The following is a 243,936-nucleotide window of genomic DNA, read 5'->3' as shown; positions in this document are numbered from 1 at the left end:
TATCATAAATGTTCATTGTTACTTGCTAGCTAATCTAGCATGCTGGCTAACCTAGCCTGAAAGCTATAAAATTGTGCTGGTAAATGACCTTTTAACATTTCTACTAACGGACATTTCGATAGCTGTCTTTAAAACCTTTAATTAGCTCTAATTAACTAGCTAGCGATGTAGACTGTTTGTTTGTACCTTAGCTAGCCAGTTAGCTCGCTAGCATCTCTTCTTCAAATAAACATAGCAAATTAAGGAGGAAATTTGTGTTTGGTAGTTATTTCTTTGTTAAAACAATGCTTCTTTGAAACAGGCCTGTTCATTTCCATTTTAAATGTTGCACATCACCATCATTTATTGCAAGAAAGGGCACTTTTTCCCCACAAAAAGAACAGCCAGTAGGGAACTTTGTCTTATTTTTGCTACTATAAATGGCACTTTTGGGGCTGGGAGGCAGTAGGAGCAAACAGAGCACAGGGACGTTCCTTTCAAAATTTTATAGCAAGAATGGGGGGTAAGCGAGCAAGTGATTTTTAATTGAATTATATTTTAAAAATATAATTATTTAACCCCTTTTCTGTTTCTTAGGGTGTCAACATAGCGGTTGCAAATTTTCCTATGACCCACTCAAATCCAAATGTCTAACATCTATATCTAACATTTTTAAAAACAAAGGAAAATCACTGTTGATACTTCTTCAGTGATGTGTATCAGTCATTTCCACCAGGGGGCAGCACTGACACTGCAAACGATAAGCCAGGCTGCAGAACTGGACACATGGTTTTCACACTGCTGGACCTTCATTCATTTCATTTATTAAACTCAGTTATTTAGAACTGTTTAAAAGAGTTCTGATATAAATATTCCCTTTCCCCAACCAGAGACGATATGTATATCATATCGTCTCTGATTGCCTAACAGCACTGCAGCAGAGAACGCCTACCTGCCTTCACCCCACAGTCAATTTTGCAGCTCTAAAACTCAAAGAACAAAATGTTTTCAGAGATACAGCCTTAGTTATAAAGATATAGCATTGAGTGCTAGGTAAAGTTAACCGTGAAACTTCACTTAATGCAAAACTGTCAGCATCACTCGGCTAGGCGAGCGACCCCGCGACCAAAATACTATGGCATAATTCTTTAACACTTTTGATTTTTAATATAGGCTGTATTTTTTCTTTGTTTTTTAGTAATTTATTTATTAATGTAAGTGATTAATTTAGCTGTTTTAAAAAAATATCAAGCTATTTAAAACAAGAAAGTAACCTTTAATATAATTTGTGTCACCACCTTTATAATGTTTTATTTTTAAAGGAACTAAATATAAATATAAAAATATACGTGCTGCATGTTTACCAACTAATTACAAAAATTTCACTAAATATTTCTTGTATTGTATTCATACTTAGCGTAGGTATATTTTAAGCCGTCCACCCTGTCATGGTAAAGTATCGGGGTAATTAAAAGAATTAAAAGAAAATCTAAGAGTTATGCATTTTAGAGTTACAAACATGTTTAATTATTTATGATAAGCAGGTTTTGTTTCTAAGTTAATTATGTTTTTTCAAATGACAGTTTTCACTAAAACTGTCCACTCTGTCTAATAGTTTGCCACATTACTGCAAATAAAATGTGATTAAAATGGAAAATTACATTTCTGTGCAGGTTTTTTAAAATATTTTAACTTTTTAAAAGAATGAAAAATTGTTTTTTTTTTTGTTTTGTTTTTTTAGAAAATCATCAGGGCCTAAACGAAAAGCAGTATTCTGATAATGACCCTTGCATGTTGTGTGGGTGAAGGTGACGAGCAGGAAACAAAAATAGGACATTTCCTCAGTTTCATGTCTTTTTTTGATGACAGGGCTGAATAATTCATGATTTGTGTGTAGAAATCAGGCAGGGGACAACACGATGAATGCTGCCAGCGCAGGTGGAACATTGGAGTAACGTTCCGCTCCATTTGCCTGAGTTTCACCCAGCAGGAGAGAAGAGCAGCTAAACAGGCCAAGACTGAAGAGCCACTGAAGGTAAGAGCCAACAACACTATTTAATGCTGTTATTCTTACATTAAAAATTATTTATTTGCCGTGTGACATAACAGAATTTTATTTTTGAAAACCTCATTTGTTTTTGCTGTTGAAAATCCAAATGAAAACCGGAGAGCCAAATATGAAGAACTTTATCCAAAGTGTGATGACTAGATGAAGATCAGAACATTTCCAAAACATCAGGCTGGTCTGGCACTCCCTCCAGTGGCTCCATTGTTAACCCAAGAACACTAACATTAAATTAACCAGCACCATTAACACCATCACTGACGTTGGAACCCTTCTTTAATTGTACAATATACAACATCACATAAAAATAAAAAAGGTACCATGGATGACTCTATAAAAAAACAGAAAAATGATTGAAAAAATCAGGTAATCCTTTACAGGTAATGTTCTAACAAACAAAAATAATGCTGCTGGGAACTTGGACATGTGAGAGCCTCATTTAAACACACAAACACTAACATCAGGTAAATTACACCCATAAAATATGGTAGTCTTTATCATTAACATCTGATAAAATCCTCTGGACACAGGCCTCCCCAGACAGCAAAAATGATCTGGCCCAGATCTGGTGCAAACCATCCAAATGTTCTGGCCCGGTGTCCTTTTGCACGGTGGGCCAATACTGGTACAGATTTGGTTTGCAAACATGAGCCAAATCCGGCCAGATCTCAGCGATTTCTTTACTCATATGGTCCAAATCCGGCCCACATTCGGAGCCTCATTTCACATCTGGATCATTTCTGGACCGGAGGCGTACAACTCTGGCCCAGATCTGTATCTCCTCTGGCCTGCATCCATATACCTGCTGGCCTGGATCTGTATCTCCTTAAATTATTAATATTATAAATACATTATTATAGATAAATTATTGGAATCTTATCATAAACCAGACCCGGACTGTAACCGTAGCAAATATGGATCCGGATCGGAGTCGCCTGCTGTCTGGGTCTTGAAAGAATATATTACAGATGGGAGGAAGGAATCAACCATAACATTAATGACATCAATGAGCCCTGAAGCTACTCAAAGTCCCATGCAACTCAGACAGCAGCATCATAATGAAAATCACATGAAAATATTGTGTGGGTAAAAATCACCCTGAGTTAGCGTTCTAGGTTTAAAAAAGCATCACCAAAATTTCCTCTGTAATGTTTCTTAATAAGTGCCCATCTAGTTGAAAACGGACCCAATATTTTTTACTCATTTTTTTCAAACAGTCTGAGTTCACCACTAGAATTTAAAGTCGCTGACTCCATCAGCTGCCTGATTGCAACTTTTAGCAGTTCAGCACATACAGTGACGTAGCCAGCACCAAGCAAACGCAGATTTACCCCCAACCTATAACTTTTGTCACCAATTTCCAAAAAGTAGCTGAAAGCTAAAATAAGGCAATGGCGATCAGAGAACCTCAAGGGTGATGAGAACCCAATTAGAGCATTATATACATATTTATCCATAGTTTTTTGCAAATAAATGTACATGTTGAATTTTAAATTAAACATGATAAAGATCAAGACATGAGTTTGGCTGAAGGTCAGAACGATTAGAACTTAGATTTAGATTCAAATCTAACTGTTGGGTGCACATACTCTACAGCAGGGGTCTCAAACTCATTTTTGCCGAGGGCCACATTGGCATATTGGCTGTCCTCTGAGAGCCAGATGTAACTTATAAATATAAGAAAATGTAACCAGATGTAATACAAAATGAATGTAATTACTCCTTAATGTTAAATAACTCTCAATATACTATTTATTCAATCAAATATGGAAAAATGGTTGCTTGTTGCTCTATTAACATAAATCCTTTTAATTTATAAGTTATATTAACTTTGATCAAAACGTTTGATACTGAAATAAGGCTTAATAAATATAAAATCAAAAATTGTGAGCTGTGACAGATTTAGCATTTCCTCAGATTTAGCAGTTCCTCATCCAACCACTAGTCGGAGCTGCAGCTGCAGCACCACAAGCCCGCAGTCTTTGCTTAGTCAGAGCTGCAGCCCAGCCACGGGCTACAGGGCTCAGCTGAGCCAGTCTGGAGCGTTTTTAAAAATGTGTAAGTTCTTCTGTGTATGAAATAAAATAACCCCACTAACCGGATAATACAGCTCTCTACAGTTCATCTTTCAGCCCAAGCAGCTAACAGCAGCAGTTTAGAGCAGCGTCACGGAGTCACTGCTCGGATTACATTATAAACAGGTCAGTTAGCGCGCTGCTAACCTCAGGATGTTTATAACTACGGAGTTTAGTGGACACACCACGGCTGCAAGGTTAGACTGTTGAAGGCTACTGAAGACTACTAAAGCAGGCAACGCAGCGTAAGCAAAAAAAAAAAAAAAAAAAACACACACACACACCAAAATACAAGTTAAGATAAAATATGAAAACGAACATAATAAAGCATAAATAATTAAATTGAATTGCGGGCCAGATGTATGTTTATTTTGTTAACCCGTGAGGGGCCGTATGAAACCGCGTCGCGGGCCGCATGTGGCCCGCGGGCCGCTACTTTGAGACCCCTGCTCTACAGGCTGCTGTACATTTTTGTTGTTAGGTAAATACACTGCCTGGCCAAAAAAAAGGTCACACACTCTAATATGTTGTCGGACCACCTTTAGCTGTGATTGCTTCCCACATTCACTGTGGCATTGTTTCAATAAGCTTCTGCAATGTCACAAGATTTATTTCAATCCAGTGATAATTTTTGGCATTCATTTTTTACCAAGATCTTGCAGCATTGATGATGGGAGAGTCTGACCTCTGCACAAAGTCTTCTCCAGCACATCCCAAAGATTCTCAATGAGGTTAAGATCTGGACTCTGTGGTGAACAATCCATGTGTGAAAATGATGATCTCATGCTCCCTAAACACTGTACTCTTTCACAATTCCAGCCCCATGAATCCTGGCATTGTCGTCTTGGTATATTGCCGTATCATCAGGGGAAAAAAAGTAATTTGATGGAATAACCTGCTCTATATTCAGGTAGTCAGCTGACCTCATACTGTTGCTGAACCTAGACCTGATCAACTGCAGCATCAACCTCACATCATTTACTTAGTTAAATCCAGGTGGAGACTTTTTTTGGGGCGAGGCAGTGTATTATGTTTAACCATACACTTTTAGCATTTGTTCTTCTGATCAGAGACCATTTAGAAAACAATAACACCACCAAGAAAACAAGGACACTTTTTACTTTATATTTTAGGAGCTGGGACCCAATTTAAGGATGTTGGAGCACCTTTAAAAAGGTTTTTAAAAAAGGTTTAACTGAAGTCTACGTTGAATTACATTGTCTGTTCAAACATAAAATACTGGCCAAATCTAGTAATGATACCTGTGCTTTCTTATAGTGCAACACTGGCATTATTTTTGCATTCATGTGGTTTCGGATTTATGGAAAATCCAGGAAAGTTTCCGTCTGGGAAGTTACTACATTATTATTCCTAATGGGAAACTCTGAGAAAATTTTGATTTACAAATTTATGGTGACGTACTGTTTAAACACAACTGAAACAGGATACTCAATCCTCCTCAACCCCCCCCCCCCCCCAAACCTTACAATAAATACATACCAAAATGTCTCTCTGAAGACCTGATCACCTGGATCACAAAACCACGTTATATAAACCCCAAACCGCAGGGCTTAATTTGGCATTTGACCAACTCAACCTCTTCAAACACAACAACTGATGCTCTTAAACACATTAAGTAATGTGTTAATGATTTCCCATTTAGTAAAGAAGGGAAACAATATTCTACAATGTTCAAATTTTTTCACCTTTTTTACCACTGGAATTAAAAGTCGATGACTAGTCCAGATATTAAACCTGCCAGATATTTGTTGGGTAACTGGTGATTACTTGGCCAACTACCTGATTGCAGTTTTCAGCAGGTCAGCACACATAGCGACGTATCTAGCACAAGATTTCTGTGTTTCCTTATAGTCCAACATTGGCGTAAATTCTGCATTCATGTTGTTTTGGATGTATGGAAAATACAGAACAAGTGTGCGGCTGGGACGTTACACAACTTATTATTCCAAGTGGGAAACCTGGAGATCATTTTGATTCACAAGTTGATTCTCCTCAGTTGAGGTGACGTGACGTTTAAACACAGCTGAAAAAAGAATCAGCATTGCCTGGTACATAATTCTTTATTTAAAAACAAAACACTTCAGTTGTTGCTAATAGTGAAAAGTAAGTTAACATTACTGGGCTTATTTGTGTCATTTGTGCTTTTTGGTTTGGTTTATACTTATATTTAGAACCATTTAAATTCAAACAGTTCCTGCCATAATATGGATTATAACATTACTGAAATAGAGCTATTCACTGTATCTCACCAACTCTATACCTATTCTTAACTTTACAACTGATGCTCTCAAACAAATTAGGAGACAAGAAATTCAAGTAATTAACTCTTGACAAGTGCAGCACAGCTGTTAACTGAAAGCCATTCCAGGTGACTCTACCTCATACAACTGACTTAGAAAATCCAGCCAAGATGCTGTCATCTAAACAAGAGGTGCTACTTTAAAGAATTTAAAATATTAAAAAATTAAAAAAAACCCTGGTGCAGAGTTTGTAGACTGCAGCCTTGGCTTGGAAATGCAGATTAAAGGACCTAGGCAGACTCTCGTTAGGTCAGTGTCTATGCACAGAAAAGCCAAATCACAGATTACAGAGCTGTTTTGGTGTAACGAGGGAGCATTTACACAATATTAGGCAGGTGTTTTTTTTAAATGTTCCGGTTGGTAAAAGAGCGGTCCTTAGTTAAAAAAACCCAAACATCCAAGATGAAAAATTGCCAGCTTTATTATGAACCACATTCCAGAGATTAACAAGTGAAATACCTGCTGGATTTTCTTTTTCTTTTCTTTTTTTATGTACACATATAGTTCTGCAGGAGGATGCTGCAACCATGAGTCCACCTGAAACTGCTAGAGCAGAGTTACTGACAATTATAAAGATCTTCCATTGACAACACCGACTGGAATTAACTAATCTCAGTAAACAGTTTGGCCTGATATGATCTGGATGACTCTCAACTAAATCTGTTACTAAATCTGAGGATGTCGAATGTAGAAAAGAACAGTAACTGTCGGTTTGAGGAGGCAGCGTGGACTACCATCGTTTCTCTGATCCTTTAGGGTCAACAGCTAAGATTTTACCTCTGGTATGTTTCTATCATGGCAATGTCAAAAATATTATGTACAAATTTTAAAATGATACAGAATAATACATTTAAAATTCTTAGTTACATTAAAGGTACAACGATGAGCATTGTGACTATTGTGATATTGCACAACTTGGCGTCTTTGCGATACATTGGTTTCTGGAAAGTGCAGAACATTTTTTTCTTTTCTACAAGAGACTTTTGAGAATTTGGTCAATGAAAAAAACAAAGAAATGCTTTCTGTAAATCAAACGAGAAGACAATAAAAAAAACTTTCAAAAAATAATTAATCTGAACACAAGAAAATATAGTACATAGTGTGCAAATGGCTTGGCATAGACGGTTGAGAAATAGAGCGCGCGGGAGAGCCGGAGAGAGAGAGTTCTCTCGGGAGAGAAACGTCCATTCCAGATGGAGGATGGCGATGAAAAACAGTAGAACACTAACATTCAAAAGCATTCACACTTAATGCACTAACAATTTCACCTTGAGTTCCTCTCTATACAACACAATCTTTATTATTATTATTCTTATTATCATTAATATCATTATTATTAATATATTTCAATTATTTCCTTTTGTCGTGTTTTATTTTCTCCCATTTCCACAGCAGATTTTTTTGACGTCACGACTCGGCCAAGTCTAACTTGGCACGTATCTCCAGTTCACTGCTGTACTGCGAGGGGAGGCGGGTTCTGGCAGATGTCCGTTGATGTTTGATCAGCCAATGAGAACTCAAGAGGAGGGTGAGGCCTGGCATGTCCTGAACGCCTTCTTGGTATCGAGTCCACTGTGGTGAAACTGAAAGGTGAATGCTGATTGGTTAAGTCACTGGAGGCTTTTATTCCCGAGGCGGAGACGGAGGTGGAGACAGAGGAAGAGGAGAATGGGGGCGTGGCTTTACCGGGTCGAGGACAGCACGTGTCCCGGCACCCAGCCCTCGGCGGCAGGCGATTGGCTGTTGGCGGGCCGGTACACCAGGCACATGTTCTGCTGATTGGACGCAAGGATCTGCACCTTCTCGCCCACCACCACGCATATCTCATCCTCCTTCACTGCGTTGTAGTCCTGCGTCACCAGCACCGAGGACAAACCATTACACTCCGCCTCATCCAGCTCCTGAGATCAGAACACACACATTAAACATTACTGCATTTCCTGAACACTCATTAAAATCTTCTGACAGTGACGATGGAAAAATCTGGGTGGAAAATGAGCATCTGCCACTGGCCTAATGCAAGTGAATTTACGAAGTGGCAGATACATTTGTTTAACCCACAACCCACAGTGGCTGGTTAGCAGTGTGGACAGGCAGTACCAGCCTGTTTTGGGGCAGCAGAATATGGACCTTAATCTACCTTAATCTATGTTAATATCTACTATTTCCATAAGATTTGCCCATTTAGTAAAAAATGGACCCAATATGATTTTTTTTCACCCCTTTTCTTCAAACAGCCTGAGTTCACCACTGGAATTAAAAGTCTGTGACTGGTCCAGATATCAAACCTGCAGGGAAGATTTCTGTGTTTCCTATTGGCGTAAATTCTGCATTCATGTTGTTTTGGATGTATGAAAAATACAGAACAAATGTGCGGCTGGGACGTTACACAACTTATTATTCCAAGTGGGAAACCTGGAGATCATTTTGATTCACAAGTTGATTCTCCTCAGTTGAGGTGACGTGACATTTAAACACAGCTGAATAGGAATCAGCATTGCTTGTTACATAATTCTTTATTTAAAAACAAAAACACTTTTCTTGTTGCTAATAGTGACAAGGAAGTTAACATTACAGGGCTTATTTTGGCATTTGCCCTTTTTGGTTTGTTTTTACTTATGTTGAGGTCCATTTAAATTCAAACAGTTCTCGCCATAATGTGGATTACAACTTTAATCAAATAAAGCTATTCACTGTATCTCACCAACTCTACCTCTTCACTAATTTACAATTGATACTCTTAAACACAAGTAATTAACTCTTGACCAGATCAGGAGGAAAGTTGGCTAAGGACGGAACATCTGCAATAAAGGTATCTTCCAGCCTGAAAAACAGTTTAGCATAAAAAGCTGACCATTCCCTTTAGGAGTGCACACCACATTGGCCAAAAAGGCATGACTGTTAATTTGTTCCCATTTTTGGGTGATGGTGACTGATTTTTTTAAACAATCATATCAGTATAGGACCATTTGGGTGCTCACTGGTTCACAACCTGGATCACGCTACTTGTCATCAGCAGCCGGAGTCAGAGAGAGAGCATAGTTGGCATTGCTCTCTCTGGGTGGGTAGATGCCACTCTGTCCTCTCATCGCTCCTAGTGTGATGCTGGTCACCACAGTCATCTCTTAGCTGATGTATCAGAGCGGAGTCTGACTTCACATGTGTTGGAGGAGGAATGTGCCTGTACTGTTGGAGGCATTACTAGTAATAGGTGAAACTGGCCTTCCAAATTGGGCAGATATTATTCTAAAAAGTTCAAATGGCCTTTTTACAAGCACATCCATCACATGAGCCTACCTATACCACTCAGTGACAGAATGTAGTCTAACTACTTCGCATGAATAACCAGGACAGAGAGAGGCCCGCACAGCCCAGTCTGACCTATCTCTTTCTCCCATCGCCTGGACCAACCTTGACCTGTCTGTCACGCGGTGAAAAAATAACTGGGGTGAAAAAGCTGAGCTTTGAGACATTTAAAAATAAAATGTAGCAAAGCAGCTCCTCCAGTCTGGCTCCCAGTGACAAGCTGATTTATTGAGGCCCCAGAAACCAGGATACGCCAAGGCCAAGATGCTCTATTGTGAGCAAGAAGCAGGAGACGGAGAGAGAGAGAGATAGAGAGAGAGAGAGAGAGAGAGAGAGAGCGACGGAGATAGAGAGAGAGAGAGAGAGAGAGAGAGAGAGCGACGGAGAGAGAGAGATTGGGGCGACTACTGAACACAGGAGAGATGGTGAACAGAGAACAGAGGGTGTGAGGTAAACTAGGCCACTTGCCCCGCTAAGAATATCTCTCCATTCCTCTTCTGAAAGACAAACAGTGTGTGTCTGATCTCAGTAGAGACTCACCTGAAGACTAAAACTAAACTTTATTACTTTATTACTCACTGCAGTGCTATAACAAAACCTACAAACAACTTTTGTAGCACCAAATGTAAAATATTTTGTAACTAATTTGAATGTGAAGAACTGGTAGCCATAGCAGACAAATTAAAACAATGAGTGAGACAATCTGTATTTAGCTGCTGGCAACAGCACAAAATGACTGGACCTACATGATCTAAACACGTCACTGTGTGACTGTTACTGACCTGATCTAAAAAACTAACCCAGTGTACATCATACAGTGCAGAATAAATCGTATTCAACAATCTTCCCTTTATAGACAGTTAGTTGGACTTGTGTGTTCCACACTTTTTTGGCTTTTTTCTGATTTTGCCAGTAATCAATCAATATATTTTCTTGAACCTGTTTAATCATATTATGTGAAAACTCTGGTTTTCACTACAGCCAGACGATAATCTTACGGAAACATGGTGTAATCCTCAAACTTTCTGTAAACGGATTTTTGTAAACATGGACCCATTTCAGCAAATATGGATTTTTTAATCAGAGTAAGCAAATACAGGGCTGTGAATAAATAAAATATAAAAAGCAGTTTCTTAATGATAATTTCATGTATCTATAAAATAAGTGACAAAATATTTGCGATCTAAACCTAATTAACCCTTGGCAGCAACAACTGTAATCAAGCATTTGCGATAACTGGCAGTAAGTGTTTCACATTTCTGAGGAGAAATTTTAACCCACTCTTCTTGGCAGTAATGTCAACGACTTTGTTTCCTCTGTTCTTGATTTTCTTTAAATCGCAGCTTAAATTGGGTTGATTTTTGAGATCTTTTTTCCTGCTTTATGTTGTCAGACAGGATCTATTTAAGTGACACTGCCAGACTTGTTTAGAAAATAATCAGGCCTGGTTGTGGCTAGCTTTCCAAAAAAAAAATGTTGGTAGTCATGGGCGGTCACAAAAAAGAAAGAAGGATAGTTTGTAACAATGTAAAATTGTATTTTCAGTGAAACCTATGTGATTTAAACTTAATCACATAAGTTGATGATCTTAAGGGAAAAACAAAAATTGTTATTTGGCTTCAAAAAAAATTTTTTTTTCTATTTCTTATCGTTTCAGGTGGTGGGGGGTGTTGAGCGAGGGGTACAAATTAGAAATAGAATTGGGATTGGGCCTTGGAGCGTGTACTGACCTCCTCCTGTTGCTTGCTGGGTTTGTGGGCGGGGCTTCCGTTGGAGGCAGAGGCAGGTTTTAGTGGTGTGGATGGGTGTGAGGATGAAGAGCGGCTGCTGCTGGACGCCTGGCGGCTCAGAGAGTGAGAGCTTCCAGTTTCTTTCTTTTGATACTCCTGCGGGTTCTGCAGAGCTACAACCAAGCACAGAAACCGGGCTTCAGTCTTTCACAACAGCTTTATATCATCATTATTTCATTTGCAGATGCACCAATCAAGCAGAACATTATGACACCTTACTTCTACACCTATTATCCATGTTTTTATCATGTTGGAGCCACCACAGAGCAGGTAGTATTTGAGTGGGGGATCTTACAGTGTGGACATTGAGTCAAAACAGTGTTTAAAAACTCCAGAGGCACTGCTGTATTTAATTCTGGTCATGTTATGACTGATTGGTGTAAATTTAAGTTCACGAGTACGAGTGAATTAAAAGCTACCTGTGAGGAAATTACTCTGCAGGTCCAGGAGCTCCCGGATGCTGCGGACCCACTCCATCTTAATGTCTATGTTAGCAGCCTGTAGCGTTAGCCTCTCAGATGAGCCGCGGCATGCCAGCACAAATTTACATGGGTCACTCTCCACATGCTCCTCCATGCTCAGATAGCTCACCTGCAAAAGCAGAGACAAGAACACACAACTTCAGGAAGAAGTCTTAAAAACAGTAGCTGTTAAACTATATTGGAATTAAATTAAGTTGAAATGTATTGTAATCAATTATCAGAATTATCATTTAAGTAAACTATTATTAATTAATTAAGTAAATAATGAAATGAAAGTAAATGTTTGTAATAAAACACAAATGCTAGGAATATATGTATGACAATCTGCAATTTATTTCTCATTTTACAAAACATGTTCAATAAATGTTTCTAAATTGGTTCTACATAACTAAGTCAACACAATGGATGAAATTGCACTGAACAGTTTCTTACAGACATGGGTTGCAGTACTTTATTATATGTCCCTATTTTTGAGTCAGCTAGTCCCTCTCACTTTTTGGTAAAATATGTTCTTCTCACTTTTTTGGGGGGATATGTCCCACTCATTTTTTAGGTGGATATTATCCTTTTTCACTTTTTAGGACGATATCTCCCTCTTAATTTTTAGAAGAATATTTCCCTCTTACTTTTGGGAGGATATGTCCTTCCAAATGTTTGGGGGGATATGACGCTTTCTGCTCAGTACCTTGATGTTGAGGATCCTTTGCAATTTTTTTTTTCCATATGTGCCTCTAATTTTGGGAGGATAATGCCCCCCCCCCCCACCCCCTTCTTGTGCCTCTTACTTTTTGGGGGATATGTCTATCTAACTTTCTGATATGTCCCACTTATTTTTTAGTTATATGTTCCTCAAACTTCATGAAGGATATACCCCTCTCACTTTTGGAGGACATGTCCAGCTCAGTTTTCAATATGTAAATTTTTAGGGAATTTGTTCCTCTCACTTTTGGGGGGATATGTCCCACCCATTTTGGTTGGATATTTATCTCTCATTTTTTGGTATCTCCCTCTCATATTTGTGGTATATGTCCCCCTCTTATATTTGTGGGATATGTCCCTCTCTCATTTTTGTGAGATATGTTCCCCTCCACTCAGTACCTTGATGCTCTTTTTGAACTGGTATCCAGGTGTTGAGGATCCTTTGCGAAGAAGTTCACTGAAGATGACAATCTGCTCGAAGAGGAAAACCCGGCGCTCTTTACTGCGAGAGAGAACACCTGAATCCTGCTCCGTCACGAAGAACGTGTCTTGCTGAAGCAACTTCCCTTGAGCCGTAAGTTTACCCTACACACACACACACACACATTGGGTTTAAGACTGCATTGCGCCAGCTGTATCTATACATCATTCTATAAAGCTCTCTGGAGATAAAATGTGCTCTACCTAAGCATTTTTTAGTTTTTGCAATTAGAGGCTACTTATTAAATGACCACTTTTCATCTCCAATTAAACAGCCTATTTTTGTAACCTTAAATCCTTAAAGAAGGATTCACACAAATTATCTGAACTGGCTGTGTATTGTGCTTCAATCAATAAGATTACATAATACATAAACCTCTTATTTAAAATGAGGAAAATTGCATTCCCATGTTATAGGCTACACTTATACACTTATTATAAAGTGTACATTTTATCAGTTAGATGTCCCAATTATACATTTTAGTATTAAAGGTTAAACTTACCTCATACCCCTGCAGTCTGCCCAGGTTCATCATATCATTGCAGCGTTTGGGCACCAGGAACATCAGATCTACAGCTTTCTGTGAGCAAGTAGAGGAGTGAGAGAAAAGCATAGATATAAGTAACAGTGATGAAAAGTAATGGAACAGAACTGTTTACTCTCTTTCTCTATCTCACACACACACATTTATATAATACAGTGTTTTAATAATGGTAAATAAAGCTCTGAAAACAAATTAAGAGACCACTTCAGTTTCTGAATTAGTTTCTCAGATTTTGCTATTTATAGGTATATGTTTGAGTAAAATGAACATTGTTGTTTTTTCTATAAACTACAGACAAAATTTCTCCCAAACTCTTAATAAAAAATATAAATATTGTCAGTCTCATTTGCAGAAAATGAGAAATGGCTAAAATAACAAAAAGATGCAGAGCTTTCAGACCTTAAATAATGCAAAGAAAACAAGTTCATATTCATAAAGTTTAAAGAGTTCAGTAATTATTATTTGGTGTCTCTTACCTCTATCTCCTGACAGTCCAAGCCTGCCTTCGAACTGTATTTCAAAAAGTCCTACAAGAAAGAGATGGTGCATGTTTTACTGACAATACAAAAATTCAATTATTTAATGCCAATTGTCAGCCCTTCTAATGAGGGGTGTATGCGTGATAGCATTCTGTTACATTACAGCTATACTTAAAGGTCTATCTATTTATGTTTTGATAATGCATTGAAAATGCTATATTAACCTAAATATGATTTATTTATGAGGGGCTATCTTGTAAGTGAGGTTAAACACTGGCGGTGCTCATGGTGAATTACAGATTCAGATGGGAGGAACATTCCATTTTTTAAGTTTTGTGAGAATTTAAAATTGCTTGATACATAGTGTTATGTGTACCAGGAATACGTAATAGAAGGCATTAACGTCATACCACAATCACGAAACAACTCATCTGACATGAAATTGGTTATTGAGTCGTCATACTTTTTCCATGTCCAATGGAAGTTAAAGCAGGGCACAATTTTAAAAGTCAGTTTAATGCTTTTTAAGGCCGCAATAACTATAATTTAAGACCCCAAAAAATGATTTGTTGTATTGAAAATCAAAACTTTATGTAGCTAACTGTATGTTATCTGGCTCGCCACTATCCTTAGTTCTCTCCCCTTTAACATTGATAAATCACCATTAACCTTAATATGTTAGTTAGCTTCTTTAAGTTTAGCTAACTTTAGATCTCTCCCCAGTAACGTAGCTAACTCGTCTCTAATGTCATGTTAGCATGTAAGCTAGCTCACCACTAATGTTACTATAAGTTAATATGTTAGCTAGCTAACCTTAGTTCTCTCCTATGTAGCTAAGTAACTCATGGCTAATGTTAGTATGTTAGCTAGCTCACTGCTAATGTTAGTATGTTAGCTAGCTCACTGCTAATGTTAGTATGTTTGCTAGTTCTCTGCTAACCTTAGTTCTCTCCTCAGTAATGTAGCTAGATAACCCACTGCTAATGTTAATATGTTAGCTAGCTCACTGCTAATGTTAGTATGTTAGCTAGCTCACTGCTAATGTTACTATGTTAGCTAGCTCACTGCTAATGTTACTATGTTAGCTAGTTCTCAGTTAACCTTAGTTCCCTCCTCATTAATGTAGCTAGATAACCCACTGCTAATGTTACTATGTTAGCTAGCTCACTGCTAATGTTAGTATGTTAGCTAGCTCACTGCTAATGTTAGTTTGTTAGCTAGCTCACAGCTAATGTTACTATGTTAGCTAGCTCACTGCTAATGTTAGTATGTTAGCTAGCTCACTGCTAATGTTAGATTGTTAGCTAGCTCACTGCTAATGTTAGTATGTTAGCTAGCTCACTGCTAATGTTAGTTTGTTAGCTAGCTCACAGCTAATGCTACTATGTTAGCTAGCTCACTGCTAATGTTACTATGTTAGCTAGTTCTCAGTTAACCTTAGTTCCCTCCTCATTAATGTAGCTAGATAACCCACTGCTAATGTTACTATGTTAGCTAGCTCACTGCTAATGTTAGTATGTTAGCTAGCTCACTGCTAATGTTAGTTTGTTAGCTAGCTCACAGCTAATGTTACTATGTTAGCTAGCTCACTGCTAATGTTAGTATGTTAGTTAGCTCACTGCTAATGTTAGTTTGTTAGCTAGTTCACTGCTAATGTTACTATGTTAGCTAGCTCACAGCTAATGTTACTATGTTAGCTAGCTCACTGCTAATGTTACTATGTTAGCTAGCTCACTGCTAATGTTACTATGTTAGCTAGTTCTCTGTTAACCTTAGTTCTCACCTCAGTAATGTAGCTAGATAACCCACTGCTAATGTTACTATGTTAGCTAGCTCACTGCTAATGTTAGATAGCTCTCTGTTAACCTCAATTCTCTTTCCGGTAATGTTAACTAACTCACCGCTAAAGTTAGCATATGATTTCCCACTGGCATTAAACTCACTGTCTGAAAATGTAACCGGATTTAAATTTAAGACATTTTAAGACTTTTTATGGACCTGCAGGGACCCTGTATAGAATGTTGCGCTGACTGTGAGATTGCATTGAATGTGGATGCGATTTCTGTCAGAGTCACTTGTCTGCTTGCCTTGACAATTCTAACCAAACACGGCCGGTCACAATCATTACCGCCCACTCCACCGTCCGCTGCATTAAAAATGTTTTAATTGGTGAAGTAGCATTTTTAGCAGTGTGTTGTTTAGTGTCTGTTACCTTAAGTAGCAGTTGATATTTGGTGATGCGTTGAATGGGTTTGATTAAGTAATCACTGATGGACATCCTGGAGTTGACCTCCTGCTTTATTTCCTGTTTAAGCATATTGGGAAAGCAACAGTCATATAAAGCATCTCCCAGCACAGCCCCATTACATCACTCAGCAGAGGAGAGTCACTGTCTGTTTAACTGTGCGTAGCGCTCACCTCAAAGAACGCCTCATATTCCGCCACAATAAACTCTGAGTGAGGTTTATTCTGACAGTAGATCACGTACATGTGCAGCCGCCTCTCCTGCAGGTAAAAGTGCTGACATGATCATCATAATCAAAGACACACACGCACATACACCTTTACACACATTGTTTTTAAAGTACAGAGCTCAAAAGTATTTCAGTCTGTATTTGTTATCACTTTAAAATAAGGCTCTATTATAAAGAGTTTGTCTACAGATTATAAAGGAGTCTATTAATGGTTACATTAATAAGCACTTACAAAAAATAAAAAGAAAACAGTGAAATAAAATAATTAATTTAATAAAATAATATAGACTGTTAGTTTAGTTTTAATGTTATGTGTTATTAAAGTTGAATTAATAATGTTATAAACATAAATGTTAATGATGACTGATGGAAAAGACAAAGTAAGATAAGAATCTAGTAAGATCTGAGTTTTAACAGTATAAGTGAATGTGGAATCACTATTTGGTACACGGCAGGCCACTGTTGCTCTTCCTATTTATCCATTGTAACTGCTTATTTATAATTTATTTATACAATTAATAACAATTAATAAACTTCTTTGTAAACTATTTATCAACCCTTTATAAAGAAGCCCAACTTTAAGCCTAAATTGTCACAGGTAAATTTAATCCAAATATATCAAATATAGATATATAGATTCAAATGCTTATTTCAGTTTTAAACTACATATAAAACCAGACTCACGTGTTTGATGAACAGCTCGGCCAGTTTGTCATGGTCCTGCAAGCATTTCTCCAGTTCACCCATGAAGAAACTTCAAAGGATGCAAAGAAATTATTTAAATAATACCATGGAAATGTTTTCCCTACATTCATACAGACACAGGAATACAAATTTCCTTTCTATCCAGGCTCTGTGAATCTGAATACAGAGCACAAAATTTAATCTGATATTAACCAGGAAACTTCCCAACGTTTGCATATAGCTCTGCCTGATGCAAAACTCTACGTTAAAGATCTACAAACTATCATGTATTAGAAAGATGTCACTGAAAAGAGAAATAACAAGAAAAACAATCATCAGATCTATTAAATATGCTTACAATTACTTTTCATTGTTTCAACACATTGTGCTTCAGGATCTGGTCAATTAATAAAAAAAACTACTGTGCAAAACTGCAACATAATACTTTCAAAAGTACGTAAAACTGCTGTTGTAAAACTATTTTTTTGTAATGTGTAAAATGATTAATTGTAGATACAATGTAATATAGAGAGTATCGTCGCAGTCCAATGAAAAACGTAAACAAAAAAAATATTTTACAGCAGAGAGATAAAACCTTCCTAACTTTCCCTGGAAGTCAATGTAAAAATACGATTTCAGGTAATTTTGGAGAATTTCAATTAGTCCATTCATCAATACATTTTGACAGTAAGGGACAGTTTATTCAAATTATGTAGTAAATGAAAAATCTGAGGTACTTGTTTTTCATTGGACAGTGGTTGTAAGATATTTAATGATTCATGGTAGATACAAAATAATTGGGAGTATATACTAAGTAATTAAGCTGCCAGATTACTTCCTAGTTAAAACTCAGAATCATTATTTATTTAAATATATTAACATATTTCTGCATGCAATATATTCATGACGTAACTTAATTTTTACACAGAACCAAATCATTTTGATATGTACCAACAAATTGTGCACAACTGTATAAAATCTTTAGAAAGCATCTGAAATATGCTCTCTGCTGTATTAATAAATATGCATTAATTAAGATACTAATGCATTGTATTTCTGCACATGTGAATGCTGCATTTTACTAAAAGACCATTTCAGATGTGTTGAAGTAAAGTCACAGGTGATTTAAATAGGGCATTCTGAAACTGGAACAGTGCAGCAGGGACGTGTATACATTTATATGAAAAGAGCTTACATCATGAGATTTGCATTACTTCTTCTAAACATTTAGACATGACTTTTGACAACTTGATTACCAACCTTCACCTTTTTGTACATTTTATGTGGGGGGTGACATTTTTTGTAATACATGTCCGCAGTACAGCCTGATTAAATAATTATTTGAAAAAGTCCAAGAATTGTAGTTTTGGTATAACTGTCCCTTTAAGAAAGTTTCAGCATTTCAGCAATAAGAAGTGATTAATCTAGAAAACATTTCTGTGTAGTCTGAAGTCTTATAGATATGATTAATGGCCATAAGAATTGAACCATTTACGAGCCAAAGGCACAATATTCAGTTAATAACATTTGGTAATGATAAATCACTTGTAATGTAACCTACTCTTTGTGCCAATCGTAGATCTGATGAATGTTGCCAAAAACAATCTTATCCTTCCCCGTCATGTCCTCTGGAACACCCTTCTCCACAACTCTCCTCTTAAAACCCTGAAAAAAGAAAAACAAGCAAGGTGTGTATCGCTATTATCTTAAGGCTGATGCATTTTTTATGAAGACTGTTCCAAATATTCTGCACAGGCATTACACAACTATTATGCAAATAAGCTTTGCTATATATAACAATATCTGAAAGGTCAACTCATGTTTAATTATGCAACAAAAAAAACAAACAGTAAAAGGATGTTACATCACATGCTTGACTGATTCTCATGGTGACATTAACCCTTTAAAGTGTAAAAGCCTAAGAAAGTGTAATCTACCTACATATTTTATTTTTTCTGTAAGGTTGCCAATTTGTACATTCACTTTTAGTAATAACTTTATTAGTGAGTTTTATAAAGAAAATATTTTTGCAACATGATTATATGGGACATGGGTGGAATGTGGGCTAGGTAGGTTCCTGGAGGGCATGGTTTTTATACTGGAACCCAGTTGGGCTTTTCAACGTGGGCATCCTCATTACAGCCCACCTTTATCTCACATGGGTCCCCATTTAGGCCCCATGTTTAGTGTGCACCCCAGCTGGGGCCAATATTTAACCCCTATGGGTCCCATCAGTTATACTAAGGAGGCAAACATGAAACCCTGGTTCCCAGCTACCCATACAGATGAAAACTAAACTAATTGAAATAGAAGGCGATTTTATTGATGGCAAACAAATAACAAAATAAAAAGAACAATTAAAAACAAAAATAAAACTTTTAGAAACATATACTTTTTTCAGTTAATAGTTAAACATGTAACTTAATTGCAGACATTCCTAGGTTTTAAAGTGCATGATGCACACTTTGTTCAGAACATGTCATCAGCATATGATTATAGTGTTGAAGAAGAATGTATGACAGGAAGAGAGTCAGAACTCTGAGAACTTGTGCTGTTTGAGTTCAGACTGCTTCTGGTGTGAGCTTCTATAAGCTAGGACTTAGAAATATGATTGGGGTAAGGGTCATTTATGCTTAACATTAATTACTGATACAGATACAGATTCTGTGTTTACTCCGTGTAAATTCTTATGGATATGGACAAAACATAGCAGTTTCACTGTAAATCATGGGGTCAGTATCAATAGTTCACCCCAAACATGACCACTGCTATATGGAGGCTCTGAAGAAGAAGCTGTTGCAGAAAAGAAACTTTTTAACAGTGTGAACATCTGTTTACACAGCTGCGGCTTTTGTCTTTTTGTGGCAAGTTCCACATCACAACCTCCTCTACAGTTTTGTTGTTGTCAATAAACGTTAAGACACTGAATGTACTCTACAGGACATACTGCATAACATCTTTGACCTCATAAAGAACACATAGAAACACATAGAACATGGGCAGAAATAATTTCAACCTTTAAAATGTACATATTCATTTTCATACTTTCAAAGGACGTACAGTTCCCTCCAGAAGTACTGGAACAGATAAACTTACAGTAAGTTAAAGCGAATAAGACTTAATATTTAGTTGCATATCCTTACATCAAGCCTACCTACATCACTTAACATCTGCATTGCATTTGTGATGCTTTTCCAGGCAGTGGGTTTTGGATCATTATCTTGCTCCATAATGAAGTATCTTCCAATCAGTTTGGTTCCATCTTTCTTTAAACTGACATCAAAAATGTTTCTGTAGACTTCTGTAGAGTTCATTGTACATCAATGAAGACTAATGAACCAGTCCCAGAAGAAGCAATGCAAGTCCAGGCCATGATGCTATCTCCACTGTGTCTCACAGATGAGCTGGTATGTTTGGAAACTTTCGCCTTTCCATCACATTGGTAAAGGTTAATCTTTGTCTCTTTGTTAATCTGTCTATAATCAGTTCACAGGCTTGTCTCTGTACTTCTTGGCAAATTCCAGCTTTTCCTTCCTATTCTTTTTGCTGATTAGTGTTTTTTATATTATGGTAAAGCCTCTGTACTTCTGTTTATAAAGTCTTCTGTGTACAGTAGACTGTGATACCTTTACTCCTGCCCTACTCCTGAGGTTGTTTCTGATGCCACTAACAGTTATTTAAGGTCCTTTCTTTACTGCACTCACATTGTTTCTATCATCAACTGCTGTGGTTTTCCTTGATCTATCTGTTCAACATCTGCTACTAAGTACACCAGTGACGACTTTGTAATAGAGAGGGCAGCAGCGAGGCCTATCCAGTTGCTTTAGCATGTGCCTTTGTTACTGTACTTAAACTTGTATTTTTTATTTTTTTTTTACAAAACTTTAAATGTAGGTAAGGCCTTGTTCACACCTGTGATTAACATGCATCCTCGGAGATCCGTTCATAATTCAAGCCAAGTGCCAAAAGTCATAAGCATTTTAATCGGCTCCCTGTGAGAAAGCTTGTGATAGGCTTTCTCACATCACTTCCAGTCTTCTTTGGACATAGTCCTGCTCAGCTAACCTGCTTGGATGGTGTACGGTGTGGTCTTGCAGTTATTACATATGTTCTGGCAGGGGCAGTGACACAGTCAATGTGGGCTGTGCTTTGCTGTCGGAGGTGCATCAAGACTATTTGCCATTCACACTGCAATAATAATATATATAATTGTATGTGTGCATTTCTTACCACCTCTGAATGTGGTTTGACTGACTATATTACAATGTGTCCTTAAGATTCACTGTATCTTGTTCACACCTGTACCTATAACGGCTGCCAACTTATGATCAGATCAACCAGGACACATGTTGATGCCAGGTGTGAACATGGTTTAATAGACCTAAAACTAAAACTAAGACTAAAAACAAGGCTTACCTCCACTACTATACCCAGATCTTTCACATAGTCCTTCTCTGTCTGCACCATCTCATTCAGCACAAACCTGAAAAAAAACAGATGAGAATATTAGACTAACATTTCCACTCAGTGCAAAGAGTGTAACTACTAAACTACACAAGTGAAGAATCTCAGTGTCCTAAGCCCTATCCGTATGGGATTAGTTTCTCAGGGGGTCCTCTGTGATTTTATTTCCTGTCCGGATTGATCATGAATGTGTTTTTCTCAGACGTCCTCAGAAAAACTCATTCATGCATTTTTTTCAGTAGATTATATAAAGCTACTCTAACTGCTTCCTCAAAACATGTATTAGACAACTGCAGCTTATTTAAAACGCTGCTAGAGTGCTAACCAGGAGAAAAAAGCAGAAACATGAAAATCCAGTGCTCAGATCTTTACACTGGCTTCCAATCAGCTGGTGAATAGAGTTTAAAATACTGCTCCTCATCTTTATAGCATGGCTTCGGACCAGCATACATCTCTAATATTCTGGAGAAATATGTCTCTCTGTGACACTTTTTCATTCCGGCCACTCTGGTCACTCAATGGACACACGAGATACCCTATTATAATATTTGTATAGTTTTACCCTAATCCGCACTAGTTTATTTATTGTCCACTGTTTACATATTTACAAATTTTTGCACTGATAAATAATTATATATGTTTTTGCACTGACATCAAATATCTTTTTAATACACACAACCACTGGTGTTCATTGTTGTTTTACTGTGTTTAACTACACTACCTCCATTAAACTCACACTAAAAGACTCTTATACTTTTATACTTCATATTTTATTGTATTTTTTATCTCTTATCTAGCTCAGACTGTAACCCTTTATATGAACAAGCTATAAACATATATGTGTCTCGTATCGTCTCATGAGATAAGAGATGTCTACTCACACACCTACTTTTTAATCTGTTTTTTATAATGTCTTGTATTGTTCTTTTAACATTGTTGTAAGATGTCTCTGTATAATCTCTCTGTAAAGCACTTTAAATTGCCTTGAAACCCAATAAACCCAAGCAACCCCTGGTAAACTGTAACCTGGGAACTGTAATAGGAAAGAACCATAAGACCCTAAGACCATATATAAGTTGTATGTCTGGCAGTCTCTTACATTCGGCCTCTCAGGGCTTTGTTCTTCTTCTCTGTTTCTGGGTCTCGGGGTGTTTGATCAGACGCTGTCACACTGCCGAACGCTGGGAATGAGCCAGGCTCAGGGGTCTGGAAGATACAGAAAGTAATTAATGTAGTTCTCAACTGTGATCAACTGTGGAATAATAACATCCCAGTTAACATGCACATGTGGGGACTGTTTGGGTAGCCCATCAACATGGAGCCAATGGAGTTTTGTCCACAGGCTCCATGTTGGCCCCAGGTATGGGTTGAACACTGATGGGGCCTAAACATGAAACCAAGTGAGACTAAAGTAAGCTGTAATGATGGCGCCAATTTGTACAAACTCACTTAGAGCCCATGACCCCCTGGAACATACCTAACCTACATTCCACCCAAGTGAGCCCCACATGAGCATAAGCGTTAGCTGGGATGGTATCACACACTCCAGCTGGTGCAATACCATGAGATACAGCTGCTTATCACATAATACAGCCTCCTTTAGCCTTTGACCACAGCTCGACCAGCACCGGTATCTCAAGGTACATTACCTCTCATACTACTGTACTATCAAGTGTGAGGTAAGACCCTGTCTGCAGATTGATACCTTCTCCTCTTGAGCCGAGGGATCTTTAATGATCTCCATTGGAGGTGGTAGAGGTGTGTGCGGCTCGTCTTCTGCCTCTTCTTCTCCTCCGCTGTTTGTTCCTCTTCGTCCTCTCTTCAGGGTGTGATCATAAAATAGAGAGAGAGACAGACAGGTAGAAAGTGAACACTAGTTCTAGTTGTTTATTAAAAGGAGCCTGACCGTGAAGCAGATATAACTCTCACAGCCACCTGAGAGCTTATCTATCATTTATGAAGTCTAATACAGAAACAGTATGTCATAAAAGATGCACTGCCACCAAGCACTGATCTAACTTTTATATAACGTGTCTTATAACTTACTTATCTCACGGTTCACTGCTTTTTTTTTGCAGCTAACGTTCAGCGCGTTGTAGGTTAATGCAAAAAAAAAAAAAAAAAAAAAACAACAACAGGTTTATCTTCAGTTTTGCTAGTTTACACATTAGTAACAGTGGATACTATAAAACTGCATAACACTGGTGGATTTGCAACAACCAGATATACACTATCTGGCAGTTTTCCAGAAAGAGATTAAGGGTGTTTTTACATCTGAAAAGTGTCTTCATAACATTGTAACACCTTCTAATTCAGTGTTTTTATTTCATTTTTTTTATTGAACTTACTTTCTACATTGTAGATTAATATTAAAGACATGAAAACAATTAAGGGGCGCATATGGATTTATGTAGTAAACAAAAAAAGTGTTTATCCATCACAGTCCCCTGATCTAAACCTGATCAGCTGAGATGGTAATTTGGGATGAGCTGGAGCCTTACAGCGTAAAGGAAAAACAATTAAAAACAATTATTGTTTAGCACCTTCAGGAACTCCTTTAAGATGCTGAGAAAACTATTCCAGGTTACTCTTCCTCATGAAGACACTGATATTTAAATACCAAGAGTGTGCAGATCTGTCCTCAAAGCATCAAAATATGGCTCCTTAGAAGAATCTGAAGTATAAAACATATTCTGGTTTATTTAACACTTTATTCAGATGACAACATAATTCCATGTGTTCCTGTGTAGCTTTTTACACTGCAAACGAACCGAACCATGTAGATCCAGACCGAGACCACCTCTTTTGGTTGGACCAAACTCAAGTCCTTTGGTTCGGACAGTGACACGCGGCCCCTTTCACACCTGCTACTTTGATATCATAGAATCAAACTAATAATTCAGAAATAGTCTTGGATTATAGTGAATGAGAGAGTGATGTGTAGTCTAGGATTATGCTTAATCTCTTTCCAAAAAAAAAAAAATCCTCATACGTTATCCCCATATATTTGTGAACACCCTTTCTAATAAATGCATTAAGCTATTTTAAGTAGCAAATGAACATGAAACTATTGGCACCATGCCTAATGACTAACCCCATACTGAGCTGTAGAGCAGTGGAAATGTGTTCTCTGTATTGAAAGTGCCTCATCCAATACCACTGGGATGTGTTGGGACGTTGGGGACGAGGAATGTGGAACTGCATCACTGCAGTGACTCCACCCACCTCCTCAGTGCTGTCCTCGTGCTGAGGACCCAGGTCCACGCTCTTGCGGCCGTCCCGTTTGCGCTGCTTGTTGTTGGGTTTCTTGGCGTTGGCGTTGTCTCCTTTGCCGTGGCTCAGGCGCCGGACAGGGCTGGTCAGCCACTTCTTTAGCGTGTTCCCGGTGGTTCCCGAGCGTTTGGGTCCAGGAGAGCTGGTGGGCAGAGAGCTCACGGACGTCTGAGGCTGCAGCGACGCCACTGACTCCGACTTCACTTCTGAGCTGCCCACTGGATAGTTCTCTGCAGGAGAGCACACAGAACAAACAGATAAGCAGCCGATACAAAAGAACCTCTGGAACAGGGGTGTCCAAACTACGGCCCATGCGTCATTTGCGGCCCGTTTCCTTTTTTGGAGCGGCCCGCGAGGTATTTTAGATATAGAATGAAAGTTGGCCCGCTGTTAAGCAGGTTTTTATAATGTGAGATTCAAAGTTTGAACGCTAGGTGTCAGAAACGGGCCAAAGAGTGTAAAAGCAGAGAGGGTGCGCATTTCTAGCGCAGAAAAACGGGCCAAAGAGTCTAAAAGCGGAGAGGGTGCGCATTTCTAGCGCAGAAAAACGGGCCAAAGATGCTAAAAGCGGAGAGGATGCGCATTTCTAGCGCAGAAAAACGGGCCAAAGAGTCTAAAAGTTGCCGTAATTAAGGAGTTTAATATTAAGAGACATCATGAAATTAAACATTAATTTAAAAAAGCTTAGTTTACACAACACTGTCAAAGATAAAGATAGTAAGTCAAGTAAAATGGTGTGTAAATGAAATGAAAAATGTATTATTTAAAGTGATATATTTTATTATTTGTTTTATTACAGAGTCTGTGGCCCGTGACTTCAAATATATTTCTCCTTCTGGCCCCCAACAAAAAAAGTTTGGACACCCCTGCTCTGGAAGAACCACTAATTTTCTTCTTAGCAGTGTCGGAGTTAGCTCAGTGCTAGCCGCGGCAATGCTAGTTTGAGTCAAGACCAAACAGGACAGGAGCAAAATAGGCCTGTTTGAAGCGCCAATTTATCTCCTTTTATTAAGAAATTATTATATTTTTTACATTTTGAGGAGCTCCTTCTGCGCACATCTCACCACTCTCACTTTTTACCAGAAGCCCACTTATTGTCTTTTTACTGACCAGAATGAAAGTTTTCCTAACTACAGTAAAAAGTACTTATTGTAATTGTTGCTGCTGACAGCACTGTTTTTGCAGGGTGTGGTACTAGTGCTGGGCGGTACGGCCAAAAATGCATATCACAGTATTTTTCAAGATTCTGACGTTTCATGGTATATCACAGTACTTTTATTATTTTATTATTTTTTATTTTTTTTTGCATGACTGGCAAAAAAAGGCTTTGATTAGTATTGGGTTTACTTTGAAGAAATCAGACTGTATTATCAGAAAAAATAGCGGAAGAATATAAATAATAGATGCTAAAATAGATACGCTAACAAATTTAACACGACTTAAATTACAAAATTAAATACTTTAATAAATAGTTCCATAAACACTATAAACAAACCTAAAATACTCAATGTTTAATTATTCAAAGAGATATTTCTCAAAAGTTCTATTGCACAAGTTAGATACAAGTTTAATATCAGGAATATCATATTTACTATATGTTATTCCTGAAGCCATTAGAGGCTTTACAGTATTTAAACCAGCCACAATTTCCTTCTTTCTGCAGTCAACAAACACATTTAAATAATCCTTCAAGCTACAGTATTAATATATTTAAAAGGACTGTAGTTACTGCTCTATATTACTGGGATAAAAACACTCATACAGTAGAAACAGCAGCAGGAGGTGTTCTGATTTCTCTGCAGGACGGAACTAGACCAGCGTTTGACTCTCTTCTCTGACGGTGCTGTTCCTCACGATGCTCTGCAGCGCCCTCTAGCGGTATGGCGGTATGAGAACCGTTTCAAGTTCAAGTTTCAAGTTCACCCCGCAGTATACCGAATGAACCGCTATACCGCCCAGCACTATGTAGTCTTTGGCTTAATTCCCAAAGAATTACTGTGATTGCTAGCTTCAGAAATATTAATTTGATAACATTTTATATCATTTCATTCATACTCATCTATGGTAAAGCTTAAGCTGCCCATTCTGTTGTAAAAAACACAGTAATTAAAATACTTTTAGAAAATCAGAATGTATAATTGAAACAGAACAGTGACATCATGAACTATTCAAAATGTTTGCAAATCTAGGTCAACCAGGTTTTCCTCAAATATCAGTTTTCACAAAAATTATCTAGCCTGTTGTGCAACTGGGTTGGCTCATGCATTACAGTAAATTAAAACTGGAAAAGAAAAATAATCTGAAAAATATAATTTCTGTGTAGTCTGAAGTCATAAAGTTATAAATAAAAGTTAGAAGTAAGGAGACACAAAAATGCTGAATATTCTGGTAATGACCTGAAAAACTAGTCTGTCAGGCAGCATACTTATAGGTTTAATAAAGAACCAAGTACAGAATATACAGAGTCGAGTGTTCTGAGTAATAGTTCAAATATAAAAGTGTGGAGCCCTAAAAAACATCCAGCATTTTAAATGTGTTTTACAGGAGAATTCACCAGCAGCAACACAAGAAACAGAAGAAACAGAGATGTTCAAGACTGCACAAAAATGTATGTCTAAATAAGACATTAAATAAGAAACGGATATAAAAGTCTATAATAGTTTCTACAGCTTATCACACACACACACACACACACACACATATATACACACACACAAACCATACCACAGTCCTGATGTCCAAAGGCTTGAGGCAAGAGTGAGCCGAGCCTACAACTCAAGAGAGCTAGACTGAGGAAGTATTAAGCAGCTGCTCACTGTTCATTCTTCTGATTGGCTGATAAGACAGACTGAGATGCACACACACACACACACACACACACACACTGGGCCAAACCAGACCAACCTGATTCTAACCTGCAGCATAGAGTTACTCTCTCAACTATTCACTACAGCATACCACAACACGCCACCTGATTGGCCAAGTATCCAGGCTTGTACTTAAAATAAATATGTAGGTCTGTATGTCCAATACAGCTTTGTACCAATATGAGCTGTATGGTATGGGTTAGGATTATCTTTGGGTATACACTTCCTATCAAAAGTTTTAGAATACCCCCATTTTATCCCTTGTGTGGTGTTCGGGTCGGACCCGTTTTCATTATTCATCAAATGATACTAAATTTTTTTTTTTTTAACTCAAACTCATTGGCATTGGCTCATTTTTTGTGAAAAACATATAGCAAAACACATTTTCGATAAACACACACTGTACAACAGTTCTCACTGCTCTCTGGCTTCATCTGTAATTTAATCTGTAAGACTGAGATTTTTATTAGTTACAGAGTTTTCTGTGTTTCTGTGTTTCTTTCTAATTATTATGATGTGTGAATGTGCTGTGTGTAAGTGTGTAAATGCTGCAGCAGAGAGTGCAGTAACACCATCTAATCCAGCACTGCTTTACTACAGAACAAGCTTTTTAAATTGTGATTTTTAAAAATCAATTTCCAAAGCTTTGTGTATTTTAATTGCTACTTGCCAGCTGTAAGCTGTTACAAAATTAATTGGTTGCTAAAAATCACAATATATGATTTTTGTTTCATTTTTTTTACAATATACTTTCAAAATATACTCATATAATAAATACAAAATGTTTTTTTAGTTTTTAGTTTAGAGTTTCGGGCAGTTTACTGCAAAATCTTGTACATTGTATTTTCTTGTTACTGAGTGGAAGTCAAGAGCTTAAAGGGCGAAAATAAAGAGGAAAAAATGGGAATGTTCTAAAACTTTTGACCGAAGTGTAGATTAGAATATTGATTAAGTATAGGTTAATGTTAGGTCAAGATATGGTTTAGGTTTATAATGAAAAATATATATACTTATCTAAGATTAGAATGGGGTTCATGTCTAAATTAAGGTTTAGATTAGGTGTAGGTTAAGATAACATTAAGATCAGGTTTAAGTGTAGAATAAAGAGCATACTTATCTGAGATTAGAATTGGGTTCATGTCTAGATTAAGGTCTAGATTCTGTTTAGATTAAGGTTAGGATAAGATTAGGTGCAGGTGTAAATTAAGGTGTATATTTTGCTTAGGTTTAGGTGCAGATACAGTAATTAAATAAAAATATGGATTTTGCCTTTGTAGTTTTTGCTTAATTGACTAGTCCTATGAATGATTTCTGATTCGTAAGACTTCTCTAGTAAAATCTCTGGTTTTCAGTTAAATTCTGTTTAAAATTGACTCACGTTTATACTGTGCATCCATTAGTTATGTCCGTATTTGATGTTTTTGCTGTTAATTGTTTTGCTATCTTGTGTAGATCACAGGAGGATGGGTAAGATATTTGAGTCTTGGCTCCTTGATAGGTTTTTTTCCTCTCAAACTGACGGAGGTTTTACTTGTCACTATCTATGTGAACTCAGATCCAGATCTTTGTAAAGCTGATTTTTTTTGACAATGTCTGCAGTGAAGTGCTATATAAATAAACCTGAATTTGACACATTTAGCAAAAACAATTTCCAACACTGTTTCCTAGAGCCAACAGCTGAAGGTGCAGAATATCATACCATGGATAACAAAGATATAAAAAAATGTTCAAAGCTTCTCCACTTTTAATTCCACCTATTCAGTTAGTTCAGATACAGCACTGTGATTACTTGGGTTTTCTGAGCAGTTTACTAAGGCACTCTGCATCTTCTGCAGTCAATATAAAAGAAATAAATGCTGTCTGAAACAATAAGTAGAGATTAGTACTGAGATACTAAAATAGCAGCCTCTGTGATGTTCTTCATGGCTCCTCATCTGTGCAGCTTGCATATCCCTAAGAGTCTCAGGACCTGAAGTAGAGGCTGAACGGCAAAACCTCTGCGGCCCACTTCAATAAGCTAACAGCAGGGCCTCCACCCATTTCTCCGACCCTCATCCACCAGGTCAGTATACTTGGCCTTTTTCCGCTCTTGGTCTTTTTCCGACAGTTATCTTAAGTAGCACCACCTGCTTGCTTGCCCTGGACATCAAGATCATGGGCCATATCTTACACCATGTGCAACGTCAAGCCACAAAGCTTATTGCTATCTTAGACCTCACTAACAATCTATTTTCTTATATTTTATAAAAGCGCGTAGTGGGTGATGGGTGTGGTGCTCTTACAGTGAGGTGTGTTCAGCTACATTTCGGTTGTATTGCTATCCTGGCAATGGAAAACACAGGTGACTGGAAACGCCACTGACTGAGAATAGCAGAGATAACAGTCAACCCTTAGAAGTTCATTGCTATCTTGGCAATGCAACTTTTACATCAACAATAAACTAAATGCAAAATAAAACAACATTACTGTTCCTGTAAATAACCTCCTCATGTACTTTCACAGCATGACAGAGCAGGTCTATTTCTTCTGTTGAGAAGCACAGAAGCAAAGTGCTGTTAAAATAGCAATCTGCCAAAATCAGAGCACACCTGGCTCTTAAAGGGAATGGTAAGTGACATGCTTATTGTACAGTTTATTTTATGTCACGACCAAAACACCTATTGAATATTTAACAGAATTAATACAGCCTTCTGCATGTTTCGAGCTGTGCAAGGCATACTTTTCCCACCGTTACGACAGCAAAGACACACTGACACGCCCTAAATCAAGCTGTGCTGTGGACTGTTGACAGCTTCTATAGATCACTAAAACAATGCCCCATGTCTGGCTGGAGTGTTGTTTCTGCAGTAAAGTCTGAAAACCTCAACTGTCTCCCAAGGTTAAAAAGTAGTTGCCAGTCCCTTGTGTTTGCAAGCAGGCCCAGCTGGCTCTTTCTAGGGACTGGGGCTTCTTGCCTGCTTAATCGAAGGTAATGGCACACTTGGAGGGGTGCTGCCACTTGTATGAAATCAGTATTTAATATGCACTTATCTGCTGGTACTCCTACGCAAATGTAAAAATCGAAACTACTTTTATCTTAGCATTATACAAAGAATTACGCTCTGTATGGCTGTAATCCAGTAACATGGGAAAAACTATAGATCATTTGTTTATGGAAATATCTTCCTACTGTCTATGCCAAAACACCAGAGCTTCCATAGAAAGAAAACCTGCTCTGGCATTTCCTGTACAGAGTTCCTGTTTTCATCGGTCTAGTTCAGTCTTCTCCACAGGTATCTGCCCATGTCCTCCATCCCCGGGATGATTTCACATGTCTTTGAACTTGGTGGATGTCCGCTACCAGTTCCTCAGTCTGAAAGATGTTAAACTGCTGGTGTTTTTTCCTGCACCACACGACAAACTGCTCCAGTTGCCTCCTGTACTCAGACTCATCTCCAATACAATACACATTTTCGTTTTTTTGGTTCAGAGCACATGGCATCAGTTTGTTCCAAAAAAGATCCTATCACAGTGCACAGATGTCTCCAAGCCAATAAATGTTGACACCACCTCAGGAAATGGCTAACATAAGGCTTCTGTTTTGTACACAAAAGATTCAAGAATGTACTGAACTCTGTGTTGTTGTGCTTGATAAAAGGTTTGTAAAGTAACCCCCTGCCCATGTGGTTCTATTAGCTATTGTTGAATGATATTTTTGATGCAGTGTGTCTGAAGGATCAGAGATCACATGTGTTCAGCGTAGACATGAGCCCTTGCCCTTTACGCACTGATATTCCACCACTTGTTTAATTATATTATTCACTTTTGAGGAAGTAATATGCTAATTCTAAGCTTCTGTTTTTTAACATTTCAATAATTTATAGCATTTGTTACAAACTGGAGATCATCTGCCAATTTTTGCTCCTCAACCTCTCAGCTTTTTGTGAATACTGCTTTTGCAGTAAATCATGATTACAATCAACTGCTGAAATTGTTTGAAACCACTTTTTTTAAAACCACAATTATTATTTTTTTACTTCATAAGTAGCCCAACTTTATTTTTGCAATGTGTTGCATATCTGAAATACAGATATGCAACATAAGAATAAGAGGCCACTTAAAATGTTGAGTTTCTTTGATTTTACCAAATTGGAATATAATCAAGAGGAAGATGGATGATCACAAGCCATCAAACCAAGCTGAACTGCTTGAATTTTTGCACCAGGAGTGGCATAAAGTTATCCAAAAGCAGTGTGTAAGACTGGTGGAGAAGAACATTCAGAGATGCATGAAAACTGTGATTAAAAACCAGGGTTATTCAACATAATATTGATTTTTGAACTCTTAAATCTTTATGAATATGAACTTTTTTACTTTGCATTATTTTAGGTCTGAAAGCTCTGCATCTTTTTTGTTATTTCAGCCATTTCTTATTTTCTGCAAATAAATGCTCTAAATTACAATATTTTTATTTAGAATTTGGGAGAATTGCTGTCCATAGTTCATAAAAAAAACAATTTTCATTTTATTCAAACATGTACCTATAAATAGCAAAATCAAAGAAAAAAAATGAGCTGCCTACTTTTTTCAGAGCTGCCTACTTATGAAAAGAAACTGTATAATGCCCTCATTATTTTAACCAATCTAATTTATACTCATCTTGAATAAAATATTTGTTATTGTCATTTATATGGTATTATAACATGTCTTTATGCTCTCCACAGACAGACACATTATGGGAATTGATTATTAATGATAGACATATACTATTTTATCAGACACATTATAAACACAGTTCATGATGCATTATGATCATCTTTCCTAATACATAATAAACATATCTATAATGTGTTATGAAATTTCATAAATATTTATAGCCACGTTTATAATTCCTTATTAATTTCTTATTAATTAATTATAATATGTTATGAATGCGTTCTTATAGTATTATAGACCTGACATTCATAAGGCATATATAAATACCAAAATTTTTTGTGTTTTGTCATAATCGCCAAATACATTGTTATTGCAAAAATACACTAAAATATCTTGCTTTTACTTGAGCATGTTGTTTTCAATCCGCCGCTCTCTCGCTGTCTCTCACTCTCGCGCTTTCTCTCACTCTCGCTCTCTCTCTCTCTCTCCTGAGATATTATAGTACAGTAAAAAACTCTGGTCTGCCTGACCTAAACCACACTACACTATTATTACTCCCCCCCTCTCAAAAATACAGAAAACTAGCAGCATTACATTTTTTTCTTTTTTAATTTTTAAGTGATTGACATTTTTGATATTTTTAAAAAAGAACTCCTAAAACTGAAATGCATAAAGCAATATGCATATTAAAAATATTTGTAGTTTAAGCACAAGCAATATTTTTGTTCTTAATAAAGCGCCACAAACATGCTCACTGTTCCAACAAAAGATACAAAAATCCAACATAAGATACAAAAATGTTGTCACTCATAGTGACAGTGTTAGAACGAGATTACTCATGTCAGCTGTTAAATTATATATTTTTGTATATTTTGGTGACAATTTAGGTTGGGTATCATTTGGGTACTGGTATACATTTTTTAATGATACCCATCCCTAGTCACAACACTTTTGGTCTGTGTATCTACGTTTAAGTAACATCACGTTACTCAGTAAAAGTAAAATGTCATTTCCTCTCTTGTATGGCTCGTTTATGACCCCTTCACCCCACCAAAGTACCCTTTACTCATCCTTTAAACCCCTCCTGCCCTCACCACCCCCCCGGGCTGCAGTCTAACACGAGATGCTCAGTCTTCCTCTTCCTGCTGCCCCAGGCAGGATCCCTACTGAGCGCGTGCAGAAATAAAAGCCCTTATTGTCCTCAGCAAACGCCTTTTATTTTCTCCGTCTGCTCGTCCGGCTTCTGACACTTCAAGCTCTGCAATCACGGCAACAAGCCAGGAGGTTCTCAGTCGTGTGCCAGGCTTTAGTTACTGTGTCTCTATTGGGGCTGAACAACGCGGGACATCACGGCACAGCACTTGCAACTTGCTGAGTCAACAGTGTACCGCAGACCACCCGGCAAAACAGCACAGGTTACAGAGTGTAGAGGAGTTAAAATGAGGATATGATATAGATCTTAGTATTTACTCAATACAGTGATCACAAGAGCTCAGGCCTGTCAGTTATTGCTATAATCTGAGCTGATCACACTTATTCACTCATATGTATACATGCCATCAAGATGTGTAATTAAAAAAAAGAAAAAAGTAGGAAAGTTCCAATTTCAGCTGTGTTATAAAACAAGACAACCAAATACCCTTAAAAATAATCTCATCCTTGTTGCATTGAAACCCAGGTTTCTTACATTGAAGTAACTTTGCAGTAAATTTATAGGGGTGTACCGAGACCTTCCACTAGAGTGCCACTAAATCTTGCGAATTTAAAACAAGAAGATATTTCTTGTCAGATGTAAAACGTCTCTCACGAAATTTATGCACAGGTAACCAAAACAAATGTTTAATCTGAATCTGCTGACTTCTTTTCTTTGTTCTCTATTTTCCGTTTCGCAGTGCAACCCGGAATCATCGACACACACGGAGGCAACACGTTGATGAAACGCAGAAGATTTAGTTATAGTATAGGTTGCCAGTTCTGTATAGAACCCTCAAGACCCCTTACTGGAGAACTGTGACAATAGTTCTAAGGTCTGAAGAGACTCATGTGAGATCATACAGGAGGGAAGTTGTTGGATTTATGGAAAAAACAGCTGCAGTAATTGCATGCCATTCTGTATTTTACTGCATATGATAATCATACATCATTCAAAATCAAAGTAAAAAACTATTACAAATTGATTACTTACAAAGTATTTCAAAATCTACCTGTAGTTTTGCATTTTGTGAATTCTGGTCAAATCAAATATTTTTGAACTATTTTTTGAACTATTTTTACAGCAATCTGGAATGAATTCTCCCAGCTGCCCAGCAGCCTGAACTCCTTAAGCTGTAGCTTCTGCGATGATGAAAAAGATACAACCAAAACTTCACATGAAACTTTTCATAGTGCAAACTGTTTAGACAAATGTCAGATATGGGTCACATTAAAAGGAGTGTGAATTGGGACAATTGGCCTTGCTCTCTCTGGGTGTGTAGATGGTGCTCTCTCCCCACATCACCCCAAAGGGTGATGTCGATCAGCACAAAGCGTCTGTGAGCTGTATCAGCAGCAGTTTAAATAGAGGTGGTGGTTGACTTCATGTGTTGGAGGAGGCATGTGCTAGTCTTTACCCTTCTGGTGTTCATCAATAATGATGGGGGAGTCCTAATAAGTGGGTTGGGTAATCGGGAAAAAAAACAGACTAAAATAAACATCAGATTTGATTAGAAAATCTCATTTGGACCGCCTTTGCCTGCTGTTTAAACCTAGCCCAAAACTATATTAAAAATGTGTGAAAAAAAATCTATTAATCATATTTTTTATTTTGTCAATAATAGTCACTGTCCAAAAAGTCCATTCCCTCTGTTTTACACACAGGGCCCAGGCTGGAGTTTCTGGGTGTGAAACTCCAGCTGAGAGCCCCTCGGCTGGCTGAGAATGACTTGACCAGAGCACTCAGGGTCTCTGTGGGTCAGTTTCTCCAAGATACATCTTCAAAGAGCAGCTTTTACTCTCGACAAACTGCTCCAGCACTTCAAACACAGCGCAGCGCATCCCTCTCAGCTTCAAAGCTAATGCAGCCCAGCAGCGCTGGAGTGATGATCCAGAAATTAGGTTACAAGAAAACAGCACAAGCTCGAGGAGGTTAGTTACACATGCAGGTACACACACACACACACACACACACAAAACAAGAACGAGAACAGTACAAACTAAAGAATTTAATCACACCCTCAACAGTGCAGGAGGAGAGGGGGAAAGATCTGGAAATCTACTAAAGGGACAAAAATTAAGAACACGGAGGGACGAGATAAAACATGGAGATTTCATCAGCCATGAAGATGCAAGATGTGGAGTTTAAAGGGGAACTAGAAGGTTAAACTGTATTTATCTTGGTATAGTTGAATGTATAGTGACTTATACAAAGTTAACTAAATAATATACACCCAAATTCATTGTGGCTACTAGGGGTGTGACGAGATCTCGTGGCACGAGATCTTACGAGATTAAAATGTGACTAAATTTCTTGCGGGGAAAAAAACAGTTTATTGTGGACTTTTTAAGAGGGATCTGGCAACACAGTAGCGATAGCAGCGAGTGTGGTGGCTCAGCAGTGAGAGCAGCTCTCAGCAGAAGAGGACAATTCAGGCATTTGCATAGAAGATGCTTCTGCTACTTTTAAATTGTATGTCCGGCTGCATTTTGGCTCCAGTGGAAACAATAAACGGTAACAAAGTGACCAACAAGACACAAACCATATATAAATACTGTAAGTAAATCCTACACGTGACTGTTTCATAGGCAGTTGTACTAATCCCTTAGCTCTGTACTGTATTTAAAAAAAATCTTTTGTCTCTGTTTGCACTTCAAGCATAGTCTTAATAAGACTGCTTATGGTTGTGCATAGTTAAATTACAATTGTGGTTTGCACTTATTATTTGCACTATATAAGAAAAAGAAAAAGGTTTTATTTTTATTTTTTATTCTTATTGTTATTACTTATAGAATCAATGTGTGAGAGAAACCAGTCTGTTAAGTTTGCGTTATATGATTTTGTCTAATAAAACTCAAGCCGTTTTCAAGCCGTTTTTCATTTTTGACGTTTTCTTTAAAATTTTATTTTTAAATCTCATCTCGTTCTCGTGAACCCAGTATCGTGTCTCGTCTCGTCTCGTGATATTAGTGTCTCGTCACACCCCTAGTGGCAACTTTTGGGAGAATATGAAAAATGATGACACCGCTCTGGGTGTGTTTTAACACCTTATTTATTAATGACAACCATATTTAACCCTTTGTGTTCAACACAGATTGAATGTGGCTTCTGGTTTAACACATATACACACTAGTAAGCACACACACACAGGGTGAGCCCTAGAGTCAATAGCCATGTCAAGTCAATAGCCAGGACAATTTAGAGTATTCCATTTTTCTGGGCTAAATTTCTTGGTTAAAAACAAAGAATTGCTGTGGAGTAATTCACTTTAATGCAACCTTTTATTAAAAAAATAATAATTACAATTCTCAGGCTATCATCTGAAATGTTAATTTAATAGTTTAGGCTGAGACTTGGAACTCAAAGTGATAAATGGTAACTTCTTAAAAAACACCTTCACACACACACACAAACACACACACTCTTGAGGTTAAAGCTGAGTAACAGCAGAATGTCTCAGTGTTACTACAGAGTCAGCAGTGTTTTGGTTACCCAGTAATTCTCCAGCAGTGCTAGAGTACAGTCAGCTGTGTATATAGAGTATTACCATTTACGTGTCCTGTTTTTCTTAGTCATGAAAAATACAAAACTCCCCAATGAAAATATATTTGCGGGGGATTTTGGAGGATCTTATTTAAACCTCAGACATTAGTTTCAATTGATCCTGATTGTTAGGCCTGTCACAATAATTACATTACTGATTTACTGTACAATAAATGTGCATCACCTACCAGTGAAAAGTAGTTTAGACAGTATTGCAATGATCAATGCTTCAATAACTCTGTGTGTGGACTGCAGTATGTGAAATAAAAATAGTATAATCTTTGTTTTTAAAAGGCTATAAATGCTTTGTTATTCTATTCTATTCTTGTTATGATAGTGGCCTTAAAATGGCTTCAAAAGGACGTTAATATCATTGTTCCCAATCATTCCTGGGACAATGCAATGTCTACAAAAAACCTACTGATTATCACAACCAGATCCAGAGACATCTCTAAAATCGTAAGAAATCACATGTTTCACTGTCCTGGTTAATAATTTACAACATTAAAAAAACAACTGCCAACATGAACAAGTTTAGTCAAAGGACAGCAAGACTACAAGATGTGTAAAAAAAAGTCTCCAACAATCCTAAAATGCCATCACTACAGTTGGGCTCTTCCAGTGAATAAATGTATATCGAGCATTTTTTCCTTTTGGGAACTGGTGGAGTCAAGGGAGGTATGGGTGGCAAAAGAAGACAAATTGCTCTTTTGGCTGCACTTTTGGTGGTTAAAAAGTGAGCAAGAGCCCAATAGGGTGCCACTTCCAGCAATAGATTATGATAATGTGCCCTCTAGATCAAAAGTGTCTTAATGAGTGCCCTATGGGTGCCCTTCTCCCCTTCCAGTAAAAAGGGAGATGTTATGAATTTTTACGTTTTTGGTTATTCATTGGAAGAGCTCAATTATGCCCAATTATGTTATAATGGAAGGCGTGCGAGGAGAAAATATCAGGACAAGACTTACGATATCCATAGCTAGTTAGTAGAGACTAGGATTAAGAGACACACAAAGCTTTTTTTTTTTTTTCTTTCAAATTTTTCCCATTTTCTCCCCAATTTACACAGCCAATTACCCAACCCATTCATTAGGACTCCCCCTATCACTAGTGATACCTCAACACACCAGGAGGGTGAAGACTAACACATGCTTCCTCCGATACATGTGAAGTCAGCCACCGCTTCTTTTCGAGCTGCTGCTGATGCAGCACTGCCTCACTGCATCACAGCGCACTCGGAGGAAAGCACAGCGACTCGGCTCCGATACATCAGCTCACAGACGCCCTGTGCTGCAGACATCACCATAGGAGTGATGTGGGGAAAGAGCGCCATCTACCCACCCAGAGGGAGCAGGGCCAATTTTGCTCCCTCTAACGCCGGCAGCTTGATGGCAAAGCTGCATGAGCTGGGGTTCGAACCGGCGACCTCCTGCTCATAGACCGCTGGACCACTCAGCGCCCAGAGACACACAAAGCTTGATAATGTTTAGAACCGTTGAAGATTTTTTTATGATTAGTTTAGTGATAAGTTTAGGAACTCTTTGAAAAGATAGATGAGTCTTCAGTCAGTGTTTGAAGACCACAAATGTCTCTGCTGTTCTGTCATCCAGTGGAGGTTCATTCCACCACCTTGGTGCTCCAGCACAGAAAAGAGTCAGGTTGTTTGTTTTCTGTGGGTTTTGAGTGATGGCGGGTCGAGTCGAGCTGTACTGGAAGCTCTAGGAGCTCTTGGTTGGTACAGATCTGGCTGTGATCATTGCCATCAAGTATGAAAGAGCTGGTCCGTTTTTGGTGTCAGGGTTTTGAATCTGATGTGTTCGGCAAAAGGAAGCCAGTGGAGGGAACGCAGTAGAGGAGTCACATGACTGAACTTCGGAAGATTGAAGACGAGTCATGCTGACGCTGGTTCTGAACTAGTTCCAAGGTTTTGGTGACTAGTATTGAAAGACCAGCCAGTAGAGAGTTGCAGTAGTCAAGTCTTGAAATGACAAGAGAAAGACTGCACAAGCACCTGAGTGGTTCAGATTCAGAGTGTCAGATGAGCAGCAGAATAAAGTATCCTGCTAAGGTAGAGCAGGAGGGTCCCTAATAAATGGACTACGGTTCGAGTCCGGACCCAGACGTTCATTAAGCTGACCCAAACTGGTGAACTACTGAGAACCATTTCATTTCCACAGTGTTTTTTTTAAACTGCATAACTATACAAGCCTTTATGGTAGGGGGTTTGCGGTGCATCGTGAGCATTGAAAGTATCACAAAAGATAATTCTCAGGCAATCAAATCTATGCAGATTTGGGAGTGTGGTGTGTGAGAGGTACTTATCAAGGTGATTCAGGTGGCATGTTCTAAAAAAACAGATAGTGATGGTGGAACCCAACTTTTCAGTTAAACACAGACAGTTAAGAACAAAATCTTTCATGTTCAGAGAGCATAACGCTAATAAACATCATCAGCGTGAAGTGCCACTGCTGAACTAAACACTGATCTAAAATCTTCGGAGGAGATACAACCACTCTAACCTGCACTGAGGGCTCACCAATCAGATCCTTCTTTACACAGGTATGAGAATGTTGATGATAAGAACCTTTTAATTTGAAGAATCTGTTCTTTATAATTAATTAGTCTAAATTGAATTTCAAGTTAACGGTATAAAAAGCTGCTAGAACTACAAGGATACTTTAATATACAGGATATACAGGCACTGAATGATAAAAGTTCCTATATACAATCTGAAACATGTAGCTTTGTCTCAGAAGTGTCTTTTTGTTATTACCTTATGGGATGAAAAAATATTGAGATATATATCGTATATCACCATTCAGCTAAAAAATATCAAGATATTATTTTTTATCCATATTGCTCAGCCCTACTAGAAGTCCAGAAGTCTAGAAGTCCATAAGACTTTAGTTTTGCCCTGATATTTTCTTTACACTGCGGTAATTCTGACAGGTCAGGGTCCGGCTCGTCCTGCCGCTAGAACAAGCCTGAGCTGCGCTAATGATTACGGTCATATATTTAACATTATCATTAACTAACCACACAAACGCCAGCAATCCAACATCAGCAGTGACCTTATCAGCCGCTTAACACAGAAAATACCACACACACACACACAGTATACTGGAAAAAATATGCAAACATATGCCACACACAGCTCAATGTCACACAGTACACTGTACAGTGCACACACACACAGTCACATAATTCTACATACAATACTAAAACATATACACACACACACACACTAAAGCAAGGTACGCACCTGTCCCCTCGCAGCAGCAGACCTTCCTAATAATCCAACTGAAACACTCTCCACAAGAACAACATGACCTCACACTCCGCATGCTGACCCTCTACTGCCCCAAACACATGGCCACACACAGGAACAAGACGGAGAGACAGACAGACAGGGAGAAAGAAATAGGGATGGAGGGAGGGAGAAGGAGAGAAAAGAGGGAGGGAAGAGAAAGCACGCGAGAGACAGATAGAACAGAGTAACTGTAGCACTTCAGCACTGAAGCTGGACCTGAAAGTTCAGCCTGCCCTACTACTAATACTCACACACTCACACACACTCACACACACACAGAGGAGGAACCAGGGGCGGAGAGAAAAAGAAGAAGAAGAAAGAGAGAGAGAGAGATAGGAAAAAGAGAGCGCTACCAGCTAAGAGCAAGTAGTGTGAGAGGGGGAGTATAGATTGTATCTCACAGAGATAATGAGAGAAAGAGTTGAATTTAGTTATTAAAGAGTTTAATATTCACTAAAATAATTTGTTTGTATATATTTATATCCCTTTGTACATTTGCCAGAACATTTATTTTAACCATTGTTCATTTTATTTACAACTGTTGTTTTATTTTATTGTAATTTGATGCTGGTATTACTGTTGTAAAGCTCAGAAAGAGAGAAAGAGAGAAATATTATATTTAGGGTGAGAGAATGCGAGAGTATATATCTAGCAGATAATTAAAATTGAGTTAGAGAGAAATAGTATATATTGAGGAGTGAGAGAATAAGAGTGTAAATATCTTGTAGAGAAAAAGAGTGAGAAAGAGAACGAGAGAGAAAGAGTTATATATCCAGATATGAGAGAATATATATTATATATATATATATACACACATAATTTCTCTCTCTCTCTCTCTCTCTCTCTATATATATATATATATATATATTTATATATAATAAGTAGAGAAACTGTGTGTAAGAGAGAGATATAGTATATTTCCGAGTGAGAAAATTAGAGTAAGAGAGAGATAATATAGCTACAAGGTAAAGGAAGAGAATATATATGTTGTTTAGAAAAAGAGAGTGAGAGAGTATTAGAGAGTATTAGAGAGTAGTATATACAGATATTGGAGAACACGAGTAGAAGTGTGAGAAAGAGATATTTCAGGATATGAAATAACAAGAGTGAGAGTGTGAAAGAGATAGTATATCCAGATATTAAATAACTAGAGTAAGAGTGGTAAAGGTATGTATCTAGAAGTGAGACAATGAGAGAGTATATATGCAGTAAAATGAGAGAGATAGAGAGAGAAATAGTATATTCAGAAGTGAGACAATGAGAGAGTATATATCTAGTAGAGAAACAGAGTGTATGTGTGAAAAAGAGATACAGCATATACAGCAGAGAGAGAGATACAGCAGAGAAAGGGAATTACTTTATCTAGTAGTGCGTGAGAGACAGAGAGAAAGAGAGAGAGAGAGAGAGAGAAAGAGAGACTGAAGTATAAGTCACCTATAACCTACTAAGCTCTACCCCTCACCCTGCCAACCCCCATAAACTATTGTAAATAAATAAGTAAATACTCTTTATTATTATTATTATTATTATTATTATTATTATTATTATTATTATTATTATTATCAGGGTTCATACAGGTTTTAACCAATACATTTACTTTAATCCAAATACACTACAGTAAGCTTAAAATTAATTTGATAAAAAAATATCTTCAATAATAATAAATGTGTCAGATCCTGAGAGCTCTATCTTGTAGGGCTAAATTACTGAACTAACTCTGAGCTGATGTATTTGTTAGCTTAAAATAGCTTTTCTCTGTCAATACACGGAAACACAGGTTTGTAGAGAAAATTTCCACTTTTTTTTTCAAAACTTTTTTGGTATTTTTATTTTTCCAAAACTTATCCAGGTCTGGAAATTGCTATTTTGAAATTCCATGACTTTTCCAGGTTTTTCATGACCGTATGAACCCTGTATTATTATTAATATTATTATTTTAAAATTAATGTTTATTTTATTACTGTATTGGATTATTTTTGTTACATTTATTATTAATAATATTGACTTTCATTTATTTTATTTTATTTATTGGAAGCTTTTTTTTTTTATCCAGTTGTGATGTTTGTGTGTTAAGGCAACATTGTTATTGAAACAGTCAGGTCATTAATGCAAAAGTAAATAGAATAGAATAGAATAGAATTGATAGAGTGAGACAGCAGTAGCAGGCGGAGGGTGTTGAGTTTTGATGGTAGGAATGTAGTGCTGGAAGGTTACAGGTGTAATGTAAATAAGTGACCGATCAGCTTGGGTAATATTACACCTCACCCTGTGTACTAACAGTCTGCGAACCGCACGTTACATAAACACATTTGCATGCAAAACAAAGAAGAACTGTGTGTGTGTAAGTGTGTGTGTATGTCTGTGTGTGTGTGTCTCCATCCTGCTATAAACAGTGCAGGACTGCATACCGCAGTGGCCCACTTTAGAAGGGCAGGGTGTATATCATAATGTGTGTGTGTGTAAAATTACCTCAAGCTACTTTCCTTACCTACTTTTCCAAAGAGCAGACTGATTTATTCCATCCATATTTTAGCCAACAATTATACAAATATGTTTTGGGATGTGTGTAAGTGTATTGTTCAGATTACTGTATTTTTCGCACTATACGGCACATTTAAAATCCTTTCATTTTCCCAAAAATCGTCAGTGCATCTTATGAATTGGTGTGCCTTATATGAATTTTACCAATTAGGTTGTAAGGGGCAGTAAAAACACTCTGCATTAATAATAGCATTAGCCGCTAACTGTACTATTTTTTGCTGTTCAGAGGTGAGTATTATCTGCCTGTAGCCTGTGGCTAACCTTGGCTAGCACTACTGGTGCAGCATTAGCATTAGTCACTAACCGCGCTCAGCGCTAGATCTTTTGTTATTCAGAGGTGAGTATATCGGGTTGTAGCCTACACGGTTATCGTGTTACAAGAAGCTATGTGGAACGAACCGCTAGCTAATATAGCCCTGACTTACCAGAAAACTCAGGGTTACTAAGTTTAGTGCTGTAGGGTGGCATTTACTAGCGCTAACCATGGCTAGCACTAGTGGCTAGCCGCTAATGCCAATGCTGCTGCACCCAGCCTTAGTAGAAATATGGAAATCGACGCTTACTGTAATTAAACAGAAGCACTTTACTCACCAAAACAAACAGTTCTCAGGATAGAAATCTGTGTACATTAACATCCAGCATGCGTGTGACTTTAAAAGAAAATTCTGCTGCCGAATTAGAAGGGAAACACAGCGACACCCCTGTTCCTTATTAGTGTTGCATAATGCGCATTATAATCTGTTGCATCTTATAGTGTGAAAAATACAGTAATAGCCTCACAAGTAAGTTAAATATGTTTGCAGATAGCAAAAAAGATTTCAAAAATTTCCAGGCTGAATACCAGACGCTGGGCCTGAATGGTTTTGGCCCATCTCTAGTTTGAATCTAGGTTCAATTCTGGCCCAAACACCCTGGTTGCCAAGTATAAAGCACATTCAGCCTCCTACATTCAGCCGATACTGCCATACACCAGCCGAGCTTGGGATGATTTTTCATGCTATCTGATTAGCTCCCTAAAACAGTCAAACATATATTTTTTGGCCTTAGAAAGTGCCAACCACAGTGCGAAGAAAAGCACAGAATGGACTGCTCTGCATCTAAATCTTAAAATTACCAACAAAAGCAACTGAAAATCCATCATAAACTGATCTGACAGGTCAGGCAAAACTTCCAGTTACTTCTAATTCCAGAAAGAACAATGTTAACAAACATTTGTCTCGAGCAAAATGATTAAAATAATTTAGCTGTCTCATGATATGGTTGAGTTTCACAGCCTTCATCTTGTTGAACAATGCTTTAGAAAAACTAATAGCATCTGATGTGCAACAGAATGTCTCAAACATTAGAGTGGTTAACTACTTCCCATAAACCATTAACTGAACTCAAAGGACCACAGCTCAACCCTTACTGTATAAAATGTCACAACAGAGGTGTTGTGTGAGATCTTCAAGCCAGTCTTCCTATTGTTATGTCAGTGTACCTATAATTACATAAGAACAGGAGTTACTGGAAACAGCTGAGGGTTAATGCCAAGGGGAGACTTAATGCTATACCTTGACTATAGGCTTGACTTGACCTCTGTCCTCAGATCCTCAAGACTTGACACAGGCTCTCATTTCAGAGACTGAAAACTCATTTCCACACCCAGAACTCAAAACTCAATCTGACCTTGTATTACAGAGACTTGTGACTTGACTAGGAATTGCACCTAAAGATCTAACATTTGTCTCACACTCCATAAACCTTAAAACATGACTTCAACATGCACCCCAAAGGCCATGTTGATGTAGCACAACAATTTGTCTTTTAAGATCCTCAGAGAGTTCTTTGCCATGAGGTGTCATGTTGGAACATTCAGTGACCAGTATGAGAGAGTGTGAGAGCTGTGCTACAAAATTGAACACACCTGAGACTTAGTAAAACTAACGAGTCACCTGACATTTTGGAGGGAAAATGACAAGCAGTGCTCAATTTGGATATTTAGGGGTGTTTAGGGGGGTTTATTTACAGACAAATTAGGCGGAATTACCACATTTGATAGAATTGATCATCAGCCCCAAAACACTAATAGGTCCACCTCTACTAGACACTCAACTCAGACTCTTCTCCCAGAGACTTGAGATTAAACTTACACTTCATAGATTTGACAACTAAATCACTCATCTGAAATTTCTTCTAAATCTGGTTTAAATAAGCATAACATTGGTATTCTGCACACATATCCCTGGATTTAATTACTGTCCAGGGTCTGACTTTTTCCTCAGAATCCCACCAGCTCTGTACCCCCCACCCATTTCCTCTGCCTATTCTTAGCGTGGGGTCAATCAGACTGGAGGCCCAAACAGATAGCAGGTGTAAACAGATGAGGCCCCCTGAAGGGACGTTTAAAACCCCTTGCCTCACAAACAGAGGAAGAGTCGACCTGCGAGACCAGGGGAAGCCCAACCACGACAATCCTACCGACCTTAATGCAGAAGCAGGGCCCAGACTTCCAAACACTGACACACACACACACTTCCCTAAACAAGGCTGGCCTCATGCCAACACACACAGACACCCCAAGCACATTCATCACGCTGACTAGTGTGGCCGTTCTATTTTCAGTACCAAAATGAGGTAATAAGGGGGTCAGCACAAAGTCCTGGACATAGAGTACCTGACAGAAGATTAAATGTTTGAATAAATATATACTGAATGTATGTGTTTCAGATGAAAACTTGTGAAAACATATGACATTTTAATTTAAATATGTATTCTGTATGTAATCTACAGGTTAATGCAAAAAAATGCACATTTTTATTGTTTTTGGGGGGATGTTTACCTTTTTAATGATAAAAAAAGGACCTAAGGTGGATTTTCATGAAGATGCTTAGCAGAACACCGGCATTAAGACACCAGCACCTATTCTTGGGAATGTAAAACAGAAAATGTGTATTTATCTTTCAAAAGTGGGCTGTGCGGTATGACCAAAAATATTTATCACAGTATTTTTCACAGTATATCATTTGCATGACTGGGCTTTTATATAGGTTTGTGAATTATTTTACTGATAGAAGGACATATAATATAAAACACATATGAAATATTATGTTACTTCCCATTTTCTTGCTCAGACAAGTGTTATTCAGAAGTATAATATTTGGGAAATGGATCACACTTCAATTGCCTGAGCTCCTCCTCTTCAGTCCTCTAATAAACCTCCCAGCTGTACCTTAGCCTTGTGACTAACAACCTCACACCTGCCGCTACCCCATCACCCACTTTATCTTCATCACTCACTGTAGCTGCCAGGGGACCAGGCTTAAGAACTATCTCAAGGTATCCTGAACTCGTGCCCAAAACATTATAAATCACCTCTCTTCCCACCCCCCCAACCAACACCACCACTTAGATGCAGTCCATGATATCAAAATAACATACTACTAGCACCCCCTGGTGGAAAAGAGATGTTCATAACAGTATATCTTTAGCTGCAGGTATCCAGGAGCCAAGTACTTGAAGTGATCCAGCAACCAGAAAGTTGCTGGTTCAAATCTTACTACTCATTGGGCATTTACCAAGATAAAATCATATTGTTCAGAGACACAGAATAACCTTCACACTAAACACGCTAATAATTAGCTTTTGCAACTTTTTACCCTCAATTTTGATAAGAAATGTATTCACCCAAACACTGTTGGCTCTACTGCAAAGCTTTAGCACAGCAACAACCAAGCTGACAGGTTTGCTGTGCTCCAGAAACTGCAAATCATCAACAAGCATCAAATGAATACTGTGCCTTTGTTGCTTGTAGTGCTCCAAACATAGCTCAAACTATTAAAACTAAAGTTAACTGACAAAAGTATTTATGAGGTTAATTATCCTGAATGAGTCAGAGATACCCTAGTATCACTTTAATTCTACACTGTGTCCAAATACGTATGTGAAACCAGTCTATCTAAAGACTGATCTAAAGCCAATGGACTCATTGAATCATATAGAGTTTTTTTTGTATTTAGTTTTGTTATACTGTATCGATTTTCAAAAACACAGTATGGATTTTAAACCCTCAATGGCATGGTGTTGCCCTCAGGCAACAAACCACTTTTTTATTATTACACAGTCCCTTCATGTTTTTTTTTATATGTGAAGAAGTATATTTAAAAGCCTATTTTAAAGCCTATTCGGAATATTTTATTTTCATTTACTCTGTAAAAGCCGGATTTTTATATTTGTTACCTCAGGGCAACATGCAGTTAGATTAAACAGGAATTGTACTGAAGCAGCGGTTCTCAAAGTTTTTGATTGCTATATCAACAGCGACCCCAAATCTCACAAAAAGTGGGCTGTACTATAGAGGGTAAATTATTGATTAACTTGTAAAGATTGGTGACAAGCAGTGTTGTCATTAGATCCTACTCTTCTGATTCCTTAAAAACTTCCATAAACTTTTCTTTTATTGAATTTTTATACATTTAATACTATGACAATTTTACTAAAATGTTATTTAAAGAATTGCAAACCATTGCGAGGTACTGAAATTGTTAGCCCTGTATCGTAATACATATATGGGCAAGTTCACAGCCAATATGGCATACACAGCCCTACCGAAATACATAAAGAGCTGGTAAGAGGAAGGGGGAAGTGTTAGGATGTGTGACCCTTCAAACTGAGATATTTTAGAAGCACACTCAAAACAGAGGGCTATGAGAATCACTGGCAGGACGGCAGCGGCACACCGTGACCAACGAAACCCACAAATGTGTTTATTTTTCTTGTTAAAAATGATAATAACCAATATATTACCATAGTTTAATGTGCAGCTTCAATGTTTTATGGCCATTTCTTTTATAACAAGCATAAACAATTGTTAAAAGTTTGTCTTAGTAGCTAGCTAAATTTTCTGTTCCACCTGAAATTAAGCAATAGTTGGCAGAGGCTGCAGCATTTAAGGTGGAACAGAGAACTAAAATAAAAGCTAATAAACACAGAGGAATTAAAGAATGGACAATAATAATACATTTCTGCACCACTTGCCCTCTTTCTTAAGATATACAATGCCTTAGGGTTAACTAGTAGCTAGGTTGCTAAACTCTATCGCTCCCATTTTTAGGGGAGGATTTCACCTTCTTCCACTTGTGACTCTCTTTCAAGAGGAAGGGTTACACTTGAAAACAAAGGTAGGGGTACAAAAGAGAAATGGGATTTAGCCTTGAGCAACCAAAAATATTAAAGACAAAAAACATAATGATATGTATAACTTAAGAGATGGAGCTGATACACTAAGATATGGCTATACTGATATATTGATACCGGAAAACTGATATTGATTTTGGGTTTTACCAATAATTACTATATCCATCATACTGTAGAACATCTATAAAAAAGTGCCATCCGCTGTGCACTGTGTAACAGTTTTAAATCTTATCTTGTGCCTTTTACTCAGGGTAAAATTGAACTTGGCCGTAGGGCTGTGTGTTTTAAAGAATCAGTACAATACTGCAAAACAAAACGCTGTATTACTTTGATATTAATATTTTCTTACAATCCCACTTGGCAGTAAACTAAAGAGCTATTTTGTGTGATTTGAAATTTTGAGAGAACAGCTCTGCATTATTATGAATTCTTATATTGTTTAATTTATGTGTGCTGTTACAGCCTATGGCATAGCATTTTTCTGCCACCTAGTGGCCGATTTTGGTGTTTTTCTTTATTGTTGCTAGCATACAGGATGTGATGTTACTACACAGGAAGTTGTATAGTTCAAGGAAGTATGTTCATGCTCCAGATCTCATGCTGATGGACTTCTCTATCCATCTTCATCTACCATCATCTGTTTAACGTGGCATCGTCTGTATGTATATATATCTTATTACAAGGTGTATCTTTGCTTATACTTGCATAAACGCACAACATTACTGCCATTACCATCTCCAGTGACTCCTCCCGTCTGTTAATTAATAATCTCACCCTAATTATTCTTTAACCAGACAGCACTGTACTCACCACGGAACGGGAGCTGCTTCCCACAATGCCGTTTTAACACTAATGATTATACATGAGTCAGGACTAAACTCGGGAATGTTGCTGGATGACTTTTACTGATAATACTTGCAGTTTTTAAACAGTATTTTAAGGCATATACAACCTATATACAATCCTCTTGGATCCCAATGATCCCCAGTGAGTACATTTAACACATTTCTGCAAATATTATATTATATATATTTTTATGGGACAACAGTATGGAAATGAAATTTGCATATAACCTAGTAGTCTGTGTATAACACTATAAATTTACTTGTAACACAAGGTATATTAAATAGCTGGTAACACAATAAATAAACCTCACAGTGAACAGGTCCAAATTATGCTCAAAATCTAAATCTTTTGTTTGACCACTATTATTATTATTCAGAACTGCGTTTAAACCTCTTTATTTCACCAGAATTCACCAGAGCTGCACAAGTTGCTACTGGAATCCTCCTTCATTATGACATCACAGAACTGGTGGATGTTCAACACCTTGCCCTCCTCCACCTGCTACTTAAGGATGCCCCACAGGTGCTCAATCGAGTCTGCGTCTGGAGACATATTTGGCTAGTCCATCACCTCTACCTTAAAGGAGAACTCCGGTGTGAAATTGACTTTGGGTGTAATAAAACATGATAAAGAGTACTAACCTTTGTGAAATAGCCCACCTCTGTTCTCCCGCAGCTTTCCGAGATCCAGTAATTTTATTCAGTTTGTCCAAACATGCTTTAGAATGGATGATATGGGGCATATTTTGCCCCTGCAGATAAATCCAGGGTTCATACACTTCTTAAGCAATACATTTCCTTGATTTCTTCATGACAAATTTTCATGACCATACGATTTGTAAAACATCAGTGCAGACAGGGACAACAAAACCAAAAACCAACTAAAATTATAATTCAAATTGATTATAGTAGGCCTAAATAGAAATCTGATAAAAATGTTGACACACGATCTTTAATATTGAAATGTGTATCAGATCCTGAGAGCTCCATTGTGTAGGGCTAAATTACTGAGCTAACTCTCAGCTGACGTATTTGTTAGTTCAAAATAATTTTTCATCATCGATAAATGGAAATACAAAGATTTGTAGACCAAATTTCCATGACTATCTGGGTATTTTTACTTTTCCAAAACTTATCCAGGCCTGAGAATTGCTATTTTCAGATTCCATGACATTTCCAGGTTCTTCATGACTGCACGAACCCTGTAAATCACGTTTTACACCGTTATCCAGGCACAAAGTAGCCCTGACATTTAAAACGAGGCATCAAGAGCTTTAGAACTGTAAACAGTGGTTAAAAAGCAATTTATCTGCATGGGCAAAATATGCCCCATATCATCCATTCTAAAGCATGCTTGGACAAACGGAATAAAATTACTGGATCGTGGAAAACTGCGGGAGAATAGAGGTGGGTGTCACTGTATCTGTCCTGTGTTTTTCCCTCTTTTGGTTCTATGTGCTTCTGCCCTCGGTTTTCCTATCTTGTGTTCCTAGCCATGTGCTTTTTTGAGGACATGGCATTGTTTTGTTATTGTCCAGTCTCCACCCTAGCCCTGCTCTAGTCATTAGTGTTATCACCTTGTGTCTCATTTGTATCTCCGCCCCCTTATTACCTTCACAGGTGTCCCTAGTGTGTGCCAGTGTATAAATACCCCATGTGCTCCTTTGTTCTCTGTCGTGCTTTTTGTTTGACCTCGTACTGTTACTCTGTCTGGATCTTGTTTATCTGTTTTGTTTAGCCTCAGACCTGCTGTGTTTTTTGTCCTTAGTGTTCCAGGTTTGCTTTATTCAGTTTGTTTCTTTGTCTGTTATTTTTGCTTGTTTGTTTCAGTCTTTCAGTTCATCCTCTGTTTCTTAGTGTTTTGTTTTAGTTACCTTTTCTTTATATTATTCCATAGTGCTTTGTTCTTTGTTAGAAGACTTGCATTTGCATCCTGCCTCCTCTTCCGCGTTACAGTGGGCTATTCAACAAAGGTTAGTACACTTTATCATGTTTTACAACAACAAAAGTCAAATTTACACTGGAGTTCTCCTTTAGGTATTCTTTATTTGGACACTAATGGCTATGTTTGAATTATTAAAAGACAGTAAATCTATACAGTTATACAAGATGTACACTGACTATTCTAAACTATAGCCAAGATTAATTTCTATAGATTTGTCCCATGAAAATATATATAAATAAATGAGGAAATGCGAGGGGTGTACTCCTATTAGAGGACAGAACTGTGCTCAACATGAATTCCAGATCTGAAAAAAAAAATTTTTTTTGAAGTGAGTGGAGCTAAACTGCAATAGGTGTATTGGCTCTGTTTGTGAGTCCTGAGTCCTGTATGTCAGGAGGTAAGTCCTGTTACAATGTGTGTTCTGGTCCGACTGTGACCCGTGACCCTACCTTTGCCGGTGGGGTAGAAGCAGTCCATGTCGACGCTGCTGCGGGAGTGGGAGACGGACAGGGTGCTGCAGGGAACCAGACCCTCCTGTGGTGGGGAACGCTCGGTGGTCCGCACCAGACACCAGCCAGGCCGCTCACCAGAACGCTCCAGCACCTCCACCGTCTGACCTGACTGTACACTCAGCTCAGCCGCACAACCGGCCGCAAAGTCCTGCAGGACCAGCGTGTGCTCACAGCCTCCAGACAACTGAGAGGTAGACAGAGAGAGAGAGAAAAAGAGAGAGACAACATATTATAATTGTTAATTTGGTAAAACAATCAAATAAATACAGCGAGTGTATTACATAAACGAAAAGAAAGAAGACGAAGGAAAGAAGAGACTGGTTAGAAAATATTCCAGTGTCTTTTATCTCCTGTTAATCAAGCTGTAAATATTAAACTCAGGTTATATTAACCCAGGTGTGAGTCCACATGTGGATAAAAAATATATAATATGCTATAGAAAACTTTTTCAGAACTTTTCAGAAACTGCGTATGCTTGCAGCATTCAGTCAACTGATAGATAGATAGATAGACAGGCAGACAGACAGACAGACATACAGACAGATAATATGTGGATTATGGCTATGGTTCACTTGATTCTTTAGTTACTAACCTCAAAACACCGGCATGCAGCTAGTGTCTCAATGCTTGCTAAATGCTAATTTTCCAAGCTAAATGAATTTTGATTTATGATATCAGAATGATGTTACTGGTAACTGGATATGAGTTGGATAGATAAAGTAAGGTTTGGTGTTTAATATGATATGCATGATGTCTGTAGATTAGTCTGGTCTTTAGTCACAAAGGCAATTAACTAGAACATAGGCATGGGCCAAGGGCATCAAGTACAGTCGTTTTGTTCATATTACACTAACTGTAGTGCCGAGTAGGGTTGCAACGGTATGAGATTTTCACGGTATGATAACCGTCTCGGAAAATACCGCGGTATCACGGTTATCACGGTATCACAGTTTGTTACATATATTATTAAACTGACCCTTAAAGAAATTACAACAAAGTTTTTTTGTTCAATTAACTATTTATTGTAGAAACTACACCATCAGGTGAAGGAAACCATGTTTTTCCACTACTCTTAAGGGCATTAAGAGTGTGTATATATATATAAAAAAAGTTGGTATATAACCAGATACTGCAGAAAGAGGGGATTTATTTCTGACATGATCCTCACAATAGAGATTTCTATTTTAAGGCTTTCACACCTTAAAACCTTCAACATATGAAAAACAGGCACGTCAGAATTTGAAAATTAACGCATGTAAATGAATGGCGTCTTTCACATCCAGTCCGGCCAGTACCTTTACACGGACACGTGAATCCATCGTAGCACGCACTTCACGCCTGTACCTGCGTGCCCAAATTTCGGATAACTCAGCGCTTTTGCGGGCGCTTACCGCATGGGTTGTGCACGATTACAAAGAAGTTTTATTTAGGTTATTTAGGTAAAATTATAAACTGAACACATACTTTGCGCTGCACAGCGGGGTGGTGTTCTCGGAGATGGAGAACAGGTTTGATGTATTTCCTCCTTTAGCTGTGACTACGGCCACATTGATTACAAGCTTGTTGATTACAAGATTACAAGTCTGTTTTCAGGCTGTTTGAATGAGCGAAATATGATCAGAATTATGTTAATTAACACTAACATAGAAGCATAGAACTATTATTTAATAAAAATGATTTTTAAGAACAGCTAAACACAGTGCGGAGAAGTTCACGTGCGAGAGAGAGAGACAGAGAGAGAGAGAGATTTGCGTGTTCTGATGTGAGCTACTCACAGGTAAAGGTTCTCTTTTATCTCCTCGTGCTCATTTTAGTCCAATTCATAATTCTGCAGTTTCTCAGTGTTTTCTGTCGTATTTTGCGGCTAGCGCGAGCGCTTACAACTAACACCGCGGACCGCGAGGTGCAGCCGCGCTGCCGCTGTTATGCCGAATCCGACTCCCTGCTCAATCCGACTCCCGCTTCGCGGACAGAATCGGCACAACACCTCCCGCTGTAGAACTGCGGGAGTGAAAACAGCGCTTATAAATAAGTTAGTTAAGTTTCACTTTCAGTTTTCGTTATTTGGTTCGTTTTCATTAACAATAATAATTGGTTACTTAGCATTAACATTGTGATTATCACACCAGAGCTTTATTTAAAAATAAAATATATAATTAAAAAACAGATGCCTACATCTCAGACTATTTTCTGGAGCCCAACCCGACCCGGCCCGAGGAATGTGGTGGGAAATCTCGGCCCGAACGGACCCGATTTCGGGTCGGTCCTCGGGTCAGGTCTGGTTCGGGCAGAGAATCTAAGCTCTAGTCTGATGCACTTTCTGCCATTCTCACCGCTGTGTGCTGAGCAGCTGAAGCGGAGCAGAGTTGCGCATGCGCGGGTGACTTTCTCCGCTGGCTTGCGTTTTACCGGTAATAAGCAAACACACACGGTATGATAACCGTGCATTTTAATACCACGGTATACCGTGAAACCGGTTACCGCTGCAACCCTAGTGCCGAGTCAACAGAAACCAATAAACATGATTATTCAGTGATTTTTTTTTGTGTACTTTTTTTGGGGGGGATTATTTAATTAATGTAAATGCATTCATTTGACAGTCCTTGTTATCCCAGCTGGCCACCAATGTCAACAGACCTTAATTTCAGGTTGAATGTAGGTCATGACATCAGATGACAAACATTTTACGTCAGGATAATGTATAGTACTGTTACGTCCCTGCAGGGTACAAGAAAAAAGATGGAGATAATGGTAGTGTATAAATTAAGTAGCTACTCCCATCTCATTTATGCTGAGCTTTTTATCCTGTGTGAAAGTCATTTAAAAAAAAAATACCTCTTGTCCTTAGGTAAAACCTAATCTCACCCAAACAGGGCATATGACATTGTACAAACACACACACACACACACACACATGCACACGCACACTCTGTTCTTCTAAGAGAGTGAATGAGTGAATAAGTAAAGAGCAAGAGGATGGTTTATACAGCTGTGCTTGTTCTTCACTCTATAACCAATCCCTTTTTTCCTGCCCCTCCCTGAAGGGGACCTCTAACCTCTGACACTGAACCAAGCATGCTGACATTGGTCAAATTCATCTGATTTTCGAAGACAAAAAAATAAAATGAAATAAATAAACTGTTCATTATTTTTTTAAACAATTTTTCTGGCAAGTATTACAGCTTGCAAACACTATTCTTTTTCAGGTTGGTGGATTTCTCTCATTGTTTTTTGCTAAATTCGAGTTCTTCTTTATTGCTTTATTGAGATCTATGCAAAATTTTTTGAGGTAACTGTGGATTATTATTATTATTATTATTATTATTGCCACAATATTTCTAATGCCAGGTTTGTGCTAGAGGGGTATAAAGCCTCCAGCATTGAGCTCTGGAGCAGTGGAATTAATGGGTCTAGTAAAAAGACTTCTCTAAACAGTTGAGACAGTTACTCCAACAAAAACAGGAAAAAACTCTTTTTAATACCCTTGGTTTCAGAAGAAACAATAAATCAGCAGGTGTCCCACTACTTGTGTTCAGTCATTAAATAATCTTATTACTCAAGGTTTTGAGCCAATCAGCTGAATTGTGACAAAATCGGATAAGAAGAAAAACCTTATGTATTTAGTAAAAGTAGAAAATACAGTATGTGGGTGTGTCTACTTATTCTGGCACTATGTGTGTGTGTGTGTGTGTGTGTGTGCATGCGTATTTGCACATCTCCAGCTACTAATTAACGCTGAACGTAGCTCTGGAGTGAGGGAGACTTTCTGATTTATCGTGACTACATCCCAGGGGAAGAAGTGAGAGTGGCAGTGGAGGAGAGGAACGAGGGATGAGGACGAGATGAGGAACGCCCTCCTCAGGGGAGCGAGCCGTGCTTCCCTCTCCTGATCCACAACAGCTGTGCAGGAATTCCCGCCATATGGAGCACAAAGCTTTCCACATGGAGAGAATTAGCAAAAGCAGAAAGAGAAAAAAAAACTGCTTCTCACCGTTCAGAACATTACAGGACACAACAGGTCTACACTGCAACCTGGGATTATTATTCATTATTATAAATACGTTAAACTGTCATTATTAAAATTCTATTATTGCATAGCACCCATTTATTCATTTTTGTTTTATATACAAAAACAACTAATTTTACAATTAGCGGTTTCCTGATCTAACACACTACCTTGAACTAAGAAAGGGCTTGGTAATTATCTGATTGGCTGGATCAGAGAAAGGTAAACTCTAAAATGGGATTACCAAGGAGGAGAAGCAATAAAATACAATAGCAGAACAACAAAAGCCTGTAATTGTTGTGATTGTTGCTTTTTCTCATGTAACGTTTAATTTTTAAAATTTATTTTTATTTATTTATTTATTTTTTATTCTAATGTTTTATATTTCCAGTCTTGTTCTTAGTTCTATTATACATTTCATCATTTCTTATCATTCTTTACATTTTACTTTACTTTTACTATTATCTTTTTACTTATTTTAAATGTTTTACTTTTTGTCAATTAGATTTTTATGGTAATTTACAATTTTCAGTTTTACATATATATATATATATATATATATATATATATATATATATTATTTATATATATTAAATGTTGATTTAAAATTAGTACTTCTTTTATTTATTTATTTATTTTTTTTTACTGTTTTATTCCATATTATTTCTAATATATTATAAAATGTTTTCAATCCCTTTGATGTCGAAATGCTCGGCAACATTGTAAATAAATGAGGGTCACCCTAAATGCTTTTCCCGGGTGAAAAGAAAGGATGATTGATTGATTGATTGAAAAGAAGAAATCATAGCAGATTTCAGAGTTTAAACCCTGGCTCAGTATAGACATCTGTGAGCTGATGTACCAGAGCTGGGGCGCTGAACTTTCCTCAGAGAGCACTGGCTGCCTAGTGATGCTGCATCAGTGGCAGTTAGAAGATGTGGTGTCTGGTGGATTCTCATATGCTAGTCTTCACCCTGAATGTGGTTTATACTCTGCAACCAGGGTGTTAACACACACGCAGCTCTGGCCTATTTCTATAGTATTTCTTAGCAACCAGGGTGTTGACACGTGTGGCTTGGGGCAATTTTTAGTTTACACTCAGCAACCAGGGTGTTGGGACATTAGGCTCAGGCCAATTCTAGTATTATACTCGACAAAGGGGGCATTGGCACACGCAACTTGGGCCTATTGTTTTATTGTACTCTGCAACCAGTGCGTTGGCACATGGGGCTCAGGCCAATTTTCTTATTATACTCAGCAAACGGGGCGTTGGCACATGGGGCTCAGGCCAATTTTCATATTATTCTTATCAAGCAGAGAGTTGGCATATGCCTCTTGGGCCAATCCCCACATTATACTCATCAACCAGGGTGTTGGCACATGTGACTCTGGCTTATTCTCATTTTGTACTCTATTTATTTTATTATATATGATATATGTTTCTAATTTTACTCTATTTTCTCCCCAATTCGGAAGGTCAATTACCCCACTCATTTACCTGAGTCGCATGTGCCAACACCCTGGTTGCAGTATTTCTATTATTTAAATTTAATTTATTCCTATTAGAAATGCTTCTTCAAATCCTTCTTTTTTATATTATTCTGCTGGATTTTTGGTTGCTATCTTATCCTAGAGGTTTCGACAAAAAAAACAACTCCAGAATGTTCAGTCTGATGGTGAGATGTGTGCTTGTTTACAGGATTTAACATGTAACATAATAATTCTACGTAATGAAAGTAAAAACTACATGTAACATGTACAGGAATGTAGGAAATGTATAATGTTTGTACACCTAACAGCTAAAATACACATAAAAAGCCACCTACCATACCATAATGACAATCTAGCAACACTATTTTATAGATATGGAACTGCTGAAGATAAATTTTCTCTTTCTTTCATCTGTCTGAGTGTCTGTAATGACAATTAAGTCCACAATGTATTAGAAAACAATGAGTTCTGTTAATAAACTGCTTTAGAGCTCAGTACACTGATCTATATCATTAATTCAGTTACGCCCATTAGCCTCGTTATTTCTGCCGTGCAGTGTGTATTGTGTAAGACTGTATTTTATATAATGTGAGTTTATCTACTGGAAAGGTTCAGCCTCTGCAAATAAATCTGACTGGCCAAACACACTGAACACAGCTCAGCCAGCCACGCCCTCCTGAGCTACAGAGAGAAAACACACTCCAAGAGTGAGCTCATGCTGTGTGTGATTCAAAATACAGACACACACACTTACAACAGTCCTGGTCATGCAGAAATGGAAGTATCTATAAAGACATTAAATAGGGCAGGACCAATTTGAGCTTAAAGATTATCTATAAGAAGCTTAATGAAAGAAATACACTCCCACACTCACACACACACACACACACACTCAAACACACACACACACACACGTGTGTACACACCCACACACCCACCCACAGAGCGAGGAGAGATGGAAATAAGGACTCCTCCCTAAAAACACACTGAAAGTTTGCTACTCTTATTATATCTTCTCCACACACTCAAGTCAAAAAAGGTTCTTCAGCAGATCTTTAATAAAGGCAACAGTTCTAAACAGCACCAGAACAACCCAGAGAACCCTTTAAATGTGTTAATGATTTTTCAGCCCACTGAGGTGCACTGATGTAAAAATTCTGTTGTGAATGAACTATATGTAAGAGAACACTCTAAACAGTAATCAAACAACTGGTTTTGTGACCGTGTCACAACAATGGTTTAATTGAATTAAAAAGGTTTCCCAGCATAGGACCATAGTCAGGCAAAAAAAAAACACTTAAACATTCAAAAGGTTCTTTAGGTAGAATCCATAAGAAACCTTGTTAAAACACTCTTAAAAACAAGAAGCTTTAAACTGTTTGAGTGCTGCTGCTATAATAGAACCACTTTTGATTCCCATAAGAATCATGCTTGTAATTTAGATGTGTGACAAATCATCAAATAAAAAATGTTTTACTTAAACATAAGAAGACAAGAACAGTGTTGTCGCTGTTGAAGAAGTCTTCAAAAAGCCCATTTTTTCAGTAAAAAAAAAAAAAAGATTGTAGATAAGACTCCAAAAAGGGCGTCTTTAACTTAGACCAAATATTAAAAGGTTATAGTTTTTCATTTTAATGAACTTTTTAATCAGACAATGTTCAATTAACGTGCATAGTTCGATTCTGAACTATTATTATTAAAGACCATTAAAGAACCTTAGTATTGGGAGAGAAGTAAATAACAGGACTATGCAGAATAGAACTGTTGGCTTTGCTGAATAAGTTTTCAAGGATTTGACTCCCTTCAGTACATTCTTAGTAAAACATGTTCTAGATTTGCAAATAACCATACATCAACACCTTCTTGCTTTTGGAGGAAAACATTTGTTTTCTTTATTAATTTAATGTTTTTTCTATTTAACAAGCTGTCCAAATAAATAAAAAAGTATAACTGTATTTGTCTCAAAGAGAAATATGGTTATTTATTGGAAAGGTTCATTAATCAGGCAAAGTTCCATGATCTTTAAAGAAAACTGTGGCCTATACTACAGAATGTTTTGGCAGTTACTATCATATGAAAGAACCACTTCATGGTTCTTTGGGTTAGCATAATGTAATACTAAATTGTTTTCTTTTATTGAAGACCCTTCAGAACTTCTCTGAACAGATCTATGCAAAATATAACTTGTTTCTTTCATTCAGAAATTCAAATAAAGTTAAAAAAGTTCTGGAAGAATGAAGAGAAACCACAAAACGAGACAAAATACCCTCTAAGCATTCAAATGGTTCTCCAAGTTATCATGTTTCTATATAGAACTGTTGCCTACACCAAAGAACCATCCGGCAAAGTAACTGGTCATTATTTTTACCACCACTTACTAGGGCTGCAACGATTAGTCAATATGATCGACAATGTTGATTAATTAAATGTCCACTACAAATTTCATTGTCGACTAATCGTTAATTTGTAACAGTAACAGTACCGCATTACACAAAGTGCATTACACAAATGACTCACTCACACAGTTTACACTCAACTTAGTCTGTGTCGCCAGAAGTGCTCAAACTCAACAGATTACATATTTTATTACTAAATATCAGTACTTTCCATGTTTAAACAATTCATCTAGACATTAAAATAGTTTTTAAGTCTTATGTTCAGCTGTTTCTATGGATTTTATAGATGGAGGACATGGCAGAAATAATCGTTGACTAATCTACTAAACGACTAGTCAAAAAAAAAAATCATCATCATCATCAAAAATCATTAGTCGACTACCAAAATAATAATCAGTTGCAGCCCGAACTCGTACATGTTAAAGGTGAGGCGGTGTGACGTTGTCTGTGCATCAACATACAGCGCATTATCAACAGACCTAAACTTGTTTCCTGTCAGATTTCTACAGTATACATTTCTTTAGGAACTTTTGGAAGTTCTTCAATTTGAAACTGTGGAGGAACAACTTAAGGGACTTTGAGGAACCTTCAGAAAATCTTGAGTTGTTTTCAGGAATATTACCTTTAAAAAAAAAAAAAAAGGTTCCCCAAAATACCATAAGTGGTTCCCCCACTGTTTCACACTAAAGAAACTCAAAAAGTTCCTAATATATATTAACATATATGCTTAAGACAGCTTAAGACATCCCAATATACAGCAACTATAAGAAGTTTTTACTTACAGGTCTGGAGCCTTTAGGCTGCCTGAAGTTCATCCACTTGGGCATGATACTGCCAAAATCTCCCATCCAACCAACCAGCCTCAGACTGGCAAAAAATACCCCCCTCCTCTCTGATTGGCTGCTTGGTTTGGTGAAGAGTCTAGCCACACCCCTATCTCAAAGCTGGGGGAAGAAGTCAGTGGGTGGCTGCATGCTACCAGGCCGCTGGCACGCTGAATTCAATTTCCACAACTAAACACAGACTGTACTGAGGTCTAGAGGCTGACGGCAGCCCTGCCCAATTTAGAGAGAGAGAGCGAGAGAAAGAGAGAGACTGGGCTGAGTCCTGTGACTGCAGATTGGGGATGTTACTCAATCACATGAGGTCAAACAAAATATGTGGGTGTGTGCATCTAGTTGGGCAATCAAGTGTAAGTCTATTTGGCTATTTCAGCCAATGGAAGAAGCGTTTTATTACTGACAAGATAAAGAGCTTTAAAATGACTACACATGATCTCTGCTCGGTCATCAATAGAGAACCTACTCCACCATAGAGAGTTCAGATTCCAACACACCTGATTGGAGGTTTTCATTACTTGGATCTGGTGGAACAGGCTACATTCACACAGAAGATAAAAGTGGCTCACATACGGTTTTCTCTCCAAATTAAATTTTTGTTTTAATGTGCCCTATATCAGCCCTATAACACCCCTAAACTGAAACTCATGCACAAAAGAAAGCAACATTTATCACTTGTGACCATGTTCAGACATTTCATTAGAAACAGAGTGATTGTGGCACAAGCCATCTAACATTATTGGAACAGAGACATCAAGCCAAATATTTCCAGCTCTGGGAAAAAATAAGAGATCACTTAAAAATTATGAGTTTCTTTGATTTTACCAAATTGAAAACCTCTGGAATATAATCAAGAGGAAGATGGATGATCACAAGCCATCAAACCAAACTGAACTGCTTGAATTTTTGCACCAGAAGTGGCATAAACTTATCCAAAAGCAGTGTGTAAGACTGGTGGAGGAGAACAAGCCAAGATGCATGAAAACTGTGATTAAAAAACAGGATTATTCCACCAAATATTTTTGTATAATTTTTGAACTCTTAAAAATTTTATGAATAAGAATTTGTTTTGGTCTGAAAGCTCTGCATCTTTTTTTTTTGTTATTTCAGCCATTTCTCATTTTCTGCAAATAAATGCTCTAAATTACAATATTTTTTTCGGAATTTGAAGAAATGTTGTCCGTAGTTTATAGAATAAAACAACAAAATTCATTTTACTCAAACATAAACGTATAAATATCAAAATCAGAGAAACTGAATTTAGAAACTGACGTGGGCTCTTCATATTTTCCAAAACTGTATGTGGTCTTTTACCTCACTGTCTCATCACTAAAACCCTCGCTCACTGCTGTCATCCATTTTCCTTTCTTTAAAAATGCCTTGACGCAAAAGTTGCATGAATTCTGATCTGGCTTTTCAGACTCATTGCCACAAACTGGATATAATCAGATTTCAATACCACATCTTGAAGTGAAAATGTCAGATTTGTCATGTTTTTGCCGTCCACACTGTGACACAACTTTGTGTCATAAGTATATGATGAAATAGTTTGGACATTTGGCTACTTTTGCCTGCTATGTGAATGTGGCCTTACAGTGGCTTGCAAAAGTATTCATACCCCTTGACCTTTTTCACATTTTGTCACCTTATAACCACAAACTTAAATGTATTTTTACTGGGATTTTAAGTGACAGACCAAGTAACTGTATAGTGGAAAGTGGAACAAAACTATACATGGTTTTCAAATTTGAATCAAATAAAAATCTAATAAGTTTGACATGCAAAAGTTGAACAACCAAACAACCAAAGTTTAACTTTTTGGCCTAAATGAAAAGCACTATTTGTGGCGGAAATGTAACACTGCTCATTACCCTAAACACCTCACTAAAACATAATGGTGGCAGCATCACGCTTTGAGGATGCCTTTCTTCAAAATTGCTTTTTGCAGAGACTCTCCATCTAAACTGGTTGAGCTTAAGCTATTTTGCAAGTGGTAAAGAAATACTACTACAAAATACTTGAAGCTGTAATTGCAGCTGTATTGATACAGGGGTTCTGAATACACTTTTTTGTATTTTTAATTGACAAAAATTTTGAGCAGGTATCATTTTCATTCCACTTCACAATTATGTGCTACTTTATGTTGGTCTGTCACCTAAAATCTCAAAAATATACATTTAAGGTGACAAAATGTAAAAAAGTTCAAGAAAATTACATTTACTCATATAATTATGTTATAGGTTGGGCCTTCCTGGGTCACATCAAGTTATGGGTGCCCATGACCCTGTTGCTAATTCACTAGTTGTCCTTTCTTTGTGCACTTTTGGTAGATAGGACTGACCACAGTATACCAGGAACACTCCACAACACCTGCCTGATGTTTTGGAGACCCAGTTATCTAAGCATCACACAGTGTCTCAGATTCCCATTTTCCTGCTCCAAAACATTAACTTCAAGAAATAAAGTTCAACTGCTGCCTTATAATCCCTACAAATCCCAGCCAGGAAACCAAATAATCAATATTATTCACTTTAGCTGTCTGTAGTTCTAATGTTATGGCTGATGTACTGCTATTTACACAAAGGGCATAAATAGAGATGAACTCTTGACTGAAAAAATCATGAGGTTGAGCAGATTCAGTCACTGACCACATGACCTCTGCAGCTACCACAGAGTAGACTGGCACAGAGTGGAGGTAACACACACACACACACACACACACACACTTCCTTGAAGACCCACAAAATATGCAGTGCACAGAAAGAAAAGCACCCACAGAAGCGCCAACTCTCCAGAAAAAATCTGTCATAGTTGGTGTTTTTATTCATCGTGCTATAGAGCTCACACAGCCACCCACACACACACACACACACACTCACTCCAAAACCGAAAACCACACAGACATCTGTGTTCAAGCAGACGCTCAGCATTACAATAACTCCACAGAGACGGTGAGGGAGAGTGACGGCCGGAATAACAGAGGATGGGAAATACTGGTTACTGGTTTGTAATAGAATACCTTTATTACATATAAGTATGTGTAGAACTGCATAGATGAGACTGTGTGTGTTTAACTGATAATGTACTTACATATATAATAAAATAAATTCAATTATAAGTACATCTTATTATGATCAGGCAAAAGTAAAAAAGATAGAAAGAGACAAAATAGATTTAAAGGTCTCATACCATTGTTTTTTCATTCATTTCAAAATGTCTAATTATAGTCTCTAGTATGAATGAATGCCATGTGAGTTGGCTTTTGTCAAAAAAAAAAGTGCTCCAGTGATCTGGTATAACAGTGTTTTAGTCCAGTGGAGGAGTGACGGGTGGTCGATAGGATTTCGGCTCTTGCTCATGAACATTCATACACGCAAACATATCGCCTCTGATTGGCTAACAGCACTGCGACACCAGAAACGTTTTCAAATAAAGACATTTTTACACTAATAACAGTCATTGCAATGTCATATGTTACTTTACAACATGTATAATGCCCTGATAGGTGCAGTTCAGCCACTGACCTAGTCTTAGAGTCTCTGTAAAATGCCAACTCCACTGGAGATCCTATGTAAACCTACACATTATAGTTAGTCCAGGTCCACAAAGTAAAAATCCACCCCGCCCAGGCAGTTGCAACAAACCCCGGGTGGATTTTATTTTAACTAGTGTAAACAGAACTGTTCTAAACATACACCTACCTATCTCAATTGTACTGGTACTGCACTGGTAATGTGTTACATAGACAAATTCTAACCATTTGTTTGCTTAGCTCTAAATTACTAGGCAAAGCATATAACACTGATGTGTTATTTGCACAAATAATAGAGGAATGCTGGCCCTGTTAGCTCCTGTCTGACGAGACAGTGTCATTGCCTGGCTTCAGCACAGCCTGTTGGCGGTCCCGAGCCAAGGTAGGCGAGGCCATGAATTTACGGGTTGACGTAGACACGGTGCTTTTCCTAACTGACTCGTTTCTCTGAATATTTTCTTTTACTAGCTCCTGCAGACAATGGAGGTTGAGGAACAGTTTCATGTGCAGCATCATATACAACTCAGAGAGGCCTATTGTATTTTACAAAGAACCAGAAAAAGTGTATTTTAGTGGAAGGAGACTTTTAAAAAGTCCCTTTAAAATCACAAATGTAAATGTATTTTATTGAGATTTGAATTGATAAACGAAACACAAAGTAGCACATGATTGTGACTGGACCAAAAATGATACATGGTTTTCAAAATTTTATTTAAATCTCTACCTCCAGCCTAGTTATATCACGTGATCACAGTGAAAATAGCTCTACAGTGAAATAAGCACACTTTGTTGCTGCAGGCAGGTAATGCAATTTGAGTTTTCTTTTAATCACAATGTTTTTGCAGTTCTTTTTAATATGTTTTATTGAGAAAAAAAAAAAAAATTCTTACAGCCATACTCAAAACTGACCTGTTGGGTCTGGGCACTGAGTGAGACGGAGGAGGAGAAGATGGAAGGAAGGCAGAAGACCATAAAGAGAGGTGAAGAAAGAGGAAGGAGCAACTGTGATTCATGCTGTCCACAGAAAACAGTGGCACGACTTACGCAGAGCCAGGGGACGAATATGAACCCTCACAATAACCCCGACCATTATACCGACCACTAAACACACACTGCCTCAAACTCAACATGAAACGAATATGCTCCGTCTGGAATTCCGACCCGAGGCGTAATAAATGCTTATTTTAAAAACTGCGAGACCAATCAGAGAGAAGAAAAGGCTCAGTGTTGTAAATGCAGCGTCTCTGTGGACAGAACTAAAGCATGAACCCTTTGAGGAGCTCAGAATGTGAGAAAGACTCTCTTAGATTTAGGGTTTGGATTATACTGTAGACACACCCTGTCAGCATGTACACTACTGAACTCTTCTCTCACACACACACACACACGTTCCCAAACACACTCTACCATGACAGAACAACAGGTCAGACTTTCCACAGAGAGACCCTGGATCCCTGGATACACACACACACAAACACACAGACGCACACGCACCCACACACACCCAGACACTTCCTCTTCTCTCCCACACATAGCCCTGCTGACAGAAACACTCAGTTATGCAGTTCTAATAAATACACTAAGAACAGTAATGACAGAGACAGCGCAGCGCCTGATTGGATGTGTGGTGTGTGTATGAAGACTGTAGTCATACCTTGTCGCTGTCCACCGTGTTTTGAGATGTTCGTGATGCGATGGAGATGGTGTCCGGTTGGCTGCTGGCATCTCCCTGACTGTCTGCATCCTCAGTGGTTTCCCTGAACAATGAGCAAAATGAGGGTTACATAAAGAATTTACTATTCAAAAGTCTAAAATCATTTGTAATATCGCTCATTTCTAGTTATTTGTTTTATTTTAAGTAAAATAAAAATAGTAAGAGTTTTGCGATAAAGACAATAAAGTAAACAAAATAAAAGTAAAGTTGTAATGTTTTTCTCTGCTGGCCTCCATGGAGACTGCACATGCACCGAGCATGTACTTCAATGTGCTGAGGCTACGCTCCACTCTTCACCTGAGGACCATCAAGATGAGACACAGCTGCAGCTCTGATAATGATGACTGATGATGACCTTTTTGAAGCAGCTCTGTCTATTTTTTTACGTTGTATTAAATAGAGCCCAGATCCGTTTCTGAATGTTGTCTCATGTAAATATTTTAAGGTTAAAATGTTGATCAACATAAATTTCCTAAATTGTATTTCAACAGTTTGCTCTAGCAATCATACCATTATTAGGAATGTAAAACATTTAATTTAAACATTTAAATTGTTACACCAGTTGAAACTGACCTAGAACAATTTGTGCATAATAGGTTTGAAACTAAAGAAAATTTTAAAAAACTTAAGTAAATAAAAAAAAAATAGAAAGAAAACTAAAAAACTAAGTAACTCTGCCAAAGTGTCTCTTTAAAGTCATTTTTCTGGTACCAAGCCCAATAAAAAAGGGGTTGAACGTAGAATAGCAGTTCCTGCTAACTGCTACTCTTATGCTAACATTTACCAACATGGCAAAAAACTGATTTATGTAATTTACGTAAAAACGATTTATACAAAGCATTAAAGTCATGAAGTTATTTTGAGAAGTGACTGCCTATTTCAGAGGTAACAGAAGTTCATTGTCAGAGTTAATTTGTAGTTCTAACATATTTAGGGTGTTTTTTTACTCATTTTTTTCTTTCCCACAACATTATTCCTTCACAGCTTTAAAAACATGTATTATGCAAATTAGGCCATGAAATCATTTAGCGTCTTTTAACGACTTTTAGGACAGATTTATCTGGGAGGGTAAATGGTGCTCTCTCCCCACATCACTCCAGAGGGTGATGTCTCCAGCACAAGGTGTCTGTGAGCTGAAGTACAGGAAACGAGTCTCTGCGCTTTCTTCCAAACGTGCTGTGATGCTTATCAGCAATGCTGCAGCAACAGCAGTTTAAAAAGAGGCGGTGGCTGACTTCACATGTGTCGAAGAAGGCATGTGCTAGTCTTCATGTGCTAGTTAGGGCATCATTAGTGATGGGGGAGTCCTAATGAGTGGGTTGGGCATTTGCCCGTGTAAATTGGGAAAAAAATAGAGCTAAAATAATTTTTTAAGTGTTGTATAAGTATTGTATATTTTACCTCTTGCTGATGCTGCGCTGCCTGGCCGGGGTTTTGGGCAGGTGGATGGGCTCCTTTAATGCCCCCTTTAAGTGCACTGTCCTCTCCTGGATCACCTCCCGGATGTTCCGGATCCACTCTTGCTTTACCTCCATACTGGATGCCTGCAGAAGTGTGCAATAGAGAGTGCATGAGAAGAGTAAACAAAACTGCTAAAAATATTCAAGAACACCAATTTGAGGAAACCTTATTCACTACTTGAAGGCCTACAGCAGATTATTGTGGTGCAAGTCCATTTGCGGTTGGGTGCCAGTGCCTGCCTTCCCTGGATCAAAGCATTATTGCTGTGTGAATCCACCAGTATTTGACACAATCCTCCTAAATCCTTTGTTTTTTCCTATCTAATGTCTTTCCCATATATTGATGCCCTGACCCTTCTGATTTGTCCCGGTTCTGCCTGGCTTGGATCTTCACTACTCTCTGCTCCTGCTATAATTCTGCCCTGCTCTAGAACCCTGCATCAATTAATTTATGCCACACTGCACAGCTGTGCATATGAATTAACCTGCATGAACTATAGATTAACACATTATTCATAACCGGTCTTCAAATTAGCCACAGCTTCTTTATCTCACTTTTCATTGTCCATTCATTTGAGATGTTTTGCTATTTGTTGTGCTATCTGGTTTCGACCAGATAAAAACAGTTATCTTTTCTTTTTTTTCCTTGTCCTCATGTTGTGACAACACTCACTGTAAAAAGCTCTTAAACAAAAAATCTGAATTTTGAATTCTTAAAATATATATATATATATATGTGTCTCGTGTCTGGGCTGGAGTAGCATTAGCATTAGTCGCTAATCACTATTTCCCCTTTCAGCGGTGATTATTATCAGTCTGTACCAGAGACTGTAAAAAAAGATGGACGCCGCATCGCCGTTCCCATTCATTCAATGAAAATGAAGCCAAAATCTTCCTCCATGTTGGTGATCCTGACACCCGATTCTGCGCAGTAGAGACCAGAGGAGGGAGAAAGACTGTGGATAGCAACCTACTAATTGAATAACCCCGCCCCTGAGGGCTGCCTCGCGGTCACAGGCTGCAGAGCGGAGCGGAGCAGAGCTGACGGTCTGTTATTGGTCCCGCCCATAACCAGCCCTTTTACAATAACCACACCTTTTTAAATAGAGCTGAATAACGTTTTAAAAACCGAATTCTGTGGGGATATAAAAAAATTGACAATATAAGCAGAGGTTACACCAGCTGTTGCATTTAAATAAAGGGGTAGAATTACAGTATATTAGAAAAAACGTGATTGAAAGTTGTCTGTTTTGCCATTGAATCCTATGGGGATGGGTGGGGTTACACAGCTTTCTGAAACCGAACAGCAGGGGGCGCCCGACCTGTGGTGGCTTCACTTTTAGAGACGATGCTCTGTCCAGCTATATACAGTCTATGGTCTGTACCCTGCTGCTAACCCCGGCTAGCACTGCTGGACCAGCATTAGCATTACCCGCTAACGGTTAGCCGCTAACGCTCCAGCCTTAGTGCTGGAGAAATACGGGAATCTAAGCTTACTGTAAATAGACGGAAGCACTTTACTCACTTTACTTACTAAATCTGTGTAGATTAATATCCAGTGCTTGTTTGACTTCAAAGAACTTGTTTGACTTTTATTACAGTTTTGTTTACTTATCTTAGCTTTACCTAACTTAGTTAGCTACCCCCCTCCCACCACCCAGCGGTGAGACCTACTTAATTAAGAATTCCTTATAGTGTATCCTAAAATGCACTTTATAATCCAGTGCGTATTATGTATGACAATAAACCAGAAAATATACCAGAAAATAGACATTCATTGATAGTGCGCCTTATAATACGGTGCACCTTATTGTGTGAAAAGTGACTCTAAAATAAATACAAAAAAAAAACTCTAAGCTTTATTGAACTATTGTTCAGCACCTCCAGCAACTCCTTCAAGACACTGAGAAAACTATTCCAGGTGACTCTCCCTCATTAAGACACTGAGATTAAAATACCAAGAGTGTGAAAATCTGGGATTAAAAATAAATGTAGTCTTACTTTAAGGATGGTTTTGCTGTCTGAGGTCGGAGTGCGTCCCGCCCACAGGGCAAATTTGCAGGGGTCTCCCTCGATGTGTTCTGTCACACCCAGCTCTGAAGTCTGTTAAATACAGCAGGAATAACAGACACAGCACTACATTAACACAGCTGTGTTCAGCATCACTGAGAACACAGAGAGAGTTCAGATTCAAGAATTCAAGTTTTCAAGTCATTGTTAATATTTATCAGTATATTGAGATTACAATAAAGCAAAACAAATGATGATTTGTTATAATAACATAATTGCGTATCATACTAGAAAATTGCTTGTCCTGAAGAAAATGCAGAATGTTTAGGTAGGTTAAGGTGTAGATTATGGGTTTTTGCTATGCGGTTGCTATGTTTTTTCTGGTGCTTGATATCCCAAGTGGTTGCAAAGGTGTTGCAAAGTGGGTGCCGTGGTTTACACAAAGATTACTTGGGCTGTTGCTGATGTGTTCAGGTGGATGTTATGGTGGTGGCTGCTGGAGTATTTAAGGTAGTTGTAATGTTGCTTATGTGTCTACATAGTTACAGTAATGTTTCAGGTGGTTGCTGCCTTATTTCTGGTGGTTACAGAGATGTTATTAGGTGAGTTCCACCGCATGGAGTTGTACCCCATGTCGTTGCTATGTGGAAACCGTAAGTCCAATCAAAAAGATATATAACAGCTGTTTTCGCACAATCATGCCAAAGAATCTGGAGTTTAAACAGTACTGAATTCTAAAAATTCTATTATTACATATAAATGATAAAATTTGAATACTTTATTTTGCATTACCCACAAATAAATAGTAGTTGTATTTTCCATTTAAATTCAGAGTTGATTAATATTCTGTTCTGGTAACAACTGGGATTTAAGGTGAGCAACACATGACTGAACCCTTTCTGTGCAGAGATGTATTGTAACAAAGTAGAACTACTTCACTACTGTACATAAGTACTAAAATGCTGTATTTATTGTATTTATATATATCTTTATCTTTATATTTTATATATATATATTTTTTTTTTTATTGTTTTTTTTTTTGTAACTTTGTGTATTCAATTTGCAACTTTGTGTCTGCTGCTGGATGTCTAGAATTTCCCCTCGGGGATCAATAAAGTATCTATCTATCTATCTCTCTCTATCTATGAAGCATTATTTTTTCTCCTACTTTCACTTCATCGTGCCTCATCATTGAGTGAATCATGTGATCAAGCTGATCTTATTAGTAGAATTCGCTGCTTCCGTTCTGCCTTTCACTCTGAGATCTTGCTACTGCTTACTTTTTGTATTAACTACATAAAACACTACTGTACTTTTACTTTCAGCACTTGAGTAGTACATTTTAGGGCATTTTCACACTTGTAGTTGGTTTCTTTGGTCTGGATCAGCTGATAAGTGTACTTTAATTGAAGCGTTTTCTTCCTCTGTTTGGTTTAGTATCATATAGGCATAAACTGAAATTGAGCACCAATAAACTATGTGAGCACACTGTCTTCTCTGATTGGCCAGAGCTGTCTGGCACAGGAGCATAAAAGTAAATAAAGTGGAAAGATTCTGTGTTCCAGCGCGTATATCTGTACAGTGTGAAGCTGATTTAACACTGAAAACAATGGAATGTGCAGCGCAGATGTACACATAGTAAATGCAGTGGCGCAGTTGTGTGAAGTGAGTACTGCACACACCGTGCATGTAAACAGCATGGAGCAGCTAAGAAAGCGTTTGTTCATAAACTGCGCCTTATTAGCAGTTTAGCTCAAATAAAATGAGTATATTTGATAGCTGGGCCGGATCACTTTCTTACCACAAGCAAACCCTTCCAGTTAGTTTGGGTTTGTTTTGATCTGAACCAGAGTGCAATTACTGTGTGAAAACGCTCTGAGAATAAAAATGTTGAATACTCTAGTATTTCCACTGTCACTTTAACTTCTACTCAATTTACTTTTTTGATAGAGATCTAGTACTTTTACTCAAGTCTGTCTCTCTAATACTTTATACATATCTGCCCCTGTGTCACAGCGTACCAGCAGTCTGCTCTTATAGACATATTTTGTGCGTCCAGACGAGTCCTTCATCTCTTTGCTGAAGACGAGGGAAATCTCAAAAAGGAAGAGGTGGCGGTCTCGGCCTTTCCGGATCAGGGACTTGGGGTCCCACACCTGGAACGTGTCCTGTAGGATCAGCTCCCCCTGAACAGCCAGGTTCTCATCAAAACCTACAACAGCACCAACAAAACGAGTGAACTTCTGAACCACAACCACATATGCCAAACATGCTCCTGACATTCATTTCATAATGAGTAAAAAGTAAAGGTGTTTTCCTGGCTGGGAGTTTAAGCTCATTGGTTGTTAGCAATGTTAACCTAGCATCGCATTGCCAAATGAAATAAGAACTCTACATTATATTGTACTGTGTCTAATTTAAAGCTATACATTGTATTGTAGATTTTTTAAATTGATTTTTTTTATACTTTGAAAAGCATATTTGTTAATTTAATGCACACAAATTAATCTTAACATCTGCTTACCTTCCAGCATGCTCACATGCATGGCATCGTTGGCTCGCTTAGGCACACTCAACATCACCTCCAGACCCTCCTTTATCTCCCCTTTCCCCTCCTCACAACACGTCAGTAACTCCTGTTACACACACACACACACACAAATTAATTTCCAAAACACCAACACCAACACCAAACAACAAATCAAGTCATTACTTTGGCTTTCAGTCTCTATTAGGATAGATTTTTAAAGTACTATTATTATTTTTTAAGGCATTAGATGGATTGGCAACATCATATATTACAGAGTGTCTATCTTTATACGAACTAAGTCCTTTCTTAAAGATTAAGCACTGTAAGTCTGCTTAAAGTACCCAAAGTTAATTAAAAGGAGCATTTTGATTTTATTTTATTTTTTTACATCACATTTCTTTATAACTTCTTAGAATTATTATTTTATGCTACTTTATTCTTTATTGTATCTTATCACAATTACTTTATTTTTCTTAATGATCTTAATTGTTTTAAAGTATTTCTTCTTTTTACTTTCTAAATTTTATTGGTGTTCTGTTCACCTGTTTGTATGTATAGCACCTTGAGCTGTATTTTAATGTATGAAAGGTGCTATATAAATAAAGTGTATAATTATTTATTAGTATTACACATCCACAGTGCTGTCTGTAACACAATTTCTTTTAAAAAGTATGTTATTAGCTATTTCAATTATTAATTTAACTACTTTCATAAAAATACCAAACTGGCCAAGAATTCCCTTTCCACACTGCTATCTTGGGATAACCCCACCTTTTTAATAATAAATATAAAGCATTCTATTTTTGGCTCCGATGTCATGTGGAAGTGTATGCGAATCACAGTGTATATTTACATTACATGCACTGTTGTTGTGTTATTAAATAATAATAATAATAATAATAAAATAAATCATAAAATAATAAATAATAAAAAAAACATATAAACACTATGTAATAAATATATATATATATATATATATATATATATATATATTATGCATGTAATATATATTTTATTAAATATATTTAATATATATTAAACAAACTGTAAAAGCTCATTCAAAAATCATATATCACAAAAAAATTACAAAAAGATATATACAAAAATAATGAATAAACAAAAAACGGATAAATCGATTCAAAATAGTTGTTAGTTGGTTAGCTGCAGCCCTGGAAACTGTGATATGATAATGACTCATATACAAAAAGCCTGTACATGCCAGGTGTAAACATATCCTACAGAGAAAGCTGTAAATGAGATTTCTACAGCAGTCTGTTTCTCATATAGTGTATTTTATTGATGTATCTCTCAGTTCTGCTCTGCACCTTTAGCAGCAGTTGGTACTTGGTGATCCTCTGTACCGGTTTGATGAGGTAGGAGGAGATGGAGTTGGCCAGCCCGTGTCTTCTCTGGATCTCCTACAGAACACACACATTCCACACACCCCACGAGACTGTTAACATTACAGCCACACACCACTCTTTCATTACCAATTCAAATAAGGAGATACCAGGTATCAGCTTCACCCAGTACTAACAAAAATATTCTGAGCTGACAAAGCTATTAATCATTTTCAGATAAAACCAACAATTAGAAATAAATAACAATAAAAAAGAATCAGAGAGGTTTAAATGACTTTTTTTTCTGTATACTATCATTAATAATATTATTTGCTTGATTAGGAAATATATTTGTCTGCAGTTCAAAATAAAATAAAAAAGGTTCATACACTTTTTAACCAATAGATTTCTGTGACTTTTCCATGTCTTCAAGGCAAATTTTTAAAACATCAGTGCAGACATGGACAATAAAACCAAAAATCAACTTAAACTATAGTGACAAAAAAAAAACTTTAAGCAATGTTGACACAATTTTCAATAATAAAACAATGTGTGTCAGATACTGAGAGCTCCATTGTGTAGGGCTATACCACTGAAGTAACTTAGCTCAAAATAGCTTTACTCAGTCAATAAATGGAAACACACATTTGTGAACTACAAATTTTCATGACTTTACAAAACTTTCTACATATTTTTTTTCTAAAACTTATCCAGGCCTGGAAATTGCCTGGATGACCGTACAAACCCTGATAGATCTTAAATAATATTTAACATAACATTTAAACACCCATGCTATTCTTTGAGTTGTCATGGTTCTGTATTTATTAAGGAACAACTTTTTTATAACTATACAGAACAATTGTTGCATAAACAGTACAGTTTGTAACAGACTTGTAACAAGTGGTACCCCTTTTGGTGATAAATTGAATTGTATTTTAACATGACAGCAACAATCTTTAATTAAATAAATTGAAATGAATTACTAAAACTAAATAAATTATAACTTATAAGTGTGGGCCACATACAGGTCTTAAAGAACATGAATCAAGGAATGAATCTAGTGAGTCACAGGAAGCTCTCTGCTGCCATCTAACTGTGCACTGGCCACACACACCAGCAGTGGGTCTTTCCAAAAACACGAAAAATGCCTGGAGGGGGGGGGGGGGGGGGGGGACTCACATCAAAGAAGCGTCCAGCCTGGCCCTGGATGAGCTGGCTGGAGTCCGGCTTGTTTTTGCAGTAGGTAACGTACATGTGGAATTTATCAGCCTGTGAAACACAGAGGAAAGAGTTCCTGACAAATCTGGTATGAATATATGAATATATGAAAAGTCAGTCCATTTGCCTGTTTTTGCAAATGACTTATGTGTTTAAATACAGTTTATATGCACATCATGATCAAACCGCACATCAAGATTATGACCTGCAATTATTGTCTGATTTTGTAATGATTAATATGGTTGTGTAGCTAATCTGCTTAATCTGCAGTATCAGATTTTTAGAAAGGTACTGAAGACACCTGGATTTTAAAGCAATGATAGCATCTGAGTATACCACTGAGCTGATATTTATTTTTTACATACATGCATGCATGCCAGCTGTTTGTGATGCTGTAAACTAAACAATATGGCTGGTTAAATTCAGAAATTACACTTTTTGCAACAACAAAAAAAAAAATCTGTGAATTTTCTGCCTGAATCGAAAACCAACCCATAAACTGTCCTAATGAGCCAGAGCTTGATTTAAACCTGATATTTTTTAGTAAGTAGAGCGATACAAATTGAGCTTTTTAAAACATTATTGGGCTGTTTGAATGAAAGAAATCTGTTTAGAATGATGTTATTTAATGACTATTATTTAAGAAAAAGTTTTATCAAGAACAGCTACACACAGCGCTGCAAGTCAAATGCAGACAAGTGGAGGATATGGCATCCCATCAATTTCAAAAGTCGAGGGTGCAAAAATACAAGTCGGGGGCGCAAAAATACCAGGTGAAAAAAAACAGCATGTTTTTACATTTTGCGTGTGTAAATTAACTTCTCGTGAGCACAAATGTGAAACTAGTGAGCAAAAAAAGGTAATCGTGTGCGTGCTGAAAAAAATGTTGCTCTCAGGTGCTTTTTTCCTCACGCGCTGTGTGAATTACCTGCAGCAGCAGTTTGTGCTCAACAATTTTTTTGCGCTCGAGTTTTGAAAGGGGTGGTTTTGACAGTTTGGGGGCGGGGCCAGGGTCATATTGGCTGGTATCTCCAGGATTCGTGACGGATCGCCTACCTCCACGAGCCGGAGGAGGGCGGGGAGAGAAGGACAGAAGGAGAGTTAGCTAACTGTGTTTGCTAACATCCAAAGTGTGCCTGTGAGTCACAAGGTACGGAAGGATGGATTGCCCTGGTTTACCCCTCCTCTTTCCGGTGAACTTGACCTTCTGGCCGCTGGGCCTGTGGGTTTACGTGTGGTTTGCCGTGGTGAAGTGAGGCAAATTGCGATGATTTGTGTGCTCTAATCAATTCAGTGATTGGCGTGATAGTGTTGTGCCAGGGTCTGAGGCCTTCATTCGGTTTCTGCTGCGCATTTTTGTTTCTTTTTTTTTAAATTTGTTAGATTATGTTTTTGTCAACATTTTGGGTTTATTTTCGTTTGTTATTTTTCTAATAATCATAGTAATTACATATTTTTTTTTCTTTTGATATATTTTTTTACAGGGCGAATAACACAGAAGTAACGCAATAGTTACTTTTACTGGTAACTAGTTACTTTTATAGTGGAGTAACTCAGTTACTTTTTTGGAGAAGTAACTAGTACCTATAACTAATTACTTTTTCAAAGTAATGTGCCCGATACTGCTTGTAACTTTATAAGAACTCAATACATGCACAGTTTCACCTAAAAAACAACAGGTGCCGCCAAAGTTTGTTCTTACCCATGTGACAAAACAGTGGCCCACGTCCTCGGGCAGCTGCTCGTAGTTCTCCAGCTCTTTTAGAAAAATACTAGAAAAAGTGACGACAGAGACAGTCAGGATATCAGAATGAATAAATATGTTCAGACCTCCATTAACACTTAGAAATAGCAGATATTGGCATCATAAATGATAAATGCAATATAGCAGAAGCTGGAATAACTAAGTGTAAATCTTATTTGAACTTTATGGTTTGTTGCATTAAAAGTTTAAATAATAACTTTTTATAATTATGTAATATCCTGTAAATAATGACTATTTAATTGTTACTTGTACATTATTCAGTGCAAAAGTTTGACATCTTAAATATTTCTTTAATCAAGTACAAACAATCAAGGCAATGTCAAGGCAACTTAAAGGTACTACATTTCAGTGTAACAAGTAATACAACGGATATAAATATGCTTAAACTTCAGTTTTAAATGTTGAAAGACTGAAGTAACAAGTAGACAGTGGTAGTACTGTACAATAATTCACATTTGTAGCCTCATGAAGTCTACAGGAGGATTTTTTTTCATCATATAAACACCTAGTTAAGTAAATTAGAGCTTAATGATGGTAAATTCAGTGAGCTACTGATGGAATTGAACACATGCTTTTGCTTTTTTAATCTTTTCCTGCATCTGTTGTAATTGGATCTGCAGTTTTTACAGTAAAAACTAATTAAATAATTTTAAATAATGGTCCTATTATGTTTTTTAAGCAACTAAACAAATTCACATTCCTCAACTAAGGAAGTAAATGTTTGTTTTTTGTGCCTTATTAATGAATGAATAATTATTAGGTAATAACCTAATAAAGGTATTAAAAACCTAATTAATTAACTATTCAATGATGATTACATCTATTTTTTTAAGAGCCTGCTATTATAGTGTGATACCAGTTTTTCCTGTTTGATGTAAAATGTACATTAAATGTAAATGTAATTCATTAAGTTATTGTACTGAATTATGTATTTACACTTTAGCAATTACATAAAGTAAGTTTATTTACCAGTGAAAGAACACATAATGTTAAATGAAATGAAGGGCGTAATTAGAAGAAGAGACTTATACTTGTTATGGAAATCATATATCTCCTGAATATTCCCGAAGATGACATGCTCCTTGTTGGCGATTCCCTGTGGAATCTCATCCATCCCGCTTGTCATCTCCCAGAGGAACGTCTGCAAACAGAGAGAGAGAGATGAAATGCAGCCGGATAATTAAGCACAGAATTTAACATAATCAGTGTATAACAAACAACGCTCCTTCTGCCTCCAATGAATCCTCAAACTACACTTCCCATAATCCACCTGCTGCTGATGTCACACCATTCATCTCAATTAATGCTGAACTGTTTTGCTGTTCTACTGCCCTTGAATACTGATCACATTCGCCTATTTGCAATCAGACCTGTCTGTATTATACCTCCTCACTCTGTCTTATCCTTTTATACTGGATGTTCCTCTTATTCTGTCTTTCTGTGTTTGCCCCCTGTTTGTTTTTTTATTTTGTCGTTTGTTTTGGTTGCCTGTGTTTTTGGTTCTTTGGTTTGAAATTTTGGCTGGTAATCTGGTTGCTGCTGTGTTTGCTCTCTGATTTACAACTAGAACTACAGCTATAAATAGATCATTCTGGCTTTCTTGTCTGTCTTCTGAGTCATCTAATACCACATGGCCATCACTAAAAAAGATGATGAAGGCACATATTTGCTTGACAGGTGGATTCCTGCCTTTACTGACTCACTGCTGGGCATATGCCATTTGAATATTTTGACAAAACAGGGATCACACTAGATTATTACAATAACATAGACGAGTCTAATGTGTTAAAGGCATTTTTGCCTTAAAAGAAAAGCTTAAAAGTAATTGTGATGCTCCACGGACCTGACATAAGGAGAATAGCACCACTAACTGCATTATGAATCTTTGGTAAAGCAGGCAGAAATCCTTTGTTATGCTACTGCCTCAGTCCACATGCTTCTTTTACTTTTTAATGATGGTTATTTATCATTAGCTTGTCCAGAAATGCATGTCTTTGGCTTAAAGCAACTTAAAGCAACAACTTCCCACAGTGAGGGTGCCCACAAGCAAGAAATGCCATTTCTTGATTAATTATATATAAATTATATATAAGCCTCTACTGTAGTTGGATATGTCATTGCATAATTATGTTTCATTAACGATTTAATTAAATATTGAGCAAAATATATAGACGCATTGAAATTTTTAACGAAACAGAACACAATGAATCGTTTGACTGAAGGCTGAATAGGGAACATGTTTTTTTTTCTTCTTTTTTTTTTTATAAATCTAACGCTTTTTACTATAAAAAATTACCTAAATGTATTGGCTTACTTTTCAAAGAAAGCAATTACAAAACTACAGTTTTTTTATATACAGCTCTGGAAAAAAATAAAAGATCACATAAAAATGATGAGTTTCTTTGATTTTTACCAACTGAAAACCTCTGGAATATAATTAAGAGGAAGATGGATGATCACAAGCCATCAAACCAAACTGAACTGCTTGAATTTTTGCAGCAGGAGTGGCATAAAGTTATCCAAAAGCAGTGTGTAAGACTGGTGGAGGAGAACATGCCAAGATGCATAAAAACTGTGATAAAAAAAACAGGGTTATTCCACCAAATATTGATTTCTGAACTTTGAACTGAAAACTTTATAAATATGAACTTGTTTTACTTGCATTATTTGAGGTCTGAAAGATTTTCATCTTTTTTTGTTATTTAAGCCATACTGTCTGCAGATAAATTCTCTAAATTACAATATTTTTATTTGGAACATCGGAGAAATGTTGTTTGTAGTTTATAAAACAAAATAAATGCTAATGGTAAGTTGCCCTAGGTAACATTACTATCCTAGACCTGTAAGGCTCATGTCTTTCAGCAGGAAAACAAACAAAAAAAAAGCTTGTGAACTGGGTCCAGGGGAGGAGGGGAGATATGTGGACCTCCTGGCACTGCTTAAAACATCCTAAAAGTTAGAGGAAACATTGCCGCATGATTTAAACCGAATTAGTCATTGTTCTGTATACATATATTTTAGTCTTTTTATTTATTCATAAAAACGTAAGAGGTTTTTTAGCCATTTTCGGACAAATCTTTTTGTTTGCCAAATATTCTGTGTATCCCTAGTAAAATGGCAACTACACTTTTAAAAGGTTAGGCCTGTGTTTATGCCTTTAACACTGATTATGATAATCTTGAGTTACATTATATTTTAAGTGTGGTGTAATAAAGAAATACAGAAATACACCTCTAAACACTCCTGCAGGTCCCTCACGTATGCCCTCTCAGTCTGCAGCAGCTCGGCCATGATGTACCTGCAAAAATATATACAGAAAGCAACGTGAGAAAAGCGTAAATAAAGAACATTCAGAATTGATCGTAGCTCACTGTTTTAATCACTTCCTCATTCTGCCGCACTCACTCTTTCTTCCTGGCTGATTTCTTCTTCTCCTCGTTGACCTCGTGGTCTGGGTCGTTGAGGTTGACCTCTGGGTCAGTGTGGGTGAGGCTGGCAGGGATGATGTCCAACTCCAAATCTTTATTGTCCTGTTGAAATAAAAACAGATCTGTTGTGCTGCCTTCAAGATCATAACTGATGATCAACTGTTCTTATAGAGCTTAAAAGCCGAAATAAGTATTTGAATCTGCAGTTTGTATATATGTATATATATATATATATATATATATATATATATATATATATATATATATATGAGTCGAATTTACCTTTACATTTATAGACATGTAATACAGTACCAGTCAAAAGTTTCAACACACCCTTTCTCATTTAATGTTTTTTTCTTTCTTTTTATTACTTTCTACATTGTATATTAATGCTGAAGACATCCAAACTATGAAGGAACTCTTTATATTATACAGTATTTATAACTTAACAAAAAGTGTTTTATACTTTAGATTTTTCAAAGTAGCACCTTTTGCTCTGATGTCAAATTTCTGGGCATAATTTATGATGTTCCAGCTGTCTTAAAGGAGTTTCTAGAGATTCCTTTTTACGGTCTAACACATGCCAAACCCCCAGGGCTGGGTTTTATGTGAGATGTATATGAAGGAAAAACACTTTTGTGTATACTACTAACTGCATATTTGTTCCTTCATAATTTTAAGTCTTTAATATTAAACAACAATGTAGTAAATAATACAAAAGAAACTGTGTCCAAACTTTTGACTGGTACTGTATTTAATGAAGTAATACATTAATTGTTTTGTGTTTTGACCTTGTTTGTTCACATAATTAGTCTACGTTTTTCAGATTTTAGAATCTTTCCTTCTTTTTTCATAAATGCAAAATAGGAAAAAATTAGTTGAACAATATTTATTAACAGTAAAAAAAGACTTATTTCAATATAAATAAAATCTCAGTTATGAGCTGACATTGATTCTTTTATTTTACATATAAATATCCATTATTCATAGTTTCAGTGTTGAGAAGGAAAAATCTGCGTAATCATGATTAATCACTGCAAATTGCACAATAAATTAGCACATTTTTAAGATCATTAAACATGATCCTATTTAAAACACAAAAAAGCCTTGTTAAAATTCTAATTTATTAATTATCAAGTCAGGTAAATTTAATTCAAATATACAAACTGCAAAATTCAAACACTTATATCAGCTTTAAAGGTCCATAAACTTTCAGTTTTAAACAAGGTAAGTGAATGAAGAAGAGTTACCCACCTCAGAACACAGCCCCAGTGCTCGGTCCAGACTGGACCGGTACTGGCTCATGCGCAGGGAGAAGTCCCGGTAGCGCCGGTCCACTGTGGACACCCACTTCTTCAGCTCTGTCACATGAACATGACCCTTCTCCACCAGACTGCCAGCAAGCTGAATCAGCAGCTTCACCTTCTCCTGGGTTTGCTGGCGTAGAAATCAAAAATGGAATTAGACTGTAACAAAAGAACCAGTGCTGCTGACTGTCTAACTGGAGAGCTGCCTTATGGTACTGTGTAGGCCTGTTACAATATTTATTTATTTATGTTCTTGTCTTGATAGACCTACTGCTCTATCTTACACCCTGTCCAAGGCACGTCGCAATGCTCATTGCTATCTTACACCCTACCAACCATCTATTTTCATGCCTTCCCGCCTGCATTGTTTAAATAAGTGTGGTGGCCATTTTTTTTAGCTCTAGATATTTTCAAAGTAAACAACAAAGCACTTTTGTACATTGCTCTGGATGTGTGACAAAAGTTATACACAAAAAAATAAATAAATTCTACAATCAAAAATGTTAGAAATCAAAAGGAAAAGTGTATGTTGCAAATTCAAAAGAGAAAGAAAATTTAGCAAATATATATTTTTAAATATACTTACTTACATTATTATTCTTTGCAGTTATTTTAAAATGATTCCACTTTGGATTTTGCCCGTCTGTTCTTTCATTTTTGTGTTCTTGTGAATTTTCTGTGGGTTTTGTGTTTTTTCTGTTAAAGACTTTGTTTCTGGAATCTCTCATTTGCTTCTGATTTATTTTTGGCTTTTTTTTGCTTGGCACAGTTTTCATGGGTGGGTGGGGCTTAGAAGAAGGAGTTCCCCTTGAATCTCCATTGGTCACCTAATTTTGGACTCACGGGTACCCTGAACCCTCGTCTGAGGGTCTTCCTCGGAAATTACTACTTACAAGGTTGGAGGTCGTAATGACGACTTTACATGTGTTTGGGTGTTTTTTGGTCCGATGGAAAAGGACCCCAATAGGAAAATTATTTTGTTTATATTTTTGGTCTATTATCATAAAAAACAGGAGGTTTATTTTGCTCTACTCCAAGAGAATTAAGCTAATTAGACGTGCTTTAGGTGAATGATGTTTTTAGTCCATTAGAACCATAAATCATACTAGACTTTTTTTCACATATTGATAGTAAATTTTATTCCTTTCAATTTTTTTTTTTTTTTATTATTATTTTAATTGCAGATTAATTTTTTTTGGTGTAAAAGTTTTGCCAAAAAAAAAAATCACTCCATGCATCTGCTAAATACTCTAAATGTAAATGTAGATGTAAATATAGAAATAGTAGCCTATTCGATATTTTAATGCAAATAAACTCTTTACTGATAGAAAATCATTTTGCAATGTTGTGGAGATCACTATAGAGAGGAAATGAGACGTTTCTCTGAATTCACCAAACGCAGCACAATATTAATGCTCCTGAGAGCAGCGCTGCAGTACCTTTGCAGAGACGCGGAATTCCTCGTAGTTTTTGAGCAGTTCCTGAGTTTTTTCTGTGGTTTCACCTGGAGACGTGTGTGTGGACAAATACTGCTCACCCGTATCCTGCAACCAGTCCAAGGCCTGATAAAGAGACAGAGAGAAGGACAGAGAGAGAGAATAACTCTTATTAACTCTGTATTCATGTGCTTGTTCACTCAGACTTTAATTGACCTATTCATTGATTATGAATTACGTTCTCGCTCCGGTCGTGACCTAATAACCTTACATAAACATAAAAAACAATTTACAGCTTACTAGATTTCAGCTGTGTCACAGTCTTTAGCACACATCAAAAGCATTACTGTCCCAATAAATCAAGACACTACTACAGCTAGTCTCTTTAGGTCAGCAGAAAGTCCTCCTGACCTGCTTGGCATGCCGTTCAAACAGCACGTACTGCTGGCACTGGTCCAAGCGCCTTTTCTTCATGGTCCAAAAATGCAGGACACGATTCTCTCTCTGGAGTAGCTCGCTCAGGATGGCTATTGTGACACACACACACACACACACACACACACACACATACAGAACGTGCACATTGCCTTAGAAGTCACTGATAAATATTTAACATTTTATAAAAATCACTATTTTGACAGGATTAGTTTCTTTGGTGGTTCTGGGGTAATTTTCTTCTTTCTAATTGGGGTCTTCTGTGATTTTATTTCCGTTTGGAACGACCATGTGTGTGTTTTTCCCAGACATCCTCTGAGAAAATTACAGGCTGAATTACCTACTGTTTTTCGCTGAACTCCGTAGTCGTGGTCATTTTAGTCTCTTTTTTTTTGTCATTTCATATTAAATAAAATAGCTATTTGTCCACTGTCCGCAGCGTTTATACAATTTGGGCACCCATTTTCATGGAGATCCACGTAAACACAATGGCGAGTGAAAATGGAGGAACTAATGAACACGATGTCATGTGACCGAGAAAGCCTAAAACTCACTGGTCCTCCTGTTTTTTCAAATGCAGTTCAGACACAAGACTTTTATCACTGACTAGAAGTGTGAAATTGTTTTACAGACGTCCCCCTGAGAAACTTATCCTGTCCGGATAGGGCTTTAGATATTGATATTATAGCTACCATCTGTATGCAAATAAATTCAGACAAAAATGTCTAGAAATGGTTTCGTTCTTGAAGGAGAAATCCAGTGTGAAATGGACTGAATGAGATGAGATGAATGAAGTGCGCAGCTACTTTGAACTTTTACTGGTGTAAAAAACATATACAAAAACATAGCAAAAAATTCAAGATTGTTTAGAAAAAAAAAAAATCACAAATTCACGGTATAAATCAACATAAATAACAATATTATTTTCCCTGTCTTGGGCCAAACTATTAACTGAACAAAGACACAGCTGCTTATGAAGTAGAATAAATTTAATAATGTGATGCATCAAAACTAAGAGGCTTTTTAGCAAATATGCTGCAACATGTTTACATACAAATGGGTAAAAGCAGTGATAGTAGAAATATGTAAAATCTGTAAATATAACATAAGTGTTATTAATTAAGCAACCAGCTATACATAATAGCACAACTATGTAATTACAAATTAAATATTTAAATAAATATAAAATGCAAATTGAATTAATTTGATCATTTCACATAATGATATCAATGACAGCTCAGTGTGTATGAAGAAGAATTCCACCTGCCGAGTCTGATACATCAAATACAACATACAAACTAAAACAAATTTGAAAAATTAAATAATAAAATAACAGTAATTCAGTTGTCTTGCCTTACAGTACATTTGACTGATTTAACCTGAGACAGACATGAAAAGCCGGGTCTGATCTAGACTTACCTTTGACCTGCGTTTCAGGAGCGCGGTTGTGAGTGGTGACACCCGGCATGCTGACGTTATTGCGGTGGATGTACTTTAAAAAGACCTCAGCGTTCCGTCTGGCAAGAGTGCAAGCCTGCACACACAACCACACAGACTCTTCAGAGAACAGAGGAACAAACATCTTGCAGTAATCTTCTCTGTACCTTCAATGAGACAAACTCTAATCTGATGAGTTTATAAATACTTTTGCAAGTGACTTTATATCATATAAATGTATAAATTATATATCACAATCAATGCTTTAGCCCTTCTGTTTTTATAACCACCTGTTTTGTACCCTAAATACTCAGCTAGTGTCACACCTTAGCCCATGTCTGTCTTGTGTTTCTCCCTGATTTGGTCTCTTGTGCTCCTGCCCCTCTGTTTTCCTGCCATGTGCTTCTGTTGTGTTTTTGTGCCTGTCTCCGCCCTAGCTCCGCCCCAGCCCTGCCCTAGTAATTAGTGTTCTCACCTTGTGTCTTGTTTGTAACCCCGCCCCCTCGTCATCCAAGCCCAGGTGTTCCTCACTCTCCTCATGTATTTAAGTCCCTCTGTTTGAGTGTTCAGGGTCGAGTCTTTTGTATCCTTGTCTCCTGTATGCCAGTTTTGTATTTTGTGTGCTACCTTGCTGTGTATGTGTCAGGTTGGTTTTTGTTTCTTAGTCTGTGTTTCTTAGTCTTTATTTAAGTTGAATATTATCCTAGCCTTGTTTTTTGTAAGTTTTTTTTGCGTTACCCGCGTTTTGTTTACTATTTTTATTTATCTTGTTTGTTTAATAAATATATATATAATACTCTGCACTTACGTCCATCCCTCCTCTTCACTTCCGTGACAGCTAGCACATTACTGACCTTAAAATGTGGTTAACATTATGACAGTTGTAGTTTTAATAAAACTGTTGACTTTGATCCATGAGCGTTTTTGAATGGTTATTGAGTTATTGTATTGGAGTGTTTGAGTTATTGAGTTAATAAGAGTTGAATAAGTCACTAATAGACCAAGAAGTGCACCATATTCTAAAGTGAGGTTCTACACATCACTAAAAGTACAAAAAGTATTTAATAAGTCACTCTCCATTGCTATTTTAGTGCTATTTCAATTTGACACTAATAACATGTAGAATTACACAATAGTTTATGACTCAGAGTTTAATTAACAGGGTGGTAGCAAAGTGTGTATTGTCAATTTTAACAACTAATACAGCAATTATTACTGAATTATACATAACATACTTATACCAATTATACACTAATAAACATTACACAGTATAAAGCTTAGTATAAAGTTAATAAGTTGCAATTGTCTAACTCAAGCTTTACTAAGCAAAGAACAAGACATTAATAAGCCCCTAATTTGTGTTCATTAAAATAAACTTTACAGAACCCTCGAAGAATCATATTTTTTTAATCTATAAGATGTTAAAATGACATGACATGACAGCATTGAATCATTTTTCATCAAAATCTTTGATTATATAATGAATATGATGTTGATTCAACCGTGAATAAACACTGAAATGGAAAATAGGTACAGCTGGTAGATTCTTGCTGTATTCATCCACTGGCCTTCTAAGAGCACTTTTCAAAGACTTCAGCATGTATCTACTAGGGTGATTTCAAAGCGTCAAACTATAAAAATGCATTTGAAATATTGTGTTTATACTTTCTTATTAACATATTAACGTTTACAGCATTTATTTGCATAGGTGAGTAGACTATATGCAGGTGTTTCCAAGCTATTTTTTAGCCAGAGTCCAAGCTGTAGCAAGAGTGTAAGTGCAGGCATGCTCTGTGAGTAAAGAGGAGTGTGAGTGTGTGTCTGTGTGTGTGTGTGTTTAACCTTGAGGAAGGCCTCTTTCTGCTCCAGGTGTTTGTTGATTAAGGGAGCCACGTGGTCCGTGTCGGCCGCTGAGCCCAGCTTGTCGTGAGCTCCACACCAGTCCTCCTCCCTCCTGTACTCCTGCTCCAGACTCTCCAGCACATTACACACCTGCACACACACACACACACACACACACACATGCCAAAATCACAGCCAGCAGGTCAGTACTTCACACAGTGTCAGACGCTGATTAACACACCACATAATCAGGTTTGTTTCACATCACTCAAACAACTCAACCGTGTTTTTTCGGATGTTTTCACACCTGAAAGTCTGGACCAGAGTCAGAACCAAGGTTCATGTATTTGTTTTGTTGTATATATTTAGTCTGGTTAGTTTTGGTTTTACACTGCAGTTTAGTGAGCGTAATAAAGTACTTTACTACATCCTGTCATTAACCACATGGGCTGCTTCTCCATATATACAGCTCTGGAAAAAAATTAAGAGACCACTTCAGTTTATGAATCAGTTTCTCTGATTTTGTTATTTATAGGTATATGTTTGAGTAAAATGAACATTGTTGTTTTATTCTATAAACTAGACAATATTTCTCCCAAATTCATAATTAAAATATTGTCATTTAAAGCATTTATTTGCAGAAAATGAGAAATGGCTGACAAAAAAACAAAACAACAAAAAAGATGCAGATCTTTTAAACCTCAAATAATGCAAAGAAAACAAGTTCATATTCATAAAGTTCAGAAATCAATATTTAATGGAATAACCCTGGTTTTTAATCACAGTTTTTATGCATCTTGGCATGTTCTCCTCCACCAGTCTTACACACTGCTTTTAGATAAATGTATGCCACTCCTGGTGCAAAAATAAAAAAAAATCAAAAATCAAAGAAACTCAATTTTTAAGTGGTCTCTTATCCAACTCATTTTATTTGATTATAATTATTTGTTTAGCTCACACTGCTGCATGACGAGTGCACGCAAATGGGAGATGTTTTTTAGCACAACACTGGTTCATTTTCTTCTTTGGTTAAATATATATATATAAATATAGGCCCAATCCCATTTCAACCCTTGACTCTAGCACTCTACCCTACCGCTCTGTTTTGTGTGTTCATGCCTAGTGGTTGAGTGTGTTGATTTCTGTTTGGTTTGAGGGTGAGTGTGAAGTGTTAGGATACATGACTCTTTAAACAGGCTTTTTCAAACTTTTTCAGAGGCACACTCAAAGCAAAGGACTATGAGAATCGCTGGCAACATGGTGGCACAAGTGACTAAAGAAACCCACAAATTTGAGTACCATACTTTTTTAAAATATAATGGCAACAATTAACATCTATTTTCTGTTCTTTTTTGTACATAAGGTGCACCGGATTATAAGGCGTATTTAAAGCAGATAGTAGTAAGGAATAAGGGTGTCTCCATATTTTCCTTCTAATTTTAGCAGATCTAGTACATCAATGTCAAAAGTCGGGGGCTCAAAAATACCAGGGGAAAAAAATTACCCAGCGTGTTTTAACATTTTGCATGTAAATTAACTTCTTGTGAGGGCAAATGTGAAACTCACGAGCAAAAAAAGGGAATCGTGTGCACGCTGAAGTCAAACATACACTGGATGTTAATCTACACAGATGTCTCTCCTGAAAACTGTTTATTTGGGTGAGTAAATTGCTTCCATTTACTTAAGTAAGCTTAGATATTCAATATTTTATAGCAGTTATCAGCTGGCATACATAAGGCGCACTTGTCGGTATTGTCCTTGTCAAAATTAAGATGGCCACTATATTACCCTAGTTTCATATGTCTTTTCAATCAAAACAAGCATAAATAAATCGCTATAATGTCATCTCAGAAGTTAGCTAGCTAACTTTCCTGTTTCACCTTAAATGGTGCAACTGTCAGCAGAGGCTGCTGCATTTAAGGTGGAACGGAAAAACAAATAAAATAAAAGCTAATAAAAGCTCATTTCAGCTCTCCATCACAGAGGAATTAAGGAATGAACATTAATATTAATAGTATTAATTGCTGCATCACAGGCCTCTTTTCTGAGTTTACTTTTTAACCAGCATCTAGGTTGCTGAACTTTTGCGCTCCACTGCTATATATCTGTATTAGGTGTTTGAAGAGTTGTCCCAATTCTTAGGGGAAGGATTTCACGCCTTTCAAGGGGAAGAGTTACACTTGAAAACAAGAGGTAGGGGAAACAAAAGAGAATTGGGAATGGGCCACAGTCTGCAAATAAACCTAACTTTGGTTTGGTATGCTCCAAATTTTACTATTTTGGTTCTGACCAAACTAAAACAATCAGAAAGTTTGAACCAAACAAGGTAGGTGTTAAATCAAGACACCAAGACACCATACTTTAATTCACATGCACAGCTGGAGTCCATGCGATGCTTTTATATTCCACCAGGGGGCGACAACATGGTGTCACAGACTTTTTGTGGCACCCACCTGTTCCGAGGTTTTATAAAAGGCCACTGAGGCATTGACTAGCTTAAGCCTGTCCTCCATCTTCAGCATGAGGGTCTGCCAGTGGAGGGCCACCGTCTCGGCGCAGGCCCGCACCGCGTCCGGGTCGTAGTGTCCAGCCTGCAGCAACATCTCTGCCCTCTGCTGGAGCTGCAGCGCGCTCTGATGGGTCCGCTGCAGAGAGTCGGCGTGGAGCAGAGACTGGGGTCGGGGAACAGATCAGCAGAATATGTTCAGAAACAAGAACAACTAACATTTATTTATATATACACTACCAGTTTTCCTATATTATAAATGAATACAGAAGTCATCCAGACTCTAAAGGAACACATAAGGAATCATGTAGTAACTTAAAAACGTTAAACGAACCAAAATACTCTCTAAGCACTTAGGTGACTCTTTACTGGGGGCCTGTTAAGTTGCAATTTCTGAAGCTGGTAACTCTGATGAACTTATCCTGTGCAACAGAGGTAACTCTTGGTCTTACTTTTCTGTGGCAGTCCTGATGAGAGCCAGTTTTATAATAAAATTCTTGATGGTCTTTGCAACTGCACTTGAGGATACTTTCAAAGTTCTTGATTTTTTTTTTTTTTTTTGGATTGACTGACCTTCATTTCTTAAAGTACTTGGTTAAACCTTGCTTAGTTGAGTAGTTTCTGCTATAATATGGATTAGAACATTAATGAAATATTTACTGTATACCAACTCTAACTCTTCACAACATGTGATGTTCATTACACAGAGCTTTTAATATTTTTTTTCTTTTAATTGTACAATAAAAAAAAATAGATGAATTAATCACAGAGCACATAATTAAATTGATTCATTATTTTAAAAAATGAAATCACAGAAAACACATGACATGCTCAAAAATGAATCTGATGAACTGATATCTTTTGATCTTGCTAGCTGTTTGAATCTTGATGAAACTGGCAGATGTGCGGTGTACTGTCCTTGAGAGAGGCAATTAAAGGCACAATCTGTGAAACGCTCTCTTCAGGGCCAATTCAATTACCGATAAAGTGCTGCTTCACTTTTTAAGGAGTGTGCTGTATGAATCCGGCACACCGCTGCCCTGTTTAACCGCAGAGCGGAGCAGAGTGTCTCAGTGTGTGAAGGCCTGCCACTGTGGGAAGTGTGACAACTACTTTAACTCTAATAGTTTCCACAGCACTTCACTCTCAGGCCTTGCTGCATTATTGCTTATTTGGCCTTATACACTTCAATCCATCAGTCTCCTGTTCTTAGAGAGCAGTAAATAGGCCTTCTCTGACTTTGTGCCAGTTTGCAAACAAATAGAAAACTATTGTAATTGATTTTGATTAAGAGATGAACCCGCAGCCCCGCAGCGTTTCACTGTGATTGGCTCGGCTGTAAAGCGGAGAGAAAGCTTTGGCGAATAGTCAGATCTGCTCTTAAGCCCGCTCACGTCTGATTTAAACAAGCTGTCCTCAGTTCTGAATTATATGCAGCAATTTACTGAATTAAACTCAGCTGACTCCTGTGCTCCTCGTATTTTTGCTGAGTGATGAAGCAGCAAAACATTAAAACTGCACTGCAAAGTTTCTTTAGATTTTATCTACAGGAAGGACTTCAGACGAGAAAGGTAAAATCAGATCCGATTTATTTTCCACTTTAGTGTTAATATTATCAAAATGCCTTATAATCTGTACCAAAATAAATATTGAATTGTTCATTAATTACACAAAAACCCAGAGTTTTATATATTTTTTATTATATCTCTGCTGCAAACTATAGTGTGCATGTTGACACAGTGTTGAAATCAACACTGAAATGGTGGCACTGATCATACATCAGTGGTGGCACTGGGATTAGGTATAGCCCAATGACTGTAAAAACATGAAGACAGCACGTATTTTTTTAAAAGTAAATCCTCCACAGGTGTAGTGCCTCTGCTGGCTGGTTGCAGTATGACGTGTGGCTTCATCCATCCCCATATGTTTCGATGGCACAGGCCTTGAAGCCCTGACAATTTTCCATCTCCTGTGTCTAATTCCAGCAGTTTGTTTTCTCTGTGTTAATTTTAAGAAGGTGGGGCTACAGTTACTAATTATTGAGGCTACAGTTACACATTATTTGACAGACTGATTGACAGCATTGGCTGGAACAGACTCTCTGCAGGGCTGTTTTGGTCAAGCTAGTTAATAGTACTATAATTCATCATTTCTTATAACTTGGTACATTTGAATATTTGCAGTGTCATGCTGTAGGCAATAGTACAGTAGGATCCAATCAAACTACACAATTGGTGTTTGACCGCAGAAATACGTCTGCTAGAGTGGAAAAAAAAAAATTGTCACAATACCAATATTTTGTGGACAATTTATTGTCCCAGAAATTATTCTGATAAACGATATTATTGTCATTTTAAGACTATTAAATGTCACTGAAAACAAAATAATAAAAAAAATATTTATAGCCTTTAAAAAAAACTACATTATAATGAATCATAGTTAGGTAAAAGTATACACAAACATACAAAAAAGTCGATAATGTAATTATTGTAAATGCATTCTGTAGCACCTATAGTATAACAGTTTAAGGCAGCATTTTATGCGTGTGTGTGTGTACAGTTACCTCAATGGCGAGCTGAAACTGCTCGTGCTCTCTCTGCAGCTGCTCCGCTTCAGACAGAGATCCAGCGTTCACCGTATTGGCCGTCAGCATAGACTCACCATTACGGATCCAGCCTAGCACCTATCACAGGATACATTCATTAATACCACGACCACACAAGCGCTGACACACAAACACACACACACACACACACACACTTACACACACACACTCATACAGAGTATCAGTAAGGTTTACATCTCCTCACGGTGTACAAACAAGAGAATTCAGCAACCAGACCTGTGCTTTATTAGAAATTTCTGTGTTCTGACCAACAAACCAGTAATTTTACTAATAATATAGTAAATTTCCATGTTTGATTTTTTTTACTCTTTATTTTACAATATATATGTAAATATGTATATATACAGATGAGCAAAACATTAAGACAACAAGCCTAGTAGTCACCTGTTTGTATTGTAACCTATAAAGCTCACTCTACATGGCCTATAAAGGTGACCTGTGGTGTCTGGCACCAAGACTAAACTGATTAGTTTCTCATGTTTTTAATAGGTTTCGTCTTTTTTTATGGTTAACCGTTCATTTACATGTACAGATGTCATGCAGACTCATGAAGTGTTGCCTCAGGGGAGGACTTGGGAACACCTACACTGGTATAAGGTGATAGTGTTAAAGTGAAAGCCAGATAGCCAGAGTGCCAAATGGGTAGAACATTCCATTTCTGAAGTCATTTCTGGATATTTAAAATTCCTCGATTCACAGTTTCACGTGTGTAACAGAAATACATAAAAGAGACCATTACCGCCCACAGTGGACAGTGCAGTGACTGGTAATGATAATGATTTGAAGCTTCTGGCTAGAATTGCCCATGTAAACAGACAAGTGACTCTGACAGAAATCACATCTTCATTTAATGCAGGAGACAGAATATATACAGAAAATCCAAAATGCAGCACAAAGTTTGAGCTCCCTCCACAGATATTCTACTCCACTTCAGGATCTTAATATATTTTTCTTAAGCCACTTCTTTCCTGCCATGGCCATATGTTTCAGGTCATTGTCATGCTGGAAGGTCCATCCATGATCCACCTTCTGTGTTCTGGCTGAGGTCTGAAGGTTCTCATTCAAGATTCTGTGGTTCATGACCTTGTACATCCCAGCACAATGCGGGGAGGTGTTCCTGTACCCTTAATGACAGTGGGGGTGGTGTTCTTGGGGTCATATGCAGCAATTTCCAAGCTCAAATTTGGTCTTATATGACCACATTACATTCTCTCAAGCCTTCTCTGAATTATTCATGTGTTCACTGGCAAACTTCAGATGGACCTGTATATTCTCTGTATATTCTTGTGCAGAGAGACTGCAGGATCTTAATAATCCATTATGACAAAAAATGTGTGGGTTTTTTTGGCGACTGTGCTCCCAGCTCCCTTGAGATCATTAACACTCTTCTCCCTTCTTCCCCAGAATCATCTATAATTCAATAGGTGAGATCTTGCACAGAGCTTTAGACCAAGGGAGATTGACTGTTATGTTGCACTTCTTCCATTTTTAAACGATCACACCAACAGTGGTCTCTTTCTTACCTAACTTCTTGCTAATGGTCTTGTAGCCCATTCCAACATTGTGCAGGTCTGTTCATGTCTTTGTAACTGGGTAAACTTACAGAATCAGCACAGGGGGATCAAATAATTGTTTTTTTTTCCCACTGTACACACATATATCTTTGCACACATAATCTGATTCTAAACATTGCAGTCTGTGACCAGGAACCTGACACTGAAGGATAAAGTAATGCTGCATTGGAGCTTGTCAGAGCCTATACCCTCTCCAGCATTTTAATTGGGTGGAATAGGCTGGATCTCGTCTAGTTAGTCTTCCTGGCTTGAGAGCTTGAGCAGACAGAGAGAGAACACCACTCTGTGAACTGATGAGCTTTTCTGCTATGCAGGACAGCAAACTGAGCCCACGCAGTGTGTGTGTGTGTGTTGAGAGAAAGAGAGAGAGAGAGAGAGAGAGAGAGAGAGAGAGAAAGAAGTGGAGTGAGAACAAAGGGAAATGCAAAAGAACAAAACCACTGGTAATGTTCATATTGCATGAAAACTGGATTTATTAAGTCGGTTCTGTTTAGATGACTGTTGTCACTGTTATATGCGAGTACTCAGATCGGATTTGCATGTCTGAACATCACAAACATCTGGAGTGATGCAAAAGATACTGAGATTCATCCTTACAAATATGTATTAAAATAAAATCAATCTGGATGTAACCTAGATATGGCAAAATTCAGATTTGGGCTGGCAGACTGAACATGTCCTTACATTCAGACAGCAGCTAGATTCAGGCAGAGAGTCTTTAATATTGTGTTTTATGTTTTCAAAAAGGTTAAGAAAGAAAGAAAAAATAAAGAAAGAAAGAACGAACAACAGCTTTGCTGCCGAAACACGAGAATGGAAACCGAGCGATCAGCAAAATAGGCCAGGTGTGAAACAAGCTGCATAGTGCAGTATGGTCCACAAATGATGACACACAGACACACACACACACACACACACAGGCACACACACACACACACAGGAACCGACCTGTTTGACCTCGGCCTGTAGGTGGCGCAGCTGTAAACATTGCTCGAGGCGCTTGTGTGTGTGTTCGGCACTCATCTCCAGCTCGTGCTGCTTCTCGTGCAGAAACTCCAGCAGCTCCTGAACCTGAGCAGCCAGGTCCACGTCCTTCTCCCCACTCAGGTCCATACCTGCAACACACACACACACACACACACACACTTATTTACCAGTGACATTGGAGATAATATGTTGGTTAGAAGAACAGTGAGCAGCACACAGGTTTGGTTGCACTGCAGTTAGGTGGTTGCTATGATGTTACTATAGTGTTGCTAGGTAGTTGCTATGATGTTGCTGAATGGTTGCAATGGCAGTGCTATACCTGGTTGCTAGATGGATGCTATGGATGCTATAGAGTTGAACCTAACCAGCCAATGCGCTCACATGGTGGATTACAGGCAGATAGGGTTGCAGCGGTAACCGGTTTCACGGTATACCGTGGTATTAAAATGCACGGTTATCATACCGTGTGTGTTTGCTTATTACCGGTAAAACGCAAGCCAGCGGAGAAAGTCACCCGCGCATGCGCAACTCTGCTCCGCTTCAGCTACTCAGCACACAGCGGTGAGAATGGCAGAAAGTGCATCAGACTAGAGCTTAGATTCTCTGCCCGAACCAGACCTGACCCAAGGACCGACCCGAAATCGGGTCCGTTCGGGCCGAGATTTCCCACCACATTCCTCGGGCCGGGTCGGGTTGGGCTCCAGAAAATAGTCTGAGATGTAGGCATCTGTTTTTTAATTATATATTTTATTTTTAAATAAAGCTCTGGTGTGATAATCACAATGTTAATGCTAAGTAACCAATTATTATTGTTAATGAAAACGAACCAAATAACGAAAACTGAAAGTGAAACTTAACTAACTTATTTATAAGCGCTGTTTTCACTCCCGCAGTTCTACAGCGGGAGGTGTTGTGCCGATTCTGTCCGCGAAGCGGGAGTCGGATTGAGCAGGGAGTCGGATTCGGCATAACAGCGGCAGCGCGGCTGCACCTCGCGGTCCGCGGTGTTAGTTGTAAGCGCTCGCGCTAGCCGCAAAATACGACAGAAAACACTGAGAAACTGCAGAATTATGAATTGGACTAAAATGAGCACGAGGAGATAAAAGAGAACCTTTACCTGTGAGTAGCTCACATCAGAACACGCAAATCTCTCTCTCTCTCTGTCTCTCTCTCTCGCACGTGAACTTCTCCGCACTGTGTTTAGCTGTTCTTAAAAATCATTTTTATTAAATAATAGTTCTATGCTTCTATGTTAGTGTTAATTAACATAATTCTGATCATATTTCGCTCATTCAAACAGCCTGAAAACAGACTTGTAATCTTGTAATCAACAAGCTTGTAATCAATGTGGCCGTAGTCACAGCTAAAGGAGGAAATACATCAAACCTGTTCTCCATCTCCGAGAACACCACCCCGCTGTGCAGCGCAAAGTATGTGTTCAGTTTATAATTTTACCTAAATAACCTAAATAAAACTTCTTTGTAATCGTGCACAGCCCATGCGGTAAGCGCCCGCAAAAGCGCTGAGTTATCCGAAATTCGGGCACGCAGGTACAGGCGTGAAGTGCGTGCTACGATGGATTCACGTGTCCGTGTAAAGGTCCTGGCCGGACTGGATGTGAAAGACGCCATTCATTTACATGCGTTCATTTTCAAATTCTGATGTGCCTGTTTTTCATATGTTGAAGGTTTTAAGGTGTGAAAGCCTTAAAATAGAAATCTCTATTGTGAGGATCATGTCAGAAATAAATCCCCTCTTTCTGCAGTATCTGGTTATATACCAACTTTTTTTATATATATATACACTCATCATACCGTGAAAATCTCATACCGTTGCAACCCTACAGGCAGATATGGAATATTGAAGTGGATTTGTATATCGTCGCTGTCCTATGAAAGACACATATCTCTATTTTTGTCAATTTTTAGTTTATTACATAAATTGAACAGAAATTGAACAGAAAAACTGTTCCTTACACTTAGGGTTGCAACGGTATGAGATTTTCACGGTATGATAACCGTCTCGGAAAATACCGCGGTATCACGGTTATCACGGTATCACAGTTTGTTACATATATTATTAAACTGACCCTTAAAGAAATTACAACAAAGTTTTTTTGTTCAATTAACTATTTATTGTAGAAACTACACCATCAGGTGAAGGAAACCATGTTTTTCCACTACTCTTAAGGGCATTAAGAGTGTGTATATATATATAAAAAAAGTTGGTATATAACCAGATACTGCAGAAAGAGGGGATTTATTTCTGACATGATCCTCACAATAGAGATTTCTATTTTAAGGCTTTCACACCTTAAAACCTTCAACATATGAAAAACAGGCACGTCAGAATTTGAAAATTAACGCATGTAAATGAATGGCGTCTTTCACATCCAGTCCGGCCAGGACCTTTACACGGACACGTGAATCCATCGTAGCACGCACTTCACGCCTGTACCTGCGTGCCCGAATTTCGGATAACTCAGCGCTTTTGCGGGCGCTTACCGCATGGGCTGTGCACGATTACAAAGAAGTTTTATTTAGGTTATTTAGGTAAAATTATAAACTGAACACATACTTTGCGCTGCACAGCGGGGTGGTGTTCTCGGAGATGGGAGAACAGGTTTGATGTATTTCCTCCTTTAGCTGTGACTTTACGGCCACATTGATTACAAGCTTGTTGATTACAAGATTACAAGTCTGTTTTCAGGCTGTTTGAATGAGCGAAATATGATCAGAATTATGTTAATTAACACTAACATAGAAGCATAGAACTATTATTTAATAAAAATGATTTTTAAGAACAGCTAAACACAGTGCGGAGAAGTTCACGTGCGAGAGAGAGAGACAGAGAGAGAGAGAGATTTGCGTGTTCTGATGTGAGCTACTCACAGGTAAAGGTTCTCTTTTATCTCCTCGTGCTCATTTTAGTCCAATTCATAATTCTGCAGTTTCTCAGTGTTTTCTGTCGTATTTTGCGGCTAGCGCGAGCGCTTACAACTAACACCGCGGACCGCGAGGTGCAGCCGCGCTGCCGCTGTTATGCCGAATCCGACTCCCTGCTCAATCCGACTCCCGCTTCGCGGACAGAATCGGCACAACACCTCCCGCTGTAGAACTGCGGGAGTGAAAACAGCGCTTATAAATAAGTTAGTTAAGTTTCACTTTCAGTTTTCGTTATTTGGTTCGTTTTCATTAACAATAATAATTGGTTACTTAGCATTAACATTGTGATTATCACACCAGAGCTTTATTTAAAAATAAAATATATAATTAAAAAACAGATGCCTACATCTCAGACTATTTTCTGGAGCCCAACCCGACCCGGCCCGAGGAATGTGGTGGGAAATCTCGGCCCGAACGGACCCGATTTCGGGTCGGTCCTCGGGTCAGGTCTGGTTCGGGCAGAGAATCTAAGCTCTAGTCTGATGCACTTTCTGCCATTCTCACCGCTGTGTGCTGAGCAGCTGAAGCGGAGCAGAGTTGCGCATGCGCGGGTGACTTTCTCCGCTGGCTTGCGTTTTACCGGTAATAAGCAAACACACACGGTATGATAACCGTGCATTTTAATACCACGGTATACCGTGAAACCGGTTACCGCTGCAACCCTACTTACACTGGGCCAAAATTTCTTAATGAACGGACCAATAGAAACTCTTCAACATGACATGAAATAAACTCTTTTTTCATTGACTTCCATCAAAAGTTTACAAGTTTTTTTCTCCCTCCTGTAAAGTTGCTGTTTTGTAGATAAGTGTTTTTCATTGGACAGCGACAATATGTTGTTTTTACTGGCCCCATTTTTACAACCCAACTTAATCTTAAACTGGTCCCATCAAAGCTTTGTTGGCTGTGTACAATCTATGTGAGGGGAGACACTGTATGTCTAACAATTAAAAAATGGAAGGCCAATAATTGTATCTAGGTGAATGTGTGTTGAATGATTTCAGAACTGTTTTTTTTTCTCTGCTTTTTATGTTGTGTATGAAGTGTAGTGTTTTTCAGCCATGGTTGCATATCCAATAGATTCAAAAGGTCATGTGCATGTGCACAGTATGAAACAAGTTTCCTCATGCAATGAAATTCTTTCTTTGCTCCTCGCCAAGTATGCCGCATAAAGGTAAAAGTAGAAAAAATAAAGCAAGAAATAAACTAACTAAATATACTGGGATTGGACAATGAAACTGAAACACCTCTCATTTTATTGTGGGAGGTTTCATGGCTGAATTGGAGCAGCCTGGTGGCCAATCTTCATTAATTGCACATTGCACCAGTAAGAGCAGAGTGTGAAGGTTCAATTAGCAGGGTAAGAGCACAGTTTTGCTCAAAATATTGCAATGCACACAACATTATGGGTGACATACCAGAGTTCAAAAGAGGACAAATTGTTGGTGCACGTCTTGCTGGCCCACCTGTGACCAAGACAGCAAGTCTTTGTGATGTATCAAGAGCCACGGTATCCAGGGTAATGTCAGCATACCACCAAGAAGGACCAACCACATCCACCAGGATTAACTGTGGACGCTGTAAGAGGAAGCTGTCTGAAGGGGATGTTCAGGTGCTAACCCGGATTGTATCCAAAAAAACTAAAACCACAGCTGCCCAAATCAAGGCAGAATTCAATGTGCACCTCAACTCTCCTGTTTCCACCAGAACTGTCCGTCAGGACAATAAATGATTGTGGTCTAAAACCAGGTGTTTCAGTTTCATTGTCCAACACCTGTAAATATTAAATTGGTGTTAAATTTACATACAGGATGGAAATATGTACATAATAACAGTAATGTGTTATGGATATTATTTACAAGTACATGATTATCTACAACAGTGAAATATGAAAAAATGTGTGCAATTATAACCTTTTTGCAGTAAAGTGAACATGTGCCTCTGAGAAATGCCCTATACATGTAAACGTGTACAGAGTAAGGAGCAGGGTTATTTCTGAGGTAGGTTCAAGAGTCTGGTAGCAGTGGGGAAGAAGGAGATCTTTTCACACATCTGTACCTTCTGTAACACGCGCTCCCCCTCATCTCACTGTCTAGTTTAAAGGACTACGGGAACCCTGCTCCGGATTTCATGGCATTTAACCAGCAGATCCAGCCTGTTAGAAGGAGGAGCACATTCAAACCTGCAGTGCAGGGCAGGGGTGAGAAGAGATGTCCAGCAGGGGGTGCTGTGCACTTAGTACTGGTTATACATGAACACAGAGTGTAACTGAGTGTCTGAACTGCCCTGTCTGCTCAGTCTGATCTCTGTAGGGTAAACAAGAGTCCAGATAAAGGGAAAGCACACAGGTGGGGTCTCGAGCAAAGGAGAAAAGGTTTAGTTAGGCACAGAGTGACCCAGCTACCCAACAGAGCAGTACATACACACACACACACACACACACAGTAACCCAGCTACCCAGCAGAGCAGTACATACACACACACACACTTCTACAGACTTGTATCACAACACACACACACACACATGCACCATATGTCCATATGTGATGTGTACATGAGTCATTTTCATCAGAATACTGTGCCTTTTGGCCTTTACAACTAGTGGGCGTGGCTCAAATAGAAAACATTAATGAATGTAATACGCGCAAGTTTAAGAATAGAAATGAGTGCAACCACTGATTTACTCTGTCATGTACCATCAAATACAATGTATTTCATTCAGAGGTCACCTATAGGGCACCACATCCACTGAAGGGTTATCTAATTCGGCACTTTTATCATATTTCCTCATCTGAATAAGAAGATTAGCCCTATACAGCACCGCATTTACTCTACTGGAACACAAACTCTTTGGGACACTGTGTAGTAGAGGATGGTATAGAAGGCACTTCTATTGCATCACTTTCCAACTGAAGAGCAGGGCAGCCATAGAAGAGCCCTCATTAAACACATGATCAAATTATTCTTGATCTAGAGGCACTTCATCATATTTTATTGCAAGAAGTGTCAGCCTAGCGCACGACTGATCACTTTTTTTTCCTAATAGAAGGGTAGCCAGTATGGCACTTTGACTATTTTTGTCACTCCAGAGGGCATGGAGTTGATTATGATAACCATTGCATTATCTTAGTTTAATGAAGTTTTAATGTATTATCACCCTTGGAAAAATCACTAGAAGTTCGTCTCGATAGGTAGCTAGATAAATTTTCCATTCTGTCACTTAAGGCTGCTGCATCATTTAAGGTGTAATATAGAAATGTAAACAGAAGCTAAATAATTTCTGAGAAATCACGTCTAAATAATAATAATGTCTTTCCACATCATCCATGCCCATTTGAAGCAAGTTACAAGGGGCAGTGGTTGATATCTTATCCTTAAAGTAAAGAGCGACACTTAAAAACAAGGGTTAGGGCTACAAATGACACCTTTGAAAATGACTGGAACTGTATTTCCTTGGTGTGTATTGGAATGACATTTGTATAATTTCATGCAAAACTCCAAAAATGGGCATGACAAAATGATTGGCACCTTTTTAAAATTGTGGGTAAATAACTTTGTTTCAAGCATGTGATTTGCAATATACAAATCACACCAAAATTGTGGTAAATATCAACAATCTCAATCATAAAATCTGAAGATTACCAAAGGACTTTGTCTCACAGGCTCAGTGTCAGAAAGCTGGGTTTGAGTCCTAGGGTCTTCCAGCAAGACAATGACCCCAAACATACTTCAAAAAGCACCCAGAAATGGATGGAAACAAAGCTCTGGAAAGTTTTTAAATGGACAGCAGTGAGTTAAAATTGCAGTTGGAAGAAGCATCCTTTAAATATGAGAGACCTGGAGCAGTATGCAAAAGAGGAGTGGTCTCCAAAATTCCAATTTAGAGGTGTAAGAAGCTTGTTAATAGTTATAGGCAGTGATTAATTTCACTTATTATTTATAAGTTATGGCTGCCAATAATTTTGTCAGGCTAATTATATCAATTTTGGTGTTTTTTTCTCTGTTTTTGTGTTATTCCAATACAATAAGCCTGTATATAAAAAAATCATGTTTAATTGCAATAATTCTCTGGGAGAAATAAATTCAGGGATGGCAACATCTTTGACCATGACTGTATATATATAAATGTGGGTCACTGTCACAGTGTGTGTTCGAGGGGGTGGGGTTGGGGGTATATATCTGTGTGTAGTTTATATTTCTGTTTGGCAATGTGTATGTGTTTGTGTGTGTGTGTGTGTGAGCGTGTGCATGTCTGCTGAAGCGGTAAAGGGCATTTTAGCCTGCCTTCACTAACCCCCATCTCACCCCACTCACACAAACCACCCCCCCAAAGCTACCTGCCTACGGGCAGCGGGATGCAGTCTCCTAGCAACCGCACACTGGCCGACGGGAGGCTGTTCCCATGGGAACCCTCCATGTGCGTGACGGGGTGGTCTCTGCAGTAGCCTACGCATCCTCACGGCAACCCGACCGCGAACGATCAAGCGTGTCCACGGCAACCCCGTGGTGACTAGCGAGGGGCCTGTCGTCATGGCAACCTTGATATAGAGAACATTAAGGGAGGGGGCAGGTTTCCATAGCAACCCCACCCCGGCACACAGTGTGAGAAATTTGTTTGATAAATAAAAGAAATTCCCTTCGTTTTTCTTTTAGTTCCTCGTTTTCTCAGTTCTTGTCCGGTCTCTCTGCTCTCACTTCCTTACGTCACTCTTTGTTTTGGTGTCGTTTGGTTGTTCTGCGCCCCTCAGACTGTTCTGTAGACCAATCCTCTCCCAGCTCCTAAGGAGGTTCCAAATTATCACCCGTACTGCTGTTCACGGAAGCCCCCAGCAGACGTGGAATTAAATCCTTCAGAATTACTGTGACTGCAGTAGGCCCAAAATATATTTTATGTTTTATCTGCTCAACTTTATTTCATGAAGTTGTCTCACTGAGTGAATCTATTCACAAGTCAGTGATCAGTGATTCAAAACATTGTTTACAAGCTCATGCGTTGATATGCCGCAGAGCCGCGGAGAAACTACACACTGAACCTTTGAGAAATGTGTAAATCTCTTACACTGCATTAAAGCTGCTTAAATATCTGCAGTGAATTAAAAGTAACTTAAAAAAAAATGGGCCCGATTTTAGCGCTCTATAGGTGAGCAATCAACCGTGCAGCTGGATTTAGGGTGTGTCAATGTGCCTTTGGTACCGTGAGGATGCAAAAAATGCACCTTGCGTAGCTCAAAACGTGCAAAAGGCAAGTACTACGTCTCTTAATTAATCATGGGTGTGTTTTGGGTGTAGTGTGAAATAAACCAATCAGCATGTCACCTGTCTATTTCATTTTGTATTCTGTTTATTTTTGATATAGAATTGTTGGGTTTGTGGTCTGGTGCATGCCTGTGTGTGTGTGTGAAATGATCGGGGGGGTATGAGACGCACCTGCATAGCTAAGATAGGAATGAACGTCTGAAAGATGACTGTTGTCAGGGTTTTAATCAGTCAGTGGCGCACCTGTGTTTTACACTGCCAAGATAACAATACGCCAGAAATTTACCTGAACACACCTCACTTTCAGACCACCACAACACTGCGGCATCTGTGTAGATATATTTAAAAGCTACTTAAATGACACAGGTGCAAGTTGTAAAAATTGACTGTTTGAGGGGTGCAAGATAGCAATGAGCATCCCAACGTGCCTTGCACAGCGTATAAGATAGGGCCCAATATGTCTTTCATTTGTACCATATTGTCCCAACATTTTTCGATTTGGAGTTGTATTATTATTATTATTATGTGGACTTTGCACTCAATACAGACAATCTATTATCAGTTCCAGTTTAACTGGTCGCCAACTCCATAATCTTATATATTCTACGTATTCCGAATCACATAAGAAATCATGCCAGAAAATAAAGAAATAAATAAAACTACACTGCCAAGGTTACATTCCTGTCAAATATTATTTTTTTATTAGATTTTTGTCATTATTTGTTGTCAAATAGTGAAACAAACACAGGCTAAACAGTATAACAAAATAAAACATTTACTCTTGACTTAAAAAGGTTGAAAACCATTGACTCCACTATAAATCAGCCAATGTGACCCATCATCTCACACTCTCTATCGAATGACTGTGCTTTGAGTGCTATCAGAAAGGACAAGGTCTGAGTAATGTTCTGCAGCCCCACAGCTCAGCACAAATTAGGAACTCAATGATAGATGACAGAAACTAGTGAATCACATCACCGAACAGACCCAGCCCTCAGACAGACCCAGCATTCATACAGATAATACAGGATTCTGCTTAGGAACTAGCACTAGCAAGTTTACTAACAGAGATTATGATGATAACTGTACATTCTGCACATTCTGGGATGACACGCTTGTCTGTTCAAATCCACTGACACCGCACTATCCAAAAGTGTCTGTCCACTCGCAGCAGGGTCCTAATTAGAGCTGAGGGCTTGTCCAGTCACTCAAAAGATTCTCCCATCATATCCAGACAATCCCAAGGGAAGAACATATCCTACAGACGCCTCAGCAATTCTCACACTGGCTTGGCTCCAAATTAAAACCCTCATTGTATCCCACTGTACATTACATAACACCACCCATTGCTTTTCATATCAGCTAATAGGTCTTTAACTATTCGTCTTTTTTAAACATTCGCTTCAGCTTGTGCTGTGACTTCTGGAAAAGTGGTCTCAGATCTAGAGTTGAGCAATATGATGGTAATACTGTATATATCATGGTTTTAAGACATTTTAATGGTACCTTTAAACAGGGATGGATCTTCATTAATATGACATGTCTGACATGTCAAATCTATGGTCAGAGTTTAGCTAATACAGGCCAAAATAGCTCATTCATTCCTACTCATATCTCCACATAACCACTATAGCTATACAAGGGTTGGACAACAATCCACAATAATTTATTGTCCCGACGGACAGTTCTGGTGGAAACAGTAGAGTTGAGCTGCAAACTGAATTCTGCTGTGATTTGGGCGGCTGTGGTTTTAATTTTTTTTTAATACAATACAGGTTAGCACCAGAACATCCCCTTCAGACAGCTTCCTCTTAAAGTGTCCACAGTTAATCCTGTTGGATGTGGTTGGTCCACCAACAATTTGTCCTCTTTTGAACTCTGGTATGTCACCCATAATGTTGTGTGCATTGCAATAATTTGAGGAAAACTGTGCTCTTACCCTCCTAATTGAACGTTCACACTCTGCTCTAACTGGTACAATGTGCAGTTAATGGAGATTGGCCACCAGGCTGCTCCAATTTAGCCATGAAACATCCCACACTAAAATGACAGGTGTTTCAGTTTCATTGTCCAACCCCTGTAGCTCTCCATTATCTCTTTACTGCTAACACTGAGCATGTGCTTATCACCTACTCACATTCATAACTTATAACCTGTTCCGACATTAGCTATAGCTCTCCATTATCTCTTTAACATTAACACTGAGCATGTGCTCTTCACCAACTTACACTTCTACACTTTGGTTCCTCCCAAGGTTTCTTCTTCTTAATATGAGTTTTTCCTTGCCACTGTTGCCACCACCTTCTTGCCACTGTTAGGACTATCATTGTGGTGCTTACTCATGGGAGGCTTGGACCTGTATCTTTGTAAAGCATTCAATGTGAGATCAGCCAAACACTGAAGCTGGTCATCAGAAATCAATGGAGCCTCAGACAGCTTAAAGAGAAAGCCTGAGGTGGTGTGACTTAAGCTGGATTTACAATACATAACTTTTAGCCCATTTTACCCCCGATTTCTAGTTGGCAAATCTGTCCTAGTTGTCTCTGAGACTCAAATACAATTTGACTAAAGTCAAATACAATTTTGAAGCCACACCACCTCAGGTTTCCTCTTTAAAGGTGTCCTTCCGCTATAATCCATTTTTTCTTGTTCTTTGTGAAATACAATTGGTCTCTCTTTGTGTTGTGTATGCATTCTGCACATGAAACTCTTCCTCAACCTCCATGTTCCTGTGTTATTTGTGCAAATAACACATTATTGTTTTATGCTTTGGCCAGTAATTCAGAGCTAAGGAACAAATGGTTAGAATTTGTCTATGGAACACCACCAGCGAAGTACAATTAAGACAGGTAGGTGTATTTTTAGAACAGTTCTGTTTACACTAGTTAAAATAAAAATGTTTACTTTCTGGACCTGAACTACCCACCTCTGTGCGTACCTACAGGTTTACATAGGATCTCCAGTGGATTTCCCTTGAGCAAGAGCCAAAATTCTATAGCAGCATTATACTGGATCACCGGAGCTTTTCTTTTTTTCAAATAAACCAGCTCACATGGCATTCATTTATCCTAGAGACCATAATTAGACGTTTTAAAATAAATGAAAAAACTATGAGACCTTTAAGCTGTCTGAGGCTCCACTGATTTCTGATGACCACATCTCACATCAAACCCAGTTAAGCTATTTATCTCCTAAATATTTAAGTAATATTAAGTAACTGCATGCACACTCTTGTACCATCAGATTCCCTCTTTCTATTCAGTTAAAAAATGTAGTAAAAACAAATACAGTAAATTACTCATCACCTCCAGATGTTCTTACCTGAAGCCTGAACCTCCATGATGTACTGGTGCAGGTCCTGACCCTGCTGGATGACCTCGTAGGTCATGTTATTCATGGCCAGCTTGCGCTCGGTGTGGCGGTGCAGCCTCTGCTCGGCCAGCGAGAGATCCTCAGTGTTGTAGTCGGACGCCTGCCTCAGCAAGTCCTGCTTCCACGCGTCCAGCTCACCTGTTACCTGAGGGACAGCAGGCCGGACAGGGAAGATTAATTATAGTGATTCATATGTTCATACACACACATACACACACACACACACACACACACACACAAATACACCTGCGCATGTGCTTACAAATATGGACAACACCTGTGCATCCATGCAGACACACACAAAAAACACACACACAAATAAAAGTCCACCTACACAAAAAAAAGACATAGAGCTCTTTCAAATCTTCTGTTTTTCCATTTTTTCACAATTTTCTGTTTTTCTAAAACGTAAAATGATTTTTTTCCCTATGCTTTTTTGCACCTTAGAATTAGTGTCAGGGCATTAGAGACACCAGCCGCCATTACAGTTACAACACAGAGTGACCAACAGAGGGCGCTCTGGAATCTAGAACAATGCAAATCTCCACCATGCTGATTTCATACACTTCTACACACTTCTGCACATGTTTCAGCAATAGAAAGGAAATTGATTGCATATTAGTTGATTACAATATCAATAACATATCATCAGATCGCCCTTGACTAGAACATGTTACACAAAAGATACAAAAAAGAAAACTAATGTCATAAGGCATGGCATTTCTATGCATTATGTGAGGTCTGAAAGCTCTGCATCTTTTTTGTTATTCTCATTTTCTGCAAATACATGCTTTAAATGACACTTTTTGGGGGGAATTTTGGAGAAATGTTGTATGTAGTTTATAGAATAAATCATCAATGTTCATTTTACTCAAACATATACCTATAAACAGCAAAATAAGAAAAACTGATTCAAAAACTGAAGTGGTCTCTTAATTTTTTCCAGAGCTGTTTTTAATGTAAAGGACCACTGCCCTGCTGTCCACTGTGGGTGGTAATAATGTATTTTATGGCATATTCCCATGACACTGTGGGTCGAGCAATGTAAAATGCCCACACAATTTGAGAAATGCAATGGCCCATCCATATGAACTCACTATCAGGCCTTACTCATACTCAGATAATTCATATCGCCCAAAGATGTGCCCAAAGATCAACGGACTATATATCCCATCATATTTTCAACTAAAAATGGCTTCACGCAGGGCTGCTGTTTTTTTCTTATTTGCTGTTTCTGACACTCATATTTGTGGAATGCGTAATATTTGTAGCGAAAGGAGAATAAAAGCTTTTAACCCCACTAACCAGCAGCATTCAGCCCAGTCAGTAAGACACCACTAACCACACAAACAGCAAACATTCAAAATAATTGAGCGTTGGATAAGTAGTATTGTATTTTTTTTTTTTTCTAATTTTTTCCATTTTTCCATCTCCCCAATTTACACGGCCAATTACCCAACCCACTCATTAGGACTCCTCCTATCACTAGTGATGCCCCAACACACCAGGAGGGTGAAGACTAACACATGCTTCCTCCGATACATGTGAAGCCAGCCACCGCTGCTTTTCGAGCTGCTGCTGATGCAGCATTGCCGAGCAGCCAGCGCGCTTGGAGGAAAACGCATCGGCTCTGCTCAGGTACATCAGCTCACAGACACATATATTCCCCAGCAACAATCACATGCTGAGCAGCAAACTACACAACTGTTGACCATCAGGCATCACACTGTGCGCACAAACACACACACACACAGAGAAAACAGAAATACACACAGCCTGGACCAGCAAACACATCTGTTCAAATACAGGGAGGCTAGATAAGCAGTTTGGGCTCAGGCTACCACAACCCACTACTCTCCACCAGCCCACAGTATCCCACAGTCCCTGGCAATACACACACTCACACACACACTCATACACACAGAGACGCTCACACACACACACCTCCAGGGCATACTGCTCGAAGATGCGCAGTTGGAGGAAGATGTCCAGCTTGATCCGTCGCTCGTGGAACAGTTCCTCCATATGCGCCTGCGCCTCGTCCAGCTGCTGCAACACACTCTCTATATGAGCTACTGAGCTGGCATGGGGCAGCCTGTTACTCGCCAACGCTGAGTCCCTGTACACACACACACACACACATATGCACAGTCATATACACACTCCCACAGAGAGACATAGCCCACAGACCCAAGCACACTCCAAAGAATCACACCAAGTGATTCTACAGACCTGAAATAATTAAGAAAATTAAATCACATTTATTCATATTAAAATAAAAGTAAAACTCTGGAGCAGGACAGTGAATCAAACAAAATACACACAAAATAAAAGAAAGTGTCAGTAAAAGCTTCCTCAGAAGTGCAGGATACAATCTGTAGGAACCAAGGCTCACAAGGGATAATCTATTCTCCTGTGGTCAGACTTCTTATTACTTAATTATTAGTAAAAAATAACTGTACATCCATATAGGTCTATTATGTTCAGGTGTACTGATACTGTATAACCCTAATAGTGGTGGTAACAGTAATTAAAGTAATAATTATGATTAATGGTAATAACAGTAATATTAAGACTAGACATTATGGTGGAAATTAATATCATAATATATTTCTCAAGTTCAGCCAGTATGATATAATATCCATATACAGTGGTGTGAAAAAATGTTTGCCTCCTTACAGATTTATTTTGTTTTTGTGTTTGATTTAAAGCATACTTACGTTTTTCAGATTATCTAACACATTTTAAATATCAGACAAAAAATCTTAGTAAATAAAAAAAGCAGTTTTGAATAATAATTTTATTTATTAAGGGAAAAATTCAATTCAAACCAAACTGGCCCTATGTGAAAAAGTGTTTGCCCCCTAAACCTAATAAGTTTGCTGTGCATCCTTGGCGGCAACAACTGTAACTGCATTCGTGATAACTGCCAATGAGTATTTCACAGTGCTGTGAAAGAATTTTGGTCCACTCTTTTTTGCATAATTGTTTTATTTCGGCCACAATAGAGTTTTTGAGCTGGAGCCGCCTTTTTCAGATCATGCCATATTATCTCAATCAGACTTTGACCAGACCACCTTCAATTTGTTTTCTCGAGCCATTCTGAGGTGGACTTGGGATCATTGTCCTGCAGCAGAACACAAGTAGGCTTGAGTAAGGCCTTTGTGTTCTTTAGATCTTGATCTTTAGATCTTTAGATCTTGTTCTGGGCTCCTTTGGAACTGGCTGGATGAGTTGTCCATGCCCTTTTGGAGAAATTTCGGTCGGCCGGTCATTCCTGGGAAGGTCCACCAGTGTTCCATGTTTTCTCTCTATTTGTGAACATTGGCTCTTACTGTGGTCTGCTGGAGTCCCAAAACCTTAGAAATGACTTTTGCAAACTAATCGATACCAATGACCTTGTTTTCTAAACCTTTTTAACATGTTTTAGTTTACTTTGTGTTATCAGACAGGTTCAAATTAAAGTGATTTCCTGATTTTACAGCTCCGGCAGCAATCAGGCCTGGTTGTGGTTAGTAGTGAAATTGAACTTATTGAAATTACTTTGTCACATAGGGTCAGGTTGGTTTGCATAGCTTTTTCCCTTAATAAATTAAATTATTGTTTAAATATGGTTTAGATATGAACAATAAAAAGCCACAGAAATATATATATAAATATAAAAAATAAAAATATATGTTCTTTAAAGAACTTTTAGGGTTTTTTTAATGTGAAACTGTGGAGAAACCTCTTAAGATGTTTTCAAGATGCTTCTAAGAATCTAACTGCAAAATTAAACACATATAAACACATAAAATAATTTGCTAATTGATGGCATGTACCCTGTAATGTACATCAGTCAGTGACCTTTGTTGTAAAGAATGTATATTGAAATTTCTGAAATATCATATGACCTTAATTGAGATATTTATATCACAATATATATTGATATTGACTTATTGTCCAGCCCTAAGTAGCAATAATAAAAATAAACAAAATTTCAGCAATTAGAAAACTGCTAGTTAGGAATCTTTAACATACTTTAATATAATCAGTAGTGGGTGGTGGACATTTAATCCGAGGCAGGTGGCAGAAGCTGGACGGTGGGCAGCTGGTTTATATGTGCTTCATTCTCAGTTAAATATCACTCATATCCCAAATGTAGCAGATCAGCATATTTACACAGGAGCTACAAGGCTAATGGTACGAACACGTAATGGAATCTTACACCGCACCAATTAGCACTGTACAAACTGCATACATAAATCATCACACTCGCCTCAAACCATGTTATATAATAGAATTATTTATAAGATCGCTGTGATTCGGAGATTATTTGGCTTTCTCTGATGCAGCAGTTCTGTTTTGGAACAAAACAGGTGTTGAGCATTGGTCATTCATGTGCATACATTAATATGACTATTACAACTGCCTGTTATCTATGACATTAGTTAATTATATTTATATTATATAAACTATAGAGTTAGATTAGTAAATAAAGTATTTTGGGTTAAGTTTAGTTTAGTTCATTCCTATAGGTGCGCCCGGCACGTGTACATCCCCGCTCGATAAACACACACACAGATTTTTTTGGTAATATTACTTTATTTTCTACTGCTGTGTAGTTTTGGAGTTAGTAGAGTTATTTTGGAATTCATTAGATTATATTTTTGTTAGTATTTTGGGTTGGGTTGGTTATTTTCCATTTCATATTTAAGGTCTTTTAAAGAGCAGGCATTATTTTTCTTGCAGAGTGAGACTTATCTGATATTTATTTCGCTCGATGTGTGTTATAATGGGTGCGCCTTATATTCCAGTGCACCTGATATATGAAAATAGACCAGAAAGTAGACATTTATTGACAGTGCGCCTTTTTTTTTTTTTTGCCATTTTTGAGTTTCTGGACACATCCAAGGTTTAAGACTACTAGATCACCTACAACTACTTTTAAGTTAAAAACTAAGGTGGATACAAGAGTGAAAACAAGTCGCTAAGTAGAAAGCAACAAGTAAGGCCCTGTCCTATTTCTAATTTGTACCCCTAACTGCTGGAACAGACATAAAATGGGAAGTGGTAAAATCCTCCCCCTAAGAATTGGGACAACCCTTTAAGAACACATAGACGACCTTGCCAGGCTGATATAATAGCAGTGTTGGACTTCATTTAATTCATTTTAGTGCATCAAATGTCTTGAGAAGGGGGTAGGAGATTCAGCAATTTATTATTATTGTTCAACCCTTAATTGCTTTGTAGTGGGGAGCTGAAATTAGTTTTATTAGCTTTTATTTTATTTTACCAATACATGTTAAATGACGCAGCCTCTGCTGTCTACTGCACTATTTAAGGTGGAACAGGAAATTTAGCGAGCTAGCTAGATTAAAATTAAAGCTAAATTAAAACTACACATTTACTAAGTGCGGACCATGCGTGAAAAAATGTTTTGAGAATTTTTGGCTGGAGTTCTGAACTGCTTAGCTGAAGAAGCCTGCAGTTATCAGGGTTCATACACTTTTTAACCAAAATATTTCCATTATTTTTTCATGACTTTTCCATGCCTTCAAGGCAAATTTTCATGACCATATGATTTTCAAAATGTCAGTGCAGACATGGACAATAAAACCAAAAATCAACTAAAATTATAATCGAAATCGATTATATAGTAGGCCCAAAATAAATCTGACACACAATCTTTAAATGTGTGTGAGATCCTGAGAGCTCCCTTGTGTAGGGCTAAATTACGGAATTAACTCTGAGCTGATTTATTTGTTTGCTCAAAATAGATTTTCTCCATCGATAAACTGAAACACAAAATTTGTAGACCAAATTTCCATGACTTTTCCAAAACTTTGAGTATTTGTTATTTTTCCAAAACTTATCCAGGCCTGGAAATTACTATTTTCAGATACCATGACTTGTCCAGGGTTTTCATGACCGTACGAACCCTAAGTTATATCCCCCTGTTGAGGAAAGTGGTAGTAGATTGGAAGAAGTGGGTTGCTGGGGAGGTGGTGGGTTTGTGAACTTTCGACTCACAAAAGGTAGGTAGTTAGAGCTTGTTTTTATAGGCGGTTTTATAGGCGGTATATCTCTATATGAGTGTAGGGGAGTGTTGTACTGCTGAGGGGTTATACTAAAATATTTTTCACATAATGAGGCACATTGTATTATAAGGTGCATTAACAGCAAATGTCTATTTTCTGGTCTATTTTCATACATTAGATGCACTGGATTATAAGGTACATTTTATGAGACACTATGAGCAACTACTAATTCAGCAGGTCTCACCGCTGGGTGGTAGTGTGGGGGGGGGTAGCGAGCGAAATTAGCGGATAATGCTAATGATGCTCCAGCAGTGCAAGCCGGGATTCATAGCAGGCTTCAGGCCGATAATACTCACCACTAAATGGTGAAAAGGCGAGAGTGATTAGCGGATAATGCTAATTCTACTCCAGCCCCGGTGCTGGAGAACTGAACTAAAACTCCTGAATAACAAGTGGCTTATATTGCAAAAATCATTGCAGTAATCATTAAAATCAGTCGCTTGCCCATGTTTTTTGGTCCCTTGAGTTCATGTCACACATTTTCATGCCATAGTATCATTTGCCGCAAGGTCAAAGTTGAACCATTTTGAGCTTTGATGGTTGTAAGCGTAAGCATGGTGAAGGCGTGATTCTGGGCATGGAAACAGCAGCACCAAACTTCTCTGCCGCTGGAGAAACAATTAAACCCAATGGTGCTCAAACTTACTGTGTGTCAAGGCCCTAATCTTAAACTTCAATGTTAGTTAATTCACCAAATTTAATGTCTTTCAATATTTTACACAAATAAATTAGTAGTCGTTTAGTAGTCAGTTATACTAGCGATGAAATTACAGCATATGAAAATAATCTGTGTGTAGTATTTTTCATTATTACTTAAAATTAAAATCAACATGATGCAGCATTTGCCTACTGTTAAGAAATTTAAAGAGGCTAAATAGTTTTGTGGTTCTATATTATGTTATGTTAAAAACAGCGTTGTCAGGTCAGCCCTGGATGACGACTCGTAATTCAGTAAACATGTGGAGTGTTGAGCTGTTAATAAACTGAGGCTGAGAGAACTGTAAAGATGCTAATCTTACCGTAAGTGCTGGATGAGCTCCTCTCCTTCTTTAATAACATTAAGAGTGGCATCCAGTGTGCTGCTCTGCTGCTGCTGGAACTGCCGGATCAGCTCCTGCACCGAGTCCACCGTCTCAGAACATACGGGCTCCACCAAACCCTTCTGTAGCTCCTCCATCCATGACCACAGCTATAAACAGAGAAACGAAGTATTAACAGAGTATCTGCTGGTATAGGGAAAATAAATGTAAGACTTTGTAAGACTCTCTAATACCACTCCAAAATTAAAACCACTTTTATAAAAACAAAATAGCAAAAAGCACACAATACCAGTATAACCTTTACATATTTTACAGTAAGCTTATGATTCCTGTATTTTCTGACAGATTAATATTTCAAACAAACATTTAAAATGAATTATCAGCAAACAAAAAAGGAACTACATACAAAAAAAAGTCCAATGCAAAATTGGGATTATCTAACCCCCACGTCCAGATAGCAAAATTTATTCGAGAAATATCCATGCTAAAAACCAGTTGATTAGTTACCAGGAGTTGCATTAGCCCAATTATTTCCCCAAATGGCAAGATTAATGTTGGAATGCTGCATGTCCTTGAATGTGTAACAAGCTGGGGTGTATGTGACTTGGGCACATGCAGTGCACCTGCACGGCCAAGATAGCAATGAACATCTTACGGTTAACTGTTGTCTTGGATTTTTAGTCAGTGGCGCATCTGTGATTTCTGTTGTCAAGATAGCAATACACCAAAAATTTACCTGAACACACCTCACTTTAAGACCAACACACCCATCAGTGTACATATATTTGTCAGCGCCTTTGCTATTCAACCCTTAGTACCCCATTGACGCAAACTGCGTCAAAAATCGAGAATTGTTTATACAGCTTCATTAAGCAGGAATGCTTCAACGCACCAACATAATTCTCTATAAATAATTATCTATGTATATTCATCATTATCTGATTTGGCCACTTCTTTAAACCACTTCTTGGTTTGTACCCAAATAGGGTGGGAAGCCCCAGTGGCATTTTCCATGCACAAAGAGGGTCTCCAACTGAACCGTTCCAGAACCACAGTTGTAAAATGCAGCCTAAAATTATTTACTTATAGTCTTAGTCAAGACTTATTTAGACCTTCCAGTTAGCTAGCTCGCCGTTAAAGTTTGTATGTTAGCTAGCCCGCCACTAAAGTTAGCTAGCTCTCCCCTAACCTTTGTTCTCTTCCTGGTAGCGTTAGCTCGCTCACCTCTAGCTAACTCTCCACTAACCTTATTTATTTTCCTGGTATCTTAGCTAACTCAATGTTAAGGTCAGTATGTTAGCTAACCTGCCACTAACCTTAGTTCTCTTCCCAGTAGCTTAGCTAACTCGTCGCTACGGTCAGTATGTTAGCTAGTTCTCCGCTAATCTTAGTTTTCTCCTCGGTAACATAGCCAGCTCACCGCTAATGTTATTATGCTAGCTAACTCGCCGCTAATGTTAACTAGCTCTCCGCTAACGTTAACTGTTTCCCCAGATTAGATGTTCATGGTGGGCCACTGTGTTTTCCCACCGGCATTAAACACACCATCTGAAAATTCAATACCTACAGCAAATTTTCAGTGAATTTTAGACCATTTAAGACCTTTATTACCAGGATTTTAATTTAAGACATTTTAAGACTTTTTAAGGACCTGTGAGAACCCGGATACATTGTGACAAACAAGGAACCCTATTGTTTCTTAAAAAAATAGCACTGACCTCCGCTCAACTAAAGAGTTTTTAAAAAAATTACTGTAAAACACACTTAAAGAATAGGCTTACCTTCATATTTCCATGCTTTATTCTCTTATTATAAACAGTTAATAGTAAATATTCAGTGTACTAAATCACTTTCATTAGGTAGGAATGTTGGCTAAATTGGCTGAAAGTACTCTTAGCCTATACTGTTACTGTCAAGGTCTTAGTAATCTGCATTCTAGATATAGGAATATAAGAAAAATAAATAAATCTGCCTGGTGCTGCTCATGTATTCTGTCAAAGTAGTAAGCCATGTAATGAACTATCATCAAAATCCTTATACTTTTTAACTAATATACACTCTATTCTAACTATTACTGAAAAGAAAACTCTTGTGTGAATTGATTTGAAGTCTGTACATTCAAAAAAATATGTAAAAAAAAAAAAAAAAAAAAACAGGCACTGGGTAAAAATTCAAAAATTCTCAAATTATGACATTTTTGAGCAGCTCAATGTCTTCTGGTATAAAGAAAAATAAAAGAATCTGGCTGTCTCCTAACATAACTGTGTTATAATAACAAGTGAAAGGGGAACTGACAAATGCAAAACACACCAAAATAGGCTGGGGTTCATAGGGTTAAACGCTGCAGCTACAAGATAGCAATGAGCATCATGATGCACTTTGCGCAGTGTGTAAGATAAGGCCCTCTGTACCCAAATTAAAAGGAAACAATAGGTTCTGGAATTGACACTCCCTGCTGCATACTAGAGCTTTTAGCTGTGTTATCATTGGCTGGTTTACTAAGCTTCGATTCCGAGAAGTCTTTGAATTTTCCTGCTTTAGAATCCTGTAAATGAGTAGGCAGCATTTCTTACATTTCAGTGTAGAACAGGGGTCTCAACCCTGCTCTGGGAGAGCTACCTTCCAGCAGACTTTAACTCCACCACCTAATCGATCCCACCTGATCCATCTAATTACTGCCTCAGAGAAAGCTTCATCAGGTGAATAGGGTTTGTTAAAGTAGAGATGGAGGTGTAACTGGCAGGACCGTAGCTCTCCAGGAGCAGGACTAAAGACCTGCAGGACTAAAGGTCTTGTAGTGTGAGCTGTATTGGTTGAACGACGCGAAGATGAATCAGCATATTGGGGATAGGTCACAATGTTTGGTCTCATCGGTGTACATTCAGTCAGGCGTGTCCAAATATTTGACATTTAAGATGCAGTACACATGCAGCTCTGGAAAAGATTAAAAGACCACTTTCCAGTTTCTGAGTCAGTTTCTCTGATTTTGCTATGTATAGGTATATGTTTAAATAAATTCCAAATAAAAATCTTGTAATTTAAAGCATTTATTTGCAGAAAATGAGAAATGGCTAAAATAATAAAAAAAGATGTAGAGCTTTCAGACCTCAAATAATGCAAAGAAAACAAACAAGTTCATATTCATAAAGTTTTAAGAGTTCAGAAACAAATATTTGGTGGAATAACCCTGGTTTTTAATCACAGTTTTCATGCATCTTGGTATGTTCTCCTCCACCAGTCATACACACTGCTTTTGGATAACTTTATGCCACTCCTGGTGCAAAAATTCAAGCAGTTCAGCTTGGTTTGATGGCTTGTGATCATCCATCTTCCTCTTGATTATATTTCAGAGGTTTTCATTTTGGTAAAATCAAAGAAACTTATCATTTTTATTTGGTTTCTTATTTTTTTTCCAGAGCTGTATATAAACACACCTTCTACTGTATGGATAATTTTTTTAATCCTTGCAGAGACAATTAGAAACGCACAAAGACAGACACACACATATACACGGATACGCACAAAGAGCATGGCAATAGCTACTGATCCTCACAGACAAAATCACAGACAAGAAGGATCAGCAGTTTCTGCTGTTGCCCTGGTAACATGTCTTGGAATTTGTGTGTGTATGTGTGTGTGTGAGTGAGCATGTGCAGGATTACAGGGCAGGCGACTCCGCTTAGTGTTCAGCAGAGATGAGATGTGATTATTGTTTGCAGGATCAAAAATTGTACAATCGCCAAATTCCTAAAGCAGATCAAATGCTGCAGCAAAAGAAGAAAAAACACACACACACACACACACACACACACACACACACATCACTATTATATATGACTGTAGAAACAACATTAGGGTCACACCATCATACTGTAGCAGTTGCTATTCTACAAGGGCAATGCTCGTCCACATACTGCTGCCATCTCAAGAGCATGCCCTACAGACACAAATGCTACAGTATGCTATCAACAGTCCACCCCTACCGAAAAATCTGCAGGAATACTGAAGCTGCATGGAATGGATTTTTAAAGGACACCATCAAGAACCTCTACACCAGGGGTCAGCAATTAAGTTTGGCTTTGGGCCAGATGTTTTCCAAGCCATTACGTGGCGGGTTTTGTAAAATTAAGTGTAAAGGGATGGAGTGCTACAGACTAGAAGCTCTCCAGCCCAGAGGGTTGTTAAACCCAATTGCAGAACAGTTGATCTCAAAGCAGGTAAACCCAAGAAAAAAGGAAAAATAAATAAACACGCCGCTCCTCACGCGGGATCGAGTCTGTGTCGCCAGGGTCGCGGTACAATATACTACCGCTGGCCCGGCTAGTGAATTGGGACACAGCCGGGAAAAAATGCCTTATAAGGAGATTGGGAGCCCGAGAACGGGCGGAAAAACGAGAACAGGCAGAAACTACACGTCGAGCACGACAGAAAGACAGGTGACGCATGTAAACTACAGCTCACCAGAGAAGCATTTTATTTTTTTTATTTTTTCATTAACGTTCATTATAGTTCAAACAACTTCACGAGATGTTTCATGCTTGCGGGCCACATCTGGACAGCGGGCCGCCTATTGCTGACCCCTGCTAAATACTATCAACACTCCACCCCTAACCCAAAATCTCCAGGAATACTAAAGCTGCATGTAATGGATAATCAAAGGACACCATTAAGAACCTCCACAATTCCATGCTGAGACTTCTGGCATGTTGCGTTATCTTTTTAATGAATAAAAAAATGGAGACACATCCCTTCCAAGCATTAATAATCCAAATCTCTGCAAAAATCAAATCAAACAGCAAAATTTTACTTATTATTGAAATGAGGATCTATCTCAGCTCTCTCACTACAGTTTCAATCAGTGAACTATCTACTGCTCTGATCATATCTCTAGTTTAATGAAGCACCCGCCAATTATTCTAATCAAGCCTCAGCCCAGCTGCTTCACACTGTGTGTGTGCGTGTGTGTTTGTGTGTGTGTGTGTGTGTGTGTGTGTGTGTGTGTTTGTGTGTGTGTGTGTGTATAGTGCCTTGAAAAAGTATTTATACCCCTTGAATTTAAGATACTTACATTTATTGATTTGGGATTTTTTGTGATACACAAACACAATGTAGCAAGTAATTGTGAAGCTTATTAATAATTATTTTAAAGTGTATTTAGCCCCCCTGAGTCAATAATTTGTAGGACCACCTATTCCTGCAATTACAGCTTCATTTTTCCTTACAAAATAGCTTTTAGTTAGATTGAGATGAAGATGGAAAGTGTCAAAACCAGTAAAGTCAAAACCAGCAAAGTTTTGCCACAGATTCTCAACGGGATCAGTTTAGATCTGCACTCTGACTGGGCCATTCTAACACATGACTATGCTTTGATCTACAACATTAAAAAGTAGCCCTTGCTGTATGTTTAGGGTCATTGTCTTGCTGGAAGGTGAACTTTCTCCGCCCCAGTCCTTTTCCCAAAGTCTTTCACTGGTTTCTTTCCAGGATTGCCCTGTATTTAGATCCATCCATCTTCCTATCAACGCTGACAGCTTCCCTGGCTCACTACAGTAGAAAAGGATCCTCACAGCATGATGCTGCCACCCCCATGTTTCACGGTGGGGGTGGTGTGTTCAGGGTAAGGTGCTGTGTTACTTTTCTGCCACACATAGCATTTGGCATTTATGTTTTGGTAGGTTTAATGTTGTGCCATACTCCTTCCATTTCCGTGGGATGTTTATAGTTGGGGTGTTATATTAAGGATAAATTACTCACATTTGGACTACTTATTACAAAATTTACAGACCATATTTGTTGCACTATAAGGTGCACGTAAAATCCTTCACCAAAAATCATCATGCGCCTTATAATCCAGTCATTTAGAGGGGAGTATTTTCAGCCTGTAGCCTGCTGCTAACCCCAGCTAGCACTGCTGGAGCAGCATTAGCATTACCTGCAACCACGCTTGCTCTTTTGCTGCTCAGAAGTGAATATTATTGACCTGTAGCCTGCTGATAACCCCGGCTAGCACTAAACAGAAATCTGTGTAGATTAACATCCAGCACTCGTTTGATTTTAAAAGAAAGTCTTTTCTATTACAGTTTTGTTTACTTAGCTTAACTTTACTTAATTTAGTTAGCTACTCCCCACCACCACACAGTGGTGAAACTTGCTGAATTAGAAGTTCCTTATAGTGTCTCTTAAAATGTACCTTATTATCCGATGCACCTTGTTTATGAAAATAGAGCAGAAAATAGACGTTCATTGATATTGCACCTTATAATCCGGTGCACCTTATAGTGTGAAAAATAGGGTACTTGCTATTTTGTGTACAGGCATTGTATGTGTGTGTGTGAGTGTGTGTGTGTGTGTGTGTGTGTGTGTGTACCTCTTTGGTGTGTGTGTGGAAGGAGACGGAGAGATCCAGCAGCAGTTTTCTCTGCTCCACTCGGCGAACAAACTCCTGAACTCTGACCTCCAGATGATGAGCAGCAGCGTAGATCTCCTCAGGGTCACACTCTCCGGTCTGAGCTAACTGCTCCGCCGCCTCCAGCAGCTTATCAGCGTTAGTGTATGTGTTCTGGAATTAGAGAAAGAGAGAGAGAGAGAGAGACAGAGACAGACTCTGAATTACATTACATTTCAGATTAATTAATGCAGATAGTAATTAGTTTGGGACTTTAACTAGGCAATTTAAAAATGCCAATTTCTTATTCCTATCCATTCTGAGGTTCACATGCTTGTAAGTTTTGAATCACTGTCTTGTTCCATGGCCCAACAGCACTTATGCAAAGCAAAACTAACACTGACTCAAACGCGTATGTGCTTCACAGAAGTTATGAAACATATAGAACCAAGGCTTATTAGGTTTATAATGAAGTTTTGGTTGAGTTTGTCAATTGTGGCATGTACCTACAGCTTTTTACTGAATTACTATCAAGATCGAGAACTGAGTCAGTGCCGAGCACTCAAAATCCGAGGAAAACTGCAAAACAACAGCAATCAGCCCTTTAATCAAGCATTTAAATGGATTTTTAAAAGGTTAATAAGAGCGTTGTTCTGGGATTAAAAGCTTCCATTCAGCTGTAACTAGAAATATCTGTGCAAAACTGTGCTGGACTGAGGTGCACAGCTTTCAACATGTGCGTTTACAAGCACGTGCACAGCCATGTGGATGGAGTCCATGCAGTTACCTCATGTTTACTCCTGCCTGCCCCTTATGCTCCCCCTCCCCCTCATGCTTCTCAGGCAGCAGCTGCCTGTCACTCACACAGACACAGAGACAGCGCTGTGTATCTATTCTTGTGTTAAGAATCAAACCATTGCAACAAGACGTGTTTGATTGACTTGCCCTAAGCGCCATTGTGCATGCGCACATCACGATGGCGATGCTTAAACGATATATCGTGCAGCATATAGGCTTTATAAAAAGGCACATATTTGACATCCAAGTAATTATTATTTGACAACAAAATCTGCTTTTGTGCAGGAAATTAACTAATTAATTTGGTAAAAGTATGAGGTAGGTGTACTTGTAGGTACTGGTAAAAGCTTGTTAGCAGTTTTAAAATACTGTAATATAATTAAAGGTTATTTGTACAGCTTCTTTTCCAGGAGACAAAAGACGACTGAAATTATCACAAAAAATCACTGAGAATCTTTTACTTCTCCTGTCTGAATAGTGCCTAATCCCTTTGCTTAATAGTTGGTATGAGGTTCCAATTGAACACACTACCCTGAGTTAGGTTTTTGACGAACATAACATGTTTTTTCAATTTTAACCCCAAATTAATCTGTAGGTGATGTAATTTAGACCTGTTTTTTAAAGTCAGGACAATATGTTCCAGTCACATATACATGAACATTGATAAATATTCTTGTACCTGTGCCACTTCCTGGAAGTCATCGTGGCGTTTCTGTAGCGCTCGTGCTCGATGTACAGACTTGCCCACCCCAGTGTGTTTACTGAGAAAAGCCTCTCCATGGTTCTGGATCCAGTCCAGCACCTGTACACACACAAAAACAAACACAGAAACACACACATACACAACTGGTTCAGAATTCAAATCCAGAATTACAGCTGACTAATCCTACACAACACTGAAAACCTGAACGGATTGGTTTACGCTTCCAGCATGACAGAGACGTGAAGAAACAAATCAGATTTAACATATAAACCCCTTCCAAACTCTATGTCCCCTTTTTACCATAGAGATATACACATAATTACATTGCAATAACAGAACAACACAGTTTGTTATGCAAACATTTACATTTTATTCCAATTTTATTTTAACCAATCACAAGAAAGCCATTTAAATGTATGGTTATTTCTTTTTTGCCTTTTTTTCTCCTGCTGAAAAATGCCAGTTGGAGCCTTGCCATTAATGGCAATACATGTGGCCACAGGATGTCCTACACATATCGGTGAACTGTCTATGGCTGATTAACAATCACCATCATTAACAATCAGAAATAAATCTGAATGAATCATTAAAGAAGAACATTTTTGTCAATTAATCAAATTAATCAAAACGCTAGTTACGAATGTAACTGTGGTTCTATGAATGCTGGATGACCGCCAGAGGGCGGCTTAGCCTAGTGGATATTCCCTTGGGCACAGCAATGGACCGAGCAATTATACCAAAAAAAAAGCATGTGACCCACCCCTACAAGGGGCCGTCACACCCACCTATCTTCCTCGGAACAACTTCTCGCGCAACCCGCGGACTGACCGAGTGACGACAGACTCTGGCGGTCATCCAGCATTCATAGAACCACAGTTACATTCGTAACTAGCGTTCTATTTCATGCCTCCTGACCGCCAGAGGGCGGCTTAGCCTAGTGGATGACGCATACCAACTTTGTCACGAGGGCAGCACATCCAATGGCAGATTCTTGGCTGAGAGCACGGATGAGGCCAGATCCATTTGCGCAGCCACATTCAGCCGGTAGAACCTCGAAAAAGTGCAAGGAGACGACCAGGTCGCGGCTGAGCACACCTCTGACAGGGGAACACCCCGAAGTACCGCCCATTATGTGGAAACTGCACGAGTGGAGTGGCATGTCACAGATGCAGGTAACGTGATACCAGCTGCATCATACGCCATCCTGATGACTCTTACCACCCAGTGTGAGAGACCCTGTTTAGAGAGTGGCCCACCCACTGTGCGGCCACCAAAACACACAAAAAGTTGATCAGTGGAACGAAGAGGTTCCGTAGCTGAAACATATTGCCTGAGTGCACGAACAGGGCACAGAACTGAAGGCTGATCCACAAGCTCGTCCTGAAACGCAGACAGAGCAATAGACTGGTTAACAAAAGATGATTCCAGAACCTTTGGCAGAAACACAGGATTAGGCCACAATGTGACACCGGAACAATCAGGCCACCAACGTAAACAAGCAGCACTAACTGAAAGTGCATGCAGCTCACTGACACGTCTTGCTGAGGCAACAGCTAAGAGAAAGGCAGTTTTGAGTGAAACCCATTTAACACCCGTTTGTGATAGAGGTTCAAAGGGAGCACACTTTAAGAGGCTTAAAACACAAAGTAAATCCCACTGAGGGCAGCGCGGGGTCCTGACAGGCCTTAGGCGCCTAGCACCCTTAAGAAAGCCACAGATCAGTTTGTGAGAACCTAAGGATGATCCATTAATGTCCACATGACGGGCCGATATGGCAGCGACATAAACTTTCAATGTGGAAGGTGCCCTACCCGCATCAAACAGATGCTGGAGGAAATCCAGCACTACAGGAATATCACAGTGCACAGGAGAAACCCTGAACTTAGTGCACCAATCAGAAAACAGCTTCCAACGGTTACCATATAAGAGACGGGTAGACTGAGCTCTGGCATTCTCCACAGTGTATTTCACAGAGGCAGAACAAGCCATTAAAACATCAGGGGGCCCAGAGGCCACACCCAGAGCTGGAGGCGTTCCGGACACGGGTGCCACAGTCGCCCCCCCATCTGTGAGAGAAGGTCCCTCCTCACAGGAAGTGGCCAGGGCTCGCTGGTCAGTAGGCAGTGAAGCAGAGGAAACCAGGGTCTGGCAGGCCACTGTGGAGCTACCAGCAGGACACTGTGTCTGCACTGTTGAATTCGTAGCAGGACGCTCAAAAGAAGCGGAATTGGGGGAAAGGCATATAAAAGGCAGCGTGGCCATTCGTGTGCCAACGCGTCTGTCCCCATCGCTCTCTCTTCGTCCATGCGAGAGAACCATCGCTGGCAATGTGTGGTGGTCGCACTCGCAAAAAGATCGACCGCAGCCATGGCATAACGATCCCATATTTGACGCACCACATCCGGGTGTAAGCACCACTCGCCCGGGTCCAACCTCTGCCTTGAGAGAAAATCCGCAGTCAGATTGAGGGTCCCAGCAAGATGAATCGCCCGCAGCGATGCCAGCCTGTGATTTGCCCAGGTGAGGATGCTGCGTGCCAGACGCAGAGCAGGCAGGGAACGAGTACAACCTTGGTGGTTTATGTTGTAAACAACTGTCATATTGTCTGAACGAACAAGAACATGACGACCCTGGAGTTGTGGCAGAAAATGCTGGAGTGCCAAATAAACCGCTCTCAGCTCGAGGAGGTTTATGTGGTCCTGGGCTCGGTGAAAACTCCAAGAACCCTGCACAGCGCTGCGTTGCCATACAGCACCCCAACCCGTGAGAGATGCGTCGGTGGTGATTATCTCCCGACGTGATGCCACGACCCCCAGCGGTACCCCCGCCATGAGAAAAGAGCGGCGCCTCCACGGGGCGAGAGCCTCCTCGCACCCCCGATCGATCTGCACCAGCCTGTGTTTGTGACGGATCGGATCGAGCCCCAAATGATTCATCCAGATCTGAAACGGTCGCAGTTCCAGCAAACCGAGCGGCAAAATGCACACAGCCGCTGTGAACATTCCCAGCAGACGTAACAGGTGACTGTAGCGGACGCAGCGGCCCACGTGAACTCTGGAGAGTAATCTCAGAATACTCACCACATGCTGTGTCGTCAGAGATGCTCTCATTGCTCGCGAGTCTAAGTTCATGCCTATGAACTGAACAGACTGACTCGGGCAGAGGGAGCTTTTCTCCAGGTTGATGGAAAGCCCCAGCCCTGCTACGTGAGATCGCAACACTTTGAGATCTGCCATCGCTTGCTCCCGCGAGAGTGAACAGATCAGCCAGTCGTCCAGGTACGGCAAGATCTTCATTCCAGCGCGAGTCAGCGGAGATAACGCCGCCGCCATGCATCTGGTAAAGACCCTCGGAGCTAGCGAAAGCCCGAACGGAAGAACCCGGTACTGATAAGTTCGGTTCTGAAAGGCAAAGCGGAGAAAACGCCTGTGTACAGCTGCTATGGGAATGTGGAAATATGCGTCCTTTAGATCCAGAGTGGTGAACCACTCGTTTGGCTGAATCACCTGGAGCACATCCACGGGACGAATCATTTTGAAAGTGAATCGTTTGAGGTGTCGGTTCATCCCCCTCAAATCCAGAATCGGGCGGAAGCCGCCGTCTTTTTTCGGCACTAGAAAATATTTGGAGCAGTGTCCCTGAAAAAACACGGGACATTTCACCTCCTCTATGGCACGTTTTGCAATAAGAGCACATATTTCCTCCTGAAGAGTGTTTACATGAACTGAACTTTTTACACGTGTCTGAATCAAACGTGCGACTCGCGGGGGTCGACTCCTGAACTGGAGCCGATACCCGTAACTCAGGGTCGAAAGAACCCAGCGATCCGTGGAAGCTACGGACCACGCAGCCAGCTGAGAGTCCGTGAAAACACCCACTGGCTGCCCCTGCTCGTCAGCGCGAAGCGCGCGGTCCTTTCGTTCCAGCGGGGGGGCGCCGAGGGGGAGCTGGAGGGCGGCGAAAGTGTCCAGAGATCCGAGGGGGAGATCGCCTATTCGCCTGAGTTGGCATACGCCTGATCTGATCAGAGCGAGCCTGTGGAAGAACTGAACGCGGGCGTGTAAACACACGCTCAGAGCGATGTGATTTCGGCTGCTGCTGTCGCGTCTCGGTCATACGAGCTCGGCGCTCCAAAGCCTCTGTGGCCGCCGGTCCGAATAACTGGCCGGGCATTAACGGGAGATCCCGGAGCGCGGTTCTGCACGCATCAGACAACGGCGCTTGAGAAAGCCACAAATGACGGCGTAATCTCACAAGGCTAGCCATAAGACTGCCTAACTCCTGTGTCAGGAATCCCATTCCATGTAGAACAGTCTGCAGAGCACCTCTAAAGGCAGAAGGCATATCTACCAGCTGAGGTGAAGACTCCATTTCCAAAAGGAGATGAGAAACAGTATTATCCAGCCGGCCAATGCGCGCTGCGTGATTGTATGCTTTAGCGATACCTTCATCAGTGCGTCTGCATGCCTTCCTTGGGCATCGGACATCAGAACGCAGCGCTTCGTCAGGAGAAACAACCAGGGAGGCGACCGAAGGCTCCACTGGAGGGATACGATCCAGTCCGTACTGAGCCGCGTCGGACATGTTCCAAAACGACCGAGCCAGGGAAGAAGGTCGAGATCGCGAAGCTGCAGCCAAAAAGGCTGACTGGAGCTCTCCCACAAATGCGCTGCAAGGAGGAATGAGAGCGGGGCTATCCGCCGCGGTTAGCTTAAAGTAAGCACTGGAGCTGGGATTAGGCTGTGCTGGAGCGGAGCCAAGCCGAGCCAGAGTAGCGCGAACCATAGTTGGGAGGGGAGAAGTGTCCTCCAACGCACTTCCATCATCCACAACCGAGCCGGAGCCGAGAGGAGAGCCCGCTGCAGAGAGGGGCGATCGTGGGAGGGAAACAGCCCGTCCAGTGTAGTCAGCAGCATTGCCTGAAGTAAAGAGGCTATCCGTGGCTGCAGTGGAGAGTAAATCATCATCATCCTCCACGGGCTCGGAGTCGGCGGTCTCAGCGCCGAGCTGGAGGGCAGCGGGCAGCTGGTGACTCTGAAGCTGAGTAACGAGAGCTTCCAAGCGGTCCAGGCGTGAACGTAGAGCACCTGCCTTCCTTTTTGGTGCTGGCTCGTCCGCAGGTCGCGAAGAAGAGCGCTTAGTTCCTGTTTTCACCATCGAGGAACCCGAGGAGGAGAGCATGGCGTCGTCGTTAATAAGGACGGACGCAAGCCGGTGTTGGCGTGAGGCGAAGGGAATTGTCGCACAATGCACGCAAGGGTCAGACAGAGCTTCACGGAGGTGAGAGACCCCGAGGCAGGAGGGGCACAGGGTGTGCGGGTCGTCTGGCTGCAGCGGCGCGAAGCACGCTCGACAGGCAATAGGCTCCATAGCAGGCGGTGCACACAGAGGATCCACGGCGGACGGGAGTAATACGCACGCGGTTATTGGACCAGCGATGCAGTAGGCCGTGGCGAGCGAGTGCAGGTAAGGTGCACTAACACTCAGCGAACCCGGGCAAGCGGGGTCACCGCAATACTTACCGCCCGGGCCACGCTAGTTCTCAGGAGTGAAAACGAGTAAATCCGAAATCCAGTAGAATCCAGTAAATCCAATAACGAAACAGCTCGTGAGGGCAGAATTCTGCAGCTCCGTGAGCTGTGAACGGTCCAAGCGCGAGAGGAAAAAGAGGAAGATAGGTGGGTGTGACGGCCCCTTGTAGGGGTGGGTCACATGCTTTTTTTTTGGTATAATTGCTCGGTCCATTGCTGTGCCCAAGGGAATATCCACTAGGCTAAGCCGCCCTCTGGCGGTCAGGAGGCATGAAATAGAACAATCACAGTGCTTCTCTAAGTTCATTGAAGCACCCCTCTCAAAGTCTGTCAGCTGGGTTAATTATCTTTTTGAGTGTGTCATATAGGCATGTGTAGCATCAGTGATCTCTCACCAAAAATTTGAATGTGCCTTTTTTATGTAGTTTTACATATTTTTTTTCCATTTTCTCCCCAATTTACACAGCCAATTACCCAACCCACTCATTAGGACTCCCCCTATCACTAGTGATGCCCCTAGATATACCACGAGGGTAAAGACTAGTACATGCCTCCTCCGATACATGCAAAGTCAGCCACCACCTCTTTTAGAACTGCAGAATTGCTGAGTAGCAGAATTGCTGAGTAGCATCACAGCGCGCTCGGAGGAAAGCGCAGCGACTGGTTCTGATACATCAGCTCACAGATGCCTTGTGCTGATCGACATCACCCTTTGAAATGATGAGGGGAGAGAGAGAGTGCCATCTACCCACCCAGAAAGAGCAAGGCCAATTGTGCTCTCTCAGGGCTCCGGTAGCCGATGGGGATCTCTTGATCATAGTGGCAGCGCTTAGCCGGCTGGACCACTTGGAGCCCTTGTGTGCCCTTTTATAGGGCAGCAGGGGAATCACTTTTACATCTTCTTGCAAGCAAGCCTCAATGTTAAATCAAATTACCTGTAATATTTTACAGATTTGTGCCTGAAACTATAACTTTTCAGCAATTTGGGGTGTGTTATTTACTTATTTTTATAAATGAGTGTGTGATAGACAGTACTGTCCGTGTAATATATTCAGTATAGCACCTTAAAGCAGGTAAACTACTCACAGTCAAAGCTAGCTGGACTAAAGTACAGCCTCCACACCACAGGGTTAGATTTAACACTGTGATTTTGGCTGGTGCTGGAAACAAACATTACTTTTCCATATGTAACATATGTTAAATATGCAGGTTGCTACTGTTAAAAACATATTAATCTTGCTTAAAAAACCTTTATGCTTAGAATGCAAAACCTTGTAACTGCATGTAACATTGAATCAGTGATGCTGTGAGGTCCTCATTTAATTCGGTTAGCAGCAGTGTTAGCTTTGACTTGGGCCCCACACGGCAGCTGAAGATCACTCAGGCTGTCGTCCACCTCACTGAGATGCAGCAGAGTGTCTGAAAGAGCAGCATTTAGCTGGTAATAATAGGCTTTGGTTCACAGGAAGCTCAGTGTATTGTCCAGAGTGTATTCAGTGAAGCCCGGGCATAATACACACAGCCCTGGAGAAACGATGAGCAATTTCACTCCACTCTCAGACTCACGCCTCACTCTCCTTTCTCTCTCACTCTCCTTCACACTCGCAGAGTCGCGCATGCATGCATGCACCTGCATCTATTCACACATGCATGCATTAAAAAGCGGATATGCTGTAAAGCTGCTGAGTGGTCCACTCTGGTGGTCTGGATAATAGACTGCAGTGCAAATGTTCTCCACTGTTAAATGTTCTGTTTCTGCTGTGTGTGTGTGTGTGTGTGTGTGTGTGTGTACGAACACAGCAAAGACCACAGTGCTACATTAAGAACTCCATAATCTATTAAAGTTTAACTGGACATTTAGCACTGTAAAGTATATTTGTATGTGCACTTTCCCAATAAACTATTCTGTATTTTCTCTGTAATATGTCATATTTTATTTAGAAAAAAATGAGTTTATGAAAGAAATATGTAAGTGGAATACAAAAATAATCTGTTCTTAAGAAAAATGCTAAATATAAATATATATTTTTTTGTTTAGCAAACATTTACAAACCTAAATTTTCTGTAATTTTACACATAGTTTCATATAACTGCCAAAAAATATGCAATATGCAACGCAATAAATGCACAACGTTTGTCCATCAAAAACAGACTATTATAATAGTAAAAATTACTATTATTTCTCACGATTTTAAAGTGTTAATAAACAAATACATATTTAAAAGAGATGGTTATTTTATAGCATCTGTAGTAACTGAAAACATGATCAGGATGTATCATCAGATGCTGACTTAAAGCACTGAGAGCTGGTAACATCAGATCTTCAGCCAGTATTTTCTTATTTGAACTAAGTGGTACGTCATGGAAATCTGTGTGGATCAAACAGTGTGCTGTAGCCATAGAAACAGGTAAGCTGACTGTTTCTGCTGAACAGGTAATCCCTGAGCTTCAGTAAGGTTGCTAATCATAGCTGGGTATCTATCCACAACCACTAGCTTAGTTGAGACTGACATTTTGAACACTGATCAGCTACAGAGTAAGACTTGTCGTCTCTTGCCACTGTGTGTCAATCTGGCAACCTGTGTGAGCTTTGGATCTGGGGAGAAAATGGTGCATAGAAAACTTTCTCCAATGTTTGAGAATTGGACTCCTGTAGCTATTTCATATCTGGAACCCACCTAGCTCAGGGAGTCTACCGCATATCAATAAAGTCTCGCTGATGCCCACAAGTCAGATAATATCTCCTGAATATCTTATAGAATGAGTGGTCCAAGAGCGAAAACAAACAAGCACAGAGGCGGGATGCATTCAGGAGCATCATGGCTCCCATCAAAACTAATTTCTCCTCTGACTACTCTAAAGTATATCCATGTCTAGTAAAAGTTAAAAAACATTAAAGTTCTTGCCCGCTGTACAGTTTATAATAGTGATTTTAGCATTGCCCGCAAGGACGAGGGACTAAATTATTGCAAAAGGCATGCTGCGGTGAGTTAATGTGACAATACAGTATATAGTCAGAGGTACCTCCCTGAAATTAATTTTTGCAACTTGGTATGTCTGGTGTTTGTTTGTGTGTGTGGGTGTGTGTGTGCGTGTACACAAGTGTGTTCTGCATGCTGTATATGCCCACCTGCTGCACGTCTTGTTGGAACACACACAGCTGCAGTCTCTGGTGGAGGCGGAGCTTGCGGTGCTGCAGAAGGCCCTCCAGTCTGCGGTACTGATGCACCACCTCGTGTACCACGTCCAGCACCCCGCGCACTGCCTGGCTGTAGTCGGCACCCGCTGTCACTGACCCAGAGTCTGTCGGCTGCGGCCTCTGAAGAACGTCCAGCAGTGTCTTCCCCTTCTGACTGACCTGCAGTCCAACACACACACAGTTCCTCAGATCTCACTCGTAGGTTTTTAATCAATATCAGGTTCAATTTAAGTTTATAAGCTGGAGTTACAAAACTCTGTCAACACTCTATGGATGAGCCATCAACCGTGCACAGTGTGGTCTGATTTAAGGCAAATCAGAGTGTCTTTGCTATCATAATGATGGGAAACATACTCTTTGCGCGGCTCAAAACATGCAAAAAACATGTACTAATTTTGTTATTTAATGATTGGTGTGTTTTGGGCGCAACGTTTAATTTTCTTGTTCTTTGTGTAATACAATAGGTCTTTTTGAGTTGTATATAATGCTGCCCATGAAACTCTTTTTCAACCTCCATTGCCTGCAGTAGCTAGTAAAAGAAAATATTCAGAAAAACGAGTTGATCAGGAAAAGCACCAGTGTCTATATCTACTACGTAAACAGGCAGAGCTGAAGCAGATACATCTTGTCCGATAAGAGCTTACAGCGCTAGGAACAGTATGGCATTTCGTTCCTGTGTTATTTGTGTAAATAACACATCAGTGTTTATATGCTTTGCCCAGTAATTCAGAGCTAAGGAACAAATGGTCAGAATTTGACTGTGGAACACCAGCAGCGAAGTACAACTGAGATAGGTAGGTGTATGTTTAAAAATCCACCATTTTTACTTTCTGGACTTGGACTACCCACCTCTGTGTAAGTAACTATGTTTACATAGGATCTCCGGTGGATTTCGTGTTTAACAGAGCCTCTTAGACTAGGTTAGTGGCTGAACTGCACTTAGCAGGGCATTACACATGTTGTAAAGTAACATATGACATTGCAAAGACTGTTATTAGTCTTAAAACGTTTTTAACTGTTGTCCGTCTCGCTTCCTCGCAGTGCTGGTCAATCAGCCAATCAGAGGCAATATGTTTGCATGTATGAATATTTATTAGTAAGAGCTAAAATACTATCAACCTCTCTGCACTCCTCCTCCGGACTAGAGCAGCGTTATACCAGATCACCGGCACACTTTTCTTTTTTCACAATCAATCAGCTCACATGGCATTCATTCATATGAATTTAAAGAGTTAAGCGCTGTTCTTACCTCAGTGTAAGCTGTGGTCACCTGCTCATAGAGATTCTGGTGGCTGTGGATGGCTAGCTCCAGCTCCTGCATGGCCGTGGGCAGCCCACCCTCACTGCAGGACTTCGTCCAGCCCTCCACTCCTGACAGGAACTGTTCAACGGTTAAGGAACAACAAACAAGAAGAAAATATAAACATCAAGCTAAGCAAACCAAATGTGTGCTACACTATATCCCAGTTAATATAGTTAATGTTCTTAGAACATAATGTTACAGTACAGGCCAAAAGTTTGGACACACCATCCCATTTTTCTGACTATTTACATTGTAGATTCGCACTGAAGGCATCGAAACTATGAATGAACACATGTGGAGTTTTATGTACTTAACAAAAAATGAGCTGGCCTCCACAGTGACCGGACCTGAACCCAGTCGAGATGGTTTGGGGTGAGCTGGACCACAGAGTGAAGACAAAGGGGCAACAAGTGCTAAACACCTCTGGAAACTCCTTCAAGACTGTTGGAAAACCATTTCAGGTGACTCTTCACCTCTTGAAGCTCATTGAGAGAATGATGCCAAGAGTGTGCAAAGCAGTAATCAGAGAAAAGGGTGGCTATTTTGAATAATTTTTTTGAATAATTTTTTTAGTTATTTTACCTTTTTTTTTTTTAAGTACATAAAACTCCACATGTGTTCATTTATAGTTTTGTTGCCTTCAGTGAAAATCTACTATGTAAATAGTCATGAAGATAAAGAAAACACATGGTCTGTACTGTATGTAGGAGAAACATTCTAATAACGTTGTGAAGAAAAAACATTATTACCGTATTTCACATGTTTTTAGAACATTCCTAGAAAACTGTTTTTGTAAGGTTGCAGGCTAACCCTTTTAGAATCTTCATAAAGTAGTAATTTTTACATGACGTTTTGCTATATTAACCAAAAAGGCCATTTTTTATGGCAAAAAAATGCAATAGCAAACAAACTATACGCACTTGAAATAAGCCTTAAAACATTACTTTAACACTTTAGCACCTTTTCTTTGCTGCAAATTTATTCATTCTTGAGATCAATTTCTGAGCTGTTGAGACCCTGAGAATTGAATATAAATGTTTAATGTCCACTAGGTCTGTCACAATAATTACATTATCGACTTATTGCACAATTCATGAACATACAATACAATACTTTTTGCCTCAGCGTATCTGAATCTGATACACAGATGTCTGAACCCACATATTTTTCTTGTGAGCAAAATGAATAAAACATTTGCCTGTCAGGTGTGTATTGCTGTGTCTGTGTTGTATTAGAATGTCCTGTAGAAGAAAGTCGTCACTGGTGTACTAAGTAACAGGTAGACCTAGAAGAACACAGCAGTGGATGGCCGAAACATTGTGAGTGCTGTAAAGAAAGACCCTTAAACTCTTAGTGACATCAGCAACAACATCCAAAAGAGAAATAAATTATTGTTTTCGTGATCCCAAACAGACACACTCACCAGTGGGATTGCATGATCTCTTCTAGGATGGGCTCAATAACCTCCACTGATGTACAATGAACTCATAAGTCAACAGAAACATTTTGTCTGTTAATTTAAAGAAAGAGGATGCAACCAAACCGATTGGGAGATCCTTCATCAACAGCGAGATAATGACAAACTACAAAAGTTTTCATCGGGAGCAAGAAATGGAAGGTTTTGGACTGGCTTTAAACCCTATAGAGCTTATAGTTTACCTGCTTGAAAAAGAGACTTAACCCCTTAACAGGCCAGGATTTTTGTCAATTGTCTGCCTGGCAGGATTTCTATTCAAGCAGTACATAAAAAGATTTAATGTTTGATAAGGAACATTACTGAAAATTATAATTGTAATTGTAATAGAAAGTATAGAGAAATAGTCAAGTAAACCTGCAACTGTCAAAATATAATAAGTACAATCATAAAATTAGCCCTTTCCTGAACTTCATTTTGAAATCAATACAAATCCTGAATACAGGAGTTTCAATATGTTTGTCTAGTTTTTACGTTTATTTTAAAACAGAATTTTGGATAATTCCTGTTACTGATCTGGAATTATTAAGTGGAGTAGAGAGAAAACAGGCAGCTTCTCCAAGTGTACTGTGGGAGATTTTAAAGCCCTTAAATTTTAGAGGGTAAATAAGTTATTTTACTGCACAGAATAAGGGTTTTGTATCACCTACACCTGTAGTCAGTATACAGGACAAGGCATGTTAAAAAAAAAAAAACACCAACTGAAAGAGGCTGCAGTGATAGAAAAGCATCACAAAAGAAGAATGTAAAAGTTTAGTGATGTCAAAAGGTCACAAATGGGGCAAAGGATTTGCAACTAAATTGCTCCCAAGAAAAAAGTGGGTTTAAAAAAAGGTGCTTTAGTGTAAACTGTGTATCTGATCCAGATGTAAATACCTGGAAATAGAAGCTGAAATGTTCATCTTTCCTCTTATATTCATATGTTAAACCAAACGTTTTTGGTCTATGATTGGCTTCACTGTTCCAATACTTTTGGAGCGGACCCTATCATGCAAAAAATCATGTTTTTTGTAACTGGCTTCATGTCCACTTGTCTTTTGGTCATTTTTGTTGCTAGCTAGTTGTTTATATTGGTTGGTCTCAGGGTTTTCTATTGGCAAGAACATGATAATACAATATGTTGATGATAAATGAGGATACAATCAATATATATTGCTTTTTTTAATCGAAAATTTTAGAAATCAATGCATTATCAATATTTTCTTACATCCCTAGTAAGCCTGCCACTGAAATGCAGCTAATGTGTTTAAATATATGACTGATATGGTAGAATCTGGTTATTATGTTGCAGTGCATGCTGGGCATTATAGAGCAGTGGACTGTAAAACAGGCTAATATTAATAAAATACAAAAATCATTTTTTGGGACGATCTAGATCTGGGGTTGTGTCTGACACATGGCATCTAATCTGAGATCAGCAGTACTAATGGAAGTGGAACTGGGCCAAATTCCTCATAAAATGAACCCTCTGGGACTACAGGAAGATGCAGTTCAGAAACTGATCCTGACCAGGGGAACAGAATTAGCAGAGCTTAACCTAAAATATTTATGATTATCACTGGTATAAAAAGTGTGTGTACAGTTCCTGTTAGGGGGCACTTTTTGACAGCTTTGTTCTCATTAAAGAGAACTAAAGGAAAACACAACCGGACAGCAGTTCAGGAGCTCATACAAATTGGGAACATAAATCATTTGAGCCAAATATGCCAAGTTAGCACATTTAGCCATGGCAGAGGTTATTAGACCAGCGGAGTGAAAAAGTAGACCAAAACTGCTGTGGTTACTTTAATACTGTCACATAGAGCAGGAGTGTATTTATACAGACACGCTGAATTTACCATTAAACATTTCAACCAGTTCACAATGTGAGGTACACTGTAAAAAATTAAAAAAATATAAAAAATAAAAATAAAATTACCCTTAATGGCACCTTTAATACCAAACATATCACAAAGCATAATGGAAGCACATCATTGTCACAATTAGTGCTGGACAATATGATAAAAATGTAAATCACAATACACAGCTCTGGAAAAAAAGAGAACACTTCAGTTTCTGAATCAGTTTCTCTGACTTTTTAGGTACATGTTAAAAAAAACAAATAAACAATTGTTGTTTTATTCCATAAATTCCAAATAAAAAATATTGTCATTTAAAGCATTTATTTGCAGAAAATGAGAAATAGCTGACATAACAAAAAAGAGGCAGAGCTTTCAGACCTCAAACAATTCAAAGAAAACAAGTTCATATTCATAAAGTTTTAAGAGTTAAGAAAATCAATATTTGATGGAATAACCCTGGTTTTTAATCATAGTTTTCATGCATCATCTTGGCATGTTCTCCTCCACCATTCTTACACACTGCTTTTGGGTAAATTTATGCCACCCCTGTTGCAAAAATTCAAGCAGTTCAGTTTGGTTTGATGGCTTGTGATCATCCATCTTACTCTTGGCCAAATTCCAGAGGTTTTTAATTTGATAAAATCAAAGAAACTTATGATTTTTAAGTGCTCTCTCATTATTTTCCAGAGCTGTATTTCTTACTTTCTGTCCATACGATACAATTCCAATAACGATATGAACAGTTTGAAAGCCACCACACAGACTGTACATAATCACACAGTAATAGGGTGATAGCTGGGTGATATGGTCAAAATAATATATCACTTTATTTGAAGGCATTTTTTAAACTATTCATCACACAAACAAAAAGCATCTGCAGTGGCAGTTTATGCTATTCTGTTATTTAAATGCTCTTTCATGCATATTACAGTGATTCTAATCAAATGTTTGCTGCACATCATCCAATTAAACATGATTTTTACACTCTGTAATGAAATGTACAGTTGGGTCAGGTTGCTGTTCTTTAAATACTGAGGATATCCTCGTTACGCTTATTGTCAATACAATAAAATATCATCCAGCTCCAGGCACAATATGTTAAAAATACAAAATATAACAGTACTTCTCGTTTTTTTGACAGAGAGAAAATGTAAACTTTTCTATGACTGTGTAATATAGGCATATACATCTTAATTTACACACACACACACACACACATATATATATATATATATATATATATATATATATATACATATTGCCTAGTTGTTGCCAATGGATCTTTTGCAGGGCATCAGTTAAAATAAGCACAAAACAATACAAATAAAGATCGAAAAAGGAAAAGCATTCTCTGACCTGCTCAGCTTTCTGGTGAAAGACTGAAGACATGGCTAGAATAGCGCTGCGCTCCTCCAGAGCCGAGGCGAAGCTTTTCCAGTCCTGATCCAGCTGTGCCGAGACCTGCTGTATCTGATCCGCCGCGTAGTGTCCCGCCTCACAGAGCCGAGTCGCCACTGACACGATCCGTGTGATGTTTACATAAGCGTTCTAAAACAGGGACACATAAATATTCAGCTTCTCATGATCTCATCAACATACAGGACACAATTCAGTCTACACTAAACATGCAGTGCTTAAAGTCACACCTATAATAATGATTCTAAAATCAGATATGGGCTATTGTTATTCCAATCATTCCAATAAACCAACGAGCGTGTCATCTGCCATCCCTTTAAGAGCCAGGTGTGCTCTGATTTTGACGGAATGGTATTTTAACAGTGCAGCGCTTTTGTGCTTTTCAGCAGAGAAAACAGACCTGCAGGTCATTTACAAGAACAGCAATGATATATTATTTTGTATCCTGTTTACTGTTGAGGTAAAGTTGGGTTTGAACATGTGGCTAACCTGTGTTGCCAAGAAAGAAATGAATGTCTGATGGTTGACTGTTGTCAGGGTTTTAATCAGTCAGTAGCGAACCTTTGTTTTCCATTGCTGAGATAACAATACGCCAGAATTTTACCTGAACACACCTCACTTCCAGACCACGACACCCATCAGCGTAGATATATTCATAATCTTTGTTGCTATTTTATCAAGTGCAGGCGTGAAAATAGACTGTTTGCAGGGTGTAAAATATCAATGAGCATTGTGATGAGCAGGTTGTAACATAGGGCCCCAACGGTTTTCACACAATTATAAATGATAAAGACTTATGTTACGTATACACAATGAAAAAATATTATGGATATTTTAAATGTCATTAACGCCTGCTTTCAATAAGTTGTTCATTTATTGTCTATCATTTTTGTAATTTAACTTTCTGAATTAATTTGGACTTTCTGATATAATGATTGTGGTGCCTAAGAACACCATTCTTGTGTTTTTAGCTAATTAGTACTTTCATTATATAACTATGCAGAATTATGTCCTCAATGCCACCAAATAGAGTCATTGGACCCTATTTTACACCTCGTAAAATCCTCGCGATTTTCATTGGGCCTGCACTGTTTAAATAGCAAAGATGCTTTTGAATATATCTACATCGGTGGGCATAAGGTGTGTTTAGGTACATTTCTGGCATATTGCTATGTTGGCAGCGGAAAACACAGGTGCGCCACTGATTGATTACAACCCATACAACCGTTTTCCCCATACTATCAACAATAAACAGATACATTGCTTACAGATAACATTGCTGTTACCATTAAAACCTGCTTGCAGGTCAGTTTCTTCTGCTGAGAAGTGCAGAAGTGCAGCACTGTTAAAATATCAATTTGACAAAGTCAGAGTGCAACTGGCTTTTAAAGGGAAGGGCACGTGACACACTGATTGGTTTATTTCAGTTTAAGCTCAAAACACATGTATAATGAAAAGAATTAGTATGTGCCTTTGGTGTGTTTCAAACTGCACAAGGCATATTTTTTGGAACTTTATGAAACATAACACTAATACACCCTAAATCAAGTTGTACAGTTTGTAATGCTTGTGTTATAAGGAGTTTATAATCATCCTTACAAAGCATTATTACTATGTTGTAATGAGTTACAAATTCATTTATATTGACATAAATATAAATATAAATACAGGCTTCATAAATATGTTACCAAATAATCTAACCTGACCAGCTGAAACGCATCAGATGATCTATCTAGCTAAGCTCTACTAGTAAAGGTTTGTAAAATAAAGGTTTGTAGTAAAAGAAGACTCCACACGCCCCTTTTACATGTGCTTTAAATATAAAAGAAAGGAAAACAAATTAGACAGGTTTCCATTCTCCATATACCTTACAGTATTTACTCAGAGACTCAGAGCCTACCATGGAGTTCATGGCGAAGTGGTCATGCTGCGTCTGCAGGTCAGTGGCGTGTTGGTAGCTCACTCCGATCTCTGTGTGAGTCTGCAGGAACAGTTCTTTATTGTGCCCTATCCACTCAAACATCTACAGAGAGAGAGAGAGAGAGAGAGAGAGAGAGAGAGAGAGAGAGAGAGAGAGAGTTACATAAAGAGAGATACAGAGAGAGAGAGAGTTACAGAGAGAAAGATACAGAGAGAGAGAGAGAGATACAGAAAGAGAGAGAAAGCGAGAGAGAGAGATACAGAGAGAGAGAGAGAGTTACAGAGAGAGAGAGATACAGAGAGAGAGAGATACAGAGAGAGAGAGAGAGTTACAGAGAGAGAGAGATACAGAGAGAGAGAGAGAGTTACAGAGAGAGATACAGAGAGAGAGAGATACAGAGAGAGAGAGATACAGAGAGAGAGAGTTACAGAGAGAGAGATAGAGAGAGAGAGAGATACAGAGAGAGAGAGAGTTACAGAGAGAGAGATAGAGAGAGAGAGAGATACAGAGAGAGAAAAAGACAGCACACACAGTTAGCTGAGTCTAAAGTGCTTCCTGTTATGAGCAGTCATGAACATATAGTGATTAACGACCCTCACAGCCCATAGATCACCAGGCGAAGCAATCAGAACACAGGTTCCTGCATAAATATTTACTAGAGAGCGGACGTATTTGTTCAACAGAGGATGCACGGCAAGAAATAATTTACTTCCCTGTTGTCTGAATATAAACCTTACAACTCACTCCCACTCTCTCTCTCCCACTCTTTCTCTCTCTCTCTCTCTTATTATCTTTTTCTCTCTCTCTCTTCCCATCTTTCCCTAGCTTCCTATAGACTATAATGTACGGATACAATGCAATTTCTTCAAATGTCTTTCTTTTTTAATTCTCACCAATTTTGGAAGGCCATTTACCCTTTTCACTCATTATTCCTCTCCCTATCACTAGCAATGGATCCAACAGTAGGAGAGTGAATAATAACACGCCCCTTCCGATACGTCTGAATTCAGACTCCGCCTCTTTCCAGCTGTTGCTGATGCAGCATCACTGGGTAGCCACTGGCTGGTGCTCGGAGGAAAGTGCCAGATCCCCAGCTCTGATACATCAGCTAACAGATGCTTGTGCAGACCAACTTCACACTAGGAGAGATGAGGTGAGTTGATTATCTATGCACCGATATGGAGGCTCTTTGACACTATTTCTATTTGCTTGAAAAAAGCATAGGTATTTCAGTGAATCATTAATTATTAATACAGAAATGTAGGATTAATGTTGTTAGGGTAATGGTTAGGCAAGCTTCAGCCACAATATGGTTTTAATGTTGTAACTGATTTGAGTTTAATCTCCTTATGAATAAATTATTATGCAAAGAAAAAACCATTATTAGTTTTTTTACTGTATTATAATATTTGTGGCAATTTTGGTGCTTTTTAAATTAGAATATTATAATGTTGTGAGTTACTGAGTTTAACTGGGAGTTTTAATGCAGGAAATACACTAGACGTGTAGCTGCATATTCTAACCTGCATTAGAAAGAGGAAATACAGGGGTTGGACAATGAAACTGAAACACCTGAAATCATTTTAGTGTGGGAGGTTTCATGGCTAAATTTGAGCAGCCTGGTGGCCAATCTTCATTAATTGCACATTGCACCAGTAAGAGCAGAGTGTGAAGGCTCAATTAGCAGAGTAAGAGCACAGTTTTGCTCAAAATATTGCAATGCACACAACATTATGGGTGACATACCAGAGTTCAAAAGAGGACAAATTGTTGGTGCTGTTTGGATGCTAACCCGGATTGTATCCAAAAAACATAAAACCACAGCTGCCCAAATCACGGCAGAATTCAATGTGAACCTCAACTCTCCTGTTTCCACCTGAACTGTATGTGGGGACGATCAATTTTCGTAGTCTAAAACCAGGTGTTTCAGTTTCGTTGTCCAGTTTGGAGGAAAATGAAGTGGATGGAAGTAGCAGGTGGCTCCGTAGATAGCTTTCTGGATTATCAATCAGGCTAAACATGAACAGTGCGCCTGCATGAGCACACTAATCACATACTCACACAGACAAATTTGAGATAGCATGAGGGAAATATGCTATGCGTACTTTAGAAAATGGAATCGGACAAGCATACTAGGAGATCAAAATGCATGCCTGTTACACAAAATGCATAGCAACATGTTAGCATAACATATTAGCTCCAGTTGAGTCGGAATCATCCACGTCCGAATTGTGATGCATCTAAGAATTGAAAATGTTCCCCACTATTGATGTTTATTTTAATATTATTTTTAACTCCATCTCCTTTTATTTTTTAGACCTCTTTCTACACCCTTCTCTTCCCTCACTCTACCCGTCTCCTACTTTTTTAACTTTCTTCAGCTTCCTGTAGAGATGCAACAGAATAAAAATGTTTGTCTGAAACGGAAACCAAACAAAATAAAATATTTAACTGAGGGTCAAATATCTAACACATATTTTTCACAGGTTTTCTATCATTTTGCCACTTTTTCATCATTGAATGAAGTGCTTATTTCGCTGCATCTCTATTCAATTATCAATCCGTTCCTCTTTCCATCTCCATCTCTGTCAATTTCCTCTCCTTTCATCTCTCTCTGTTCTTTTTCAGACTCCTTCACACACTCCTCTCTCTCTCCTTCTTTCAGTCTGTCTCTCTCTCTCCCTCTCAGGCCGCCTGTCAGTGGAGTTCTGGCGATATGGAAGCACAGATGGACGGTGCCAGCAGGGCTGTGGAGTGTGAGACTCCGACTCGGTCTGGGCTTAAACGGCACGCCGGCTCCCTCACACAGCCACCCTCGTAGGAGAGCAAAGTGAGAACATCATCATTACTGAACTGCAAACGTATCCCAGCATTCCTCGCTTCATTACCTCACTGTTTCATCATTCTGAACTCACGCCTTAACTAAACTTCACTGTTTCCCTACACAATTATCACTTCCTATTTACCTTCTGATTTTATATTCATGCAATTACTGTCCTGTGCAGTTCATATTATATTATGCATCATTACTTCAGGCACACATTATCTAAATGCAATAGCTCCCCAACAAAATGTTCACAGTTTCAACCTCATTCGATCAGCCGGGACATGTTTGGTGTCTTGTACCTAAGCAATGTGGCTAATGGTTGGTAGCTTTGGTGATGCATGTTTTTTAGGTTACTTTATAAAATGCATAAAATGAAGAAATTATACCTGTTTCAGAAAAAAAACATTTTTAGTACCCCATCAAAATGATGGTTGGATCTTTGTGGGGGAAAAAGCCAGAAAATAATTCAAACCTACCTGCACTAAAAAGCATATAGGTCCAACAAAACTGCACTAAGGTTCTGTAAAGCACAGAGGTCCAACCAGACTGCATTAGGGAATCAGTAAAGCAAAAAGGTCCAACCAGACCATACTGGGCTTCCATGTAACACAGAGGTCAAACTAGATAGTTTGAAACTAGAGGTCAAACCATACTTCATTTAGAGTTTTGTAAAGCACTGAGGTCCAACCATACATCATTAAGAGTTTTGTAAAGCACTGAGGTCCAATCATTAAAAGTTATGTAAAGCTCAGAGGTCCAACCATACTTCATTAAGAGTTCTGTAAAGCATTGAGGTCCAACCATACTTCATTAAGAGTTTTGTAAAGCACTGAGGTCCAACCAAACCGCACTGGGTCTTTTTTAAAGCACACAGGTCCAACCAGACCACAAAAAAGTTCTGTAAAGCACAAAGGTCCAACCAGACTTCAATAAGAGTTCTGTAAAGCACTGAGGTCCAACCAGACTTCATTAAGAGTTCTGTAAAGCACTGAGGTCCAACCAGACTTCATTATGAGTTTTGTAAAGCACTGAGGTCCAACCACACTGCACTGGGTCTTTTTTAAAGCACACAGGTCCAACCAGACTTCATGAAGAGTTCTGTAAAGCACTGAGGTTCAATCATTAAAAGTTATGTAAAGCTCAGAGGTCCAACCATACTTCATTAAGAGTTCTGTAAAGCATTGAGGTCCAACCATACTTCATTAAGAGTTTTGTAAAGCACTGAGATCCAACCAAACCGCACTGGGTCTTTTTTAAAGCACACAGGTCCAACCAGACCACAAAAAAGTTCTGTAAAGCACAAAGGTCCAACCAGACTTCATTAAGAGTTCTGTAAAGCTCAGAGGTCCTAGTAGACTTCAAAAAGAGTTCTGTAAAGCACTGAGGTCCAACCAGACTTCATTAAGAGTTCTGTAAAGCACTGAGGTCCAACCAGACTTCATTAAGAGTTCTGTAAAGCACTGAGGTCCAACCAGACTTCATTATGAGTTTTGTAAAACACAGAGGTCAAAGCTGACTTCTTTAAGAGTTCTGAAAAGCTCAGAGGTCCAACATGGCTGCACTAAGTCTTTTGTAAAGCACAGACATCCAACCAGACTGCATTAGCGGTGTAGTAAAGCTAATGTTTTACTAAAGGTAAGGAAAATGTACTAAGAAATGTACTAAGACATGTGTAAAGCACATATGTAAAACCTAAATACAATAAGTGTTTTTCAATCATGATCCTGGACACACACTGCCTTGCACATTTTAGGGGATTCCCAGCTTTAACAAACCCATGCAACTCTAAAAAGAGATTGCAATTGTTTCAATAAGCAGGGAAAGCACTAAAATGTGCAAGGCACTGGGCCTCCATAGCCACAGTTGAGAAACGCTGCAGTAAACCAGTGTGTATCTTACCTACACCAGTGGGTTGAGACAAATTGTGAGCTTGAATCCTTTGCTGGAATCATGAACTCAGAAGTGCACAAAGACATTTTGGATACAAACCTACAGAAATTGCTCAAATGATAAAGATCTGAAACACACCAGATGCCTTCTGAAAGAATACTTTGCCAAAAAGAGAATAACAGCTCTGGAATGATCTGTTTAGTATAAATGCCACTTGGTTTGACGTTTTGTTTCCTAACAAAGCAAACTTACTACTTTGTTGTCCTTTTTGAGGTCAATATAGCTCTAGTTCAAAAAAATGGTGTGGAAAATGGTGTAAATTCTTTTTTTTTTTATCAAACTTTTATTTTAATCATTTCCTCACCTTCTCTGCATCTTGTTCGTAGAGGCGTAGCTGAAAGCACTGGTCCAGCTGCTGCTTTCGGTTGTGCCAGGCTTGCAGCAGGTGCTGTCGGGTGGCCTGCAGCTTGTCCAGCAAGGCGGCAACTCTGGGTACCAAGCTCTGGAAGTCCGGCCCCCCAGACAGTCTCCCGTCACCCCCGTCTCTGATCTTCTGTAGCAACCTCTGGCCCTCGTGGTCCAGCTCGTCCACCGGGGCCTTGGTGATGGTCTTTCTGAGCCGGGCGTGCTCCTCCAGCAGCCTGCGGGCCTCCTCAGAGTCGATGGCCATCTCCTGACGGGACAGTGTCTCCTGCAGTTCCTCCAGGCGGGACAGGAGGTGCAGCGCGCCGCCAGTAAACTCCTCCAGGGAAACCCGCAGCTCCGTCCACTCCACGTGGTCGTACTCCAGAGTACCTTCCAAGTCGGCCGTCAGCTGGGACGGATCCACCAGCTTGGTTAGGCCCTCCACTGAAACCATACTGGTCTGAGGTGAACAAAAGAAATTTGAACTTTAATTAAAATTGAATTAAAAGGTTTAAATTTACTCAATTGTAGCTTTACTTAGTAAATATATGCTGACCAGCCATAACATTAAAACCACGGACAGGCAAAGTTAATAATACTGCTGCACAATATGGACAAAAAAATGTAAAATGCAATAAATTAAGATCATAAATTAGTTTAACATCCTCAAAAGTTCCTTAGCACTTGGTTTGGCTGCACTCATTTTTCTCCAGGATAAGGAGTAGTTTGGTGTTTGGGTTTACTGTGGACCTCTACCTCATTCTACCAAGAGCCTGTGATGTTTTTTTTACACAATATCTCAGCTCTTTCAATGTATCTAACATGAAAACACATATCGTGATAACGATAAAAATAAAATGTTCCGTATATACAGTACCAGTCAAAAGTTTGGACACACCTCTTTTCATTCAATGTGTTTCCTTTTTTTTTACATTGTAAATTTAATACTGAAGGCTAAGTGTTTAATACTAAGGCAAAAAGTGTTAAATAATCCAAAATATATTTTAGATTTTAGATTCTTCTAAGTACCACATTTAGTTTTGAGGACAGATCTGCACACTCTTGGTATTTTAATCTCAGTGTCTTCATTAAGTAGAGTCACCTGGAATAATTTTCCCAGCATCTTGAAGGAGTTTCCAGAGGTGCTAAACAATAGTTGCTGCTTTTTCTTCACGCTGTAAAACAGCTCATCCCAAATCACCTCAAATCACCATCTCAGTTGATCAGGTTTAGGTCAGGGGATTGTGGAAGGCCAAACAGTGTAGATATATATATATATATATATATATACACAGTGATGGTATAGTTACTTTGAAAAAGTAATCCGATTACTGATTACTCCTTTAAAAAGTAACTTAGTTACTTTATGGATTACTTGATTTTAAAAGTAACTAAGTTACTTTACAAGTTACTTTATTAGTTACTTTCAGCAGCTGCAGACACCACCTCCCGCCGCCTTAACATAAACATTATAACCAGTTTTGCCAATACTCCCTTTATTGGAAAATGCATTTTTAACAGCAACAATTTATCTCTATTAAGTTGAACTATTTCCTAAAAAAATAAGTTTTTTTTTTAGAAAAATAAAACAATTAACTTAACATAAATATTTTTTTATAAAAAATAAAATATGGTCTTTCTTGATTTTACTAAACATTAATACTTGTTTTTATAAAAAATATATAAAATGACCTGATATATTTAACACTGTAAAACTGAACATTGAACCTGTTGTTCTCTGCAGGGCAGCAAGGAGTGGTTTTATAAAACAGAACCGTGTATATGGTCTAGACCAGGGATCACATATTTGCAGACTGCGGTCCGGGTCTGGACCCAGACGTTGTCCATTACGGACCCAAACCAGTAAACTACTGAGAAGGATTTAATTCTGACAGTGTTCATTTAAAGCACTGGAACTTTTCTTGTCTTTACGGTATGTGAGCTCTGCGCCACAGTGAACTTCCAATCAGGTGTGGTGTAAAATCTTTAAATGCTCTCCTCTGCCAATCAGACCGTTGCCCCGGCTAGTGAATTGGGATGCGGCCGCAAAAAAAACGCCTTTATAAAGAGATAGGGAGCCCGAAAAACGAAAACGGGCGGAAACTAAAGACACGCCGAGCGCGAGAGAGAGAGAGACAGGGGAGAAAGCGAGACGCGTGTGATTGGGGAAGAGCGGAGGGGGAATGGGTAAGGGAGCGGTGTGTGTGTGTGTGTGTGTGTGTGCGTGTGTGAGAGAGAGAGTAACGCACAGTGACTTTAATAAGTAACTTTAATCTGATTACTGGATTGGAAATAGTAACGCGTTAGATTACTCGTTACTGAAAAAAAGGGTTAGATTAGAGTAACGCGTTATTAAGTAACGCGTTACTGACATCACTGTATATATATATATATATATATATATATATATGTCCCTTAATTGTTTTCAGGTCTTTGATAGTAATCTACAATGTAGAAAATTAATGTAATACAGAAATAAAGACTGAAAACACTGAAGGAAAAGTGTCCAAACTTTTGACCAGTACTATCATGAGAAAGCAAGTGACCATTCGTTTTTTTAAGCTGATGTGTTGAAAACATGAAAAATATTAGGTGTAAAGCCCATTTCACAACAGATGTTGTACCCATGCCTTGTGATGCACCCAACCATGCTGCATGCAATACGCCCCCATAGCTCCCATATTAATCAAAGTAGCCTTTCACACTGGCCTAGAATAGAAACTGCTAGAATGCATCATGCACCAAAAAAAACCTAATGCATATTTTGCATTAATGTAGCCTTCATGCGAAAATATGTAAGATGGAAAAAAATGCAAAAAAGGCTACATTGATAAAAAATAAGTTTTATTTCATTTTTAAATCCAGAAACTATTGATGTACAATCTAAAGGCCAATTACTATCTAAACAAACTATATTTTAATTGCAGCAGCAGCACTGCAAAAGTGCAAGCCCCGACCTGGAGGTCCCACCTAACAACCTACGTACAGGACTTAAAGGATCTATTGCTAATGTTGTGCTGATGCCAGATATCACACATATCACCTTCAGAGTCCATGCCTTGACGAGCTATTTTTTGTCTTTTATTCACTGCCTGGCCAAAAGTCTGCACTTGGATTTAACTAAGTAAATGATGTGGGGGTTGATGCTGCAGTTGGTCTGCAGGTCTAGGTTCAGCAACAGTATGTGCTGAAAGAATGAGGTCAGCTGACTACCTGAATATACTGAATATAGACCAGGTTATTCCATCAATAGATTTTTTCTTTCCTGATGACACGGACATATTCCAAGATGACAATGTCAGGATTCATGTGCCTGGAATTGTGAAAGAGTGATTCAGGGAGCATGAGATCATCATTTTTACACATGGATTGTTCACCACAGAGTCCAGACCTTAACCTCATTGAGAGTCTTTGGGATGTGCTGGATGGAGAAGTCTTTGAGCAGCGGTCAGACTCTACCATCATCAATGCTGCAAGATCTTGGTGAAAAATTAATGCAACACTGAATTGAAATAAATCTTCTGACATTGCAGAAGCTTATTAAAACAGTGCCACAGTGAATGTATGCCAACGAAATATTAGAGTTTGTGTCCTTCTTTTGGAGGCGACTTTTTTTTTCTTCGGCTAAGCAATGAATTACAATTCATTTACCTCAAACGTGAATTTGGCACTGCCAAAGTTGGTCTTCTGCTTCTGCCAGAAGTTGTCTGGTTTGATGATCAGGGCCACGCAGATCTCAGCGGGGAACGCCTCTTGCAGGGTCTTCAGCAGCGGCTTGATCAGGTCCCACTTAGAGCCTCGCATATCAATGATGACGGTGAAGCCACGTTTACTGACATCCTCACTGCAGAGAGAGAGAGAAATAGAGAGAGTGTATAAGAGAGAGAAGGAAAGAGGGAGTGAGAGAATCGACAAAGCTCTGCGTAGCCAACATATGTAAATGTTTATTGAAAGAAAGGTGCACCAGTATATTAAAGGAGAACTAAAATAGACTTTTTTACATCCTATAACGCGAGCTTCAGCTCCGAGCGCCACCATTGCTCCTGGCGTTGGCTGCTACGCTTAGCGGAGTCTGAGTATATAGCGTAGCAGCCAGCACCAGGAGTAATGGTGGCGCTTGGAGCTGAAGATCGCATTATAGGATGTAAACAGTGTATTTTAACAAGATTCTTGTGCACTTTTTAAGTTATTAATGCCTCGTTCATTTCTTTATTTAATTCATTTTCTACATTGTAGATTAATATTAAAGACATCAAAACAATTAAAGAGACACATATGGATTTATATACTAAACAAATAAAATTGCCCTTCACAATCCCCTGATCTAAACTCAACAGACAATGTAATTTGAGATAAGCTGGAGCTTTACAGCGTGAAGGAAAAGCAGCAACTATTGTTCAGCACCTCCAGAAACTCCTTCAAGATGCTGAGGAAACTATTCCAGGTGACTCTCCCTCATGAAGACACTGAGATTAAAATACCAAGAGAGTGCAGAGCTGTCCTCAAAGCTAAATGTGGTACTTAGAAGAATCTAAAGTATACAATAGTGTCACGTTCTCGTCTTGTTCAGCGTCTTGTTCTCTCTTGTCTGTCTCTGTGTTTTTCCTTTTTCCTGTTTATTTACCTTCCCTAAGCACATGGCCCTCCTTGTTCTCTTTGTCTCCGCCTATGCCTTCAGTGCTCCCACCTGTGTTTATTTGTAGCTCCTCCCCCTCATTACCTGTCCCCAGGTGTTGCCCGTTTCCTTTTCCCTACATATGTATGTAAGCCCCTGTGTTTTCAATATCCTTGCCTCACATTATTTCTTGTTTTTGTTAGTTTATCCTGTTTGTTTATTCATCCTGTTTTTGTGTTATTTCTTTGATTCATTCCTGTTTCATTAAATTTACATATATTATATATATATACATAATACTTGCAATTGCGTCCCGTCCATGTATCCTCTCCCTGCTGCAATCTGACAAACATAATTTGGTTTGTTTAACACTTTCTTTTTGCAAAATAATTCTGCATGTGTTCCTGTATAGTACTTTTTAATATTAAATTTACAGTGTTACAAAATCATACAAAGAAAGAAAATACACTGAATGAGAGGAGGTGTGTCCAAACGTTTGATTGGTACTGTTTATTATGATTATTCTACATGTTTGCAAAAGCACAGTATGAGGAAAGAGCTGCTGGACTGTGTGCATTATAATATATCTTCACATCTTCAACAGAATATTCCTTTTTTTCATTTTCATTTTTTTCTGCTTCACATCTTCCCACCCAAGCACCTGCTACTTCACACTGTATAGGGAGGCAGTTCACAAAGCTTGGGGTAAAACATGGCAGACTGACAGGTGGATCAAACGAATGGCGATAATGAATAATTCTCAATCCCAATCCTGAGCAATCCCTGTCCAACACACTTGATTCAATATATCAGCTAATTAATTACATGATTAACTGAGTTGGATCAGGTGTGCTGGACTAGGGAACACTTGAAACAATTCATGGTAGATTTCTGGTCTACTGATGATGAGATGAGTTTTTAAAGGGGCTTTATCCCACAGTGTATGTTATTTTCACCCCTGGAGGTCCATAATTATCAATTTCAATTAAACAGGTTGTTTATAGAACTGTGCACAATCATTCTAGCAGGCATGTCCCAAATTATAGCCCATTCAAAAATCATACAAAATGACTGTTGCTTCAGAAACAATGAGCTGGTTTCAGGTAACAGAGAATGAATAGGTGCACTTTGAAGTCGCAAAAAGTATGCCTTGCGTGACTCAAAACTCATAAAGGGCACATACTAATTATTTTAATTAATCAACCAATCAGCGTTTTCCTCGTCATTCCTTTTAAGAGCCAGGGGTGCTCTGACTTTGGTGGATTGCTATTTTAACTTTGTACTCTCTCGGACTCCAGCTGCTGAGGCAAGCAGAATGATCTGGGATTTAAAATGGTGATCGGCGCCTTAGTCTCCTGTAGCATTCAGAGCACACTTGACAGTTTAATTTTAACTCTTTTCAAAAGTGAATGTAAACTGGTGGGTAATTTTGGCAACCTGGGCACGGTGGAGAGGTAGGTGACCAGTCTGCGCAGGTCCTCTTGCTTTATTCGGTCGTGGTTGCTGCGGGCCGGGAAGGTGAGGATGGGACCGCCTCTCTTGTCTCTCCCTCCTAAAGAAAATACAGAAGTTTAGCATCAACTTCTGAAATGAAGACAGCAGACCTGATGCAAAGGCTTGGTATGGGAAGGTTATTGTGAAGGAAGGAGGTTCTTTCATTTTTGTATTCAATATTTAAAACCAAATCAAAAGAGCGTCAAACCTGAACTGTATGCACTGGATATTTGGCAACCAAAAGATATTATGCTCAAAAAGGCAAAACAAAACACTTTTAGCTGTCGCACAAATTAATGAAACACCTAATTATTTATACATAACAGTGCCTTGTATATTTGAAGTCATATGTCAGTGTTTCCTTTAATGAAGGACATTTATCATTAAAATAGCACTACTGAGGTACATTTATGATCAAAAAGCACTGATGAAGCAAATGTATGACCGGAAGAGCACTGCTTCAGTAAATTCATGAATAAGCAATACCGAAGTAAATTTCTCAGTACAAAAGAACTGATAAACTATACACTTATAATTGAAAAAGCACTGCTTAAGAAAATTCATGATTAAAATGGCACTACTGAGGTACATTTATGATTAAAAAAGCAACGCTGAAGTACATTTATGACTGGAAAAGCACTGCTTAAGTAAACTCATGATTAAAATAGCACTACTGAGGTACATTTATGTTTAAAAGAGCAATAATGAAGTACATGTATGACTGGAAAAGCACTGTTTATTTAAACTCATGATTAAAATAGCACTACTGAGGTACATTTATGTTTAAAAGAGCAATACTGAAGTACATTTATGACTGGAAAAGCACTGCTTATTTAAACTCATGATTAAAATAGAACTACTGAAGTATATTTATAATTAAAATAGCAATGCTGAAGTACATTAATGACTGGAAAAGCACTGCTTAGATAAATTCATGATTAAAATTGCACTTCCAAGGTAAATGCATTGTGCTTTGTTGAATTGTCTGTTGAAATATTAAAAAGTTTACCAATTTAGGCTATTTAAATTACTCAGTGGTAAAAAAAAAAAGACAAAATAAATGAAAACCTGCAAAAAAACATGTTCGGTAATCAGTATTTAGCCAAATGTTTCATTTTGTTGGCTTTTGGAAATGTTCATTTCAGTAGATCTCTTGTCAAAACACTATAACTACCTCCGGAACGTCACCAGAAAGGCTCATTAGAAGACCCTGAAGGGACACTATGATGGCATCAAGTCATTCTAGACAATGGATTCTTTACAGAGATACAGAGCTGCTGCCAATGTTGTTCCAGTACATCCCACAGATACACGGCCACACGTCCCTGGCTGTCCTCATGGATTCCTTGGACTAGGAGACTTTCTTCCAGAGTTCCATGGCCAAGTTCTGAGATTACTTGTAAATTTAGACAGGTTCTGAGGTTGACAGAGGTCAGCATAGCATTCTGATTGGTATATGCAACCACATACATATATATATATATATTTCAGATTTGGAGGCATTGTGTGCTGTTGCACAGTCCTCCCGTAATCATTGTTAAACATTTCCGTTGTTTGGTTTGGTCATGGGATCAATGAGCACATCAATGAGCTTAAGTGGCCAACAAACATCCTGTCAGCGGTTTGTGGTTTGTTTCTAAGTAAACTGCAGCTGGTAGGTATTCACCAGATCTGACCAGGAGCCCCACACAAGCAGATTTTGTGATAATAATTTTTTAATCATTTTTGGCCCTTATCAGAGCTGCTCAGGTCTTCAGGCCTAACCGTGTTTCCAACAATCAACACATCATCTACGAGAACCAACTTAGTTACTGTCAAACTTTAATCGCACCAAAACAATCACACTATAGTTTGTTTAGAAAAGGGTCGAGGCCCACCTGTTCAACACAGGATGTGATGTCATAAGAGGGCTGTGTTTTATGTTGGCTTTAAGTTATGTCAAATTTATCATATTTATGAGATGAGTTCACATGAAAAAGGCACCAGTGAGAAACTGGAATTTTTGTTTAAATTAGCTCTGACTTTTATAATTGAGAGCGTGTCAAAATAACTTATTTACAGCAACTACAGTCAACCTTTTAATAGATTAGATGTGTACATGCTATAGGTACAAATGACAGAGATGGATTTGAATTTCGAAATAGCTAAATTGGTGTAATAAGAGTTTTCTTTACATTTGCAATGCTATGCCCCTATCACTAGCATTGTAAGCCTTTTGGCAGCATTTGCTAAAAGCTCTGTATTTCAATATACTGAGGGTGAACAGTAGGGCTGGCCCGAATAGCGTTTTTTGAGCTCCGGATATTCGGCACTGATTCGAAGCGAATATTCGAATATTCGTTTTTAAAAAAAGAGGTAAAAAAAAATAAATAAAAAAAGCAAATCACGGCCCCTTTAATCCACTGAAAAATGTTCAATTTGCTCTGACCGACGAGACATATTCACCCCGGATTTTTGGTGTTTTTATCCCCCATATTTTTGTGTTTTCATCCCATATTTTTTCTGTGTTTTTAGCCCAGATTTCTTTGTGTTTTCATCTCGGAATTTCTGCTGCCCCACACCGCGGCTTATCCGCTGCGTAAGCAGGCTAGGAGGCTGCTGCACGGTTTCTCCGCTGCGCAAGCCAGCCCAGTAAATTGCTGTTTGTGTTTTCACACTTAGGCTATTTGCTTAAAAAAACAAACAAAAAAAACGTTTGTTCAGGAAGTATTTTATATTCTTAAACATTGTTAATTATATTAGAGGACAGTCATTGTAAACTGTACTTGGTCTATTTCGGTTAAAGGATTGTGCAGGGCATATTACTGATTTTGTATTTTTGCACTTGGGCTATAAGCTCAATATTAAATATTTCGTTTGTTTAGAAATTATTTTATATTTTTAAACCATGTTAAATTATATTAGAGTAGAGGAAAGTCATTGTTAATGACGTTATTGTACTTGGTCTATTTCGGTTTAAGGATTGTGCAGGGCATAGCCGTATTACTGATTTTGTATTTTTGCACTTGGGCTATAAGCTCAATATTAAATATTTCGTTTGCTTAGAAATTATTTTATATTTTTAAACCATTTTAAATTATATTAGATAAGAGGAAATTCGTTCAGATCATTTTTGTAGGCCAGGCTTTTGTAACCGATTTAGCCCCTACTGTTGCCACATTACCCCTTACGTTTTATTATATAAATCAGTTTCGAAGAGCCTGCATTTTTTTTTATCATGTATAATAGAGGTCTGCGCGTTTCTGTCTCGTTACCGCTCCGCAAAAAAATTGCTTCTTTTAATCCCGCGCCCGCCCGCCACATACACATTTCTGCCGCTCCCGCCCCACGTTCCTAATATAAATTAAATAAACTACATTTAATGCTTCAAATTTACTTATATATTTATTAAAACAGCAGCGCTGAATAGTGCGGTCCCCTTCCTTACCCCAGTCCAAACACCATCGGTGTGTGCGTGTGTGTGTCGGTCCATCCTGCGCGTTGAGAGTTTTCTTTAGGTTTTTTTTTTTACAATTATTACAGTTTTCTTAACTATTTATTAATTTGCTCCCGCATCGTCTGGATTAAACTCCCGCTCCAGCCAATAACAGTTCAGTTCTGTCCCGCGCGCAAGATATTCTGGCGGGACCCGCGAAAACAGAAGTGGTTAGAGTGAGGTGGAACTCTGGAAAGGAGAAAAAAAACGAATATCCGAATACCAAAATTAAAAACCGAATACCTACTCAACGAACGAATATCCGAATACCCAAATATTCGGGTCCAGCCCTAGTGAACAGAGGTGGGCTATCCATCAAAAGTTTGTACTCGTTATCATGTTTTGCTACACCCCAAGTCCATTTCACACCAGATTTCTCCTTTAAGAGTTATGGTCATACTGGCCTTTTTTAAACCTACAAACAAAGAAATAATCAGAGCAAAAATATCCTTTGTGCACTGTGCACCCTAGTACAAACACTGTCCCATACCCATACGTTTTTACAGAATTTGCCTGTGCTTATCCAATGTGCTACTATTTTATCCTATGCATTTCTGCACAGGGTCAGTCTGCATTAAAAGGCATTTGTAATCATCATTACAGAGAGCTGCAGTCGCTCCGGTACCCACCTGAGACGAAAGCGACCTTTTCCCTCAGAACTGTTAGAACATCGGCCGCCTTTATCCCATCATTCCTCAGAGACCCCGACGAGAGGGAGGGCACTGCGAGAGAGAGATAGAGAGAGAGAGAAGGAGAGAGAGAGAGGACGAGATGGAAGAGAAGAAAAAAAAGAACATGTTAGAGAGAGAGAATATGGAGAGAATATGTTCCACTATGCAGAGAGAGACAGCGTATGAAAAGTAGATGATAATGTAAACGAGAATTGCAAATGAGTTAGAGAAACACTCAGTATACACTAGTTAATGACACATTCAATCATTCTCATTCAAAATGGAAACAATCAGGTTACACGAGATAGGAATAAAATGACACATCAGTGATTCTGTCTGGTCAACTTCCGAAATTAAGAGTCTAATCAACAATTCCTTTACATGCATCAATTTAAGACATTTATCATTGCTAAAGAATATTTACTTGTGTCAGTGAATATTCCAGCTTGGAAAAACATCTAAATTCTGTTAATGTTTACTGTACAACTATTAATGTATTTTATAATGTTTTAGATTATTATATGAGTCATTACAGGGAGAATGATGGTTCTTGTGGCTGCCCTTGTGGTCTGTAGTGAAAAAAACATGCCTGGAAGTCCATAGGCTCACAAGTCTCTGGAATTCTAAGTGAGTCTTGCTTTATGGCAAAAAAGTCAGAAAGCCCATGTCAGAGAAGACAAGTCACAGGAAAAGAGAAATCGCATACGGATGATTTTCAGGCAAGCCTTTTCCAAATAGAGAGAGATAAAAGGCTGATTGTAAGTAACAGGCACTGACTCCTGTCTTCCTCACACTCAGCTCTTCCTGCACTCTTCAGTCACCGAACTACAATACCCAGGACACACCACACTTGGACTGCAATGACTCATCCGATCACATGACTCTGCACGTAGCACTACCAGGAAGTAATCAATGTAATTAGCCTCACCTGTTCGGCTGTTCCCCTCTATATTTATACCCCCTCAGTTCACTCTTTTCCTGCCAAGAATAGTTTGGTTTATCCTGCTTTTTTTTTCTTCTTTTTTTAAATGCTCTGTTTTGCCTTCGTTTGCCTGTGTTTTTGACCCTGGACTGTTACACTGTTTATGGTATGTCATTCCCTGTTGGCTCCTGTTTATCTGCATTGATCCTTTTCTGTCTGACCACTTTTTGTATCGCTTTGTTTAATAAACCTTTTTTATGCAGATCATGACGATTTCTCTCTTTATGTGTATGTTTGTGCTTTCACTAAAGTTTTTATGGAAGTGGTGTGTGGTGGATAGCTAAGTGGCTAGTAATAGCTAGATAACTGCTATGTTATCACTTGCTATTTGGTAAACTTGCTTTATAAATGAAGTTCAGGGCTGTGCAAATTCAGAATTTCAGAACTGAATTTAATTCAATAAATGAATTTGAATTAAATCCACCCTACCTGATGTTGGAATTTATCACAAATCAGAGAAATTCATTCTTTTCACATATCAGTAAGAATGTGATACTTCTAACATACACTTTTCCACAAGTCCAAGAACTAACAGACACAAAATGGCTAGGTTTGGACAACCATTTTGAAGACTTGGATAAGCAAGGTATTCTGGGAAATGTATTCTAGGTGCTCTCATCATTTTCCACAATTTAAAATGACATTTCTAATAATCTTATTCATCGAATATGTTTTTAATGTTAAGTTGCAGTCCATAGAATAATATCTGCATGAAACTAATTGTCAGGTGCGGGTGCAGGGAGGACGCGGAGGCGGACACATATGCAAACAACAACAACTAATGTTGTAATCATATTGTAAAGATTCATTGTTAAAAAAAAACACCTTTATCTTTAAATTCGAGTTTGAATTGCAATTCTGCTTTCTGCATGGAATTTTAAATGTAGGGGGTATTCTTAGTTAAATTCTGATTTTCTTACAACCCTGTATTTTAATTTTAACCATGCAAAGCACAAACTCTTTTCCTTTGATTCTAAAAGACTCTGTGACTCAAGGGTGTCTCAGTGTTTATATGTTGGGTTCACCGTCTGCTGTGCTCAAAACAATCACGCATCGCTAGGGGAGGAACTGGAGGAACAACTGGTCTGTAGGGGGAGCTTCAGAAAAAAACAGCCATGCCTTTAATACTCTCAAATAAAAACATACTTGGGTATAGTCCACGATCTGCTGATCCTAATATGTGTCATGTAAGACTGTCTCCTATAAATTCATTATAATTTTAAGACAAATATCTGTAAAATTGGCCCAAGTGTATTTGAGCTGATTAAAAAGGGGGAGAACACTATGGGCCCTATTTTTTTAGTATTGTCCTTCCCGCTGTTTCCGCTGCTCCAAATCTGGTCTTCTTACTGCCACTCCTAAACTCTGGAACTCTATTCCTCCTTCTCTTTTCTCCACATTTTACTTCCAGTTACTTAACCTATGTTGTGTTTTTTTTTTTCTCCTGTATTTGTAAAGCTTCATTGGGTTTGGGAAAGGCCCCATATAAGCTAAACGTATTATTATTTTATTTGTATCATTGGCGAGCTGTCAGTCCTGGTGCTGTCAGTCTCTCTGCTCTGAATTCAGAGACTCCATTTCCCAGCATTCTCGCACTCAGGACTACACTGACTCATTGGATCACATGACACTCCAGTGTTCCGTTTCACCCAGCTACTGATTACTGCACCTGAACTTTTGAGTATGAATACCCCTCTGTTTGCTCAATTAGTTGCTGAGTAATGAATCTAGGTTCCCTAGCTCTCCTACGATGTGTTTCTCTTTGTTTACATGCTTGTGTATCAATCTGTTTACCCTTTTTGCCTTGTACAGTTTATTGCTTGTTTTCTGTTGCCAACCTAGTTTGTTATTTTGACTATTCTCTTGACTATTCTCTTTCTACTGGATTCTCTGTGTACTGACCCTGTTTGATCCTCCACTACTGGTATGATTGTTTATGCCGCCTTAGTCTTTCCTTTTATGCATGTCCATTGTGCTAATAAACAGTTTAAATAGTGTAAACTGCATCAGCGTGTGTGTAAACTACAGAAACAGCAATGTTATTGTATTCTGTTTGTTGTTGCTGTAAAAATTGGGTTTCCTAATCCTGCGCTACCAAGTCTACGTCCATTTCAGTGAGTTGCCCACCTTTGTTTTCCGTTTCCAAGATAGCAATAAGCCAGAAATTTACCTTAACACATCCAGACTACCACACCCATCAGCCTAAATATATTTGTAAGCTTTGTCGCTATTTAAACAATGCAGGCGCAAGGCATAATGAAAAATAGACTGTTTGTGGGGTAAATGACAGCAATGAGCACTGTTACGACCCTTGCTTAGGGTGTAAAATGGAGCGCTATAGGCTATTGTGATGACATACTGTACACCATATTTTGTATTTTGTGTATATTGTAAATCAGGGGTTGGCAATAGGCGGGCCGCGGGTCAGATGTGGCCCACAAGCATGAAACATCTGGTCTGTGAGGTTGTTTGAACTATTATGAACGATAATGAAAAAATAATAATAAATGCTTCTCTGGCAAGCTTTAGTTTACATTCCTCACCTTTTTCTCTGTCTCGCTCAACGTAATTTTAGTTTCCGTCCATTTTTGTTTTTCCGCTCGTTCTCTTGCTCCCTATCTCCTTTTCCTGGCCACGTCCCAATTCACTAGCTGGGGCAGCAATAGTGTTATGGACCACGACCCTGTTGATCAGTCCCGTGTAAGGAGCTGTGTGGTTATTTATTATTTTTTTCCTTTTTTGGGTGTTTTCCTGCTTTGAGATGAACTGTTTTGCTATTGCGTTCAACAACCCCCTGGGCTGGAGAGATACTAATCTGTAGGACTCCATCCCATTACACTTCATTATGCCCCCCTTGCTGTAAATATTTACTTAGTATAAGATGAATTAAACCCTAAAAAGCAAGGAAATAATAATAATTGGCCCTGTGCCCTCTGTTTTTATTTGTTAATGATGTAACCTGCAACCGCTAGAATCCCAGCTACTGACAGCTGGCCACTGGGGCCAACGAGCTGGCAGAGCTCAATCCCCCCCCCCACCACACACACACACATCAATCCAGAATGACATACAGTATATACACACACACATGTGCACATGCATCAATGCTCCCAGACAGTAGACGCACACATACCCACACCCAGAATGGACATGTACATAAACAGACTGCCAACTACATGTCCACACACATTAACATATCCCTCTTGTTCAGTACACACCACTGACTCTCTTTCTGGTGCTGTCTTTGCTCTCCATCTCTTTCTGCCTTTCTACCTTTCTCCCCCACTCTCGCTCTCTTTCACTCTCTATGCCTGTCTCTCGCCCACTGCTCCGGCCCTCCCTCCGTTTCTTCAGTGCGGATTACATAAACTATTAAACCTGAATGAGGGCGGCTGCTCGCGAACATGGCAGGTTAAATTTACTGTGAGAAACCGAGACTTTCCCCTGATCCCGCTAGAGGCTAGAGAGCATTTCACACACTTTACAAGCAGGTCACATACACATACACACACACACATACACACACAACTGCTGCACACTTCAACAGAATTTAAACACAAGCTTCTCCATTTACTATGATGTAAATCACGTACAATATTCACAACCACCCCCCACCCCCGTCATCCATTGTCTCTGCCTCTCCTCTTCTCCAGTTGGTACTCAGATGAGCCAAAGCATTAAGACCACCTCCCCAGTATGCCTATGGTGCTCCACATGCAGCCACAATAGCTCACACTACAAGATCTCAAAAGTTGTCCTGTGGTATTTGACACCAAGACGTAGCACAGCAGATCCTGTGACTACTGTAATTTTAATACAATTTGCAAACACTGCAGAAACAATAAGCTAGTTTCCTCATTCACAAATACTATTAATGAGTAATGATGTAATTAGGGGTGCAGGAAAAAATCAATTTAAGCTACTGTACCGCAGAGCTTTTTAACTGGACCGCGGAGCTCAGCTACTGTACCGTGGAGCTTTTTAACTGTAGCGTGGAGCTCAGCTACTGTACTGCGGAGCTTTTTAAATGTACCGCGGAGCTCAGCTACTGTACCTCAGAGCTTTTTAAATATACCGCGGAGCTCAGCTACTGTCTCGCGGAGCTTTTTAACTGTACCACGGAGCTCAGCTACTGTCGCACGGAGCTTTTTAAATGTACAGTGGAGCTCAGCTACTGTCTCGCGGAGCTTTTTAACTGTACCACGGAGCTCAGCTACTGTCGCACGGAGCTTTTTAAATGTACAGTGGAGCTCAGCTACTGTCTCGCGGAGCTTTTTAACTGTACAGTGGAGCTCAGCTACTGTCGCATGGAGCTTTTTAACTGTACAGTGGAGCTCAGCTACTGTCGCATGGAGCTTTTTAACTGTACAGTGGAGCTCAGCTACTGTCGCATGGAGCTTTTTAACTGTACCGTGGAGCTCAGCTACTGTCGTGCGGAGCTTTTTAACTGTACCATGGAGCTCAGCTACTGTACCACGGAGCTTTTTAACTGTACCGCGGAGCTTTTTATATGTACCGCGGAGCTCAGCTACTGTCTCGCAGAGCTTTTTAACTGTACAGTGGAGCTCAGCTACCGTCGTGCGGAGCTTTTTAAATGTACTGCGGAGCTCAGCTACTGTCTCGCGGAGCTTTTTAACTGTACCGCGGAGCTCAGCTACTGTCGCGCGGAGCTTTTTAACTGTACCGCGGAGCTCAGCTACTGTTGCACGGAGCTTTTTAACTGTACCACGGAGCTCAGCTACTGTCTCGCGGAGCTTTTTAACTGTACAGTGGAGCTCAGCTACTGTCGTGCGGAGCTTTTTAAATGTACTGCGGAGCTCAGCTACTGTCTCGCGGAGCTTTTTACCTGTACCGCGGAGCTTTTTAAATGTACCGCAGAGCTCAACTACTGTACCGCGGAGCTTTTTAAATGTACCGCGGAGCTCAGCTACTGTCTCGCGGAGCTTTTTATCTGTACCGTGGAGCTCAGCTACTGTCGCGCGGAGCTTTTTAACTGTACCGCGGGGAGCTTTTTAACTGTACCGCAGAGCTCAGCTAGTGTCGCGCGGAGCTTTTTAACTGTACCGCGGAGCTCAGCTACTGTACCGCGGAGCTTTTTAAATGTACCGCGGAGCTCAGCTACTGTCGCTCGGAGCTTTTTAACTTTACTGCGGAGCTTTTTAACTGTACCGCGGGGAGCTTTTTAACTGTACCGCAGAGCTCAGCTAGTGTCGCGCGGAGCTTTTTAACTATACCGCGGAGCTCAGCTACTGTACCGCGGAGCTTTTTAAATGTACCGCGGAGCTCAGCTACTGTCGCTCGGAGCTTTTTAACTTTACTGCGGAGCTCAGCTCCTGTCGCACGGAACTTTTTAACTGTACCACGGAGCTTTTTAACTGTACCACGGAGCTCAGCTACTGTCTCGCAGAGCTTTTTAACTGTACAACTGAGCTCAGCTACTGTCTCGTGGAGCTTTTTAACTGTACCAAGGAGCTCAGCTACTGTCGCATGGAGCCTTTTATCTGTACCGCGGAGCTCAGAAACAAGAATTTCTCATTTTGAATGAAAGGCCCAATGTATTTAACTTAAACATCCAAAGACATGAACTGGCAAGACAAAAAAGTATTTTTAATACAATATCACAATTACAATATAGGTTGAATAACATCCTGCTCCAGATTCACTAATTCTGTGGAGAATCAAAACAGCTTAATTATGCTTGTCGAGGAAACATAATAGAGTCTAATCAGCTGTACAGACAGAATTTTAAAAGCAGAAAAATCAGGGTCCGCTGGAGATCTCAGTGCAGTGTTCTAGTGGGAGACAGTGGTGCTGCAGTGGTAGACAGGATTACAGCAGAACTTCACACTTTGAGTCTGGAGAAATAGCACTGCTGCTAATAAGTCTCTCAGCAAGAACGAGGTGTGGAAAATTATTCAATTACCGATCTCAGCTGATCAACATCCTTATTCTGCACGCAACAGGGATGAATGCAATGAACGTAGCATAGTGAACCATACACATGTCTATCAAGTCTTCTGTTTTGGCCAGGAAACTACTGTTTCCCGCCATCCTCCTGTATCAGTATTTTTCCGTAAATTTTCCATATTATATTATAATAAACAAAAAACATTCCTTTCTCCAAACTGAAACGTCACTAACCTCACGTGAACTGCCAGATTTCTTGAACACCGATTACCCAACCCACTTATTAGGACTCCCCCTATCACTAGTGATGCCCCAACACCAGGAGTGTGAAGACTAACACATGTGAAGTCAGACACCGCCTCTTTTTAAACTGCTGCTGATGCAGCATTGCCGAGTAGCATCACAGCACGCTCAGAGGAAAGCGCAGCGACTCGGTTCTGATACATCAGCTTATAGAATCCTTGAGCTGCGGACATCTTTCTTTGGAGTGATGTGGGGAAAGAGCTCAATCCACCCCTGCAGAGAAAGCAAGGCCAATTGTGCTCTCTCAGGGCTCCGGCAGCTGTTGGCAGGATTTGAACCAGTAAACCTGTCTTAAAATGTAAGGGATACTGAACCTCGGTTGGGCTGGTGGGACAGCTCGAAGCAGGCGACGTCCCACCAGCATGTAATTAATTCGATTAAAAACTAAAAACAAAAAAACAAACACATTTTATAGGGCCATACTATAGGCATTTTTACACCTCCCTGATTTGGTGAGGATCAATTCAATGTTTTATTTAAATTAATTTGTTTTGAGAGGTGTACACACTTTACCCATGCTCAGGTGCACATCAAACAACTCAACCTGTGGTATTTTAAAAAACATTGATCATCATCTTGATCTGCTTTCATGTGAACTGTGGTTTTCTTTACAGCTTATATATTACAAATATTTTACACTGTTCCACGCTGCCATAATCGAAACATGATTATCATGACGCAAATACAAAACAAATATACTGTAAAAATAAAAAAACAAAATCATAAAGCAGGGGTGTCCAAACTTTTTTTGTTGGGGGCCAGAAGGAGAAATATATTTGAAGGAGAAATATACCACTTTAAATAATACTTTTTTCCAGATTTCATTTAAACACCATTTTACTTGACTTACTATCTTTATCTTTGACAGTGTTGTGTAAACTAAGATTTTTTAAATTGATGTTTAATTTCATGATGTTTCTTAATATTAAACTCCTTAATTATGGCAACTTTTAGACTCTTTGGCCCGTTTTTCTGCGCTAGAAATGCGCACCCTCTCCGCTTTTAGACTCTTTTGCCCCGTTTTTTGTGCTAGAAATGCGCACCCTCTCTGTTTTTAGACTCTTTTGCACCGTTTTTTGCGCTAGACATGCGCACCCTCTCCGCTTTTAGACTCTTTGGCCGGATTTTCTGCGCTAGAAATGCGCACCCTCTCCGCTTTTAGACTCTTTGGCCCGATTTTCTGCGCTAGAAATGAGCACCCTCTCCGCTTTTAGACTCTTTGGCCCGATTTTCTGCGCTAGAAATGCGCACCCTCTCCCCTTTAAGACACTTTTGCCCTGTTTTTCTGCGCTAGAAATGCGCACCCTCTCCGCTTTTAGACTCTTTGGCCGGATTTTCTGCGCTAGAAATGCGCACCCTCTCTGCTTTTAGACTCTTTGGCCAGTTTCTGACACCTAGCGTTCAAACTTTGAATCTCACATTATAAAAACCTGCTTAACAGCGGGCCAACTTTCATTCTATTTCTAAAATAGCTTGCGGGCCGCTCCAAAAAAGGAAACGGGCCGCAAATGGCCCGCGGGCCGTAGTTTGGACACCCCTGTCATAAAGTGAGATATGCAAAATGGCGCGTGTCATTTACCCACAAAAACATGAATCATTAGGCAGAGATACCAGATATGTTATTCTGAGTACTGTCACTACACTCAACATAAAACAGACTTCACACTATTTATTTAAACAGATCCCATAAACAACATCAAGTGTCCAGTAACCACATTATCCACTCTCAGCATGAAGCGAAAAAGAGCTGCACTTGCACGATGGTCCATACCAGATGAAAGGATGAAGGCCATCACCTGCAATACCTGACAACACTATCCCCTGCATACAAAGTACTGAATCAATAATTCATCCAGATCTCATACAACACTTTTACATGTTTTATGACTACATCCATGACTTTCAGTCTTTAATGAATGATGTAAGGTCTGTAATGATAATCATGCTATTGACTTATCGAACAATATATGAATTAACTCAATATTACTCATTGTGTTTACTTAATGAGTACAGCGCATTATTTTGTGGATGAGATGATATTTGATTTTTTTTTTTTTTATAATTTTCTTTAATTTTTTTTTCATTTTTTCCCCAATTTAGCACAGCCAATTACCCAACCCACTCATTAGGACTCCCCCTATCACTAGTAATGCCCCGACACACCAGTAGGGTTAAGACTAACACATGCTTTCTCCGATACATGTGAAGCCAGCCACCGCTTATTTTCGAGCTGCTGCTGATGCAGCATTGCCGAGCAGCCAGTGCGCAGCGACTCGGTTTTGATACATCAGCTCACAGACACCCTGTGCTGCAGACATCACACCAGAAGTGATGTGGGGAGAGAGCGCCATCTACCCACCCGGAGGGAGCAGGGCCAATTTTGCTCCCTCTGAGTGCCGGCAGCTTGATGGCAAAGCTGCATGACGGGGGTTTGAACCTGCGACCTCCCGCTCATAGTGGCTGCGCTTTAGACTGCTGGACCACTCGGCGCCCGATATTTGAACTATTAAAAAAAAAACAGTGGTTTAACTTTATTTATGTTATGCTTTTAGTTGGTTAGTTAGTTTCAGTGAATTGTTTTAAATGTCAGTGCCCTCAGAATTCTACTAATGAAGTGTAAAGATAATTTGAGCTTGTTAATAGTAAAATAATATTTTTTTTGCATGGTTAACTCTATGCACCTATCACTAGCATTGTAAGCCTGTTGGGAGCATTGGCTTAAAGCCTTGTATTTTGGAATGCTGGAGGTAAATGTAAGTGGGCTATTCAATACAAGATTGTATTCATTTTCATGTTTCACTACACCCCAAGTCCTTTCACACCGGAGTTCTCCTTAAAATGATGTAACTGCTTTATTGTGCTATTTTACTGTCACTACACCAGTGTTATAAATGACGATAATACGCCGCTGCTCATTGAGCTCCATTGGCTACCAGTTGCTGCTCGAATCAAACTCAAAGCTCTTACAATCGCCTACAAGGTGATAACAGAACAGCTCCTTCTTACATGCACAAACTCCTGAAGGCTTACGTTACCTCCTGTAATTTTTGCATCAGGAGTGGCATAAAGTTCCAAAAGCAGTGTGTAAGAATGTTGGAGAACATGCCAAGATGCATGAAAACTGTGATTAAAAACCAGGGTTATTCCACTAAATATTGATTTCCGAACTCTTAAAACTTTAATGAATATGAAATTGTTTTCTTTGCATTATTTGAGGTCTGAAAGCTCTGCATCTTTTTTGTTATTTCAGCCATTTCTCATTTTCTGAAAATAAATGCTCTAAATGACTATTTTTTTATGTGGAATTTGTGAGAAATGTTGTTTGTAGTTTATAGAATAAAACAACAATGTTCATTTTACACAAACATAAACCTATAAATAGCAAAATCAGAGAAACTGATTCAGAAACTGAAGTGGTCTTTGTGTTTTTTTTTTCTAGAGCTGTACACAGATCAAGCATAATATTAAGACTACCTTTGTGTTTCTACACCCATTATCCATTTTTCCCCAGACTGTAGTCCTTTTATGTCACTGCTGGACTGAGAATAGTCAACCAACAGAGGCCTGTGGGCAGCATCCTGTGACGACTGATGAAGAAACAGATTCAGATCTTCTGTCTCTGATTTTACAAGAAGGACCTACAAGAAGGATCAGCTAGGTAGGAGTGTGTAACAGAGTGGACAGTGAGTAAACACAGTGAGTGTTTAAAAACTCCAGCAGCACTGCTGTAACTGATCCACTCGTACCAGCACAACACACACTACTACACACTACCACCATGCCAATGTTATTGCAGTGCTGAGAATGACCAACCACCCAAATATTCTCTGTCTGTGTGGTCCTGTGGAGTCATCTTATGTGTGATTATTTTGTGGATATATTTTAAACAAAAACAGTTATTGTGAAAGGCCTAGCATAAGATCTCTACTGTACTACTAGAGGTGTGCCAAAAAATCGATTCACATAAGAATCTTGATTCTCATTTACTACGATTCAGAATCGATTTAAAATGTCCCAAAATCGATTCTGAGGGGCGGGTTTTAGACTGATTTTGGGCTGGGTATTTTTGTTGGACCTGGCAACCCTGGGGATAGCGCTTGTCCTTTCAAACGGAGATCTTCCAGACACACACAGAGCGTAGGTGTTTGAGAATCACCGGTAAGATGGCAGAACAAGCACTATATTACATTAGATTAACGTGTAGTTTCAATGTTTTATGGCAGAATGCTTCATAACAAGCATAAAAAAGATCGCTAGTAGTTAGTTTCAGTAACTGTTAGCTAGCTAACTAGCTAACTTTCCAGTTCCACCTTAAATAACGCTACAGGTGGCAGCGGGCTGCAGCATTTAAGGCGGAACGGAAAAATACAATAAGCTAATCAGAGCTAATTTCAGCTCCTCATCACAGAGGAATTAAGGAATGGACCATATGAATTAATTTCTCCACCTCCTGCCCCCTTTCTGAAGAAATACAACGACCTTAAATTAACTAGTTAATCAGCAGCTGCTCCTGAACTTTAGCGCTTCACTGCTATCATCACATCAGCCCAGCAGCGTCACCTACACACCACCGCTAGTAGCCTGGTAATAAAGCAGTGTTATTTATTATTTATTTATTGTTCATTAACGTCATTGTGATATCCCAGTGATTCCTCTGTCACTGAGGACCCACATTCCTGCACATTTTATTGTTTTTGTAACACATTACCTGCTCCAGGACCAGTGTATATTATGGAGGGTTTTTTTTTTCAATAAGATTCATAAGCCAGAAGCAGAAATTTTTATAATTCAAATCGTTTTGAATCAAAAATCGATTTTGAATCGAATCGTGGCCCCCAAAATCGGAATCGAATCGAATCGTGAGATAGTAAACGATTCCCACCCCTATGTACTACAACAGGTTGTTCCGGGGTAGATGCTACAGTATTGGTTATTGAAAAGCGCTTTCTGATACACAGCAGGAAACATCTCCAAAATCAAACCTCGCAGAAGGGAGAAGAAAAGGATATTAGACATTCAACACTTCCCATGGTACAGGATCAGGGTGCGCCCTTCCAAAAAAGGAAGAAAAAAAGTTCACAAGAGCAAAAGGAAATGGGCCGCTCTCCGTAATTACCAAATGAAACCAATCCTGTCCCAGTACTGCCAAATGGCTGGGCGAAGTGGACGCCGGCCAAGGGTAGCTAGAGCAGCACTGCGTCCAGCCGGCTCAGTACACTCTGCTCTCCTCTGAGACTGAGAACAATGGCTGGCATGGGCCTAGAATATATATTAGCACTGGGCTAACTGTATAACTCAGTAAATGAGGTTTAAATTAGAACTATTTAATTCTATTTAACTAATTTCATTAAAATTGATATAATACAGTAAACAACAGGCCTGTCACAATAATTACATTATCAACTTATAAATGACAATAAATGGACATTATTAGGACTGAGCGATATATCAGGATTTTAAAAATATGTGTTTATAATTACTATAATTTGAAATGACTTTCAGTTGTTGATTATATAAATAAATAAATGTTGCTAGGCTACAGGATACAACACTGAATTATAAAAGTACCAATATAAAATTTGGAACATGTAGCTTTGTCTCAAAAGTATCTTTTTGATATTACCTTATGGGATGAAAAAAATATCGAGATATCTTATATTTATCGTATATCGCAATTCAGACAAAAATATTGAGATATAGTTTTTAAACCATATCGCCCAGCCCTAAACATTACCTTAATGTTATATTATCTATTGTATTTATTTGTATGTTTGATCCCATTTACAGAAGTATGAAAACATTTTGGCACCCTGATCCTTTTCAGCATTTTTCTTTTTTAAAAAATTGGTTGTTTTAATCAGCAATTTCAGTTAAATATATCATATATCAGACCAACACAGTGATATTTGAGAAGTGAAATGAGGTTTATAGGATTTACAGAATGTGTTCAATAATTCTTTAAACCAAATTAGGCAGAGGCTAAAATTTGGGCAATCAAAAAATACATCAATACATGTGTAATTTTCAATACATAAATCCTATAAATTTCAGTTCACTTCTCAAATATCACTGTGTTTATCTGCTATATGATATATTTAACTGAAATGATTTATAAAGAAAAATCCTGAAAATTATTAAGGGTGCCCAAATTTTTTTAATACCACTGTATAACAGGGAACATAATTTTAGCCAGTTACGCAATGACTAATGCTTTAGTAACTGTGACTCCATACACACAGTGTAGACCACAATAAGTGAAGAAAAAAGTATATATTTAGTATATATATGATTAGTTACAAATTTGTTGTCTTTAAAGGGGTATAATTGCTTGGTTACACTGTTCTATTATCATTATGTCAGAAGCATTTAATAGTCTTAAATTACAATAATACCATCTGTCGCTTTTATTTCTGGGTTGATATATCGTCCACAAAAATCTAATCGTGACAGGTTGAGTAAACAATGTCCAAATCCCCATACATTTATTTGAGATTACTTAACAATGCGCAATGGTTTGATGCCAGTGAGTGATGATTTAACCATACATTTTGCATGACAATAACTGGTGCTAATTAGCACCATACATCAACAATACCATACAACAGTGTCAGCAATATACACCAACAGTGTCCTTTGGCAACATCCTGTGAGCACTGATAAAGGACTAGAGAAGGAGTCACTAATAGGCGGGCCGCGGTCCGGACCCAAACATTGCCCATTGTGGACCCAAACCGATAAATTACTGGGAAGGATTTAATTGTATACGTGCTTTGCGGCGTAGTAAACTCACAGACCAATCATGTGTGGGGTAAGATCACCAAACGTTCTCCTCTGCCAATCAGATCTGTGCAGACGCGATAAGGAAATAAATAAATAAATAAACACACGGCTCCTCACGCGGGATCGAACCTGTGTTGTCAGGGTTGCGGTCCCACTGCACCAGCTAGTGAATTGGGACGCGGCCTTGAAAAAACTCCTTTATACGTGTATATACTAATATAGTGGACAGAAAGTGAACACAGTGTTTAAAAACTCCAGCAGCACTGCTGTGTCAACTTCTACTAGCTCAAAACACACACTAACACATCATACGCCACCACATGCCAGTGTTACCACAGTGCTGAGAATGACCCACAGGGTTTCCCCCAGGATTTCCTTGAAGGTGCGGTGGCAGGACCCCCCGGTTGGGAACCGATAATTTATATCACGTTAATGATATCACGATATAACACAATTACACATGTTTCCAGTTATTTTCTTTATTTCCAACTGTCACTGAAAAATGCCCACTTAAAACAAAAAGTTGCAAAAAGTAGGTTTCTTTAAAATAAATCCTTATTGTTCTTTTTTCAGATACGGTAAACGTAAAAGTGTGCAACACAAAATGTTAAATTATACATAACAGAGGAGAAAGGGCACAACAGAATATATATGTATTATTTATTCGCTCTTATCTGTATTAGGTATTTTAAATGTGAGAATGAGTAAATAAAATAAAAAATATTATTGAATTTAATTAAAAATTGTGCTTATTAAAACAGACAAATAATATCTTTAATCTTTAATTTAATTACAATAAAATGTCTACTGGACCGTGAAAACAAATGCATCACAGAGCTGTTCTAGGGTGCCTCTATTCTAGGGCCCTACATCCTTGCTTTATGACAGCTCCAGAAACAGAAACATAGCGTGATTTTCACTCCACCAGGTGAGTGAGCCTGAGTGGACACCTGCGTAAGTTGAAGCTGTTTAATCACTGTTTAATTCATCTCTCTCTCGCGCGCGCGCATTATGTTTCAGTCTCTCTCTCTCTCTCTCTCTCTCTCTCTCTCTCTCTCTCTCTCTCTCTCTCTCTCTCTCGCATTATGTTTCAGTCTCTCTCTCTCGCTATTTACAGGCGCGCTCTCGCTCTCTCTCTCTCTCTCGCGTTATGTTTCAGTCTCTCTCTCTCGCTGTGTCCTATACTCACACTCTCTCTCTCGCGCGCGCGTTATGTTGGCACTGCATGACTAACTACCGATTTCCACCCCCGAAGGGGCAACGCTGATCAAGCGCGGGAAAAACGCCGGGCTCCGAATTTTCACGAAGGGTGGCGGGGAAGAACGAAGGCGTGGCGGACCGCCGCACTGAAATGAACGTGGCGGAAACCCTGACCCACCACCTAAATAATAGCTGCTCTGTGGTGATTCTGTGAGATCCTGACCATTAAAGAACATAACAATTGGAAGAAGGATAATAAAGTATGCAGAGAAACAGAAGGACTACAGTCTGTAAGTATAGAATGTTATTCTATATGCTCCTTTATGATATATAGGAGGTGGTCATAAAGTTCTGCTTGATTGATGTATATCATGATGGTGCAAGACTTAAATTTGGGGCTATCTTAATATCTAAAGGAGAAACAGATTTAATAAAGCATGCCTCTGAGAGCAGCCCACGCCAGACTTACTCATGCTTTTTTCTTTTTTCTCACTGAAAGAAATTCACGATTCACAGCGTGAAGTGTTCCACGAACAGTGCATCTGCTGCTTGCTGATAACGTCTTTTTTAATAGGCAGTGTTGATTTTGGTGTGCGATATGGGTGGGTAGAGTGCTTCTAAGAACAACAATTTCTGCCACTTGAAGGCCAGACCTATTCCTGCTTTAGATATTTTCTTTCTTTTTGCACATCTTATAATGGATAACCAAAAGAAAGCAATGGTACCTGAATCAATAGCAGCTCTTCTGCACTAAAGCAGGTCTTATAAACAGGCTGGTTGATTTTTAGTCCATCATCTATCGCCAGAAACGTCTTAAATTAATGCATTGCCCCAGAACAGTCCGGTGGCAACCTGCCAAAGCCAATGGCATATCCATCACGGACAAAATTCAGAAACACTTCTGAAATTGATTTGGCGGTCTCTCGGGCAGCGTAATTACCGAATGTACCTGCACTGCCTGCGAAGAACTCCAGTCCTGTCTGGGAATCTTGGCAACAGTTGCTACAGCAACCCTCCTGACCCTCATGCGGTCCATTTGAGAGAGATCCCCTGCAGTGGCTGAAGTAGAGCCCTGCCTCCCGTGAGACAGCGTTTCAAGCGCAATCATCTACTCCGCTGTGCAGTAATGCATGCTGGAGGTTATTCTTGTAATCCTCCTGTAAGGCCATATGGACACTATGCCTACGGTGAAGCGCATACTCCACCATCGCTCGTAGTTTAGCTCTGTAGTCTGGATGCTGAGGATGACACAGTTTCAAAATGTGCTCTAAATAAAACAAGAGCAGTAGGCAACTACTGTACACGTCCTACGGGAAGTTACAGTCATCTATTGAGATGAGACAGCGGGGTGACTTCAGTCTACGTGCTGCACTTCAAAGCAACATCTGCTGCATTCCGACAGGCTGAACGTGATTCTGGCATTTTACTGTCTGGATGCTTTCTTTTCATCTGCAATTGCGTCCGGATACAGAACAGTTTAATTTTGTTGGAGCAGGAGCAGGCCTGTCACGTTGGCCTTTTTTCTATGGACGATATATTGTCCCAGAAAGATTTATAATAAACAATACTATCTACATTTTAAAAAAGTTAAAACATTTATGCCTCTGATATTTAATATCTTATAATAGCATAATAATGCAGTCACACCCTTTAAAAGAGCATTAAAGAGCAAGAAAAATATTTGTAGAGAATTCAACTCTTTTCTCCAAACACATTGTGTAAATATCTGTGATGTTGCATTAGCGACAGTTGGAAAACATCACATGTATCACCTGTATTTAATTGTAAATCACTGCCTTTCATTTACGTTGTGTTAATGATAAACTAATTATTAATTGACACGTTAATAACGTTAAGATATGTAAAACATTACAAAATTATAATGCTTAAGAAAGCTGTAAATAATAATAAGATTGATAATAATACAACATTACAAAATTTTACTGCATAAGACAGCTGTAAATTATAATAAGGCTTATAGTAAGACATTAGTTTAAAAATGTTGTAATGATTAATGATGTCTTAACTAGAGTGAATTAATAGGTCACCGGTGCTGTTAATTAAGGTACCGTTATTGCATATAAGTGTTACCAAGAATACAATGTAGAATGAACGTTTTATATACATATATATATACATATACATATATATATATATATATATATATATATATATATATATATATATATAGATTAACATCATATATAGTTCACCAAATATTGAGACGTATGACATTTAAACATATTGCAACGTTGATTCATTGTTTTAAAATGATCTACTCCTATGAAATGTTGATTCAACCATGATTTTTTTTGGCAATTCAAATAGGGCCATGTATTGTCAAGCACAGGGGTTACAATTGAATATAATGCAATATATTCCAACACTGTAAGCGAAGCAGCGGCACAGTGGGCCTGTCACTTTACAGCAAGAAGGCCTGGGTTCAGTTCCCGGCTGGGGCATCTGGGTCTTTTTTGATTCCTCCAACAATCCAATATCATTTGCCAATCAGTGAATTGGAGGTGCTTGAAATTATCCCCTAGTTGTGAGGGTGTTAGAGACTGTGTCTGTCTGTCTGTCTGTCTATCTGTCTATCCTGTGAATAATGAATTGGTGGCCTATCCAGGGTGTGTCCTGCTTTCTGCCAAATGGCTGCTTGGATTGTCTTTGGCTCTCCTGTGACTCAGAATGAAATAAATGTGTTTGATGATAAATGAATAAACGAATGTAAGCAAGGCAATATATTTTAAATATTGTTTAAATACATTTTTTTGAGAAGAAAACTGTTATAGTACAAAAAACACACAGAATGAAAGATTACAACACTGCTATCTAGTGGGTGGGGTTAAAACACAACATTTATTGAACCACTGTCTGACACCAATGTTTAAATATAAATAGAAATCTATATCTAAATAATTATCTGATTATCTAAATTGCTACTGTGTTTTGAAAATTGATACAATACTGCAAAACTAAATATCGCAATAAGATGCAATATAGATCATTTATTACACCCCTTAGTTGAATCACAGTGAATAAACATTGAATTGCCAGTGGGGTAACCCATCGTAAGGGAGATGTGGGCTTGCAGAGCAGGGCCGCCGCTCTGCATACGCAGACAACGCAGCCAGCGTTAGGCCTCAACCATTTTGCAGTTGCAGGGAGCCAAATTGACTGAGAATGAAATGTGTTGAAATTATGACATTATTAAATTTAAAACCCAATGTGAATTATTTATGATACGCTCATCTTTTTTGTCTTTAAACATTGCATGGGGCACCTACTCTACTACTTAAAAGCGGCACGTTATTATTTTTGTGCATAATATAATGCCCCCACCCCTATTGCCTGAAATGGCACGGCTCGGTTTGCTCTGTTGGTTGTTGCCAGATGTGACATTTTCCAGTCAAATAAATAATCAAAAAATGCATGGAGGCGCTAAATCTTGCGCATGTTTAACCATTTTTAAAGTGTATGTGGCCATTCTATACAAAAACTTGTCCAGTGCAATATTTGTGTAAGTGACCAGTTATGCTTAGGGCCTCCAAAACCTTAGCAGCGGCCCTGTTGCAGAGAACCACTGTTAAATGGTTCCTGGTTTGCTGATCCAAATCACACAAACTCTTGGAAACTCTGAGGCTGTCCAACAGCAGAAGCTCTCCAGAAAAACAATGAGTCAACCTCAACAAGCTTATCACAACACTCAGAAACACAGAAGTGAGAGATAATGACATTCTTCACACTTTTACACATAAACTGCAGAATGCCCCGGGGCTATCCCGACACTCTCGAGAAGAAGAATGGCCTGTGCAGGATATTAACTGGCTGACTCAACCAGCAGAAGCACTTTTAGAGTGCAGTCATTGGCCGGTGAGTGCCAGACACTACCGAGTTGCACAGTTGGGCCTCGCAAACAGATTACTGTCTGCGACACATTACCCCACAACAGACGGCCGCAGGAAAACCCGTATACGGCTAAGCAGCTTAGAAGTGATTCCAGTCGTGTTACACTGGGGACCTTTTGGGTTTCCAGGCCAAACATCTGGCAACCCCCAGCTACTGTGCGGCCAAATTCAATTACTCTGACTTTAAATCAACTGATTTTCCCGGTTGCGTAATTGCAAAATACAGCAAATTGAGTCTAAGGTGTGGGATAAATATGAACTCAAACGCAAGAGAGGAGTAATGAGGTGATCTACGCACTCTTGAGAGCAGCACCTTGGGAAAGCTACTGAGAAATCAATCAAAATTTGCATTTTAGTGACATGAATATTAAACCAGCAGTAGGAAAACACCGCTGGGGTCACAGTGTGTACTCCAAGGCTTCTTGATACACATTATGAGACACAACAATTCAATACACCCCAGTAGTTTGTGTTTTTATTTATGTACTCTCCCAAAAAAACAGTTATTATGACATGAACAAAAAACCTAACAGCCAATCAGTGTTCAGAGCAGAGGAGCAAAGGTGAGAGCCAGACAGGAGATCCAACAAGCGGCAGGTTTAGGTTTATTTTTATGTTCTAATCAAACTATATTCGAAAAATACCAAAAAGGTACCGACCAAAATGTCTTGGTACTGCCGTGTATCAAAAGGTGTAAAAAAATATGATGCCTGCTTTGAAACTTTGCATGAAATGCTCAATTTGTCTCTCCCTCTCTCTTACTCGTGCTATTTTTGTCTCACTCACTTTGTCTCTCCCTCTCTCTCTCACCTGCGCTGTTTTTTCCTCTCTCTCTCTTTCTCTCTTTCTCTCTCTCTCTCTCTCTCTCCTGAAATATTATAATACAGTAATGTGATTTAAAGTGATTGACACCACTAATATAATTTGATTTAATTTCGTTAATGCTGATCACTTTTTTAAAAGAACTCTGCTCTACAAGGGCCTGGTGTCCTCTTATGAGGTCTTTACACTGTCCCCTAGTGGTGGCAGAAGAGTTTAACACGTTTAACACTTTTCACTGTTGTTCAGTGATTTAAATGAACAGTAAATACAGTAAATGGTTTTGTTTTTTTACTTTGTTATATCTTCGTGTCGAATCAGCACTTCAAATGAGCTATATTGCTCAGAGGGGCACTCATGCAAAAACAAAGCTGCTGTGTTTTAGACTAAAGTCCTCATATGTGGACATAATTTTTTTCAGAAACTATATTCAAAATTCTTTGTTTTTACACTAATCAGGTGCCAATTAGCCCAATTAGCAAAAAAAAAAAAAGCATGACATGCAAGAGTTTGGGTTTTAGAAGGTTTTAGTACTGAAAGTAAAGCTACAGTACTGTATTATGTAGTTTTTACAGAAAGCAATGGAATGTTCTCAGAGTGAAAGGCAGAACAAGAGCTTCTTATATGGTCAGCTTGATCGCTTAATTGTGTATATATATATCACAAAAATTATTTTGGACAATATTGCACACCCCTAGTCAAGGTAGGCAGGGTCCCTGGTAGGATGGGTTCTTAGTAGGATGTGCTCACTAGTACAGGTCCTATGAAAAGTCCTTCTCTGTAGCCTGTTGGTAATTTTGTGCTGACACTGAGGCGGGAAATTCATGTGATTTTTTTTTATTTGTTAAAATAAAATATATATTTTAAATCAAATACTGCACCAGAGTATTAATTTCCTGTTATTTTCATGTTGCTTTACCACCCTGCATTGGACAGCGAATTGTGGGTAACCAAGAGCCAATGAAGGATACATCAGTTCCTTCCATCAGATCACTTCATACATTACTTGCATTTCTCAGCTGTATTCGAAGGATCCTTCACTGTGGATTAACCATTTTATGACATAAAAGGTAAGAAATGCAGCCAATCCAAGATGCAGCTTGCACTTTGGAACACAGCTTATGTGTTGCACATTGTGCAGTCACACAGGACTGGGTTGAGAAGCCCTGCTTTTTGTCTCTTTTTCAAACAACTGTGTTTAACTGTTGTTTCCAATGATTTATTCTGGTTAATGTGGCTCACTTTTTGGACACTCCTCTCTGCAAACATTAGGCTGTGTTGGTGTTGCAGATGGTTTGGTAGGTGTTTGTATCTGTTGGAGAATGTTGGATCTGTGGGCAGTGGACTTTAAAACTAGTCAGTTTTAAAAGCAATGTTCCAAACGGACGGATAATACAAGCATGAAGACACCCACACACACACACAGTCCTGCTCTCGCTAAGCCCTGTCTGTGGGAAGGGATGGACATGATTGAGGGTCCATCCATCCCCTCACACTGACAGTGATCTCTCTCTCAGACAGCAGCCGTAGTCTGTTCTCTCTGACAGCCTCTGGATTCTGCTGGCCTGATCCACCAACGCACATGCACCACCCACAGAGCTGCTCTTCTATAGGGGAGAAAATCAGTTCAGAGAGCCTGGGAGCTCCTTACTTATTCAGCCTGATCCTGTATTGACGTGACCTTTAACCACAAGGGATTTGACATGGTTCACTCCAGTCTTTGGCCATGCCATCATTACCAAACCTTCTCGCAGCAATAAAGACGTAAATGACGTCTTTGAAGCATTTTTCTGTCAATGCTGCTATGCTGCTTCTGAATCAGGCTTGACAGTTAACATACAGTAACTAAGTAAGTTACTCTCACGTGGCTCGTGCTGAGAGCATGCCTCCACCTCAAGCTGTGAACAGGCTAATCCGATGAATACACACTGAGTGTTATAGGCTGCGTTTGATTTTTTAATATGTTAGGCCTCGCATGTGGGTGATGGCAGGGTGGAGGTGGAGGCAGAGCAGAGGAGGGGCGTGTGGGAGGCTCTCTACTACCACTGGGAATGAGAATACACAATATAAAAGCTCTGTTGGGACAGTACTCATTTTACCTGGGGAGGTGGAGTAAAGTGATTATTATCATTATGACATTTTCAGTAGAGATGCACCAAATATTCGACTGAAAGTGGCAACTGAAGATTTGCCACCCCTTGCAATTCTAATTTCTAACTGCCTGATTCTAATTCTACTAATAAAAATGGAAAAAATTGTGTAAAGATCATTTTAAACCTTTTAAATTGTTCTAGAACGTTTATAATATGCAAATTTTTAATTATTTACAGTTTTTCACACTTTCATTAAAAAGCTACTTTTCTAATGAACCCCCAACTGCAATTGAGGCTGCAGTCTAGGTAAATATAAAAAAATATAAAACTCTATATTTTGATACAATATTTGTGAAAGCAGCTTAATTATTCACTGCATTTACTTTTAAATTTGTTTGCACTTTTCATGCATTAAATATGCTACACTTTTTGTTTGTGGTACATTTTTGTTGTTAAGGTAAAGCTTGTGTGGTACACCAAATTTTCGACTGAATTCACACATAATAAGAAATATCTGCATAAATGACTGAGATGGGAGCGGCTACTTGATTTAAGTACTGCTTCCACATCCAAATCAATGAGAAAGAGAATCTACAGTATCTAAAGCCCTACTGAGGCAGTATTAGTGTTCTACCTAGGGAGGTGGGTTATTTGGCTGAAAATGGCTAAAAACAGGCGCTTTAACTAAAATAAGTGAAAAAACTTCAAACTTTAAACTAAACAATTATTGGATTTATTAAGTCCTATTTTAATGTTTCTTCTAACAGTCAGACACAGCCAGCAAAAGACTGGGTAAGAAGAGCTGATAAACAGCAGATTTAAGTTCATTTTTACACTCTATTTGCATAAATTAAATTAAATAAAGCGTTTAGAAAAACTTATCATGCTTAGTATGAGTTTACAAAGCTTTATTTTTTTTCTAAAAGGTAGTTTTATGATAGCTTTTATTGAAAAGCAAATCAATTTCACTGACACTGAACACTCCAGTATCAGTTACAATTTCACTGCCTTTACCTTTTGTAAAATTAGCAGTAAAACCTTAATCTCATATTATGTTAGTTCCATGCAAACCTGAAATAAAGCACTAGATAAGCAGCACTTTGGTTGTGTTTTCTTTTTGAGCTCCACATTACAGTTTTAAAACTATAGGGATTCAAAGATTCTCTCAACATTTTTAATGAGGTTGGCTGTAAAAAGTAAAGTACCCTGATCTTGAGGGACTATGCAGGAAGATTATAGAAGCCCTATTAGATGTTGTGTTACCAAATTTGTCTGGAAAGGTTAGTGCTGCTCTAGTTGGTATATACAGTTGTGGTCAAAAGTTTACATACACTTGTAAAAAAACATAATGTTATGGCTGTCTTGAGTTTTCAATAAGTTCTACAACTCTTATTTTTCTGTGATAGAGTGATCGGAACACATACATGTTTGTCACAAAAAACAGTCATAAAATTTGGTTCTTTCATAAATTTATTATGGGTCTGCTGAAAATGTCACCAAATCTGCTGGGTCAAAAATATACATACAGCAACATTAGTATTTGGTTACATGTCCCTTGGCCATTTTCACGGCAACTTGGCGCTTTTGGTAGCCATCCACAAGCTCCTGGCAAGCTTCAGGTCGAATGTTTGACCACTCTTCTTGACAGAATTGGTGCAGTTCAGCTAAATGTGATGGTTTTCTTGCATGAACCCATTTCTTTAGCACTGTCCACATGTTCTCAATGGGGTTTAAGTCAGGACTTTGGGAAGGCCATTCTAAAACCTTAATTCTAGCCTGGTTTAGCCATTCCTTTACCACTTTTGATGTGTGTTTTGGGTCATTGTCTTCTTGGAACACCCAACTGCGCCCAAGACCCAACCTTCGGGCTGATGGTTTTAAGTTTTCCTGCAGAATTTGGAGGTAATCCTCCTTCTTCATTATCCCATTTACTTTCTGCAAAGAACCAGTTCCACTGGCAGCAAAACATCCCCAGAGCATAATACTACCACCACCATGCTTGACAGTAGGCATGGTGTTCCTGGGATTAAAGGCCTCACCTTTTCTCCTCCAAACATATTGCTGGGTGTTGTGGCCAAACAGCTCAATTTTTGTTTCGTCTGACCAGAGAACTTTCCTCCAGAAGGTTTTATCTTTGTCCATGTGATCAGCAGCAAACTTCAGCCGAGTCTTAAGGTGCCTTTTCTGGAGCAAGGGCTTCTTTCTTGCACGGCAGCCTCTCAGTCCATGGCGATGTAAAACACGCTTGACTGTGGAGACTGACACCTGTGTTCCATCAGCTTCCAAATCCTTGCAGACCTGCTTCTTGGTGATTCTTGGTTGACTCTTGAACATCCTGACCAATCTCCTCTCGGCAGCATGTGATAGCTTGCGTTTTCTTCCTGATCGTGGCAGTGACACAACTGTTCCATGCACTTTATACTTGCGTATAATTGTCTGCACAGTTGCTCTTGGGACCTGTAGCTGCTTTGAAATGGCTCCAAGTGACTTCCCTGACTTGTTCAAGTCAATAATTCGCTTTTTCAGATCCACACTGAGTTCCTTTGACTTTCCCATTGTAGCTTTTGTAGCTGAGTCTAATCACTGGGTCAAATGAGCCCTATTTAAATGGGCTCATGAGAAGTCAACAGCTGTAGTCAATCAGAATCACTTACAAGAAGTGAAGAGGCCATGACATGAAGCTAATTTGATTGACACAACTCGCTACATCACCAAAATTGACAAATTTTGTTGCTGTATGTATATTTTTGACCCAGCAGATTTGGTGACATTTTCAGCAGACCCATAATAAATTTATGAAAGAACCAAATTTTATGACTGTTTTTTGTGACAAACATGTATGTGTTCTGATCACTCTATCACAGAAAAATAAGAGTTGTAGAACTTATTGAAAACTCAAGACAGCCATAACATTATGTTTTTTTACAAGTGTATGTAAACTTTTGACCACAACTGTAGCTTTTTAATAGTATGACTGTTGAATATATAGTGACTATAATCTTGAAATAAATCTATGGGGGGCTATGGAATCTGTTTCACACTATTAGGGGTCCCTGGATGCTGAAACCCTGGAATGGAAACCCTGATTTAAAACCCTGATTTAAGGCACTGTGACCTATAACTATTAACAGACTTATAATAGAATTTTACTGTTTAACTGTGCAGCAACAGGACTGGTATTTACAAAGCAGGCCTGAATTAGAGGATGATCTCAGAATACCCGCAGCAATCTGTTACACAATGATGTTTTGTTCATATTTTATAATTTATAGTAAGCCATTCTGTGCCCTAAACCACATGCACAATTATGCACCAGCTTAACGAAGACTGAGATGTGGTTTGCGCGGGTTGAAAGAAGTGTGTGGGTGTGTATTTACAGGACAGATTAAAGTGACATCTGACTTTCAGTGTATGTTTGAATACAAATATTATTGTTAGCCATGCTGATCTTGGAAAAGTGGAAAAGTGTTTACATTTCCTTTTAATGCTTTGTTTTTTCATTGCAAATACACTTACACGTACACTAACATGCCTAAGTCATAGGGCAGAAACGAGTATTGTTAGGCCTATCACTCTAAGAACTTTTTTGTGGACGATATATTGTCCCAGAAATTATTGCGATACACAATATTTTTGTAATTTTAAGACTATTAAATGCCACTGACATAATGATAGCAGAATAGCATAAACAAGTAATTATGCACTTTTTAAAGAAAGCAAAAATTTGAATAATCATTTATTATGATTAGTTTGGAAATTATATACTTATTCCTTCACCTACTTTAGTCCACACTGTGTGTATGGAGTCAGAGTTATTGAAACATGACTGGCTAAAATACTTTTCACTGTTATATGTGTGAACAAAAATAAAAATAAACACAATAGACGATATCACGATTATCAAAAATGATTGAGGTCATGTTCATTTATTGTACGATTAATCGATATTGCAATTATTGTGACAGGCCTACACATTGTGTCCCATGATTTTGCCATGTCCCATGGAAGCTAGGGTGATTTTTGGGAGAGTTCACAATGACAATTGTAGCTAGAAGATGCTGCAGGTCACAATTATTACCATCCACTGTTCTATCCACTGTTTATGCCTTTTAGGGAGTATTTCCGGTACATACACAACACAAATGTTTAAGGGAAGTTAAATGTCTCCCTCAGGCTTATACAGGTGTGGGCATTTTCCAGCCATCCCCTGAAATAACACCTTATAATTAATTTACATACTGCTATCCCACGACTTTTGGCATGTCAGTGTAAATATACACAATACATCAACCATAATATTAAAACCACTGACAGATGAAGTCATTGACATGAGTATCTGGTTATTATGGCATGTGTCAAGGGGTGGGCAGAATATTAGGAAGCAAGTGAACAGTAAGTTCAATCTGTGATGTCTAGACGACTGCGTCAGACAACCACCAAAACATCAAGCAGATCTTGTGGGAGATCTTTGTACAACATGGACAGAAAAGGCGATGTGCGATAAATCTATAGAACATTTCGATATTGATGTAAAGCACAATAAATTAAGATGCTAAATTAGCTGCAGTCATTTTTTTCAGGATAAGAAGTAGTTTGCCGTGTGCTTTTACTGTTGACTTATACATCACTTTGCCTCACTGCATTCGGCCTCAATATACAGAAGTTTGCCCCTTCATGATTTCTTTTTTTTTTTTTTTTGCTTTTTTGTCACGCTTAAATGTTTTAGATCATCAACAAAAAAGACAACAAACGTACACACAAAATACAGTTATAAAATGAAGGAACTTAATTAATTTAGAAAAAAATCCAAACACTGTGTGAAAAAGTGTTTGCCCCCCAGTTTATTACACCACACCCAGGCCTGATTACTGCCACAGCTGTTCTCAATCAAGAAATCACTTAAATAGGACCTGTCTGACAAAGTGAAGTCCATCAAAAGAAAGTATTTGAGATCTATCAGTCTGAAAAAAGGTTATAAAGCCATTTCTAAAGTTTGGGACTCCAGTGAACCACAGTGAGGGCCATCATTTACAAATGGCAAAAACATGGAACACTGGTGAACCTTCCCAGGAGTGACCGGCCAACCAAAATTACCCCAAGAGCGCAGTGACAACTCATCTAAGAGGTCACAAAAGACCCCACAACAACATTCAAAGAACTGCACGCCTCACTTCAAGCGCTCATGACTCATGCAAAAATGGCCTGCATGGCAGAGTGCCAAGATGAAAACCACTGCTGAGCAATAAGAAAATAAAGGCTCATGTTAATTTTGCCAGAAAACATCTTGATGGTCCCTTAAGACATTTGGGAAAATACTATGTGGACTTACGAGATTAAAGTTGAACTTTTTGCAAGGTGTGTGTCCCATTATATTTGGCGTAAAAGTAACACTTCATTTCAGAAAAGAACATTAAGACTGGTGGTATATGGTGTATATAGTGCTGGTAGTGTGATGGCCTGGGGCATGCAGCAGGACAATGATCCAAAACACACCAGCAAGTCCACCTCTAAATGGCTAAAGAAAAACATGAAAGTGAAGACATTGGAGTGGAAGGTCCACTTCCTGATCTCAAACCTGTTAAAATGCTGCAGCATGACCTTAAAAAATGTGGTTCATGCTCGAAAACCCTCCAATGTTACAACAATTCTGCAAAAAAGAGTGGCCTAAATTCCTCCACAGTGTTGGGAAACACTTATTGCAATTTGCAGTTGTTGCTGCTAAGGCTTATTAGGTTTAGGGTGCAAACTTTTTTCACACAGGGTCTGTTTGGGATTTTTTCATCCTTAATCCTTAAAACGAAAAATAATAGATCACAAAGGGGACAAACATTTTTTTACACCACTGTACCCCTCTCAGCTCCATTATACCTCACTCTGCCCAACACTTACTCCACCCCGCTCTACCTGTCTATCACTCTACCACACTTTGCCTCACTCTATCGTATTCTGCCTCGCTATACCTCTCTCTGCCTCACTCTCACTTGCTCTACCTCACCCTACCTCATCCCACCTCAGTCTACCCCACTCTACCTCACTTTGACCCTAAAGAGTGCCTATCAGAAGTTCACCAAGGAAGGACAACCAGCACCTAAAGGACCTAAAGACCTTGTATTGAGAAGTCCATAATTTGATGGGATGGGTTCTAGTATTTGATTGCATGCTCTGGAATTGGAATGCATGTTCAGATTAGAAAAAAACATTGTTACTGCATGTTCTGGAATTAGAAACCATGCTCTAGAAATTAAGGTAAATGACTTAATTGCATGTTCAGAGCTGGTTTGTTTGTACGGGTGGCGGTCCTACAAAATATTAATCAGACTGTGTTAGTGTTATGTCTGATCACTTTTATGTGCATCTGTATGCACTTATGCAAACCACACACTTCCATCATTGTATTACACTACATTCAGGCTTACACATTCAAACACACATTATCACCCACTCAATCCTCCAGCAGACATATATACATTAGCATCTGCAGATGTGATGTGATAGGGTGGGATGGGGTGAGGGGCGTATGGGTGCATTAAGGAGCTTAGGGTGATTTTTTTCATCAGATTGAGATGGTTATGCACGCTGGCCTTAAGTGGGTGGGCTGCACAAATCTAGGCCACAGGCTAAAGGTTATAGTTCAGACAGGGCCTGCGTGCATGCGGTGCCCCAAACACTGGCACACAACCAGGGCTTCACGAGGCAACAGTGCCTCGAGCACAAACCTTGGCTAATTTTGCATAAAAGTAGCCGTCTATAACAGTGATGGAGCTGACTACCTGTCCGTGCATAATCACATTCAGCTCGAGCCCTGACTCCAGACTCCATCCTTCCTTTCTTTCAACACTGCAGCTCTGAGAATCAACAGGCTTTAAGCGCGAGCGACGCGCGCTAATGTCACGCTCGACAAAAAGACAGGCAGGGAGGCAGCCACTCCCGCAGCGCGAGCGCAGGCGCGAGCTACCATCGTTCACGGGCGTCCCGGCATTATTGAGGCAGCAGGTACTGACAACAGTAGCGAGCTCGCGCCCTATGCATCACAGAGGAGTCGTCCTTCACGTGCACGACCGCCCTCGAACTACAATGCACCTTCACATTCTAAAATTGGAATGCATGCTCAGAATATAATCATAATCATAATATACAAATTATAATAGCAAATTCTAAATTATAATAAACGCTCTAGAATCCGAATGCACACTCAAAATTGTGATAAACATACTTCTTTCATGCTCTAGAATATGAGTGCACACTCTAGAATTAGAATAGATGCCCTATTATCAGAAGATTTAAGAATTAAATACAAACTCTTCTTGTATGTTATACAATTAGAATGCACGCTCTTAAAATAAATGCTCAAAATTAGAACTAACACTATTTTTGCACACTCCAACTTAGATTTCAGGCCCTGGAATTAGAACAAGTGCTTTAGAATTAGAATGCATGCTCGTAAGAGCTAAAATAAATGCTCAGAATTAGAAAAAACACTATTATTATTATGCACACTCTAGAAGTAAAATGCACACTACACTTAGAACAAATGCTCTTATTGGATGTTAAAGATTCCTAATGCATGCTCTATAATTAAAATTCTTGCTCAGTATTAGAATAAACTATTGTATTGGATGTTTTGAATAAGAATACAAGCTCTAGAATTAGAATGCATGCTCTAGAATTAGAATGCATACAGTAGAATTGTAATAAATGTTCTTATTTAATGTATTAGAAGTTAAATGCATGCTCTTGAATCAGAATGTATGAATAGATTTAGAATAAATATTATTGAATGATCTACATCAGATGCACGCTCAACAATTAGAATGCACACTCTAGAATTGTGATAAAGGTTCTTGTTTAATGTTTTAGAAATTGAATACACATTCTAAAATAAGAATGTATGCTCTAGAATTAAAATTAATGCTTTGATTGCATGTTCTAGAATGTAATTGGACGCCCAGAATTCAAATAACTTTACTGCACATTCTAAATTAGAATGCATACTTCAGAAATGTAATAAATGCTCTTGATGATGTTCTAGAATAAGAATACATACTCCAGAATTGTAATAAATGCTCTTGTTTAATGTTCAAGAATCTGAATGCACGCTTAGAATTAGAATAAACATTATTGCACCTTCTGAATTAGATTGCACTCTCTAGTTTTAGAATGCACGCTCAGAATTGTAAGAAACGTTCTTGTTTCATGTTCTGAAAACAGAATGCTCGCTCTAGAGTAGAATGACCACAGATGAGAATACACGGTCCAGAAGCACGTTCAGCATTCCAGAGCGTTCCAGTTGCATGCTCCCAAAACGAGCAGCATCCGTGCACAGCATCTGCACGGGGGAGGAGGAACATGGCTGTAACACTCTCTCCTCTAGGCATGGCTGTGATAGTGGTCAAGAAGCGAGGTTCTGTGTGCTGCACGTTCACAGCATGGGTGTGCCATTGATCAGGGAGGCAAACCGGTGCACGCGAGATAATGCACTCATTATCACCATCCTGCTCCTGCGGCCGCTCGCCATTAGCACGCGACGGATAGTAAGCGAGCGAGGCGGCATCCGGCTCCTCCGTACCGCCGCGCCGCCGCAACAAAAGCAGCGAGCGGGTGTAGCGCTCACGAGCATCAGCCACAACAATAAAAACTGCGGGAAAGCGCGCGACTGTGCTCGCGCAGCCCGGCGGCGTTACCTGTCCTGAAGAACGGCTCCGTGTCCGGGTCGGTCGGTCCTTCCTCCGCCGCCTCGGCAGAATTCATCTTTCTCCTCTTCTTTTCTTTTTTTCCGCCCTTCAACAATACGCTCCAGCTGTTGATGGCACCCCCCGCGGGCTTTCCCTAAGCCTGGATCTGCCCCCCCTCCTGCCCAGATTATCTGTGCCACCCCTTCGAGCGCGTGGCCGCCTCCATTTAGTCCAGCTCGGGAGCTCGAGCGAGCTCGTGGCCGTTGATGTCCGCTGGTCCTGAGGCGGCTTCTCCGTACACCACCACTACCACCACCACCACTACCTCCACCACCTCCTCCTCCCCTCCACTCCTCCCTGCCCACCCTCCTCTTTACTACACTACCCCAGCCACCGCGCCGCCGCCGCACCGGGCGCTATTGTTCACCGCCTCTGCCAGAAACCACCCCCCCTCCCGGTAACACGGAGGGGCAAATGAGCCCATTCTCTTTTTTTGGGCCAAATGACTGACTGTATGGCAAAAAAAACCCATACTGTAAAAAAAATATATATATATATATATATATATATATATATATATATATATATATATATATATATATATATATATATATATATATATACACACACACAGCTCTGGAAAAAAAATCAAGAGAGTTTCTGAATCAGTTTCTCTGATTTTGCTATTTATAGGTATATGTTTGAGTAAAATGAACATTGTTATTTTATTCTATAAACTACAGACAGCATTTCTCCCAAATTCCAAATAAAAACATTGTCATTTTAAGCATTTTTTTTTTTGCAGAAAATGAGAAATGAGCGTTTAGAAATCAATATTTGGTCAAATAACCCTGTTTTTTAATTGCAGTTTTCAAGCAGCTTGGCATGTTCTCCACCAGTCTTACACACTGCTTTTGGATAACTTTATGCCTGCACTCCTGGTGGAAAAATTCAAGCAGTTCAGCTTAGTTTGATGGCTTACGATCATCCATCTTCCTCTTGATTATATTCCAGAGGTTTTCAATTTGGTAAAATAAAAAAAACAATTATGTTTAAGTGGTTTCTTATTATTTTTAGAGCTGTATATATAAAGAGTCAGTTAAAAGAGCCAAACCCACAAACCTATTACATGGGCAACGGTAGGAAATAATATGATGAATAATAGAAATGGGATGATGCCCATTAATAATGTTTTTGATTTTATGAATTACAACCTCTTTGTTCCTCATTGATCAATAACACATTTATTTTGTTTTTAATACCAAGACTTTAAGATATATATTATACATAAATGAGCTCTATTTTGATTGGCTGTAGCATAAACTCTCAACCATGAGTCTCCTTATTGCTTCTTTACTATTTCGAATCCACATATATCTGATATTTCACAAAGCTACTTTAATCCTGGTTTGAATTCCAGGTCCATCAGCAACCAGAGCCTTAAAGATACAATTGATCATGCTCTCTCTGAGTGAGTAGACGGCCGTCTCTGCCTTTACCACTTCTGTGTGATGTTGGTCAGCACAGGTGTCTGTTAGCTGATGAATCAGAGCTGGGGATACAGCCCTTTCCTCAGAGAGCGCTAGCTAGCCAGTAATGGTTTGAAAAAAAAGAGGCAGAGTATATAATATACTAATTCACATGTATTAGAGAGTATACTAGTCTTCACCCTCTTAGTGTTGGGAGCATTACTGGGACTCCTAATGACTGGGTGAGGTAATTGGATTTCCAAAGTGGGGAGAGACAGGGATACAATTAGAAAACAAAAAAGAAGAAAATGTGCTTCATTTTTGCACTGTATCTAGGAGCTTATTACAAATATCTAGCAAACAGTACATATTCAGAAAGAATAATTTTTGAGTGTGGTTACAGTTAACACTATTATCATACAATGCATTACAAAGTAGAAAGGGAGGAGCTGAATACTTCTGGAACAATAATAGGAAAGATGGCAAATACAAATCAATGTAAGATATGGTGGAAGCTTGTACATAAAATGTTTAACATCTGCATATTTAAGATTACTATGTACAGTATTATGTATACATTATCAACACCAACTATTCTTTAAAGTTTCAGGAACACACCAAACAGTTTTCATTTAATAGGACTATTTATAAATTCACAATGATTTAAGAGGATAGTTTTTCATATAGTCGAGCAGTAGAACCACAAGCAATTAAAATGTACTGTTTTAAATATTGATTGAAAAGACAGAAAACAGTTAATATTTTGTTACATTCAAATTGTAGAGCATTTCGAGCTAAAGTAGCTAAAGTAATGGATTCTACTAATTAAAATGCAGACTAAAAATGTAAACAAAATTCAGTACAACTCAGTAATAAGACTGCAACTTTTGTAGCCTATAGTCTTTATTTAGTAAACTTATGTATATTATAGTCAAAATCTCATCATTTACCAATCGGGGACGATCCCTGAATCATGAAAATTCATCTTGAAAATCTATTTAAATGGCAAACATTTCAACATTTTATTTTGACTTGGGCATAATAAATTAGCTTAAGTCACACTCTAAACAGGCCACTATCCTGAAGTTGAAGAGGTGGAATCAAATGAACTAATCAACTTGACCAGCATCATGAGTAGATGATTTAGGCAAAAAAGTAAATTTTGCCAAAAATGGCTTAGGCGAGCGATAAGTGATGTTATAGTGTGCAGTATATAGTTGAAACAAAGCTCTGAGCCATTTCTCAGTAGGCTATGCGTTCTGGTGTTGGTAGATATGTTATTGCTTATAGATATGTTATTGCTTCATCCCCAAAAACCGAGGATGATAGTGATTCTCAAAGAACAACAAACCATACCGAGCATTCACTGAACATTTAACGCTGATATGATGGCTGTTCAAACCCATAATTATAAGTTTTAAACCAAAAAAGGTTTTACCAATTGGTTAAACCTTAGTTCAGTTGATTGAAGCTATAATTGTTTAGTCTGGTATTTTGTGAGGTTCATGTGGTAGAATTTGCTAAGGTAATTAGCTTTGGATAATAGTGACTGACGTAAATGCAATTTTTTTACAAAAATCCAGCTTAAGACCAGCTGGTCATCCAGACAAAAAACATACCCTGTGCTGGTTAACAAGCTGGCCTACCAGCATGGTCCTGAGCTGGATTCTTTCAGCAGGGCAGTATTATCCTTAAATATAACTAATAAAATAGTAAGCACACGTGTCTCAGTAGGTGTCATCCAGGGAAACTGTTAAGATTTATAAAAATAAAGATGTATAAAATCAATTTTCTTAATAGTATTATACAGCTCTGTGAAAAAATATGATGAGTTTCTTTGATTTTACCAATTAAAAAACTCTGAAATATAATCAAGAGAAAGATGGATGATCACAAGCCATCAAACCAAGCTGAACTGCTTGAATTTTTGCATCAGGAGTGGCAAGTTATCCAAAAGCAGTGTGTAAGACTGGTGGAGGAGAACGTTCCAAGATGCATGACAACTGCATGAAATTTTAATGTGATTAAAAACCAGGGTTATTCCACCAAATATTGATTTCTGAATCTTAAAACTGTATGAATATAAACTTGTTTTCTTTGCATTATTTGAGGTCTGAAAGCTTTGCATCTTTTTTGTTATTTCAGCCATTTCTCATTTTCTGCAAAGAAATGCTCTAAATGACAATATTTTTATTTGGAATTTGAGAGAAATGCTGTCTGTAGTTTAGTAGAGAGCTGTAGAATAGTCACTGATATATATGAAAAGGTTTTGTTTATGGGCGTGTACCTGCCAATCAACGCTCCGCCTATTATGGACACACCCCCTTTACGTAGCACTGAATGAAAGAAAGGCTAGTTGAAATGTGTGAACTGGAGCACAATTATGTCGTTTCTAGAAGGTAAACGTTCACCAGGAAATCCAGGCTTCCTGTGATTCATACTGAGCCCAGGGTCACTCCAGCTTCCCACAGAAAACAAAGCTGACCTCATAAAAAACACACACACACAAATGGTCCAGCTTCAGACCATCAGGTCATCCAGAAAAAAAAAACATATCCTATGCTGGTAGATTAGATTAACTAGCTCTTGACCAGCAAATGGTATGTTTTTCTGGATGACCACATACAGAGATATACAGACAGACTGCGATAAACATGAAGAGAAACAGTCCTGTTTTTTTCTCAGGTGAGAAAATCAGTTAATCTCACGCTTTGTTTTATGAAAAATACAAATAAATTGAATTATCCCACAAAAACACAAGACTTCTATTAAATTACTGACACGAGCTCGCTGGTGGTGAAATGTCGTCCCCGCGTGGCTGAGTGTTGTAGCGCTTTTGTTGCGTCACAGTAGTGATTCCCCCACACAGCAGATCCCATGATCACTCCAGAACACTAGTGATATACCTTGTCTGATACAAACAAAAAAAACACATAGGTGGGTGAGAAGCATGATGGAACGAATACATGTTTTTAAATAATGTGTCAAATCAACTGCCTGCTTGCAAGATTTTTTTTCTCAAATCCTAACATAATTATGCTCAGAACATTTAACAAATTCTCAATCTCAAACTTCACAGACCTTCACAGTTTTTTTTTAAATAAAAAAACCCTCAGAAGGGTTTGGCTATGCCAAACACAAATGACAACATTTACACAAATGCAGCATTTTCAGTTTTGTGCACTACCACACAAATACTGTAAGAGAAGATCATTAAGAGGATTAGACAGATTAGTAGGTGGATTACGTGTTATATTTTTCACAATGATTGTGACACAGAGAAGGTGTCAATTTGGCACAGTTGTCAGTCATCATACTAGGGACAGAAATAGTAGTGCTATTGGACAGCAATGTAATGGCGCAGGGTATGGTTGGGCCTTTAGGATCTCTTGGGGAGCTTCCAGCTGAGCTCCCAGCATGCTCCCATCAGGGGGATGATTACGAGTGTGTGTTTGTGTGTACGTGTTTGTTTTTGTTTGATTTAGTTTTGGACACTAGTAAACTCAATAGAGTGCACTATTGTTTGAAAAACTGAGAAATCAATAACGTGGCAAGAAAAGACAAAGTCCCCTATTTGCTGCCTTTCATGTAAAGAAAAAGTGATCAAGTGCCCACTAGGGTGCCTTTTCTTCCAATACATTATGATAATGTGCCATCTAAATATATTTTGATAATCTGTCAAAATGAGTACCTATCTATTAGCTATGCGTGCCCTTCTACCTTTTCGGTTGAAAAGGTTGCCCTTATAAAAAAGCTTTATTTTTTTCATGCTTGTCTTTTGAACAGCTGGAGATCACCACTGGATGTGCTGTTCCAACCTCCTGATGTTGGGGTAAAAGGTGAAATAGGGTATTTTCACACCTGAAATTCTGAGCCAAAGTCCAAACCAAGCTTCAAATATTTGTTACACTGTTTACATTTAGTTAAGTTAGTTTTGATTTCCCACTTCAGTTTAGCAAGTGCACTAAACAACTTTACTATATCCTACATGTAGGGATGTCCTTATCACTTTTCTCCCCCCTAAGTCCAAGTAATTTGATTTTAAGTATCAGTAAAATGCAGTAATAAAGAGGGAACACATGCAAATTGTCCATTAGGATGTTTTACAATTACTTTTTTTATTACTAGTGACATGATCAAAAAATACAATTTTATCACAAAAATGTGTTTGTAAAAGTATTATATGGAACTATTCTATGCGTTTTAAAGGATAATAATTGCTAACTAAATATATTTACTTATTATATTTAATACAATATATTTAAGGCATATTTCATTTATTCGAGAAAAAAAAACCCGAAACTTTTAAAATCACCAGTGCAAATATTAAAGAGTGGATATTTAATTAGTGGTGTTAATCACTTAACAATTTATTACATTAATAACCACAATAAATCATAATATTTTTTTAAATTTGGTATTTCCCTGTATTGTTGGGAGGGGACAGTGATAAGTAGTGTGGTTTAAGTAAAAAAGCAGGAGATTACATCCTTTTTTACAGTATTATAATATCTCAGGGCACTTTTGATGCTTTTTAAATAAGAATATTGTAATGTTTAACTGAGCGTTTACATGGAGAAAATAAATGTTGTTTATGTATCTGTATGTTCCACACCTTTAACAAGAGGAAGTGTGTCACCAGCTAGGTGTGAGAGTGTGAGAGAGAGAGAGCATCTGAGAGTCAATGCTTTATCGACAGTTTGAAGGAAAATGAAGCGTGGATGAAAGTAGTGGATGCCTCGATATAGGTAGCTTGCTGCCCACTTTCCCAGCCTACCAGCCACCAGCTCACAGTTCAGCATCCACTCATAGAAATATGATGCATTAGTGATCCGGATCTTTTCCACCTGTTTTCATTTCTTTGAAAATAACGTGATTGGACCTGATTTTTAATGACGTGATTGGATCAGGGATATTTTTTTCTACATGGGCTGTGTCTTCCTAGAATGTTAGTGAAGATTAGTGAGTTACCTTTTCAGGTGATGTGCTGAATTCTACCTCCCTTTCAGAATCTGACGTCCCTTTGCAGGCATGTGCATCATGTAGAAAAATGAGCGTAACAGATTCCACTCAGCTTTCTTTCATTTCAGTTTATAAATATTGGTTAATATACAGTTACAGTAGATACATAAACCACCAGTGTAAGCTTTTGCGTCCATAGTGCTGCATGGCACATGAACATGTGAAGGGGAGTTGGATTTGGACACTGGATCTTTTTTCTTCTGTATTGTTTAATTTGTGAGGATAGCTTGCCTCAGCTTTGTATAATAGGTCCAAAAGCCTGAACCACCTATAAAAGTGCTTTCACACTGCACACAGCCTTGTACCTACTGTGTGTAATTCATCGTTAAGGACTTGATATAGTACTGAATACTGATTTTTTCCCACTCTGTTGTGACCTTTTAACTTCTACAAGAGCTTTATATAGTCGATTTCGAGGATACTGTAGAACAGCACAAAGCACAATTGAATTTTTAAACATTATTTGAGTTATTTTTTTTAAGGAAACAAAAGATCCAGGGAACAAAAAATGAACAAAAGGCGAAGGAACAAAGATGATTTGTTCATAGCTGAATCACAAATGATTCACACTGTCTGCACTGGATGTTGTGGTAGAAATGCTGTCAAGTTCGGCTCTCCTCGGGTAAAGCCTGTAATATCTTTTCTGATTTTTCCCTTTTCTTGCAATGGTGAATAACAGAATAGTGAAGGTGTCTGATTTCATCAACAGCTGTAAAGTGCCTGGCTTGAGCTCTGTAATAGTGTAACAAGGAGAAAGGCCTTCCTAATAAAATTGCCTCACTCCTTCTCTACAGTTCTCCATCAGCCAATAAAACAGAGAACAATAACAGTGTTCAGAGCTTATTGCTCACAATGTTATGGTATATGGTATTATAAATCTGCACAGCACAGTGTATTGGTGTAGTCTGTTTAGATAGTCCAAGCAATAATGTACTGTATTATTATGTGTCTACAGCTTGTAAAATGTAAATGGCTTTATTGTCTCTATTGTTTTGTGTTTAGTGGTTAGTGTGTGAGATTTTTGTTTCTCTTTACAGATGAAGGGATGTTTGATTTCAGAATTTGCAAGTATTTAACTGAATCCATTCTTCCCTGAATCAATAAAATGTTGCCAACCACATGTTTATCATTAGAAGATGCATAATTCTTAATGATATGTTGCACCCTTTTCTCTCCAAACATACCTCCTTTATCTCAAAATACTTTTACAATAAGTTATTAAAACAACAATGGATTTTCAGATCAATAAATAAAAATCCTGCATTGAGATGTTATGATAAAACATTATATTTCACACAAGTCAAAATCTAAAAAAAACTCAGTAAACAAAATTGTCAGCTGTCATGAATGGAGCCTTAAAATCTTTGCCATGTTTGTGGAGTAAACAGGGGTCTACACATAATGTCCATTGCAGGCAAATTACCAGAGGTGTCAAGCAATGGAGTACACATATTTTCCTTGCTTAAGTAGAAATTTTGGTTACCTTAACTTCACTGGAGTAATTATTTTTTAGACTTTTTTTTTTTACTTTTACTCCTTACATTTTCACCCAATTATCTGCTTTACATTTTAAAAATAGCCTTGTTACTCCTATTTCATTTCAGCTTGTTTTCATTTCTGCTTGTTGTCATAGTTAAAAAAAAGATAAAAGATAAATCTCTCCATCTGGATAGAGTGAATTTGATTGAGGTTGATGAGACGTATAAACATACCGACACCATTTTGGTTTATATGCGATCCATCACACCTACACATCAGGTCACACTCACGAAATGTTGCAACTAAACTTTAATATTTTTGCATTGTACTAGAACGCATTCATTTCCAATGGGCAGCCTACAGCAGCCTACAGCATCTCAAATGTTTCAACATTAACAGTTTTATTTAACATTATAGTCTTTATGGCTTTTAGAAAAATATCATTAATGGCATTAGTCTTTCTAATGTTTTACATTAGTTTAACTTTTGTAGTTTTGAAACCAGTACTTTTACACTTTTACTTGAGTAAAAAGCTCAAGCTTTAACTTCTACAGAAGTTAAGTATCTATACTTTTACCTGCGTATTTAATGGGAATACTTTTGAAACTTCTGCAAATGTATAAATTAATTGACGAATAATTATAATTATGATATTTTTTAGTCCCACAGTGAGGAAATTCTATGTTGCAGCAGCAAATTGATATAGCAAGGCACACAGAAGCACTGCAGAAAGTAAAACTACATTTCTTTTGTACTTAAATATAAGTATTATACATAAAATTAAAAATAGGTAAAATATTTACACTGATAATCAATCATTGGTTATTATGGTGTTTTCTTTTTTTAATAAACATACAATAAATATACAAAAAAGTCAGTGAGTTTGTGTGTGTGTGTTTTAAAATCGCGGGAATAAACGCGGGAGTATCAATTCAACAACCCGCGAAAAGAAATCTATTCCACAACTCTCAACAGTTACAGACTAAAGGGGCACGCCTATATCAGTCATGGACCTATTGGTTGTCTTTCCATAGATCGATAACTTTTTCATCCAATAAGCGAGAGCGTCTTGTTTGCGTCACAGCAAATGCACCAATCGCGGCCTAAAATAAGTGTTTGCTTTATTCTTATTGGCCGTGAGCGCCTTGAGCGTCGTTGTCTTCCGTTTAAACAACAAACTCGCAGGTTGCGGGCTGGTGTGGAGAGTTTTCTGGGAACAATATGGTTTCGGCTTATTCACTATATAAATCTGTATAAGCGGCCTGTAGAGGGAGGTCGTTGATGTAGATGTAGATGTGTTAGCTGTAGAAGTTGTAGCTGTAAGTGGAGAGAGAGATATATTGCTGGAGTGGACTGCGCTGGGCGGCTGCTGCTTCTGAGCTTTACTTCATCTGAACGGCGCTGTTTTACTGACTGATGGCAAGACAGGGGAAACCCAGGCTCAAGGTGAATATTGCAGATAAAGTCATTTAAAGTCAAGTTTCTACAGGCTTTTCTCTGTGTTTAGGTTTATAATCGTTGCTCGTTGCTCTGTTACAGGTGGTCTCGTCAGGCAGACTGACAGGCTGTGGGCGGGGACAAGCGACCAGGAAAACGTAAGCTGCTCTTTACTAAAGGGGTGAATCGATTCATAACATTAATGATTCAGTTTGATTCGGTACAGTGATGCTCAGTTTGAAGAGCTACCTTTCTTAGCACAATATTAAATATAATGTCCCAACAGGGGTAGAACAGGGGTGCTCATACTTTTGCAGCTCAAACACACTGCTAAACTTTCTCACTGCCCTCAGAAATATTTATATATTATAAATATATAATAATATATAAATATATATATATTATATATATATTTAACGTTTATCGCTAAAAAATAAATACACCTCAACCATCAACTTAATAGTTTTCTGTTCCTGTGCATGTGAAGCCAAGTGCTAGATACTCACTGCTGTATTTTTTGGGTTGGATCTGTTATGTAAAATCCACTAGTTAGGATTAAGATTTTGTGCTCGTGGGCTCCCCCTACAGTTGTAGAGTGTAATAAATGTTTCAGGCAGATTAGTTTCTCTTTCTCGTTTTCTGGCTTTCACAGACATATTCGGTCTCTTTCCAGCTTCTGCCAGAGTGTCTGTGTGTTAGTTTGTAAAGAATGAACCAGTAGTCCTTGTAGAACTGTTAGAACTAAAGGTCGGAAAGCAGGTCACAGTTCTCGCGAGCGTTGGTTGCGGCCGCCTCAGAAAACTTACAGAGTCTGGTTTGAGCTCAGAGGAGCTCCGGCACAGACACGAAAGGACCACTATTCCTCCTATTACACCTCAATGCAGCGCTGCAGTGAGTTTCAAGCTGTAATTTTACTTCTTTAAAAAGTCAAGGAAATCCTACCTAGTGCTGCTTTAAATTAGCTCCAAGCTTACATGGTAGCCTAAAGCTTGCTAACAATAAAATAAGTTCATAAGACCAATATTTACTTTAAATACAATGTACAAAATGTCTGCTTAGTTAGTACTTAGGTAAAATCTGAAGTATGAAATATATTTTTACCTAAATAAAAGTATACCATCAGCAGCTCACACATTTATATGCCTGAATGCCTGTGCGATTAAAAACAGTAACAATCCTGAGTATAAAATTAAGATTTTCCTGTGAAATATAGGAAGTAAAAATAAAGTATTAAAGGAGAAATTCTGTGTGAAATGGACTGTAGTGTAGTGAAACATGATAATGAGGTATAATCTTTTATCAAATGGCTCACCTCCATCCTCCCCCACTATTCCAAAATATAGCACTTTTAGCTGATGCTCCCAACAGATTTACAACGCTATCGACTGGGCAAAGGGGAACAGATTGCAAAAAACATTCCATGTATTTCCACATAATTAATTTTGCAATCTGTTTCCATATTCTACCAATTCATTTGTGCTCATCAGTCAATTTATTGTGACTTAATTTAAAGATGGTGGTGCCTAGAGAACTGCTTCAAGGTATCATGTGTATAAACAGTGTTCCTGAAATAAATACAGATACTTTAAATATGTACTTATAAATTGTTACCTGCTACCTCTGTGAATAAGGTGGAGCTAATATGCTGTGAATTGTCTTAAACTGTACTACAGGGTTGTCGGAAGACGTGTAGCGGTTCTTGAACCAGCATATTCTCTGTACTCCACCGATTCAGAAGACCAGGTAGGCCTATATGAACATATTTGCATAAATGAGCAGATATCAACCGTGTCTGCATATTTACATTTTTACCTTTACCTTCATTGACTAGGTGACAACAGTCCACAAAGGTCTGGATCGCTGTGCAGCTTTACTGAATGGAATGCTTCAGGCTGAGAAAACAGGTAACCTGCAAGCTGAAACATTTTATTAATTTATTAACTGTTTATAGTTTGGGTTGTTTTTTTGTATACGTTTTGTGTCTTCGTTGTTGCTCAGCGGAATCGAAAGAGTCCAAGTCAAAGTCTCATTTTCCAAAGACGACTTCTTCCAAACTTAAATCTAAAGTGGTGTCTGGAAAGGTGGAAGCAGAAAAGAAGAAATCGGGAAAGAAGTCAAGCTTGGTCTCTCACATATCCAGGAAACCAGGTGATGCTCCTAGCAGATGTGTGATCAGTAATACTGATGACCTTTTATAAGTGTGAAACTGACAATTTAGTCTGGAAACTCTCATACTTTCTATAGCTCCTGTACAGAAGACTATTTTGTGCTCCCAGAGCAGAACAAAAGCATTGACCCCATTGACGCAATCTGAGCATATCCAGCCACATTCTCTTCCTTTGGCATGCCCACTTACTGCAGGCACAGTAAGAACAGGTAAAAACAGCAGTAATTCATGCATATCATTTTTGTCACGCAAGAACTCCAGTTTAGCTGTTTTTCACATAAGGTAATTTTAAATCTGGCCTGTGGTTTTTTACATTCAATGTATCAATGTTTCATAATTAATAAACAAAAACAATCAAAAAAGGCTATTGGAATAAATAATTATAATTACATTTGTTGTGAATAGTAATCAGTGGTAATTATATCTCCCCAACTTCACTTAGTGTGTCCTATAAAAGTAGTTTTATAAGATACATTGTAGAAACACTTGTATGTTGCTGCTCTCAGACTGCAAAGTTATCTGAACAACAAGCAGTACTGATTGGTCTGCAGCTTTCTACAGATGTGTATATGTAAAAAATATATGTTACTTTATTCAGCAATTCAATATGTTTTCTTTTAAACCTAATTAGCTAGTTGTTTTAATTAAAACAGTAAAATAAAAAGAGTACCTAAAAGTACGCAGGACACCAAGATGCTCAAGATACACTTTATTTATTATGTTATATTGTATTTTCCTTAGACCCTGGTACCATAAATACCCATGTATCATCTCTGAGGGAATCATTTTACCATTCTCTTAAGTTTGTTAATGCCTGTAGATCATATTATCTTGTCATAGATGGTGTGTCTGGTCTCGCATTGCCTACCTGATTTCACAGTCAGCAAGAAAGCATACTAACTAAATGCGAAAAAGAGGACTAAGTTTTCATGCTGACTACTAACCATGTCCAGCATCACTGTCTCCCCGTCCAACATTGCTACTGCAGCATTAGCTAAATGTGGATAGTCAATCAATGAGTCAATGATGTCATTAAGCCCTCCCATTGAATGGTTCTGTGGCCCAAAGTACAGTTAGCTCCCATGCTTGTGGCCAGTGTAGTGGTATCATGGCATTGAAGCAACTTATCTATCTTAAATAAATATAACACAGAAGCCAAATTAATGTTTCAGTTCCCAGGCCAGGTGAATCATACTATGCTATGTCAAATAGAGTCCTTGCATAGGTTTCCTACACATTTTCCTGCTGTCCTTCCTATGTTATATAATTCACATGTAAGCCAATCTCTATATGAGAGGGTCAGCAAAATGCCATAAATGTTAATAAATGTTAATATAAGCACAAAAACTGTCATTAGATTAATACATTCTTTCTTGTTTTGCAGAACAACAGACCTCAACTGTGTTTAATTGCCGTCTGGCCACCTCTACCCCAGTACTGAACCCTCAGATACCCACTCCAGAGCACAGTCAAGTGGTATGAGTAAATATGTCTATTGTCTTACAATAAACCCTACTTAGTTTAGTATTGAGAGGCTAAATGTTCCACATACAGATGCATTCTTTGTTGCTACGCTTGTTGGATAAGCTTTGAAAATCATAACTTGGTGGAGTCTAAATGCCCAATCTGATTTTACCACTTAGCCCTTACTACCCCTCTGTTTTGCACATTCACGTCTAGGGGTAGAGTGTCCTGATTCTTTCTGGGGTGGGTAGGGGGAAGTGTTGGGGCTACATTGCCTCAAAATGGTGGGTTATAAGAAAGCACCAGCAGGATGTGACCAAAGAAATACACAAATGTGTATTATTGTTAAGTTATGATAACCCTTGCATTATCTTAGTAAATTCAATGTATTATAGCCTTTTTCCACAAAACGATCAAAACATAGTGATACATGATAGCACATGGTAGCACATCTTCATAGCTAATTCTGTATTTTTTTTTTTACACCTTAATGGGTTCCTGCAGGTCCTTGCAACTCTTAAAATGTCTTAAATGTACTGTAATTTGCTGTAGGTATAACATTTTCAGACGGTGCATTTAATGCCGGTGGGAAAGCGCACAATAACTTTAGCTGTGAGTAAGCTGATGTTACCGGGAAGAGAACTAAGGTTAACGAAGAGCTAGCTAACATTAGCGGCGAGCTAGCTAACATACTAATGTTAGCAGCAAGTTATCTAGCTACATTACCGGTTAGAGAAGTAAGGTTAGTGGAGAGCTAGCTAACATAGTTACATTAGCGGCAAGCGAGCTAACATGCTAACATAACATTAGTGGCGAGTTAGCTACATTACCAGGGAGAAAACTAAGGTTAGCGGTAAGCTAGCTAACATTAGCGCCAAACTAGATAACATGCTAAAGTTAGTGGCGAGTTAGCGACGTTATGTTTTGATTTACAATACAACAAATTATTTTCTACCGAAGAAAATATGACTACATTTTTGGGTCTTAAATTATATTTTTTGCGGTCCAAAAAAGGTCTTAAAAAGAATTAAATTTGACCTTTGCAATGGTGCAAGAAGCCTGATTGGGCCTAAAGTACTGCCCAGTCTTGCACTGCCCAGTCATGAAACAGTAGCTCAAGGATATGTGAATGGTTTTGTTTGGTTTGATCACAGCATGCTTTCAATTACATGCCCCATTTCTGTCTGTTTTTCTCTTTCTCTTTCTGCACCTCCAAACATTTGCAGCCTCCTAGGGAATCAGATGGACAGCTGCACTACTTCACACAGCAGTGGGACATTGGTACTGGAGGGCAATCAAGTCAGCATGGACCACCAGTCCATTACACAGCTTCGCTGCCTGTGGCACCAGCTGTTCAGCAGCATCCTGGTGCCTCCACAGCATCTGTGCACCAGGCCACAACAATTCCAGGGGCAAATGGGAAGCTTAGAGTGCCAAGTCCCCTTTTAAGTGCACCTCATTTGGTGGGGTCAGATGGACGGAGTACCCCTATTGAGTCGTGTAATAGATCTTCGACTAACCCTTCACCCACAATGGCAACACACGTGCCCCTACTTCAAGTACCAATCACCAGCCATTCACAGGCTCATCCACAGCCTACACTGGTGTATGCTGGTCCGTATGAGAAGCATCAGCAGAAGCTTTCAACCGAGGAAAGCTCAGACGAGTGTGGCGGGTGCAGCAGTGAGGAGGACGAGCTGACTTTAGTAGACACTACACCAGTCAGAGATACAAGCTGTCAAACCAGCATAAACAATCCCATACTAATGCCCAGTCAAAAAGGCAAAACATCTAGTCCAGAAAAGACCGCCAAGAAGGTTATGACTGTCAAGTATCTACTGGGTGAGCTGAAGACCCTGGTAGCTAATCAAGGTAAGCTGAATGGTCTTTAACTGTTCCAGGTTTTTTTTTTTTTGTATTTCCAGTCCAGGGCTGGATTTGGTGTATCTAGCTTTGTTGCGCTCCCACTTTACAACACACCTCAGGTTTAGGTGGCCAAGGAACCAGTTAGTGTAAGCAAAGGGTAGAGGATATGTTAGTCTATCACAGCTGTTTGGCTCTCCAGGGCTGGGAAAGACATCAGATGCTCCACCCAGCCATTTGAGCCAAAAGCAATGACAGATTTCCAGTGAAGTAAAATCTTTGAGCCAGATTAAAGTAAAAAGTCACCAAAAAAAAGGGAAGGACGTAAAGATACACAAAAACCTATTTAAGTAGAGTAATGAATTTTTATTGTCTTTATTACTTTCTGCTTAGACAATTATACTTTAATATTTATCTCTAGTTGATTGCCTAAATAAAGTAATGATTAATTAAGAAATAAAATAAAATAAAAGAAATTTGTTTTAGACTTTTTCCTATTTTTATTTCTTGTCAGTCAAAATTTGTTCCAAATATTGAAAAAAAAATGTAATATTGACTCCAGAATTCAATCAAATCAAATCGAATCATGAGCGCAGCGCATTGTTACACCCCTAGTGGTTGGTAATACATAATTGCCACCCCAGAGCTGCTAACCGGGGTTTTGCATTTATGCAGTGCGCTAATTAATGATGCATCTTCGGTTCTCCTGGATCCTGCTGCTTGCCATTAGCAGCAAGAATCCAAAAGAGCACAAATGGCCTTGGTTCTCTCTGGGTGGGTAGATGGCGCTCTCCTTCCACATCATTCCCAGTGTGATGTTGGACAGCACTCTGTGCTACTTAGTGAAGCTGCATCAATATCAATATTTGGTGGAATAACCCTGGATTTAATCACAGTTTTCATGCATCTTGGCATGTTTTCCTCCACCACACACTGCTTTTGTAAAAAAAATTCATGCCACTCCTGGTGCAAACATTCAAGCAGTTCAGCTTGGTTTGATGTCTTGTGATCATCTTCCTGTATAGCTGTATAAATTAAAATATGAATATTTTAAAGACTACTCTTAGACCAGAGGATTTAAATACTAGATTGGGTAGCAGAAGAAAAGTTGTTATCTATGAAAACTGATCAGTTATGCTACAAAAGTGTAACTTCCCCAAAACTATGAACCAACAACCTTGTAATCAATAACCCAGTGCTCTGGGCACTCAGCTGAGCCACCACTGCCCATAAATAAAAAAAAACCCTTCTTTACTTTTTGAAAAAGAAGAATTCTCAAGTTTCTGGAGATTGTTTTGTTATTCTGACAGCATCTTCTGTCTCATGCTGTGTATCAGTGTTCTCTGTTGTCCCCTACAGACAGTGATGCAGTGCGTCTCATCTCGGAGGTGGAGCAGAGCATCTCCCTGCTCCCTGCCATGGTGGGCAGCACCAATGTGCAGGCTGAGCTTGCACTAGCCCTGCAGCCTCTCAGGAGTGAGAATGCACAACTTCGCAGGTCAGTATCATGAAATATAGTACACAGTGGATAAATGTACTTTATTTATTGCTGCTGCTCGGAGTGATAATGCTGGATATTTAATGGTAAAAAAACTATAAACTAAAAAATACCAAACATGTCTTTTGGCTAATTTGCTACATGGTGGGTTTTTATACAGGTGGAACTGACATCAGGGCTGCAGCGTTAATCGATATAATTGATAGTGTTGATCGTATTGTACTCAATATAATGCAACATAAACTAATAAACATGAAAGCAGTCTATTTTATTTATTTTGTTGTTTCTGTATTTAATTTTAATTTAATTTTAATTGTTTGCCGTTAGTGTGGTAGATTATTTTGTTACATCTTTTAATTTGCTACATTTATTATTTTATACAAAATCTGTAAAAAAAAAAAAAAAAGTGTCTTGGAAAGTATCATAGTACCGCTTACAGATTTATTAATTTTTCTACTGATTGTATGAAACTGTTACAGTTAGGTTCATAAGTATTCGGACAGTGACACAATGTTCGTAATTTGAGCTCTGCATGCCATCACACTGGATTTAAAATGATACAAAAATGATATAACTAAAGTGTAAACTTTCAGGGTAATTAAAGGGGCTAAACAAAAATACCCTATGAAGCTTTTTGAAATTCCAATAATTCTTCTGCAAAGCCTCCTCATTTCAGGGGCTCAAAAGTAAATTGGTCAGATTACCTTAAAAGCTGTTTCATAAACTGCATGTTATGCAGGTAAAAGGTCTGGAGATTATTCCAGGTGTGGCATTTGTATTTAGAAGCTGTTGCTGTGAACCCAAACCATGCAGTTAAAGGAGCTCTCAATGGAAGTGAAACAGACCATCATTAGACTAAAAACAAGAAACAAGAAGAAATCCATCAGAGGGTTGGAGGAAATGTAAGGAGTGGCCAAATCAACAGTTCTGGTGTAAAAAAAAAAAAAAAAAAGAGCGCAAAGTAAAAAAAAAAAAAAATTATTTATTTATGCTGAAGTTAATTCGTCCAATTACCCTGAAATAAGGAGGCTTTGTAGAAAAATTCCTAAACATTTTATAGGGTATTTTTGTTCATCTTCTTAAAATAAACCTGAAAGTACACTTTAATTGCAGCTCATTCGTTTCATTTCAAATGCAGTGTGGTGTTGTTTTGTTATATAGGCGTTTAAGGATCCTGAATCAACAGTTACTGGAGCGGGAGAGAGCAGAAAGGCAGGCCAGACCAGTGGACTGCACTCTAGAATGTAAGTAGCCATCCTGAAGCTGCCTAGCAGGTGTTTAGCACAATGAGATGGTGCTTTATTTCAGTCCCACTGGAGAAGGTGAGCAAATACTAGAGGATGCCATAAATACTAAGCTCAGAACTGTGTTAAATTTCAGTGGCCACTCTGCAGTCCCTCAACCTCACACTTCAGACTCAGCTCAGTGACAGCCAGAGAGAGCTGGGAAATCTGCAGCAGGAGAACCAGAGGCTGCAGCGAGACTTGGAGGATAAAGAGATTGACCTCCAGAAGAGCAAAGAGCAGAGCAAAGTGGAGATCAGCCGCATACGCTTGGGTAGGAATTTGTTTAATTGTATCAAGTTTGTTTATTTGACACCCCCAATAAAATCATTGCTGGCCTGCAAAAAAATATTTTTTGACCGATTGTGTATTTGGCAGTGGCTCTTTACATTATATCAAAATGTAATGATGAATGCAGCAATATAAATCAGGGAATCTGTAGATCCTTAAATGGTAACTAAACCCTTTAATGGCAAGAGTAGTTTGGGAGGGGCACTGGGTGATGTATGGGTTTAGGGGTGGGGCAGGATGGATAACTGATTGGTTGAGCTGCAGCAGGAGTAATGTGCCTCTAATGGCAGTTAGGCTCAGATGGTGGAAACATCAGCCCTATTCGAAACTAGCATTTGAGCTATTAATAAAAAAAATATGGTTTAGGTCTTTAGTGCCATAATTTGTCTTAAAAATATCACAATAACGGTAAACACGATTTTGGTTGTGTACTGTGGGCGTGTGATTTAGAGAACCTTAATTTTTGCGCTCTACCCTGTTTCAGTGAATTAAAACTGGAATCATATGCCGTTTGAATGGCTACCTTATTGTGACGTCACAATAAAGAAAAGTGCATAGAACCACCCTGGCACCACCATGCACCAGTCCAGCCCCACCTACCAGATGTGTTAAAAAAATGCCATTTTGGTAATTTCGTTAAGAACCTCAGTCCGTACACAGCAGGATTAGCCAGTAGACTTTGTCTGACTGAGGGATCTGTACCTACTGTATGCAGCAAGTTAGCAGTTAAAGGAGATGTGATTACTTTGAAATTACCACTTTTGTGCTTCTATCGCAGTTAAGCATGAATTACCTTGTTTGTATTATGCAATATAGCACAAAATAACACTAAAGAGTGGTAAACGCTCAGTGTGACCAGCAACAGCTTATTTGCTTTAAAGTGACAGAGCCATTGTATAGCCCATATACCTTTTCTAACTAGGTCTAAAAAGAGAGATATGTCCCATTTTTAATATTAGTTTTAAATATTGGTTTGTCAGAAAAGGCAAGAATTATACGTTTTTATTATTGTTAAGAAACTGGTATATATTTTTTCCATTAATTCTGAATAAAAAGTCTGAAAGTCTTATGTTTAATTTCCACATAACTTCATATACCCTGTAAATGTGCCAGATGTAAGAAGTCCCCCGCCCCCCTGTACATTTTGCTGTTTTGGAAGATATAATATTTTTGTCTAAATACTTTTTACGTTGTAGATGTGAGTGAAGCACTGGCTGAAATGAGAAACTGCCAGGCTAAGCTGGAAGCATCTGAGAGGGAAAAGGTTGCACTGACATGGAATGTCCAGCAGAAGGAGGCAGAGATCACAAAATTACTGGAGATCATTGGGTATATTGGTTGTATAGTTTATTAACATTTTCATAAAGAAATAGATGCACATTTTAACGTGTTTTAATTTTGATTCATTTTTTATTTCTTTCCATTTTTGGCATTTACACAGAAATCACCAGAAAAGCTCCTCTGCTAAAGAGACTGCCTGCCATTTTGCACAGACAGATATGCCTAAACCTCCCTCGCAACTCACGAAGAGTGTTCTGGACTTGTATGAGAATCAAGAAAAACAGACTGCCAAACCTGACAGAGTCTCCGACACCATTAAGACCTACCTTCAGACTCTTGAGAGCACAGGACATGACACTTACATTCATCAGTCTGATCTACTCCCCTGTCCTCTCTCTCCTCCCTCAATTGACCAGGGGAGGTTTGTTGAAGAGAGTGGTAAATTACATGAGACGAGACGTCTGATTATACCACAGGACAGTCAAGCTGGTGGTAAGATTCAGGAAGGAGACGATCGTGATCGAGCTTTTGTGCCTCTCAGAGAAACAGCAAGAGTGCAGCCAGCAGCTAAGGTGACCCAGAAAGACTTTCCAAAGCAGAAACAGGTTGATGGAGTTAGTGATCACCCAGGACTCAACTTCTTGGGCCTTGCTTTTGAAAAACTTGGACTCCCTACTCAAGACCTCAAAGTTCTGGATGATGGTAAAAATTTCCTCTCACATGCAAAAGAGGGTACAGTACACCCAGAGCTTTCACAGCAGTCACAAACTGTTCGCCGCTGTCTGCAGATAGGTGAAGAATCTGCATACACAGGAAGGCCATCAGTCTTGGAGAATACCCTTTCCTCTTGTGATATAAAATCCTTAGCCTCAGACTGGAGTGTGAACTCGTGGTCTACGTTCAACACGCGGGATGAGCAAAACTTTCGGAATGGCTTAGCAGCCCTGGATGCCAGCATTGCCAGTTTACAGAAGACCCTAAAAGCTGAACTTAAGAAATGATCCAATAAGCTTAAGCTTGCATTAGCATGTTTTATCTGTGTCTGTGTTTTGTAATTTTAATCATTATATTAAATTATTTATTATAAATAAATGTGGTTGCAAGATGATTTAATTTCCAAAAACAGGATTGGGGTTCATAAAGCCCATTGTTTTTATAATAATAGAAGTTAATATAAAGTTGTTTTGCTAAACACCATATAGTATATGTGACAAGTAACTGAATACTACACTGAATAGGGCTGAAGATTTATGTTTTGAGGCTATAAATGATGATGATTTAAAATTTCTATACTAAATTGAATAAAAATGACCACACACAACAATGGAGTATCATGCTAAGAAAAATAACTCTAAACATTCCTTCAATTAAATAACTAAGTCTCTCAATTTATTAAACAATTCCCCTACTTTATCTAAAGTGTCCCTTCCAAACTGAGTATATATTAAAAAAAAGCAAGAAATGGAATCTTAAATTGATGCAACAATTTATTAAATCAAAGTCACATTCTTACTCTGAATTCTGCAACGAATTTGAAGCTATCGGATTTAATATTGATTTCAAATGGATATGTGATTTTATTTCTGATAGTCTTTAATGCTTACTTAAAGGAAATTACACCATTTCTTTGAATAATTACATTATTACTGTAGTGACATTTAAGTGGTCAGCTCAACATAGGATAAACAGTTGTTTTTCATTTTTCTTTTTTTAGACTTGAAGAGAAGGGTATGTAAGGAAGTTGTATATTTTTGATGAACCTTTATTTGACCACAGGAAGAGATTTAAAATAAATTACAATTTTAGGTAAATATATACAGCTCTGGAAAAAATTGAGTTTCTTTGATTTTACCCAATTGAAAACCTACGGAATGTAAACAAGAGGAAGATGGATGATCACAAGCCGTCAAACCAAGCTGAACTGCTTGTATATTTGCACCAGGATTGGCATAAAGTTATCCAAAAGCAGTGTGTAAGACTGGTGGAGGAGAACATGCCAAGACGCATGAAAACTGTGATTAAAAACCAGGGTTATTCCACCAAATATTGATTTCTGAACTTTTAAAACTTTTTGAATATGAGCTTGTTTTCTTTGCATTATTTGAGGTCTGAAAGCTCTGCATCTTTTTTTTTTTCAGTCATTTCTAATTTTCTGCAAATAAATGCTCTAAATGACAATATTTTTATTTGGAATTTGGGAGAAATGTTGTCCGTAGTTTATAAAATAAAACAATGTTAATTTTACTCAAACATATACCTATAAATAGCAAAATTAGAGAAACTGGTTCAGAAACTGAAACAGTTTCAATCTTTCCAGATCTGTTTTTGAAATTGGCTAAAAAACATTTGTTTATTCGGACCTATACAATTATATACACACGTTGGTAAATTTTCGACCAATAAAAATAAGAAATGTCATAAATCTAGTGATATGTGAAAACTTTTAAATAATTCTATTCTATTATTTGTTTGTTTATTTATTTTAATATATTTTTATGTTGTTGGGTATATGACTCATGGAATTGGCCCACTGCTATATATAAACGTAGAAAAAATACATTTTGGTCACACTGAATATTCAAATCAGGAGGGTCGCAGGGTGATGACGCGGCGTTGCTTTAGAAACCGGGTACGCTGTGTTAGCTGTACTGTGAGGATAAGCTAGCAGCAAATTCTGCTCCCGGACATTAAAACACACAGCGATACAGCGCCCGTTTAAACTCGCAGCTGAACATGCTGGTATGAATCGATATAAGATTTTGGCACCTGAAATATACAGGTTATATTAGCAAACGCGCCTCAGTTAGTTAAACTAACATACAGCTCGAATGGGGTCTTCAGGAGAAGAGGAGGAGGATATAATCTCAGTCCTCAAAACTCTCAGCGCTGAAAAATCTGAACACAGTTTTAAACACGTCTTATCAAAGACTAAAGGTAAGAGAGGGGTTTATCACGCTATGTCTATATCTGCTGTTTTTGATACTTTCTAATTATTAAAATGAACACCGGATAAACAACACCCGTACCTGTACCTAATACCTAGCAGTTCAGCAGTTCACTACATATATGCCCTCACTCTAAAACCATGTACACACTAAGCAAAATAAGTACAGATTTGTACATAAAAGAGTACAAAGCTCGTCGCGGGACTGTAGCTTTTATTGGGGTACAACAGAGTACCTTTCAGTAAAAGTCTTTTTTTGTTCCCAGGTCTTTTGTACCAGTAAAAGATTATAAAGATTATAAACATTATCATCAACTGAATATGTCAAGAACATCATCATGTTCTTGATGTTCATGTTCATGTCTTCATGTCTTGATGTTCATGTCATTATCATGTTCTTGATGATCATGTTCTACATCCAAAATATAAAAAATGTGTAATTAAAATATATATTGTTTATTAGTACTCTTCAGAGGGAACACATCTGACCCTTTAAAGACCAATATCATATTGTACCTCTGTTTTTAGTGTGCATATTAATTTCTACCATAATTTAAAACTTTTCTTCATATTGTATCAGAATGCAATGATAAATACACAAACAGAAATGCTTTAAAATGACATACAATTTTGAATACATTGAATACATAACTCTGTATGTGTCCTCTGATTGTGTTCATGTCTTTAATATTTATCTAAAATGAAGAATGGGTTTATTGGCTATACATAACATGCTTAAGAAGTTCTCTGCACAAAATCAGTTTTAGTCCCTTTCAGAATAAGACTCTTCAACAGATCTAGTGGGTGGGGCTCTGGTGGGGGGTTGATTTACTTGAAACTGTAAAATGGCTCACTTTTAACATCTGATGTGTGTTCTATGGTCTGTGAGATTTGCATTTCACAGCATTCTGTGTTTATTGATTTGTTTAGATTTTACAACGCATCACAACATTTTTGCCATTGGAGTTGTACATTGATTGTTAAGAAGGCTTTATCCTTTTACTGTTAAGTTACCATTTTGCCATTGCATGCAAGGATTTTTGTGTGTCAGCACTGATTATCAGATGCTTTGGGTTCCTTAAAACTAAACTTAGGTACTCTGACTACAAAGGAGACATAACTGAAGTCAAAAACCCAACTTGTATAGTAATAAAACAAGTCTCGGGTGCATTGTTTCTTTTTAAGATCAAATTTGTTCACTCAGCATATATTAGTATGGGACTGTGAGCTGTTAGCATTAACAAAGAAGCCACATGTGAGTTTAAATGATAATTGTGCTTAATCCTGTTATGATTCCTAAAGATTTTTCATATTGTCAGTTGTTTACTAGCTGTTTAGTCTACCATATTTTGTGAAGTCCCACAGGGCTCTATCTATTTGATGGTCAATGAAACTTTTTACTAATGAAACTAACTCTATCACTGTGTTGAAAGAGCTTCTCAGCAGAAAATCTGTGGGAGATCTGCGGGATCTGGAAAGATGTAAACAAGACCTTTATCAGCATGGCGTACTGGCCTACTGCTCTGCTGCCCTAAGGTTCAACCCTGTAAAAACCGAAGGGAGTTATGCCTCTATTACACAGATGGTAGATGTTATCAGGTACGAAAATATGGTTCTACATTCACTTCAGTTATGATACATTTAGAAGCAGTGGAGGCTTTTGTTTTAATCTTGCTTTTATAATGCTTTTTTCAGCACATGCTGTGTAGGTATCGGTTCTGTGAGAAACAGAGAAGTCTTTCTTCACCAGTTTCTTCCTTCAGTGACAGAAAACCTGCTGTTCTTTGCTCACCGTCTTATGAACAGAGTGGTAGGTGTTCACACAATCCATTTGGGGAAATTTCTTAAAGAGGGATTAAGCCTAGTCTTTGACTGCACTGAAAGGTAAATTATATGTCTAGAGAGAATACCTGTCTGGGAAACTGAACCTAAATGTATTAGAAATAAATGCAGTAATGTAAGTGCGTTTATTTGACCTTGGTAATGTTTCCTCTCCAACAGGAAAAGGGACAAACTGAGATGTTCCGTCTCTTTAGGAAAGTCTTTGATTCGCTCAGCTGGATTCTGAGGGCTTACACTCATTTAATTTCCTGTGGTATGGCCTTATATTCAAACTGCAGTTATTTTACACTCAGCAATTATGATTGTTTAAATTCTAGAAAATATTGTAGTTTATATTGTAGAGTAGTGACATAATGACAAGTGACAATGAGACAAACACAGGAAAAGAGCCCACCAGGATAGCATTTCCCTGTCTTTGTTTTCTCTCAAATGATCTTAAATCTAATTGTCTCATTTACTGAGCAGCATTGCTCTAAATATGAAATTTTGAAATCTTTAAATTTGGATCTTGGATCCAGTTTCCAGTCCTTACTTTGTAATCTGTGGTGAATAGAAACTAGATTAAATACCTGAGATCTGAATAATTATTTGATTTGATAATTGGGTTGCTGCATTCCATTTAGGGAACTAAATCAAAGTATGTACTATAGATAAAAGTGTCAAATTTGAGTATACTCAAATATCCATATTACATACTCAATACCCAGTTAACCCCTTAACACCCAGACTTATTTCTCATTTTTCTGCCTGACATTAAATTATATCTTTAGTATTTTCATTACAAGCTAGACCAATGCAAGTGCAGTGAAAATATTTCATAAGTGATAATAAGTGGAAATGTGATTTCTGTGGTCTGAAATCTTATAAATAAAGAATAGTCAATAAAATTTTAAATCTTAAACAATGAATTTTATTTCAAGGGCCAAAAGGCACATTATTTAAATAATAACCCAGATATAATATGGTGTAAATAATTCTTCATGCCTGTCCTTTCCTCTCTCCTCAGTGCTCAAATCCAAACATTATGAGAGCGTGCAGATGAGTGAGGATGATGAAGTGTCTGCAGTTGTACTAATGATGTGGTACAATCTGTTCAGGGTAAACAGGTAAAGTGTGGCGCAGACTATAAGATATTCTGTATTCAGTAACTTTGAAGAAAGTTTAGTACACATATACAGGGTAAAATGTAAAATACTGTTACATATCTATACTCTCCAGGGTCCACAGTGAAGCCTATCAGTATGTCTTTGTCTTTATTCCTGTTCTGCAGTGAGATTATATCTGAGATGGGTAGAAAAGCACTGGGCAGCGTTGTGGATGACGTTGTGTATAAAAGTTCCAACAGCACCAATCCTGTGATCGGCAGCTCCGCCACCAAAATTCTGCTGCTAATTATAGATCAGCACAGCCAGTCTCTACAGATCCTCCACAAACACTACAAAGGTAATCAGCCATGCACTTCATATCACATTACGTATCTCCATATTACATGTAATAATGTTTATTAACCCCTTAACCTCACTTCTGCTCCTCGCTCTCATAACAGCATAACAGCAACTGGCCAACATATGGATAAATTGGAGAACAGATTACCAGTAATATCAGGCAGTATAATTGAATGTGGTCCAAAAATGCATTTATTTATTATAAAACTTAAAATGAAAAGCACAAGCTCACCAACTGTTAATAAAAATATATATTTTTAATAAAAAGACAATTACAAATAACTTCACAGGCTGTTTTTGAACATCTGCATATCCTAAGCTACAGGTCATAAATGTATAAGGAAATATATTTTTTATTTTAATCAGACTGCTCAACTGATCATTAACTGTTTTTTTCATTACTAGTTATTTTTTACAGCTTGAAACTAAAATGCTCTTGCTATTTTTTTACTATGTAATATTTTTGTTTTTCTATTGTTTATTTTATTATTCATTGTTTATTATTATTTATTATTTTCCCAGCTCAGATAAGACCATTCATTATGATTATTATTTCGTTTGTATTTCCTTATTTTGTATTATGTACTAATATCTCCTTATTATATAATGTAACATTTACAAAAATTATAAAATTCTAATAGTATAATAAAATAAATAAAACATTATTATTAATATTATAAGGGGATAGTTACTAAAGTGACTATATAATTAAAAAACAGTATTTGTGTGTTTTTCAGTAATAATCTCAATGTATTCATACACTGTATTTTTAAATAATAACCAGTGCAAATAAAAATAAAACCATCTGGGCATAAAATGGTCCTACGTATAATTAAACCTTGAAAAAATGATTTTAACAATGTTTACTCACTCTTCCCTATACTGCATGTGGTGGCTGTTTAAAACTCATTTCTGATTAACTTTCCCATTTCTAATGTAACATAATTATTATTTATTATCAATAAATATCAGTCAGATATTTTTGAATATTTTTAAATAGTTAAGTAGAAGTAATATTTCTTATGGAATAATTAATTAATTATGGAATAATAAGACTGCTTTGATTCAATATATGGATGTTTGTAATATGGTGTCTATCTGTTATGCCTTGCAGGGTTGGGTGATTTGTTGAGGAAGGACTGGCAGGGTAAGGGCTTTGATGCAGTGTTGGAGCAGCTCATTAATCATCTACAGTCAGAAGTTCCAGAAAGAAGCATTAAGGTTTGTATGAAAAAACTTATGATCATGTTTGTTCAGAGTATTGTGTTTTTTACTACCGTAACACTCTTCAACATGAACAGTATGGTCTAAATACCAGTTACTGAGGTTATACTGCTAATAACATCATAACTACTAGATGTAGTTGGGCTGATGACATAAGTATGATATAAAATATATGTAACCTGTAACAAAATTTAAAAAGAAAATAAAAGCAAACAAATGAAAAATGAAAATAACAATGCACATGTGTTTGTTGACAAGCTGCAGCTGACAAGAGATGCAGAACTGGCATCTGAAGTGAAAGAAGCATGTGGATTGAGGCTGTATATAAACATAACAGGATTTTATACTAATTTGACTTTGGTTATGCAGCATTACACAGATCTGGTGAGCATAGTGCAATAGCAGGCTTCTGGTCTGAAATGTGAGTGAATGACAGACATAATGGAACAGCGGAACAGCAACAGGATTCTGAAGTGGAACTGTTGTTATCTGCAATTGAATATTCCATCTGTAACTTTTACAGTAATTTTATAGGCAGATATAAAGCGGGAGAAGGCTGCAATAATTGTGTATTGTGAGACGCATAATTACAAATGTCTGTGTGTGTGTGTGTTGTGTATTTTGATCAGGTTCAGCGCTCATCTGAGGAGAAAATTCGAGCAGCATGTGTGATCCAGGCAGCCTGGAGAGCCCATCAGACCAGAAACAGAATGAGGAAACTTCCCAAAGCCGTCAGTGCGCTACAGCGGAGCTTCAGGTGTCTTAACCCAGCTGACATATTCATGATATCAGTGGGAAATATCAGTGGTGGACTCAGACTGTTTGAAGGGCAGGGGGAAATAAAAAGGGCACCAACTACATGACATTAAATAAATGAATGAAATAGTTGCAAGTTTAACCATGGAAATTCTTTTTTTTTTTTTTAACTTTGTGACTTCATTGACAAGAATTTGCTTTGGTTTGTAACATCAGATACAGATAATCCCATTGTGAGAGCACTTATAGGTCACTACACAACATTTAATCTTAAGAACAACTTACTTGGCACTCTATTATGTTTTTTCCCCTTTATGAGAACCATATACAGCACTGCATCCAATTCTTTCAACTGAAAATGGCACTCTTTGGTACGCTGTGTTGTAGGGGTGACATAGAAAGACCCTTTTCTTCTGGAAGGCAGAAGGGCACCCATAGATAGCACTCATTAGACACATAGACACAGCCTTTGTTGATCTAGAGGGCACATCATTTTATTGCAAAAAGGGGCACCCTAGCAGGCACTCAAGTCACTATTTTTCCCCCACAAGAAGAGCCAATAGGGCACTTCAGTGATGCTTTGTCACCAAGGGAAGCACCAGAAAACATGATTTACCCAATGCACCATCTGAGTCCATCATTGCATGATATTCTGCCTTCATATTCAGCCCACAGTAACTTATTTAATTACATACATATGTGTTGCCTATACTGTATATGTTTGTGCAGAGAGAGAAGAAGACGTCAGCAAGAGGAGACCGACAAACGTCGTGCAGAGGAGGAGTTACGCCATCAAGTGCTTCTGCGCAGACAGCGGGCCACTCGCCAGTTCCGCCAACGCCAGCTCCACCTGATGGAGATCCTGCCTGCTGGTTAGACGTGCTCATCAATGCATTTACTCACACATTAAAGTGATAGAAAGGCCTAATCTCATTTTACCTCCTTCCACTACCATTAGGACCTACTCTTCTGTTTTGAGATGGTGATTTTGAGAGGTGTCTTGATTCTTGTTGGGATAGAGGAAAAGGGCAAAATGTTGGAGTTACATGGGTTCCAAACTATCATTTTTCAGAGGTACACCCCAAACAGAGGTTAATAAGAAATCACTGCACAATGATGGCACATGTGACCAAAGAAAAACAAACGCTAGCTAAATAAATTCAAACAAGAAGATATAGATTAGCTAGCGATTAGCTAACTATTCATGAGGGATTAGGCATGGATGATAATAAATAAATGCCATGTCATCAACACAGACTGGCAGGGTCACCTACAGAGCTCTGCTAGTAGCTGCTTATGATGCAGTGATCTTTTTTATTAACTTATTTTTAATCAGGTTTTTGAAGCGTGGTCCCATTTCTTAGAGGGGAGATTTCAATCACATCCCTCTGCAACTCTGTTCCAAGGAGAAGGGTGACATTCGAAAACAAGGGGTAGGGGTACCAATGAAGAGAAATGGGATTAGACCAGAAGGTGTGCAGATGACACACACACTCACAGACACAAATGTTATTTACATTTAAAGCTATTTAAAGATATTTTCTGTGGGTAGGTACAGTAGGTGATGTGTGTGTGTGTGTGTGAAAAATAAAAATAATGTGTGTGTGTTTGTGTGTGTGCTTGTTGCAGACCAGGTGGCACGATACCTGGGTGAGTTGGAGAACAGAGCGGCTCTGCTGATCCAGAGAGTATGGAGAGGACACCGAGAGAGACAGTGCTTTCAGAAAACTAAATACCAGCTCAGACAGCACAAAGCTGCAGTGACCCTGCAGAGAGCTGTGAGTAGACCATACACTGATATATATACACTGCACACTGTTCCACACACAAGCCCCGTTCACATGTGCACTCTGGAGTATAAACATATCTGAAGAATCAGGATGTTTTTTTTTTTAAAGATGTGCTTTCACACATGCAGCATTAAGCCAGACCTGTGGAGCACGTGTAGCAAGAACAGCAATACTTTGATGTACTTTGTTTACAGAACAATAGAAATGGCGAACAATGCTACTGATTCATCAGTAATGTTTACTGTTTTTACTGCTGTATTAATTTGTAGCTTTCAGATGCCTTCATAGTATAAGTGATAGAGTGGAAAAGACTATAAAGACAATGAGAAAATAGTTCTCTTCATCCCTGAAAAGGAAATGGGTTGGCTGCTGTGCCTTTAGTTTGATTGAATTTAGATTGTTCACAAGTTAAAGGAAAATCTTGAATTAGTTGAATAATGTGATTTTAGTAAATGAAACTACTGTTTCAAAAGAAATAATAAGATTCTTTATAAATTGTAATAAAATATATAATAATACATTTAATTTTGTTAAGAATATTCATTTGGCTGCTTTCTGCTTTTGTCTGTGTTTGTTTAGATTTTGAGGTTCCTAAAGCGACGAAGATCTCAGAGGATGATTCTGTCACCGTGGAAAGGCCCCAAAGGCCTGACTGATAACAGGAGAGCAGAACTCAGGAGACAGATAGAGGAGCACATCTCCCTCCATTCTGTGAGTTAACACATAGATGTACTTCAAATCTCTGACATTGTGTGCTTAGATATATCTCCAGATACTAGATACATAATTTTTAACTGTCCAAAAGAGATACATCACTTAGAGATACATCACTTACAGCCGGTGATGTTCATTAAGATGTTCTTTAGGCACTTGAACATCTCTGCATTCTGCTTTTTAAATGGGAAGAGACCAAAATACTTTTAACTGAAGGTCAAATTACTTTTGCAAAAACATATTTTACACCACTAATAATAAAAAATATGACAATTCTCATGAACCATTTGTAGCATTTTGCTCAATAATGCGTAAAAAACATTAATGTTCGGCTTGTTATGGCTACTGCACTTGCACAGATCTCCACATCAAGGGGGGTTTTCCCACCAGCACACCGACCATCTAGCACTTTTGGCACAACCAGTTTGCTAGTTTTTTCTTTTTTTCTTTTGGAAGCGTAGGATTTTATCCGTGAATGGTTGTCTTGATTAGTGTTACCAGAAATCCCGTTCATATTGCAGTCAGTGACTGTTCTCATTATTAACGTCTCTGTCTATAGTCACTGGTCAGCTCTGCATGTTCCTCGTGTTTTGCAGTCCTCGGTGGTGTCAGTAGAGGGTAATCAAGAGCTTCATGAGAAAGCCCAGAGTATGCTGCAGCAGCACCTTATGACCAGAGCTCATGATCGGGCCCAGGAGCAGCACAGGCAGGCTCTGCTGGCGCAGATCAACACAGACATAGAGCTTCTTCTGAGTAAGTCCTCAAATTTACCAACGACCATTTGGGTCATTTTGACCCCGGCAATTTAAGCCTCTGTTGATAATTACAGTTAAAAGTTAAATTGCATTAGGTATTTGATGCATCAGGTATTTGATGTTTCTGTTTAATTTAACATTAATCTTAATATAGAAAAATGTTATGTTCATTTGTCAGGAACAGCAACAGTGTTTCCGGGTTAATTTGACCTGGTGCATTTTTAATTATCCAAAAGATGTCTAAAACCAAAAAAATCCTAAATATTTCTTTACTAACTCCATTGCTAATTATTATTTCAATATTTCGTTCAATAGTCTTTTTTTTTGTTTCTAACAGGTAATGGTTCAAGTATATAGATAATTTACTCATTTTTCATTAAAAAACATGTTCAAACTTTTTTTAATGTTTCACTGCTTTATTACTTTTGAAAGACCAACATATAAAACACAATAGTTTTACATAACATTGAAACATAAATTGTAATTTTGTTTTAGTTTTTGTAGGGGGTGGTTGCAAATATGTGAGATAACACATTTTCATATTATATGTTGATTACACTAATTAAAGCAAGCAGAAGAAAAAATAGTTTTAAGTATTTTTCCTAGATCTTCAAACTTAAAAACAGGTCAGTTTTACCTGTAACATAGCAGGTGGGTTAACAACATGCCCACATTTTTTCCCTCTGCTCCTCAGATGCTCCCTCTCTAATAGATGCTGTTGAGGACAAGTCCAGCCCTTTCCTGAGCCGATCCGCAGCAGTTGCCATGCGCGCCCGGCAATCCCACAATGTAATGCTACAGAGCATGCGACTGCCCTGGTGGAGAAAGCTGGGAGATGAGTTTTCCGATCCAGAGACGCTGCCTCGTGAAGACCTTGATACAGAGTTTGACTCTTTGTATCTAGGTGGGAACTTGTAGCTTCATAATGTGATTCATGATATCAGTTGTGTTTTTGTCAGACAAAGAGTTATTTTATTATTGATTTTTTTGTACAAGACCTGTCTGGTTTGCGTCATGCACTGACATTGAAAGAATGAGAGTAATTTTCTATTGGCTTTGAATTAGTAGCTTATAAATAAAGCTTATAAAAATGAAATCCATTATCTGCCAATAACAGATTTGTGAAAATCTGCAAGCTTTTCAATGAGTATTCCCAGGGTCAGATGGTTTGTCTGACTCTAAAATGGTAGTAAGTGGAAGCTAATAGCCTGTCCCTATCTGTCTACTAGCAAAAATTCTAGTTATACAAGGTATATAAGATTATAAAGCAATTATTTTTACACAGATAGATTAAGAAGATTTTGTGTCCCTTTTTACCCACTTTTATATTGATGAGACCAGTCACTGATTTATATAAAAGTATTTTACTGCCCATGGCCCCTTTTTCTTTGGAAAAGGGGATCTTTATTCCTTCAAAGAAATGAGGCTTTTAGCAAACCTCAATAAAAAAAACACTAATTTATTACTTTTTCTATGTGTTGTTGGTATGTTTACTGTACAGCGTTCAGATGTTTGTCAGAATGTTGGTTAGTCCATTCATATTTTCAGATGATTTATTTGGTAAGCTTATGGAACAACATAAATGTGAGATAATTTTGTTTCATGTTAATGGATTGCACAGTGCAAATAGACAAAGTAAGGAAAAAAGGAAAAGTACAAATTATAAAGTTAGTGTTTTTTATTATCTCAATGTACAATTCTACAGCACTGTAGATTAATAATAAAGACATCCAAACTATAAAGAAAACTTATGGAATTATTTAGCAGTTTAAAAAGTGTTAAACAAACCAGTATGTGTTTTATATTTTAGATTCTTCAAAGTAGCACCTCTTGCTTAGTTGACAGTTTTGTACATCTTGGCTGGATTTTAACAGTTAGCTTTATGAGGTAGAGTCACCTGGAATGGCTTTCAGTTAACAGCTGTGCTGAACATGTCAAGAGTTAGTTACTTGACTTTCTTGCCTCTTAATGTGTTTGAGAGCATCAGCACTAAAGGTTGTAAAGAGGTAGAGTTGGTATACAGTAAATAGTTCTGTCTGAGTAATGTCCTAATCCATATTTTTGGCAAAAACTACTTAACTAAGTAAAGAAAAAAGTTACTTAAAAAAAATTAAGGTCATTCAATCCGAAAAATTTCAAGTGAAGTCACAAAGGCCTTCAAAAACTTTATGATGAAACGGGCTCTCATCAGGACTGCCCCAAGAAAGGAAGACCAACAGTTTCCTCTGTTGCACATAGTTCGTTAGAGTTTCCAGCCTCAGAATCTGCAAGTTAACAGAACCCAGATAAGAGTATTTTGATTTGTTTAACATTTTTAAAGTTACTACTTGATTCCTTATGTGTTCCTTCATAGTCTGGATAACTTCAGTATTAATTTACAATGAGTGTAGAAAGAAATCTCTCTCTCTCTCTCTCTCTCTCTCTCTCTCTCTCTCTCTATATATATATATATATATATATATATATATATATATATATATTAAATGAAAAGGTGTGTGCAAACTTTTGACTGGTACCGTATTTTTTTTTATATATGTTCCCTCCCAGAGGGAATAGTGAAATATGGAAAAGTTAAAAAATAAATATATGAAATCCATTAAAATGTTTAAAAACATCTGAAAAAGATCTTTAGTCTGAAAGCAGTTAAGGACGCATTTTCTTTATGGACTTTTCTTTTACATTTGGAGTCTGGGCTTGGTCTCAAATAGGCATAGCCTTAAACTTACCTTTGACTACAAGTAAAGGTTTAGGAAAATGTGTTTTCATGATTATAGTAACTAAAATGATCATAAGCTGCAGAGCATTAAAATTCCTGGGGTTCTGTCCCAAATCACTCCCTCATTCCTTTGTAGTGCAGGTTGTGGGTGATAAAATGGCAAGAACAACAGTGGAGTGTTTGACCAAAAACAACTATATTCAGCAATAAGGAAGACTATTCCCATTTAACATTTAATGACTGATTAATGATGATTATGTTTGTTAATAATAAAATGCACTATGTAGGGAATATTAAGTGATTTGAGACAGTACTAAGGCTGTGTCTTCTGATTAGAAGAACCGTAAAAGGAAAATGGAGAGAAAGGAAATGGCTTTAGCAGGGCCCCTGTACAGAGCTTGTGTGTCTGTGAGCTTATTTTCATGCTATATGTTTTTTTTATATATTATCTCTTTCAATAGGAAAAACTCCAACATGTCAACCTAATAGAAGGAAAAAAACAGTCAAAAATCTGTCAATAAGCATCATTCTTTAGCATTTCTTTTGGTTTACTGATGATTTTTTTTAAAATCAATATGAAGAAGAACAACTGTCACGTGAGGTCAAAAAGTGAAAAACAGAAAAAATGCAGGTAATAGTAGATGAGGTTTTTGTGTTACCGACACAATATGCAGGTTTTAGTCGGTGTGATGATTGGTGTCTACTTTGGACTTTTTCTCTCATTCTGTTGGTGTGAAAGCTAATTTCAGTGATTGAGAGAGAGAGAGCAAAGAAGAGGAGATCACATTAATTTTCAGGTAAAAATGAAAGATGTGATGAAAAAGTGTAGTTTTAAACATGCCTCCCCCCTCTCCCCTCACTCTCTCTCTGGTGTATAATTGAATCCTGGACCTTGGCTCCAGAGCTCTCTAAAGCTTTGGAGTGCGTGCGTATGTGTGTGTGCCTCATGCCCGCAGTGCCGCCGACTCGTGCCAAGGCCCCATTCACAGGGCGCCCGTCATTATTTCATTACACACATGTGAAAACAACAGAGTGGTCCACTCCACTCGCACGATTAAAATAACATTTTCAAGAGAGGAAAAATATGATGGAGGTATAATTATCTCTTTATGCAGTGTTTTACAGCAGCGGATAAATAAGACCTGCTTTTTGGGGAAATGCGACAGAGTTTTGTGTGAGCATGCGTATGTGTGTGTGTGTGAGGGGTTAAAGTACTAGGTAAATGTGTGATTACTATGCCTGCCAAGGATCTGCCATGTTAGAGAACGTCAGAATGGGGCTTAATTGGATAACTACTCCAACTACCAATTATACTGGGCCTTAATTGCTGACTAAGTTTCACTTTAATTTTTCCTGTATGGAAGCTTCCCTTATTGTCACTTTCTCCACTCCCTGATAATGGTCTGCCGTACTCTGCGGTTTTGAAGACCACCTGTGATCTTTTGACCTTGCAGCCCCTTTGCAGACATAACGCAGTGTCACAACATGCTGGAATGAGCTGAAAGAAGATGCCCTGTGTTCATATTTTCATTCTAATAGAAACATTTTTGAGCATGTGTGCTGCTCATTAAGGCTAAGACACTAATTCAGTAGTAATTGACAAATGTCAGTGCTTTTTTATTGTACAATAATTTAAATACTTTGACAAGTTCCATCATTGTTTACTGTGCAGGTAAAGGAAATGTACAGAGTAGCCTAGGGCAGATGCATTGCTTCATAACTCATGTCATACAGTTTTCCATTGTCAATATATATGGGTCAATATCAATATAACGTGCCTTTTGTGTTCGCAACAAAGTTGTTTAAATGTGTATTAAATACAAACATTGTATTAATGCATTGTTATGAATATATGTGTCATATTTTACTTAAAAGTAATTATTTATTTTATTAATACTTGTTTTATACTTAAGTTCATTTGATGTTCAGGTGTACGTTTTTTTTTTTACTTGGCCAATTACCCAACCCACTCATTAGGACTCCCCCTATCACTAGTGATGCCCTAACACCAGGAGGGTGAAGTCTAACACATGCCTCATCCGATACTTATGAAGTCGGCAACCCCTTTTTTCAAACTGCTGCTAATATAGTATTGCCAAGTAGCATCACAGCGTGCTTGGAGGAAAGCGCAGCGACTCATGTTCTGATACGTTCTGATACGCACCATGTGGCCTCAGTTGCTCGATCCTGCCGCTTTGCGCTTTACAACATCGGAAAAATTCGACCGTTTCTAACGTAACAGGCCACCCAACTCCTGGTACAAGCTGTGGTAATCTCACGCCTCGACTACTGCAATGCCGTACTAACTGGCCTCCCGGCCTGTGTAGTAAAACCACTACAGATGATTCAGAATGCAGCAGCACGTTTGGTCTTCAACCAGCCAAAACGGGCACATGTCACTCACACAAAGCAATCCAGACTGTTCTCATACAGAGTTCCACAATGGTGGAACAAACTACCTTCCACTACCAGATCAGGAGAATCTCTTGCTATCTTTAAGAAACTCTTGAAGACACTTACTCTCCTAACACCTCTAACAAACTAACTAATTCTAACCTCATCTCCTTCTTCCTCTTCTCTACTCCTCTATCCCATTATTTCCCTCTGACCTCCTTAAGGCCCTATCTAAAGATGTTTTTTTTTTTTTTTTTAATTCCTATTATTTTTGTACTTAACCTCTTCTATTATTTGCACTTCAATATTGTAAGTCGCTTTGGACAAAAGCGTCTGCCAAATGTAATGTAATGTAACATCAGCTCACAGACGCCTTGTGCTGCGGACATCACCCTTTGGAGTGATGTGGGGAGAGAGCACCATTCACCCACCCAGAAAGAGCAAGGTCAACTGTGCTCTCTCAGGGCTCTGGTAGCCGATAGCAAGCTACATGAACAGGATTCAAACGTCAATTTTTACTTGCATGTCTGCAGTGCTGTCTGGGTAAACTGAATAATACTTTTTACATTCGATATAGATTTTTAAAAACGTTTTTTCCTAAAAGTTTAAAGTAACCTTTGATATCAGTGTTTTATTTTCAAGTAACTGGAGACACTTGCTGCATGTTCATCACTTCAGATAATACTTAGTATGTTGCCTCCATACTTAGCTAAAGTAAAGCTTAAGCTGTCCGCCATGTTGTGATAAAATATCAAGGTAATTAAAATATTTTTAAAAATTCAAAATGTATCTTTGAAACAGAAGATGCTCATCATAAACAATTCAAAATGTTTACTCTGGGTCAATCAATACCATTTATTGCTAAAGCTGTCCACCCTGTTATGTCCATGTCCCCTGTAGCTTACCATAACAGGGTGGACACATGCCTGCAAGTGAAAATAAAAGAGTGATTCAGCTAAATTATGATAAAAAATATTGAGGGCCTAAGGGCACAGGATTTTCATAATGACCCATATATGCTATGATACTATGAAACAATTCTTTACAACAATAAGGCAAAGACACACCATGCACTGACATCACATTTTCTTTAGAAAGGAAGGAAACTCCCCCTCACGTTACATTTAGTAAAACATGACAAAAATTTTAGAATGTCCAGAATGTGACAAAAAGAGTAGAGAAGGTATAATGGGGAGGGTAGCACTGCACTGGGCAAAAGCCATGTTGCAAACCATCTCATAATTTCATATTTACAAGACAATTAATTAAAACAGATTACATTCTCGGCCCATGCTAAAAGATGTTTAGGATTGATCCTCATGGGACAAGAAATATTGGTGTAAACTGAATAGATAGGCAAAGATTCACAGTGGTAGGGCTTTTACACAAGAAAAAAAGATTCTTAAATCAATCATTTGAGGGATTATATAGAAGAACCACTTGGGGTTCCATAAAGAACCATGCTTGTCAATAAAAAAAACTGATAAACAAATTGAACTTAATAAATTCTATTTCATGATAATTTAAATTAATGTCTTCAATACAGACATATTGATTGTTATTGTGCTCTCACTTTAGCACCTAAAGATGGCAGCACCTGGAGATTACGCTATGGGTTGTAAACAGTGGTTTTTAATACACTTCTTGTGCACTTTTAAATTTATTAATGCCTCGTTTAAAATGTCCGGATTCTACCAGTGTGGAGCTACTTTGAGTCCGGATAATGGTGTAAAAAGTGATTTATCTGCAGGGGCAAAATATGCCCCATATCATCCATTCTAAAGCATGTTTGGACAAACTGTAAAAAATTACTGGATCTTGAAAAGTTGCAGGAGAATGGAGGTGAGCAATTCAACAAAGGTCAGTACTCTTTATTATGTTTTACTACAAAAAAAATAATTTTTACACCTGAGTTCTCCTTTAAGCGTAAAGAACCCATTAAAATAAATATTTGGCCACCGATATTTAAGTGAAAAGGACAAATAATTTATACCAAACAATAAATGTTTTATTTTAAGTCAGATTGCAGCATTTACTCTAATGTTTGGTTTGTTTTAAGCAGCATTGTGCATACACTCCTGCTCTGGCATGAATTCAATAATGATCACTTATCATGCTTTTTATCAGTTTGCAAGTTAGCTATCTCTTTATAAAATGCCTGTTCTCGGGTAGAAAGATATAAGCAGTAGCTACAAGGCTAGGATAGTAGCTAACTTAAAGCTAACTTAGCTTTAGCATGTTGTTTACCAAAAGACTGACTGCCATTCACTGTGTAACTTAGGTAGCTAGTGTAATTGTAACGGTGTAAGTTAGGTAGCTAGGTACAATAGGTAAACTGAAGGATATCTAACACTAAAATTGCACCTAGCTAGCTAAATGTGTAATTAGAATCCATCTTATTTTGTGCAAGGACAAGGAGGGGGCCATATTTGTTTACTTTGGGTTGGAATTTCTGGTGCAGCAGCGGACCATTTATACTGATTTTAACCAAAGTGATAATAATTAATGTAGAGAATAAGTACATAATTTACAGACTATAAGGCGCACCGCATTATAAGGCATCTAAACATCTAGTTTCTGGTCTATTTTAATACACAAGGAACACCAGATTATACACCGCATTTTAAGCGACAATAGTAAGGAAAAAGGGTGCCACCATGTTTCCCTTAGCAGCAGCGCTAGCCACGGTTAGCAGCACTTATTGCTAGAAAATGCTGCCCGACAGAGCTACACTGGGGAGCCCAGTTGTTTTAACACAGACTACAGTCCGATAATACTCACCCCTGAAGGACGAAAGTGCTAGTGCTGCGGTTAGCGGCTATTGCTAATACTGCTTCAGCCTTGGTGCTGGAGAAACTTCGCTTAAATTCCTTTATAACACTGTACTTTAGCGGAGAGGTTTTACTCCTCCTTCCAACCTTATTGATAAAATTCATACATAATGCGCACTGGATTATAAAGCGCACTGATTGTTTTTAGAAAAATTAAAGGATTTTAAGTGTGCCTTATAGAGCAAAAAATACGGTAATATAATATATTCAGGTAGTCACAGGGTGGCACCGTAATTAGAAGATGAGGAGAAGTGTGACCTAAACATTAGTGTTTTAAACACAACACAGACCTTTTGCCTTCCATCAACCACCCACAGAGGAAAAGCTAAATATTATGTGTCTGCTTTAACCATTTAGTGGAGAGAAAACCTCCTAACTAAGAAAAAAGGGCTGGTTCTAAAGCTACAGTGCAGAAGTACACACCTGTCCTTTAGATTAGGTCTTAAGAGCGTCTCTGACAGCCTCACAACACCAGCACGTCCTCTTCACCGGAGCATTATAAGAGTTTCTCTTCCACAGAATATTAAAATATTTGCATGGATTTTATTTTATTTAGCTGCTCCACACACAGATGGAGTTGCTCTTCTTTGAAAGGCAGTGGATATGTTCGCTAACTAGTTACCTAACTAGTTAACCTAGCTAACTTATAAGATATAGTGTTTTAGTATATATTGTTGCTGTCCAATAAAAAACAAGTATCTCCCAAACAACAATTTTACAGAAGAGATAAAACCTTCTTAACTTTCAAAATAGAGGTCATTGTTAAAAGAGTTTATTTTAAGTAATTTTAGAGAATTTCTATTAGCCCATTCATCAAGAAATTCTAACATAATGTAAGGGAGTGTGTTCAAATAATGTAGTAAACTAAAAATCAATAAAACATTTATTGGACAGCAACGATATAGTATGTATAGTAGCAACGTTTAATGACCTACTGAACTGTTGGGTTTCCATATCTAGCTACTTTATGATCAGTGTCCACAGCAGTACATACACTCATCTAATGTGAACCATCTAATGCAAATGACTGGATATTCTAACACAAATGCAGAAGAAGCTAACTTTTAAAAGTGGACATGGCAGAATAAGCATGCTCAAAGTATACTCATGATTAGGACTGCACTACTGAGCTAAATTTATGACAAAAATTCCACTGCTGAGAGACATTTATTATTAGAATAGCACCGCTAAGGTAGCTAGCTAACTAAAAGTGGGACTGGAATAGCACTGCTGAAATAAATGTAAGATTAAAATGACTGAATGACACTGCTGAGGTGTGCTTTGTTGGTTTGTCTGCTTTTCAATAAATATTTTTAGATTTGTAGTTCTGTAATTATTTTTAGTTTGAAAAGCAAGACAAAATGTATATTTAGGCATTGTAATTTATTCAATAGTGAAAAAAATGGCAAAAAATATTATTTGGTATTGCTCCTTCGGCCAAATGTTCAGTCAAATTTCAGTCAAAAATATTACTTTTGGTAAATAACTACAATAAAGGTCTAAAGAACTTTCGCTTGATATAAAAGTCCTTCACTCTTTTCACACATCTCTGTTCATGGTTCTTTATGGAATCAAAAGCAGTTCTTTTTTGGCAGAATGTAGTTTTTACTTCAGGATTTTGTAATAGGTGTAACACTACAGGGCCTTTTTAATATTTTATTTTTTGTTGTGTGTATTTAAAAGGAATGGGCAGAGACGGCTGACCAGGTAACCCCACCCACCCTATTGTGACTGGATTGCTCCACCACACCATTCGCGTTTGTGGGGCCGTGGCTTTGCAGGATTGTGCATGGTGATGCGGAGGCTGAGCTGGCATCTGGCGGCTCTTCCTGACACTGGGCGGAGCTCACAGGCCCCCCTGGCGGGCTGGAGGACACACTGCAGCTGCTCACCGTCCACAAGCAAGGGTACTGACTGGGGAAGCATAGAAAAGAACAAGAGCCTGAATTAATCACTAACCTATATTGATAATAGTGGTGTAAAAGATCTTGGATGCATTATCTTTTATTCATTTAAAGGTAGCATTTCATCCGCTATGCAGCTCCTGAATAGATGCTGTATTTGCAGGTAAAAAAATGTAAAAACATAGTATCTGGCGCTCGCCACTTAGTATTTAGTGCTGACCACATAAATATTTAATATACTACAGTGGCTTCATACCTCTTGAACTTTTTCACATTTTGTCATCTTGCAACTACAAATTAAATGTATATTATTAAGATTTTAACTGATAAACCAACACAGTAGCACATAAATGTGAAGTGGAACGAAAATTGATACATTTTAATCAAAAATCTGAAAAGTGTGTAAAAGTATTCAGCCCCCTTTTCTCTAAAACTATAAAATCTATAAAATCCTTTGCAATCAACTGCCTTCAAAAGTCAATTAATTAATAGAGTCCAGCTGTGTGTGATTTAGTCTTAGTCCATCAATCCATCTAGAAAAAGTATTCTACAGCTGCAAACCTACCAAGACATGGCCATCCACCCAAAAATTACAGATTAAGCATGAAGAGCTCTGGTCAGAAAGCAGCCAAGAGGCCCATGGTCACGTCGGAGGAGCTGCAGAAATCCACAGCTCAGCTGTGAGAATTTGTCAACTATAATTCTGGTCTTTAATGAAGAGTGGCATGAAAAAAAAAAACGTTGCAGTTTGCCACAAGCCATGTAGCGGACACAGTAAACATTTGGAAGAAGGTGCCCTGGTCAGATGAGACCTGAAAACAAAGCGCTTTGTGTGGTGAAAACCTAACACTACTCATCATCCTGAACACACCCTCCCCACAGTGATACATGGTGCTGGCAGCATGGAAGTTGGTTAGAGAGTTGATACGAAGATGGATGGAGCTAAATACAAGTCAATCCTGGAAGAAAACCTTTTGGAACCGGCAAAAGTCTTGAGACTGGGAAGGAGATTCACCTTCCAGCAAGAGAATCACTCTAAACATACAGCCAGAGCTACAGTGGAATAATTTTTATCAAAGAATATTCAGTGTTAAGTCCTGACCTAAATTTTATTGAGCTTCTGTGGCAAGACATGAAAATTGCTGTTCACAGACATTCTCCATCCAACCTGCCTGAGCTTGAGCTATTTTGCAAAGATGAATGTTCAAAAATCTCAATCTCTGGATAAACAAAGCTGGAAGAGATATACCCCAAAAGACTTGCAGTTGTAATTGCAATAAAAGGTGGCTATAGTATGTATTGATATAGGGGGGCTGAATACTTTTGCATGTCACTTATTTTCTGCATCATTTTCGTTTCCAATTCACAAATTTGTGATATTTTGTGTTGGTCTATCACATAAAATCTCAATACAATACACTTAAATTTATGGTTGTAAGGAGACAAAATGTGAAAAAGTTCAAAGGGCAAGAATTCTTTTGCAAGCCACTGTATTTGGTAAGATACTATGAGGTAAGAACCAGATGCTATCATTCGAGCATTTGAAACTAATAGGAAAAAAAACTTTGGCCACTTAGTATCTGGTGAGCACAACTTTTTTTCCAAAACAATTACACTGTCCCTTCAGGGGTAACGTAAACTTCTTTTATTTCTATTAGGTTATAAAGTAGGGGTGGCATGATACATCTGTCCGATAACAATACTGATATCTCTGAGTCTGAGTCTCTGATATTGATACCGATCACCATGCTTAAACTGTGAAACCAATATTTTACTTTTCTATGAAGCCTAGAATACTGGCTCCCATCATGGCCACCACACTGACACTGCAGTGTTCAATAAATATGTCTAAAAAATAACTGTAGTTTTTAAGCTTACTAATTCATTTTAAAAAAACATATAGATTATGTAATTTATTTAGTGGTGAAAGTGTCAAAAATAATTTAAAAATACCTTAGTAAAAAGGTTGTTCAATATTTGACCTTTTTTTGGTTTTGCATCGGCCAACATGTTTCATTTTGTTGCATTCCTAATTGGAATATCATAATCAAATACAATAAAGCTGTGAAACAGCAAACAAGACAGGGGGGTTCCAAGAAGCAGCTAGGTCATGATACACCCTGGTGCTAAACATGTGCTAAACATATTGTTATTATTATACCTCTGTGTGGTGTGGAATAAAGGTCATTTGTTTGATTCTTGTGCTGTTTCTGACCTGCTGACTCCAGGTGAGTTTGGACCAGATGGCACTGATAGCATTGCAGCAGGACCAGGAGGAGAAACACCTGTCCAGCTCTCAGGACCAGAGAACACCTGCAGAGCACCTGGACTTAAACCCTCGGACAGAGAAACTGCAGAGAGGGAAGAAAACGAAAGTGCGCCAAAAGAGATACATGGAGATGTTAAGGTACAGTTAGGATAAGGTAATTAACTCTGGCCTGGGTATTTGATGTGTTTACATATCGCCGCTCTCCAATGAAAAACAAGTATCTCCATTTTTGTTGATTTTTAGTTTATTACATAATGTGAACAGACAAACTGTCCCATACACTGTCCCAAAATGTCTTAATGAATGGACTGATAGAAATACTACAAAATTACCTAAAATAAACTCTTTTTACATTGACTTCCAGTTTGGACTGTTTTTAGTTGCTGTTTTGAAGATACTTGTTTTTTATCGGACAGCGACAATATTTTCTAAACTAGGCAGTTACTTGAATATTTGAGTGTGCCAAACCTAGTTTCCCAAGCCTACTAGCACACATGATCCATTTATTGAATAGACCGGAAGGCCTCAGTGGACTGAACCTTGTGTTAGGGATGTCCCAATCAGGTTATTTTTCTTCCTGATTTGAGTCTCTTAATGCTTAGTATCAGTCAGTGCCAAGCACATATTTCTGTTTGTTTGAATGATACAGCCCCACCGTTTAGATATGATGTGCTGCTGGTTAATATGGAAGTAAAATCACAATATTTTAGTAACAGTTATATAATGAGACATCTAGATTGATTCATTTAGTTAATTTATTGAGTGACATTTATAAAAAATGATATTTATAGTGTGTTTATATATGTAGACTACTAATGTTTAAGAACTGCTTTATATTGCTATAATTTGGGTTTCTATAGCTATGTGTGTATTAGCATAAACATTAGCCTTCATTCAATTCTGATTACACTGTTTAGTGCTGGTTTAAAAACACAAAAGGAGTTGTGTGGTTCTGCTGTCGGTAAAGTTTTGGGTGATAGTTTAACATAATTTTACATATATTGGGATGGTTTAATGCTCCACTGTAAAATAGTTCCACACTGCAGACTCTTTAATTTACCTTCTAAAAAAACTCCAATAACAGATCCATTAAAACCTGCCTAGATTGGCCCTGATTTCAAGTTACTAAATTATATTGGGAAATTTTCTGTGTGCAGCAGGGGCTTCACAGTGCACATGCACCTCCAAGCCCCAAACCTTCAGTGGCCAGTGAAATTGTGTGTGTGTGCGTGAGCTTGGGAATGCGAGGACATGTGTGACGGTTTTATTAGCATATAAATTAGCAAATACAGTGTATTGTATTTTAGATTTTCTTGTAAATTAAATTGATTCAATTAAATAAGCAGATAATTCATGCATTCATTTCTTATTGTTATACAACAGCACATGAGTAGGTATTTCAAGGTGAAATACCTGATGGACTCAATTGCATAACTTGTATTTTAAGCTAACATTTTGTTGTAGAAATGCTTTCAGAACTAGTGTTACAGAATGGAAAACAAAATACACTTTTAAAAAGATTTAGTTTTATCTCCAGTGCTAACCCAGCACACCTAGTATTATGTAAAAAAGGTCAGAATATCACATATTCACACACTTTTATTAAATGTAAAGGTATTAACGTTTCAGGTAGATTGTTTTAGCTTCTATGAGTAGCTAGCTAGCTAGTGTTAAGCACATTTTGAAGCGAAATTGCGACATGTCAGTTATAACAGTAGCAAGAAGCTAACTGGTTAGGTTGGCTAACTAGCTTACCTAACCACTAACCAAGCTAACTCGCTATTTACAACGTAACAGTAAGACAAAACATAGACACTAAGGCGAAACACATTTAATATTCATGGGTTTACCTGACAATGAGTCCACCCACAATGCAACAACTTGGGGCTTGAGAGTGCATTTCCGGGACTCTGTAGTGCATGTGCACTGTGAAGCCCCTGTTGCACACAGACCCCTCTCGAAATTTCTACTATCGTCAATTGGGCATCCCTGGTCTACACGATTTACCTGAACTGTGGCTGCGGTGGTGGTGGTGCAGGTAAGGTGGTGGGTAGGGAGTGGCTCGATGTCCGTGCAGACTAGAGTAGTGTTTATATCCATGGTGGGGAGCAAGCGGTAAACCCCCTGGGTAGGGGAAGTTGCTGCTTCCAGAGGAACAAAGGGAATCCGGATTGGAAATAAACCATCCACCTGAAAATCAAATCAATACAATATTCAGTCTCATAAAGGTTATAAAAGCTTCTAGAAAGCTTCTGTTCTGATAACAACTTTATTTAGTTGATAACTGCATACTGTTTGAGTGGAGGTTTGCAATGAGCCATAAACACTCACAGTGTGGTATGCCAACATGTTGGTTGTCTGGAGGATGTTCTAGAAAGTTCTTGGGATGGCTCCTGCAGATGGAGCAAATTGTTAGTGGGTCAATATCGATATAATGTGGCTTTTGTGCCACATTATTTTATTCAAACACTGTGTAACAATTTATTGTTTAACGTCTACTCTGAATTAACACCTTATTACAAATATAATGGAATGTTATGCTTCATTTTCTGTACATTTCTGTACAGTTTTCTTTGAAATAGGTGTGTGTGGGGGTGGGGAATTTGCCATGTGCACAGTGATCCCTGATTTATTTAGCTATTTCCGTTTTAAAAATGATAGTTGAATGTGTCCCAGAATTCCCTGTCTACTTTACAAAAAAAATAATCTTTAGGTCCAAAATACAAAAAACCCTTATGTGTCTTTCAGTCTGGAGTCCTACCCTTTGTGGTTTTTGTGGTCTGAGATGCCCAAGAAGATAACTGGATATGTGGCTATGCTCTCGTCAGAAGTGTCCCATCCTTCTAATGTGTTACACAGCAATCAGATTCTAAACCCTGAAGCACTATAATGGCTTAATTGTCATACAAAGTGCTGGCTAGCCTTTGCCCTAGCATGTGGTAATGGTCGAACACAATAAAATGACTAACAACACTGTTTCCCACCACTAGAGCATCCACACACCACATATATCACTGCTTTTCATATTCTACAACAGTGGTTCTTAACTCCCTGCCGACCAGTTTCAAGTAATCCTTGCTCCAGCACACTTGATTCAACTCATCAGCTGATTATCAAGCCCTTCATGAGCTGGATCAAGTGTGTATGGGCAGAGAGAGTACATGAAAATGTGTACTGCAGCGGGTTCCCAGGTCTGAAGTTAAGAACCACTGCTCCAAAACAACCGATTTGACTAATTATCAAGCCATTCAAAAGGTCAATTAGGTGCACTTAAGCTGCAGAAACATTTGATGTACCTGTTATACCAGTCTAGAAGCGCCATTGTACTGTAAACATTGATCTATAGTCAAGTAAACCAAGGACAGTTGTAACAAATAGGCCTGTCCAATAATTATGAAATAGACTTATTGTACAATATATGAACATAACCTCAATCAGTTTTGACTTAAACACTGCCACGTGAACATGGTAAATAAGAAATTAGTGCAGAAAAGAAGTTGGACCTTTTTACGCTGTAGTAAGTTCATTATCACAAGTTCATAAACACACTGTCGCCTTGTTTATTGTTGTCAGAACGTTTTGGCTTGGAACTGTCGCGTTGTGGATGTATTGCTTAACATTGATGCCACCATATAGGTCATAAGTGTGTGGGCAAAGGTTATGTGATATCATTTGAATCATTGTCAGATGTTGCTGATTGGATCATATATGGCTACAGCAAGTTAGCTTTTTGGTGGAGGGTCTTCCTGTTATGGTCAAGTGTTGCTGATCAGCTCATAAACAGCTACATGTTTGGGTCAAATGTTGCTGAGGCGATCATAACCGGCTACAGCAACTTAGCGGTTAGGTAGAGGATCTTCATGTATGAGTCAAATGTTGCTGAGGGGATCATACTTGCACTTATTCCTAAAGGCCTACATTACTTCCTGCTCACTTTGCTCCTCCAGTGAACGTCGCCTCACTTTGCCAAACATTCACAAAAAGCAATCCACACTGTTGTCCTACCTAATTCCCCAATGGTCGAACAAGCTACCTTCCACTACCACTACCTTGAACTTCTATGTCCTCTATTACTAAATGTATATCATTATTTTTAAGTGGCTTTGGATAAAAGCGTCTGCCAAGTGTAATGTAATGTAATGTAATATAATCATAAACGGCCACAGCAACTTAGTTATTAGGTGTAGGATCTTCATGCTTGTGTTCGATGTTGCTGATTGTATCATAAATGGCCACAGCAACTTTAATGTTAGGTGACAAAACTTGTTATGCTCATGTGGTAAAAGGTAAGTGAGTGGGAGAGTAGAGTATAGGGAAAGGGAATGGACCTTATATATAAGCCCAGTTGTTCGGTGCAGGATTTATGTTACTAAATGGTAATATTTGATTAGAACTTATGTTTTCATGTATTTCCAAAATACTAAACAAAACAGTCATTATAGATTTTTTTACTGTGTGCAAAACTAGATAAATATTGAGGAACGTAAAAGTTATAGTCAATTTTGTAAGTTTAAAAAAATCATATTTAATTTGTTTAATAGGCCTTAACAGAGATTGAAAATATGCTAAAATATGCTAAAATAAACACATTCTGTTAGAAGTCTGTTAGAAACACCAGGAGAACTGGACAGTTAATAAGAAACTTATTTCAATTTTATAATGTTATTAAACCTTGGTATTATATTAGTTAATTTACTTGTAAAACAGATGAGTTAAAATAACTATATTATATATGTATATATTGAATGTTAATTAAAATTTAATTAACACAGATTTAGCTGTGTCACTCCCCCATCACACAAACTGACACAATCCTACAATTTAGGACTATGTAAAGCCTGAAAACACAAATATGGTCATCCTATATTACAGTTGTATTTAGTCTACCCTACAGTGTTGGTTCTGCTAACTAAAAACTTTAAACTCTATTCTATTAAATATGATTTAAGCCTTGTTTTTCAGTTCTGTCCAAGGTAAATACAGTAATAAAAAATGAACAGAATAAGCTGCAGAATAGGTATAGAAGTCCAGCGGAGGTTGCTAAGTTTATATCTCGCATTTATATAAAAAAAAGAAAGTTATTTAACATAATTTAATTTAGAGCTGGTTCCAGTGACTGAATTAGAGAGACAGGCACAGAGTTATGAAGAGCAATCAGTACAGGCGGGACAGCACTGTATTAATGCTCTTTACTCACTGATAAATGAGGGTCAGAGAGTTAGCGCATGGCTAATCAGAGACTAGCCTTCTGATGATGATTAGCCATGTGTTACACCTCACACATTCTTCACCGTACATGCTCCAAATCTCTCACCCTCACTTCACACTACCTCTCCAACAAGCTCCTTACTCATACACTCACTCAATTCCCAGCATAAACGTTTAATAATTGCTCGCTAATCACAGCTGATTTCGCACAGTCATGCTAGCTTGACTAGCGCTAATGCCTGCTATGATATCATAGGAGCAACAGCATTGCTGCACTGATGCGAATTCAAATAAGGCCAAGCTTTGAACAAAGGGGGAGTACAAGGGCTAATGTCTTTCAAATGGGAATGAATGTGTAAAAATGGTGAGTAAATGTACCTTTCTTTAGCATCCAGAAAAGCCTTCGCAAAGGGGTTATATTTTATCTTCAGAGCAGTAATCTGTGAATGAGATCAAATGTGAGTCAGATTCATTCATACGTTATCAAGGTAAGAGTTGTAACTATAAAAAATACTGAATTCAACCCTCTATGGCATTGTGTTGCCCACCTTTTTATTATTACACTGTCCTTTTACATTTATTTTCATTAATTTTTTTTTTAGATTACAATGTCATTACATGTCTGTGCATAGTAAAATTATTGTATAAACTGGTTTGATATTTGGAGTGGAGCAATCCAAATTTTCATTCAATGCATTACCATCAAAAGTAAAAATTATGTTTTTACTTTTCCATCAAAACGCCTTCATGAATAAAAATTCAGCTCTGGAAAAAATTAAGACCACTTCAGTTTCTGAATTAGTTTCTCTGATGTTGGTATTTATAGGTATATGTTTGAGTCAAATGAACATTGTTGTTTAATTCTATTCTAACTATGTATAAAATTTCTCCCAAATTCCAAGTAAAAAAAAAAGACGCAATGCTTTCATACCTCAAATAATGCAAAGAAAACAAGTTCATATTCATAAAGTTTAAAAAGTTAAAAAATCAATATTGTGTGGAATAACCCTGCTTTTATATCACAGTTGTCATGCATCTTGGCATGTTCTCCTCCACCAGTCTTACACACTGCTTTTGGATAACTTTAAGCAGTCAAGCAGTTCAGCTTTGTTTGATGGCTTGTGGTCATCCATCTTTCACTTGATTATATTCCAGAGGACTTAATTTGGTAAAATCAAAGAAACTCATCATTTTTTCTTCTTTTTCTTATTTTTTTCAGAGCTGTATGTATATGAGCATAAGTATGTTTTTTTTTTTTTCATTTACTCACTAAAATAGTGTTGTTTTTTTTATTTGCTGCCTGAGGGCAATTTTGTGTGTTCTCTATTTATGTTAGAGCAATTGTTCATTATAAAGCAATGATTCTCATCTATGATACTGGAGTCGCTCTCCCCTAAATATTCTGTGTTTCCCTGCTCCAACACACCGGATGATTCAAATGATGAGCTTGTTATGTAGCAGCTGCTTACAGTAGTTAAATGTATCAGATGTAATGGGGGATGGGGGTTCTTAGATTCCAGATTGAGTATTGAGCTTAAAAAGTGAGGTGAAGTGAGGTAAAAAATAATTCATGCCATAGAGGGAGGGTTAATTGGCATTCCCATCTGGTCAATAATGCATTAATTTACTTGTTTACATACACTGATCAGCCATAACACTAACATCACGATTTAGATGGGGTTAATTTTAAAGATAAATAGGTAATGGTGTGGGTGATATGTCCTTAAAATGATATCACAATATGTTAGGGCATTTTTGTGATAACAATATTTTTGGTGAGATGACAAACCTCTGAAAAATCAATTTCTTACTACTGCACAAAACATTTTACAGATTTAGTGGAGACAATACAATCTGTATTTTTTTGTCTATTTTTTAAACAACAGTAACTGAATAAAAAGTAATCTTTTGTAAAAAATAATTATGTAACATAATAAATGTGCAGTAGCAGTTATAAACTTTTTAATTGTAGTTTAATACTACAGTCATCCAACCTATTAAGAAAATATAAGGAATTATTAAATGAAATGAAATATTATTTTTTTGTCCTCTTAATGTGTTTGAGAGCATCAGTTATAAAGTTGTGAGGCGGTAGTTGTTAAACAGTGAATAGCCATATTTGAGTTAATATGTTCTAATCCATATTATGGCAAGAACTACTCAACTAAGTAATAAAACCAATAAATAAATGAAGGTCAGTCCGTCTGAAATATATAAGATGAATTCATCAGAGTTTACCAGCTTCAGAAACCACCAGTTAACAGCACCCAGATAAATGCTTCACAGAGTTTTTTGTTTTGTTTAACACCTATAAGTTACTACATGATTCCTTATGTCTTCCTTCATAGTCCTTCATATGATAATTGGATGACTTACAACCCTTTAAGCTTCACGGTAACTGGCAATAAACAGACAGAGAGACAGCTACCTCTTCGTTCTGGTAGGCCGTGACAGCGATGAACTGGGTATCTGTAAAGGAGATGTTGGTGACCATCCTGTGGCTGCCCCCCACACGCACTATGTGGATCTGCGGCTTATACTTATGGAGAGAGTTGAGCATGATCTGCAGCAGAGAGAGAGAGAGAGAGAGAATAAGAGTAATTGGATAATTGGATAACTAATTTAACAACAATATTCGGGCATGTCCTACAGTGAACATTCATTGTGTCCAGCATTAATTACCAGATGCAAATTCACTAAATACAGACTGTGTGGTACCTGCAGGTGAAGATGAACAAGCTACAACAAGACTGTGAGACTGTTCTTATAAAGTGTTTCCTATATGTAGACAGTGCTATGTATGATAGGGTATGAGAGTGAGAGCATATGAGAGAAAGAGAGCGAGAGAGAGAGAGAGAGAGAGAGAGAGAGAGAGGGAGAGAACAAACTGTTTGTTCATTCTAATTGACAGCTTTACTTCACCTTTCACCATCACGATGACTGATGAGGGCCAGGTACTCATCAGTGTGGCTGCGGGGCAGGGGAAAGGGCTTTGTGTGGGTTTTTTTCTCCTCCACTGATGCAGTTTTTTTTATATATTTCGCTTTTTTTTGGCCTCTGAAACATCTAAGGACTGATGGCTAAATTAATTTTTGCATAGAAAAAAACACAGGTAATTACCATAATGTACAACTAACCACGGCAATTATTTCATTTGGAGCCCCGGTCTCTCTCTCTCTCTTTCTCTCTCTCTCTCTCGCCGTCCTCCACTGCTTGCCAACACTGCATTTATAAATGCCAGAGAAAAGGCAGTGGAGAGGAGGTGTGCGTGTGAGGGGGGTGATATTGGACGAGGGGGGGGTTCATGTAAATACCGGCGATAATTTTGTGTTAGAGTCATACTCAAATGGCCCCATGCTGGAGCACCTCTCGGAGCGGCCTCCAATGAAAGCCCCCCAATGACTGGGCCCCTGGAGTATGGAGCGCTCCTGTCTGAACATCAGGAAGTGCATTAAACGGGGAAAGTGGCAATTAAGAGCTGTTTATTCCTGTTTACATGCGGGCCCCGCCGAACAAAGGGGCTCCATAGGTGAAGTGGACGGCGAGGAGAGCACTAATTGTATAAATGCACACTTGATATTTCCCAGGCAGCGGCAGACGACATGATTACAGGCAGCCCAAGGCTCCTAAAAGCTCCGCATGGAAAGCATGAGTGGCCTGGCTAAGATTACTCACCCGACGAGGCAGACAAAAAGTACTACACCTGTACTGAAACACACAGGTACAATGGAAAGTAAGTCTTTCAAGCCCGATGGAGGTCTGCACTTTGGGGTTGTGGGCTCGTGAGACCGTCTCAGAGAGTGATTAGCATACTAAATGTAAAGGTTGGCTAAAAACAAACTAAACAAACATCTTAGACTACAATTACAATACACACAATCCTTAAACAGGATCACAGGGATTTAAAGACAAAGAGAAAGGGACATTTTGAACGTATTCAGCAGATATTTGGAACAGTAAAGAGTGTTAACATACTGAATGTATTATCTTTCTAAGATAGGGTAAGTAAAGCATCTTCTTTATCTTGAGGGAAAACTGTAAGAAAAAATAAGCTAGATAGGTGAGGAATCGTTTCCGCTGGATGCCCACCCAGCTGGCATTTCAAAGTTGAATCAACATTGATGTTATGGTTGAATCAATGTTGGATTTGATGTTGGTTTTGAAAAGTGAATCAACGTTGATATGGCAAAAAAGCTGAGTATAAAGAATGTTAACTACCACTACCAATCTGACTGAACATTTGATCTCAAAAACGCAACAGTAAAACAAATAGAACATGAACATACCCCCAGGTATGATAAAGAGTTGGTGCCAAATTAAAAAGCAATAACTGCAAATAAAAGTAAAATCACTTTTTCATCCCTCCATCCAACTGCTTTTTTAATTGTATGGAGATAAAATGTAAAATGCTAATTCAAGAGGTAGAAGGTTGAGGACATTATATTGATTCAACGTTAAAATTTCAACATTTGCACAACCATTTACCATTAAAGGTTGTTTTAACATTTAAACAATAATAATAATAATAATAATAATAATAATAATAATAATAATAATAATAATAATAATAATAATACATTTTATTTGTAATGCACTTTACATTTCAAAAAAATCTCAAAGTGCTGAAACAACAACAGACATTACTTCATATTTTAACCACATTTCAACGTTGAAGGTCGGTTGTGTGTCAGCTGGGCAGTTTGTCTTTTAGGTGTCATGGTTCAACAGTAAAAGTCTATGCAGTTTGTGTATTATATTTAAAAAGTACTGGAGCTCAGCTCTGTTTAAGCTGTTTACAATGAGACAAACCAAAGCTACTACAATCCGGTTTAACTTGCAAGCTGCTGCTCCGAGAGTGTCATCACACACCAGTTATGAAAAAGGAGAAAAATGTATGTTTTAAATTGTATTTGGACTCGAGAAAGTCTAGAAAATACATTTATTGGAATAATCATGATTAAACGCAATTTTCTTTTTCTTCTTAAGGCTTAATATTTTAATAGTGAATATCTAAATGTGAATCGATTGGTAAAGTGGAATTATGTTTATAATATTGGGGAAATCACTTAAATTAAATAATTGTATTTATTACAATAATATTCTGTGGTTAATCATAATTGAAACCATGATAATTTTTTTAAATGCTAGTTATTTTTATACTTTGTAAGAGTAATAATTATGTTACAGATCCTTTATTTTTATATTTTCTTAATCATTAAAATCTGAACCTCTTTAATGCTGCTTTCCAAAAGCACTATTTAAACTATATACACGTCTCTCTCAAATGAAGATTAGCGGGTTTGTCTTTGATGTGGTGGGTGTGTCTTTAGTGATTTCCTGAGTGTCCATTGATCAGATTCTCACTAAACAAAGAGGAATCCACCAATTAAAGATAAGAGGCAGATAATGGACACACGACACAACCAGTCAGACACGGCAAGAGGCGGAGCTAGTTCTCAGCCCTCTGCCTCGGTAGGTAGCCTTATAAATTCATCCACATAAAAAAGACATATTAGAGTTTGCAGATTAATCATGTGTGTTAACATGTTAACGTTGACAGCACTACTAATTAGATGTATTTGCCATTTTTTTTGCTAATTTTAAACTTTAAAAGAGCTACAAAAAACTTCATACTTAGTGACAGTGTTAAAAAACAATAACACACAAACAAGAAATGCCAAGCATTTGACACCTAGCAATTTAAGTTGCTGTGGTCATTTATGATCTAATGATCACACACAAACATCTCGTTACTGCACGTTACTTTAGCCGCACAATTAACTTTTTTTTTACTTTGTGCATACAGACAAAAACGCAAGTGTGTGTGTGTAAGTCACGAGGGAGGGGAGGATGAAATAACCGCCTGAACCGCAATGATTCGCTAAGGCAGAGGCGGTCTTTGCATAGAGGCATTGCTAGGCAACTGCCTTGGGCCCCTCCCACTGCAGCCCACTGTAGGGGCCCCATACTTAGCTGCAAATTCCCATAGGCCTACAGCTGGTAATTGGGGCCCTTTGGACAGTAATTCACAGATAGTGAGTTCATAAATGGTGATTCTTGTATGTTTAAAATGGAAACAAAGACAACACAATAAATTACAAAGAAATACAGATTCCGTCCACACCCCCTCTCTTTCGGGTTAAAATGGAATATTCCATCCATGCCATGTGGTCATGCCGGTGAACCGCGAACGCGCTGCTTGTGAAAGACGGAATTAAGGTGAAATTAAGTGTACAAGTGGGATGTGTGCGAAAAAAGAAAAAAGAAGGAAGAGGCTAAACTAAAAACAGATGCTCTTCCAAAACTGATAAGCTTTTTTAGTGTGTCAGCACCCATATCGTCATTTATGACCCACGCCCACTTTTTTGTTTTTCCAGAAACATGCACTGACCTTCTTTGGGTCTCCTTCACCTAAAACTTTAGCAGGGATTGTATGGAAAAATATCAAATCAGGTATATAACTTAAATTAATTAGAGTCAGGGATGAAAATTTAAATACCCTACTGCTATGCCTAATTGGCATATTATTTTATTATTTATTATTATTCTATTATTATTATTCTATTATTATTTATATCTACAGCTTGTCTTCGTTTTTTCTACATGTCTGTATTAATTTTAAACATTTCATGTTATTCAGGCAAATAGAATAAGCCTGCTCTTTGTGCGTTGGGAAACTTGCACATTGTCAACCAGTGTTGGGCTTACTTTGAAAAATCAGTTATAACGGAGTTACCTCACTATAAATGTAACTAGTAAAAGTAATTGACTTACTTTAAATTATGTAAATTCTATTATTTTTATTTGAAAAATAACAAACGAAAAGAACCCAAAATGTTGACAAAAATATAATCTAACGAATTTCAAAACATAGAAACGAAAAACGTTAAAATGGTATTAATATAACATAATATAATATAACAGCTGGATCAAACGCGTCAGTCACAAGGAAAGCGCGCGCGGCATTGCATTTAAAAAAATAATAAATAAGATCTTATCAAGTGAAGTAAAATATAATGGTAGTAAAAAATATTAAATTCACATATTTATTGATATTTAAACAAGAGAAATCAGGCAAAATGCGCCGCGCCGCACTGCGCTGCCCGCGCGCTCTCTCTCTCGCTCTCTCTCTCTCTTCCGCAGCGCGGAACTGAATTCAGCGCGAGGCTAGAAATAATTTGAAAACTCAGTTTAGTTAAATAAATTAAGATGAGTGAGGACCTGTAAAGTTAATCAAATATTGTCAAATATAAAGGATAGGTTGAGGTTTTGGGGAGCTGTTTCAATTATTTGAAACTGAAACTAACTGAAACTGATATTATTCTGCGCACTATTAGATAAATATTTTTAGTATTTTATTGATCATTTTTTTTTTATTGATGGGCCCCCAAGCTAAATTCGCCTTGAGCCCCCAAATTGCTAAGTCCGCCACTGGGCTAAGGTATAGTAAGATTACATCTTCAGCCAGAGAAAATATCAAAGAAAATAGGTGGGTGGGTGTTTAGAGCAAATGCATAGTGGGGTATGTTTACAGAGCATAGCGAGAGATGGAGAGTGAGGAGGACTCCAGTGGCAAAACAGCCTTAACACAAAAGTAACACAATAGTTACTTCTACTGGTAACCAGTTACTTTTATAGTGGAGTAACTCAGTTAGTAACTTTTTTGGAGAAGTAACTAGTAACTATAACTAATTACTTTTTCAAAGTAACATGCCCAGCACTACTGCTCTTTAAAAAAGATGTGCGAGTGTGAAGAAAGTTTACATCAACAGTTTTCTTGTGAATCTTTTCTTACAGGATACCCAGCTGTACTCAAAGAAGTGGACACACTAAATTATGTAAAAGTGTGTTTAACGCACCTGTCCTCCCCCGTTGAGCTTGTTGGTCAGTTTGACCTTGCTGAAGGACACAGGGGCCTTCATCCAGTGGGCTCCGAAGTTTGGGGAGTCAGGGTGAATGTAGACGCAGCTGTGTGTGTGCGGCTCGGGTTTACCCGCTGGCACCCACTCCCCGTTCACATATTTCCAGCGGTGACCGTCGGCCGGGCTGAAGTCCAGCAGAAAGGAGTACATGGCGTTAGGGTCCAGGCCGGACACGCTGACCTTCAGAACCGGAAACATCCGTCTAGAGAAAGACACAGCCAGTGTTACGTGAGTACTGAGAGTGAGTGCAGTGCAGCATCAGAACATTACTGAACTGTTATAAATAATAAAACATTGTATGCATACTGACATCATGCATTGTTTTAGCAACGACCGTACATACATATAACATTGTGAATGGTTATAAACTTGTAACGTGTCCCAAAATGAAAGACTGTTACATGTAACACTGTGACTGGTTGTAACATGTAACACTGTAAATGGTTGTAATATCTAACACTGTGAATGGCTGTAACTTGCAACACTATGAACAGTTTAACAGTTGTATCATGTGACACTGAACAACTGTGACGTGTAACACTATGAAAAATTGTAATGTAACACTATGAACGGTTGAACAGTTGTAACATGACACTGAACGACTGTAACGTGTAACACTATGAATAGTTATAACATGTAACACCACGAATGGTTAAACAGTTGTAACATGTCACACTATGAAAGACTGTAACATATAATACTGTGAACAACTGTAACATGTAACACTGTGAATGGTTGTAACATGTAACATTAAGAGATCTTTATACTGTGGGAGGACAATTCAACACTGTCAGCCTGAAATGATGTGGAGCTGGTCAAGAGGTTCTTACTGAGAATGGGGAAATGGACATTACATAAATACTGAAGCTGCTGCTGTTCTCAGAACAGTGAACTGACCACTCCAGAGTCCAGACCTCAACATTTCTGAATGTGTGTGGGAAGACTTGCATGGTGAGGAACTTAAAATGCTCCTAAACTTTGGTGGTGTTTAAAGATCACCCAGAGTGAAAATGAGTCTCCTGTGGAGGATGAAGGCTGTGATAAAAACATAGAGGTGGGTGCACTAAATAATTCAAACCGAGTGGGGCAAACTTAGCAGTTTTGGGCAGGAGTTCGGGGCAGCTTTTTGGGCAGCGTTAAGCTAAAGTTTCCCCATGAGAAGAGATACAGGAAAAAAGGAGAAAGATGAGGAGGAGGTGGGTGCAAAATTGTATGACATGCGGGTAGAGAGGAAGTGAGGGATTATATAGGGCTGAGTGGAAGGAGAGAAAGGACGTGGATCAATCTCCCAAAATTAAGTTGTATTTATAACTCCATTAGTTGTTGAGTCTTCTGTGATTTGAATGGAATGATAAAAATTTGTACAGCAGTTTTGACTGGAAATTAAATTAATGATGGATATTCTCTGGCTGCTCAGACTATAGAGGTTTTTTTCGTCTTTATTGTTACATTTTAACACTCACAGTGGCAGTCTCCTTTTCAAGGGTTATAAGCCTTGGACTGTGCTGCATTTTGAGAGGAGATTTTCCAATACAATTAAATTATGGGCTTGGTACCTTTTCATGAAACGTCTGCTTTAATGTTAAATTAACATTGTGAATGTTAAATCTTGCCACTTAAAGGGTAGGCTCCCAGACAAGGATTAAACCTTGGATTGTACAGCATTATGAATGAATGTTTTCCATTATATGACTAGGCTTAATCCCTGTCTAGGAAACCAACCCACAGTGGTAATTTATCACTAAAAGTACATTTACTCTGCATTCACAGACATATGAGGCAGTAACACGCAACATTGTAAACCTGTATAAATTGAATTTACTGAACTAATTTGAGGAAATCAGTAATATTTACTGAAATTAAGTGAAGTAAACTTGTAAGTGAATTTAATTGATTTTTTTTGGTTATAGGAATAAAACAGTTTACTTCAAAGTTTTTTGTCAGGTGAATGAAATAGATTTGAATTTGAGGTGAAGAAATGAAAGCAATGAAGAAAGAAAATGCGATACATTATAACACAAAATGTACAATGTAACACAGAGAGTTTTATAGGCTACATCATCAAGACCAGGTAGTTATTTATAATATGCAGTATGATATACAAGCTTACCTAAGGTAGTCTTTAGGAGAGTGACTATACACTGATGGTGCACGTTAGAAACTGTGGGACACACCCAGTAAGCAAATATATGATGCCAAAGGGAAAAAATAAAAATAACCTCCCTATGGCAACAGACTGAACTCTACCTTTATTCAACCTTGATCCCAAAGACCCTATTTCAATGTATATGTGGTTGTGAATGTTTATCTAACTTTAACTAAATGAGTGAAACTCAACTCAACTACACAACTGGAAATATCCAATTTAACACTCTTTATTTATTTGAGTTGATTTCCTCATAACATGCACACACTTGTGCTACAAGCTCTTGCCAAAATCTCCCAACTGAGTGTGTGTGTTCAGCGGCTGCTCCGCTAAACGCTAGTCACACACACATTTACACACATACATGCACACAAAAAACTTTATGAGGGTCTGGAACCTGTTCGCTTTGCCTGCTCTTTTGGCTGATTGTTTTTTGGATAAAAATTAGTTGGAGTGGGGCTGTTGGGGAACATGTAAATGGACAGACACCCACCTGCAGTGCTGACCTGTAACTACCCAGCAAGCTGGTCAACACACCCTTCAACTCCACAGTACAACAACAAACCCATTCAAATAAATTAAACTGCCCCATTCAATAAAGCAGCAGACCAATAACTGCAATAACACACAGTCTGATTGATTTAGATAGGGTCAGACAGATGAGGAGAAAGTGAGAGACAGGTATGTACAGAAAGTTGCCATATGGAAACCTATTCAGCAATTTTACAGGTTGAGTTCAACAACATATATGATTTCACACAGAAATCTATACAGATATCATCTGATCATTCATGGCCGCTTATTATAGAAAATGTAAATGTTAGTAGTTCAACAAAGCATCATAAATTATGCCACATTTCAAAAAATTGCTCTTAAAGATGCACTAATACAAAACAATAAATAAATAACAGTCAAAACATATAGTCAGTTAATTTATATACATTTAAAGTGATTTATATACATTCAACTGATTTATAAACTGATTTCTACACATTAAACTAAATATTATACATTTAATTGATTTAGATACATTAGATTTAGATACATTACACAGATTTATATACAGTGAGTGTATTTTATACAGTCTGATTATATGGTCTAACTTATTTCTAAACATTTGAATAAACCGTATGATTTATATACAGTTATTTTACATGCAATCAACTAATTTGTATACAGTTAACTGATTAATGTACTGTGAAAGAAAATACTATAATTACATAATCTTCATCAACAATGCTGTGCATAAATTTTAATGATGAATAAAACGAAGCTTTTTATGTATCATATTTGACACTGTGATTCATTAATATTACACATCTTATACATAGGGCCTATGTGATACATTAGTATTTGTGTAAGTAAGTTGTGTTTTGCAAACATTTGAATTTTTTACAGTATATTAATATTAAAATAAATGTAATAAGTTTTATTTACATATTATTTTTTTATAATAAATATTAATAGTTGCCCAGTTTTCCAAAAGCCTCTAATCATTAGAGAGAGAGAGAGAGAGAGAGAGAAAGAGAAAGTGCTCAGTGTGATGCTTGCTTTACCATCTAAGAATCATCTTATTGCTAAGAACCTTTTGGGAACCTAATCCAGTTTAATATTTTTACAAATTTGTGGTGCTCAGTATTGATTTAATATTTCTATATTTCTATTAAGTCTTTTTTGGTATTTTATATCTAACTAAATACTCTCCTAAATGCAGAGATTTTTTTCATACAAACTCAAGCAATTTTAATGTATTCATATTTATTCTATATATATGTATATATATGTATATATATATATATATATACATATATATAGAATAAATATGAATACATTAAAATTGCTATATATATATAGCATGAAAAGCTGCATGGTATTAGACATTTATGTGGGTTTCTTTCCTTGAACACAGATAAAAAAAACATTGTTTAAATATAAAAACAGGCGTTTGTGATATTTTATATTTGATGTGCGGTATGAGACTGTACATCTGAACTTTTTTTATTATTAGTGTTAGTGTTGAAATTCTGAGATTGAATCAACGTTCATTTAAAGGTTTTTTAATGCTCTGAATCTACACTCACAATGATTTTATGCTAAAGCTTCTTTCAACTATTATTACTATATTATTATTATTATTATTATTATTATTATTATTATTATTCAAATCAAATGTCAGAATGTAAGAATACAGTAAAAACTATAGGAATAGAATATAAACAACATCTACATATTCAATGTAAGTTAAGTGTAGTTGAAAAAAAAACTATTTCTAAAAAATAAATTCTGAAATTCTACATTTTTTTCGTAGCGCGTGTACCTTCCGTTTTTTGTGACGATCATTTCGTTAGTGACTTCTTTGAACTTGCGCCACAGCTCTGCGTCCTCCAGGCTCACGCGCAGCTGCTTCTCGGTGGGGTCTCCTTTCTCGCGCCCCGCGCGCAGCTCGCTCTCCACGGCGCTCAGCAGGCGCGTGATGCAGCAGTCCCCGGGCGCGCGCGCGCCTTTGCCCGCGTCCCCCTCCACCTTCATGGGCTCCACGCTCACTCACTCACTGACTCGTTCACACTCGCTCTCTGTGTCCCGCAGCAGGAGCGGGCTGGTCTGGCCGGAGCGCGTGCGGGAGTTAGAAACAGAGTTCAGCCTCAGCGCATCATACACTCTGGGGGGCGTCCTGCCGCGTGCACAATGTGTCTGTGCTCGTGTCCCACCTGTCTCTTCATCAGAGCACGAGGGATAAGACCATCAGATCACGTGGTTCAGACTCAAAAGTAAGATGTGGGGTGGAGAGGAGAAGGCTGATATATTTTCAAAATAATTATACAACAATAATGATATAAACAAAATAATATGATTACAAGACACAATATGATTACAAGACGTAATATGCTGCTTATGTATTGTTTAAAATGTGTAGTAAAAGATTTAGTTGTGGAATACACGAACTGTCTGTTTTTAAACTG

General features: G+C 38.3%; 4 protein-coding genes across 7 annotated transcripts; 2 read left to right on the top strand and 2 right to left on the bottom strand.

Moving 5' to 3' along the window:
- Positions 1-6,845: 6,845 nt before the first annotated feature.
- Positions 6,846-183,167, bottom strand: kalrnb (kalirin RhoGEF kinase b). 3 transcript variants are annotated; one of them, XM_022673454.2, is made up of 48 exons: positions 182,872-183,167; positions 152,157-152,249; positions 147,996-148,110; positions 145,595-145,787; positions 141,903-142,403; positions 136,801-136,923; positions 134,841-135,032; positions 130,116-130,247; positions 128,798-129,025; positions 120,113-120,235; positions 118,618-118,809; positions 112,230-112,399; positions 107,075-107,249; positions 105,080-105,275; positions 93,519-93,685; positions 90,934-91,053; positions 88,318-88,536; positions 85,865-86,014; positions 84,005-84,119; positions 82,562-82,677; positions 82,154-82,276; positions 80,662-80,844; positions 79,385-79,509; positions 79,211-79,277; positions 77,011-77,120; positions 75,917-75,986; positions 74,176-74,265; positions 72,982-73,074; positions 71,651-71,762; positions 71,148-71,338; positions 69,118-69,219; positions 67,058-67,200; positions 65,597-65,699; positions 51,616-51,862; positions 25,069-25,346; positions 23,549-23,662; positions 22,943-23,049; positions 21,796-21,862; positions 18,941-19,044; positions 17,380-17,449; positions 16,640-16,726; positions 16,434-16,526; positions 14,219-14,269; positions 13,701-13,778; positions 13,117-13,302; positions 11,956-12,127; positions 11,477-11,649; positions 6,846-8,341 (listed from the first exon to the last, which is right to left on the bottom strand). In XM_022673454.2, exons 1-48 carry the CDS (start codon positions 182,936-182,938, stop codon positions 8,123-8,125), a joined length of 6,945 nt encoding a protein of 2,314 aa, XP_022529175.2. In that variant the 5' UTR covers positions 182,939-183,167; the 3' UTR covers positions 6,846-8,122. The 3 variants fall into 3 exon arrangements, with proteins under 3 accessions (XP_022529175.2, XP_049335127.1, XP_049335128.1); XM_049479170.1 differs by lacking the exons at positions 65,597-65,699; positions 67,058-67,200; positions 69,118-69,219; ... (28 more) ...; positions 152,157-152,249; positions 182,872-183,167 and adding an exon at positions 60,354-60,583; XM_049479171.1 differs by lacking the exons at positions 51,616-51,862; positions 65,597-65,699; positions 67,058-67,200; ... (29 more) ...; positions 152,157-152,249; positions 182,872-183,167 and adding an exon at positions 40,613-40,920.
- An 8,835-nt stretch (positions 183,168-192,002) lies between these two features.
- On the top strand, positions 192,003-203,208 carry ccdc14 (coiled-coil domain containing 14). Of its 2 annotated transcripts, XM_007248884.4 has the most exons (13): positions 192,003-192,278; positions 192,372-192,427; positions 193,943-194,012; positions 194,101-194,173; positions 194,268-194,417; positions 194,514-194,645; positions 195,821-195,912; positions 197,127-197,772; positions 199,123-199,261; positions 200,423-200,505; positions 200,642-200,818; positions 202,032-202,164; positions 202,277-203,208. In XM_007248884.4, exons 1-13 carry the CDS (start codon positions 192,249-192,251, stop codon positions 203,115-203,117), a joined length of 2,622 nt encoding a protein of 873 aa, XP_007248946.3. In that variant the 5' UTR covers positions 192,003-192,248; the 3' UTR covers positions 203,118-203,208. The 2 variants fall into 2 exon arrangements, with proteins under 2 accessions (XP_007248946.3, XP_022529174.2); XM_022673453.2 differs by lacking the exon at positions 192,372-192,427.
- A 1,522-nt stretch (positions 203,209-204,730) lies between these two features.
- LOC103033183 (IQ calmodulin-binding motif-containing protein 1) lies at positions 204,731-215,048 on the top strand. Its single transcript, XM_022673450.2, has 13 exons — positions 204,731-205,050; positions 206,494-206,659; positions 206,756-206,870; positions 207,062-207,155; positions 207,909-208,008; positions 208,173-208,345; positions 209,462-209,568; positions 210,201-210,328; positions 211,057-211,199; positions 211,957-212,105; positions 212,697-212,828; positions 213,428-213,584; positions 214,281-215,048. The coding sequence occupies exons 1-13, from the start codon at positions 204,945-204,947 to the stop codon at positions 214,502-214,504; spliced, it is 1,794 nt and encodes a 597-aa protein (XP_022529171.2). The 5' UTR covers positions 204,731-204,944; the 3' UTR covers positions 214,505-215,048.
- A 2,839-nt stretch (positions 215,049-217,887) lies between these two features.
- On the bottom strand, positions 217,888-243,695 carry tbx19 (T-box transcription factor 19). Its single transcript, XM_022673449.2, has 8 exons — positions 243,294-243,695; positions 238,768-239,032; positions 233,337-233,471; positions 231,287-231,348; positions 228,032-228,093; positions 227,708-227,890; positions 225,647-225,782; positions 217,888-223,441 (listed from the first exon to the last, which is right to left on the bottom strand). The coding sequence occupies exons 1-8, from the start codon at positions 243,503-243,505 to the stop codon at positions 223,204-223,206; spliced, it is 1,293 nt and encodes a 430-aa protein (XP_022529170.2). The 5' UTR covers positions 243,506-243,695; the 3' UTR covers positions 217,888-223,203.
- Between the last annotated feature and the right edge of the window lie 241 nt (positions 243,696-243,936).

This window comes from Astyanax mexicanus, chromosome 5 (genome assembly GCF_023375975.1).
Source record: "Astyanax mexicanus isolate ESR-SI-001 chromosome 5, AstMex3_surface, whole genome shotgun sequence".
Taxonomy (NCBI): domain Eukaryota; kingdom Metazoa; phylum Chordata; class Actinopteri; order Characiformes; family Acestrorhamphidae; genus Astyanax; species Astyanax mexicanus.
The sequence above is the reverse complement of the archived record's forward strand: the minus strand, read 5'-3'. Positions and strand labels throughout refer to the sequence as shown.

Excerpts from the sequence above, each read along its gene's own strand:
- tbx19 (XM_022673449.2), bottom strand. The coding sequence starts at position 243,505 with ATGAAGGTGGAGGGGGACGCGGGCAAAGGCGCGCGCGCGCCCGGGGAC. Across the intron at positions 231,349-233,336 it reads CGGCCTACCAGAACGAAGAG|ATTACTGCTCTGAAGATAAA; the intron begins GTAGCTGTCTCT and ends TCTCATTCACAG. Across the intron at positions 228,094-231,286 it reads TTTCTGGATGCTAAAGAAAG|GAGCCATCCCAAGAACTTTC; the intron begins GTACATTTACTC and ends CTCCATCTGCAG.
- ccdc14 (XM_007248884.4), top strand. The coding sequence starts at position 192,249 with ATGGCAAGACAGGGGAAACCCAGGCTCAAG. Across the intron at positions 192,279-192,371 it reads AGGGGAAACCCAGGCTCAAG|GTGGTCTCGTCAGGCAGACT; the intron begins GTGAATATTGCA and ends GCTCTGTTACAG. Across the intron at positions 194,418-194,513 it reads TCACATATCCAGGAAACCAG|CTCCTGTACAGAAGACTATT; the intron begins GTGATGCTCCTA and ends TACTTTCTATAG.
- LOC103033183 (XM_022673450.2), top strand. The coding sequence starts at position 204,945 with ATGGGGTCTTCAGGAGAAGAGGAGGAGGATATAATCTCAGTCCTCAAA. Across the intron at positions 210,329-211,056 it reads GCGCTACAGCGGAGCTTCAG|AGAGAGAAGAAGACGTCAGC; the intron begins GTGTCTTAACCC and ends ATGTTTGTGCAG. Across the intron at positions 212,106-212,696 it reads CAGTGACCCTGCAGAGAGCT|ATTTTGAGGTTCCTAAAGCG; the intron begins GTGAGTAGACCA and ends GTGTTTGTTTAG.
- kalrnb (XM_022673454.2), bottom strand. The coding sequence starts at position 182,938 with ATGAATTCTGCCGAGGCGGCGGAGGAAGGACCGACCGACCCGGACACG. Across the intron at positions 88,537-90,933 it reads AGTTTCAGCTCGCCATTGAG|TCTCTGCTCCACGCCGACTC; the intron begins GTAACTGTACAC and ends CCCCGACCCCAG. Across the intron at positions 79,510-80,661 it reads CACTGGGGCTGTGTTCTGAG|GACAATAAAGATTTGGAGTT; the intron begins GTGGGTAACTCT and ends TTATTTCAACAG.